The following is a 237,739-nucleotide window of genomic DNA, read 5'->3' as shown; positions in this document are numbered from 1 at the left end:
GACCTTCCTTTTTCTTACAGTTTAAGTAAACCCCAAAATAATATGGAACCATGGGACTATACAGTAGGTCTAAACCTAAACATATAATGACTGCTGGGGTGGGCCTCTTGTACTACGTAGGGCAAACCCAAATACTGCTAAAAATAAGACCCAAATGGCTGGGCTATCAGAGTCAGCCAGATACATTAGGTTAAACCCAAACAAATGACTGGGCACCCCCTACCTATACAGTAGGTCAACCCAAATGGACTGGGCCTGGTATACAGTAGGCAATAACCCCAAATGACAGGGCTATGCAGTGGAGCAAGCCCACAAAACCACAATTGACTCGGGCTTCTATACAGTAGGTAACCCCAAATGAATGGGTATACAGTAGGTTAACTAAACAAATGACTGGGCTATAAAGTAGGCAAACCCCAAATGACTGGGCTATACAGTAGGTGAACAACAAATGATTGGGCTATACAGTAGGTTAACCCCAAATGACTGGGTTACAGTAGTAGGTTAACACACCAAAATGACATGGGCTATATAACAGTAGGTAACCCCAAATGACTTGGGCTAGGCAGTAGGCTAACCCCAAATGACAGGGCTATACAGTATGCAACCCCAAGACTGGGTTACAGTAGGTTAAACACAAATGACTGGCTATACAGTAGGCCAAACCCCAAATGACTGTGCGATACAGTAGGCAAACCCCAAAAATGACTGGGCTATACAGTAGGTAAAACCCCAAATGACTGGGCGTTTTACATAGTAGGTTAACCAAAAGACTGGGCATACAGTAGGTAACCCCAAAATGACTTGCTATGCAGTAGGCAAACCCAAATGACGGGCTATACAGTAGGTCAAACCCAAATACTGGGTGTGCATACGCAACCACAAATGACTGGGCTGATACAGAGGCAAACCCAAAAAGACTGGCTATACAGTAGGCAACCCCAAATGACTTGCATACAGTAGGTTACCAAATTACTTGCTAATGAGTAGTGGAACCCCCAAATACTGGGTACTGTACGTAGCAAACCCCAAATGACTGGGCTATACAGAAAGCAAACCCCAAATGACTGGACTATACAGAAAGCAAACCCCAAATGACTGGGCTTTACAGTAGGTTAACCCCAAATGACTGGGCTATACAGTAGGTTAACCTAACAAATGACTGGGCTATACAGTAGGCAAACCCCAAATGACTGGGCTATACATTAGGTTAACCTAACAAATGAAACTGGGCAATACAGTAGGTTACCTAACAAAAGACAGCTATACAGTAGGCAAACGACAAATGACTGGGCTATACAGTAGGCAAACCCCAAATGACTGGGCTATACAGTAGGTTAAACCAATATGACTCGGGCTATACAGTAGGTTAACCAAAATGACGGGCTATACAGTAGGCAAACCCCAAATGACGGGGCTATACAGTAGGTTAACCTAACAAATTACTTGGCTATACAGTAGGCAAACCCCAAATGACTGGGCTATACAGTAAGCAAACCCCAAATGACTGAGCTGTACAGTAGGTTAACCCAAATGACTGGGCTATACAGTAGACAAATGCCAAATGACTGGGCTATACAGTAGGTTAACCTAACAAATGACTGGGCTACACAGTAGGTTAACCCCAAATGACTGGGTTTTACAGTAGGCAAACCCCAAATGACTGGGCTATACAGTAGGTTAACCTAACAAATGACTGGGCTATAAAGTAGGCAAACCCCAAATGACTGGGCTATACAGTAGGTTAACACTAACAAATGATTGGGCTATACAGAAGTTAACCCCAAATGACTGGGGCTATACAGTAGGTTAACCCCAAATGACTTGGCTATGCAGTAGGCAAACCCCAAATGACAGGGCTATACAGTATGCAAACCCAAAATGACTGGGCTGTACAGTAGGTTAACCCAAATGACGGCTATGCAGTAGGCAAACCCCAAATGACAGTGCTATACAGTAGGCAAACCCCAAATGACTGGGCTGTACAGTAGGCAAACCCCAAATGACTGGGTTTTACAGTAGGTTAACCCAAAATGACTGGGCTATACAGTAGGTTACCCCCAAATGACTTGGCTATGCAGTAGGCAAACCCCAAATGACAGGGCTATACAGTAGGCAAACCCGAAAAGACTGGGCTATACAGTAGGCAAACCCCAAATGACTGGGCTATACAGTAGGTTACCCCAAATGACTTGGCTATGCAGTAGGCAAACCCCAAATGACGGGGCTGTACAGTAGGCAAACCCCAAATGACTGGGCTATACAGAAATAAAACCCCAAATGACTGGGCTATACAGAAAGCAAAAACCCAAATGAATGCTGGCTTTACAGTAGGTAACCCCAATGACTGGTATACAGTGGTTACCTAACAAATGACTGGGCTATACAGTAGTCACCCCAAAATGGCTATACAGTAGGTTAACCCCAATTGACTGGGTTTTACAGTAGGCAAACCCCAAATGAACCAGGGCATACAGTAGACTAAACACCAAATGACTGGGCATACAGTAGGCAAACCCAAATGATGGGCTATACAGTAGGCAAACCCCAAAGACTGGGCTATACAGGTAGAGCAACACCAAATGACTGGGCTATACAGTAGGTAACCCCCAAATGACTGTGGCTATACAGTAGGAACCCAAATGACTGGGCTATACAGTAGGTTGACCTAATAAATGACTGGGCTATACAGTAGGTAAACCCCAAATGACTTGGCATACAGTAGGTTAACCCAAATAACTGGGCTATAACTAGGGTACCAAAGGTTTGCAGTATGTTAACCCACAAATGCTGGGCTATACAGTATGTTTAACCGCAAATGACTGGGCTATACAGTAGGCAAACCCCAAATGGCTGGGCTATACAGTAGGTTAACCTAACAAATGACTGGGCTATACAGTAGGCAAACCCCAAATGACTGGGCTATTCATTAGGTTAACCTAACAAATGACTTGGCTATACAGTAGGCAAAACCCAAATGACTGGGCTATACAGTAGGTTAACCTAACAAATGACTAGGCTATACAGTAGGTTAACCCCAAATGACTGGGCTATACAGTAGGTTAACCCCAAATGACTGGGCTGTACAGTAGGCAAAACCCAAATGACTGGGCTATAGAGTAGGTTGACCTAACAAATGACTGGGCTAAACAGTAGGTTAACCACAAATAACTGGGCTATACAGTAGGTTAACCCCAAATGACTGGGCTATACAGTAGGTTAACCGCAAATGACTGTGCAATGGAGTAGGTTGACCTGACAAATGACTTGGCTATGCAGTAGGCAAACCCCAAATGACGGGGCTGTACAGTAGGCAAACCCCAAATGACTGGGCTATACAGAAAGCAAACCCCAAATGACTGGGCTATACAGAAAGCAAACCCCAAATGAATGGGCTTTACAGTAGGTTAACCCCAAATGACTGGGCTATACAGTCGGTTAACCTAACAAATGACTGGGCTATACAGTAGGGTCCCCCAAAATTATTGGGCTATACAGTAGGTTAACCCCAAATGACTTGGCTATGCAGTAGGCAAACCCCAAATGACAGGGCTATACAGTAGACAAACCCCAAATGACTGGGCAGTACAGTAGGCAAACCCCAAATGACTGGGCTATACAGTAGGCAAACCCCAAATGACTGGGCTATACAGTAGGCAAACCCCAAATGACTGGGCTATACAGTAGGAACCCCCAAATGACTGGGCTATACAGTAGGAACCCCAAATGACTGGGCTATACAGTAGGTTGACCTAATAAATGACTGGGCTATACAGTAGGTAAACCCCAAATGACTTGGCTATACAGTAGGTTAACCCAAATAACTGGGCTATACAGTAGGTTAACCCCAAATGACTGGGTTATAGAGTATGTTAACCCCAAATGACTGGGCTATACAGTATGTTAACCGCAAATGACTGGGCTATACAGTAGGCAAACCCCAAATGGCTGGGCTATACAGTAGGTTAACCTAACAAATGACTGGGCTATACAGTAGGCAAACCCCAAATGACTGGGCTATTCATTAGGTTAACCTAACAAATGACTTGGCTATACAGTAGGCAAAACCCAAATGACTGGGCTATACAGTAGGTTAACCTAACAAATGACTAGGCTATACAGTAGGTTAACCCCAAATGACTGGGCTATACAGTAGGTTAACCCCAAATGACTGGGCTGTACAGTAGGCAAAACCCAAATGACTGGGCTATAGAGTAGGTTGACCTAACAAATGACTGGGCTAAACAGTAGGTTAACCACAAATAACTGGGCTATACAGTAGGTTAACCCCAAATGACTGGGCTATACAGTAGGTTAACCGCAAATGACTGTGCAATGGAGTAGGTTGACCTGACAAATGACTTGGCAATACAGTAGGTTAACCCCAAATGACTGGGCTATACAGTACGTTAACCCCAAATGACTGGGCTATACAGTAGATTGACCTAACAAATGACTGGGCTATACAGTAGGCAAACCCAAATTGACTGGCCTATGCAGTAGGTTAACCTCAAATGACTGGGCTAGACAGTAGGTTAACCCAAATGACTGGGCTATACAGTAGGTTAACCCCCAAATGACTGGGCTATACAGTAGCTTAACCTAACAAATGACTGAGCTATACAGTAGGCAAAGCCCAAATGACTGGGCTATACAGTAGTAAAACCCCAAATGACCGGGCAATACAGTAGGTTAATCTAACAAATGACTGGGCTATACAGTAGGCAAACCCCAAACGACTGGGCTATACAGTAGGTTAACCTAACAAATGACTGGGCTATACAGTAGGCAAACCCCAAATGACTGGCTATACAGTAGGTTAACCTAACAAATGACTGTGCTATACAGTAGGCAAACCCCAAATGACTGGGCTATACAGTAGGCAAACCCCAAATGACTGGGCTATACAGTAGGCAAACCCCAAATGACTGAGCTGTACAGTAGGTTAACCCAAATGACTGGGCTATACAGTAGACAAATGCCAAATGACTGGGCTATACAGTAGGTTAACCTAACAAATGACTGGGCTACACAGTAGGTTAACCCCAAATTACTGGGTTTTACAGTAGGCAAACCCCAAATGACTGGGCTATACAGTAGGTTAACCTAACAAATGACTGGGCTATAAAGTAGGCAAACCCCAAATGACTGGGCTATACAGTAGGTTAACCTAACAAATGATTGGGCTATACAGTAGGTTAACCCCAAATGACTGGGCTATACAGTAGGTTAACCCCAAATGACTTGGCTATGCAGTAGGCAAACCCCAAATGACAGGGCTATACAGTATGCAAACCCCAAATGACTGGGCTGTACAGTAGGTTAACCCCAAATGACTGGCTATGCAGTAGGCAAACCCCAAATGACTGTGCTATACAGTAGGTTACCCCAAATGACTGGGCTGTACAGTAGGCCAACCCCAAATGACTGGGTTTTACAGTAGGTTAACCCAAAATGACTGGGCTATACAGTAGGTTAACCCCAAATGACTTGGCTATGCAGTAGGCAAACCCCAAATGACTGGGCTGTACAGTACGCAAACCCCAAATGACTGGGCTATACAGAAGGCAAACCCGAAAAGACTGGGCTATACAGTAGGCAAACCCCAAATGACTGTGCTATACAGTAGGTTACCCCAAATGACTTGGCTATGCAGTAGGCAAACCCCAAATGACTGGGCTGTACAGTAGGCAAACCCCAAATGACTGGGCTATACAGAAAGCAAACCCCAAATGACTGGGCTATACAGAAAGCAAACCCCAAATGAATGGGCTTTACAGTAGGTTACCCCCAAATGACTGGGCTATACAGTAGGTTAACCCAAATAACTGGGCTATGCAGTATGTTAACCACAAATGACTGGGCTATACAGTATGTCAACCCCAAATGACTGGGCTATGCAGTAGGTTAACCCCAAATGACTTGGCTATGCAGTAGGCAAACCCCAAATGACAGGGCTATACAGTAGGCAAACCCCAAATGACTGGGCTATACAGTAGGAACCCCCAAATGACTGGGCTATACAGTAGGAACCCAAATGACTGGGCTATACAGTAGGTTAACCTAATAAATGACTGGGCTATGCAGTAGGTAAACCCCAAATGACTGGGCTATACAGTAGGAACCCAAATGACTGGGCTATACTGTAGGTTAACCTAATAAATGACTGGGCTATGCAGTAGGTAAACCCCAAATGACTGGGCTATACAGTAGGAACCCCCAAATGACTGGGCTATACAGTAGGAACCCAAATGACTGGGCTATACAGTAGGTTGACCTAATAAATGACTGGGCTATGCAGTAGGTAAACCCCAAATGACTTGGCTATACAGTAGGTTAACCCAAATAACTGGGCTATACAGTATGTTAACCACAAATGACTGGGCTATACAGTATGTTAACCCCAAATGACTGGGCAGTACAGTAGGCAAACCCCAAATGGCTGGGCTATACAGTAGGTTAACCTAACAAATGACTGGGCTATACAGTAGGCAAACCCCAAATGACTGGGCTATACAGTAGGTTAACCTAACAAATGACTGGGCTATACAGTAGGCAAAACCCAAATGACTGGGCTATACAGTAGGTTACCCTAACAAATGACTGGGCTATACAGTAGGTTAACCCCAAACGACTGGGCTATACAGTAGGTTAACCCCAAATGACTGGGCTGTACAGTAAGCAAAACCCAAATGACTGGGCTATAGAGTAGGTTGACCTAACAAATGACTGGGCTAAACAGTAGGTTAACCACAAATAACTGGGCTATACGGTAGGTTAACCCCAAATGACTGGGCTATACAGTAGGTTAACCCCAAATGACTGTGCAATGGAGTAGGTTGACCTGACAAATGACTGGGCAATACAGTAGGTTAACCCCAAATGACTGGGCTATACAGTACGTTAACCCCAAATGACTGGGCTATACAGTAGGTTGACCTAACAAATGACTGGGCTATACAGTAGGCAAACCCCAAATGACTGGCCTATGCAGTAGGTTAACCTCAAATGACTGGGCTAGACAGTAGGTTAACCTCAAATGACTGGGCTAGACAGTAGGTTAACCCCCAAATGACTTGGCTATACAGTAGGTTAACCTAACAACTGACTGAGCTATACAGTAGGCAAACCCCAAATGACTGGGTTATACAGTAGAAAACCCCCAAATGACCGTGCAATACAGTAGGTTAACCTAACAAATGACTGGGCTATACAGTAGGCAAACCCCAAATGACTGGGCTATATTGTAGGTTAAACTAACAAATGACTGGGCTATACAGTAGGCAAACCCCAAACGACTGGGCTATACAGTAGGTTAACCTAACAAATGACTGGGCTATACAATAGGCAATCCCCAAATGACTGGCTATACAGAAGGCAAACCCCAAATGACTGGGCTATACAATAGGCAAACCCCAAATGACTGGGCTATACAGTAGGTTAACCCCAAATGACTGGGCTATACAGTAGGTTAACCTAACAAATGAATGGGATATACAATAGGCAAACCCCAAATGACTTTCTATACAGTAGGCAAACCCCAATTGACTGGGTTTTACAGTAGGCAAACCCCAAATGACTGGGCTATACAGTAGGCAAACCCCAAATGACTGGGCTATACAGTAGGTTAACCCCAAATGACTGGGTTTTACAGTAGGCAAACCCCAAATGACTGGGCTATACAGTAGGCAAACCCCAAATGACTGGGCTATACAGTACGCAAACCCCAAATGACTGGGCAATACAGTAGGTTAACCTAACAAATGACTGGGCTATACAGTAGGTTAACCCCAAATGACTGGGCTATACAGTAGGTTAACCTAACAAATGACTGGGCTATACAATAGGCAAACCTCAAATGACTTGGCTATGCAGTAGGGTAACCTCAAATGACTGGGCTAGACAGTAGGTTAACCCCAAATGACTGGGCTATACAGTAGGTTGACCCCAAATGACTGGACTATACAGTAGGTTAACCCCAAATGACTGGGCAAAACAGTAGGTTAACTCCAAATGACTGGGCTATACAGTAGGCAAACCAAATGACTGGGCTATACAGTAGGCAAACCCCAAATGACTGGGCTATACAGTAGGTTAACCCCAAATAACTGGGCTATACAGTAGGTTAACCCCAAATGACTGGGCTATACAGTAGGTTAACCCCAAATGACTGTGCAATGGAGTAGGTTGACCTGACAAATGACTGGGCAATACAGTAGGTTAACCCCAAATGACTGGGCTATACAGTACGTTAACCCCAAATGACTGGGCTATACAGTAGGTTGACCTAACAAATGACTGGGCTATACAGTAGGCAAACCCCAAATGACTGGCCTATGCAGTAGGTTAACCTCAAATGACTGGGCTAGACAGTAGGATAACCCAAATGACTGGGCTATACAGTAGGTTAACCCCCAAATGACTTGGCTATACAGTAGGTTAACCTAACAACTGACTGAGCTATACAGTAGGCAAACCCCAAATGACTGGGTTATACAGTAGAAAACCCCCAAATGACCGTGCAATACAGTAGGTTAACCTAACAAATGACTGGGCTATACAGTAGGCAAACCCCAAACGACTGGGCTATATTGTAGGTTAAACTAACAAATGACTGGGCTATACAGTAGGCAAACCCCAAACGACTGGGCTATACAGTAGGTTAACCTAACAAATGACTGGGCTATACAATAGGCAATCCCCAAATGACTGGCTATACAGAAGGCAAACCCCAAATGACTGGGCTATACAATAGGCAAACCCCAAATGACTGGGCTATACAGTAGGTTAACCCCAAATGACTGGGCTATACAGTAGGTTAACCTAACAAATGAATGGGATATACAATAGGCAAACCCCAAATGACTTTCTATACAGTAGGCAAACCCCAAATGACTGGGTTTTACAGTAGGCAAACCCCAAATGACTGGGCTATACAGTAGGCAAACCCCAAATGACTGGGCTCTACAGTACGCAAACCCCAAATGACTGGGTTTTACAGTAGGCAAAACCCAAATGACTGGGCTATACAGTAGGCAAACCCCAAATGACTGGGCTATACAGTACGCAAACCCCAAATGACTGGGCAATACAGTAGGTTAACCTAACAAATGACTGGGCTATACAGTAGGTTAACCCCAAATGACTGGGCTATACAGTAGGTTAACCTAACAAATGACTGGGCTATACAATAGGCAAACCTCAAATGACTTGGCTATGCAGTAGGGTAATCTCAAATGACTGGGCTAGACAGTAGGTTAACCCCAAATGACTGGGCTATACAGTAGGTTGACCCCAAATGACTGGACTATACAGTAGGTTAACCCCAAATGACTGGGCAAAACAGTAGGTTAACTCCAAATGACTGGGCTATACAGTAGGCAAACCAAATGACTGGGCTATACAGTAGGCAAACCCCAAATGACTGGGCTATACAGTAGGTTAACCCCAAATGACTGGGCTATACAGTAGGTTAACCCCAAATGACTGGGCTATACAGTAGGTTAACCTAACAAATGACTGGGCTATACAGTAGGTTAACCCCAAATGACTGGGCAAAACAGTAGGTTAACCCAAATGACTGGGCTATACAGTAGGTTAACCCCAAATGACTGGGCTATACAGTAGGATAACCTAACAAATGACTGGGCTATACATTAGGTTAACTCCAAATGACTGGGCAATACAGTAGGTTAACCTAACAAATGACTGGGCTATACAGTAGGTTAACCCCAAATGACTGGGCTATACAGTAGGTATAACGGCTTTCTTCCTGGGATGAAGGAGAGGAGGACCAAACTGCAGCGCGGCTAGTGTTCAGCATGTTTAATAACAAAAATACGATAACGTGAACACTATACAAAATACAAAATAACAAACGTGAAAACCGAGACAGTCCTATCTGGTGCAGAACACAAAGACAGGAAACAATCACCCACAAACCGACAGTGCAAACAGGCTACCTTAATATGGTTCCCAATCAGAGACAATGCAAAACACCTGCCTCTGATTGAGAACCATATTAGGCCAAACAACAAACCCAACATAGAAACACAAAACATAGACTACACCCACCCAGCTCACGTCCTGACCAACTAAACAAAGACTAAACCAAGGAAATAAGGTCAGGAACGTGACAGTAGGTTAACCTAACAAATGACTGGGCTATACAATAGGCAAACCCCAACAACTGTGCTATACAGTAGTTTAACCTAACAAATGGTCTCAGAAATGTTTGCTTGTCGGGATGTTCCTATCCACGTTTGCAAGATGTTGTGGTTCCTAATATCATCCTTCATTGTACCCTTGATGTGCAATCAGCGATTTGGAGAAAAATCATAAAAGGATAATCTGTAAATTAAAGCTGTTTAAGTGCGGAAGGACTTGTTTAAGGTTGCTATACATTTTTATTATCTGTCTGGTTAAGTAGGTAGCTAGCAATATTAGCTACACATGCTAATGTATGTCAGATATAGCACCTCAGTGTATTTATTCATATTCATATAGTTATCCCCAAGTAATTAGCTAACTTGCACAATATTGCCCATTCTCCTAGTTAATGTTTTCAATCTAGCCCCTTAGTCTCAGTTTTTACCTCTCTCTTGACTCCCTCTATGCACACAGTGAGCTGGCTATGGTCCTCTCTTTGGCCCAGACCAACCCAGCCATGTTTGGCCTGGTGGCAGACCGACCATCAGCTGGAGAAGATGGGCAGGCTGAAGGAGCTGCTGAGCACCAATCAGGAAGAGCTGAGGGCAAAGCAGAGAGAGGATTGGCTATGCTGGATCAATCAGTACAGGTTGGTTAGTTAGGAGATGCCGGATCGAGGATCCTACTCAATCAAAACCACTTACTTGGTTATTGATCAAAGAAATAGCATGCTTTCTGCATACCAAAGCATACATGAATTGATCCATACTTTCTTGGTATTGTTGCACGCCAGTGGTGGCTGGTGGCATTTTAAATTGGGAGGACGGGCTCATAGTAATGGCTGGAACAGAATAAATGGAATGGTCTCAAACACATCAAACACCTGTTTTCTATGTGTTTTATACCATTCCATTCACTCCATTCTATTAATTATTATGAGCTGTCCTCCCCTCACCAGCCTCCTCTGTTTCACGCTGTCATCATGGTTTACATCATCCCCCCTGTGTGTTCGATGACCCAGGAAGTGGTTGGTGAAGGAGTGTGATGGAGCAAGGGAGGTGTGTACCATAGAGGAAGAGAGGATCCGTGTGATGGACAGCACCAACCCACCCGTGGTGCTCCGCAACTACATTGCCCAGAATGCAGTGCAGAACATTTTGACTTCTCAGAGGTATAGAATTGACATGTTGTATCTACTTCATACACTGTAGCTATCAACACATGGTGAATATTTTTGTTGTTGCACTTTCTGTTTGTAGTGATATTACAGTATACAGTGAGCTCCAAAAGTATTGGGACAGTGACACATTGCTAGGAATATTCCTTGCTAGGTATATGGGACCAAATCTTAAACTTTTGACTACTTTAATACACTTAAGTGAATTTGTTCCAATACTTTGGCCCCCTAAAATGGAGGGACTACCGGTATGTGCAAAAAGTGCTGAAATGTCTAAATGGTCACCCAATATGGATGAAAATACCCTCAAATTAAAGTTGACACTCTGCACTTTAATCTCATAGCCAAATCCAAAGTGCTGGAGTACAGAGCCAAAACAACAACAAATGTGTCACTGTGCCAACACTTTTGGAGCTCACGGTACTGTATATCCATGGTTGGGCTGATTAATTGAAAAATGTAATCAGTAACTGATTACAAATTACATAATATATCATTAGTAATGTAATCCATTGGATTACTCGAAATGAGTAATGTAATCTGATTACTTTGGGATTACTTCTTTGGTTAGCCAGCATCTGCCTCAGTTGATGCTGCAGATATCTTTAGGCAAGCGCTGGCTCAGCTGCCTTATGCATCTTCTTGATGAAATTGCATCACTGCTAAAAGGTCAGCTTCACTGTCAAGTTCCAAGGAAAGCATTCAACACTCATTCTTTGGTTGTGCAATGGGCCTGCAATGGGCCTCCACCCAGCCACCAAGCAGATCGTGGCCAGTAAAAGAGGAAATGTTATTTTGAATGTCTGACCCAGCTATGAATGTCTGTTCCACACATAAATGTCTGACCCAACCATGAATGTCTGACCTATAACAGTCTACTATGATAAAGCCGTCAAAAGACAGATGTAACAGATCCAGGAGTAATCAGAATATTTCATGAGTTGGATGATCAATTGTGCAAATATTTTGAATGTGGACTATTCTAAGTTTGCACAACACGTAGCTCTATCTGAAAGGCAGATGGGTAGATTTTTGTATACTCATTTCTACTGAAACTAGAGGTTTAGCTGAGTAAGCAGCTGATTTGTCATGTGTGTCATCCCAGTACTTGGAAAATGAACAGAATGGAGCTGTGTTGACTAACCCAAAAAATCTTTTCGAACCAAAGATCCTGATGATATTTGGGATGATTCAGTTCTCAGGAAGTGGGGGTCTGATGTTTTTAGTTTAAAATAGATTCGAATGGCTGGGAAAAGCTTCCATTCTCTCTGAAAGGTGACTTCCGGGCTGTCTGTCTAGCAGTTAATAAGAACGTTATGCTAGTAACTGAAAGGTCGCTGGTTCAAATCCACGAGCCAACTGGGTGGAAAATCTGATGTGCCCTTGAGCAAGGCCCTTGACTTTATTATGCTCCTGTAAGTCACTCAGGATAATAGCATCTGCTTAAAATGTAAAAACCTGCTACTTCAGTGTGCTTGAGTCAAACACATGCAGATAATCCAAAATGTAATTAGCTGTTTTTAAGACTAACTGTAATCCCATTATTATTTTATTTTTTGTAATCTGGGTTGATTAGTTGCTTTATTTTTGTAGTCTAATTACGTCATCCCTGTTACATGTAATCCGTTAGTACCCAACCCTGTATATCATTGCTCATTATGTTAAATCAACTCTTGTTCAATCTCTCAGGTCTGCAGAGTTCTAAAAGTTCTAGTGAACCCCTACTCTGTCCAACCTGAGTCAGAACTACCTGGTGGGCCTAAAACATTTGGAGAGAGGGACAAGAAAGGGATGGAGAAAGACAAAGAGGGAAGGCAGGATGAGGGGAGGACAGATGGAAACCAAAATGGTGTCCCATATGACAGCAAGCCTCCTGTGTGGGCACGAGAGATCTGTGTCACCTGATTGTCATAGTGCCTCCCTGACCCCAAAACTCAACTGACAGTGGAGAAAGATGTAGATGGTGTTCCTCAGGGCACTGTTCTAGGTCCATTCCGCTTTTCAATGATGGAACCCTCCTCTTTGTTCTGAGTCAGTTGGGTTAATGTCAAGGGAGGTAGTTCAGAGTGTATACTTCAGAGTGCTCCTGGATGTCAGTCAGTAGAATAAACTGATGGTGAATGAAGACTCAGGTAATCAGTCAGTGACCTGTCTGTGTTGGAGAGACCAGGAGCACCCTGACTGTGTGTCTATGCACACACACACACACACACACACACTTGAATTTTGCATGCATTTAGATTATTTCACACACACCATGTAGTGTGTGCATGATTGAAGAGATATAATCAAATAAACTCATACATTCAGGAACATAATCATTGATCATCTTACTAACACCCGCAAATGGTCTTCATCTTAGAACAGTGGATAAAAACTGTATCTACACACAATCTCTTGAATCCATAAATAAAATAATGTATATCTTAATAATAAATCTTAATACAAGAGGCAAGGTTTCACACAATGTTATGTTAATTTATATTATGTGATGTGTTGAAAGTGGGGAAAAAATGCTTTAAAAATATGTTTTTTTTTGTTTTTGAATAGGATATATCTAAAGACATTTGAGATATAAACACATATGGAGTTGGTAACAAGAGTGTCTGTACTTTTACTTGATTTATTGTTCATTGGACTGTGCTGTGTGTATTCCTGGCTGTTTGTAATTTCCTGTAAAGTCCAGTATTGGAATGTCAAGAGTGTTTTGCTTTGGAGCGGGGGCTCTGAGTAACAGGGATCGCCCACAATAACATTAGCACAAGCACGGTGTGGGGGAGTGTTTTTCCCGCAACAACACTATGGGCAAGTTCATTTTGCATGGCCCTGTGTCCCGGTTGGGAGGAGTTTTCACATTTTAGAACCTTCCATTGGTCCTTAAGTGAAATCTCCCTGTCTGTGAGCCCTGTCTGTGATACTTTGAGGCATCTGAGAACACTAAACTGGAAACGTGGAGTCAGGGTGTGTGCAGAAGGCGGTGCTTGAGTCAATAAATAAATAGGCTTACAAGCAATCCTCTCTGAATGAACTTTAAACTGACTGGTCGTAGACGATACACCATAAAGGAATACACGGGAGGAGGTAGGTTTTCTCTACATATGTGAATCACACGATGTCAATTTCAAATTTGCGATTATAATATTATATTATGTGATATATTATGCATAGTATTTATCCTGTGTGAAATGTCTAATGATGGCAGCATAACAAAAAATTATCTATAATTTTTCCTTTTCCCTTATTTGGGAACATGTATGGTGTTTACTGTTCTGTTAATGGAGTGGATATGGTGATGTTTCAAGTTCTCTCCAAATGTTTGAGTTTTCTAACACAAAAGTACAGTAGCTCTGGCTCAGAATGTCTGTTTCTCAATTTTTGGTTTTCTACATAATCACTACATTTTAGAGGAGACAGAAAAAGTAATTTACTTGCAAGAATGGCCTACAACAAATGCTTGCTTGTGTAGGGGACCAGTGTGGTTTCAGATGTGGACAGGTTACTGATGCCATAATAATCATACTAACACACACCGAATACTACTAAGAGATAGATTTGGGTCTAAGGATATTATCTATGTTTGACATCAGTTTTCTGTTTAGGACTTGTACAGGATGCAATTTAGGAAACATTGCATTTTTACAATGTTGGGTCACACAGGGATAATAAGGAAACAACAGAAGAAAAAGTAACTAAAATGACATTTCATCTCTCCCTCTGTCTCTCAGAAAATTGGACAAAATGTGGAATAGGATATTTTTTGCTGGACTGGTGGTCTGTCTTATCTGCCTCACTGACCAGACTCAGGTAAATACACAGTCAGTTAGCACTGAAAAACAGAGAAACATGTTATTCCTTTAAACCTGGGAGTAACCATTACTTATCTACTGGTTTTGTACAGGGCCAGAAAACACCTTTAGTTGTTCAAGGTAAGTGTTAGTTATTTTTTTTAATCACTTACATTGGAAAGACAAGAGTTCATGTGCTGTATGTGCATGTGTGTTTGCTTGTTTCAGGGACAGATTGCACACAGATCAAAACTCTCTCCCCTCGAGCCACCAGTGGAGTGTATGTCATTCAACCTGCAGGAGTCAGATTCCCTTTAAGGTATGGAAACATCTAAATATTTATGCCAGGTACTATATCTACTGTTGTCATTTGGTTACACAGCCACACAGGGGAAGTAAAGCTTAGCAATGGAATGTTGAAGGTGTCGCCAGGCTTGCCAGAGTTACTGAAGTTCTACACAGTTCCATTCTTGGACCGTTTTTGTTCACAAAAAAACTATTTGTTGATTCAAAAGTACATTGATGTTGTATACAGGTGTACTGTGAGATGCTGGCGGACGGAGGCTGGACAGTCTTTCAGAGGCGCTCCGGGGCAGAGGTTCTTTTCAACAGGAAGTGGGCAGTGTACAAACAAGGCTTTGGGCATATACGGAGTAATGAAGGGTCCCTCTGAGCACCTCACATTTCATCAGCAACTAATACTGTAAACTGTGTACTTTGCTGAGCCAATGTTGGCCAAATTTAAATTCATTTATGTCTATAATACACTGCTCAAAAAAATAAAGGGAACACTTAAACAACACAATGTAACTCCAAGTCAATCACACTTCTGTGAAATCAAACTGTCCACTTAGGAAGCAACACTGATTGACAATAAATTTCACATGCTGTTGTGCAAATGGGATAGACAAAAGGTGGAAATTATAGGCAATTAGCAAGACACCCCCAAAAAAGGAGTGATTCTGCAGGTGGTGACCACAGACCACTTCTCAGTTTCCTATGCTTCCTGGCTGATGTTTTGGTCACTTTTGAATGCTGGCGGTGCTCTCACTCTAGTGGTAGCATGAGACGGAGTCTACAACCCACACAAGTGGCTCAGGTAGTGCAGTTCATCCAGGATGGCACATCAATGCGAGCTGTGGCAAAAAGGTTTGCTGTGTCTGTCAGCGTAGTGTCCAGAGCATGGAGGCGCTACCAGGAGACAGGCCAGTACATCAGGAGACGTGGAGGAGGCCGTAGGAGGGCAACAACCCAGCAGCAGGACCGCTACCTCCGCCTTTGTGCAAGGAGGTGCACTGCCAGCGCCCTGCAAAATGACCTCCAGCAGGCCACAAATGTGGATGTGTCAGCATATGGTCTCACAAGGGGTCTGAGGATCTCATCTCGGTACCTAATGGCAGTCAGGCTACCTCTGGCGAGCACATGGAGGGCTGTGCGGCCCCACAAAGAAATGCCACCCCACACCATGACTGACCCATCGCCAAACCGGTCATGCTGGAGGATGTTGCAGGCAGCAGAACGTTCTCCACGGCGTCTCCAGACTCTGTCACGTCTGTCACATGTGCTCATGTGCTCAGTGTGAACCTGCTTTCATCTGTGAAGAGCACAGGGCGCCAGTGGCGAATTTGCCAATCTTGGTGTTCTCTGGCAAATGCCAAACGTCCTGCACGGTGTTGGGCTGTAAGCACAACCCCCACCTGTGGACGTCGGGCCCTCATACCACCCTCATGGAGTCTGTTTCTGACCGTTTGAGCAGACACATGCACATTTGTGGCCTGCTGGAGGTCATTTTGCAGGGCGCTGGCAGTGCACCTCCTTGCACAAAGGCGGAGGTAGCGGTCCTGCTGCTGGGTTGTTGCCCTCCTACGGCCTCCTCCACATCTCCTGATGTAATGGCCTGTCTCCTGGTAGCGCCTCCATGCTCTGAAAACTACGCTGACAGACACAGCAAACCTTTTTGCCACAGCTCGCATTGATGTGCCATCCTGGATGAACTGCACTACCTGAGCCACTTGTGTGGGTTGTAGACTCCGTCTCATGCTACCACTAGAGTGAGAGCACCGCCAGCATTCAAAAGTGACCAAAACATCAGCCAGGAAGCATAGGAACTGAGAAGTGGTCTGTGGTCACCACCTGCAGAATCACTCCTTTTTTGGGGGTGTCTTGCTAATTGCCTATAATTTCCACCTTTTGTCTATTCCATTTGCACAACAGCATGTGAAATTTATTGTCAATCAGTGTTGCTTCCTAAGTGGACAGTTTGATTTCACAGAAGTGTGATTGACTTGGAGTTACATTGTGTTGTTTAAGTGTTCCCTTTATTTTTTTGAGCAGTGTATATTACCTCTAAGGCAATTTATAGAGAGTTCCCTATACTGTCTGTTTTTCACTTCTCAATTCAGTGCTCTTCCCTGTTGTTTCCTAGAGGACCACTGGCTGGGTCTGAGTAAGGTGTTTGCTCTAACCAAGGGGGGCAGGGGGCGGAGATCGACTATGCGGGTCGACCTGTGGGACTTTGAAGGCGGCACTGCCTTCGCTGAGTACAGTGACTTCCGTCTGGGCCCGGAGAGGGGGGCCTATAAGCTGAACGTTGGAGCCTACAAGGGCAACGCAGGTAACAGTTAATTTCAACAGCACAGGGGGACAGTGGTCATATTATTTACTGCAGTGTTATAGTATTTCACATTTGGTGGCAGCAATGGGACTTCTACACATGACATAATATGTCATATGATATGTATGCTGGGTTGATATTTTTAAATGGTGTAGGCTTTGGAAGTCAATACAATCAAGAGTGTTCTCTCTTCATCACTCCCTGTCTCTCCGTAGGTGATGCCATCCGTGGGAAATACGCCGGCATTGACCAGAATGGCTTTGGCTTCAGCACAACCGACAAGGACAATGACGGCTGCTCACCCTGCATCTTTGGCGACATCGCCGAGAACGAGTGCAGCTTCTCGGAGGGAGGAGGGTGGTGGTACAGCCGCTGCGGCTCCGCCATCCTGAATGGAGACTGGCACCCCGCCGGCGAACACATCGGCTGGGCCTCCGGCCTCCACTGGGAGACCTGGAAAGGACCTGCCCCATACTCGGCCCGAGCCAGCCGCATGATGATCAAGTCTGTGTGAGGCCACGTCTCAATAAATCTGAAATGGTTTCCTAGGCCTATGTCTCCTTTGCTTTATGACCACCGGTCTGAGCCACATTGGTGGGCATGAGCAGAGGAAACCATTGAAATAACTGGAACACACACAGCTATGTGTTCCATGGAGTGATGCCTGCATATCGTGCTATTTGCTTATATTGCTTGGTCTGTTTATTTGGGTCTGTTGTGCAATCAACCCACTGTATTTTTAATTTTTTTATCCCATTCGCTTTGTTGTTTTATATCATGGTGCATAAATCAGAGCCAACATGTAAGTGACAGAAATAGAAAATATCAATTTTATACACTTTTTACCCTCTAAAGTCTACCATGAGTTATGTTTTCAGTGAAGAGAAAATACCTTGTGGAAGTTTTATTTTTTACACTGCAACAATTCTACATCCAACTTCTGAACAGTTTCCTCACATTGTTTGACATAATTTATATTCTAGAATGTTGATATTGCATACATTTTTAAATAAAATAAATTTTTGAACATTTGTTTAGCACGAACATATTCAATAATGTTCAGAAACCAATCATTTTGCTTGAATTCACACATTCAAAGCTCTGTGTTTATAGAGAAATAGAAGTTGTACTTATTGTATATTAAATCATTCATGGTTTCTCATCATACAGTAAATAGGTTGTTGTTCTCCTACCCTAGAAGCCTGGTTTCTAGCTTTCATTGATTATGGATCTTTAACTTTGTTAAACATTGCTACATAAAAAATAAAAAATGTGTGGTGACATCATTTAGGACCTTTAAGGTTGCAGTGACACATCCATAACCTGAGCGGAATCCAGATTGCATACCAGAGAGAATACTATAGACATCAAGAAAGCCAGTCAGTTGATTATTGACAAGTTTTTCCAACACTTTTGATTAACAGGGCAACATAGAAATAGGCCTATAACAGTTAGGATCAGCTTGATCTCCTCCTTTAAATAAAGGACAACCCGTGGCTGTCTTCCAAGCAATGGGAACCTCCCCAGAAAGGAGAGACAGGTTTAGTGAGTGTATACATTTTCTTACGTATTATTTCTCCATACTGGTTCTCTGTGGGAATCGAACACACAACTCTGGCGTTGAAAGCACCAATGCTCTACCAACTGAGCCACTCCACTTGCTGCATTTCAGCCATTATCATGAGCCATCCTCCCCTCAGCAGCCTAATGTGCCACACATACACGTATTATATATATATGATGTATTATATTGAGGTATTAACCCAGAATAACCCAGAATGAAGACTAAATGAACTAACGGACTTCGAACATTCTCAAGTGGTCATGTCTTGTGTCTTTCTCTCCTTTTTCTCTTTCTTCCGGAGGACTTTGCCATCCGGCTGCTCCTTCCATCGCACAGATGCACCTCCATCTCTCTTGGTGATCTCTGCCTGTATCTAAAAACAACATGGATGACAAATGCTGTACAAAGATGTGATCCACAGGAAATGATCTGATGGCCATTTCTTCATTTGTATAAGTGTTGTCACATGTCTGAGAGGTATTCTTTCACTTCATTGATTAGGCTACAGTACAACGCTGTCAAAGAGCCATAGCAAATCTATACAAAGATCCAAAGTTCCTCCCTAAAACGAATATTCCTGTTGATATTCAAAGGTATTGGATTTTAATTATGGCTTTATAAGGTTGATTTGTGTCTTTAATGTCTGCACTGGCTGTTCCTTATGTTTGTGAAGATCCTCCTTTTTAGCCTCTGTTACATCACTACTGATACTAAAGGTTAAATGGCTGGATATGTTGCCATCAGACTTCTGTTACCTTCCATGTACCTGTACCTTCATGAAGGAATGGAAACGAGGACAGTACATCTATTCTTGAGGATTGGGACACTCCTGAAAAACTCTTCTCTCACCTGGGCCAGAATTTGCTCTGAAACTGTATCAAATTCTCTGCTCTGCAATTAGTTGAGCCCTTCAGATAGCACTCCTGTTGACTTTGTGAGAAGATGAAAATGTACATGTAGAAATAACATATTGAATCCCTAGAATAGACAATGGGATCATTGCAACATGCCTAAGAAACTAATCAAATATGGTAAAACATTGAATCAAACAATTAATTTGTATATGTATAATATATAATATATATATATACAGTATATATATGTTTTAGGCAATAAGGTCTGTGTAACGATGACGCTGTGAGTCGAGAAGCAGGTGCAGGTGAAACGTTTAATAAAACAACAAACATGAAACAAGACAACGTAACAGTGGCGAGATACATGAAAACAGGAACAATACAAACTGAGGAATGAACAAAGGGATGGGACATATAAAAGGAAGGTAATGAGATCCAGGTGTCCGTAATGATTAGTGCCAAGACCTGTGGTTAGTATTCCGGCGACGTCGCAGGGGAGAAGCAGGAGTAGTCGTGACAGTACCCCCCCCCCCCTGACAATCGGCCCCTGCCGCAGGACGACACCGACCAGGAGGACGACCCCGGGGTTGAGGAGTGGGTCAATCCGGGCGGCGAAGTAGGAAATCACGGATTATGTTGGGATACAGAATGTCCTCCATCAGAACCCAACACCGATCCTCGGGGCCATACCCCACCCAGTCCACCAGATACTGAAGCTGACCCCCACTGTGCCGGGAGTCCAGCAGAGATCTGACAGCATATGCCGGACTGCCCTTGATGTCCGGGGGGGTGGGTGTTGGGCTGTCGTGGGAGACAGCATCAGCTAGGGGACCAGGGACCACCGGCCTGAGAAGGGAGACATGAAACGAGGGTGAGATACGGTAGTGACTGGGCTGTTGTAACCTATATGTCACCTTGTTGACCCCCCAGAGAACCTTGAACGGCCCAACAAACCAGGGGCTCAGTTTCTTGCAGAGCAGGCAGAGTGGGAGGTTCCTGGTAGAGAGCCAGACGCGATCGTCAGGGTGGAACACAGGGGTCTCACTGCGGTGGCGGTCTGCCTGTTCTTTTTGACGATGGAAGGCGCGCTGGAGTCTCACTTGAGTGTCTCTCCACACTTCTGTTTGCCGGAACCACTCATCAACTGCAGGTGCTTCGGTCAGGCCCGGGGTCCATGGGGCCAGGGCCGGCTGAAAACCCAGAACACACTGGAAGGGGGGTCAACCCAGTGGAGGAGTGACGCAGTGAGTTCTGGGCAAACTCTGCCCATGGAAGAAATCGTGCCCACTCACCCTGCCCGTCCTGACAGTGACTCCTCAGGAACCTCCCCAGCTACTGGTTCATCCTCTCCACCTGCCCATTGGACTGAGGCCGGTACCCAGGAAGTGAGGCTGACCGTGACCCTGAGCTTCTCCATGAAGGCCCTCCATACTCGTGATGTGAATTGGGGGCCACAGTCGGAGACGATGTCCTCCGGAAGGCCATAATGCCGGAAGACCTGCTGGAAGAGTGCCTCAGAAACCTGGAGAGCAGTGGGGAGACCAGAAACAACATGACTTAGAAAATCTATACACTACCACCAGAATGGTGCTGAAACCGTCAGAGGGGAGATCGGTTACAAAGTCAATGGATAGATTAGACTAGGGTCGCTGAGGCACGGGAAGTGGCAAGAGCTTCCCTGCTGATGCATTCCGGGGGGACTTGGTTTGGGCACATATGGAACAGGAGTTGACATAACGAGTTACATCCTGCACCAAGGTGGGCCACCAGTACTTCTCAGCGATGGAGTGGATAGTGCGAGAAATACCTGGATGTCCAGCAACAACAGCTGTATGTACCTAGGTCAGCAGTTGATCTCTTATCCCTGTGGGAACGTAGATGCGCTCAGGAGGACAGTTCAGGGTTGTGGGCTCCCTCTCTGTGTCCCAGGCCACTGGACCTACAACTCGGGAGGATGGGATTATAGGTGCACTCAGGACCCTCTCTGGACAGGACCCTCTCCCGAATCGTAGATACAGGACAGGGCATCGGCCTTGATGTTCTTGGAACCTGGGCGATAGGTCAGCGTGAAGTCGAACCTGGTGAAGAAAAGTGCCCACCTGGCTTGGGGCGGATTCAGTCTCCAAAACTGCCCCCGCGCCCACCTCTGACGCTTCCACCTCCATCACAAAGTATATCGTGGGATCTGGGTGTTTGAGGAGAGAGGTGAGAGCGGCGGCGACGGAGCTGAAGCTCCTGATGAAGCGGCGGTAGAAGTTGGCAAACCCTAAAAACCATTGTAACCCCTTTATGGTGGTTGGGACTGGCCATGACCTAACCACATCTACCTTCTTGTCATCCATCCTTACTCCCTGCCGGCTGATTTGGTACACTAGGAAGGATACAGCCTTCTGATGGAGTTGGCACTTTTCAGCCTTGACGAACAGGTGGTTAGCCAAGAGGCGTTCCAGGACTGGACACCAAAAAGGGCCTAGTAGACAGTGATGAAGATGGAATACTAACTCCTGCCCTAGGTGCTGGAGTCTCACGTGACCGTCCCTCTGCTCTTGTGGATCCCGGATTTGGACATGCCGGACACCTCTGGAGCTCATGCCCTCCTTGTCCACAGTACAGACAGCACCCCAGTTGTATATGTCTGCGGCACTCTGCCACGGGGAGACAAGTGAACCCTACCTCCACGGGTTCTGGCTCTGATCCCGAGTATTCACTGAGGGAGGGAAAGAAATTATGAGATTACCGGCGCTCCCGAAGTAGGTTATCCAGACGGATGGCCATCGCAATGAGTGCATCCAAGGTGAGATTGTCGTCTCGACAGGCAAGTTCCGTCTGGACCTCTTCACACAAACCACTTCTAAATAGCGTGCATAGTGCCGGCTCATTCCACCCACTGGATGCTGCTATAGTCCGGAAGGTGAGCGCGTACTCAGCAGCTGTCTGGTTCCCCTTCCGTAATTGCGGTAGCCGTTCACTTCCCTCTCTGCCCTCCGGAGAATTATCAAAAATACATTTAAACAGAGCCACGAACCCCTCATGAATCCAGCTCCTCCTCTCCTCTCTACCAGACAGCCGTAACCCATTCCAACGCCCGCCCAGTCAGCAGAGAAATTACCGTGAACCTCTTGGTCATGGGAGCTCCCCTCTGATGCAAAAACTAGAGTGAGCACTGAAGTAGGAAGCCACGGCATTTGGATGGTGTAACGTCATATTTATCCGGGAGGGATAAATGGGCATCGCTGACTTGAGCGGGTTGATGAATGGGTTGATGTACTGGCTCACTGGGTCGACTGGTCGACTGGATGAAGGCAACGCCTCCCGGGTGTGTTTGAGACGTTGCACACTGTGAAGAACCTCCTCCAAAGCCGATCCCAGTTATGCCAGCTGGTCATGGTGTTGATGTAAAAGAGAACCCTGTTCATTGACCGTCTGAGAGAGATTTGAATTTCCTGCTGCTTCCATGGTTTGAGTTGGTATTCTGTAACAATGACAGTATGAGTCAAGGTGCAGGTGAAACGTTTAATAAAAAACAAACATGAAACAAGACAGCGTAACAGTGGCGCGATGCATGAAAACAGGAATAATACCAACTTGGGAGTGAACAAAGGGAAAGGACCTATAATGAGGTCCAGGTGTGAATCATAATGATGAGTACCAGTTGCGCATAATGATGAGTGCCAGGTGTACGTAATGATGATTCCCAGGACCGGTGGTTAGTGTTCCGACGATGTCACACACCGGAAGGGAGGAGCAGGAGTAGACGTGACAGTGTAAGGCGGTTTGGTATAATTAAGCAATAAGGCCTGGTCGATGGCCCAGTTTATTGCTCTAATTACGTTGGTAACCAGCTTTAATAGCAATAAGGCCCCTCAGGGGTTTGTGGTATATGGCCAATATACCACGGCTAAGGGCTGTTCTTATGCAGAACGCAAGGCGGAGTGCCTGGATACAGCCTCTAGCCGTGATATATTGGTCATATACCACAAACCCCTGAGGTGCCTTATTGCTATTAAAAACTGGTTACCAACATAATTAGAGCAGTAAAAATAAATGTTTTGTCATACCCTTGGTATACGGTCTGATATACCAATCAGAATTCAGGGCTTGAACCACCCAGTTTATAATGGTCAATATACCACAGCTAAGGGCTGTTCTTAGGAAAAACGGAATGGTTAGAGGGTAAAACAGGTAAAACAGTTTACCACAGGAGTAAATGTCAGTTGGCTTTTCATAGCCGAGCATTCAGAGGTCCAGACAGCAGGTCCAAGAGAGAACGTGAGAGTGAGAGAGAGAGATAGGGTTGAAACAGCAGGTCCGGGACAAGGTAACACATTTGGTAAAACAGGTCAAGGTTCCATAGCCGAAGGTAGAGACACTAGAACTAGATTGGCAGCACTACTAGGTGGACTGGGGACAGGGACAGACAGGAGTCATCAGGCCAGGTAGTCCTGAGGCATGGTCCTGGGGCTCAGGTTCTCCGGGATGGGGAGGGGGGACATAAAGAGAGAGAGGATAATTAGAGGAAGTATGACTAAGATCACACTGTACAGCAGATAGGACAGACTGACCCGAGCCCACCACCACATAGGGTAGCATAGATACTGGAGACTGAGACAGAGTGGGTTGGGGGACACTGTGGCCCCGTCCAAAGTTACCCCTGGACAGGGCCAATCAGGCAGGATATAATCCCACCCATTTACCAAAGCACAGACCCCACAAGGGATATCAACAGACCACCAACTTACTACCCTGAGACATGGCCAAGTATAGCTCACAAAATATCTCCCCCACCATATGAGCAGAGGATCCAGTGAGTTATCCCCCGTAATAGGGTCAGAGGCAGAGAATCCCAGTGGAGAGTCAGCCAGGCAGAGACAGAAAGGGTGGTTCATCACTCTAGTGCCTTATTGCCGTTCACCTTTGCACCTCTCGGCCAGACTATGCTCAATAATAGGACTTACTGAAGAGATGACTGTTCAGTAAGTCTTCAGTAACCTTTAAGTCTTCAGTAAAGCCTTAAAGTTTGAGACAGAGTCTGCATCTCTCACATAGATCGGCAGACCATTCTATAAAAGAGGAGCTCTATAGGAGAAAGCCCTGACTCCAGCTGTTTGCTTAGAAATTCTAGGAACAATAAGGAGGTCTGCATCTTGTGACTAAACTATGGTATTTCACATAAACCCCAAAAATTATTTTGCATTAATGACTCTGGTAGAAAATGTGTTCAACACCAAGGAGTGCTCATCAAAGATTCAGAACATAAAACACGGCATTTTAAGTGGAATTCAAGTTTTGTAAATATACCACTTATATTTGACAAACGTGCCAAAGTGATTGATAAAAACCTATATATACTGAGTGTACAAAATATTGAAAACACCTTCCTAATATTGAGATGCACCCCCTTTTGCCCTCAGAACATGCCTCCATTCGTCAGGGCGTGGACTCTACAAAGTGTCGAAAGCGTTCCACAGGGATTCTGGCCCATGTTGACTCCAATGCTTCTCACAGTTGTGTCAAGTTGGCTGGATGTCCTTTGAGTGGTGGACCATTGTTGATACACATGGGAAACTGTTGAGTGTGAAAAACCCAGCAGCGTTACAGATCCTGACACACTGAAACTGGTGCGCCTCACACGTACTACCATACCACGTTCAAAGGCCCTTAAATATTTTGTCTTGCACATTCACCCTCTGAATGGCACACACACTGTGCACAATTCATGTCTCAAGGCTTAAAAACCTTATTTAACCTGTCTCCTCCCCTTCATCTACACTGATTGAAGTGGATTTAACAGGTGCCATCAAAAAGGCCTCATAGCTTTCAACTGGATTCACGTGGTCAAGGAAAAAGCATGTGTTCCTAATGTTTTGATCCTCAGTGTAACGCTCATCGGAAGAAGACCAAGGTGCAGCGTGGTATGTGTTCATGCTTCTTTATTAAAAAACCCAAACACCAAACAAAACAACAAAAGAACAACGAACCTAACGTCTTGAAGGCTCACCAGAAATAACAAAAACAACATCCCACAACCTAAAGTGGCAAAACAGGCTGCCTAAGTATGATTCCCAATCAGAAACAACGATAGACAGCTGTCCCTGATTGAGAACCATACCCGGCCAAAACATAGAAAACCAAAACCTAGAAATAAAGAACATAGAATGCCCACCCAAATCACACCCTGACCAAACCAAAAAGAGACATCAAAAAGGCTCTCTAAGGTCAGGGCGCAACACTCAGTGCATATTGTAGCAAACCTTGCATTATGAGCCACGTTATAATTCCCACCATGTGGGTTAACCCTTTTGGCATGATGCGTAAGGTGTTTGCAGAGATTGATGTGAAGGTTTGAAAGGCAGTTGGCCGTCGGACAAGTCAGGAATCTTTTTTGGTTGCTCAAAGATTATGATCACTTGCCCGAAAATATAAATTAGCTATTTACATGCAGAAAAGTTATATACAGTATAGCAAGCCTTTCACCTACACATAGGGGATGAATCAGAAAGATCAGTTGTGGAATTCTTTGTATTTTAGTTGTCAGTAAAAAAAAATTGCAGAGCAGGCTTAACTTGCTCAACTAAAAAATGGGGAGGAACGAGAAAGACCAGCTTTAGGCTAGAATTATTTGCAGTTTGGTTGTTTTTTTAAATCACCTGCCCAATGGGGCAACCTCAGAGTAGGCTCAACTAGTATGAATGCTCAGTACACTTCCCGCAGACAATAGGGCAACGCTTAGTGTCAATCCCTGGTTCACATCCCTGCCCTGCTGTTCGATACAATATCTTAAATGACAGTGTTTTTAATGAATTTGATGATATAATCTTGAAGCCTATTCAAAACAGCATGGGAAAGGATACTGAAGTAAAGCATAAGCAGCTGTCACTTTCACAGTGAATATAAATCCCTGATTACACATGAAGGCGATATCATGAAGACGTTAGCTGGCTACACGCATGCACTTCTCCCTTAACCATAGCCCTAACCTTAAAGAGTGACTCCCTTTTAAAAGCAATACATTCCTTTAAAAGCGGCCTATGTGGCATCAATATGAGTCAGAAACAGTTATTCTAGTGTCAAAATGTACTTCTAATTTTGGTCAAGTCGGAGTTTGGAACATCAGGGTGTCATAACAGGTAAATTAACGTTGGGTTTCAATTTAAAAATGTCCATTTGCCCACTAACATGGGGTGAACAGTTGTGGTGATTGCTCTCTACCCAATAGCATAGACAGTGAGACAGAACTGCCCAGCATCTATGACTCTGTTTACATAAGACAACACATTGCAAAAAATTTTACTTGAGAAAAACTGTCACAAACACCTTAGTTATAATGCAAAAAATAATTACAGATTTATTGAGTCATCTTAGATTAATTCTGGGGATTTTGAGGAAGTGAAATAGGCTACAGTGTCTCATGGTGGACAAAAATCTTTAACAAATGCAGAATCAGTCAGGAAACACACCTCCAAGACTGATATTTTGTTTTTCTAACGAGCAACAGAAAAACACATGTGCCAATCGCACTTTAACCAAGTTGAAGCGTTGGCTAAACTGGGTTATTGTGTATTGAATCATCATTTTGATAAGCTAATGTCATCATTTTGACAAAGCAAGTAAATTCTTGTCATAATTCAACGTTCCAAAATCCGACATTTGCGACTGTTGGAGAAATGTCGAGTATCGCAGTGAGTTGATATTAAATACTTTTTGTGACAACTGTCAGTGACACAAGAAACAATGGAGGCAAACACATACTTAGAAAGGGAGTACTTTCCCTGGACCACAATTGAAGGACGTTGACTTAAAACGACTTGCCATTAACTATCTTTAGATGATAAGTCAGCTGGTCTGGAGAAGCTCTGGTCATGCAGCAGTAGGTGAGATCTACCTCTCCAGTGCTCAGAATGGTATTCTATGAAGCAAGATACTGTACATCTACTCAGGGTTTTCTGAAGCTAACCAGCTTCAGTTAGCTTCATGTTCCAGCTCAGGCTTAATCTGTACTACGACCTCTGGCAGGCTTGTAACTCCGCTTGCATGTCGCACATGGCTGGTCACAGACCAAACTCTTCATTGAGACAATGTTAAAACATAAATCCATGGGCAAGTCAGTGGCACATTTTAATTTGTACTGAAATCAAAATGAAAGAAAAAGTTATCTTGCAAATTCCGCAAGCTATGGTATGAAATAGTATTTTAGAAGTGCTGTCTTTATTGTATTACTTATTGTTAATGGTCGACTTTAGTGTGCTTATCACTGCACAACCACAAGCACCTTTCTCCCATCTATAAAAAAAATTGTATTGAGTCATACAAAAGTGTTACTGTGCGTGAAGTTTAAATTGCATTCTCTCATTACTAAATGTGTAATGTGAGATATTTAAGAGGAGTTAGCCTTGAGTTAGCCTGCCCCCGAGCAGGCCTGGCTAAAAGGTGAGCCACTTTTGTAAGACCAGTTATTCCGAGTTGCAGAGTTACCTCGCTAACACCTTAAATCTGCTTTGTAGGGTTACCCATCTGGTCACCTATGAGACAGTGTTTGGCAGGGTGTGTCAGGACAAAACATTTTTGGGCTCCTGATACCTCCACTATGGGTTCAATGCATCGAAACCATTGACATCTTTCTGCTCCAGCAAGCATTACTCATGTCAGAGTTTTTGCAGAGCAGAGTCACAGAGGATCCATCCCGTACAAGAACATCTGTGTTGGACACTGAGGATAAATCTGAGGGAAGAGCATCAACAGAACAGTGTTACAGAAGGAACTGATCGGTCTAGAGCATAAACTGAGGAGTGTCCAAAAGTAATCAGATTACCAAAAGAACGTTACTCATTTTGCGTAATCCAATGGATTATGTTACTAATTACTTTTCTTGTCATGTAATCTGTAATCAGTAACTGATTTTAAAAAATCAAGAAATCCACCCAACTCTGAAACATAAATAATACTATTTGAAACACTCTGCAATTGTATTTGTGGTGAATAGGATACATCTAAAGACATTTGAGAGATAAACACATAAACACATAAACACAAACTTTATTTTATTCCTTGCTCATTGGACTGTGCTGGATGTATTCCTGGCGGTTTCTAATTTACTCTCAACTCCAATATTGGATTGTTAAGAGTGTTTTCTGTGGGGGGCGGGGGGGGCTGTGAGTAGCATAGCAACAGGGCTCACAGAGCCCACAATAACATTAGCACAAGCACATGTTGGTGGAGTGTTTTTTGCAACAACATTAACTATCTATCTATCATACTGAATCAGTGTCTGCAAGATCACATAATGATAGTACATTACATAACATAACCAAATAAGGCATAGTATAACATTACTGTGAGACAAAAAACACATTGTTTTTTACATTTTAGGATGATTGTATGAATGGTCAAATTTGTCTCATACAGCAACAACTCAACAACACGTGCCACTAGGAAAAAGATGTGCTTTGATTGAAACAAAACACTAGTATTCTACAGTTTCTTAACACCACCTTCTCTACATCTACACGCTGTACATAACTAAATAGATCTAAATGCGTATTCCCATGAAACTGATTGAGATCAAATGGTTGGCATGCAGATGCTGCATGGACATTTCACTGGTTAAACTTGAAGAATTATAACTCACGAATGACAGTGAGAAATGTGAAGGGAGGGTGACCACAAGAATGTGTGTGTAAAGTCACGGTAAAGAAACATATGCGCAATACATGATACAGATCTTTCCAGGAGATCAAGAGGGGCGGAACGAGGGCTGTACGGATGGTTACCTACAGATCCACCCCCTTGGCCTAAATAAATAGGCTTACAGGAAACCCTCTCTGAATAACCTTTAAACTGACTGGGAGTAGACCATAGACCGTAAAGGAACACACGGGGCAAGGTAGGTTTACTCTTCACGAATCACACGCACGCATGTTTCAAAATTGTGATTATAATAACTTACATAATATTTATCCTGTGTGAAATGTCTAGTGATGGCAGCATAACAAAAAGCATATACTATAACTGTTACATTTTCCCTTATTTGGTCAAACTGAATTTCAACGTTACATGAATGGTGACCACTGTGTTGTGAACGGAGAGGGATTGGTGACGTTTCATGTTCTCTGTGATAATGTTGTGATATTTGCCACTAGTTTGATGGGTTAGACATTTCCTTTTCAGTTTAAAAATAAAATAATTTTGGTGGGATTAAAATTTAAAAAAAATTGCTGTATGTGATGTCAATGCCACCCATAAAAAGAAAAAAGCTGACAAATGTTAATCGCTTTATCTCTCTCTCTCAGAAAATTGGACAAAATGTGGAATAGGATTATTTTTTGTGGACTGGTGGTCTGTCTCATCTGCCTCACTGAACAGACTCAGGTAAATATACAGTCAGTTAGCACTGATAAACAGAGAAACATGTTATTTCTTTAAACATGGGAGTAATCATTACTTATCTGCTGATTTTGTACAGGGCCAGAAAACACCTTTAGTTGTTCAAGGTAAATGTTTTTTTATTTATTTTTTTTACTTACATTGTAAATACAAGAGACAACCATTCTTAACCTGACCCCTGCCCTTTTCAATATGTTATTGTGTATGTGCATGTGTTTTTGCTCATTTCAGGGACAGATTGCACACAGATCAAAACTCTCTCCCCTCGAGCCACCAGTGGAGTGTATGTCATTCAACCTGCAGGAGTCAGATTCCCCTTTAAGGTATGGAAACATCAAAATATTTAGGCCAGGTACTATATCTACAGTTGTCATTTGGTTACACAGCCACACAGGGGAAGTAAAGCTTAGCTATAGAATGTTGAAGGTGTTGCCAGGCTTGCCAGAGTTACTGGAATTCCACAGGGTTCCAACAAAACAATTTGTTGATTCAAAAGTATATTTACATTGTATACAGGTGTATTGTGAGATGCTGGCAGACGGAGGCTGGACAGTCTTTCAAATGCGCACTGGGGCAGAGGTTCTTTTCAACAAGACGTGGGCTGAATACGAACAAGGCTTTGGGCATTTACATAGTAAGGAAGGGTCCCTCTAAACACCACATATTCCACCAGCAACGGATACTGAGAACTGTGTAGTTTGCTGAGCCAATGGTAGACAAATTGAAATACATTTTTGTCTATAACGCTCATGTCTACTTCTAAGTCAAATTATAATAGAGGGTTCCCCATAATGCAATGCATTTACTTTAAGTATGTTTTTCACTTCTCAATTCAGTTCTCTTCCCTGTTGTTTCCTAGAGGACCACTGGCTGGGTCTGAGTAAGGTGTTTGCTCTAACCAAGGGGGGCCGGGGGCTGAACTCGACTATGCGGGTCAACCTGTGGGACTTTGAAGGGGGCACTGCCTTCGCTGAGTACAGCAACTTCCGTCTGGGCACGGAGAAGGAGAGCTACAAGCTGAACGTTGGAGCCTACAAGGGCAACGCAGGTAACAGTTAATTTCAACAGCACAAGGTGACAGGGGTCATATTATTTACTTCAGTTTTACAATTATTTCACATTTGGTGGCAGCAATGAGACCATTACACATCACATATATGTCATATTATATGTATGCTGTGTTGATATTCTAATATGGTGTATGCTTTTGAAGTCAATACAATTAAGAGGGAATTTGAAGTAGAACTGATGTACTCTCTCTTCCTCCCTCCCCGTCTCTCTATAGGTGATGCCATCCGTGGGAAATATGCCGGCATTGACCAGAACGGCTTTGGCTTCAGCACAACCGACAAGGACAATGATGGCTGCTCACCCTGCATCTTATTTGGCGACATCGCCGTGGACAAGTGCAGCTTCTCTGAGGGAGGAGGAGGGTGGTGGTACAGTCGCTGTGGTTCTGCCAGCCTGAACGGTGACTGGCACCCCGCCGGCGAACACATCGGCTGGAACTCTGGCCTCCACTGGGCGACCTGGAAAGGACCTGTCCCGTACTCAACCCGAGCCAGCCGCATGATGATCAAGTCTGTGTGGGAGAAGATTATTATAGCAAACTAAAACTGAAACTTAAACTAATCATGAAAAAAACGATTTTGTAAGCTGAAATAAAAGCCCATTTAAAAAACTAAAACTATGCTGAAACTATTATCTTTGCCTCCAAAACCAAATAAAATGTTTAAAAACATCATGAATTATGTTCAGTTATATTTATACTTTTGGGCAAAAATCTAATGGGATTTTCAAGCCTTTTTCTAATGGGGTTTTAAAGTTTCTGAATCTGGTGGGTAAATTCTGCCAGGAGATTGCGACGTTTCAGATAGGCCTAGCTTGTGCAACACTATCACTAGCTAACAGGGGAAAATCCAATAATTGATGTCCCTAACACTAAAACTTCAACTGAAAATAAACTTCATAAAAACGCAAAAGCAATGTTTTTATAAAACTCATATTAAATAAAAACTAGTAAATCAGGTCTGAAAACTAACTAAAACTAAACTGAATTTCAAAAAAACATTAAAAAAGTAATAGAAATAAAAATGAATATAAAAGCACAAAACTAAAACCATTTCAGATGTGCTGAGACATGGCCTTTCACACCAAGGTTTAAAACATTATACAGTATTTGTAAATTTTTTGCATGTTTATTTTAACCCCATCTCTTTGTTATATATTTAGTCATACTGCATAAATCAGAACCAAACTGTAAGTGACATTTTTGACCCTGTTTCCACTGGGACTAGCTAGCTAATGAGAGCCAGCAGGAATTTTAGCTGGCCAGGCGTATTGAAAGCTAGCTAGCTACATCATATCAAATCTTTCTGGTTTGCTTGGTTAGCTAGCTAGCTAATGCCATGGCAAGCAAGGTAGGAATTAAGCTAGCTAGCCTGTTATGCTCACGACAACACTAACTGTTTAGCTATCTAGCTAATGTCAGCAAGCTAAATACAGTACATGGCTCTGAGTCTGGCTGGCACTGGCAGGAGTATGGGGTAACGTTAGTTACAGCATAGTGAGGGTGAATTAAATTCTTCAAAATCTTGCTAGCTAGAAACAATAGTGAAGCCAGCTGCAGTTACATATTGGCTAACTAGCAACATGACATAATTTCTCATTTCTGGCAGTGGAAGCGCAATTTGAGCTAGCCAAACCAAGGCCAGCCCAACCTGGGTTGACTTCAAAGCTTTGGGGTGTGTTCTGGGCGTTCATAAATTTAGAGTGTTGTCAGATTGTGTGTTTCACGTTTCACTCTTGGAGAGTTCAGAGAACACACTGGATGCTCTGGCCGAGGAGTAGGGTTAATCCAAGTGTTCTGACCTCAAGCATCCAAGCTAATTGGCTGAAGTTGGCTATCTTACAAGCTACGTCCAGACACAAATGAGAGAACACCTCACTGTGACCATTTTACTTGCCCTAGCAGAGCTGCTTAGGCTGTTTTCATGTTTTCTAGAGCGTTGGTGACTGTAACTGTGCTGCTGGCCACAATTTAATAATAATGTTGTTTTTTTGCTGACGTTTACTGACATACTTAAGCATTCATAAATTCCTCAGTTATTCTGCGCTCTGGCACACTCAGACAAGAGCGCTCTGAAATCGGAGTAGATAGCCAGAGTAAATTTACAATCACACCCATAAGCTAGTCAAAGTCTATGGGTGCGTTTGTAAATTCACTCAGGCTATCTACTCCGATTTCAGAGCACTCTCAACACCCGCTGAATATGACCTGTCAGTAAACGTCTGCAACATTCTTTTATTACATTGTTGCCAGCAGCAAAGTTACCAGCACTATAGATAACATGAAAACAGCCTAAGCAGCTCTGCTAGGGCGAGTAAAATGGTCAGAGTGAGGTGTTCTCTCATTTGTGTCTGAAAGTAACTACCCAGCTAGCAATAAGGAATCAGCCAAGAATGAATGACTGCCCAGAATCGGCCCATGTACACTGGGCCGTTTCCGTCTACCGGACTTCAGCCGACTTTGCCGGGTTCTTACCAGAATCCCCCCAAAAGTGGCCTAATGCAAATGTACGTAAATGTATACAAAATTGAACGATTTAGTCATTTTAAATATTACAATTATACATTTTATACATACAAATTATAACCATCCGCAAAAAAACATTTTGTGTCGGAGGAAACACCACACACCTGGTGACCGTGTCAGCGTGTGATGCACCGGGCCCGCCACAGGAGTCACTACAGCGCTATGGGACAAGGACATCCCGGCCCGGCCAAACCCTCCCCTAACTCGAATGACGATGGGCCAATTGTGCGTCGCCTCATGGGTCTCCCAGTCGCGGCCGGCACAGGTCTCGAACCAGCATGTGTAGCAATGCAGTTTGCACTGTGATGCGGTGTCTTAGACCGCTGCGCCACTCGGGAGGCTCCATCCACAAAGTTTTGAATGCTTATCAATTGCCTTGCACAAAGTATCAAAATAATAAAATACTACACAGGACTCTTAAAGAATGTAATTTCAATGTTAATTGTATTTTTTGATCACAGAAACTATGAAAAAATATGGAAAAATGAATAATGAAATGTTAATTATATAAAGCAGCCCGTGTAATCATCTGCCAGAGAGTAGCCCCAATCGGCCCGAGTCCAAGTAATATATACATTTGGGCCAGATAACTCTCTCCGGAATCTGCCCGAACTCAATCCCCGCATACTAGCCATACGTAATACTGACTCGGGCCACATGACGTCGGCCGAGTCTGACTCTCAGCCGAGTACCCCGACTCTCAGCCAGAATCGTCCCAGATCCACTGTGCTAGCTGGTAGCAAGCTATCCAACTTTAGTCAGTTAGCTTGGGTGCATGACTGCCTTTACCAACGGACAATCTGACAATGCTCTGGATTTAAGAACACCCAGAGCGCACTCTGGCACTCCTGAGTGAATTTACGAACCCACCCTATAAATCCACAATGGCCAGAGCAATGTTTTCAGTGAATACAAAATACACTGTTGACATTTCATTTTTTACACTGCAACAATTCTACATATCTAACTTGTGAACAGTTTCATCACAGAGTTTGACTAAATGTATCATCTAGAATGTTGATATTGCATGAATTTGTTAGCACACACTTAGCCCATAACTGTTAACATGCTAGGAATCATGCTTTCAATGGTCTGTGTTTATGATGAAATAATAGTTGTACTTATTGAATATTAAATCACGCATGGTTTCTCATTCCACAGTTAATGGGTTCGTTGTTATCCTACCCTAGAATCCTGTTTTCTATCTTTGATTGAATACTGATCTTTAGCTTTGTCACGTGTTGGTACAATAAGCACTGGGCTCACTTGAAAAAAGATATGAAACTGATTCTGGTTAAATAAAGGGTAGACAAAATAATTAAGGATATACATTTGATAAATTATGGTTAACAAGGCAATGTAACCTGTTGCACCAACCACAACTATTTGAACATCATGTAACATTTCAGATGAAGCAGAACAATTTCAAGAAATTAGCCATTGTCAATCAGTTGAGTGCTGTTTCCAATGTTGCAGCCCAGTTTGTCACCTGTATGAGTCTAACTAAGCATTCCTGTGATTTCTTTACACAGTGTCCTGAAGAGATATTCACACACACACGAAGAGGTATTGTAACATGTAGTGCTATTGTTATTATGATAAGGATTATGGTAAGACGTTAAAACAGGTCCACATTCACAAGGCTGCAGGGCCAGATGGATTACCAGAACGTCTACTCCGAGCATGCGCTGATCAACTGGCAAGTGTCTTCAGCGACATTTTCAACCTGTCCCTGACTGAGTCTGTAATACCAACATTTTCCAAGCAGACCACCATAGTTCCTGTGCCCAAGAACACTAAGGTAACCTGCCTAAATGACTACCAACCCGTAGCACTCACCTCTGTAGCCATGAAGTGCTTTGAAAGGCTGGTCATGGCTCACATCAACACCATTATCCCAGAAACCCTAGACCCACCCCAATTTGCATACCGCCCCAACAGATCCACAGATGATGTAATCTCTATTGCACTCCACACGGCCCTTTCCCACCTGGACAAAAGGAACACCTATGTGAGAATGCTATTCATTGACAGGTCAGCGTTCAACACCACAGTGCCCTCAAAGCTCATCACTAAGCTAAGGACCCTGGGACTTAACACCTCTCTCTGCAACTGGATCCTGGACTTCCTGACAGGCCGCCCCCATGTGGTAAGGGTAGGTAACAACACATCCGCCACACTGATCCTCAACGATCTGATGGCCATTCACTAATTTACTCAAGTGTAGTCATATGTCTGAGAGTTATACTTTCACTTCATTGATTAGGCTACAATACAACACTGTCAAAGAGCCATAGCAAATCTATACAAAGATCCAAAGTTCCTCCCTGAAACGAATATTCCTGTTGATATTACAAAGGTATTGGATTTTAATTATGGCTTAATAAGAAGGTTGATTTGTGTCTTTAATGGCTGCATTGGCTGTGTCCTTATGGTTGTGCATATCCTCCTTTCTTTTTAGCCTCTGTTACATCACTACTGCTACTAAAGGTAAAATGGCTGGATTTGTGTCCATCAGACTTCTATTACCTTTCATGTACCTGAGGACAGTACATCTATTTGTGAGGATTGGGACACAGGCTGACTCCTGACAGCTCTTCTCTCACCTGGGCCAGAATTTGCCCTGAAACTGTCTTCTAAGTGTATCAAATGCTCTGCCCTGCCATCAGTTGAGTCCATCAGATATCACTTCTGTCGACGTTGTGAGAAGATTAAGATGAAAATGTACATATAGAAATAACATATAGAATCCCTAGAATAGACAATGGGATTCTTGCAACTTGCCTAAGAAACTAATTAATTATTTCTTACTTTTATTTCTTACTTTTTTTAGGTGTTTTCTTAAAACTGCCTTGTTGGTTAAGGGCTTGTAAGTAAGCATTTCACTGTAAGGTCTACACCTGTTGTATTCAGCGCATGTGACAAATACAATTTGTTTTTATTTGATCAGATATGGTAAAAGATTGTATCAAACAATGAATTTGTGTATATATATATATATATATATGTATATCGTGATCTGTGGTTAGCATTAACAGTTCTAAAAACAACACTACTAATTGTATCACTGGAATTATATATTTAGGCAATACGGTCCGAGGCAGTGTGGTATATTTGTCACACCCTGATCTGTTTCACCTGTCTTGTGCTTGTCTCCACACCCCACCAGGTGTCTCCCGTTTGTTCCCGTATTCCATGTGTATTTATACCGGTGTCTTCTGTCTGTCGCCAGTTTGGCTTGTCATGTCAAGTCAACCAGCGTGGTTTTCCCTGCTCCTGTTTTTCCTAGTCCTCCCAGTTCTGACCCTTTGCCTGCCCTGACACTATACCCGCTTGCCTGACAATTCAGCCTGCCCAGATCTCGAGCCTGCCTGCCGCCCTGTACCTGCTGGAATCTGATCTGGTTTATGAACTTCTGCCTGTCCTCGACCTGCCTCTTGCCTGCCCCTTGTTTTTCAATAAATATCAGAGACTTGAACCATCTGCCTCCGGTGTCTGCATCTGGGTCTTGCCCTGTGTCGTTATAATATTGGTCAATATACCAAAGCGAAGGGCTGTTCTTAGGCACGACTCAAAGTGGAGTGGTTATAGAGGCTGCAACAGATCAACACCTCAGGAGTAAATGTCAGTTGGCTTTTCATAGCCAAGCATTCAGAGGTTCAGATAGCAGGTCCGAGAGCAAGAGAGAGAGCGAGACAGGGTTGAAACAGCAGGTCCGGGACAAGGTAGCACCTCAGGTAAAACAGGTCAGGGTTCCATAGCCGCAGGTAGAAAGACTAGAACTGGATCAGCAGCTCTACCAGGTGGACTGGGGACAGGGACAAACAGGAATTATGCCTAAGATCACACAGTACAGCAGACAGGACAGACTGACCCTAGCCCACCACCACATAGGGTAGCATAGATACTGGAGACTGAGACAGAGGGAGTCGGGGACACTGTGGCCCTGTCCAAAGTTAACCCTGCACAGGGCCAATCAGATAGGATATAATCACTTGGCCAAAACACAGCCCCCACAAGGGATATCGACAGACCACAAACTTACCACCCTGAGACATGGCCAAGAATAGCTCACTAAGATCTCCCCCACAGTATGAGCAGAGGAGGCGCAAAGACAGACAGGAAGATTACGTCAGTGACTCAATCCACTCACGTCGAGAATAGCTGGGAAAAAATCTGGAATGACGTGATGCGCCCTCCAAGGAATGGCATGAGAGAGTGCGAGCAAGCCAGTGAGTTATCCCCAGTAACAGGGTCAGAGGCAAAGAATTCCAGTGGAGAGTGGGGAGCCAGCCAGGCAGAGACAGCAAGGGTGGTTCATCACTCCAATGCCTTATTGCCATTCACCTTTGCACCTCTCGGGCAGACTATGCTCAATCATAGGACTTAATGAAGAGATGAGTCTTCAGTAAGTCTTTCGATGAGTCTTCAGTAAAGCCTTAAAGGTTGAGACAGAGTCTGCATCTCGCACATGGATCGGTAGACCATTCCATAAAAGAGGAGCTCTATAGCAGAAAGCTCTGCCTCCAGCTGTTTGCTTAGAAATTCTAGGAACAATAAGGAGGTCTGCATCTTGTGACTAAACTATGGTATTTCACATTAAAAAAAAGATTTAGCATTAATGACTCTGTGGTGGAAGATGTGTTCAACACCAGAGAGCTCAATCAAAGATATACATAAAACAGGGGGCATTAAAAGTGATATCAGTATTCACTTTTGTACTAACAGCTTTTGCAAATATAGCACTTACATTTGAAAAACGTGCCAAAGTGATTGAAAAAAACATATATATGCCGTTTAGCAGAATATACTGTAATTGTATATACACTGTGTACAAAACATTAGAAACACCTTCCTAATATTGAGTTGCACCCCCTTTTGCCATCAGAACAGCCTCCATTCATCGGGGCATGGACGCAGAGTGTTGAAAGCGTTCCACGGGGATGTTTGCCAATCTTGACTACAATGCTTCCCACAGTTGTCAAGTTGGCTGGATGTCCTTTGGGTGGTGGACCATTGTTGATACACACGGGAAACTGTTAAGTTGCCGTTTATGACACAAACCGGTGCGCCTCGCACCTACTACCATATTCCGTTCAAAGGCACTTAAATATTTTGTCTTAAACATTTACCCTCTGAATGGCACACCTACACAATTCATGTCTCAATTGTCTCAAGGCTTAAAAATCCTTCTTTAACCTGTCTCCTTCCCTTCATCTGCACTGATTGAAGTGGATTTAACAGGTGACTTCAATAAGGGATCATACTGTAGCTTTCACCTGGATTCACATGGTCAGTCTATGTCATGGAAAGAGCAGGTGTTCCTAATCTTATGTGCAGTCAGTGTATATTGTAGCAATCATCGCTATATGAGCCACGCTACAATTCCCAACATGTGGGTTAACCCTATTGGCATGATGCGTAGGGTGTTTGCAGGGATTGATGTTGCCCATCGGGCAAGTCAGAAATATTTTTGGGTTGCCCAAAGATTATGATCACTTGACCAAAAATGTAAGTGAGCTATTTACATGCAGAAATGTTATATACAGTATTGCAAGCCTTTCACCTAAACATATGGGAGGAACCAGAAAGATCAGTTGTGGAATTCTTTGTATTGTGGTTGTTGTCAGTAAAAAATGTTTGCAGAGCAGGTTTAATTTACTCGACTAAAAAATGGGGAGGAACGAGAAAGATCAGCTTTAGGCTGGAATTATTTGCAGTTAAGTTTTTTTTAAATAATCACCTGCCAAATAGGGCAACCTCAGAGTAGACTCAACTAGTATGACTGCTCAGTACACTTCCCGCAGACAATAGGGCAACCCTTAGTGTCAATCCCTGGTTCACATCCCTGCCCTGCTGTTCGCTACAATACCTTAAATTACAGCGTTTTTAAATTAATTTTATTACATTATTTTGAAGCCAATTCAAAACAGCATGGGAAAGGATACGGAAGTAAAGCATAAGCTACCATCCCTTTCACAGCGAATTTAAATCCCTGATTACACATTTAGGCAATATCATGGCGACGTTAGCTGGCTAAACTCAGAATCAGGTCTAACGTGATCAGGTCTAACTGTCTTGTAACTTCTCCCTTAACATTAGCCCTAACCCTGACCTTAAAGAGTGACTGCCTTTAAAAAGCCACAAATCCCTTTGAAAACGGACTCTGTTTATGGCTCTGATATGAGTGACACACAAAAACACACAAAAAATTAATAAGATATTTAATAAGTTGTCTTCCTCAAATGAAAGGGATGATGATGCAATCTTTGCAAGAGGGAGGGAATCTGATTTATATTGGTCCTCAACTTGAAGCTCAGTCACTTCATTCAGGGTAAGTGGAGTTCAGCGGAGGCTGCTGAGGGGAAGACAGCTCATGATAAGGGCAAGTTAGTTCTGAAGGATTCATTGCCATAGAAATGTATCTGGCTAAAAGGTGAGCCACTTTTTTAAGACCGGTTACCCATCTGGTCACCTATGAGACAGTGTTTGTCAGGGTGTCAGGACAAAAACATTTTTGGCTCCTGATACGTCAACTATGGGTTCAGCGCATCGAAACCAATTACATTTTTCTTCTCCAGCAAGCATTACTCATGTCAGAGTTTTTTCAGAGCAGATTCACAGAGGATCCATCCCATTCTACAACATCGGTGTTGGACACTGAGGATAAATCTGAGGGAAGAGCATCCACAGAACAGTGTTAGAGAAGGAACTGATCGGTCTAGACTCTAGAGCATTAACTGAGGAGTGTCCAAAAGTAATCAGATTACCAAAAGTATGTTACTTATTTTGTGTAATCCAATGGATTATGTTACTAATTACTTTTATTGTTATGTAATCTGTAATCTGTAACTGATTAAATTTTTCAAGTAATCCACCCAACCCTGATACATAAATAATGCCATTTGAAAAACTTTGCAATTGTATTTGGGGTGAATAGGATACATCTAAAGACATTTGACAGATAAACACAAACATGATTTTATTCCTTGCTCATCGGACTGTGCTGGATATATTCCTGGCTGTTTGTAATTTCCTGTAAAATCCTGTCTTGGAATGATGTTGTGTGTTTTCTTTGGGGCGGGGCTGTGAGTTTAGACAGCGACAGGGCTCACAGAGTCCTCTTCAGGGGCTAAAGGTCCTGAAGTTTCTGCGCATGTGCGGGATTCTCTAATTATGCACAGTCTCTGCTCTACTCTTAAAGAACACGCTACTCTGGTGAATGGTGCTCATTTAGTAAAGTTAAATCAAAGCTGAATCAGTGTCTGCAAGATCACATAATGATAGTATATTACATAACATAACCAAATAAGGCATAGTATAACGTTACTGTAAGTTAAAAAACACATTGTTTTTTACATTTTAGGATGATTGTATGAATGGTCAAATGTGTGTCTCATACAGCAACAACTCAACAACACGTGCCACTAGGAAAAAGATGTGCTTTGATTGAAACAAAACACTAGTATTCTACAGTTTCTTAACACCATCTTCTCTACATCTACTAAATGCATATTCCCATGAAACTGATTGAGATCAAATGTTTGGCATGCAGATGCTGCATGGACATTTCACTGGTTAAACTTGAAGAATTATAACTCACGATTGACTGTGACAAATGGTTGCGGTAAAGAAACACATGCACAGATCATGATAAGGATCTTTCCAGGGGATCCACGGGGTGGGACTGGGACTGAACGGGCGGTTACCTACTGCTCCGCACCCTCAACCTAAATAAATAGGCTTACAGGAAACCCTCTCTGAATAACCTTTAAACTGACTGGGAGTAGACCATAGACCGTAACGGAATACACAGGACAAGGTAGGTTTTCTCTACATTTATTAATCACATGCAGGCATATTTCTAATTTGTGATTATAATAACTTACATAATATGTATCCTGTGTTAAATGCCTAACTGTTTAATTTCTGCCTAATTGGGTCAAACTGAATTTCAAGAGTACATGTATGGTGACCACCATGTTGTGAGTGGAGTGGAAATGGTGACATTTTAGGTTCTCTGTGATAATGTTGTGATATTTGACACTAGTTTGCTAAGATTTTAGATAAATTAGACATTAATATCAGTCTTTTTAGCCATTTCAAAAATATGATAATTTGTGGGATTACAATAAAAAGATTCATGTGATATCAATGATACCCATAAATAGAAAAAAGCTGAAAATAAAATGACATTCTCATCGCTCCCTCTCCCTTTCTCCCTCTCTCATCACTCCCTCTCTCTCTCTCTCTCAGAAAATTGTGACAACATGTGGGATAGGATTATTTTTTGTGGACTGGTGATCTGTCTCATCTGCCTCACTGACCAGACTCAGGTAAATACACAGTCAGTCAGCACTGATAAACAGAGAAACATGTTATTCCTTTAAACCTGGGAGTAACCATTACTTATCTACTGGTTTTGTACAGGGCCAGAAAACACCTTTAGTTGTTCAAGGTAAGTGTAACACTTATTTGTTTTACTTACTTACTTAAAAACACAAGAGACAACCAGTCTTAACCTGACCCCTGCCCTTTTCAATATGTTATTGTGTATGTGCATGTGTGTTTGCTTGTTTCAGGGACAGATTGCACACAGATCAAAACTCTCTCCCCTCGAGCCACCAGTGGAGTGTATGTCATACAGCCTGCAGGAGTCACATCCCCCTTTAAGGTATGGAAACATCAAAATATTTAGGCCAGGTACTTTATCTACTAGGGATGCACAATATATCGGCGAGCATATCGGATTCGGCTGATATTAGCTAATAATGCCAACATTGGCATCGGCCCGATGTCTAGTTTAATAGCGATGTGCAAAACCGATGTCAAAGCTGACGAGCAGACCTATGTAACATAAGTAGATGATGTAATGACGCCACGAAAAATACACCGCTACACAGAACAAAAGCAGAAAAATACTAAGCGCATACTTCCAACAACTAGTCAAGCAGTCATTTGAAAGAGTAAGAACATTTCAGCGAGACAACTCAAAGGCGAACCCATTAATGCCAAGATAATGGTTTCATTGCCCTTGACAATCAACAGTCCTCTGTCGTGGATGATGTTGGCATTCGCCGACTGGTCGAGCCCCGGTTCACACTATTTTTCAGATGTTGCTCTACCGGAGTTACACAGTTTTGTTGAAATGTACATCTGTGAGCTACTTGCTATGGGCGTCACAACTGACATTTGGACCAGCGATGTCAGCCCTATGAGCATGCTGAGTCTGACAGCACAGTGGGTCGACGAGGATTTCCTACTGAGGAAAGCCGCATAGCTTGCTCAAGAATGTGCTGGTTCTCATACCGCTGCTGCCATTTCAATGACATTTGAGAACATTTGAAACTTGGAAACATGAACACTCCTAGCTCCATTCAAACAACTGGCTCAATGAATAAGGTAATCAACTGCGTCTATAGCAGATGTGAAACCCTCTGTCATGGCATTGAAACGCCTGCTCAACAAATCTGCCGACACAGACCGTGGGGTTAAAACTTACAAAAGTACCCGAGGCTGTGAACAAGCGATTTGGTGGCATTCTCTTTGAGCCTCTTTACTGTGTCGCCACCATGCTCGATGCTAGGTACAAGGACCGCTACTTCGATGCTGACCAGAAGCAGGGTTTGTGTGAAATGTTATATACACAACAGGACAAGATGGAAATGGACACAGTGACAGTGCGCACCGAGGAAGAGAGACCACGGACAGACAGAGCTGAAACTTCACTGCTTGACATGTATGATGAAATCCTGGTTGAGAATGAAATGACTGAACAAATTAACCACGAAAGAGCACACAAGGAAGTGAAAGAAATAGGTTTTGATTATGTTTTACTGGTAATGGGGACATACGTAAATGCCAACAAAATAACTTTTTGGTCAGTGTGGTGTGGTGTGTGTGTGGTGTGTGAGTGTGTTTGTAACCTTTATTTAACAAGGCAAGTCAGTGAAGAACATTTTTCTATTTACAATGACGGCCTACCCCGGCCAAATCCGGACGCTGGGCCAATTGTGCGCCGCCCTATGGGACTCCCAATCACGGCCGGATATGATACAGCCTGGATTCGAACCATGGACTATAGTGACGCCTCTTGCACTGAGAAGCAGTGCCTTAGACCGCTACATCCATGTGTGTCTGTGGGTGTGTGTGTGTTAACTATTTAACTGTAATTGAATGCTTAAAAGACCGCTAAAATGTTGTATTGGGTATCGGTATCGTTTTTTTGGGCAAGGACAATATCGGATATCGGTATCTGCCAAAAATATCCTATCGGTCCATTACTAATATCTACTGTTGTCATTTGGTTACACAACCACACAGGGGAGGTAAAGCTTAGCTATAGAATGATGAAGGTGTAGCCAGGCTTGCTAGAGTTAACGGAGTTCTACAGGGTTCCATTCTTGGACTGTTTTTGTTCACAACAAAACAACTTGTCAAAAACATTGTTGATTGAAAAGTACATTGATGTTGTATACAGGTGTATTGTGAGATGCTGGTGGACGGAGGCTGGACAGTCTTTCAGAGGCGCACCGGGGCAGAGGTTCTTTTCAACAGGAAGTGGGCAGTGTACAAACAAGGCTTTGGGAATCTACAGAGTAAGGAAGGGTCCCTCTGAGCACCTCACATTCCACCAGCAACTGATACTGAGAACTGTGTAGTTTACTGAGCCAAATGTTACAAACATTGAAATGCATTTGTTTATAATGCTCATGTTACCTTCTAAATCAACCTATCATAGAGGGTTCCCCATACTGTAGTGCATTTATGTTAAGTACATTTTTCACTTCTCAATTCAGTTCTCTTCCCTGTTGTTTCCTAGAGGACCACTGGCTTGGTCTGAGTAAGGTGTTTGATCTAACCAAGGGGGGCCGGGGGCTGAACTCGACTATGCGGGTCGATCTGTGGGACTTTGAAGGGGGCACTGCCTTCGCTGAGTACAGTGACTTCCGTCTGGGCACGGAGAAGGAGGCCTATAAGCTGAACGTTGGAGCCTACAAAGGCAACGCAGGTAACTGTGATTTCAACAGCACAAGGTGACAGTGGTCATATTATTTACTTCAGTGTTATAGTTATTTCACATTTGGTGGCAGCAATGGGACCATTACACATCACATATGTCATATGATATGTATTCTGGGTTGATATCCTTAAATGATGTATGCTGTGGAAGTCAATATAATCAAGAGTGAAGTAGAACTGAAGTACTCTCTCTTCCTCCCTCCCCGTCTCTCTATAGGTGATGCCATCCGTGGGAAATATGCCGGCATTGACCAGAATGGCTTTGGCTTCAGCACAACCGACAAGGACAATGATGGCTGCTCACCCTGCATCTTTGGCGACATCGCCGAGAACACGTGCAGCTTCTCTGAGGGAGGAGGAGGGTGGTGGTACAGCCGCTGTGGTTCTGCCAGCCTGAACGGTGACTGGCACCCCGCCGGCGAACACATCGGCTGGAACTCTGGCCTCCACTGGGCGACCTGGAAAGGACCTGCCCCATACTCAGCCCGAGCCAGCCGCATGATGATCAAGTCTGTGTGGAAGAAGATTATTACAGCAAACTAATACGAAAACAAATCATGAAACTATTTCGTAAACTGAAATAAAACAATTAAGGCAAGGTTTGACAAACAAAACTATACTGAAACTACGATCTTTAACTTACTAAAATAAAAACACTGGACCAGTTAAGGTCTATAAGTCCAACATGGTCAGAGCCACCATGTTTCCAGTGAAGACAAAATACCATGTGGACATTTTATTTGTTACACTGCAACAATTATGCATATCTAATGTGAATAGTTTAAATAGTTTGACATAACTTATAGTTTGGAATGTTGATATTGCATGCGTGTTCAAATATAATTATCTTTAGAACATTTGTTTAGCACACACTTCAGACACCATTAGTTTGCCCTGTAAACATGCTTGAATTCACACATCCAAAGCTCTGTGTTTAAAGTGAAATAAAAAGTTGTACTTATTGCATATTAAATCATTCATGGTTTCTCATCATACAGTAAATAGGTTGTTGTTCTCCTACCCTAGAAGCCTGGTTTCTAGCTTTGATTGAATAGGAATATTTAGCTTTGTTACACATTGCTACATTAATCCCAGGGCTCACTTGAAAAAGAGATCTCAATGTGACTGATCATGGTTAAATAAAGCATAAAAAGAATAAAAAGAGTGAAGGCTTCAACTTTGATGAACAGATTATGATTAACAAATCAACATGCCCTGTTGTGCCTACTACAACTCTTTGAACATGATGTAACATTTCAGATAAAGCAGAACAATTTGAAGAAATTAGTCTTCGTCAACAATTTAATTTCTGTTTCAAATAAAAGCAGCCCACTTTGTCACCTGTAGGAGTCTCACTCAGCATTCCTGTGATTTCTTTACACACTGTCCTGAAGAGATAATTATGCACACGCACGCACAAGCACACGCACACACACACACACACACACACACACACACAAAGAGGTAACATGTATTGCTATTTTTATTATGATGTATTATATTGAGGTATTAACCCAGAATAACCCAGAATGAGGACTAAATGGACTAAAACACTTGGAACATTCTCAAGTGGTCATGTCTTGTGTCTTTAGACTTACCTTTGTTCTTTTTCTCCTCTTTCTCTTTCTTCTGGAAGACTTTGCCATTCGGCTGCTCCTTCCATCGCACAGATGCACCTCCATCTCTCTTGGTGATCTCTGCCTGTATCTAAAAACAACATGGATGACAAATGCTGTACAAAGATGTGATCCACAGGAAATGATCTGATGGCCATTTCCTCATTTGTATAAGTGTTGTCACATGTCTGAGAGGTATTCTTTCACTTCATTGATTAGGCTACTGTACAACGCTGTCAAAGAGCCCTAGCAAATCTATAGCAAAGATCCAAAGTTCCTCCCTGAAACCTCTCCTCCCACCTGTCTGAGAATTTGCTCTTTCACCAGAGGGTCATTAAGATCAACTCCTGGAGGTACTTTCAGAAACATCTTCACCATGCTTACAGTTTTCTTTCCTGTGAAGAGAAACATTTATTCATTAATGCACACCGTAGCAAAAAGTTTTGCAACAGAAAACGAAAACAAACGTTTCTTATACCCTTTGAAAGTAACTCAAATCAAATTTATTTATATAGCCCTTCTTACATCAGCTGATATATCAAAGCGCTGTACAGAAACCCAGCCTAAAACCCCAAACAGCAAGCAATGCAGGTGTAGAAGCACGGTGGATAGGAAAAACTCCCTAGAAAGGCCAAAACCTAGGAAGAAACCTAGAGAGGAACTGCCTCTTAACTGCCTCTCATTCCGTATCATGTCCCGTAATCTTTTCAATGGGATTGACGATTATATCATAACATTTGTGAAAATGCAGTAATTTAAGATATATACAGTACCAGTCAAAAGGTTGGACACGCCTACTCATTTCAGGGCTTTTCTTTATATTTTTTGTTTTCTACATTGTAGAATTATACTGAAGACATCAAAACTATGAAATAACACATATGGAGTCATGAAATAAGCAAAAAAGTGTTAAACAAATCAAAATATATTTTATATTTGAGATTCTTCAAAGTAGCCACCCTTTGCCTTGATGACAGCTTTGCACACTCTTGGCATTCTCTCAACTAGTTTCATGAGGTAGTCACCTGGAATGCATTTTAATTAACAGGTGTGCCTTGTTAAAAGTACATTTGTGGAATTTCTTAACCTTCTTAATGCGTTTGAGCCAATCAGTTGTGTTGTGACAAGGTATGGGTGGTATACAGAAGATAGCCCTATTTGGTAAAAGACCAAGTCCATTTTATGGCAAGAACAGCTCAAATAAGCAAAGAGAAACGACAGTCCATCATTACTTTAAGACATGAAGATCAGTTAATCCGGAAAATGTCAAGAACTTTTCAAGTTTCTTCAAGTGCAGTCGCAAAAGTTGTCTCTATCTTCTTGCCGTTTGTGCTGTTGTCTGTGCCCAATAATGTTTGTATCATGTTTTGTGCTGCTACCAAGTTGTGTTGCTACCATGTTGTTGTCATGTTGTATTGCTACCATGCTGTGTTGTCATGTGTTGCTGCCTTGCTATGTTGTTGTCTTAGGTCTCTATTTATGTAGTGTTGTGTTGTCTCTCTTGTCGTGATGTGTGTTTTGTCCTATATTTATATTTAATAAAAAATATATATTTTTAATCCCAGGCCTTTTACCTTTTGGTAGGCCGTCATTGTAAATAAGAATTTGTTCTTAACTGACTTGCCTAGTTAAATAAAGGTTAAATAAAATAAAAATACCCATAAAGTGCTATGATGAAACTGGCTCTCATCAGGATTGCCACATGAAAGGAAGACCCAGAGTTACCTCTGTTGCAGAGGATAAATTCAGCAGAATAACTGCACCTCAGATTGCAGCCCAAATAAATGTTTCAGATTTCAAGTAACAGACAAATCTCAATATCAACTGTTCAGAAGAAACTGTGTGAATCAGGCCTTCATGGTCGAATTGCTGCAAAGAAACCAATTCTAAAGGACACCAATAAGAAGAAGAGACTTGCTTGGGCCAAGAAACACAAGCAATGAACAATTACAAATCTGTCCTTTGGTGTGATGAGTACAAATTGGAGATTTTTGGTTCCAACCGCCATATCTTTGTGAGACGCAGAATAGGTGAACGGATAATCTCTGCATATGTGGTTCCCAACGTGAAGCATGGAGGAGGAGGTGTGAGGGTGCTTTGCTGGTGACACTGTCGGTGATTTATTTAGAATTCAATGCACATTTAACCAGCATGGCTATAACAGCATTCTGCAGCGATACGCCATCCCATCTGGTTTGCGCTTAGTGGGATTATAATTTGTTTTTCAACAGGACAATGACCCAACACACCTCCAGGCTGTGTAAGGGCTATTTGACCAAGAAGGAGAGTGATGGAGTGCTGCATAAGATGACCTGGCCTCCACAATCACCCAACCTCAACCCAATTGAGATGGTTTTGGATTAGTTGGACTGCAGAGAGAAGGAAAAGCAGCCAACATGTGCTCAGCCTATGTGGGAACTCCTTCAAGACTGTTTGAAAAGCATTCCAGGTCAAGCTGGTTGAGAGAATGCCAAGATTGTGCAAAGTTGTCATCAAGGCAAAGGGTGGCTACTTTGAAGAATCTAACCAAACACTTTTTTGGTTACTACATGATTCCACGTGTTATTTTATAGTTTTCATGTCTTCATTATTATTTTACAATGTAGAAAATAGTGCAAATAAAGAAAAACCCCTGAATGAGTAGGTGTGTCCAAATGTTTGAGTGGTACTGTATATATAATTCTAGTTGTGTTGGTGGATGGCCAGATGGCTTTTGTAAAGTTTTAGCCCTGAAGACCATTCAAAACAAACGACAAGGCTACTTCCTCGAAAACAACGCATCACTTGCATAGCGTGTTGGACAAATTCAAACAGCTCTGCTCTTTCTGGTTCTAATGAATAGGACCCATGATAGTAGTCCAAAAGAGAAGGAAAAGCTGCGGAATGTGTCTTTATAACGATCTTCAGATAAAAATTAGGTGGGGGTGCTTACCTTTTTCCTCGCAGTCTTTAAGGGTGTAGCCTGAAACTTTGTCTTCTAAGTGTATCACATTCATTGCCCTGCCACCAGCTGAGCCCTTCAGATAGCACTCCTGTCGACTTTGTGAGAAGATCAACATTTAGTTAGACTTTATCTTTTGATTATGTTGATATCTGTTGCATATGAAAGTTTGAGTAATTGCTAACTCAGTCACGTGGTAAATTCGTTGTTGAGGTTATGAAGTGCAGCTGGAGATTCCTTTTCATGGTTTACGAACTACTATGATCAGTGGTAATGGTAGCAGCATAAAATTACATACAGAATGATTAGAATGCACAATGAGATTCTAACAACAGAATCATCCATATTGGTAAAGAAAAGTTTTAATTCTAGAAACAGATCAAATATGGTAAAACATTGTATAAAACAATGGTTTTGTAGATATATTGTAATTTGATAGGATATCTGTGGGTACCAGTAACAGTTATAAAAACTACACTACCAGCTGTGCCATTGGAATGTTGTATATTTCAATTGAACATGTCTACCTGTGAAATACTGACAGGTATCAAGTTGGGTGCAGCTCTGTTGACATTGGTTTGCATTTGGGCTTGCAAAGTTCTTAACGTCATTATAAATTAAACAAACATCTTTCAGGAGCTCCCTCACACAACCTTTGTTACAAAGAAAAGTAAAACAGTTCAGGCAAGTCAGCCAGGTCGCAAGCCTCAGACTGCGCTATTTGACTTCTGACCAAGGTAGTTTTACATCAGGAGGCAGTATGACAGTTCGTCCACCAGAGGGCTGCTGAGCAGGTGTTAGCACGTGATCAGGTCTAATGGTGTAACTTCTCCCTTAACAATAGCCCCGACCCTGACCAAGTTGAGTCCTTGCCTAAACTTCACCAAATCTGGGTTATTGCGTCATTGAAGTCATCAATGTGATGAGCTATTGTCATTATTTTGACCAGGCAAGTCAATTCTATTGATGATTCAACATTCCACAATCTGACATTTGCGGCTGTTGGACAAAAGTCTAGTATCGCAGTGAGTTGATGGTAAATATACTGTTTGTGACAACTGTCAGTGACACAAGCAACAATAAAGGCAAACACATACTTAGAAAGGGAGTACTTTCCCTGGACCAGAATTTAAGGACATTGACATAAAACCACTTGCCATTAACTATTTTCAGATGGTAGGTCATTGGGTTTGGTGATGCACTGGTCATGCAGCAGTAGGTCCCGTCGTCTGCTGGCTTCACATTTGAAAGGGTGAGGTCTACCTCTCCAATGCTCAGGTCTCCTCTGAGGCTGTATTTGTCAGGGTGTGTCGGGCCAAAAATGATGTCAGGTCCGGATACCTCCACTATTGGTTCAACGCACCAAAACCAATTACTACATTTTCTGCTCCAGCAAGCATTACACATGTCAGAGTTTTTGCAGAGCAGAGTCACAGAGGATCCATCCCGTACTAGAACAGCTGAGGACACTGAGGATAAATCTGTGGGAAGAGCATCCACAGAGCAATTCAAACCATAAGACCACCAAACATTCACAAATCACTATACAGATGTAGGATCTTAATTTCACCCATATTGTCACAGCAAAATAATCCTGCAGCAACAGGATTTGAACGTTTAGTCCATAATGTTGCTTGAACGGTGGTTATACGCTTTTAGCTGGCCAAAAGTAGGCTACATGAAAAGTGCAATACTGTTAATATAATCGTGTGTTAGTGCAGGTTTTCAGTGAATCTCTGCATTTCCTGCGATGCAGCAAACTTCTTAGACTTAACTTACCCAGCAGAAGAGTAGTGAACAGCATGAACTGAAACATGCTGGCTGTGAGTGAGGAAGAAGGCCAAGTCAGTTTAGCATCATGAACAAGAAACCATGGGAATTTGGTAGAAACAAGGAGTCAGTCATGTGAATTGCTAAACATTCTGATACAACTCCATATTTCCTAGGTCATAAAGACAGATAAACTATAAACAGGCATGGCATACGTAACTGTACAGCTTATAACTGGACATTCATTTCCTTATAACACATTGGAGAGTGCAGTAAATGTAACTCACAAGGAAAGATAACACAATAATGAAAGCTCAATTTGATTACCTTGTCCTATTGATGGCATTACCTGCAAAAATAGTGATTTGCATAGCTGCACCATAGCTGCATTACAAGCTTCTTGTTAGTTGGTTGAATAGGCAAAAATGTGTCAATGCACCCTATTTTTTTCACAAACCAACAATGGGTTTTCATGGTTTGCCTTATCTGTAATTGAAGAAACTCAAATCGAAACAAAAATAGGCAGTACAAACTTTTGCTAACTTTAGCTATCGCTAGCTAACAATCAATGGTAGTTGAGCAACCGGATTCATTTTTTTAACCTTTTATTACAGGGGGCTAAATCAGGGTCACACAAAGTGATTATTGGTAGTCAAACAAATCTACTTTGAAACAAAAGTATACACCTCACACATGGTTATGGGCTTAAAAAGAAGACACCTGTACCATGTCAGATATAGAGTTGAAATGTACTGAATTTTGAGTTTGCATCTCAATATTACACTTCATATACATCACAGAAGACTGAAATATAACAAAACTGTTAGAAACACCGGTTTTTCGTTGGGTATGGAGTGATAGATGTGCAGATGATGATGTGCAAGTAGAAATAGTGGTGTGCAAAAGAGCAAAAAAAGTCAATAAAAACAATATGGGGATGAGGTAGGTAGTTGGATGGGCTATTTACAGATGGGCTGTGTACAGCTGCAGCGATTGGTAAGCTGCTCAGATATCTGAAGCTTAAAATTAGTGAGGGAGATATAAGTCTCCAACTTCAGCGATTTTCGCAATGACTTTCAGTCACTGACAGCAGAGATCTTCGAAGGAACGGCGGCCAAATGAGGTGTTGGCTTTGGGGATGACCAGTGAGATATACCTGCTGGAGCGCGTGCTACGGGTAGGTGTTGTTATGGTGACCAGTGAGCTGAGATAAGGCGGAGCTTATATGCTGCTGATCAGCACAAAACACACCCACCACCCGCAAAGCCCATACTTAGATATGTTGCTCAACCACATCCTTGTTTGTTTTTACACCCACTTATAGGAAGATGGACAAAGAATAGAGTTGAATTATTAATTAACATATTGAAATATGCACATCACACAGAGACATTGATGAAGATAAGTGTATTATTCCCAGTAGGCACCGACTGGTGCAGTACGTCCATGGAGGTTGAGTGTTTAGTTGATCTTTAAGACAGTAACTAGAGGAGGATGGCACTAACGGGAGGTTACCAATAAGGCTGGCATACCTTTAGTCTTGCCTTTGTACTCTATACCTCTTTATGCTACACAGTGCCTTCGGAAAGTATTCAGACCCCTTGATTTTTTCCACATTTTGTTAGGTTACAGCCTTATTCTAAAATTGACGATATAGTTTTTTTCCTCATCAATCTACACACAATACCTCATAATGACAAAGACAAACAGGTTTTTTATTTTTATAAAAACAAAAAAAATACAGAAATATCACATTTACATAAGTATTCAGACCCTTTACTCAGTACTTTGTTGAAGCACCTTTGGCAGCAATTACAGCCTCGAGTCTTCTTGGATATGACGCTACAAGCTTGGCACACCTGTATTTGGGGAGTTTCTCCCATTCTTCTCTGCAGATCCTCTCAAGCTCTGTCAGGTTGGATGGGGAGCGTCTCTGCACAGCTATTTTCAGGTCTCTCCAGAGATGTTAGATCGGGTTCAAGTCCGGGCTCTGGCTGGGCCACTCAAGGACATTAAGAGACTTGTCCCGAAGCAACTCCTGAGTTGTCTTGGCTGTGTGTTTAGGGTCGTTGTCCTGTTGGAAGATGAACCTTCGCCCCAGTCTGAGATACTGAGCGCTCTGGAGCAGGTTTTCATCAAGGATCTCTGTACTTTGCTCCGTTCATCTTTGCCTCGATCCTGACTGTTCTCCCAGTCCCTGCCGCTGAAAAACACCCCCACAGCATGATGCTGCCACCACTGTAGGAATGGTGCCAGTTTTCCTCCAGACGTGACACCTCGCATTCAGGCCAGAGTTGAATCTTGGTTTCATCAGAACACAGAATCTTGTTTTCATGGTCTGAGAGTCTTTAGGTGCCTTTTGGCAAACTCCAAGCAGGCTGTCATGTGCCTTTTACTGAGGAGTGGCATCCGTCTGGGCACTCTACCATAAAGGCCTGATTGGTGGAGTGCTCGAGAGATGTTTGTCCTTCTGGAAGGTTCTCCCATCTCCACAGAGGAACTCTGTGACCATCGGGTTCTTGGTCACCTCCCTGACCAAGGTCCTTCTCCCCCGATTGCTCAGATTTGCCTGGCTGGCCAGCTCCAGGACCTTATATAGTCAGGTGTGTGCCTTTCCAAATCATGTCCAATCAATTGAATTTACCACAGGTGGAGTCCAATCAGGTTGTAAAAACATCTCAAGGATGGAAACAGGATGCACCTTAGCTCAATTTCGAGTCTCATAGCAAAGGGTCTGAATACTTATGTAAATAAGGTATTTCTGTTTTTTATACATTTCCTAACATTTCTCAAAACCTGTTTTCACTTTGTCATTATTGGGTATTGTGTGTAGATTGTTAAATATTTTTATTTATTTAATCCATTTGAGAATAAGGCTGTAACGTAACAAAATGTGGAAAAATTCAAGGTGTCTGAATACTTTCCGAAGGCCCTGTATATAACTCAGTTCCATAGTTCTGTGTGTGTGTGTGTGTGTGTGTGTGTGTGTGTGTGTGTGTGTGTGTGTGTGTGTGTGTGTGTCAGTCACCAGATGTCAACCCAATTGAACACTTACAGGAGATTGTGGAGCGCCACCTAAAACAGCGATTTCCACCACCATCAACAAAACACCAAATCATGGAATTTCTCGTGGAAGAATGGTGTCGCATCCCTCCAATAGTTCCAGACACTAGTAGAATCTATGCCAAGGCACATTGAAAGTGTTCTGGCAGCCTGTGGTGGCCCATCACCCTATTAAGGCATTTTATCTGGTTGTTTCCTATATTTTGGCAGTTAGCTGTATATCACCCTCTAGTGGAAAATGTAGTTACCAGATGAAAGCAAATTCTTAGTGGGCATCTAGCATTGCTTTCACCTGGGTCATATTCATTAGTGCACACCGTAGCAAAACGTTTTGTAACCGAAAAGGAAAACAAGTGTTTCTTATTGGACAATTTTAATGAATACGGCCTAGTGAATAGATTATTTTTCTACATTAAAATGTTTGGTCCATTTTATCAAGAGCGACTTACAGTAGTGAGTGCATGGCATTATTCTTACTTTTTTTGTACTGGTCCCCCATGGGAATCGAACCCACAACCCAGGTGTTACAAGCACCATGCTCTGCCAACTGAGCCACATGGGACCCCTACAATACAATCCTGTTATCTTTTCTAAGAGCAGATGAGGGCTAGAAAACAAGGAGAGGAAGCCACTGTAAACTGTTGAAATGTACCCAGATTTCTTTTACCTGTACTGTGTTTCAGATCAGTGAAGAGTGCAGGAGAGAAGACAGATCCCCTTTGTGAAGAAGAAGCCACTACAGACTATTGAGATGCACCCTATATGTGGGGGGACCATGGCTAGAATGAATCCAACTTATGTCAAAAGTAGTTTTGTTGTGCATTTTAGCTAAACTCTAACCCTTTTCCTAACCTTAGCTTGATTATCATAACCTGCTACGTTAATTCTCCTAAACTGCTGCATAAATTCTCCTAATCTGCTACGAAAAGTCAAATCTGACGTTAATTTGTCAAAAGCAGGATCCCTCCTAGCCATGACCGGGGTCCAGGGTTTGCTTACACCTGTTCAGTTCTTTAAAATCATTGCAGTCAGATGAAGGAAGGCTGATAAGGAGAGGCATTCCTTATAGAAGTAAACTTCTTCCGACTATTAAGAAAAACTGCTCTACAGACAAATCAGTTGAATGGCCGTTGATTTCCATAAGCGGGCACGTTTTTTCATGGGTCCTCCTATGTGTGCACGCATCATTTTGTTATGGGTGTTAGAGTAAAGACCATAGGCAGCTCTTCAGTTTCAAGTTTGGGAAAGCTTACAATTTATCCTACCATTTCTACCGATCTGCATGCCAGTTATGATCATTTTTTATATGGGCATTTTCGTGGAACAATTTTTTTATAGCATTTTATCTGGATATATGGTATCAGATCATGATATTTCATTCTTTCACATCGAGGCTTGGTGATTTTCGAGGCCGGGAGTGTTGGAAAGCTATTTCAAATACTGAGGAACTATCATTTGCAATGGATGTTAAAAAAACAGACATGGTTGACTTACTGTGTGAGGTTAAGAAAAAATGACTGCGAAGCTCAGATTATTAGTGGTGGACATGGTGAGTTATGACAATCACGAAATCTGACAATGCAAAATAGGCACTTTCCTACTTTTGCATGCAGCAGGCCAGGTACGTCTACTTCTGTGCGTGCTCAGGCGCACGCTCCCTCAACTTTATCAGGACAGAGAACATGCTCACGGAGCACTCCAAACAAAAGGCAATGAACAAATATTTGACAGAACTTGTAATTGTTATGAAATTAACCAAAACTTGTTTCTCACTAGTGTAGGAGGTTGTGAACTCAACACCGCAAACAACATAATGAGCACAGTAAATGACTGTAATTAATACATGCATTAACATAAATTAATGTAAATGGCATGGGATTAACGGTACATTTACAAGGCCTACTGGTGACATATGTAATTGGCAATCGAAGAGCAATCAAAGCAATCGAAGAGCAAACAATTCACACAATGAAACAACGAATGCACAAGAATTAGCGAGAGACAGCTGAGCGCATTCTAGAGAGCTGAGTGCATGCATTCTAGAGAGACTAGCCATATCTTCGCCACACATCCAGTGCTTGACTTGGACTAAAATAGATTCCGGTTCTCATTTTTGGTGCAGTGGTACTGTTTATATATATATTTTTTAATTGCTAATATTTTATAAGAGGTGCAGGAACTCAAGCAGTAGAAAATGTAAGGTTCTGGTACTCAGTTCTGGTGAGCTCCTGCCCAAGTCAAGCACTGCACACACCCCTCCCCTACTTCTTGTTGCAACATTTTAAATGCTTATCACTGACAGCCGCAACTCAATCATGTAGGCCTATTGCACGCACGCACACACACACACACACACGAGACTTGGGTCACTCTGTTTTCATTAATATATAATCTGGGTCTAGTGTTGAACATCCAAAACATTTTCAGAAATACAGCTCAATCACCAAGGAGATAAGATAGCATTTGTGTGTAACATAAATTACATAGTTTATTTACAAAAAAATACATTTACAAAAAAACACACCCCAATTTGACATACCAGGTATCAAGCAGAAACAGACTTGAAAAATAAAACTACATTTGGTGCCCATCAATATTACAAACTTACAGTATCATATTTATGCTCATATAAATTCAGCAAAAAAAGAAACGTCCCTTTTTCAGGACCCTGTCTTTCAAAGATAATTCATAAAAATCCAAATAACTTCACAGATCTTCATTGTAAAGGGTTTAAACACTGTTTCCCATGCTTGTTCAATGAACCATAAACAATGAATGAACATGCACCTGTGGAACGGTCATTAAGACACTAACAGCTTACAGACGGTAGGCAATTAAGGTCACAGTTATGAAAACTTAGGACACTAAAGAGGCCTTTCTACTGACTCTGAAAAACACCAAAAGAAAGATGCCCAGGGTCCCTGCTCATCTACGTGAACGTGCCTTAGGCATGCTGCAAGGAGGAATGAGGACTGCAGATGTGGCCAGGGCAATAAATTGCAATGTCTGTACTGTGAGACGCCTAAGACCGCGCTACAGGGAGAGAGGAAGGACAGCTGATCGTCCTCGCAGTGGCAGACCATGTGTAACAACACCTGCACAGGATCGGTACATCCAAACATCACACCTGCGGGATAGGTACAGGATGGCAAAAACAACTGCCCGAGTTACACTAGGAACACACAATCCCTCCATCAGTGCTCAGACTGTCCACAATAGGCTGAAAGAGGCTGGACTGAGGGCTTGTAGGCCTGTTGTAAGGCAGGTCCTCACCAGACATCACCAGCAACAACGTCGCCTATGGGCACAAACCCACCGTCGCTGGACCAGACAGGACTGGCAAAAAGTGCTCTTCACTTTTGTCTCACCAGGGGTGATGGTTGGATTCGCGTTTATCGTCGAAGGAATGAGCGTTACACCGAGGCCTGAACTCTGGAGAGGGATCGATTTGGAGGTGGAGGGTCTGTCATTGTCTGGGTCGGCGTGTCACAGCATCATCGGACTGAGCTTGTTGTCATTGCAGGCTCATACTGACATGACCCTCGAGCATGACAATGCCACCAGCCATACTGCTCATTCTGTGCGTGATTTCCTACAAGACAAGAATGGCAGTGTTCTGCCATGGCCAGCGAAGATCCCGGATCTCAATCCCATTAAGCACGTCTGGGACCTGTTGGATCAGAGGGTGAGGGCTAGGGCCATTCCCCCCAGAAATGTCCGGGAACTTACAGGTGCCTTGGTGGAAGAGTGGGGTAACATCTCACAGCAAGAACTGGCAAATCTGGTACAGTCCATGAGGAGGAGATGCACTGCAGTACTTAATGCAGCTGGTGGCCACACCAGACACTGACTGCTACTTTTGATTTTGACCCCCCCCTTTTTTCAGGGACACATTATTCCATTTCTGTTAGTCACATGACTGTGGAACTTGTTCAGTTTATGTCTCAGTTGTTGAATCTTGTTATGTTCATACAAATATTTACAAATGTTAAGTTTGCTGAAAATAAACACAGTTGACAGTGAGAAGACATTTCATTTTTTGCTGAGTTTATATTATGTTAACTAATAGCAAAGAAACATTTTGGAATTGGCCTAATCAAGAACAAATCAAATCTGTGTGACATGATACCCTTTGGATTTATCATTTTAGAATGTCAGTGTACTAGCTTGTACACAGTGCAGGTTTTAATCATGACCAGAGGGACCACCTAAATGGCAAATTATCCCTGGTAGATTTAAAACAGCATAATTCTGCAGTTCTGGTGAGAACTGGCAAAATGTTTCACAAACTCATCCATGTTGAGGGAGCGTGCCCTCCTTGACTTAACCCAGAGAATTCTGCCGTGACTTAACCTGTCATCAACCATTGTTGTCCTAAGGTGGGTCAGTTTTAAAGCTGAGAAGCTTCTCTCGCAAGAAGCACTGCTGGCTGGAGTAACAACAGAAATCTTACAAAGTCGAAATAGCTCATGGAAGACCTCTTTATAAGGTTCTAGATACACAACAAAGTCAAGGAGAGTAGACGGTCTCCCTTAACGCTCAAAGACAGATTCAATGGCTGTAGCATTGCTTATTCGGCTGAATGATTAGCTAATACATATTTGAGAAATTATGAATAATAAGCATATGATTTTACCTGATAATAGACTACTAATGATAATATAACAGCTTCAAATACCGAACTAGTAACGTTAAGTAGCCTAGGTTAACTTAGCTGATCTTCAAAATAGGGAATTCAGCAGAGTTCTCTGATACATTTTTACAACTCATTGAAACTCTGAAAATAAATACATGGGCAAATGTTACCAAATATGATAATAATAGGCCTGCATTACGGTAGGCAGCTAATTGTTAAATTACACTTTCCATCCTTACCTTGGAAGGTCACTGTCTCTGCGCTGGGAGCGTAGTAGAACGTCTCTCTGAATAACGGGGCGTGGTTTTGGCTTAACTGCGTTGGGGAAAAGAAAGACTCATATCGCGTATGTACATCAATGACATCAACCAAGAGCTGGGGTTCATTTACCACCACCACCCACTTGAAAGAAAAAGATCAATAATTTACAAGGATGCCAGAGTTTTCCAAAGTCATTCGAAGTTTTAACTTTGAGTGACCTAAAACATAATTATAGGTTTATAAGGTAGGCTATTAGTACCCTATATGAATCCAAATGTGAAAAGTGAAATGTTGATATTATATTGTGGTTTATTTTTAATTAAGTATTTATTTTGATTATAAATATATTATATGCATATAGTATTTTACTTTCGTTACATAATTTTTCCTCTCCACCCCTTTTCTTAACGTGTCCTGTTCGCCTTCTCATGAAGTGCTTCAACTTCAGTTTGCAATACTGATATCACTGCTGTGCGCAACCCGCTCGCTTCGGAATGTAGACGCAAAGACGTCTGTCTCCACAATGGAACTGCAATCCGAACTGCTCAAGTCCATCTGGTACGCGTTCACATCGCTGGACATGGAGAAATGCGGAAAAGTATCGAAGTCCCAGCTGAAGGTTAGATTTGAAGTGTAATATTTCCAAGCGCTGAGCTTTATAATCAGGAAATGGGTGTTGAATTGCTTCTGTGCCTCTGGCGCCAGCTTGTTACTCAGTCTACAATTCACATACTAATATCCACATGATCGTTTGTTTAGATAACCTTATAAACAAATGTTTTGAGGTTTGAAGATCTGATCAAGATAGCCTTAAAAGACATTGTTAGCCTCTTACAAGTTATTATATTAGGCTATAATACATTATTCAGTGTGAATCTAGGGATGTATGCCATGTATAAAGTTAACAGTCCACCAGTAAAAATAATAATTAGCATGGATCATGCAGGAATACTGCTCAGTATGAGAAACATGCACATGAAAACATTCTCACTCACACACAACTTGGATACATTGGTGACTTTAATACCCTCATGAGTGTGTATCCATGAAACCCGCTTTCAGTGAGTTATCACAACAGCGGCAGCCTACACATAGAAATGGGAGCATTAAAGTCAGTCGATAGTCACCTATGCCAGGACTGGCCCTCTCCCTTTACTGCAGTCAACCTGTACACATGACAACATATCAGAGTTTACTGTACAACAGAAACAGACGGTGCTGTGTGTTCAGACATCTTCCCCAGTCATCTTCCCCTTCACTCAGTCTCTGGCCTGTCGAGTTCAAACAAGTTGTGTTCTCCCTTTGGTGAGAATCCCAGGAAATAGCAGGCAGGTGTTCAGACATGCTCACACCGAGGGGGCTGTGTGTGTGTGTGTGTTGGTGTGTGTTGGTGTGTGTTTGTGTGTGTGTGTGTGTGTGTGTGTGTGTGTGTGTGTGTGTGTGTGTGTGTGTGTGTGTGTGTGTGTGTGTGTGTGTGTGTGTGTGTGTGTGTGTGTGTGTGTGTGTGTGTGTGTGTGTGTGTGTGTGTGTGTGTGTGTCAGTCAGTCAGTCAGTCAGTCAGTCAACAGAGGCCTGCAATGTTGTTTACACTGCTTGCTTTGGTTTTTATCATTGACCACTTTGTTTTTTCATATGATTTGAGATGATTAGAAGTTGTGAACAATTTCAGTAACCACTTACATACTGTATATAAATATAGGAATAGTAGATGTAATATTGACAGTAACATAATACATTTAAAGGGTCATTTTTGGGAGATTATCATTTGGCCAAAAGACCATCCTCTCCTCGAATTCTCCGTCCTCTCTCCTTGGTGACCCGGAAACCGCTAAGTTGTAGAGTGGTCGAGGATAGTGTCAATTAGTTTCAAACGGAGTGTCCTCGATAACGTTCTCCCGCCGAGGAAGCGCGAGTATCCTTCGCAGAAGAGTTTTGAAATCCGCCACACCCCCTTTTAAATCAGCTGTTGTTTACTTGGAGGAGATAAGTATGCACATTTAAAAACTATATGCTACGTATTATTTTATCTATAAAATGTCTAGCACAACTAGCTACATGTGTTTTTAATACTTTACACATTTAATTTGGGACTCCATCCCTGGAAATGTAATTTATATGATGACGAGCGAGTGAAGAAGGAGAGTCTAATTTAATTCAAATGTATTGTTTCCACATTTCTTCTCCTCGGTTACCATTGAGCTTTTTCAAGAAGAGGCCTAGGAGAGGACAACTGAGTACAGAGGAGTTGAGTAAACCAATTGAGAATCTGCATTTGACACAGGCATTTTCTTAATTGTCCTGTGTGGTGTGTGTGTGGTGTGTGTGTGTGTGTGTGTGTGTGTGTGTGTGTGTGTGTGTGTGTGTGTGTGTGTGTGTGTGTGTGTGTGTGTGTGTGTGTGTGTGTGTGTGTGTGCGCGCGTGTCGCAGGTTCTCTCCCACAACCTGTACACGGTGTTGAACATCCCTCACGACCCCGTGGCACTGGAGGAACACTTCCAAGACGATGACAATGGACCGGTGTCAAACCATGGCTACATGCCCTACCTCAACAAATACATACTGGCCAAGGTAAACTACCTCAACAAATACATACTGGCCAAGGTAACCATTCCATCATACTCAATTGAGGATTTTCACATTGAGATGAGTGAATTCCAGTCCATTCAGGAGATGAATTGCACTTGATCTTGATCTTAGTTCACCCAAAATTACATATTGGTTTCCTTAACCTGTGAGCAAAACCGAAGCATGCATTGCTGTCTTACCTTGTCCATAGACTGCTTACAGAGTATAGAAACCAATATGTCATTTAGTCATTTGGGTGAACTATCCGTTTAACATCTAAAACTCTTTACCAGTACTAATGAACAAATGAACCCCTGGTGTGCTGCACCTAGGTCAAAGAGGGTGCATACGACAAGGAGACGTTTGACGACCTGTGCTGGATGATGACCATGAAGAAAAACTACAGACCTAGCAGCGGCCAGGGGGGGCTGCTGTGCTCCCTGAGAGACTGCTTCAAACTTTTCTGTCTCTTCAACCTGCTGTCGGAGGACCACTACCCACTCATCATGATTCCACAGGAGGTGAGGGGGTTGGAGGGATGAGGGGGCCAGGGGGCCAGGAAGAGACTGACCTCCATTGGCACATTTAAATATAAAGCCAGATAGTATCTTTCAGAGAGAAAAGAGATGTACAGGTAGAGAGGAAATAGTTCATCTGAAAAAGAGGGAGGGAGAATAGAGGGTTAATAGACACACATACAGTACTGTATATAAACAGTAAGAAAATAGTCGTAGTTATGCAGTCCAGTGGCCATTTTGACTACACAGTGTGCTTTGACGCTTGCAGTATACAAACTGTATGTTTATCGATTAGCCCCTTGCTCAGTGGAGGCTGCTGAGGGGAGAACGGCTCATAATAATGGCTGAAACGAGTCCGTCCTCCCTAATTATGGTGCCACCATCCTCCTGTGCATTTGCTAAAATATCTCTACTCTAGGTCCTTACTTCCTGTTCTCCTCCCACTAAGCAGGAAGTCAGAGTAGAATAAACCAATAGGAGGGAGGTTTAGTTTCCTGTTGATAACATCTGCAGGCTTTATGAAGATGTGTTGCAACTTGCTGACCACAGCATTATCCCTTAACTAGATCACTTTCTGAATATGGGTCCCAGCAAATTGAGCCATAAAAGGATAAAGATATTTTCTGACTTGTAACGCACACACACACGCAGGTGGAGTACCTGCTGAAGAAAATCTCCACTGCGATGAACCAGGAGTGGGACGGCAAGCCCCTCGAGGACCTGCTATCCCAGGATGCCTCTGTCCAGGAGGAGGGCATGTCAGTGTGGGTGTTCCTGGATCACATGGGCGCCGGGAGGCTGCTGAGGGTCAGCAATGCGGGTGCCTTCAGTCTGGCTCTGGACCAGGTCTTCTTGGAGATGTACCACAACGTCCTCAAGAGGGTGAGTTGGTGGGACTGTATGGATGTGGCTCCGGGTGGGGCTGTGTGTGTGGGCTGTTTTTATGTGTGTGTGTGTGTGTGTATATGTGTGTTTGCGCTGAATGAAATTCACATTACAGGGACAATGATCGATCCCTCTCTCTCCCTTTCTGTCTGTCTGTTTCTCTCTGTCGGAGGGTTACATATGGAAAAAGGGACATGTGCGCAGGAACTGGATGGAGCGTTGGTTTGTACTCAGGCCATCCTTCATGGCCTACTACGCCAGCGAGGACCTGAAAGACAAGAAGGGAGAGATTCCATTGGACCAGAATTGTGTTGTGGAGGTAATCTTGTTATTCTGGTTCATCTTTCAATCCACAAAACTGGTAGAAAAAATCTTGGCTAGGATAATATTTTTTTTTGCTAATGGCTGAGTGAATCGCTAATGTGTACCTGAGACTGAGAAGTACACTATATATACAAAAGTATGTGGACACCCCTTCAAATTAGTGGATTTGGCTATATTAGCCACACCCGTTGCTGACCGGTGTATAAAATCGAGCACACAGCCATGCAACCTCCATAGACAAACATTGGCAGTGGAATGGCCTTACTGAAGTGCTCAGTGACATTCAACTTGGCACAAGTCAGTTTGTCAAATTTCTGCCCTGCTAGAGCTGTAAGTGCTGTTATTGTGAAGTAGAAACGTCTAGGAGCAACAACAGCTCAGCCGCAAAGTGGTAGGCCACACAAGCTCACAAAACGGGACCGCCAGGTGCAAAAAATCAGCTGTCCTCAGTTGCAACACTCACTACCGAGTTCTAAACTGCCTCTGGAAGCAACGTCAGCACAATAACTGTTTGTCTGGAGCTTCATGAAATAGGTTTCCATGGCCGGGCAGCCACACACAAGCCTAAGATCACCACGTGCAATGCCAGGGGTCAGCTGGAGTGGCGTAAAACTCGCCGCCACTGGACTCTGGAGCAGTGGAAACGCGTTCTCTGGAGTGATTAATTATACTTTACCATCTGGCAGATGCCAGGAGAACGCTACATACCCAAATGCATAGTGCCAACTGTAAAGTTAGGTGGAGGGGGAATAATGGTCTGGGGCTGTTTTTCACGTTTCGGGCTAGGCCCCTTTGTTCCAGTGAAGGGAAATCTTAACGCTACAGCATACAATGACATTCTAGACGATTCTGTGCTTTGAACTTTGTGGCAAGAGTTTGGGGAAGGCCCTTTTCATGTTTCAGCATGACGATGCCGCTGTGCACAAAGCCAGGTCCATACAGAAATGGTTTGTCAAAATCGATGTGGAATAACTTGACTGGCCTGCACAAAGCCCTGACCTCAAGCTCATCGAACACCTTTGTGATGAATTGGAATGCCGACTGCGAGCCAGGCCTGTTCGCCCAACATCAGTTGCCCGACCTCACTAATGCTCTTCTGTCTGAATGGAAGTAAGTCCCTGCAGCAATGTTCCAACATCTAGTGGAAAGCCTTCCTTAGAAGAGTGGAGGCTGTTATAGCAGCAATGGGGGGACCAAATCCATATTACTGCCCGTGATTTTGCAATGAGATGTTCGACGAGCAGGTGTCCACATACTTTTGGTCATGTTTTGATTTTTTTAATTCAAATTTTATTTCTACAGGGCTCTACACCATTGAGACCAGGGTCTAATTTGCAAGGGATCCCTGTGAACATGAACATACAATAAATAATATCAATACAATAAATAAAACAGGATTAATCTAAACAAACACAACTCTCACATCACCTCCCTTAAACTCCATCTAAGCTGTCCAATGGAGAACAGTGAGTCTAATTTCAAGGTTACCTGAAGGCTATTCCATGAGCTGGACCTCCAGAAGCAGTCAGTCCAGAGGGCAGGTCTGAAAATGGCTGGATCTTCAGTTAATATGTGAGCTGATGTAGTGGGAGGAGTCTCTGAAGAACCGCTGTATGTACAAAAAGTAGCCAGTGCTGGACCCTTCTGGTAGTTAGAGACTCCCAGCCAACAGAACTATACACAATGCAGTGATGTGTACGGAACATTGTCCCCAGTGATAAAAAGAAGTGCTGAATGCTAGTTTGAATCTAAAGGTTTTAAAGCAGAGGCTGCCACATGCATGTACAGTCGTGGCCAAAAGTTTTGAGAATGACACAAATATTAATTTCCACAAAGTTTGCTGCTTCAGTGTCTTTAGATATTTTTGTCAGATGTTACTATGGAATACTGAAGTATAATTACAAGCATTTCATAAGTGTCAAAGGCTTTTATTGACAATTACATGAAGTTGATGCAAAGAGTCATTATTTGCAGTGTTGACCCTTCTTTTTCAAGACCTCTGCAATCCGCCCTGGCATGCTGTCAATTAACTTCTGAGCCACATCCTGACTGATGGCAGCCCATTCTTGCATAATCAATGCTTGGAGTTGAGTTTGTCAGAATTTGTGGATTTTTGTTTGTCCACCAACCTCTTGAGGATTGACCACAAGTTCTCAATGGGATTAAGGTCTGGGGAGTTTCCTGGCCATGGACCCAAAATATCGATGTTTTGTTCCCCGAGCCACGTAGGTATCACTTTTGCCTTATGGCAAGGTGCTCCATCATGCTGGAAAAGGTATTGTTTGTCACCAAACTGTTTCTGGATGGTTGGGAGAAGTTGCTCTCGGAGGATGTATTGGTACCATTCTTTATTCATGGCTGTGTTCTTAGGCAAAATTGTGAGTGAGCCCACTCCCTTGGCTGAGAAGCAACCCCACACATGAATGGTCTCAGGATGCTTTACTGTTGGCATGACACAGGACTGATGGTAGCGTTCACCTTGTCTTCTCTGGACAAGCTTTTTCCAGATGCCCCAAACAATCGGAAAGGGGATTGATCAGAGAAAATAACTTTACCCCAGTCCTCAGCAGTCCAATCCCTGTACCTTTTGCAGAATATCAGTCTGTCCCTGATGTTTTTCCTGGAGAGAAGTGGCTTCTTTGCTGCCCTTCTTGACACCAGGCCATCCTCCAAAAGTCTTTACCTCACTGTGCGTGCAGATGCACTCACACCTGCCTGCTGCCATTTCTGAGCAAGCTCTGTACTGGTGGTGCCCCGATCCCGCAGCTGAATTAACTTTAGGAGACGGTCCTGGTGCTTGCTGGACTTTCTTGGGCACCCTGAAGCCTTCTTCACAACAATTGAAACGCTCTCCTTGAAGTTCTTGATGATCCGATAAATGGTTGATTTAGGTGCAGTCTTACTGGCAGCAACATCCTTGCCTGTGAAGCCCTTTTTGTGCAAAGCAATGATGACGGCACGTGTTTCCTTGCATGTAACCATGATTGACAGAGGAAGAACAATGATTCCAAGCACCACCCTCATTTTGAAGCTTCCAGTCTGTTATTCAAACTCAATCAGCATGACAGAGTGATCTCCAGCCTTTTCCTCGTCAACACTCACACCTGTGTTAACGAGAGAATCACTGACATGATGTCAGCTGGTCCTTTTGTGGCAGGGCTGAAATGCAGTGAAAATGTTTTTGGGGGATTCAATTCATTTGAATGGCAAAGAGGGACTTTGCAATTAATTGCAATTAATCTGATCTCTCTTCATAACATTCTGGAGTATATGCAAATTGCCATCATACAAACTGAGGCAGCAGACTTTGTGAAAATTAAAATTTGTGTCATTCTCAAAACTTTTGGCCACGACTGTAGATTACATCACCATAATCAAGTACTGGGAGAAGCATTGCTTGAACAATCTTCCTTCTACTTTCCAAAGTGAGGCAGGATTGATTTCTATAAAAGAAACCAATCTTAATTCTCAACTTTCTTGTCTGTTTTTCAATGTGTGTTTTAACAGGCAGCTTATCATCAATCCAAACACCCAAGTATTTATAATGGAGGACTTGTTCCGTTTGGGCTCCCTTCAATGTGCAAATATGTAGGTCCTCAAAGTTAATATTACGAGACCTGGAGAACAACAAACTTGGTTTTATTAGCATTTATCACTAGTTTAAGATCAGTAAGCAATTTTTGAATGGAGTCAAAATCATGCTGAAGGTTATGAATGGCCTGCTGTTAAGAGGGGGAACAGGAGTAAATAACTGTATCATCCGCGTAGAGATGAATGTTACATGTTTTAACAGATAGACCAATATTATGTATAGAAATAGTGAAGAGAACAGGGTCAAAAATCGACCCCTGCGGTAAACCTTTCATAATATTGAGGAAGCTAGATTTGATACCGTCAGTACAAGTTGTGTCCTGTCCATTAGATAGTTATTGAACCAACTGCAATATGCCTGACCTAGCGTATTTCACACAACCTTTGTACAAGTAAGAAATGGTCAGCAGTATCAAATACTTTTGACAGGTCAATAAACAATGATTTTTATGGTGTAAACAATATAGCACATCATATAGACAAGTGTAGCTGCTGATACAGTGCTATGTCTGTTAATCTGTCTGCATATTTCAAGACATGGCATATGGGGATGTAGTGAGATACCCAAAGGGCTGGATGATTCTCTTGTCATCACTCATCTTGAAAAAAGGAGATCCAAAAGATCCAAAACATTATAACCAGCCAGAGACACATCAGTATCCGGCACAGTCTTATTTAGCCAAGTTTCCCTCAAACCCTCCCATCTATCTCTGAACACCATCCAGTTTTGATTTCTATTTGCCATATATTTTTCAACTGTGCTATGATGTTTCACAAAAGTTCTGAAACTTTCTATTTTCATTGTTTCTACAGATTGTAAATTAAATAATTGTTTTTTATAAAAGTATTATTATATTATTGATTGTCTATGACTTTTCAAGTCACTCAGCAGTGCTATTTGCAGAGTTAGCTCCAGGCAAATGTTGCAATTCTTTAACCTTTCCTGGACCTGTGACCAAAAACAAGCTACATATGGACAGTACCAAAACAAATGATCTAATGATTCTGTCTTTTCGCAGCAAAGTCTGCAGAGCTGGGATGGTTTTATCCCCCATATATATACATTTTATATATATATATATATATATATATATATATATATATATATATATATATACATTTTATATATATATATATATATATATATATATATATATATATATATATATAAAAAATGTAATTGGTTGCAAGAATTTTGTATAATCATTTAAATGGAACAATTTTAAGTTTTGAATCCGGCGTGGTTTTGTGTATCAGTTCATAAACCATGTGCCATGGAATTGGTATATCGAAAATCACTTCCCAACTATATGGCAATCTATATGGCACAGCTGTCCATTTTTGGTCCTTAAATGAAACTGGTATACTTTTTTATTTATCAGAATTTTATTTAACCACTTTTGGTCTTTAATGCAGGGCCGACAGACAAGTTCCTTACTCTTTCCCTCTTCCCTTTTTGTGGTTTCAGATATTACCAGAATGTCCACATTGGTTTGAGAGGTCAGAGTTCAAGATCAAACTTCTGGCATTTACATGAATCAGTCCAACGCCACAGCTGCAGGATTTCATATCAGAGTCTAATATCAGCACACTATGCTCAGTTGGTAACCCCTTATTTGAAAATACCATAGGGTTAGCTTGAATTGGTATAGATACAAGCTTGTCTAGAACTGTACCATTGGGCCTATATTTTGAACTAGGATGTGGATTACAACAAGAGTCAATGAGGGTTACCTGTTGCGAGCCTGATGCAAATACGGATCATTTACGGTTGGGATTATCTGAGCGGAACTTGGGGTGTTGATAAGTCAATGTCACCCTGGTAGTCAACCACCAGTTGTCCTCTCTTTGTCTTAGGCTATTCCAGACAGGGATGGGAAGCGTTGTCTCTTTTGTGTGAAGACCACCAGCAAGACCTATGAGATGAGTGCCGCCGACCAGAGACAGAGGGTGGAATGGACACAAGGTGAGGGGATGTGAACAAGTGTAACGCCCTGCCTGAGACACAAGCCTAATTGTTGTCCTCGGACCAAGAGGATATCCTGTTAACCTAATGGTTAAAACATTTGGTTGGCACGCGGGAGACCCCTCGGTTGAAAAGCATTAGGGAAAGAACATAACTTTTTTCTGATTCTCCTGTGTGTCTGTGTGTGTGTGTGTGTGTGTGTGTGTGTCCGTGTGTGTGTCCTCTTTCTCCCCAGCCTTGCAGACTGCCGTCCGTCTCCAGGGTGAGCGCAAGTCCTCCCTGCACCAGGAACTAAAGCTGAAGAGGCGGGTCCAGCGCGAGCAGAGTCAACAGGAGCGTAGCCTGAGTGCCAGCAGCAGCCGCGGCAGACAATCAGAAGAGCTTACCATTCAAGATCTGGAGAGGGAAAAGGAACGGCAAGGACAGGAGATAGAGAGTATTATTCAGGTGAGCAGGAGGGAGAGAGAGTGAGGCATTAAAGAGGAGAGATAGAAATGATGAGTGGGGGGAAAGAGGGGGTAATGCATACATAGTATACAGTACCTAACATGACATGTAGGGTGTATTTGTGTCCCACAGCACCAGCGAGAGGTGGAGGCACGGCGCAGGGAGGAGGAGGAGAAAGAGAGGGAGCAACAGAAGGAGGTCCAGAGAGAGTTGGAGAGACAGCTAGAAGAGGCAGAGAAGGTGAGATCATGTACTGAAGAATGAGGTTAATTAGTGCACCTGTGTAGGATCCCCAGATAAATGATTAGTGTGTGTGTGTGTGTGTGTGTGTGTGTGTGTGTGTGTGTGTGTGTGTGTGTGTGTGTGTGTGTGTGTGTGTGTGTGTGTGTGTGTGTGTGTGTGTGTGTGTGTGTGTGTGTGTGTGTGTGTGTGTGTGTGTGAATGCATTCGGTGTACATGTATACATACCTGATTGCCTGTCTGCGTGTGTTCCCCAGTTGCGGGAGAGCATGCAGGCTGAGATGGCAGAGAAAGAAAAGGAGGCCGAGCAGCAGAGGAAGAGGATCCAGGAGCTGGAGCTGACACAGCACAAACTGGAGGCTGCTCTCAACACAGAGATACAGGCACACATGGAGGAGGAGAGAGTCAGGCTGGAGCTAGAAGGGTACTACGCCTACACAAACTTATCTCAACACGGAGATACTGGCCACATGGAGGAGAGAGTCAGACACACACACACACACACACACACGGCTGCAAGACTAAAGTCACAGATCAGATCACCAAACGTCCCTGGCTATTGCATTAGAATGGTCTTCTGTGTCCTTATGTCCCTCATCCTCTCTCCTATCTATCATTGTCTCCCTTTCTACTGTCTCTACCATTGTCCTCCTTCCTCTCCTCTCCCAGGGTACTGCAGGCAGAGGAGGAGAAGAGCAGGCAGTGTCTGCTCCTCCAGGAGCAGCAGGAGGCATCCCGCCACTTCAGCCCCACGGAGGAGGCCCCAAACGGAGCTAAGGAAAAGCGGCCGGCCCCCTCTGCCCTCCACTATGCCTCCCAGGAGCTCCAGAGCCTCAGAGAGACCCGAGAGAGGAGTCACCAGCACCTGGAGGTGAGAGCGAGGAGATGAGAGGTGGAGGAGAAGAGGTGGCAGGAGGTGAGGGGAGAGCAGGATAAGGCTATTGTTCAGGATCTCTAGCTACAGTGGACTTTAGGCAGCCATCATTTCCACATAAACGCTTTATATAATTATTTGCAGGTGGAATTGTTGCATAGGGTACCTATAAGTCAATAACAGCTAGTAAATGATAGATGGTAAAACAAAGTGCAACTGACATCAACTTTGTAACTAGCAGTATGTTCTCATGTCCTTGTTTCCTTCTCTCTGGGTCTGTAGGAAGTTCAGGAGAAGCTTCGTAAAGCCAGCATCCATGTCCGACACTGGAACGTTCAGCTCAACCGCCTAATGAAACCCATCGCTCCTGGGGGTAATGCTCTGCCATGTATTTCTCTCTCTCTCTGTGTGTTGCAATAAAAAAATACTACAATAAGAAATCATATTTGATGGACAGTCAATAAAATATACTAAATATGGTATGCCATATCTTTTGCTACAGACAAGTTATCATCATTGCCAGCGAAAATCACCTGCCCGAAACAGGAGGGGGCGTTAGCCAGCAGTGAGTTTATCGCTAAACTCCAACCAAGAGCCAATCAAGAAACTCAGCAAATACTTGAGAGCCAATCGGCTACAGAAGAGAAAGGGCTAAAGGAACAGGTGGAAGCTATCACCCTGTCAGAGCCTGGGGGATCGTGATGTGTCATGGGTAAATTGTGACTGACTCACTGACTGATCTACAAATAATATTGTAGTTATTTATGATACAAGGATCTTTGCAGATCAGTCATTCGGCAGTCGTCTGTACTGTTGGCTGGAATGTCGAACATTCCCAGTTGTTTTACATGTCAACAGTCTGGCCGAGTTCCTGCCCGACTAGATGTGCAGATGTTGCATTGCATCAATCAATGGTTGCGTGCAACGTCATCGACTGTGCAGTCGGGCATCAGATTTCTACATCATATGAGGTGCTTAGCTGATGGGTTAAATACCACTCCAGGCTTTGTAAGATCTGGAATGTAGTCGGGGAGGAACTCGACCTCTACCAATGGTAGTGCTGACTAGGAGATGAGTAGGATCTGTAAGAAATGTATTGATCGAGGAGATACTACCTGTGCAATAAGAATGCTTATTTTAGTTTCTTCCTTCACAAAAAATCTTCCGTTCCATATGAACATGACTAATGATGAGGACTATGATTCTTGGAAGGTGGACCCAGTAGCCTATACACTACTTCAAGAACTGGGAAACACCTCATCAACCAACTGACTGTTCAGATTTCCATCTTGCTAGGGGACAACAGTCATTGTAAATGATAGAATACCAAGAATAAATGACAGGTTTGAATTTCTGTACAAAAGAAGTGCACATACTGGTATGTTGTGTGTGAACAACGTGATTGCTCTCTTCTCCATTTGATACAAGGCAGTCTAACAAACCCATGTGTGCCATTTTATTGTCAGGAAAGGAAAAGTGTCATGTCAGGAAAAATCGGGACACGCAAATATGTACAGTCCCCTTTTGAAATAGGCCTAATATTCAGCACAACGTTTAATTATGAGAGAAAGCCAGATTATTTTTTTCTCTTTCTTTAATTGTTGAAATTCAATCTCTTTGAAATAATGTCTTAAATCCTTTAGAAAAATACGTCTGTGGCTCACATATACACATACCGATGCCTAATATATATGTACTAATATTTAAAATAAATATATCTAAATACATGTCTTACTCATGTACATATGTCACATATAGTATCACACATCATACAGAATATCGAGTGGTTGATGTTTTTTCGATACCGAGGTAAAGACAGTCTCAAGTTGGATATTCGACAGATATTCGCGCTTTCAAACCACTTCAAATCAAATGTATTTATATAGCCCTTCTTACATCAGCTGATATCTCAAAGTGCTGTACAGAAACCCAGCCTAAAATCCCAAACAGCAAGCAATGCAGGTGTAGAAGCACGGGGGCTAGGAAAAACTCCCTAGAAAGGCCAAAACCTAGGAAGAAACCTAGAGAGGAACCAGGCTATGAGGGGTGGCCAGTCCTCTTCTGGCTGTGCCGGGTGGAGATTATAACAGAACATGGCCAAGATGTTCAAATGTTCATAAATGACCAGCATGGTCAAATAATAATAATCACAGTAGTTGTCGAGGGTGCAACAAGTCAGCACCTCAGGAGTAAATGTCAGTTGGCTTTTCATAGCCGATCATTAAGAGTATCTCTACCGCTCCTGCTGTCTCTAGAGAGTTGAAAAATGCAGGTCTGGGACAAGTAGCACATCCGGTGAACGAGCCACAGACTCCAAATAAGTGTTATTGTGTTGGAAAAATTGCACACAACATTGTACAGGTCTTATTTTCACGATTTGGACATTAATTTGCTTTCCAAGGCTAATAAACATGTAGAAATGTGAGCAGCATTTTGTATTCCTAGTTGAATTAGTTAGGGAGCGTAAACAAAGTACAAACTTTTTTTACATATAAATTTCAATAGCTCATTGGTCACGTGATCTACTTGACTCAAACAAGGTCCAAAATGTCCACTGACTACCCTTTTTTTTTTATTGCACACCCTTTAGTTTGTCCATTTGCTCCTTGGTCATGTGACCTAGGGACTTCAAACAAGGTTCAGAATGGTTAATTTAAGGGATCAATTGCTTCCCCAGTATCTGCATGAACTATCAGGCCAAGTGTTTTTGGTTGACCCTGCTCGACAGAAAGAGGAGGAGGAATCGGAACACGCTGCACTCAAATTCAGGTCTTAGTTATTCCATTGTACTGGATCTAATACATATTAGCATTTTACATACATTCATAAGTGTAATAATTTTTTAGGACACACTGTGAAAAACTCTCTTGGCTGCTGGCTCTGTCACTTTCAGACATGTGCAGAGCAGACTGAAAGGGGAAGGGTAGCTCTTGACTTGAACCACAGGGGTTCTCTGTAAAGAGAGAGTAATCCAAAAGGCACAGACACACCCCTTGACTTTCATTTGGCACCATTGACCTGTATGTATTCTCTCCTGATTGGCTCTGTGGTCCACAGTCTGGCAGTCTGACTAAAGTGCCAGAGGTATGAGGAGAGACATCCTCCTTTGTATTTATGGGAACAAATATTTCCTAACACTTTGGATCCTGTTCTTGGACAGTTAGAAGACACAATGCACCAATGCAAAAAATATATATATACTAATTACTGTCCATGAGTAACCTCAACCTTGTGGGTCTGTGGGCCAATAAAGTGCCAACTCAATTCTACCAGTGACAAGTCTCTCATGCCCCTATGAACGGGGACACAGGGCAATAGTTTTTAATCCTTTTTTTGTTTGTTTTTAATCCTTTTTTACTGAAGTACACTAACCCCTAATTGGGGCTCTTTTCTTGACACATAGTAGCAGTTTACCAGATAAGAAGTCAAGAAGATCAAAACGCTCCCTAAAACACTTCAGCGAGCAGGCCTTTCTAATCGACCTGGCCCGGGTATCCTGGAAAGACATTGACCTCATTCCGTCAGTAGAGGATGCCTGGTTATTCTTTAAAAGTGCCTTCCTCACCATATTAAATAAGCATACCCCATTCAAAAAATGTAGAACCAGGAACAGATATAGCCCTTGGTTCACTCCAGACCTGACAGTCCTTGACCAGCACAAAAACATCCTGTGGCGTACTGCATCAGCATCGAATAGCCCCCGCGATATTCAACTTTTCAGGGAAGTTAGGAACTTATCGGCAGACTCAACAGCCTTGGTTTCTCAAATGACTGTCTCACCTGGTTCACCAACTACTTCTCAGATAGAGTACAGTGTGTCAAATCGGAGGGCCTGTTGTCCGGACCTCTGGCAGTCTCTATGGGGTCCCACAGGGTTCAATTCTCGGGTCGACTCTTTTCTCTGTATACATCAATGATGTCGCTCTTGCGGCTGGTGATTCTCTGATCCACTTCTACGCAGACGACACCATTCTGTATACTTCTGGCCCTTCTTTGGACACTGTTAACTAACCATACAACTCTCCTTCCGTGGCCTCCAACTGCTCTTAAATGCAAGTAAAATTAAATGCATGCTCTTCAACCGATCGCTGCCCGCACCTGCCCGCCCGCCTAGCATCACTACTCTGGACGGTTCTGACTTAGAATATGTGGACAACTACAAATACCTAGGTGTCTGGTTAGACTGTAAACTCTCCTTCCAGACTCATATTAAGCATCTCCAATCCAAAATTAAATATAGAATCGGCTTCCTATTTCGCAACAAAGCACCCTTCACTCATGCTGCCAAACATACCCTTGTAAAACTGACTATCCCACCGATCCTTGACTTCGGCGATGTAATTTACAAAATAGCCTCCAACACTCTACTCAACACATTGGATGCAGTCTATCACAGTGCCATCCGTTTCGTCTCCAAAGCCCCATATACTACCCACCACTGCAACCTGTATGCTCTCGTTGGCTGGCCCTCGCTTCATATTCGTCGCCAAACCCACTGGCTCCAGGTCATCTATAAGTCCTTGCTAGGTAAAGCCCCGCCTTATCTCAGCTCACTGGTCACCATAGCAGCACCCACCCGTAGCATGCGCTCCAGCAGGTATATTTCACTGGTCACCCCCAAAGCCAATTCCTCCTTTGGCCGCCTCTCCTTCCAGTTCTCTGCTGCAGCTTACAGAGCAGCTTACAGATCATTGCACCTGTACATAGCCCATCTGTAACTAGCCTATCCAACTACCTCATCCCCATATTGTTATTTATTTTATTTATATATATTTTTTCTTCTCCTTTGCACCCCAGTATCTCTACTTGCACATTCATCTTCTGCACATCTATCACTCCAGTGTTTATTTGCAAAATTGTAATTATTTCGCCACTACAGCCTATTTATTGCCTTACTTCCCTAATCTTACTTCATTTGCGCACACTGTATATATACTTTTCTATTGTGTTATTGACTGTACGTTTGTTTAGTCTATGTGTAACTAACTCTGTGTTGTTGTTTGTGTCACACTGCTTTGCTTTATCTTGGCCAGGTCGCAGTTGTAAATGAGAACTTGTTCTCAACTGGCTTAGTTGGTTGAATAAAGTTGAAATAAAAAATAAAAGAAATAAAACAATTCTGTATGTGGGAATGTCTTATGTCCGTCCTTCAACCTCATATATCATAAATTGCTATTGCAAATAGAAGTATTATGTTCAACAACTGACATTTTCAGATATTATTTTGACAAACACACTTTGGTGCTTACAATTCATTCTCTATTGTCATAGATTTGGTTGGCACTGTCATCTGTGATCTTTGTGATATGACTTTCTTTAAGCACGTACTGATGAAACTGTCACTTCATATTTTTTTCTTAAAGTCTACAAACGCTCTACATTTATTCACTCTGTGATAGGGTTGGATCCTATATGCTACTTTTATTATTGTCCTGTAAGTTTTTCAGTGCCTATAATTTAGGCTGTGTGTAGAATGGGGCATAAAGGAAATTACCTCTACTACTAAATTACTACTAGATTATAGTGATAAGGAATACAGCATACAAATGTGGCTTGTGTATTCATTTGCCTATAACTAATCAGAATTCCATTATGTTTACATAAAAAAGAGAATACTTCAAAATGAGAAGATCCTGCCATGGAAAAGATGACTGGGTGGACATAAAGTGTAAAGGAGGAGAAATAACTCACACCATGCAGCAGGACACCTTCAGCTGCGGGGTCTTTGTAATGCAGGTTTGATAGTTACATTTTCAATAATGAATGGTTTGCTGTTATGTGACAATTAGGTAAAAAACTCTATTTTCTATTTGGTGTAGATGGCCAAGGAAGTTGCACAGAACTTCCCCAACATCCCCTCCCAAATTGATATGGAACCTTCAAAAACACATGGAGCAACTGCGAAAAGAAATGGCTGAGGACATACTAAAAATGTTTGGTATGTAATGACATTTAATTCAAAGTAAATGTAAATTCTTTCTTTTTATGTAGTTGTGTCGGACAGCCATATGTTCAGTTCATGCCTATGATTTCAGAGTTCCACTGATAAAGATCCTGGATGTGGCCCAAAGACTGACTGGGTTAGTAACTTTATTTAACATGTTTATAATCTTTATTATCTTTTGACAACAGTGACGGCATGTAAGACAATTTATTATATAACACAATGGATGGCTAATTCGTCATTCGTCGTACTGCATTGCTATTTGATATTATTTATAACGTGTTACTTTTTGTTTTGTTTTAGATTGTTTGTTTTGCATGCCAACGGTGGTTCCATTTGCTGTAACTAGGAATGAAGACAAGAGTTCAACAGAGTAAAGAACACAAACTGGAAGTGCAGTCTTTGTTGTTCAAAAATGTATGCTATACCCCATCCACACTGAAGAAATGTACATCAACCAGGGATAATGAGAAAGTTAACACTGTGAAATGTTTCAAACTTATTTGAAGTTAAGTGTCTGTTGACATGTTGGAAAATATTAAAGGTCTACAATTTCTGTTTAATTTGTCAATATTCAATGTTTATTCATTGATTTACTGGCCACCATTACTGTGGTTACATGTTCGGTATATGTATTGACCAGCAAACACACTGCAGCCTACCTCACTAGCTCACTCCCCATCCCTGCTTTGGACAATTAATAGCATGACTCTCGTACTTTGCCCTTTTCCTTTATGGTTGATATTAACGACAAAAGGAGATATTATCTGTCTCTCTCCTATTGTGTCCCGCTGTTAAATACTGTGGAAAAATAAAAAACAGGGAAAATAAGTACTTAGAACTACCAATTATTATACATAAATATTAAAGAAAAGGGTAAACACAACACTGGACTGAACCCCCTAATGGTCAAACTAATATTAATGTACAACAATATAGAAGATACATGACTAGAGGTTATGCAATATGGGTGTATATCCACTGCACGCTTCTTAGGTGTGTAATTGACATGACCAAGGAGCTATTCAAATTTAAAACTATGAAAAATGTATGTTACACCGCATGATTTTACAGTACACAAACAAGAGCATGCAATATAGAAGGGTACATTCGGCACCATGTTTGAAGTCACTAGGTCACATGACCAAGGAGCTATTGAAATTTTACATTTTGAAAAATTAATGTAGAATCTTGTGAGATGAAAATGGACAAACTAATGTCTATGCCATCGGGTTAGCTAGAACCAGTTTTGAAAGTGTTAGTAGTAATGGTTAAATAGCTATTGGAATTTTAAAAACTTGATTTGTCACTATGTTGACGGTCCCTAACTGCTGTTGGTGAACGTAAGGAAAACTACAGGCGAATATCGGTCGAATATCGAACCTGAAACTGTCTTTACCTCGGTTTTTTGAAAGCCTACAGAAATGTAACATATTTGTTTGTGTAGGTAAATGGGCCTACCAAGCAATGGCGAAAATATTCAAACAATCACTTGCAATATTTCTAACTAAAGATTGCTATTTCAATATGAGTATTTTTGACGTCTTGTGATGTTTTTGTGTGATTTCTTGTGAATCTGCAAAATGCCCAAACACTGACCGTCGTTCTACGTCAATTGAACGCGACTTTCCACTCCTAAACAATCTGGCTGCGCCCGGCGCCAAATGATAGTCCCGCGGAGTGTATAATATGAGTTCCGTGAATTTATATAAACCTACGAACCGCTTCGGTGGACACCAAATTTAGAGATTGCATGTGGCAATACTATGAACATTAATGTCGTTGTCCTGCGAAAACGTTTATCAGTCAACAAGAGAGGCGCCAGTCTCCTCAACATGATGAGGATACCCTCAATAACGGAGCTTAGGTCATTTCCCTTCTTGTGCAGGAAAGTGTCAAACAACCCCCATCAGCATGGCTCACAGAACGGGACACAAACATCACCCGAGACCAAAGACCAACTCCTGGAGAATGAGCCCAAGGAGGAAGAGCAACGGAGACCCAAAAAGAAACCGAGCGAGTGTTCTGTGCTGCTCTTCCCCGGGCAGGGGAGTCAGTTCGTGGGTATGGGTCGCGGGCTTCTGAAATACAGAAATGTGAAGGACATGTTTGGCGTCGCGCAGAAGATACTGGGCTACGACTTGCTGTCTCTGTGCCTAGATGGACCAGAGGAGGAATTGACGAAGACAGTCCACTGTCAGCCCGCCGTGTTTGTCACATCACTGGCAGCTGTGGAGAGGCTGAACCACGAAAATCCAGCGGTAAGCCACATAGTAGTTACCATGTCTGTAGCCGCGTATGAGCCGATGCTGTGAGTTGCATGTTATTTAAATAGTTACAAGTGTGCATTTAATGGCAAATTATACATTAAATATATGTTTAACTATACAGCCTAAGACACCCTGATGTTTTATACCAATAATATTATTGTATTTCTCTACAAACAAAACTCTCATCGCACATCTTGTTATCATATGCGACCTCATCCATCTCAAGGCCATTGAGAATTGTGTGGCTGCTGCAGGATTTAGTGTGGGAGAGTTTGCAGCCCTGGTGTTTTCTGGTGCCATGGATTTCGCAGAAGGTGAGCCTCAATAGTCTATCCAATGCTGTGCTATACTTAATTATGAACGATGGTAAACAATTCTAAGTCGCCATAGTTTTTTTGTCTTTCATCCTATAGCCCTGTATGCGGTGAAGGTGCGAGCAGAGGCCATGCAGAACGCGTCAGAGCTGATCCCTAGCGGCATGCTGTCGGTAATGGGACGGCCCCAGGCTAAGTACAAACATGCCTGTTTGCAGGCCAGGGAGCACTGCCTTAGCCTGGGCATCAAGGAGCCTGTCTGCAGCGTGGCCAACTACCTTTTCCCCGACGGGAGAGTCATCGCCGGCCACAAAGAGGTAGTGGATGGATGGGGAGTCATTATTCTTTGAAGTTGGGTCACTCTCTTGGGCCACAACATCCTGGCTTTACGTACCTCACATTTATTTGAGATCAGAGTCAAGCAGGCTATAGATATACCTAAATGGGTTAGGGGAAGGGGCTAGGGGTGGAATTGACATTGGGAATGAGTCAGACAGGTCCTCCTATCCTCCCTCCCTCAGGCACTGAACTTCCTACAACAGAACTCGAGGAAACTTCACTTCCTGCGTGCGTGGCCACTCCCGGTGAGTGGGGCCTTCCACACGGCGCTGATGGAGTCTGCCACCGAGCCCCTGAGAGACGTCCTCAGACAGGTGGAGGTACGGAACTTCATCAAATCAGTCAATAATATATTTTCAATTTCCAGTTTGTCAATGTACTGTGCAGCCAGGACGTTACAATATACAACATACGTCAAGTATAGAATATCTCCAGTCGTGTTGGTTGAAGTATGGTGGAGTTTACAAGATTTGATTCCTAACATGGACCACAGACAGATTGTCAATTGTTTAAGTCTGGTTAAAAACATTTACAGTTTCCCTCCATAAATGCCTAAATAAATTTAAAGGAGTGGGAAAATCCTTTACCAAACCCGTCTCTCTACCCATCCCAACTTAGGTACGTCGGCCCGAGATCAACGTGTACTCCAACGTGGACGCCAAGCGCTACATGCATGAGGGCCACGTGCGCAGGCAGCTGGTCAAGCAGCTAGTGTCGCCAGTGAAGTGGGAGCAGACCCTCCACGAGGTGTTCGAGAGGACCCAGGGTCAGAGCTTCCCCCACACCTACGAGGTGGGCCCCGGGAAGCAGCTGGGGGCCACGCTGCAGAAGTGCAACATGAAGGCCTACAAGAGCTACACAGACGTGGACGTCACCACCCACGATGACTGAGAGGATTATGGTCTGAGTAGTAAGACGGGACTCATGGATTTGTGAAGAGACTCGTATCAATACAGTACAGTCTACATACTGTACAGTATACACCCATTGACAGTATCCTTCCAGTACTAAAGACATTGACACACATACATTACCTACAGTATACTTCCTTCAATGTGACAGAAATTACTCTGTCCAAATGAACTCATTCAAGTGACCTTGCACCAATTAATAAATACCTGGTATTTATGAGAGTCAAGTCAGTTTGGTTTTTCTCAAGTTTAATTTTTTTCTCAAGTCATTAAAAAATCATTTTCCAGCTTCCTTTTAATGGTGTAATAAGCTACATAAGATAGTTGTAGCAATTAAATGTTTAACCAGTAACAGGCCCAATCTTCATAGAAAAGACTGCAGACCAGCAACAGTCTTTAAAACATGCATTAGTTGATAAGACTAAAAACTGTGATCCAGCACAATCAATTCAATAACACACGGCATTTCCTTTTTCTTAAAGTCTATAGTAAAAATTGTTTAAAGATCTCACTCAATTAGGAAATTGTCCAACACAAAACATTGTAGCCAGAAGTCTAGCCAAGGCCCCCTCAGTGCAACGGTTAGCCTTTCTACTCCTTCCACAATGCAGTGCAAATGGTTGCCGTGGCCACCAGTGCCACAGTGGCAAGCGTTGCTTTGGCCCAACCAAGGCAGTTAGCAGGTTGAATACTGGAAACCTGTGTAGGGGCAAGGGACAACACATGAGTAGTAGTACGAGACTTATCCCCTACCCCCAATGCACATGAGATGTGAGGGAAGTAGATACTGTAGGTATACGTAATATGCTGGTGGCTCTTACCCAAGCCTCTGCTCTCTGTGTAGCCTGCCTGTGGACAGCGGAGGCCAAACAGGCTTTGGCCACACCGGGCAAACTTTTCACTCCCCAAAGCTGTCCTTGTATCCCCCTGATAATGAATTACATGAAATCTTTGTTAACCATATTATTTTCATTTATCGCGTGTTAAATATTTCTTATGTGCAAAATAAGCACTGATTTACTAGTTGTTTGGCACAATAGATCCTGGTCTTTGAGCCCTCACCTGTAGATGCTTCTAGTCAGGGCATGGGCAGGACTTGTCACATGGAGAGTTTGTGGCACAGGCCACTGATTAGAGTGTCTCTCTGCCCATTCACGGTCCAGTCTGTCACCCATCTCTGCCAGCTGACAACCTGTAGTCCGGGCAGCCCAGGCATGGATCCTAAAGGAGGGACGGACAGAAATTATGTTCACGAAACATTAGAAATGTGTTCTTTATTCCTTGAGGTAATCAGTGATTGGGTAGCAACAAAGTGTCCACTTTCAACCATTTTGCTTTCACCCAAAATGCCAGATTAGTGACTACTTCAATGGAGGAAGAAATGAGGGTTCAAATACTGCCTTTGAATGTCTGTTATGACATCATTATAAGAGATAACATCAGCTAAATATGTGTATGTGACCAATAAAATTGGATTTGATTTATGAGAGAGTTTGAGTAAAATGTAACAATTTCTTATCTCGTATCGTCTGTGTAAACTGATCAACAGGTCAGGACTAGAGTGACGTAGCCTCTACCTGAGATTCACATCAGACAGGGTGACGTTGTCCACCTCACTAGGTCCAGCCCTGATGGAAATGGCACGGCATCGCTCTCTTCCGTGCTCCACCATTTTGTTTTCTGAAAAAAGAAAAGAGTTTGCCACACGCATGTCATGAGTTTCAGTGTGTTGCACTCCTAAATGATGTGGAAGCTATGTCAGGACAACAGTTTTTTGTGTGTGTGTTAACAGGTGAGTTATTGCACCTAGCTGTGTGTGTGACTATGGTCATAACTTTAACGCCCATAATTATCTACCTGTGTAAATATTGAGTCATGTGACCAGAAGTGTGTTGCCGGGGAGATTATTCAGGTCAGTGCACACAAACGTTCCTCATCCTGAAAGGATGTCATCTTCAGGATTCACTGCACAGGATGGGCTCAATGAGGTTTCAAGATACAGTGTGTGCGCGCGCGCGACACATAAATAAACACACGTGTGTGTGACCTACATTAGTGCATGTCACGTCAGTTTTTACTAGGAATCTCGATGTGAAACACAAGAGAGTTTAGTGTTGAACACACCCGTGGCTCTGCTCACCTGTCCCTAAACTGTTCTGTCCCTCTGCTCACGTGCTGTTGGAGAGGTAGTCGCAATGCAAATGGTGGATTTCCATTACTCAAATTAACCAAACGGCTACCATCGCAAAACAATTGCTTCCTTGTTTTGTCATCTTAAAATATACATTTGATTTTGTAATAATACATAATGTCTTTACAAATGTAACGTCTAAAACCAATCCAATGAAAGGATGGATTTGTAATTAGTCTTGCTTTAAAATAATTGGCAAATAGAAATAAATACAATAATGTAAAATATATGTAATAAAGATACTATGAATTATTTAACTATTAAATTAATAATAGTATTATTGCTAATAACATCATATATGCCTTAGCGCTACAACATGATCAAATCATAACAATATTATTTGTGGATAGTAATGTTTGATAGGGGTTTGTCAAAACAAGGTGATGTCATCCTCTTCACCAAACAAATATTAGGTCGATTTGAAGATCACACAAGCAAAAAATAGAGTATAATTTGCCCTATTTCAATGTAAAATATTTAAACAATGATATTGTCATCGAGTTTCACATCTATGGAAGAGCAGTACTGCAGTCAATATCTGTCTACACAATGTTCCTTGTCTGACAACAAAGGAACAGGTGCATTGTAGAATAACAAAACATGTAAAACGTACCTATTTTGTAGATTAAAGTAGACGCCGCCCTGTAAAGCAAATAATAGGGGCATTATAGAACAATATCGTGAATATAAAAATGTTTTGAACATTTCACAGTTGTTTAAAATGTTCCTACTTACAGCAGCGTCCTTTAATCTGTTGTTTTCAGGTAACTGCCACAATTATCAATTCAACAGCCACGCCTATGGCAGTTACACCAGGAAGATCCTTGAGGTGTGTTTCTCTCAACAACCACTAGAGGGCAACACGAGGCGAAAAATGTCCTTGCATGCAAAAAATTGGACCATGTGCATTTAGCCCAACCCTGAGGTGAAACGAGCGGGGAATATTTGACAGTTCGACGCGTCGTCGGTTGCCTGGTTATTCACCCGGAAGAGCACGGTATTCATCTTCCAGCTGACTGGGATGGATCAATAAATCATGATAAGAGATAACTAGCATCTACCCTTTTAGCAGATTAACGTTACATGGGTGAAGTCAATAAATTGAGGATTTCTCCTTTATAATTTGCATTAAATTCCCCTTGAAGGCGATTGAACCAAACATCACGATTGGATGAAAATCATTCTCCTTTGCAGGTGTCTCAGGCAGGGTGGATCCAGCTAGCTGGGACTGATGACAGGTTGTCTGACAAGAAGATTAGAAGATCGATTTCCAGGTAGCTAGCTAAAACTGTTATTTGGTGTGGAAGGATACATAGATACTTAGCTAGCTGACATAACGCGATTGTGTCCAATGCTTTACAGTACACCAAAATGCTACCAAAAGATAGTTGTGAATATAGCACATTAATTCAGTGTTTTTGCGAGATAGCTAACAGCAGTGGCTCATCATGGGCAAAACAATAGACTATTAACGTTAGTTATACCTATGTTTATTACACGTGCTAAGCTCATCTTTGCATGTGTGTTTGTGCTTGCATTGGTGTGTGTTTCCGTGTGTGTGTGTGTGTGTGTGTGTGTGTGTGTGTGTGTGTGTGTATATACAGTTGAAGTCGGAAGTTTACATACACTTAGGTTGGAGTCATTAAAACTCGTTTTTCAACCACTCCACAAATTTCTTGTTAACAAACTATAGTTTTGGCAAGTCGGTTAGGACATCTACTTTGTGCATGACATGTAATTATTCCAACAATTGTTTACAGACATATTATTTCACTTATAATTCACTGTATCACAATTCCAGTTGGTCAGAAGTTTACATACACTAAGTTGACTCTGCTTTTAAACAGTTTGGAAAATTCCAGAAAATTATGTTATTGATTTAGAAGCTTCTGATAGGCTAATTGACATAATTTGAGTCAATTGGAGGTGTACCTGTGGATGTATTTCAAGGCCTTCCTTCAAACTCAGTGCCTCTTTGCTTGACATCATGGGAAAATCAAAAGAAACCAGCCAAGACCTCAGAAAAAAAATTGTAGACCTCCACAAGTCTGGTTCATCCTTGGGAGCAATTTAAAAACGCCTGAAGGTACCACGTTAATCTGTACAAACAATAGTACGTAAATATTGTAAGCCGTGCGTACTGGCGGTAGAGAAGTCAGGCGCAGGAGAGCAAAGACTGTGTTCCAACGGCGCAGTTTAATGATAAAAATCACAGTGAACAAAATACAATAATCATAATGGGACAAAACCCCAGACATAACGTGCACAAGCACTTACAAAAAACAATACCGGACAAGGATATGTGGGGAACAGAGGGTTAAATACACAACATGTAATTGATGGGATTGAAACCAGGTGTGTGGGAAGACAAGACAAAACAAATGGAAAATGAAAGGTGGATCGGCGATGGCTAGAAAACCGGTGACGTTGACCTCAGAACGTCGCCCGAACAAGGAGAGGGACCGACTTCGGAGGAAGTCGTGACAAGTATAAACACCATCACCTCTACTAACTACTGATAAACATGTCCTGTGTGTAACTGCCAAAGGTGAGTGTTTGCTTGCATTTGCATATGTCATACAGGTAGTATTACCCCACTACTCTTGAATCTGCTGTTCTCAACAGCATTGTCCGTAGATGAGTTGTCCATAGATAAATGACTGATGCTCTGTTTCCTTTGTTTTTGCTAGGTTTGTAGCGGCCTCAAGTGGCAAGGAGGCCTATGTCATCTCTCTGTACATCGACAACCCACTGCTGATCGGAGGCAAGAAGTTTGACCTGCGTCTCTATGTGTTGGTTACCACCTATCGACCTCTCAAGTGTTACATGTAGGTTTATGATTAACCTAAAGCCTACAGCCCGGTTTCATTTCCCTCAAGTCCTACCGCTCTGAAATGACTGGATAGGTGATAGGTAATAGATAGATAATAACTTAATTGTCCCTATACTAACAGAAACATAGACAGTCTGTTACATGTAATGCAAATACATCATTATAAACAGTGCAGTATGCATATACTTTTTCATAATTATGTAATTATGAAAAAGGTGTACCTGTGGATGTATTTCAACGCCTACCTTCAAACTCAGTGCCTCTTTGCTTGACATCATGGGAAAATCAAAAGAAACCAGCCAAGACCTCAGAAAAGAAATTGTAGATCTCCACAAGTCTGGTTCATCCTTGGGAGCAATTTAAAAACGCCTGAAGGTACCACGTTCATCTGTACACACAATAGTACGCAAGTATAAACACCATGGGACCACGAAGCCGTCATACCGCTCAGGAAGGAGACGCGTTCTGTCTCCTAGAGATGAACGTACTTAGGTGCGAAAAGTGCAAATCAATCCCAGAACAACAGCAAAGGACATTGTGAAGATGCTGGAGGAAACAGGTACAAAAGTATCTATATCCACAGTAAAACAAGTCCTATATCGACATAACCTGAAAGGCCGCTCAGCAAGGAAGAAGCTACTGCTCCAAAACCACCACAAAAAAGCCAGACTACGGTTTGCAACTGCACATGGAGAAATGTCCTCTGGTCTGATGAAACAAAAATAGAACTTTTTGGCCATAATGACCATCGTTATGTTTGGAGGAAAAATGGGAGGATTGCAAGCCGAAGAACACCATCCCAATCGTGAAGCACGGGGGTGGCAGCATCATGTTGTGGGGGTGCTTTGCTGCAGGAGGGACTGGTGCACTTCACAAAATACAGTCGTATGAAAAAGTTTGGGCACCCCTCTGAGGCTGCATAATAATTTACTCTGTCGTCACAGAAAATGATCACAGTGGCATGCCATTCATTTTCTAATAAAAGCTGAGTACTGGGGTATTGTCCAGACAAAGACTCTTAGTGTAGCAATATTATGTTGTATGAAATTAAATCAGATGTGAAAAATAGGCTATGCAAAAATGTGGGCACCCTTGTCATTCTGTTGATTTGAATACCTGTAACTACTTAGCACTGATTAATTGGAACACACAATTGGTTTGGTGAGCTCATTAAGCCTTGAACTTCATAGACAAGTGCATCCAATCATGAGAAAAGGTATTTAAGGTGGCCAATTGCAAGTTGTTGTTCTCTTTGACTCTCCTCTGAAGTGGCAACATGGGGGCCTCAAAACAACTCTCAAATGACCTAAAAACAAAGATTGTTCAACATTATGGTTTAGAGGAAGACTACAAGAAGCTATCGCAGAGATTTAAGCTGTCAGTGTCCACTGTGAGGAACATAGTGAGGAAATGGAAGACCACAGGCACAGTTCTTGTTAAGGCCAGAAGTGGCAGGCCAAGTAAAATATCGGAGAGGCAAAGGCGAAGGATGGTGAGAACGGTCAAAAAACAGCCCACAGACCACCTCCAAAGACCTACAACATCATCTTGCTGCAGATGGTGTCACTGTGCATCGTTCAACAATTCAGCGCACTTTGCACAAGGAGAAGCTGTATGGGAGAGTGATGCGGAAGAAGCCTTTTCTGCACACACGCCACAAACAGAGTCGCTTGAGGTATGCAAACGCACATTTGGACAAGCCAGCTTCATTTTGGAATAAGGTGCTGTGGACTGATGAAACAAAGATTGAGTTATTTGGTCATAACAAGGGACGTTATGCATGGCGGCAAAAGAACACAGCGTTCCAAGAAAAACACTTGCTACCCACAGTAAAATTTGGTGGGGGTTCCATCATGCTGTGGGGCTGTGTGGCCAGTGCCGGTACTGGGAATCTTGTTAAAGTTGAGGGTCGCATGGATTCCACTCAATATCAGCAGATTCTTGGGAATAATGTTGAAGAATCAGTCACAAAGTTGAAGTTACGCCGGCGCTGGATATTTCAACAAGACAACGACCCAAAACACTGCTTAAAATCTACCCGGGCATTTATGCAGAGGAACAAGTACAATGTTCTGGAATGGCCATCCCAGTCCCCAGACCTGAATATCATTGAGAATCTGTGGGATGATTTGAAGCGGGCTGTCCATGCTCGGCAACCATCAAACCTAACTGAACTGGAGATGTTTTGTAAGGAGGAATGGTCCAAAATACCTTCATCCAGAATCCAGACACTCATTAGAGGCTATGGGAAGCGTCTAGAGGCTGTTATTTTAGCAAAAGGAGGCTCTACTAAATATTGATGTGATGTTTCTATTGGGGTGCCCAAATTTATGCACCTGTCTAATTTTTGTTTTGATGCATATTGCACATTTTCTGTTAATCCAATAAACCTCATTTCACTACTGAAATATTACTGTGTCCATCAGTTATGTGATAGATCAAAATGAAATTGCTGATCCAAACACCCAATTATTTATAAATGGAAATCATGGAAATTGTCAGGGGTGCCCAAACTTTTTCATACGACTGTAGATGGCATCATGAGGAAGGAAAAGTATGTGGATATATTGAAGCAACATCTCAAGTCAGGAAGTTAAAGCTTGGTCGCAAATGAGTCTTCCAAATTCTGTAAAACATTAATAAAGGATATTGCCACTAGGATAAATTATAACTTCAGCATTTGATCAGATCAGTATTTGACAATTTGGTCCATTTGGACCTTTGTGTTGCTTCCAGGTATAAACTGGGTTTCTGCCGGTTTTGCACAGTGAAGTACACCCCCAGCACTAGTGAACTGGACAACATGTTTGTGCACCTGACCAATGTGGCCATTCAGAGACATGGGGTAAGTGTGTGTGTGTGTGTTGTCAAGACAGATAACATATACACAACACACTAAATGGGCCTAAAACAGGCAGAAATGGCTCCTACATAAATATATGAGTTTCTATGTGTATATATTTCTACATGTGTACAATACATCTATACACGTTGCAGGATGACTATAACCATGTCCACGGTGGGAAGTGGACAGTCAGTAACCTGCGTCTGTACCTGGAGAGCACCAGGGGGAAGGAGGTGACCAGCCGACTGTTTGACCAGATCCACTGGATCATGGTGCAGTCCCTAAAGGCTGTCGCTGTGAGTGGTCACACACACATACTGAAACAAAAACATGTTCCCCATTTTATCCCTGCTGTGTTCCAGCTGCTCTTCCCTTTTTCACTCCTGTCCCACACACTCAACACACTAACTTCCTTTTCCCCTCTAAACACTCCCTCTCCCTCTCCCTCTCCCTCTCTCTCTCTCTTCACAGCCCGTCATGAACAATGATAAACATTGCTTTGAGTGTTATGGATATGACATCATCATCGATGACAAGCTGAAGCCATGGCTTATTGAGGTGAGGCCCCCACCCACACACACACTGTAATTACATGACATAGGCAAAAATGATGTCTCTCTTATTGTGAACATACTATAGTTTTACTCACTAATTCTAGTTCCTACTAAGATGAGCTTGTGTCAAAATGTTTTCTTTGTTCTGCATTGTTTGTGAAGTGAAACCAGTGCTGCGTTCCTTTCTCTGTCTAGCAAGTTCAATATCCTTAGGGTTGACTTTTCTCTGTGTGTGTGGGTGTTTGTATATGTGTGTGTGTTTGAAGTGTGTTTGACTTAAACCTGCTCAAGGCAATGTACAGAAAACAAACAGTACTCTGGTTCACCAGCAGTTATGTATGTTTTTAGGATTTAGGAATGGCACAATGAAACAATTGTCTGTTGTTATGAGCGTTGGACTAGTAACCGAAAGGTTGCAAGTTCAAGTCCCCAAGCTGACAAGGTACAAATCTGTCGTTCTGCCCCTGAACAGGCAGTTAACCCACTGTTCCTAGGCCGTCATTGAAAATAAGAATTTGTTCTTAACTGACTTGCCTAGTTAAATAAAGGTGTGTGTGTGTGTGTGTGTCTTTCTACGATTGGTCTCTCTCTTTTTCTCTCTCTTAGTTGTCCATGTGGGTGTCTGTGTGCCAGTATATTTACAACCCACACCCACCGTTGCTGCTAATACATTGTCCGTGTGGTACATTTCCTGCCTGATAAGCAGCTCCCAGTTCCTATGGGGACCGATAGGAAATGAAAACAGTGAAATAGTGAGGTCATTCCTGCCTGTTACTAGTCTCCAGTACTTTGTACTCTACTCATACTCAGGACAGAACTTTCCATGCTGGCCCGTGTGTACATAATGACTAATGCTTATCCTGACCTGTGCTCTCTGCTGTGTGTGTGTGTGTGTGTGTGCGTGCGTGCGTGCGTGCGTGTCTATTCCGCGTCTGTCCTCCAGGTTAACGCTTCTCCGTCGCTCACCTCCAGCACAGCCAACGACCGGATCCTGAAGTACAATCTGATCAATGACATTCTCAACATCGTCACACCCAACGGGGACATTCCCGACTGCCGCTGGAACCGCAGCCCACCCCGAGAGGCCCTGGGCAACTACCAAGTCCTGTGAGTGACAGCCCCCTCCTATCACAGCGCTTGAGGGAGAAAACAGGCCTGGGGCGTGTTCAGCAGGACGCAGCGTTTCAGAATATTTAGATAGAATTATGCTATGCTTCTCTGACATGTAGAATATGGAATCAAGTCGGATCTAATCATGGCATTTCTATCTGCAACATTTGACAACGTTTGACTACGGAACGTGGCCCAGGGTAAAAAAACAACACTATTTGTAAAAAGAAAATCAAATACTGGAGTGCCAGATGGGCAGGGTTTGCCGTTTTGGAACTATTGGTCCATCAAGCCAGGATTAACGGTTAGAGAAAATACCTATAACCGTGAACTGATTCAGGATCAGATGAACTGAAACAAGCCATCTACGATTCACCGCATAGCAGCTTCTAGTCATTGTTGCACACAGCCTTTTACCTCAGAGGTACATTTTTGTTGTGACGTTATCACTATATTGTCTTTATACTTCCTATATCCGGCATCCTTACTTATTTTATGAGTTGGAGAACACTTTGGGAGGGATCTTAGACCATTCCTACATACAGAATCCACAGGAGGTTGGTGGCACTATAATTGGGGAGGACGGACTCTTGGTAATGGCTGGAGCAGAATGAGTGAAGTGGTATCAAAACCATCAAACACATGGTTTCCATTTATTCTGTTCCAGGCGTTATTATGAGCCGTCCTCCCCTCAGCAGCCTCCACTGACAGAATCCTTCCAGATCCTTGATATACTTCGTCTGCGCTTATAGACTGCCCTCTTCAATTCAAACCACAGCTTTTCAATAGGTTTCTACTTCTGATTTTGGAGCCAATTAACCATTTCTTTGTGGATTTTAAAGTGTGCTTGGGGTTATTGTATTGCTGGAAGTTCCACATGCGGCCAAGTTTCAGCTTCCTGGCAGAGGCAACCAGGTTTTTGTCAATAATATCCTGATACTAGGTAAAGTTCATGATGCCGTTGACTTTAACAAGGACCCCATGACCAGTGGAAGCAAAATAGCCCCGTAAGATACACCACCAAACTTTACAGTAGGTACTGGGTTCTTTTCTGCTCATGCATTCTCATTTCGATGCCAAACCCACCACTGGTGTGCATGGCCAAAGATCTCTATTTTTGCTCATCTTTATCAAGGGTGTCAATAATTTCGTACCCCACTGTAGCTCTTTCCAGTATTCTGTCTTACACATACACTCTTAGAAAAAAAGGTGATATCTAGGACCTAAAACTGTTCTTCGGCTATCCACATAGGAGAACCCTTTGAAGAACCCTTGGAACACAAAAGAGTTCTACCTGGAACCAAAAAAGGTTCTACCTGGAATCAAAAAGGGTTCTCCTATGGGGGCAGCCGAAGAACCCTTTTGGAAGCCTTTTTTCTAAGAGTACTCCCTCTCTCTATTCTCTGTCTCTCTCTGTCTCTTCCCCTCCCTTCCTGCCTTTGTCTCTCTCTCTCACCACTCTCTCCCACCCTGCCTCTCTCTGTCTTCCCCTCCGTCCCTGCCTCTCTCTCTCTCTCCCTGCCTCCCTCCCTCCCTCTATCTCTCCCTTCCTCAGGTACGACGAGGAGCAGGCGCTGAGCGAGAATGCAGAACGTGACCTACGGAGTCGCTCAGGCCAGTCGCTGGGGTCTAAGGGAACGGCGAAGGTGGGCACCGGGCCTCGCCCAGCTGCCGCCACCTGGAAGTGAGGTGGTAATGTCCAACGCCTCACTGTGCCTCACTGTCCCTTCACTGACCTCTGACTGACCTCTCGTTGCGCTTCCTGTGTCATTCATGGGGGAAAGGGGGTCGGGGGCAAGGGACAACCCAGACAGAGGGATGGAAGGATGACAGGGAGGGAGGGAGAGGACCCAGTAAGCTCTGAGGACCCTGCCATGTATCACAAGCAAGGACACGTGTGTGTGTCAGTAAAGAAAGGGTCACACACACTCACGTTTAGCAGAAGCTCTGTATAATACACTAAATAATAGCATTTATCAACCTTTTATATAGCAATGGGAAAGGGACATTCTCAGATGACTGTTAGAGGATTTCATCAATGCATTGAATAATGTTTACATATATTGTTGTGGAATTGTCTGACTTTAATGATTTTTATGTTTTCAAGCAGAATATTTGCTAGGTTAAGACACATTGACGTGTGTAATTATTCTGTTCATGTCTGAAAACCGACAGGTTTCACCTCTTTATTTTGAAATGTATGACCCGAAAAGCATTTGCTATTTGTTGACTGTATAAAACATAGTGTAATGGACAATGCTAACAACAAACAAAAGTAAGACTGTCACGTTCCTGACCTGTTTTCTGTTATTTTTGTATGTGTTTAGTTGGTCAGGGCGTGAGTTGGGGTGGGCATTCTATGTTTTGTGTTTCTATGTTTAGGTCATTTGTAATTAGCCTTATATGGTTCTCAATCAGGGACAGGTGTTTGACGTTTCCTCTGATTGAGAACCATATAAAGGTAGGCTGTTCACACTGTTTGTTTGTGGGTGGTTGTCTTCCGTGTCTGTGTATGTTGCACCACACGGGACTGTTTCGGTTTGTTCGTTCGTTTGTTGTAGTCTGTACCTGTTCTTCGTGTTTTATGTAAGTTCTCATAGTTCAGGTCTGTCTACGTTCGTTTGTTATTTTGTAGTTTGTTGAAGTGTTTTCGGTTTTCGTCTTTACTTTAATAAACTTCATTATGTCCACATTCCACGCTGCGCTTTGGTCCAATCCCTACTCCTCCTCTTCTTCCGAAGAGGAGGAGGACGACCGTTACAGAACCACCCACCTTCCATGGATCAAGCAGCGTGAGAGGAACCAGCAGCAGCGGCCAAAGAACCAGGACTCGTGGACTTGGGAGGAAATATTGGACGGAAAGGGACCCTGGGCTCAACCAGGAGAATATCGCCGCCCCAAAGCTGAGCTGGAGGCAGCGAAAGCAGAGAGGCGGCGTTTCGAGGAGCTAGCTCGGAAGCAGGAGAAGGATCTGGGCTACACTACGTGGGAGGAGATCGACAGGTGGGCGATCGACCCAGGGCGAGTGCTGGAGCCCGCCTGGGATTCTCTGGCGCAGTGCGAGGAGGGATACCGGCGAATGGAGGCAGCACGACGACGCGGTAGGAAGCCTGTGAGTAAACCCCAAAGATTTATTGGGGGGGGGGGGGCTAAGAGGGAGAGTGGCGAAGTCAGGTAGGAGACCTGCGCCCACTCCCTGTACTTACCGTGGAGAGCGAGAGTACAGGCAGACACCGTGTTACGCAGTAGAGCGCATGGTGTCTCCTGTACGTGTGCATAGCCCGGTGCGGGTTATTCCACCTCCCCGCACTGGCAGGGCTAGATTGAGTATTGAGCCGGATGTCATGAAGCCGGCCCTACATATCTGGCCACCAGTACGTCTCCTCGGGCCGGCTTACATGGCACCAGCCTTACGCATGGTGTCCCCGGTTCGCCTACATAGCCCGGTGCGAGTTATTCCACCTCCCCGCACTGGTCGGGCGACGGGGAGCATACAACCAGGTAAGGTTGGGCAGGCTCAGTGCTCAAGGGAGCCAGTACGCCTGCACGGTCCGGTATTTCCGGCTCCACCTCCCCGCTCCAGCCCAGTACCACCTGTGCCTACACCACGCACCAGGCTTCCAGTGCGTCTCCAGAGCCCTGTTCCTCCTCCACGCACTAGCCCTGTGGTGCGTGTCTCCAGCCCAGTACCTCCAGTTCCGGCACCACGCATCAAGCCTCCTGTGCGTCTCCAGAGCCCTGTACGCACTGTTCCTTCTCCCCGTACTCGCCCTGATGTGCGTGCCCTCAGCCCGGGAACACCAGTGCCGGTACCACGCACCAGGCCTATAGTACGCTTTGAGAGTCCAGTGTGCCCTGTTGTTGTTCCCCGCACTAGCCTGAAGGTGCGTGTCCTTAGCCCGGTACCTCCAGTTCCGGCACCACGCACCAGGCCTACAGTGCGTCTCAGCCGGCCAGAGTCTGCCGTCTGCCCAGCGGCGCCTGAACTGCCCGTCTGCCCAGCGGCGCCTGAACTGCCCGTCTGCCCAGCGGCGCCTGAACTGCCCGTCTGCCCAACGCCGTCTGAACTGTCCGTCTGCCAAGCGTCGCATGAACTGCCCGTCGGTACTGAGCCTTCAAAGCCGCCCGTCTGCCATGAGCCTGAAAAGCCGCCCGTCTGCCATGAGCCTACAGAGCCGTCCGCCAGACAGGAGCCGCTAGAGCCGTCCGCCAGACAGGAGCCGCTAGAGCCGTCCGCCAGACAGGAGCCGCTAGAGCCTTCCGTCATCCAGCTATGACCAGCCAGAGCCTTCCGCCAGACAGGAGCCGCTAGAGCCGTCCGCCAGACAGGAGCCGCTAGAGCCTTCCGTCATCCAGCTATGACCAGCCAGAGCCTTCCGCCAGACATGACCAGCCAGAGCCGTCATCCAGCTATGACCAGCCAGAGCCGTCATCCAGCCATGACCAGCCAGAGCCGTCATCCAGCCATGACCAGCCAGAGCCGTCATCCAGCCATGACCAGCCAGAGCCGTCATCCAGCCATGACCAGCCAGAGCCGTCATCCAGCCAGGATCCGCCAGAGCCGTCATCCAGCCAGGATCCGCCAGAGCCGTCATCCAGCCAGGATCCGCCAGAGCCGTCATCCAGCCAGGATCCGCCAGAGCCGTCATCCAGCCAGGATCCGCCAGAGCCGTCATCCAGCCAGGATCCGCCAGAGCCGTCATCCAGCCAGGATCCGCCAGAGCCAGCCAGCCAGGATCCGCCATCCAGTCCGGTGCTGCCGTCCCTCAGTCCGGTGCTGCCGTCCCTCAGTCCGGAGCTGCCGTCCCTCAGTCCGGAGCTGCCGTCCCTCAGTCCGGAGCTGCCCCTTATCCCGGTGCTGCCCCTTATCCCGGTGATGCTCCTTATCCCGGTGATGTCCCTTAATTTAGGTGGGGTTATTTGGAGGGTGGTCATTGAGAGGGGGATAAAAAAGCGGGGATTTATTATGGTGGGATGGGGACCACGCCCAGAGCCTGAGCCGCCACCGTGGACAGATGCCCACCCAGACCCTCCCCTAGACTTTTGGTGGTGCGTCCGGAGTTCGCACCTTGAGGGGGGGGGTTCTGTCACGTTCCTGACCTGTTTTCTGTTATTTTTGTATGTGTTTAGTTGGTCAGGGCGTGAGTTGGGGTGGGCATTCTATGTTTTGTGTTTCTATGTTTAGGTCATTTGTAATTAGCCTTATATGGTTCTCAATCAGGGACAGGTATTTGACGTTTCCTCTGATTGAGAACCATATAAAGGAAGGCTGTTCACACTGTTTGTTTGTGGGTGGTTGTCTTCCGTGTCTGTGTATGTTGCACCACACGGGACTGTTTCGGTTTGTTCGTTCGTTTGTTGTAGTCTGTACCTGTTCTTCGTGTTTTATGTAAGTTCTCATAGTTCAGGTCTGTCTACGTTCGTTTGTTATTTTGTAGTTTGTTGAAGTGTTTTCGGTTTTCGTCTTTACTTTAATAAACTTCATTATGTCCACATTCCACGCTGCGCTTTGGTCCAATCCCTACTCCTCCTCTTCTTCCGAAGAGGAGGAGGACGACCGTTACAAAGACTGGAAAGTGAGCTTTGAAGCGTTTGCTTTTCAAGCCACTGGAGTAGGCTATAAAGTGTATAAGACTACAGTATGCATAGGACAGTCAATGTATTGGAATTACTTTTACAAAACTGAGAGACTTGTTCAATGTCTGGTTATACAACTTTACTTTTGAGTTGTTACTCATAAGTTCACCGTTGGGATAAAGAAATGCTTTTATAGTTAAATATCTGGATATAAAGTGATGAGGTCAGCTCTTCAAACGTTGAAATACCTTTCATTTTGTGTTGTGGATGACATTGCCATGCCAACATATATTTTCCTGTGGTGTGACCTTGGAGGGGTGACCTCGAAACCAGGGTTGCATCCCAAAGGGCACCCTATTACCTATGGGCCCTGGTTAAAAGTAGTGCACTATATAGGGAATAGGGTGCCATTTGAGACACTGACCAGCACACCCTTGGTCTGCTTGTGTGTTTAAGATAATCCCATTCTGGTTACAGTGTGTGGTCACCTCGAGCGGTTGGCATACAAGAAACTAAAGCTGAAGTGGCTACTGAGCTATAACAGACTGAACCATTCTGATTGTGTGAAAGTGAAAGAAAAAAAAGTGTCACCTTTATTTAAATAGGCCATGGTGGCGAAGCAATTACAATATAGCAATTAAACACTGGAATGGTAGGATGTACAGAGGATGAATGTGCAAGTAGAGATACTGGGGTGCAAAGGAGCTAAATAAATAAATACAGGATGGGGATGAGGTTGATTGGATGGGCTAATTACAGATGAGCTATGTACAGGTGCAGTGATATGTGAGCTGCTCTGACAGCTGGTGCTTAAAGCTAGTGAGGGAGGTAAAAGTCTCCAGCTTCAGAGATTTTTGCAGTTCGTTCCAGTCATTGGCAGCAGAGAACTGGAAGGAGAAGCGGCCAAAGGAGGAATTGGCTTTGGGGGTGACCAGTGAGATATACCTGCTGGAGCGGGTGCTACGGGTGGGTGCTGCTATGGTGACCAGTGAGCTGAGATAAGGTGGGGCTTTACCTAGCAGAGACTTGTAGATGACCTGGAGCCAATGGGTTTGGCGACGAGTATGAAGCGATAGCCAGCCAACGAGAGAATACAGGTCACAGTGGTGGGTAATATATGGGGCTTTGGTGACAAAACGGATGGCACTGTGATAAACTGCATCCAATTTGTTGAGTAGAGTGTTGGAGGCTATTTTATAGATGACATCGCCAAAGTCGAGGATCGGTAGGATGGTCTGTTTTACGAGGTTATGTTTGGCAGCATGAGTGAAGGATGCTTTGTTGCGAAATAGGAAGCTGATTCTAGATGTAATTTTGGATTGGAGATGCTTAATGTGAGTCTGGAAGGAGAGTTTACAGTCTAGCCAGACACCTAGGTATTTGTAGTTGTCCACATATTCTAAGTCAGAACCGTCCAGAGTAGTGATGCTGGACGGGCGGGCAGTGATCGGTTGAAGAGCATGCACTTAGTTTTACTTGCATTTAAGAGCAGTTGGAGGCCACGGAAGGAGTGTTGTATGGCATTGAAGCTCGTCTGGAGGTTAGTTAACACAGTGTCCAAAGAAGGGCCAGAAGTATACAGAATGGTGTCGTCTGCGTAGAGGTGGATCAGAGAATCACCAGCAGCGAGAGCGACATCATTGATGTATACAGAGAAGAGAGTCGGCCCAAGAATTGAACCCTGTGGCACCTCCATATCGACTGCAAGAGGTCCAGACAACAGGCCATCCGATTTGACACACTGAACTCTATCAGAGAAGTAGTTGGTGAACCAGGCGAGGCAAACATTTGAGAAACCAAGGCTGTTGAGTCTGCCAATAAGCATGTGGTGATTGACAGAGTCGAAAGCCTTTGCCAGGTCGATGAATACAGCTGCACAGTAATGTATCTTATCGATGGCGGTTATGATATCGTTTAGGACCTTGCGCGTGGCTGAGGTGCACCCATGACCAGCTCTGAAACCAGATTGCATAGCGGAGAAGGTACGGTGGGATTCGAAGTGGTCGGTAATCTGTTTGTTGACTTGGCTTCCGAAGACCTTAGAAAGGCAGGGTAGGATAGATATAGGTCTGCAGCAATTTGGGTCTAGAGTGTCTCCCCCTTTGAAGAGGGGGATGACCGTGGCAATTTCCAATCTTTGGGAATCTCAGACGATACGAAAGAGAGGTTGAACAGGCTAGTAATAGGGGTTGCAACAATTTCAGCAGATCATTTTAAAAAGAGAGGGTCCAGATTGTCTAGCCCGGCTGATTTGTAGGGGTCCAGGTTTTGCAGTTCTTTAAGAACATCAGCTATCTGGATTTGGGTGAAGGAGAAATGGGGGTGGCTTGGGCGAGTTGCCGTGGGGAGTGCAGGGCTGTTGACCGGGGTAGGGGTAGCCAGGTGGAAAGCATGGCCAGCCGTTGAAAAATGCTTATTGAAATTCTCAATTATAGTGGATTTATCGGTGGTAACAGTGTTTACTAGCCTCAGTGCAGTGGGCAGCTGGGAGAAGGTGCTCTTATTCTCCATGGACTTTATAGTGTCCCAGAACTTTTTTGAGTTTGTGCTACAGGATGTAAATTTCTGCTTGAAAAAGCTAGCCGTAGCACTGCCTGTGTATATTTGTTCCTGACTTCCCTGAAAAGTTGCATATCACGGGGGCTATTCGATGCTAATGCAGAACGCCACAGGATGTTTTTGTGCTGGTCAAGGGCAGTCAGGTCTGGAGAGAACCAAGGGCTATATCTGTTCCTGGTTCTAAGTTTTTTGAAAGGGGCATGCTTATTTAAGATGGTGAGGAAGGCACTTTTAAAGAATGACCAGGGATCCTCTACTGACGGGATGAGGTCAATATTTTTCCAGGATACCCGGGCCAGGTCGATTAGGAAGGCCTGCTGGCTGAAGTGTTTTAGGGAGCGTTTGATAGTGATGAGGGGTGGTCGTTTGACCGCAGACCCATTACGGATGCAGTTATAGAGGCAGTGATCGCTGAGATCTTGGTTGAAAACAGCAGAGGTGTATTTGGAGGGCAAGTTGGTTAGGATGATATCTATGAGGGTGCTCGTGTTTACGGATTTGGGGTTGTACCTGGTGGGTTCATTGATAATTTGTGAGAGATTGAGGACATCAAGCTTAGATTGTAGGATGGCCGGGGTGTTAAGCATGTCCCAGTTTAGGTCACCTAGCAGCACTAGCTCTGAAGATAGATGGGAGGCAATCAGTTCACATATGGTGTCCAGGGCACAGCCGGGGGCAGAGGGTGGTCTATAGTAAGCGGCAACGGTGAGAGACTTGTTTCTGGAAAGGTGGATTTTTAAAAGTAGAAGCTCGAATTGTTTGGGTACAGACCTGGATAGTTAGACAGAACTCTGCAGGCTGTTTCTGCAGTAGATTGCAACACCGTCCCCTTTGGCAGTTCTATCTTGTTGGAAAATGTTATAGTTAGGGATGGAAATTTCAGGGGTTTTGGTGGTCTTCCTGAGCCAGGATTCAGACACGGCTAGGACATCCGGGTTGGCAGAGTGTGCTAAGGCAGTGATTAAAACAAACTTGAGGAGGCTTCTAAGGAGGCTTCTAATGTTAACATGCATGAAACCAAGGCTTTTACGGTTACAGAAGTCAGCAAATGATAGCGCTTGGTGAATGGGAGTGGAGCTAGGCACTGCAGGGCCTGTATTAACTTCCAAATCACCAGAGGAACAGAGGAGGAGTAGGATAAGGGTATGGCTAAAGGCTAAAATAACTGGTTGTCTAGTACGTTCAGAACAGAGAGTAAAAGGAGCAGATTTCTGGGCACGGTAGAATAGATTCAAGGCATAATAGAGACAAAGGTATGGTAGGATTTGGATACAGTGAGGGTAAACCTGTGCCTAGAGTGACGATGAAAGAGATATTGTCCCTAGAAATATCATTTAAACCAGGTGATGTCACCGCATGTGTGGTAGGTGGAACTAAAGTGTTAAATAAGGCGTATTGAGCAGGGTTAGAGGCTTTACAGTGAAATAAGGCAATAAATACTAACCAAAACAGCAATGGACAAGGCATATTGTTGTTAGCGAGAGGCATGCGTAGCCGAGTGATCATAGGAGTTCAGTGAGTGGCTTCAGGCAGCTTGCGGGCCGGGGCTAGAAGGGCCTTGGAGGGACGTCGCGACGAAAGAAAGTGTGTTGTGGCCCCCTTGTGCTATTACATCGGCAGACGGATCAGCAGGGCTCCGTGTAGTTAACCAGGCCAATTGGCAGAATAGGTATAGTGGCCAAAGAATTTGTCCGGTGGGCCTCTTAAGCTAACAGTCCGATGTGCTCTGGACAGCTAGCAGGCCGATGTGCTCTGGACAGCTAGCAGGCCGCGGCTAGCATGCTAGCGGACGGGATTTCGGGACGAAACGACGGCGGAGCCAGTTGAGAAAAACCCCATTGGGCGAATCACGTCGGTGGTCCAGTCGTAATGAGTCGGTGGGGGTCCAAGCCAGTTGGCAAAAAGAGGTATTGTAGCCCAAGTAGTGGCTGGTGGACCTCTTTGACTAGCTGGGAGATGGGCCTAGCAAGGCTAGCACCAGGCTAATTGGTTATTGCTTCGGGACAGTGACGTTAGCCAGGAGTGGCCACTCGAATAGCAGCTAGCTAGCTGCGGTGATCCAGGTGGGGGGAAAAAACATTCAGAGCTTGCGGTAGGAATCCGGAGATATGGAGAAAAATAAGTCCGAATTGCTCTGGTTTGAGTCGCGCTGTGCAGACTGGCGAGAGTTGTCCGTGCTAGAGGTGGCTGATGGCCGCTAGCTGACTACAAGCTAGTTAGCTGGCTAGCATCTGTTGGGGTTCCGGTTCAGACGACGGTTCAGAAGACGGATCAGCACTATATGGTGGGTATAGTGGCAAAATAATTTGTCCGATGGGCCTCTTAAACTAACATGATGTAATAATCCATAGAGTATTTTTATTAATGTCTTACCATACATCCCACCCCACCTCACTCTGGTCCCCAGAGTTGTTAAAGGGATAGTTCACCCAAAGGAAACCAATATGTAATTTTGTAATTTGGGTGAATTATCACTTTAACAGTCACCATTAGGTTTTGCCTTTAATGACGTGGGCTTTTTTGTATAGAAGACTGTACCATGTTTTATATATACTAATATGGTGCTGCTGCCTTTGTCTTACAGATGGTTTTAGTACACAATGAAATATACACTGTTACATTAAAATAACGTATTTTGATGTACTTTTTACACTATTTGGTTATGCATTTCATGTCATCCTTTTACCCTCATTCTTTGTTGCATACAGGTAGCTGCAATTATATTTGTCTATATACATGTACTGAATATAGGAATTATAACATGCAATGTTTTTGGTTTTTAAATGTATAAATAATTCCTGGTGCCTCAAATGTCTGCATGTAATAAATCCAATTAAACAAAGGGGGATTTGTGTAAATCTCTATTTTTGGGGGGTCACCTGTGTGCATTAGACAGATTCCCACGCCTAACACGGACTGTGTCAGAGCACTCTGAATTTGAGAGGGGTTACATTTCCCCATCCCTCAGCTGTATACCAAAGCAAGTGGCAGGGCTGCCGTTTTCTAAACAATATCAGTGGCCATATATTCATTTTGTTTGCGGTTCTTGAAATTTCAACTATTATTTTGAAGGTTTTCTATTTTGCATACCGGAAGAGATGGTGGGTGCGTTGATGCTGCGGCTCCTGTTGCTGGTAAGAAAAAAACTGGTAAAAGGTTAGTTAGCCAGCTAAATACAGCTAATTTATTCATTGATTCGGGTCTCTCAAGAGGAGCGGAACTCTTCAAGGTAAAGTGATAGCATGTCCATCTATATCTATACCTATTTTGTTCATTTGGAATTTGTTTTTTAAACTTTACAGCAACTGTACGAAAGTTTTTCTATGTAACATTACCAGAAGCAAGCTATTTAGCTGACGTTAGCCACTACTATCCAACCAGCTGGAAGGTGGGGTATGAAACTGCTAAGTTAACGTTAGCTAGCTAACGAACTATGGTTGACATAGCAGTACGGTCGGTAGCTAGCTAACGTTAGATCTAACTAGTTAACGTTACTTGTTATGGGTCCTGGTAGATTGCTACCTAGTTAGTTAGGTAGCTAACTAACGTCAGCTAATGATTTAGTTAGCCCGCTACCTAGTCCTAGTAAACTATTACTAGCATAATAGCTAATTGCTTACTTACGAGCTGATTTAACTCCCTAACTAGGGAACTAAAATATTGGATCGGGAGTATGTGTTAGGGTATATTTTTAGTTAGCTCAAGATCTGTCTGTCTGACTACAGCCCTTGCGTCGGTGACTGATGAAAGAAGGGCGGGGCAGGCTTCAGAAGTAACGATAACCCAGCTGTCATCTCATGCAGTCTAAGTTCAGAGTCAACTAATCACCACAAATGTTCTGTGTCTAGCGATCTTCTGTCACAGGGTAAACGTTTCTATCTAAAAAGCAAGTTAGTTTTCACTTTAAAACTGACTTATGAATTCAATCACTTTTTTTACTTTATCAAAACCTTGGTTCGCACCTAATATAAATCATTGGTTCACACTAAATGGCCAAGTGGCACTGTCAAAATGTGTGGTTTAGGTTTAAAATCTGATTTTAACAAGATGAATTTTAGAAATAGGAGTTTGACCCCAAACCTTCCCTTGAGAAGTGGAATGGAAGTGACTTTTTGGACCTGAATGCCAAAACATTCAGGAGATGGATATTCTCAAAGTTGACTGGACCCATTTTGCATATCTGACCCGTTTTGATATAATTTGAAAGCTTAAAAAACAGGGTTGTCAAACTATAGGATTTAAAATACCATCCGTCATCATTGTTATAATTCATCACCTGGAAGTTGGAGTGGCATTGTACTAATTTTGTTTCTATGGTGACCGGGCCCTTAACATCATGCCAGCACAGCACATGGGCTTCCACAGGAAAGTGACTAGAAAGCTGCTCGCATCTGTGATCTGTGTATTTCCCCCCCATTATGTGTCTCCCTCGGTTGGCACTTTAACATGGAAAATGCCTGTAAGAGTGGAACAAATGCCATTGTTTAAACCTGCCCCTTGGTCCAAGGTTTTTAGGTAGGGTAGACTGCTGGTGGTGTCAGTGACTTTGTTATCCAAGTAGAGAGAATCTAGGCTACACACATTCATTGAGCACAGTTTTGAGTCTCTCAACTTTGAGTTCTTGACTCTAATCCACTGATCCCCACTGGGGACGGGGTTTGCCATACAGAGAGGGTCCACTATAAGCCCCGTTCGGTCATTGTGAGATCAACAGCAGCAATGTACAGCTTCATTACCAAGGAGGACAAGGTTGACTGACTGACACAGCGAAAAAACAATCCCAAGTTTACAAACTGTGGTTGCTATGGAAACACTTCACTCCTCTAAAGTCGATTGTGTGCAAGTCAGAAGTTTACCCAATCTTTTCCAGAACACCCCCATAGGGATTTCTAAATATGGTGTCCCACTGTGAACTAACATAAGATGGTAGGGATGGCAGCAATCATTGCAAAATACATCTCAACACATGATTATTTTAGGAAACAAAAGAAGGAAATGGAAACGGATATATTTTTCTTATGAAAAAACTACCTCAGGACTACAGTAGAAGGACATTTGCTAATAGGTTGATGACCTAGTAGCAAAATTGTACCCTTGTCTTTACATTCCGTTGCCATGATAAGGCTCTGACGAAACAGTGCTAACATTCACCCTATGCAGGCCTGTGTCTATACTAAGGCCAGAGAGTAGAACCATAGAGATGACAAGTTTGGCCATTTCAGCAAAATGACAGATAATTCAATGGCAGCCATGTTATCACCTCCTGGAAGATAGCAAAAGATAATCCTGAATTGTCACAATGATCCACTAAAACCCTACATCTGAATACTCCTCAAGAACCGATCATGCAATGCTCAGAGGCAGCAACAGGACATTCAGCATTGCGTCCCAATTCTCCACCCTTTTCCAAAAGTGTGCACTTACTAGCACACTTCCCGTCATGGATTTAAAAGCATTGGAAGGGTCAAAGCATTGGCTAGAGGGAGTTTTCACTCTTTAATCCATGAAGGGTGTTCAAGTGCTCACTTTGGGAGAAGGTTGGAGAATTGGGACTCAGCCAGCGGCTTCTAATCAGGGTTCATTTGGGGTTTAGTGTATACATGTAGGCCTACTTGTACAATGTATGGCTGGTCTTGGCTCCATTCCACATTTGTGATATCTCCTACTACAGCCCTGAGGCTTGTTCTGGGGCCATATGTATCAAGGGTCTCAGAGTAGGAGTGCTGATTTGGGTAGGTAGCCTTGCACGAGCCTTGGCAGATATCTGCTGTTTCTGTAGCGTGAGGCAGCTTGATGTACAAGTACACCCCCTGGACAGGATGCTAGTCTATCACAGGACCTTACCTCCATTCTATCTCCTTAATGCTGAGTGTCAAGCATAGATGCATTGGGTCCCATTTTACAGTCTTTGTTATAACTCGATCAAACTCCCAACCGTCCAATCTCAGGGTGGACACTCTTACCACAAGGCCACTGAGTTGGTTGGGGAGCGCTGATTTAAGGATCAGTATAATAAATCATACATGGACAGGGGGAACCTGATCCTAGATCAGCAGCACTCCTACTCGGACCTGGACCTCACTCTGGCGTCCGTGTTCTTCCTTCTCTTTTAACTTCACACCCAAAAGAGAGGAAGTGTTATTTTCCTGGTCAGGCCAAACAGTGTGTAACATCTGTGATTGGGGCCTCCCCTGATCACATAGTCAGTGAGTCACTGGCAGGCAACAAGGAAGTGTCTCCTTTTGTAACAGGGAGACTAATCAGACACGACACCCCTCCAAGGTAACTTGTTGCCATTGTGTGTTGAGGTAGACTACTCTGGATCAGTGTAGGGCTGTGACGATATCAGTATCGTGACATTGTTTCCATGGAAACCATGAAGCAGACAACTCTTTGTTCTGTTAACTTGGTGTAACAAATTGTGTGCTATAACTTGGAAAATAAATAAATGGGACTCTGGATGACAACATAATGATGTTTGTTTCCAACATTAGGGATGTTTCCCTAAAGAAGTCAAATCTGCTTTGTGTTTTGTTTCCTTGCCACAATAGTAACGAGTAACTCGATACTGGTATCGTCCTGGCCCTAGATCAGTGTTTGTTTTTCATCTTATAATGTATTAGGTTAGTGCAAAACTAGGGTGGCTGATCAGAAATCAGAGTTTAATGGCAGAATGGGCAGGGGAGATGTGTGATTATGTCAAATTCTTATCTAAAGCGATGCCCTGCGATGTGTTGTTGCTGTCTGGTGTGTGAACTCCGTTTCAGGGACAGGACCAGACAACAGAGTGGTGAACACACACACTCCCGTCTCTAAATACCCACCACTGTCTTTGTTTGAGAGGTGCTTATTTATAAGGGCATGATTGTGATTCTGTCTGGGGCTGTGTTTGAGAACTCACACACACACACACACACACACACACACACACATACCTTGCTCGAGGACAGACATGCTTGTGCCTGTCAGCAGACATGCTTGTGCATGACATGCTTGTGAGCTTCGCTATATTGCCCTGCAGTGGTGTTATGAACAGATCAACATCCTAACATGTGTACCCCACTGTCCCTGTCTCCTGTCTCTTTTATAGATTTCTATTAGAGCACTGTCTGTCTCTCTGGGGCTGCTAAAGAGGACAGACCTGAAGCTATGAATAGTGGAATGGACAGGGTCTGTTTGTCAGGATTGTGTGGCTGAGTTCAGACCAGTAACCAGTAGTACAATGCCCTGAGCCCAGAGTTGCCTAAGAGCATTCCAGCACTGTCCGTCTCCCGCAAACTGCTATCTGTGGAGAGTAGTCAGCTTCAGAAATAGAATAGAAAAGAATTGATGCCCACTCATAGACGGTAGGCTATGTTTAGCCGTCCACCCATGTCATTTAGCCAACACTGAGGATCCTCTCTATTTAGAAGAGCCTACCAGTCATCTCCCACATCACCTTGTTACTAACTCTCTCGCTCATCTTATTCTCTTATCTTTTGTTATTTTTTCCACGTTCTCTTTCTCTCTATTTTTATTCTCATTCAGTTTCACTCTATTTCCCACATTCTCTCTCTCAATCACCCCCCTCTCTCTCTGTCTCTCTATCTCTCTGTACAAATATCTCTGTCTCTCTATCTCTCTGTCTCTGTGGTAAAGGTCAGTCAAGTCTCATGTCATGCATTTGTTCTGGGTGCAGCAGGGCCGTAGTGTGTCATGACTCAGGCCCCTCCAGTCTCAGGCTCCTCAGTGCTGCTGTTCACTGGTCATGTGCATTCAGTTACTCCCTGGGGGACCCATCTCTGTCTCACTGACTCTGGGAACCTGTATTTCTATGTGCAGCTGACAGCTGTCCAATCCGAGGGGGACCTGTATCCCTTGATGTTGGTTCATATAACCCCAGCCGGTCCAGTTCTGGAGCTAGTGGGTGTCTGTTGTCTCAACATGCCAGGAGACACACACACACAGCATACTATGCCTATACCCCACGTAGCCGAATGCATTGCTGCCTATACCCCACGTAGCCGAATGCATTGCTGCCTATACCCCACGTAGCCGAATTCATTGCTGCCTATACCCCACGTAGCCGAATGCATTGCTGCCTATACCCCACGTAGCCGAATTCATTGCTGCCTATACCCCACGTAGCCTAATGCATTGCTGCCTATACCCCACGTAGCCGAATGCATTGCTGCCTATACCCCACGTAGCCGAATTCATTGCTGCCTATACCCCACGTAGCCGAATGCATTGCTGCCTATACCCCACGTAGCCGAATTCATTGCTGCCTATACCCCACGTAGCCTAATGCATTGCTGCCTATACCCCACGTAGCCGAATGCATTGCTGCCTATACCCCACGTAGCCGAATTCATTGCTGCCTATACCCCACGTAGCCTAATGCATTGCTGCCTATACCCCACGTAGCCGAATGCATTGCTGCCTATACCCCACGTAGCCTAATGCATTGCTGCCTATACCCCACGTAGCCGAATGCATTGCTGCCTATACCCCACGTAGCCGAATGCATTGCTGCCTATACCCCACGTAGCCGAATGCATTGCTGCCTATACCCCACGTAGCCTAATGCATTGCTGCCTATACCCCACGTAGCCTAATGCATTGTATTCCTATGCTGTACGCAGACCTAGATTTGTTCAGTTTATCAGAGGCTATTGGACAAGGTTGGAACTTGATGTCTCTGCTGCTGGCATTTGCAGAATTGCACCATGCTTGGTACACTGGACTGTAATTGGAGTAATATCTGAAAATGAAATGACTGTTTGATCACATCACATGTAAGCCTAGTTCCCTATTTCCTTCATCAAGAATTGAAACTTGAGCAGTTGTCCGTTTGGCGCGACGTCTTATCTGTGGCCTCGTTTGCAGGTGTTTGAAGACCACCACCCCTAATTCTATTCTTAGGAGGATACACACACACAGAGAGAGACACATGCACATCCTATACCCTTTACAGACAGACTTTACGGTATGTTGCCTATAAAAAATAGACATGTTTTTTAGAGCCTGATACATTCTTGCCGGGATAAACCTTTTATATCTCCTGTGCACATGCCGGCAAGTTTAGGAGTGGCAGTAGACATGGGCCGATGTGGGTGGACGTCTATTTGAATAAATCCATTGAATAAACACCATTACAAAGCCTACACTGGATTTAGGCTACACTATTGCGTGGTAAATGTTTCTGATCAGTGATAGATGAGTAAACAAATAGATGAGCTATACCACCTCCAATTATTTTCCCAGCCAGAGAATAAACCATATATAGCATACAGAGGGAGATTCAATGATACAAAATCACATTGATTAACACAAGTCACAGGCTTTAGGTCTGGAGTTGGCCTAGGTTACTAAGCAACTGAAAATGAAGAGCAAAACAGTCTGCTTGTTAAGCTACATAACATGCTGACAAAATGTTCTGATCAGCAATAATACATGAGGCAACTAGACAAGATGATCATGAGCAGCCCTCACCTCAATTTAGCATTTCACCAGCCTAATTGTAGCCTAACCAATATCCAAACGGAGATTCAGTGAAAAGAAAATCAGACATTGATGGATTTTATCAATACAAGTCCTCACGCTTGTCTCAAAGCAGGGTAAAACGGTACTGAAATAGTTGAACACACACGGGTAGGCTATTGCTTGAAATGTATTGTAACAATAGGATGGCTTTGGGAGTATCAGTAAGCAACAATTTGATGCCTTCAATTGCACTAGCCTATTTTATTCCAATATTTTCATAATTTAGTAATATTTATTCCCACAGTAATTCTTTATGGATCCATCCAGTCGTGGTTAAGAAACAGTGCATGCGGTGGGCTATGTGAAGAGATGGGTGAAGTGACATGCCTCAAAGTTTAGAACGGGCAGGAGGATAGCAGTAACGGGTGCTGCCTAGCAACCATCAAGAGCTTAGGAGCGTAGTGCGTGCCAATGCTGCCTCAGCATTACGGCTACATTTCATACTAAGCCGTAGGCAGACCTTTACCTTAATCATGACTAGGTCGGTTGGCAGAAATAAGAGTAGAGGCTTGCCGGCAATTCCTTTCATATATAAAAAAAAGTTGGCGGGAAAATGTCTTGATTTGAAAGGTGTACTAGATGGCTTCTTCTTTCTGTTCCTCTTTCTCGTTTTCGCTCCCTCTGTTTTGTGGCCGGTGTGTGTATGCCAAGTTGCCTAGAGAAGCTGAGTGGACTTCAGACTCCGCACAGTCTGCCAGGAACAACACTAGGGGCCTAATTCCATTTTTGCTCCTCCCTGAAGTGTGTTCTCTCCCCCTGAAGGATTCAAAGGAATGAATTGCTTCCATGGTCGGCCCCCTCCATGTAGGCCAATTTCCATGAGTGTAAGGGGTCATTCATAACAGAGGACAAAACAGAAAAAAATGTTTGATAACACTGCAGTTCCTCACAATAAAATGAGAGCTCTTAATAAAGTTTAAAAGCGAAGATGTCCTCTAGCCCACACTTTAACCAATTCATTGTTTTTCAATCCTTCGGTCCGTAAAGGTAACAGGGAGTGAAAACTTGTACATTATTAGGATCCCCATTAGCTGTTGCACATGCAGCAGCTACTATTCCTGGGGTCCACATAGAATATGCATGACAGAGTACAGAAAGAACAGTTATAGACAAGAACAACAAGTTATTACATAAAAATAAAAAGTAATATTGTCAAGGCAGAAGGAGACAACAAAAATAATACAATTTACTCGCTTCATACTACAGTGCATTTGGAAAGTATTCAGACCCGTTCCCCTTTTCCACATTTTGTTACGTTAGACTTTAAAAAAAAATATGGATTCAATTATTTTTACGCACAATACCCCAAAATGACAAAGCGAAAACAGTTTAGAATTTATTTTTTTTGTGCCAATTTATTCAAAATCTGGCGAAGTGTACCAAAAAATGTCTGCAGCATTGAAGGTGCCCAAGAACATAGTGGCCTCCATAAATGGAAGAAGTTTGGAACCACCAAGACTCTTCCTAGATCTGGTCGCCCGGCCAAACTGAGCAATCGGGGGAGAAGGGCCTTGGTCAGGGAGGTGACCCAGAACCCGATGGTCACTCAGACAGAGCTTCGGAGTTCCTCTGTGGAGATGGGAGAACCTTCCAGAAGGTTCTCTGGTCTGAAGAAACCAAGATGGAACTCTTTGGCCTGAATGCCAAGCGTCACATCTGGAGGAACCAGACACTGCTCATCACCTGGCCAATACCGTCCCTACGGTGAGGCATGGTGGTGGCAGCATCATGTTGTGGGATTTTTTTTTTTTCATGTTGTGGGAATTTTTTTTCAGCGGCAGGGACTGGGAGACTAGTCAGGATCGAGGGAAAGATGAATGGAGCAAAGTACAGAGAGATCCTTGATGAAAACCTGCTCCAGACTAGGCCAAAGGTTCACCTTCCAACAGGACAACGACCCTAAGCACACAGCCAAGACAACGCAGGAGTTGCTTTGGGACAAGTCTCTTAATGTCCATGAGTGGCCCAGCCAGAGCCCGGACTTGAACCCGATCGAACATCGTTGGAGAGACCTGAGAATACCTGTGCAGCGATGTTCCCCATGAGCGCAACATGCAACAATTTTCAAAGATTTAGTATCTGGTGTGACGACCCAACATCTCAACCATGCTCAATGGGTGAGTATGTTTGAGTATGCAGGCCATGAAAGAACTGGGACATTTTCAGCTTCCAGGATTGTGTACAGATCCTTGCGACATGGGCCCATGCATTATCATGCTGAAACCTTGAGGTGATGGCACGACAATGGGCCTCTGGATATCGTCACGGTACCAACATTTTTGAGAAATAAGCTTTTTGTGCATATGGAACATTTCTAGGATCTTTTATTTCAGCTCGTGAAACATGGGATCAACACTTTACATGTTGCGTTTAAATTTTTGTTCAGGCTCTGGTCTTGTGCATCTTGATTACTGTCCGGTGATATGGTCAGGTTGCAGCAAAGAAAAGACCTAGCAAAGCTGCAGCTGGCTCAAAACTGAGCAGCACGCCTTGGCCTTAACTAAAAACAGAACAAATATCAACAACATGCATGATGATTTTTTTCTGGTTGAAGGTTTTTATTTTTTTTATTTTTTTACATTTGTTTAGAAAATTCCTAACCACTTGTATGATCTATTTGCATACACTTCAGATAGTGGTGTTTTCTAGTGGGATATGTCTATGGGTTAGGGTCAGGGGATATGTCTATGGGCTTCTTCACGGGACCCAAACCAAAGAAAACGGATTTAATGCATCGATCAGTTATAGCGCAATATCATCATGGAATGCTCTGCCACCAGGAGGTTGCTCAGGCAAAAAAAATACAAAAAATGATACATCTCTCCAAAGCGCATTTAAAAAATAAAAATAAATACTTAAATGGAGATTGAATGCCTCTCTTTCAGGGTTCACCAACTAGACTCAGAATCTATTTTTTTTTTTATGTTTCTTGAGTGGGTATTCGGGGGCCGTAACATAATTACAAATAATTTGTAGACTGCAAATTGACTAAGAATCCAAACTGATCTAATATTTATTTGGTTTGTACTAGTTGGCTGTGGGTTCATCTTGCAATCTTCTCTATACCTTTTACGTTACGTAATTTATTAGACACTCTTATCCAGAGCGACTTACAGAAGCAATTAGGCTGAAGTGCCTTGCTCAAGGACCACTGGGATTTGGACCAGTGACCTTTCAGTTACTGGCCCAACTCTTAACCACTAGGCTACCTGGCACCCTATACAGAGTTCTTTTCCGTTAGGAAGTCTGTTGTAGCCACTACCCAGCTCTTAGTTTCTGTTAGGTTAGTTAGCGGTATAGTAGCAGTATAGAAATGTAGGCTGTTTGCTCAATGAAAGGGTTTGCTCCATTTGTATGCTCCATGAAAGGTGTCGAATCGATACAATAATATGCTTTATAGAAGCCACTGAACAGGCACTGATCAGACATTGTGTGAATGGATCCACCAGGTCCACAAACAGTGCTCTGTTTATTTTTTATAAAGTTACAAACGGGATTAGCTCAGCTGTAGAATGTTGTGGTCCATTCCATGCCCTGCTGTGTTCCATGGTTGTCATGGCAGCGATTTGGTGAGTGATGGACAGCAGCAGCTGAGTGAGGGCAGGAGGGAGAGAGAGCACAGGAAGATCTATGATTCCTCTGGTGGCCCTTTTTCTGGTGTGTGTTCAATTCAAACAACTTTTATTTCCTGGGAGGGAGTTTCATATGTGGTAATGAATGGTACATACAAGATACATAACACAAACATGTAGGGTACAGTATAAAGGATAATCAGCATTCTGTGTGTGTGTGTGCGCTCACATCAAAACTTCAGATTTAAGGAGTTTGATGGATTTGAATGGGAGAGCTCTATATGAGTTGCCTGCTGTGTCCCATAATTACTATGTCATCTGAGTACTTAATGAACATCATCTCTGGGTCTGAGCTCCTACAGTCCTATGTATACAGGGTGAATAAAACAGGCCAGATGACACAGCCTTGCGGTGATCCTGTACAGATGGTTCTGGAAGAGCTGCAGTGACCATTGAATCTGACCAGCCGTTCTCTATTTGTCAGGAAGGAGAGGACCCAGAAAATCGACCCAGAAAATCGACATTCATGTTCTGGAACTTTTGAACCATTAAGTGAGGCTGGACTGTATCAAAGGCACTAGAGAAATGCACAAATACCATCCTGACGTATGTCTTGGGCTTCTCCAGGTGGTTGTAGGCACAGTGCAGTAGGGACAGAACTGCATCATCAACACCCCTGTGCCGCTTGTAAGCAAACTGGAGAGGCTCTGTAGAACAGCATACCTCCTTATGTAGAATCAGCCTTTCAAAGCTCTTCATCACTAGATGTTGAAGCTACAGGGCGGTAGTCATTGTTGCAGGAGAGGTTGCTCTTTTTAGTTACTGGGCATATGGTGGACGATTTCCATATTGCTGTGATGGAGTGTTCTGCCAGAGAGCGAGGAAAAGCTCATAGAAAACACCTGACAGTTGATATGGTAACCCTTTAGTAGGAGACCACTAATGTTGTCTGGCCCAGGGACTTATGGTAACCCTTTAGTAGGAGACCACTAATGTTGTCTGGCCCAGGGACTTATGGTAACCCTTTAGTAGGAGACCACTAATGTTGTCTGGCCCAAGGACTTATGGTAACCCTTTAGTAGGAGACCACTAATGTTGTCTGGCCCAGGGGCTTTCTTTTCATTGGTCCTTTTTTTAACCTTTTATTTAACTAGGCAAGTCAATTAAGAACATTCTTATTTACAATGACGGCCTGCCCCGGCCGAACCCGGATGACGCTGGGCCAATCTTGCGCCGCCTTATGGCACTCCCAATCATGTCCGGATGTGATGCAACCTGGATTCTAACCAGGGACTACGGGGACGCCTCTTGCACTGAGATGCAGTGCCTTAGACCGCTGCGCCACTAAATACAGATTCCACATCTTCTGATTTGCAGTTCAGCATTTGTTACAGTGTGGGACATGTTAAATAGGTCTGAGATCATCAACCTCTCTCTGTCGATGAAACTCTTCACCTCACACGGTCATTACCCTGACAGCACTTGAATATGAGCAGCACTGAAATCAGTGCAGTCTGTTGCCCATCTAGCCGTGTGTGTGTGTGTGTACTAGAAAAGCACAACAGAGAGCATGTGTTGGTCAAGTGTTGTGAAAGCCACTCTTGTCTGTGGTCCCCCCCCCTCCCTCCAGCCACAACAACCCTCTCTCTGTCCTTCAGCCCTAGCTGTGGTTTGGAGAACATGGGCCACTGACCGCCAGGAAACACACACTATCTTACACACAATCATGAAGAGATGGCGAGAGGATCAGGGGCCTACTTGGAAGCTGAAGATAGAGCAGTGATTTAGAGAGAAAGCAGACAGAGGGGGGTAGAGGAGGATGGAGGAGGAGCGGAACAGAGGTCTTTCTGTCGGTGCAGTTCCGCTCCCATGTCACTCAGCAAACGGAAGCTCCCCACAGTGTGTGCTAAAACGACAGATAAGTCACACACACACTAGTCCCTCTGTGCCACCCTGCACAGAGCTGTGTGTTGTTGTTTTTCAGGCTGTAAGGTTTTTGAAATGTGTGAAGACACTCACCTGCTGTTTAGATTCACACCAGATTACAGATTGAACACACTCCTATCTGTCTCGCTCTGTTGCCCCTCTTGTTAATTCTTTCTCTCTCAGATCATATCTTTGGCCGTGGTCCCAGTTCAGCATTTCTCAGGAGTGTCACAGTGACAGCGTGATAATTACGTTGCCTGGGTGTTGTTTGGAGCCTTTTATGATAACGGGCTTTTACTAGTTGACTGAGAACACACAACAGAATGACGCTCTGCTCCCAGCTGCCACTTCGTGTCATATGATTGTAGTGAAACTAAATTGTGTGTGTGACGGACTGATTTAAAGTCAGCCTGTGAAATCTCTTTCTGTCTGCGGTTTTCTCTCTCACTGTCATACCCTTCATTTACAGGCTTCATTTTCCTACTCATGGAGAAAAATGAGTAGGCTAGTTGTGTGTCTGTCTCTTGTGAGTGTTCGTTCCTACGGTACGTAGGCTAGTAGCCCCACTAGGCCGTGCTGAAGCCAGGGGATCAGAGTATTAAGTCTGCCCCACACAGGGCTCTCTACACGTGGTAGAACACCAGACGCTGTCAGCACATCCCAGTGCCCTTGGAAAGAATGGACAGACCCAGCTAGGGTAGAAAGTAAAACGTTTTTTTAATGCAATAAAAATAGCACTTTTTTTAAGACTCAGTGCTGTCCTGTCCCCTGCAGCCAGTCTAACAGCCAGTCTGCTGTGTGTAATGGTGTTATTGACTGTTTGTTTCAGCCCCTGAGGACTCTGGGTACTGAGGGCAGCAGCCATGTCCGGCTCCTACGATGACTCCATGGTCGACGTCTCCAGTGACAGCTTCTGGGAGGTCAGACAGTAGACAACATACAGTATAACACACACACACACTGAAAAACATACAATTAACAAACATACGTCATTATATGATATGCACGTAGCTGTACACTCACACAACTCCCACTCCCCATAACTCCAAGTATCTCTCCCTCCCTCTCTCTCCCTTCCTCTCTCTCTCCCAGGTGGGGAACTACAAGCGGACAGTGAGGCGGGTGGACGATGGCAGTCGCCTGTGTAACGACCTGATGAACTGTCTCCATGAGCGGGCGCGCATCGAGAAGTCCTACGCACAGCAGCTCACAGAGTGGTCCAAACGCTGGAGACAGCTTATAGAGAAAGGTAGGCGCAAACACACACACACACACTTCAGTGGTCCAAGCACTGCAGACAGGTGTGTGTGTTCCACTCCTTCACCCCTCTGTTCCCATCACCACTCTGGACTCTCAGTACTGCACTCTCCATCACCGTAAGCATGCATGTGCGTGTTATCTAATCATGTGCATCCCCAGGCCCTCAGTACGGGACCCTGGAGCGGGCGTGGGGTGCCCTGTGCACGGAGGCGGAGAAGGTGAGCGAGCTCCACATGGAGGTGAAGGCGGCGCTGATGGGGGAGGACTTTGAGAAGCTCAAGGTGTGGCAGAGGGACTACTACCACAAACAGATGATTGGAGGCTTCAAGGAGACCAAGGAGGCTGACGACGGCTTCCGCAAGGCCCAGAAACCCTGGGCCAAGAAACTGAAAGAGGTTGGGGAGTCGTACAGGCACACACGCGCACACACACGCGCAGACAATACGTACAGGCACACACACACGCGCAGACAATACGTACAGGCACACACACACGCGCAGACAATACGTACAGGCACACACACACGCGCAGACAATACGTACAGGCACACACACACGCGCAGACAATACGTACAGGCACACACACACGCGCAGACAATACGTACAGGCACACACACACGCGCAGACAATACGTACAGGCACACACACACGCGCAGACAATACGTACAGGCACACACACACGCGCAGACAATACGTACAGGCACACACACACGCAGACAATATGTACAGGCACACACACGCGCAGACAATACGTACAGGCGCAGACAATACGTACAGGCACACACACACGCGCAGACAATACGTACAGGCGCACACACACGCGCAGACAATACGTACAGGCGCACACACACGCGCAGACAATACGTACAGGCGCACACACACGCGCAGACAATACGTACAGGCGCAGACAATATGTACAGGCACACACACGCGCAGACAATACGTACAGGCGCAGACAATACGTACAGGCACACACACACGCGCAGACAATACGTACAGGCGCACACACACGCGCAGACAATACGTACAGGCGCACACACACGCGCAGACAATACGTACAGGCGCACACACACGCGCAGACAATACGTACAGGCGCACACACGCGCGCAGACAATACGTACAGGCGCACACACGCGCGCAGACAATACGTACAGGCGCAGACAATATGTACAGGCGCACACACGCGCGCAGACAATACGTACAGGCGCAGACAATACGTACAGGCGCACACACGCGCGCAGACAATACGTACAGGCGCAGACAATATGTACAGGCAGACAATACGTACAGGCACACACACGCGCAGACAATACGTACAGGCGCAGACAATACGTACAGGCGCAGACAATACGTACAGGCGCAGACAATATGTACAGGCAGACAATACGTACAGGCGCACACACACGCGCAGACAATACGTACAGGCGCAGACAATACGTACAGGCGCAGACAATACGTACAGGCGCAGACAATATGTACAGGCGCACACACGCGCAGACAATACGTACAGGCGCAGACAATACGTACAGGCGCACACACACGCGCAGACAATACGTACAGGCGCAGACAATACGTACAGGCACACACACGCGCACACAATACGTACAGGCGCAGACAATACGTACAGGCACACACACGCGCACACAATACGTACAGGCGCAGACAATACGTACAGGCGCACACACGCGCAGACAATACGTACAGGCGCAGACAATACGTACAGGCACACACACACGCGCAGACAATACGTACAGGCACACACACGCGCAGACAATACGTACAGGCGCAGACAATATGTACAGGCACACACACGCGCAGACAATACGTACAGGCGCAGACAATACGTACAGGCACACACACACGCGCAGACAATACGTACAGGCGCAGACAATACGTACAGGCGCAGACAATACGTACAGGCACACACACACGCGCAGACAATACGTACAGGCACACACACGCGCAGACAATACGTACAGGCACACACACACGCGCAGACAATACGTACAGGCACACACACGCGCAGACAATACGTACAGGCGCAGACAATACGTACAGGCACACACACACGCGCAGACAATACGTACAGGCGCAGACAATACGTACAGGCACACACACACGCGCAGACAATACGTACAGGCGCAGACAATACGTACAGGCACACACACACGCGCAGACAATACGTACAGGCGCAGACAATATGTACAGGCACACACACGCGCAGACAATACGTACAGGCGCAGACAATACGTACAGGCGCAGACAATACGTACAGGCGCAGACAATACGTACAGGCGCAGACAATACGTACAGGCACACACACGCGCGCAGACAATACGTACAGGCACACACACGCGCAGACAATACGTACAGGCGCAGACAATATGTACAGGCACACACACGCGCAGACAATACGTACAGGCGCAGACAATACGTACAGGCACACACACACGCGCAGACAATACGTACAGGCACACACACACGCGCAGACAATACGTACAGGCACACACACGCGCAGACAATACGTACAGGCACACACACGCGCAGACAATACGTACAGGCGCACACACACGCGCGCAGACAATACGTACAGGCGCACACACACGCGCGCAGACAATACGTACAGGCGCACACACACGCGCGCAGACAATACGTACAGGCGCACACACACGCGCAGACAATATGTACAGGCACACACACACGCGTGCAGATAATACGTACAGGCGCAGACAATATGTACAGGCAGACAATACGTACAGGCGCAGACAATACGTACAGGCACACACACGCGCGCAGACAATACGTACAGGCGCACACACACGCGCGCAGACAATACGTACAGGCACACACACACGCGCGCAGACAATACGTACAGGCACACACACGCGCACAGACAATACGTACAGGCGCACACACACGCGCGCAGACAATACGTACAGGCGCACACACACGCGCGCAGACAATACGTACAGGCGCACACACACGCGCGCAGACAATACGTACAGGCGCACACACACGCGCGCAGACAATACGTACAGGCGCACACACACGCGCGCAGACAATACGTACAGGCGCACACACACGCGCGCAGACAATACGTACAGGCGCACACACACGCGCGCAGACAATACGTACAGGCGCACACACACGCGCGCAGACAATACGTACAGGCGCACACACACGCGCGCAGACAATACGTACAGGCGCACACACACGCGCGCAGACAATACGTACAGGCGCACACACACGCGCGCAGACAATACGTACAGGCGCACACACACGCGCGCAGACAATACGTACAGGCGCACACACACGCGCGCAGACAATACGTACAGGCGCACACACACGCGCGCAGACAATACGTACAGGCGCACACACACGCGCGCAGACAATACGTACAGGCGCACACACACGCGCGCAGACAATACGTACAGGCGCACACACACGCGCGCAGACAATACGTACAGGCGCACACACACGCGCGCAGACAATACGTACAGGCGCACACACACGCGCGCAGACAATACGTACAGGCGCACACACACACGCGCGCAGACAATACCTACAGGCGCGCAGACAATACGTACAGGCGCACACACGCGCGCAGACAATACGTACAGGCGCGCACACAATACGTACAGGCGCACACACACACGCGCGCAGACAATACCTACAGGCGCGCAGACAATACGTACAGGCGCACACACGCGCGCAGACAATACGTACAGGCGCGCACACAATACGTACAGGCGCACACACACGCGCGCAGACAATACGTACAGGCGCACACACATACACGCGCGCAGACAATACGTACAGGCGCGCACACACACGCGCGCAGACAATACGTACAGGCGCGCACACACACGCGCGCAGACAATACGTACAGGCGCATACACACACGCGCGCAGACAATAAGTACAGGCGCACACACACACATGCGCGCAGACAATACGTACAGGCACACACACACACGCGCAGACAATACGTACAGGCACACACAGGCGCGCAGACAATACGTACAGGCACACACACGCGCGCAGACAATACGTACAGGCGCGCACACAATACGTACAGGCGCACACACGCGCGCAGACAATACGTACAGGCGCACACACACGCACGCAGACAATACGTACAGGCGCGCACACATACACGCGCGCAGACAATACGTACAGGCGCGCACACACACGCGCGCGCAGACAATATGTACAGGCGCGCACACACACGCGCGCAGACAATACGTACAGGCGCGTACACACACGCGCGCAGACAATACGTACAGGCGCACACACACACATGCGCGCAGACAATACGTACAGGCACACACACACACACGCGCAGACAATACGTACAGGCACACACACACGCGCGCAGACAATACGTACAGGCACACACACACAGGCAGACATTACGCACACAGACTATATATATACACACACACGAACACAGAACCAACCAGCTCAGATGTAAAGAAACACACATACATACACATCACCTTTACCCTGCATTTATCAGTCTGTTGATGTCTGCAATAGCCACCACAATTATTCCCATCATCCCTCAGTTCTCTTGGACACACATCACTGACTTGCTGTTTGCAGCTCCTTCTCTCCTGGACTAGCTGCTATGTTGTACAACAAACAGGCCATTAGGGCTATTTATACAACGGTGGGTCTAATCCTGAATGCTGATTCGTTTAAACCACATTCCAGCCGGGGTCTATTTAAGCAATAAGGCCCAAGGGGGTGTTATATGGCCAATATACCACGGCTAAGGGCTGTTCTTTGACACAACGCGACACGGAGTGCATGGACACCACCCTTAGCCGTGGTATATTGGCCATATATCACAAACACCCGAGGAGCCTTATTGCTATTATAAACTGATTACCAACGTAATTAGAGCAGTAAAAATACATGTTTTGTCATACACATGGTATACGGTCTGATATACCATGGCTTTCAGCCAATCGGCATTCAGGGCTCAAACCACCCAGTTTATATTCCACAAGTTACCACCGGCTAAATCTATGATGTTAAAATGCCTGTTTACTCTGTTCCATCTGACTACGCAATCCACTGTCTCATCAGCCCAGCCAGGCAATTTATCAACTAGATCTCCACTTTAAAAAGCATCTAGACATTATCTCACATTTTCTTTTAGACTAACGTTTCATTTTCTATATAAACTGGCTATTTCATTAGTGTTGGCCATTCATAGGAAGCAGTGGCGTGTAACTTTACACTGGCCACACAGGCAGCTGCTAAGAAAGGGAAGGCCATTGCGTGTCGAACCGGCGCTCAGTTTCTCTGCGGCGCCTTGATTTGTTATGGTGTGGGAAATACACTGGGCTGCTCTGCTGTGCTTTTGGCTAGTAGTAGTGCAGATGAACTGCAGCTTCTGTTCTGCTAATACACAGACACACACATACTCCTACTTGCACAAACCAACACATACACACACACTCAAATGATGTCTGACGTCACTTCTCTGACCTGGGAGTTCTGGAACAGTCCTTTTTTTTCTGTCGTCATTTTAGTAAGCTGTTTAACGGGCTGTAGTTTGTAGTGTACCAGTTTCACAATCGGAGTCTTCCTGGCTGGTGTATGTGTGTGAGATATGTACAATAAGCCTCTTCCTGTTGTCATTGGCCGGTGACAGATTAGTGCAGTATGTGTGAGTTGAGTCAAGGAGGTAATTCATGTACTTGAGGGCCAGACAGAAAGCCAATAGAGAGAGAGAAGATGGAAATGGGCTAACTGTCTTAAAAGAAGAGGGTGGGATGGCCTTGTCTACCACACTCTCATGTTGCATTCTTGTCACATACGCACACAAACAATAACACTGATAGAACACATTCCATATTTAATCTCACACTCCGCCTCTCTATCTTTCTCACACAGACACACACACACAGACACACACACACACACACACACACAGAGCTTCCGTTCTATGATATAATCAGAGCCAATGGCAGACAGGTTGTTCCCTCTGTTCTTTGGCTATGTGGCCTTTTTCAGAGATCACATGATAAGTGGGAGAAGAACATTGCTGCCACTCTATCCCTGTCCCAAAGAACAGGAACTAATGGCCTTGTCCACTTCTCTCATTCCCTAAAAATGTCGGAAGAGGCTTCCGCTTTCCATTTGATGTAGATTGAATCAAAAACCAGCTGTTAGTTGGACAGGTTTTGCCAATCGCCAGAGTTTTTCCTAAGTCTATTTTAGTTTCCACCTCTTTGTTTACCAGAGTCTGAATTGGGTGCTTAGTCTTTGACTTTCATTATTGTATTATTTTGTTACCTTAATCAAGGTATTCTCTTGCCTTTCAAAGACCCCCCGTCACCATTCCTCTCACCTTTATTCTTTTGAAAAAGCATTGTTCCTTAGCAGTGTCAGCCCAGCCAATAAGCCACAGAAGCAGACACTTTTTGGAGGGTTTTATTCCCGCCCCATGGCAAAATGTGTAGAAAGGCAACGAATCCCTTAAACGGTCTCGATATGGCATCGATATGAGTCAAACAGTTATTCTAGTATCAAAAACTGTAAATACTACAAAGTGTAAATATGATAATAGTCTCATCTAAAACGAAGGTTGGAAGATCCGTATGTCACAACCGGTAAATGAAGGTTGGGTTTTGATTTGACGATGTCTGTTTGGCCACTAACATGGGGTGAACAGCTGCGGTGTTTGCGCTCTATTCAATAGCATACAGTGAGACACACCTGCCCAGCAGCTCCGTTTTTGTTTACATGAGACAACATGTTGCACATTTCTTTTACTTGACAAATACTTAACCAAACACCTTAGATGTAAAAATTGCGCAACTTAAACATCCTCTGTCAAAATGAATTACAGATTTCTTGAGTTGTCTTAGATTAATTCTGGGGATTTTAAGGAAGTGAAATAGGCTTCCGTGTCTACAGTGTCTCATGGGGGACAAACACCATTAACCAATTGCAGAATCGGTCAGGAAACATGCCTCCAAGACTGAAAGCTTGTTTTTCTAATGAGCAACAGAAAAACACGAGCCAATCGGCGTGTTCAGTGGCTCTTTTAAAACTGCACATTTCTCTCCACTGCCAAGAGGTGGGCCACTAAATGTTTTGCCTGCGAGGTGGGGGGCCCCCAGACATATCTTGCTTATGGCCCCCAAAAGGCTAGAGCTGGTCTTGTTCCTAAGCTTGTATCTACCACTGTAAGGGTGGAATCATATTGAAAAGTCACTTAGCTACTGCGCGATGCTAACTTGGTTATCCATTGGCTACATAAGCATGATGTTAACCGCTGTACCTTACCTTCTCTGTGCCATATGGCAGATGGAGACGATGAAGAAGGCGTACCACGGGGCCTGTAAGGAAGAGAAGCTGGCCACCAGCCGGGAGAACAACAGCAAGCTGGAGAACAACAGTAACTCTGAGGCCCAGAAGAAACTGCAGGACAAGGTGGAGAAGTGCCAGCAGGAGATGGAGAAGGTAGGGGGGGGGGGGGTTACACTGGTGTAAAATCATCTCTGCGTGGACATGTGTTTTATGTCTATGTTGTGTGTCATAGCTGGAATGTGACTCTGTGACCATTTGAGTATCCTGACAATATGGAGCAAATGTTTCAGCTGTGTGTGTGTGTGTGTGTGTGTGTGTGCTTCCCTGTATGATCCTCTGGGTCCCAGACTAAGGAGCGCTATGAGAAGTCTCTGGAGGAGCTGGACAAGGTGACTCCCCAGTACATGGAGAACATGGAGCAGGTGTTTGAACAATGGCAGCAGTTTGAGGACAAACGCATCACCTTCTTCAAAGCACTTCTGCTGGAAGTCAAGCATCACCTCGACCTCTCCACTAATCACAAGTAAGACTCCTCCACCTCTCCACCAATCACAAGTAGGCTATGACACCTCCACAGGTAGGCTAAGACACCTCCACCTCTCCACCAATGATGAGTAAGACCCCTCCACCTCTCCATATCAATTCCAAATGGACCCCTAGCCTCTGCATCCTAAGCTTCATAGCTTTATTTTCCTTCTGATTGGCTGCTATTCAGTCCTCTTATATCTACAGGAGTGGTTAGGGAGTAGGTGATAAGGGTCCATTTGGATTTGAGGCTCTACAACCCAGATCTACCTAGAGGGGGGGATTTGGGATTGGACATGGTTCACCATCCATCATTAGGGAAATGCTGATGTACCCTCTCGCTCTCTTTCTCTCTTTCTTTCTCTCGCTCTCCTGTCTTCCTCTTCTCTCCCTCTCTAGATTCCAGACAGTCTACCACACGTTGGAGGACACTATCTCTGCTGCTGACGCTGAGGAGGACCTCAAGTGGTTCCGCTCCAACCACGGTCCTGGCATGCCCATGAACTGGCCCCAGTTTGAGGTACGGGGATGAGTGAGAAGGATGGGAGAGAGACAGAGGGGTTTAGCTCCAATGAACTGGCCCCAGTTTGAGGTACGGGGATGAGTGAGAAGGATGGGAGAGAGACAGAGGGGTTTAGCTCCAATGAACTGGCCCCAGTTTGAGGTACACGTATTGGGAGAGTATTGAGAAAATGGGAGAGAGAGAGTGGCTCAGTGTACCTCAAACTCGTTCACTGACATGGTGAGGCAGAGAAGTTATTACATTGGAATTAATAACTCAACAAGATTTATGGCTCTGTGGAAAGATTCCATTGGAACTACTCTTCCCACTCCGCCATTTCTCCCTCTAGGTCAGGGGTGTCTAAGTAATTTTGCCTTGGGGGCTGCATTCTGTCTTCGAGGTCCGAAGGGTCGCGCTGAAAATGTTATTTCCATGTCGTCAGATTTTTTTTTTTAAATAGTCCCCGATTTAGATCTGTTGCGGTGACTGTATTACCGTCACACCAGCGGTCACAAGTCATGAAGGCAGTCAAATTCCACGTGATCGATTAGTCACGGTAATAAGGATCTCCAAGCTCTGATGCTGCTGATGGCATTAGTAGCCTACCAAACTTGCTAACTGCCTGGTACTCGGCACTCTATTGTCCCTCTAATCACTCTGACATCAATGCAAATGTAATATCAAATCAAACACTTGAGAGCCCATGAGCTCATGCTGTGCAACATTTCAATAGGCTATGCAATTGCGAGAAAACGGTGATGACCTCTACTAAAAAGAGGAGACGACTTACCTTTCTATAGGCTAGGCCTACTATATTTATTTTTTTACTTTCCTAATATTAAGCACATTGCTAATGGAACATTTGCGCTTATAGCGTACTACCATGTGCACATTTTTTGCGCTTATAATGTGAAGAAATAGCTAAACGTTGCGTAAAAAAGTTTTTTAATGCTAGTGGTTGTATTAATTTGCGATCTATCGCATCCCACAACTGTCCCAGACTATGTTTGTATTATATATATATATATATTTCTCGCACAGAATAGAATAGGTCAACTTTTGTACTATGGGGATAGTACACTGCTCAAAAAAATAAAGGGAACACTTAAACACAATGTAACTCCAAGTCAATCACACTTCTGTGAAATCAAACTGTCCACTTAGGAAGCAACACTGATTGACAATAAATTTCACATGCTGTTGTGCAAATGGAATAGACAACAGGTGGAAATTATAGGCAATTAGCAAGACACCCCCAATAAAGGAGTGGTTCTGCAGGTGGTGACCACAGACCACTTCTCAGTTCCTATGCTTCCTGGCTGATGTTTTGGTCACTTTTGAATGCTGGCGGTGCTTTCACTCTAGTGGTAGCATGAGATGGAGTCTACAACCCACACAAGTGGCTCAGGTAGTGCAGCTCATCCAGGATGGCACATCAATGCGAGCTGTGGCAAGAAGGTTTGCTGTGTCTGTCAGCGTAGTGTCCAGAGCATGGAGGCGCTACCAGGAGACAGGCCAGTACATCAGGAGACGTGGAGGAGGCCGTAGGAGGGCAACAACCCAGCAGCAGGACCGCTGCCTTTGTGCAAGGAGGAGCACTGCCAGAGCCCTGCAAAATGACCTCCAGCAGGCCACAAATGTGCATGTGTCTGCTCAAACGGTCAGAAACAGACTCCATGAGGGTGGTATGAGGGCCCGACGTCCACAGGTGGGGGTTGTGCTTACAGCCCAACACCGTGCAGGACCTTTGGCATTTGCCAGAGAACACCAAGATTGGCAAATTCGCCACTGGCGCCCTGTGCTCTTCACAGATGAATGCAGGTTCACACGCACATGTGACAGACGTGACAGAGTCTGGAGACGCCGTGGAGAACGTTCTGCTGCCTGCAACATCCTCCAGCATGACCGGTTTGGCGGTGGGTCAGTCATGGTGTGGGGTGGCATTTCTTTGTGGGGCCGCACAGCCCTCCATGTGCTCGCCAGAGGTAGCCTGACTGCCATTAGGTACCGAGATGAGATCCTCAGACCCCTTGTGAGACCATATGCTGGTGCGGTTGGCCCTGGGTTCCTCCTAATGCAAGACAATACTAGACCTCATGTGGCTGGAGTGTGTCAGCAGTTCCTGCAAGAGGAAGGCATTGATGCTATGGACTGGCCCGCCCGTTCCCCAGACCTGAATCCAATTGAGCACATCTGGGACATCATGTCTCGCTCCATCCACCAACGCCACGTTGCACCACAGACTGTCCAGGAGTTGGCGGATGCTTTAGTCCAGATCTGGGAGGAGATCCCTCAGGAGACCATCCACCACCTCATCAGGAGCATGCCCAGGCGTTGTAGGGAGGTCATACAGGCACGTGGAGGCCACACACACTACTGAGCCTCATTTTGACTTGTTCTAAGGACATTACATCAAAGTTGGATCAGCCTATAGTGTGGTTTTCCACTTTAATTTTGAGTGTGACTCCAAATCCAGACCTCCATGGGTTGATACATTTGATTTCCATTGATAATTTTTGTTTGATTTTGTTGTCAGCACATTCAACTATGTAAAGAAAAAAGTTTTTAATAAGAATATTTCATTCATTCAGATCTAGGATGTGTTATTTTAGTGTTCCCTTTATTTTTTTGAGCAGTGTAGATTGACATAGTCTAGTGCTTTTGCTGTTCGTTAGGCCTACTCATCTTGTTGGCTGATAAAGTAAATGTGGACAGTTCCAATATCTTCAATATGCAGCTCGGAATTGGATAAGGATGTGCGCTGTTGCGTCCCCCATGTGTCTTTCTTCACTTGTAGCCTCTGAGAAAGAACCGATCACATGACGGAGCGCGCAGCCCTCCGGGAGAAGGGCACAACGCAAAAGGCATGGATTTTTTTGGGGTGCATTACGGCCACACAAAGGGGATGCCACCATGAAATTCTATGCATTATCAAGTGCTTGTCAAATTGTGAATGAGTGGCTGATGTAGTGTGTACAGCCTGCGCTAAAAACAAAGCAGCACTCATTCCTTTCGAGCAACTTTTTCCAAATCATCATTAGAGTCGCGTCATGCGACCTTTCAATGTATTTCAAAATCAAAACATATAGCCCAACATTTGTAGAACAAGTTACATTAATAACTCTAAATTAAGCATATAGGAATACCTGTTTCTTTGTTAACAGCTCCACACAGAATGTGCGCACTCCCTCATCGCTTGGAGAAAATATCCTTTCTATTTTATTCAGCTTTGTTCAATTGTATTCTTCATACTATAAAATAATGCCATGGAATTCTAAGCAAATATTGTCTGTTAAATGAACTAGTGTAGCCAACACCCATTTGGCATAGCCAGATCAGGACCTAACATACGGACAACTCGGAGTATGCTATTCTGTTAAAAATGTTCTTCATATCATGCTTCTTTAGACCTGTCTAACATAAATAATGGTTTAATTGTGATGGTGCAGGCTATATTACATGGGTTTATTAGACTTTTTAAAATGTATATGTTCTAAAGGTCTGCATCAGTGGCTTGTAGGCTGTGTGTGGAAGCCAGGAGATGCTAAACGTGTTTATGTTAATTAACAGTCAATTACCGTGAGACCGATGGGTATTTGCTTGACAATCACTGGCTGATGAAATTTCGTGACCGCAACAGCCACATCTATCCCCTATACATTTTTTTTAATACATTTTATGCTCCCTGAATGTCTAGTAATTATTAGCGAGCTGGAAGGTCAAGAAACTATATGAATGTAGGTCCATTGACTGTGCACAGTGATTATTAGCGAGCTGGCCCGTCAAGAAACGATGAATATAGATCCATTATATTTTCTACACTGTTTCAATTTGGTTTTAGTCATTATAAAGTGCATTGAGTTCGTCAAGCCATTCGTAGAGCTTTACTTAGAGATATAGTAAGGACATACTGTGACGTGTCGTACCACACAAAAGCCCGTTGTGACAGTGTGCAATCTTCCCCGCGTTTTTCTGTCATTTGATAGGACACACACAGACAGACACCAAACCTGTCTGTCAGGTTGTACCGAATAGTGACTTGTCTTCAATGCGCAGATCGTAACCAGGCTCTATTCAAGAGGAACTGATAGCGCTGTCACAACATAAGGGCATGGAGTATTATTCTGTTGGTGTCAAACCATGTTACAAAACAAAAGATGGAAAAGCAAGTTATGGAACAGACACAATTATTTTTCTATATTACTCTGTACCGTGCTACACTTTATCGCCAATGGGAAGTTGGAGTGTTGAGTTAGGTGTGTTAGTGCTGAGCAAATATGTGCCCCCTGGTATGGATTGAGGAATACTGATTTTGCACCCGCTCTTATCCAGAGTTACTTTATGTAGGTTCATTCAGTAATTAAAAACAAGCATTTGAGTGAGGTAGAATCTCTTCAGAAATCGATGTTCGTAGTGCTAGAAGAAGAGCATTTAAAAGGACCATAACACAAACTCCACATCAACATAACACTAAATGAAGAGCAACGTTAATCACAAGACACCTCTTCATGATCACAGACTAACTGATACTGTGCTTAGATGTGTTCCTTTTGGATGTTAAAGCATTGTTCTTTAAATGGCTGTTCTTTAAATTTTGTTATTTTCCTGTCTTGTCCACACCCCTCCCTGCCCCCCCTCCGTTTGACAGAATGTGGACTGGTCCCACTCCTCTAGGTCCAGACGGTCCATTGTAGTGAGTTCTGCCTGGGAAGGACTATTCTATCACCGTGGTTCCTGGGGGGAGGGTCATTTACCTCACTCTCCTTCCTCTGTTTGCGTTTTCTCTCTGTGTGTCTGTGTGTGTTCGGTTTATGTGCCCATTCTGGCCCTCCTAATGCTTTACGAGGAGCACCTGAAAACACACAAGGAAATGCGCACACACACGCACAAGTCTGTCTGATGAATGGCCTCGTCACCACGTCTGTCGTGTATGACCCATGTGGGGATGTGCGTGACTACCCCTCCCTTCCTCCCCCTGTCTCATCCTATGGATGTTTGTCTTCCTGGATGTCTGTATTCCAGAAGACTCCTTCTCTCATCTTTCTCTCATTCAGAGTTCCTCTCTTTAACCTTTCACCCTGTGGTGACCTCTGACCTCGTGTCAGCTCCTGTGAACCCTGCAGGGGGTCACATGATGCCTGCCAGGTCGTGTGATGTAATTTGACCCTAAGGGTTCACCAGTCAGGCCCTCAGACTGACCTTTGAACTTTGTTATATCTGTGGGAACAGGGAGTGACTTGGGAAAACGTAGAACTATAAGTGAAATGTAACCTCTAGAGCTGTAGTGAGTCTAGGGCCCTCCTGAACACAGCCCCTGTCCTTCTGTGGATAGAGTTGCAGTATTGGACTATGTTAAAGTGTGTGTGTCTCTGTGGGCCTGAATTGGGACAAGGTTCTCCTAATGTTGGGATGAGGTTCTATTGGCTTTGGTTGGGATGATGTTTTGATTCAAGCCCACTCCTTAGCTTCTGGTGGAGGTTTGTGATGGCTCGGTGCTATGTCTGTCTTTATGGTGATGGATGTGTTTTTCTTAACTACACACACACACACACACACACACACACACACTGTTTCAGTACTCCACAGCCCTGGTCTTCAGTGTTTAGTCACAGCCTGAGAAACGTTTGCCTAACGTTACCTAGTGATTGTGTTAGTTAGAGCATCGGAACTTCCAATGAGTGTGCGCCTGGGTGTAAGTGTGTGCATTATTTCAGTGCTTGTCCTTTGTGTAGTATTGTTGCTAAGACAAGCAGTTTTAGTTACTAATGTTTGAACATTGATGCTGAATCTGTTGAGCTGAGCATGTGACTCATGTTCATCTGTGTCCAAGGGTGCGTGACTCTAATCGTGTGTGTGTGTGTGTGTGTGTCAGGACTGGTCCATAGATTTGAACCGTACACTGAGTCGGCGAGAGACTAAGAAGAAGCCCTCCGAGGGAGTCACCCTGACGGGCATCAGCCAAATGGAAGAGCAGCAGGCAGCCAAGAGCAGCAGCAGGTAACCACACACACACACACACACACACACACACACACACACACACACACACACACACACACTGTCAGGAAGTGGGAAGACATTTCTCAAGGTGCAGTAGAAATGTGTCAGAAGGCCAGTGAAAGAATGTAGCTTCCAATACTCTCTTACCACTGCTGCACACGTTCCACACACCGCTTCCACATCTAAACATCATAGTTACTGTTCCCCCACAAGACTCTCTGCACACGTTCCACATCTAAACATCATAGTTACTGTTCCCCCACAAGACTCTGCACACGTTCCACACACCGCTTCCACATCTAAACATCATAGTTACTGTTCCCCCACAAGACTCTCTACACACGTTCCACACACCGCTTCCACATCTAAACATCATAGTTACTGTTCCCCCACAAGACTCTGCACACGTTCCACACACCGCTTCCACATCTAAACATCATAGTTACTGTTCCCCCACAAGACTCTCTGCACACGTTCCACACACCGCTTCCACATCTAAACATCATAGTTACTGTTCCCCCACAAGACTCTCTACACACGTTCCACACTTCCACATCTAAACATCATAGTTACTGTTCCCCCACAAGACTCTCTGCACACGTTCCACATCTAAACATCATAGTTACTGTTCCCCCACAAGACTCTCTGCACACGTTCCACACACCGCTTCCACATCTAAACATCATAGTTACTGTTCCCCCACAAGACTCTCTGCACACGTTCCACATCTAAACATCATAGTTACTGTTCCCCCACAAGACTCTCTGCACACGTTCCACACACCGCTTCCACATCTAAACATCATAGTTACTGTTCCCCCACAAGACTCTCTGCACACGTTCCACACACCGCTTCCACATCTAAACATCATAGTTACTGTTCCCCCACAAGACTCTCTACACACGTTCCACACCACTTCCACATCTAAACATCATAGTTACTGTTCCCCCACAAGACTCTCTACACACGTTCCACACCACTTCCACATCTAAACATCATAGTTACTGTTCCCCCACAAGACTCTCTGCACACGTTCCACACACCGCTTCCACATCTAAACATCATAGTTACTGTTCCCCCACAAGACTCTCTACACACGTTCCACACCACTTCCACATCTAAACATCATAGTTACTGTTCCCCCACAAGACTCTCTACACACGTTCCACACCACTTCCACATCTAAACATCATAGTTACTGTTCCCCCACAAGACTCTCTGCACACGTTCCACACCACATCTAAACATCATAGTTACTGTTCCCCCACAAGACTCTCTGCACACGTTCCACACACCGCTTCCACATCTAAACATCATAGTTACTGTTCCCCCACAAGACTCTCTGCACACGTTCCACACCACTTCCACATCTAAACATCATAGTTACTGTTCCCCCACAAGACTCTCTGCACACGTTCCACACACCGCTTCCACATCTAAACATCATAGTTACTGTTCCCCCACAAGACTCTCTGCACACGTTCCACACACCGCTTCCACATCTAAACATCATAGTTACTGTTCCCCCACAAGACTCTCTACACACGTTCCACACCACTTCCACATCTAAACATCATAGTTACTGTTCCCCCACAAGACTCTCTGCACACGTTCCACATCTAAACATCATAGTTACTGTTCCCCCACAAGACTCTCTGCACACGTTCCACACCACATCTAAACATCATAGTTACTGTTCCCCCACAAGACTCTCTGCACACGTTCCACATCTAAACATCATAGTTACTGTTCCCCCACAAGACTCTCTGCACACGTTCCACATCTAAACATCATAGTTACTGTTCCCCCACAAGACTCTCTGCACACGTTCCACACCACTTCCACATCTAAACATCATAGTTACTGTTCCCCCACAAGACTCTCTACACACGTTCCACACACCGCTTCCACATCTAAACATCATAGTTACTGTTCCCCCACAAGACTCTCTGCACACGTTCCACACCACTTCCACATCTAAACATCATAGTTACTGTTCCCCCACAAGACTCTCTGCACACGTTCCACACACCGCTTCCACATCTAAACATCATAGTTACTGTTCCCCCACAAGACTCTCTGCACACGTTCCACACCACATCTAAACATCATAGTTACTGTTCCCCCACAAGACTCTCTGCACACGTTCCACATCTAAACATCATAGTTACTGTTCCCCCACAAGACTCTGCACACGTTCCACACACCGCTTCCACATCTAAACATCATAGTTACTGTTCCCCCACAAGACTCTCTGCACACGTTCCACACCGCTTCCACATCTAAACATCATAGTTACTGTTCCCCCACAAGACTCTCTGCACACGTTCCACACACCGCTTCCACATCTAAACATCATAGTTACTGTTCCCCCACAAGACTCTGCACACGTTCCACACACCGCTTCCACATCTAAACATCATAGTTACTGTTCCCCCACAAGACTCTCTGCACACGTTCCACACCACTTCCACATCTAAACATCATAGTTACTGTTCCCCCACAAGACTCTCTGCACACGTTCCACACCACTTCCACATCTAAACATCATAGTTACTGTTCCCCCACAACAAGGCTCTCTGCCGCTGATCGGGAACGCTGGTAAAGCATTCCGGAGAAAAGCCTTTGGAATGATGTCCTCCACCACTGAGTTGTTGCGATGGTCACAGTAAACATTCCTGTAACAAGCCCTGAGAAAACAGAAGTGCCCCACTGACTGTAAAGGTTGCACACTGGTGAATTTACGCCAAACATGAGCCCATGGTGTGTGTAGGGTGGGTACTGGGGTAGTGTGTGTGTGTGTGTAGGGTGGGTACTGGGGGAGTGTGTTAGTGGGCGCTGGAGGAGTGTGAGGGGAGTTAATGAGAAGAATGTGGGGCACGCAAAGCATTTGACCCTTTGGTATCCGTCAGATGTGCATATAGCTAAACATGGGTCTGCCTCGCCCTACCAGCATAAGAGACACGTACTCTGTCACTTCTACTGTACTGTAGGCTATATCTGTGTCTACAGGGGTGAAGGTGAGTGTGTGTCGATCAAGATTAGTTGTACTTACAGTGGAAATTCATTTTCACAGCTCACGAAAACACAAACAATAGACTGAACAAACAATGGCCATATAAGGAAAAGGGGTTAAGAGTGAAATTCTTGTCAGGACCGAGGTATAACTTCACTCCTTCCTTATCATGTTCATGCATTGAGAGTTGGTCCACATTTCTGCGCTATAGCAAAATCAGAGATACAACCACTTCAAGGGGTAGTACATCTATCTAGCTGTCCCCCTTAAAGGGATAGTACATCTATCTAGCTATCCCTCTTAAATTGATAGTTTACTGCTATATGGCATTTTATAATTTGCTCACTTTAAATGTTGTTTATGGGCAACTAACTAACCAGTATTACGCTATATATATATATATCTCTCTCTCTACAAAGAACACTTGTGCCTATCACCAAAAAGCAGGCTGATATTGGTCTGAGACCTAATATAACATCATTAAGAATGTGTGAACATCTTCTCAGTCTTTTTTTCTGACTTCTGTCAACCAGTTACATTGTTGCCACCGTTCAGTGTTTGGTGTTTCAACTCCTCTGAGAGAGAGAGATGTGGTTATCTCAGAGAGAGTGGCGCCGTGACTGTCAATAAAGGTGTCCACAGTGCAGTGACGTTGTGATTGGACAGATGGCTACTAAGTGCCATGGTCCAACTGCACTGTAAACATACGATGTACATACAACACTACAATGGGTTCCTGGTTGAAGTTGTCTCTAAGCACAGGTCTAGGGATCAGCTTACCTTCCCCAAAGCCGAAACTTAACTGTTAGGGGGGGAATACAAAACTGACCGTAGATCAATGTCTAGGGTGACTTTATCATAATTCGTTCTCACAACAGACTAGTGTGGAATTCCAAATCTACCCCCAGCCTCTAACCCAAGGTACTTCTCTAGATAATATTTTTATTTTAAAGATAGGTGTCACTAATTTGATAATACTTTGACCTAGCCAATCAGAGGGCAAAATGGAGCTATTGCCATATTGGTTTAAGCAACCTGCCCCCCTCAGATCTACCTGAAGTGTCTAGGGAAATGGGCTATTATATGGGTCAAATTGGAATTCAGAATGAATTCCTGGTGAAGTGAGGTGTGACCGTTTTCTCAACCCCAGAGCGTATCAGCTGGGGAAAACACTGATAAAATGATCGTAAAAGCATCAGTGAGATTGTAGAAGAGGAATTGGTGAAGGTGTATACATGTTGTGTGTATGGGAAACTGACCATTTCTTATTTGTTAACTGAACATGCTTATTTTGTGACTGTGTCCTAGTGTCACGATGCATGTCTAAAAACCATACATACCCAGCGTTGCCTCGTCAGTGTCCTCAGACTGGTCATGTGTTTTTTCTCACAATGCTCATATGGTCTATTTGATTGGTTATGGTTGGAAGTGTCACTTGTGTACAAGTTGTGTGTCCGTTATGTCTTAAACCCTCATATCCGAAGGTTTTCGATTCAGCTTTTGGTGTCTGGATTCAAGGTGTGTATGTGTACGAGTATGTGTTTTTGGGGTGTACGTGTGTGTGTCACAAATGCCTCTCTCCGTGTCGTCAGCCTGACTGTGCCCACTAGCACAGAGCCGGTGGGTTCGAACCCCTTCGAGGATGACGACGACGAGGATCTCCAGGGGACCGTGAAGGAACAGCCCACTGTCGTCAACAACAACAACAACAGCAGTCCGCTCAATGTCAAAAAAGTGGAGGAAGTGAAAACGTTGGTGAAAGAGAGACCCTCTCCCTCCTTTTCTTCCCTCTCTCCCTCTTCTCTCCCTCAGTCTTTGGGTGAATTTAGTATTTTAGTGTCACACACGTGTTTCTCAGGGTTGCACGTGTTTGTTCCAGCCCAGCACTAGCACACAGGGCTTGCTGATTAGTTGAGTAGTGGAACCAGGTGAGCTAGTGCTGGGCTAAAACAGAAATGTGCACCCCTGAGAAACACTTGAATAACACACTATTGAGGCACACCCTTCCTGTCCTCATCTGTATTTTTCCCTTCACTCTTTCCTGTTATTCTTCCTCTCTTTTCCATTACTTCTCTTTTATTCCTCTCCTCATCTATCCTTGTCCCCTTCCTCTCCTCCCTTTTCCCTCTCTCCCTCTGTTGTCACCCCTCCTTTCTTTTTTCTCTCTCTTTTTCTACCTCTCCCCTTTCCCCCTTTCTCCTTCCCTCTCCCTGGCTAGCGGCAGGCTGTGTTACGGTGCATGGACTCTCAGTGAGCGATCACACCAAACCTACATTAGTCATCACTCCTAATAGTGCCAAGTCCTGCAGAGCATTCTTTCTGTGTGTATGTGTGTATTTTTCCTGTCTGTGTTTACTTTACAGTCAGGTCTGTTGCAAGTTGGAACTTAAAAATACAATTTCTATAGAATTTAGACTTTTAAACAAAAGGCTGTCTACAACTTGGTGAGGAAACCTATATTGGGTCCTGTTTTACATTAGGTCTGATATTGACTCAAGGCAGGACAGAGAAACTAGCACTCATAAAGTCAACGGTGTGTGTCAGTCTCTCTAGCGTAAAGCAGGAACTATGAGATGCCATAGGTGTTTGAGTGTACCAACTGCAAGAGTCTGACTGTAACCTGGCTTCAGAGAGCGTGTGTGCGTGAGGATGTGTGTGTGTGTTTCATGGGTTTTCTGACTGGGGAAGAAGGGTGTTTGTTCATCTGAGTACTCTACATCTACCTCCCTCTAGTGGTGGATGGGGTGAACTCCAACCATGCTTTTGTACTGTACTTGTGTCATTGTGTTGCCTTGCCTTACATCAGCACTCTCTGTGTGTCCACTCCCAAGTGGTGTCAAAGCAAACTCACAAATCCATTCGCCAACAAAACCTCACAGCATTGGTTTTCTAAAAAGGCATGTTTTTACCCCATTGGCTGATTTGAGAGAGGAAGGGGGAAACCTATAGACTGAAAGACTATGTATCCGGGCGGATTCGGAGATGCATTTGCTGGGCCTTCTACGTATTGTGCTGTACTCTACATTGGTGTTGTTGTTTTTATGCCCCCCTCCTCCGGGCCCTATTAACTCTTTTTGTTCCCGCTTCTCTCGCCTGGCATGCTGGATTGTCCAATCTGTGTGTGAGCAGGGCATGATTGACAAGTAACATTTTCAAATTCCCCTTATGTTGATTGCTGCCTCTGTCTGTTCAGCGCCAGCACTGTGGAGAAGTCGCAAGAGTGGTCAGATGAGGAGACTGGGGTGAACCCGTTTTCCATTGAGGACGCCAACGGCGATGGGAACCCGTTTGAGGTGGAGCCGGCGTCCTCGGGGGTGTCTGTGGCCGTGCGTGCCCTTTACGAATACGAAGGACAGGAGCAGGATGAACTCAGCTTCAAAGCAGGTGTGTGTGTGAATACACGAAAGACTATGCAAGTTAAGAGACCCCTGCCCTCTCCCCCTATTCTCGAGTCTGCTGTCCTGTATGACTGCTAAGTGAAAGGACTGGATGTCTCCACCAGTCTTCTTTTACTTGCCATGTCCTGTCAGATCAGTTATCTATGACAATTAAAACACAGAGAAAAGTGAGTGAGGCTGAGTTGAGTCACAAATCCTTTTTGAAGCTGCTCAACAGAAAGACATGCTCATCTACCACCTTCTTTCCACATAATCATCTGTCCATTCCTCCCTGTTTCCCTTTTTGTCCTGAAGGCGAGGAGTTCACCAAGATAGGAAACGAGGACGACCAGGGCTGGTGCAGAGGGCGCCTGAAAGACGGCGTGGTGGGCCTGTACCCCGCCAACTACGTAGAAGACATCCAGTAATGACAGAGCGAGGGACGAGGAGGAAAACGAGAGAGGATGGGGTGAAGAGGAGAAAGAAAGTGGAGGAGATGGGTGGGCAGGGCAGGCCTCGCATTCGCCCCTCTCACCCTACGTGGTAGAGGCTGGCCGCAGTGTGTGTGTGTGTGTGTGAAAGGGGTGGCAGAAGGAAGGGGTTTGCCCATCGAAGGGTTGTAGCTCTCTCTGTTGTATCTTCCTGGATCCCATGTCGTTAAGCACAAATCTTCCTACTACGGCCTGCTCTCGTTGTCAGCCTTTATGATGGGACACCCAGTACAGAGTCTAAAGCCAGCTACAAAAGCAAATGTTACTTAAAGCCATTACTGTTACAGAAAAAATATATAAAAAGCTATTTGAAACGTGTAACCTTCCAATTGTAGCTTGAAGTTATGAAGACATTGAAAGAATAAACTGATTTAAAAGATGTGAACAGACATGGGAGAAGATATACATGTGTCCCATTCACGAGGTCTAGCACATTTTAGATTTGATTTGAAACTGATTGGAGACCTAAAAGTAATTTCAGTTGAATCTTTTAATTAATTTTTGTCATAGACAATTGGTGATACATATTTTTAGTTCTATAGATCTGATTCTATTGCAACACCAATTTGGAGTCCAGGATCCGATTTGGAAGTCTTATGTTGAAATAAGGTGAATTCGTAATTGCATGTTATTTCTTACGCTGTTTTGTGTCCTTCACCCCATCCTTTTGACAGTAATCAAGGTTTTATTTTTTTTCACATGAAAGCCATTTGTCTGAAATATCAGAACCTACAGCCCCGTTTTCTTATTTGACTTTTCAAATATTTTGAGAAAAGGGCTTGGAATTCATGGCAGTGCCGGTTCAGAACAATTGTCTTTCTTATCTGATGCCTATAGTTCAGATTTGTCAAGTTTTGTTATGCCTTTTTGTATTTTAAATCTGATTTATGTTTTGCTCAGCGAATAGTTGCTGAATGAGAGAAACCGATATGATTAATTAAATCCAGTTGTTCCACCGTCACCAACCAGCCTGGTCTCAGAGCATTTCATATTATTCTGTAAATGCTCTGATACCATGTTGCGCCAAACCACATTTTAATAATAAGTGATGCACTCATAAGGTTTCCTGTAACCTTTACCCCTCAACTTTAATTGATTGTATATTCATTAATTGTTTCATTGTATTGGCTCACCTATTGATTGTACACGGTTGCTGGTCATTTTAGTATCGGGGACATTCACCAGGGCGCATAGGGTGCCATTTGTGACAGCCTCTATTCACTCAATTGACTTCACATTCTGTTGGTAGATTTTTACATCATGTGGATGTTGTTTTTTCTTTCCACACTGAATGTTGGGCAATAAGGTGTGTCACTTGAAGCTAGGAGCTTTAGCTGTAGCTTGCACTGGATGTCCGATTCAAAGCTTTGGGAGAATATACTTTTTTTTGTGGCAGCGAAACAATGTTGCACATTCAGCAATAAAAACCACAGCATTTACTGTTTTTCACAAACTAGAGGGTCCGATTTAATAAAAGTATGTTTGCATGTAAATAGCGAGGAACCTACGAACAAATTAAGCAGTTATAGATTAGGGAGTTGTGATTTGGAAATCAAAGACTGTTAATTTATGAGATGCCTTAAGTGCTTTTGTTCTCTGTCAGATGAAATGCTGTGATCGGAAACAAATCCGTTTGTACAATTTTATGTTTTATGGCGAATGTCTCGCGAATTTGCTGTCTTGTTGCATTTGTAAATATAATTTAATATTTCCAGAGGGGCCAGAGCCTACTTATGATAAGTAATTGACAAATAACTGTGAGATTATATTTCTCATTTTCTTTTAAAAGTTAATGATTGACACACACACGTCCATTACCAGTATTGGCAAACTATCTGTTATTTAGGACCTATCCCAATTCCCGTCTCTAGTATAGGTTTCTCCTATTGGGAGTTGACGATTTGGCTCTTACATTGTTGTGAGTGCATTCTTTAGCAAACACTGTTTATGCATGATGCTCCTGGAAATAACCCCTACATTTTATGCCTACAACCGCATAGCGAGAGAAAGATCGATTTGGTTTGATATTAGTTTTCTGTCAGTATGAGAGGTTATGCTGTGCGTTTCAGGTCATGAGATGTATATCATTGGTTTCAGGTCATGCCATCAACAGAACACCGCAGCAGCTTTACTTGCACAACTCAGTTTGCCAATGTTGTCCCACAGCATACATTATAAATGAATTGAACGAAAAGAGAAGTTTCACTGTTATTTTTTTTCTTCAATTAAACATACAGTATCAAGGATAATAGAAAGAAATGTAACTTTATTACCCAGACCTCCATGTTACAATAATGCCCACGTGTTACTGCTGACCAATCAGAGCACAGGCAAAAAATGTTATCGTTCTGACGGGTGCCTTTACCAATGACGAGGACGGAAGTATTTTTGATTCACAGGGAAACAAATTTGCTAAACGCTGCACTTTACCGATCAGGTGAAATTAACAACAGGTGGAAAGATGTCAGAGCCCAGCAAGCATGATATTGCTGCCATTTTCAAACGACTACGTTCCCTTTCTACGAATAAGGTGAGAGTTGATAAGCTTTCTGTCTTTAACGAGTAAGTAGCTAATGTTAGCTAACTTCAGAGGGGAAAAAATGACACGTCGCACTGTTTTGCTGGGCAGGGGTAGATGCGTCGTAACAAACGCACATGGAAAAGCTTTGAACCACGTATGCTCATTGCACATCCTCCTGACAAAATATGTTTTTGCAGTGTTGAAGAAAGAATTAGCATGAACAGTTTTAAATGGAACGATAGGATATCCCTGACAGTCACGTTCGAGCCAGCTGTCATGTGGCATGATGACGGTTGGAACAAAGATGGTACTTTAAGAAACTGGTTGGACAGTCCACTTCGTTAGCGTCAGCGTGTTTATTGTAAATTTATAGATGTCTGTTAAATGTTGACTCATGGACACCACAAAGATAAGACGTCACACAGACATAAACAGTACCTTTTGGCTCAAACTGTCGATTCCAGCTGTTTCCGTCTGCTGTTTAGGCATGGCTACATTGAACGCGACAATGTTGCAACCGCAAGCATCGAAAAACTGTTTTGGAAACATTGTTTCCACTAACGTTATATTGCAACATTTGTAACTAGCTGGTTTAGATCTACTGTTGGTAAATTTCGGCGTTCTCATAATGTGTGGACAAGTAGAGGCAATAAAATAAAGTTTATACTAGAAAAGAATAGGAAAATATAAAAAGAATATACAGTATGAGGTCAATATTTTGTACTTCAGACCTCCACGCTACTGGGTTGATTCATTATGTGTTAGTGTTTTGCTATCTATTTGGCATGCGCTCATATTAACTTGCTTATCAGTGTCCCCATAGACTTATCACTGCATGAAGGAGACAGCGAACACCTTGTCTGTATTCAAGTCTCATGTTTTCCAAAGTTGCTTCTTTTCTATTACAGGCGTGCTTTGACTGTTCGGCTAAGAATCCTAGTTGGGCCAGTATCACCTATGGAGTGTTTCTCTGTATAGACTGCTCAGGAACACACAGGTCATTAGGAGTGCACCTGTCATTCATCAGGTAAGGAACAATGAATGAAAAAACACATTTGTTGCCTACCCCATCCTGTTCTTTCAGATCTACACTAGGGGCTAGGGATTGTTTCTGGACAGGACCATTGGCTTCACACAACACACAGTTTGACACATTTATGGCCCGATGGAGTGTTCAGAATAAGAACTGTGTATTGTTTGTTTCAGGTCTACTGAGCTGGACTCTAACTGGTCCTGGTACCAGCTGCGATGCATGCAGGTGGGCGGCAATGCCAGCGCGGTGAGTAAAGCCAACCATGGTGGGCACTGACTGGTGGGCAGCCACGTCCCAACCTGCTGTGTTGTTGTTAAGCGCTGAGAGGGTGGTACTAGTAGTTATGTTTCTGACTGCATGAGTGGGCATTATCTCTAGAATGTATATACTGTATGTTGTCATGATGTCACAATAGGGCCCTGTATAATACCTGTACGATGTATGCAATATTATAATGTAATATTCTGATAACTATTAACAATACCTTTTTGTATTACAATGTGTAATTCAAACCATTGTTTTCCCCCGTGTCTCTCAGAATGCCTTCTTTGCCCAGCAAGGCTGCACGTCCAATGCCGCCAACACCAAGTACAACAGCCGAGCCGCTGCGCTCTACCGCGAGAAGATCAAGACCTCGGCCACACAGGCCACAAGGCGCTTCGGCACTGAGGTGCCACACACATCCATCCAGACATTCCACTGGGCAAAAATGGATTTAGTCAACATTGGTTACTTGTTATACTGTCTTTAACAACATAATCATGTCGCATCAACATGGCTGATTTAAAGGAGTGTATACTTAGGTCCTTATAGATGCCAAGGAATCCTCTGTTTTGTTTCCCTGCAGTTGTGGCTGGACAGCCAGGCCCCCCTCTCTCCAACATCTCCCGTCAATAAGGAGGAGGATTTCTTCAGTATGCACGCACAGGTGTGTGTGTGTGACTGTTAGTACTTATTTGTTTGAAATTGTAGAAGATTATGGATGTGTGCATGTTGTTTACATGGTCTTGTCCTTACCTTGCGTATTTTGGCAGGCATTCCCTGATGATCGTAGCTCCGCCCAGCCTAATATAACAAGCTCCGCCCAGATGAATCTAAGCCCCACCCCAGTAGAGGAACCCTCTACAAAAGAAACCGAGGGAGACAAAAACAGTACACCTCTACTTCAATATTTACACTTCAGAAACACACATACACTTGCATCTGTTTGTCCATGTCGTCTATGCCCTCAACTCTTTCTGTCTTCAGGTAATACAGAGGGTCCCAGTGTTGACGTGCTAAGTATGTCTCCTAAAGAAGCCTTAGGTAAGAGGACCAAGAGATTATGCCCTAGAGACTAAAGATACTCAACTAGAACCTTAAGCATTAGGAGTACGTAGAAATATCTGAGCCTGGAACAGTAGCTCTTAGCAGCTTCTATCAACTGTATTCTAATGCCCACTGTTCCTTCTCCCTTAGAGTCCTCCTCTCTTCTCAAGAAGAAACCAGCTGGGGCCAAGAAAACAGTATGTACTCTATGGTAGTGGATTAAGGAGGTAATGTTCCTTCCCTGTACCTATGTGTGTTGTGCTTATGAATAAGAGTGAATTTGGTGATGGTTGTGTGGGTGGGGGATTTAGTGTGACTGGACTGTGTACATCGCTCATGGATCTTGTGGGTCAGTAGATTAGTAGACGCGTATTCACGTCTGTGTCCTGTGTTTTGTCTCAGTTGGGCGCTAAGAAAGGTGGTCTTGGGGGTAAGAAGGTGAGCAAACAGAGTTTCTGTGACCTGGAGAAGAAAGCACAGGCGGTAGACAAACTCAATGAGAGAGATACAGCACCCACCACCAAGAACAGCCCCCAACCAGCAGAGGAATCCATGTGCGTCTCTCTCCAATTTAAATGGGCTTTATTGGCCTCTCGCTCTCTCATCCACATTATCTATTATTCTCTAATCTTCACTCTGCTTATCCATTTTTCTCTCTCCACCTCTTTCTCTCTCTTCCTCCCTCTAGTGGTGCCTCCATGAGACTGGCCTATAAGGATCTGGAGGCGCAGCAGAGGAGTAATACAGAGAAGATGAAGGGGATGGGGGAGAAGAAGAAGGAGCAGGCTGAGAGACTGGGCATGGGCTTTGGCAGCAGGAGGTGGGGGGCATTGAATTGATGGTGGTGATAAAAGGATTAGTTTATTTCTTAACACATTTTTTATAGATGTCCTATGTAGAATAGTTTAAAAGGGTACTTTACATTGCAGGGGATAAGTCACTCATCTTCTAAAACAGGGATTCGCTAACTTTTTGCTGTGCGATCCCATTTTGATATTAAAACATTTTGGCGACCCCACCATGTAAAAAATGTATGTAATCAACGGCCAATGTTTACTTTTTTAATTTGGGTTATGACAGTCTATTAGAAATGTCAGACAGTATTTCAATCTGACGACTATGGTTTGAAGTGACAAATGCATCAGAAAGGTATTGGGAAGTTCAGAAGATCATCAGGCAATAATGTTGTATGGTCTTCTGTGTAGAAAAGAACATCATTTATTGTTCTTTTTCTCCCAGTCTGATTTAGTGTATGGTCTTGTCCACTCGGTTCTAACGGCTAGTAAAGGGAAATTGTACGTGTTCCTGAGAGTTATCTTTCAGTGATGGGGTCATAGTATTTTGTAGCTTAAACGGTACTGATGTAAGTTAAAATTTTCTCTCGCAACCCGATTTTCAAATTTGCCGATTTTTCTCCCCCCCCCCCACCCCCCTGCACATTGGTCATGACCCCTAGTTTGGGAAACCCTGATCTAAAATAATTATATTTTTGTTGGGACTGAAACATGTTGTAACAATTGGAGATATTGTGGTAACAAATACTTTGATTATTTGACTCCATTGTCTCTCCCCCCTCTATCTCCCTCTAGTGGAGTGTCTCACTCTGTGCTGTCAGACATGCACACTATCCAGCAGGAGAGCCCAGTGGGGTCCAAGCAGCCCACTAAGAGCCGGAGGTACACAGAGAAGGAGGAAGAGGAGACTGACGAAGGCTCCTTTACATCCAGGTCACCACACTACCTACACACTCCGGCAACGTTCCAATACTTTAGCAATGGGTCATTCCTTCTTGGAAGTAATCACTGACATGGCTAGCCTGGTCTCAGATCTCTTTGTGTTGTCTTGTAATGGGAGTTGGAAAGACATCACAAAAAGATCTGGGAACGAAATCCATTCAAATTGAGCTCTCTGACTTCCGGCAATGGCGACGCTTTAACAATACTGTGTAGTGTCCTCGAAGCACCAGCATGGTTCAGAATGGAGATGGACAAGGGCATAACAGAAATCCAAGAGACACTTTCTGAACGCCTCAGCAAAATTGATGTGCTGGTCGATAGACTCCACGAAGACCAGAAAGTCACAATGGGATGAGTGACAAAGTTAGAAAAAGACTATGCTGACCACCAGGCTGCCATCCTGGACGTCCGCGAGGAAGTGGACCAAAAATACAAGAAATTGGACGACGCCATCTCTGAACTCGAAGAGAAATTTGATTATTGCGAAAATTTCCAAAGGCGCTCGAATTTGAGACTGCAAAGTTTCTCAGAGGCCATGAAGAGACGCGATCTCCTTTCTACAGGAATGGATTCCCAGAATTCTGGATTGACCCCCCCCCCCCCCCCCCCCCCCCCTCCTGCGCACCCACTGGAGATCGAGAGGGCCCATCGCACCCCACGGAGGCGGCTGCCTGGCCAGGTTGCACCCAGGGCATTTGTCATTACATTTCTACGGTACCAGGACACTGTTCGCATCCTCTCTGCTGCCCGAGCAAAGGGAGAGCTCAAGTACAGAGATGCCAGAATCATGATCTTTCTCCCACACTACACAAGAGGAGGATGGCTTTCTCCCCACTGAAGAGACTTCTGCGTCAGGCTGGCTTGGCATATGGCCTGCGCTACCCAGCGACTTTATGGATCGAAACCAAGAATGGTGAGCGCACATTTGACTGTGAAGATGGCTGAAACATACATGAGGAAAGAACTTCCTGACTTGTTCACGTCTACTACACCCCGAGGAACTGTCTTTTGAACTTGGATACAGTAGACCGTGAACTGTTAGCACATGAGGAAACAACAAAATTAATTATATGATCGACTGGCTGGCTGGTTGGCTAGGTGGCTAGCGTGATAATGACTGGCGAGGTAAAGTTGGATCATAGCTATTGTTGGCTGTGCTATTTAGCCAGCTTGCTAAGTATACAAGGGTGTAGCTATAGCTACTATACATCCACACTATGCCAGGTAGTTACATTTTTCTGTATACTTTTATTTTACGCAGAGAGGTCGGGTTTGGTTAAATAGTTATGTGGCTTTTGAATGGGTTTCAAGCCTAACTATGTTTATTACTTCAGGCGATTTTAGCTAGTATTACGTTTGCTGGCTTGTTTATTGTTAGATGTATGTTGGCTTTAGTGATACCGAGACAGGGATAAGCTACTCACTACTCAGTTGATATGTCTTAATCATTTCAGAAGGAATTTGCAATCCAAGATGTAATTTTCTGTGGTTTCCAAGAAAACGGCTGGTCTAAGATTGGGTTCTGCATAGCTGCCCTGTTAAAAGGCATAATTATATTATATATATACTATAATTATACTATAATTAATTATACTATACTATAATTAAATATATATATATATACACTGCTCCAAAAAATAAAGGGAACACTTAAACAACACAATGTAACTCCAAGTCAATCACACTTCTGTGAAATCAAACTGTCCACTTAGGAAGGAACACTGATTGACAATAAATTTCACATGCTGTTGTGCAAATGGAATAGACAAAAAGTGGAAATTATAGGCAATTAGCAAGACACCCCCCCAATAAAGGACTGGTTCTGCAGGTGGTGACCACAGACCACTTCTCAGTTCCTATGCTTCCTGGCTGATGTTTTGGTCACTTTTGAATGCTGGCGGTGCTTTCACTCTAGTGGTAGCATGAGACGGAGTCTACAACCCACACAAGTGGCTCAGGTAGTGCAGCTCATCCAGGATGGCACATCAATGCGAGCTGTGGCAAAAAGGTTTGCTGTGTCTGTCAGCGTAGTGTCCAGAGCATGGAGGCGCTACCAGGAGACAGGCCAGTACATCAGGAGACGTGGAGGAGGCCGTAGGAGGGCAACAACCCAGCAGCAGGACCGCTACCTCCGCCTTTGTGCAAGGAGGGGCACTGCCAGAGCCCTGCAAAATGACCTCCAGCAGGCCACAAATGTGCATGTGTCAGCATATGGTCTCACAAGGGGTCTTAGGATCTCATCTCGGTACCTAATGGCAGTCAGGCTACCTCTGGCGAGCACATGGAGGGCTGTGCGGCCCCACAAAGAAATGCCACCCCACACCATGACTGACCCACCGCCAAACCGGTCATGCTGGAGGATGTTGCAGGCAGCAGAACGTTCTCCACGGCGTCTCCAGACTCTGTCACGTCTGTCACATGTGCTCATGTGCTCAGTGTGAACCTGCTTTCATCTGTGAAGAGCACAGGGCGCCAGTGGCGAATTTGCCAATCTTGGTGTTCTCTGGCAAATGCCAAACGTCCTGCACGGTGTTGGGCTGTAAGCACAACCCCCACCTGTGGACGTCGGGCCCTCATACCACCCTCATGGAGTCTGTTTCTGACCGTTTGAGCAGACACATGCACATTTGTGGCCTGCTGGAGGTCATTTTGCAGGGCTCTGGCAGTGCTCCTCCTTGCACAAAGGCGGAGGTAGCGGTCCTGCTGCTGGGTTGTTGCCCTCCTACGGCCTCCTCCACGTCTCCTGATGTACTGGCCTGTCTCCTGGTAGCGCCTCCATGCTCTGGACACTACGCTGACAGACACAGCAAACCTTCTTGCCACAGCTCGCATTGATGTGCCATCCTGGATGAGCTGCACTACCTGAGCCACTTGTGTGGGTTGTAGACTCCGTCTCATGCTACCACTAGAGTGAAAGCACCGCCAGCATTCAAAAGTGACCAAAACATCAGCCAGGAAGCATAGGAACTGAGAAGTGGTCTGTGGTCACCACCTGCAGAACCACTCCTTTATTGGGGGTGTCTTGCTAATTGCTAATAATTTCCACCTTTTGTCTATTCCATTTGCACAACAGCATGTGAAATTGATTGTCAATCAGTGTTGCTTCCTAAGTGGACAGTTTGATTTCACAGAAGTGTGATTGACTTGGAGTTACATTGTGTTGTTTAAGTGTTCCCTTTATTTTTTTGAGCAGTGTGTGTATATATATATATATATATATACACACACACATAAAGCTATCAGCTAGCTGGCAATTAGGCGGCCAGCCAGTGAGTAGCTTATCCCTGTCTTTTATTTATATATATAAATCCTCCCAGTTCTCTCATGTGGCACAAGACAGGGTTGTCCCGCTAGTCCTCTCCTTTTTTTCTTTGGCTATAGAGCCACTGGCAGAAGCTTTTACATCTCATCCATCCATCCATGGTGTTCGTATAGGTGGGCGTGAACATCTGGTCTCGCTATATGCCGATGACATTTTGCTTTACCTCACTAAACCAGCAATTTTACTCCGAGCATTAGTTGACATCCTGAAAGAATATCTGACTTTTTCAGGATATAAAATAATACTATCGAAGAGTATAATTATGCCTTTTAACAGGGCAGCTATGCAGAACCCAATCTTAGACCAGCCGTTTTCTTGGAAACCACAGAAAATTACATCTTGGATTGCAAATTCCTTCTGAAATGATTAAGACATCAACTGAACTATACTCCACTTCTCAAAAAGGTTGGGGAAGAATTGGATAGATGGCGGGATTTACCAATTTCTCTTATTGGGCAGGTCAATTGTGTAAAGATGAATATATTACCAAAATTCTTGTACCTTTTTCAAACCTTGCCCTTTCCTATTCCCAAAGCTTTTTTCAAACAACTTACTTAATAGGAAGGTTTCTTCATTTCTGTGGAAATGGAACCCCCCCCCCCCCCCCCCCCCCCCCCCAGAGTTAAACTCACAACTTTATACAAACCATACTCAGAAGGACTAACTCTACCTGACTTCCAGTTGTATTACTGGGCATCTCAGTTAAAGGCTGTGTGGGTATGGCAAGATACAAGTTCACCCTCTTGGAAACAGGCGTGTCTGACCCCTGCTACATTGGCATCTATACCTTATATTAGCCCACCTAAAGCTTTGCTAGGTCTCATAAACAACACTTTCATTAAAAACACTTTAAATATATGGATTGAAGTCTGTAATCAAACAGAAGGGCTTAGATCTATATATGAACAAATACCTTTTTATAATAACCCCATCTTACCCAAAGCCCTGAGATGGTATTACATTTTCTTGGTTCAACAAAGGAATGAAAACATTTGCTAATCTCTATAGAGAAGGTACTCTATAGACTACTATCCTTTCAACAACTGGCATCTCATTTTCAGTTACCTCAAACTCATTTCTTCAAGTACCTACAGGTTAGGCATTACATTGCCACTCAGCAGGGAGGTAGGATTCAGCCCATGAGTAAACCTATAACTGATACACTGTGGCTGGGGAGGAAAGGGGTAAAAGGCTTCATTTCCAACATGTACTCTGGTCTTCAAGCTCTGTTGGGGAACGATGAACCTCTGAAAGCTTGCATAAAGTGGCATGATGACCTTGGTCTCATTGTTGAGGATGAGAAATGGGGAAAGCTCTTTTTAGATGCTCAGCGTCTTTCATTTAACACAAGGCACAAGTTGATGCAATTCAATATTTTACATAGGGTCTACTTTACACCAGAGAGACTGTATAAGATCAATTCCAAATTTTGCACTTATGCATATGTTTTTGTTCTGCCCTGAACTAAGCATTTATTGGAAAGACATTATTCAGATCTTATCACAGGTCACTAATATGATGGTACCACTAGATCCTTCCCTTATACTTCTTGGAGATGATTCTGTTCTACCAGTTAATATTTCTAGCAAAACCAGATTCATTAAATTGTCAGTCATTGCAGCCAATAAATGCACAGCTTTTATATGGAAGAGTGACAAGCAAGCAGACGTGGCTAAAAGAACTATCTTCCTATATTCCATCTGAAAAAATAACATACAATTTATGTAATAAACCCTTTGAATTTACTGATGTCTGGGGGGACTTTCAGAAGTTTCTAGAGACGTCACTTTAGCTGCCTCATTACTACTATCTTCATTAATGTTTTTGTGTTAATTATATTCTAGCATGGAATGTGAAGGTCATTCGGTTTCTTTTTTTGTTGATAATCAGTGAAGCTAATACCGGTAGAGGGGAGGGAGGGGGGTGTTCCTGTGTTGGGGAGGGAAGGGTTTTGCACGATGTGCCCCCATGTTGCATGGTGTTTTGTGTAGGTGGAAGGAATAACGGGGCATTATTTGTGTCACATTTTGATTGTTAAATAAAAAATAAAAATAAAAGACAATATATTGTACAAAAAAAGTAATTGAGCTCTCTATTCCATATGAAACCCATCAGGATGTCAATGACCAGTTCAATGACCAAGTTTGATGACCCGACAGAATCCTCTGACAAGTTCTTCTCCAATTGGAGCGAGACGGGGGAGTCTGGCTGGAGGAAAGAGAGCAGGAAGCCAGAGCCAGACTTCTACCTGAGCACCAAGAGTTCCTCACAGGACGACAGGTACTATATGACTGTTTGATTTCCAGGGATGAAAATACAGAGATGCATGTGAAAAAGTAAAATTTTATTTTGCCCGTATAAGTCCCCTGAGCCACTTTCTTTTTTAAATTCTCTATTTTAAGGTTCTCACTGCAGTTGTCACTGAATGCACCCTCCCTCTCTCTCACACACAGGACCGCAGCCCGGCGGAAAGCAGACCCAGTCCCTGTCTCAGACTCAGGCGACGCCCGCAAGAAGTTTGGGGATGTCAAGGCCATCTCCTCTGACATGTACTTTGGCAAGCAGGATGACTCTGAGGTAGGCACACTGTCACAGGACACACACGTACAGTACCAGTCAAAAGTTTGGACACATCTACTCATTCCAGGGTTTTTCTTTATTTTTCCTATTTTCTACATTGTAGAATAATAGTGAAGACATCAAAACTATGAAATAACACATATGGAATCATGTAGTAACCACAAAGTGTTAAAAAATATATATATATATTTGAGGTTCTTCAAGGTAGCCACCCTTTGCCTTGATGACAGCTTTGCACATGCTTGGCATTCTCTCAACCAGCTTCATGAGGTAGTCACCTGGAATGCATTTCAATTAACAGGTGTGCCTTGTTAAAAGTTAATTTGTAGAATTTCTTTCTGTCTTAATGCGTTTGAGCCAGTCAGTTGTTGTGACAAGGTAGTGCTGGTATACAGAAGATAGCCCTATTTGTTAAAAGACCAAGTCCATATTATGACAAGAACAGCTCAAATAAGTAAAGAGAAACGACAGTCCATTACTTTAAGACATGAAGGTCAGTCAATGTGGAAAATTTAAAGAACTTTGAAAGTAGCTTCAAGTGCAGTTGCAAAAACCATCAAGTGTTATGATGAAACTGGTTCTCATGAGGACCACCATAGGAAAGGAATACCCAGTTTCCTCTGCTGCAGAGGATAGGTTTATAAGAGTTGCAGCCCAAGATTGCAGCCCAAATAAATGCTTCACAGAGTTCAAGTAACACACACATCTCAACGTCAAGTGTTCAGGCCTTCATGGTCGAATTGCTGCAAAGAAACCACTACTAAAGGACTCTAATAAGAATTAGAGACTTGCTTGGGCCAAGAAACACGAGCAATGGACATTCGACAAGTGGAAATCTGTCCTTTTGGTCTGAGTCCAAATTTGAGATTTTTGGTTCCAACCGCCGTGTCTTTGTGACGCAAAGTAGGTGAACGGATGATCTCCGCATGTGTGGTTCCCACCGTGATGCATGGAGGTGTGATATTGTGGTGGTGTTTTGCTGGTGACACGGTCTGTGATTTTATTTAGAATTTAAGGTACACTTAACCGGCATGGCTACCACAGCATTCTGCAGCGATACGCCATCCCATCTGGTTTGCGCTTGGTGGGACTGTCATTTGTTTTTCTAATCAGCACACCTCCAGGCTGTCTAAGGGCTATTTGACCGAGGAGAGTGATGGCGTGCTGCATCAGATTACCTGGCCTCCACAATCACCCGAGCTCAACCCAATTGAGATGGTTCGGGATGAGTTTGACTGCAGAGTGAAGGAAAAGCAGCCAACAAGTGCTCAGCATATGTGGGAACTCCTTCAAGACTGTTGGAAAAGCATTCCAGTTGAAGCTGGTTGAAAGAATGCCAAGCCTGTGTAAAGCTGTCATCAAGGCAAAGGGTGGCTACTTTGAAGAATCTCAAATCTAAAGTATCTTTTGATTTGTGTAACACTTTTTTCGTTACTACATTATTTCTTAGTTTTGGTGTCTTCATTTTCTACATTGTAGAATAATAGTGACTAGAAACAAAGAAAAACCCTAGAATGAGTAGGTGTTCTAAAACTATTGACCAGTAGTGAATATATAAAAAAATTGATTCGTAATGACAAATTATTTGAGTCTCAAATTACGTTGTACCTAAGTACTGATGTTACTACCTTTTTGATCTAATTGACTGCCAGTATCAAATGTCTGCCAGTGTTGACTGTTCTGGTTAAAGTTTTACGCTAGGCTGTGACGTCCTACAAGCCTCTCAGGCTGGTGTTTACAGTTCATTTGGTGCTGTGGAATTCATATGTTTTTCTCAGAGAAGGCTGTTAGACATATTTTCTCTGCTTCTGTTCTGGCTGTGTTTCCCTGTTGCAACATTGCTTTTTTTATTGATTATTATCTACAACTGCTGTCCTTTATTTATCCACCTGAAAATCCCTGTTACAGTAATACCCCTATGTGTAGTGTGTTCATTGTTTAGTATCAAGTATGTCATTTGAAGTATAAAGTATTAATGTGGTTTCCATGCAGTATGAGGCGAAGACTCGCCTGGAGAGGTTCTCTGGAAGCAACTCCATCAGCTCAGCTGACCTGTTTGATGACCCAAAGAAACAGATGGGTAGGGAAGCCAACAAGTGTATACTTAACCATTCATAGAGCGCATTCGGGAAACTATTCAGACTCCTTGTCTTTTTCTACATTTTATTACATTACAGCCTTATTCTAAAATGGATTCAATAGTTTTTTCCCCTCATCAATCTACGCACAATACCCCATAATGACAAAGCAAAAACAGGTTTTTATAAATTTTTGTAAATTGTATTAATCTAAAAATTGAAATCACATTTACATAAGTATTCAGACCCTTTATTCAGTATTTTGTTGACGTACCTTTGGCAGCGACTCCAGCCTCAAGTCTTCTTGGGTATGACACTACAAGCTTGGCAGACCTGTATTTGGGGAGTTTTTCCCATTCTTCTTTGCAGATCCTCTCAAGCTCTGTCAGGTTGGACGAGGAGTGTCACTGCACAGCTTTTTCAAGTGTCTCCAGAGATGTTCGATTGGGTTCAAGTCCGGGCTCTGGCTGGGCCACTCAAGAACGTTCAGAGACTTGTCCCAAAGCCACTCCTGTTGTCTTGGCTGTGTGCTTAGGTTCATTATCCTGTTGGAAGGTGAACCTTCGCCCCAGTCTGAGGTCCTGAGCACTCTGGAGCAGGTTTCCATCTGTACTTTGCGCCATTCATCTTTGCCTCATCCTGACTTGTCTCCCAGGCCCTGCCGCTGAAAAACATCACCACAGCATGATGCTGCAACCACCATGCTTCACCTTAGGGATGGTGCCAGCTTTCCTCCAGATGTGACGGTTGGCATTCAGCCCAAAGAGTTCAATCTTGGTTTCATCAGACCAGAGAATCTTGTTTCTCATGGTCTGAGAGTCCTTTAGGTGCCTTTTGTCAAACTCCAAGCAGGCTGTCATGTACTTTTTTTTACTGAGGAGTGGCTTCCGTCTGGCCACTCTACCATAAAGGCCTGATTGGTGTAGTGCTGCAGAGATGGTTGTTCTTCTGGAAGGTTCTCCCATCTCCACAGAGGAACTCTGTATATCTGTTAGAGTGAACATCGGAAGAGTCTTGGTGGTTCTAAAATTCTTCCATTATTAAGAATGATGGAGGCTACTGTGTTCTTGGACCTTAAATGCTGCAGAAATGGTTTGTACCCTTTCCCAGATCTGTGCCTCAACACAATCCTGTCTTGGAGCTTTACGGCAATTCCTTCGACCTCATGACTTGGATTTTGCTGTGACATTAACTGTCAACTATGGGACCTTACATACGTGTGTATGGATATTGACAGTGCATGTCAGAGCAAAAACCAAGTCATGAGGTCGAAGGAATTGCCGTCCTCAATTGGCAGCTTGATTAAATGGTACTCGGAAAATACCAGTCTCAAGGTCAACAATGAAGAGGCGACTCCGGGATGCTGGCCTTCTAGGCAGAGTTCCTCTGTCCAGTGTCTGTTCTTTTGCCCATCCTAATCTCCTTTTTATTGGCCAGTCTGAGATATGGCTTTTTCTTTGCAACTCTGCCTAGAAGGCCAGCATCCTGGAGTCGCCTCTTTACTGTTGACATTGAGACCGGTGTTTTTGTGGGTACTATTCAATGAAGCTGTCCGTTGATGACTTGTGAGGCGTCTGTTTCTCAAACTAGACACTCTAATGTACTTGTCCTCTTGCTCAGTTGTGCACCGGGGCCTTCCACTCTTTCTATTCTGGTTAGAGCCAGTTTGCGCTTTTCTGTGAAGGGAGTAGTACACAGTGTTGTATGATATCTTCAGTTTCTTGGCAATTTCTCGCATGGAATAGCCTTCAATTCTCAGAACAAGAATAGACTGATGAGTTTCAGAAGAAAGTTCTTTGTTTCTGGCCATTTTGAGCCTGTAATCGAATCCACACATCCTGATGCTCCTGATACTCAACTAGTCTAAAGAAGACCAGTTTTATTGCTTTTTTAATTAGCACAACAGTTTTCAGCTGTGCTACCATAATTGCAAAAGGGTTTTCTAATGATCAATTAGCCTTTCAAAATGATAAACTACGATTAGCTAACACAACATGCCATTGGATCACAGGAGTGATGGTTGATGATAATGGGCCTCTGTACGTCTATGTAGATATTCCATAAAAGATCTGCCGTTTCCAGCTACAATAGTCATTTACAACATTAACAATGTCTACACTGTATTTCTGATAAATTTGATATTTTAATGGACACAATTTGCTTTTCTTTCAAAAACGAGGGAATTTCTAAGTGACCCCATACTTTTGAAAGGTAGTGTATACAGTTGAAGTCGGAAGTTTACATACACCTTAGCCAAATACATTTAAACTCAGTTTTTCACAATTCCTGACATTTAATCAGAGTAAAAATACCCTGTCTTAGGTCAGTTAGATCACCACTTTATTTTAATAATGTGAAATGTCAGAATAATAGTACAGTGATTTATTTCAGATTTTATTTTTTTCATCACATTCCCAATGGGTCAGAAGTTCACATACACTCAATTAGTATTTGGTAGCATTGCCTTTCAATTGTTTAACTTGGGTCAAACGTTTTGGGTAGACTTCCACAAGCTTCCCACAATAAGTTGGGTGAATTTTGGCCCAATCCTCCTGACAGAGCTGGTGTAACTGAGTCAGGTTTGTAGGCCTCCTTGCTACACACGCTTTTTCAGTTCTGCCCACACATTTTCTATAGGATTGAGGTCAGGGCTTTGATGGCCACTCCAATACCTTGACTTTGTTGTCCTTAAGCCATTTTGCCACAACTTTGGAAGTATGCTTTGGGTCATTATCCATTTGGAAGACCCATTTACGACCAAGCTTTAACTTCCTGACTGATGTCTTGATGTTGCTTCAATATATCCACATAATTTTCCATCCTCATGATGCCATTTATTTTGTGAAGTGCACCAGTCCCTCCTGCAGCAAAGCACCCCCACAACATGATGCTGCTACCCCCCTGCTTCACGGTTGGGATGGTGTTCTTCGGCTTGCAAGCCTCCCCCTTTTTCCTCCAAACATAACAATGGTCATTATGGCCAAACAGTTCTATTTTTGTTTCATCAGACCAGAGGACATTTCTCCAAAAAGTACGATCTTTGTCCCCATGTGCAGTTGTAAACCGTAGTCTGGCTTTTTTATGGTGGTTTTGCTGAGCAGTGGCTTCTTCCTTGCTGAGCGGCCTTTCAGGTTATGTCGATATAGGACTTGTTTTACTGTGGATATCGATACTTTTGTACCTGTTTCCTCCAGCATCTTCACACGGTCCTTTGCTGCTGTTCTGGGATTGATTTGCACTTTTCGCACCAAAGTACGTTCATCTCTACGAGACAGAACGTGTCTCCTTCCTAAGCGATATGACTGGTGCGTGTTCCCATGGTGTGTATACTGGCGTACTATTGTTTGTACAGATGAACGTGGAACCTTCAGGCGTTTGGAAATTGCTCCCAAGGATGAACCAGACTTGTGGAGGTCTACAATTTATTTTCTGAGGTCTGTGCTGATTTCTTTTGATTTTCCCATGATGTCAAGCAAAGAGGCACTGAGTTTGAAGGTAGGCCTTGAAATGCATCCACAGGTACACCTCCAATTGACTCAAATGATGTCAATTAGCCTATCAGAAGCTTCTAAAGCCATGACATCATTTTCTGGAATTTTCCAAGCTGTTTTAAAGGCACAGTCAACTTAGTGTATGTAAACTTCTGACCCACTGGAATTGAGATACAATGGGTTATAAGTGAAATAATCTGTCTGTAAACAATTGTTGGAATAATTACTTGTCATGCACAAAGTAGATATCCTAACCAACTTGACAAAACTATAGTTTGTTAACAAGAAATTTGTGCAGTGGTTAAAAAACTAGTTTTAATGACTCCAACCTAACATGGAACCCAAACCGGCTGCGAGCGTACGCCATTGTGCATAAATGTATTTTGTCCCCCCACACCAAACGCGATCACGACACAGGTTAAAATATCAAAACAAACTGAACCAATTATATTCATTTGGGGACAGGTCGAAAAGCATTAAACCTTTATGGCTAGTTAGCTTGCACTTGCTAGCTAATTTGTCCTATTTAGCTAGCTTGCTGTTGCTAGCTAATTTGTCCTGGGGATATAAACATTGAGTTATTTTACCTGAAATGCACAATGTCCTCTACTCCACCAATTAATCCACATAAAACGGTCAACCGAATCGTTTCTAGTCATCTCTCTTCCTTCCAGGCTTTTTCGTCTCTTGACTTTATATTGCGATTGGCAACTTTCATAAATTAGGTGCATTACCGCCACTGACCTCGTTCTCTTTCAGTCACCCACGTGGGTATAACCAATAAACCAATGAGGAGATGGGAGAGGCAGGACTTGCAGTGCGATCTGCGTCAGAAATAGAACTGATTTCTATTTTAGCCCTTGGTGTCGCAGATGCGAGCAGTGTGGGTGCAATAATTGAATAATAGATTTCTACATTTATTTTGCAATGCTCGCGCACGTGACGTGAGCGGTGTGGTCAGCCTGTAAGTGTATGTAAACTTCCGACTTCAACTGTATGTATGTCTTTGGGTGTGCAGTTGAACAAAACAAAATCTTAGCTAATTCCACAAAGAAATCCTAAAATGTCCCTGACAATGTTATTGGTACCTTCTAGAAGTAGTTAGAAATAATTAGATTTCAAGTAGGTGATTCTCAATTACTTCGGAATTGAATTCACCTGTGGTGAGTTAAAGATGCCGGCAGTATAAAAACCATGTATTCAACCAGTTTGAATAGAGAAAAGGACTCGTTCTCCTATTTTGTGTCACTGTGTGTACCGCAATGAGCGTGAACAAAAAGAAAACCAGTGAGTTATCAGAGGTCAGACACAAGATGGTTGTCCATGCTTGGCTATCTCAAGGATACATATCCATCTCCAGAGATGTTGATGTTCCTGTTTCCACCGTACGTAATGTTATCAAGAAGTTTAAGGCCCATGCCACTGTAGCCAACCTCACTGGACGTGGCCGCAAGAGAACTTGATGGAAGAATGCAGTGAAGGATTGTTTGAATGGTGGAGAAGGACCTCTGTCAACTGCAGATTCAAGCTGACCTTCAGACACAAGGTACGACAGTTTCAACTCGCACCATCCTTCGCTAACTCAATGAAAGGGGGTTATATGGTAGGCGACCCAGGAGGACCCCACTGCTGATAGAAAGACCTGAACATGCCAAAATCCTTCTCGGAGAATGTCCTGTGGACAGATAAGACCAAATTAGAGCTTTTTGGTAAAGCACAACTTCTATGTTTACAGAAAACAAAATGAAGCTTTCAAAGAAAAGAACACCTTCCCTACAGTCCAACATGGAGGAGGTTCAGTGACGTTTTGGGGTTGCTTTGCTGCCTCTGGCACTGGGTGCCTTGAACGTGTGCATGGCATCATGAAATCAGGTGAATACCGAGGTATTTTGGAGCGCGATGTCAGACCCAGTGTCAGAAAGCTGGGTCTCCGTTGAAGAGCATGAGTCTTCCAGCAGGACATTGACCCCAAACACACTTCAAAAAGCACCCAGGAATGGTCCAAGACAAAACGCTGGACTGTTCTGAAGTGGCCAGCAGTGAGTCCAGATCTACATCCCATTAACTTGTGGAGAGATCTGAAAACAGCAGTTAGAAGAAGGCAGTTATTTTGACCAAAGGCTGTGCTACCAAATATTAAGTCTATGGTGTCAATGTCACTTATTACATTTAAATGGATATTAAGTTCTGAATCAAAAACAAATGTTCTATAATATTAACAGTGAAATAAAGAATTGTGGAGACCAAATACTTTTCCGTTTCTTGACTTACTTGAAGAAAGTGCAAGGGTGCCAATCTTTTTTACCACGACTGTAGACAGGTGTGCCTTTCCAAATCATGGCCAATCAAGGATGATCAATAAAAACAACAGGATGCACCTGAGCTCAATTTCCTGTCTCCATAGTCTGAATAGTTATTTAAATCAGGAATTTCTGTTATTTAAAAAATATTTGCAAACATTTTGAAAAACCTGTAGATTGAGGATTTAAAAAAAATCTATTTTAGTATAAGGCTGTAACGTAACAAAATGTGGAAAAAGTCAAGGTGTCTGAATAGTTTGAGTGCACTGCATATCACACTTTCAAGTATACAATTTAACCATTTCATATCACTAAATCAAGTGAACACCATGGCCCATATTCACAAAGCATCTGAGTAGGCTCAGTTTTGCCTTTCAGATCATATTGAATTAGATGGGGGATCTGATCCTAGATCAGCACTGCATGTGTACACCCCCACAATTTAAACATCAGAAGAAGGATCATTCTAAAGCAACTGCCACTGATGTTACTAACCATCTCTCTCTCTCTCTCCGGTCCCCATGTAGCCAGCTCATATCGTCTGACCAACATGCTGCCCAGTGCTCCAGACATGTCCCAGCTGAAGCTGGGGGTCCGCTCTGCGGCCGGGAGGCTGTCCGTCATGGCCAGCGGAGTAGTCACGTCCCTTCAGGTTTGTGGTTCAGATGGCCCTGTTGGTTGGAGCTTGGTGCTAGCAGCAGATTGACTCCCACATGGGCCACATACTGAAGTGAATGTGTTATGGTGACTGTAAGCCGTAAGGCAATTTCAACACAATAAGAACTTGCCCTTTTTATATCATTATTCCAATTGGAAATCCAGTTTCTTGATTTAATTACTATGTAAGTGCACAGTAACAACGATATCAGTGACTATTTGGTCAAAGGCATGCTAGATACAACATACTAGTTACCAAAGTACATTGTGTATAAGGGCAACTTTATTTAAAGGTTACCTAATTATGCAGCGTCAACACTCAGACAACTGATACGGTGTAAGCAGTAGGTTCTTACGTGTTGTGTATCTTCTTTGTTTCAGGACCACTACAGTGCGTGAGTCCAGTGTGTGTTTACCGACTCCAATACCCAGGGGACCTAACAGGTTGTGTGTGTGTGTGTGTGGGTCATAACACAGGTACACACACACACACACACACACACACAACCTGTTAGGTCCCCTGGGTATTGGAGTCGGTAAACATCCTTACGAGCGATGGACAAGTTCAGCCGTGCAGGAGAGGGAGCGAGATGGACGGAGAGAGAGAATTAGCGACATTGTGTAGGCCAGAACATAGGCTGTAGCTATATGTGTGTGTAAATAGCAGCTATTTGAATAAAGGACGTATTATCTACATTGGAGTTATGTCGAACCAACATCCTCTATGAGGTAGATGTATGAAGAACACTTATTTCCGCAGCTTATTATTTAATCTGTCCAGGCCTTTAGTTTTGATATTTACATCAATGGTATTCAAAATACATTTTTGTTATCATCCATTATGGTTCGAATTGAGGGTGACTTAGGTTTTGGGTTCCTTTTCAACTGTGCAATTGTTATTGAATCATATGTCATCTTGGTCACCTTGGTTTTTATGTAACTATTTGCAATGAAGACATCATCTGGTAGTGTGATAACATGTATTTTTCTACATGCAGTATGTAAATAATTTAGTTAATTAATCTGATGGGCATTGTTTTAATTACCTGCCAAATCCAGAGATGTTGCCATGTAGGATACTTGTCTTAAATTTTAGGGTGCCTTCAAACCAAAATGCCTGCGACGCATTGTGCGTGTGCCGATTCACTGAATGTGTGTTTGGAGGTATGGTGAAGTGGAGAACATTCGAGGTGGGATAAACATTGGTTGACAGACCTCTAGTCAGGATGGGGTGCAACAAAATGTCCCCATCTCATCTGTTGGACAGTGTAAATCTGCCATTTCATTCACTTCTATCCACCTGTACACTGCTCTCTGAAAAAAGGTGTCTGCTGTGCTTTTGAAGCATTGTTTGCATTGGTTTGAAAGTGCCCTTAGTCTTGGCAGAGTACTTATGTCTGTCACTTGACTGAAGGACCGAATACTCACCGTCATTTCTTTGTGTAATATATATATTTTGTGTATAGACACACTGGTAGGATACGGTCCTGTACAGTGTAGCGTGATCTGGTCTGCCTCTCAGCAGCCAAACATATTCTCCATATTACTATTGGCTATCAGTTCAGATGAATGAAGGGAGTAGTATCTTAATGTTCTGTCCCAGTACTCTCAAAGGCTGAGTTTAGACAGGCAGCACAATTCTCTTTTTTTTCTTCTCACTAATAGGTCTTTTGCCCAATCAAGTCAGCTTTTTAAAAAGATCTGATGTGAAAAGATCTGTGTAAAAAAAAATATATAATAATCAGAATTGGGCTACCTGTCTAAACGCAGGCAAATAACCAATTCTATTTTCTGTGACCACATTCCTCTGTGAGAGGAACACAGGACACCCATCCAATTATTTTACCCTTCTGTGGCTAAGAAGGAAAAGAGACAAGGAAAGGAACTAATGCAAAAGAAATGGGATGTGGCCCTCTGATCAATGACCCATTGGCTGCCCTCCCTAGGGCCTGACTCATTTCAACAACATTTGTACTATGTGTTAAGTGAAGGGTAACCTCTAACCCTTTGCTGAGCAGATTCATTGTAAATTACCTCTGTGAACTCTGTGTACCTTGCAGAGATTATCTAGGGTGTTTAGAGTATATTTTCACACTCTGGATATATGTGGGTTATATTTTGGGAGTTTATGCATAGTGTGGTTTTGTTATTTTGAGGGGATTGGCTAGAGGTCTAACTGGACGTTGCAAGAAGTATTTCTGGCTACCTAGTATCACCTACCGAACTCCCTGACCATTTTATGCATATTTTTCTCATTTTGATCCTTACTAATTCGAACTCTTGAGTTGAGATTTAACACTGAAGTGAAATATATTTAAGATGTAACGTTACCCATTTGAATCTGGATATTGTATAGTGTGTAATTCAGTAACCAACCAGGGCTTTTGTTCAATCTCTTTCTACTGTAATCCAAAGAACATGTGCACATGCCCTAAAAATGTAAATGATGGGAAGATCTAGTTTTTGGTTATTTGTATTAGAAACTGCAAGTAATTTTTTTTTGCTTGAATGTACATCTATAGAACAGCACCTGAAGCTTTGCATCAGTTTCTGAATTTCTTTGTTTACCAACAAATACATCTATGGACATGAGCTCTTTAGAGATCCATTCAATTTGTGTAATCAAGGTGTGTATCATTGTTAGCTGCTGTGTATAAGAAACTTTGCTTCAGAATTAAAAATATACTGCACTTGCATGTCCTCAGTGGCAGACTTACCATTAGGCAACTCAGGCAGTTGCCTGGGGCCCTCACATCATCAGGGGCCTTGTAAACTTGTCAGAATTGTGTTTAATAATACATAATTTATGTTATCTTGCCTTTCTGCTCGTGAGAAACCTCTGATGTGCGCAATTTAGCAGTCGTGACAAATTGAGCGTTTTCAGTTTTTATCCTGCGAATTTGGCTCTAGCTTTTGAACAGTTGGGGCTATAAGCTATTATTATAACCTGTGCCTGAAAGCCAAGACTCTCAGAAACGTGTACCTGTCTTCTGTTTCGCTCTACAACGCTCGCAAGCTGCGCAGGACACGTTAGAAGGGACGGTGACAAAACCGCAGTTGAAAACAATGCAGATATTTTATTCTACACACAATTATTTCCTGATTATCTTCCCTGATGTTTTACCGAACCTTCCAATACCTTTCTGATGCATTTCACTCACTTTAGATGCAAGTAATTTGACATTTTCTTAGCCTTATGAACATATAAACTTGGTTGCATTTTTATCTGTTCTACTATAGGACCGGCCCTACCAATAAGCAACATAAGCGGCCGCTTAGGGCCTTGCATCCGTTAGGGAGCCCCCCACCCAAAGAAATATAGAGTTTAGTAACTCAGTCGTGTCTCAGCTTACTGTTGTGAGTTAGAATAGTAGAATACACAAGGTGCAATTTCAAAATGTGGCAGTGCATCAGTTTTGTCAGTCATTGTCTGGATTTACACAGGCAGTACAAATCTGATCTTTTTTTTACACTACTTCAGCTGAAAAAGATCTGACGTGATTGGTGAAAAGACCATTTAGTGGGAAAAAAATATCAGAATTGGGCTGCCTGCCTAAACGCAGCCTGAGAGTCACTAGGTAAGTTATTCTAGCCAGCTATCTAAACCAAATAACCTAATCATGGCCGAATTTCCGACTGAGCACACAAAAAGATTGGTATTGGTCAATATTGAGCCAGCTCCGAACAGCTCTTCTTTCAGCATGATTGTGTTAAATAGACATGGGAGGGGACCTCAGACTGGTGTCTGCCTGGGGCCTCCAAATCATTAAAAATGCCCCTGCATGGCCCTTAGCTATGTGTAAAATTCCCACATTACCTTGCATAAGGGTAGACTATGTCTTTGTTGCACCATTCAGGATTATTGTAAGGAAAATATAGAAACGCTATTGATAATCAATTCTTGATATTGGGCACTTAAACTACAGTGCCTTCAGAAAGTATTCGCACCCCTTGACTTTTTCTGACAACGATCTAAACAAAATACTCTGTACTGTAAAAGTGCAAGAAAAAATCTAACATTTCTAAAAAATAAATAAAAAAATTACATTTATTTAACTAGGCAAGTCAGTGAAGAACAAATTGTTATTCACAATGACGGCCTACTCTGGCCAAATCCGGATGACGCTGGGCCAATTGTGCACCACCCTATGGCACTCCCAATCACGGCCGCATGTGATCCAGCCTGGATTTGATCTTGCACTGAGAGGCAGTGCCTTAGACCGCTGCGCCACTTGGGAATCTTCATAAAATAAGTATTCAACCCACTGAGTCAATACATGTTAGAATCACTTTTAGCAGCAATAACAGCTGTGAGTCTTTCTGGGTACGTCTCTAAGAGCTTTCTACACCTGGATCTTGTGCAACCTTTGCCAATTATTATTTTAAAAATTCTTCAAGCTCTGTCAAATTGGTTGTTGATCATTGCTAGGCAACCATTTTTAGGTATTGCCATAGATTTTCAAGCAGATTTAAGTCAAAACTGTAACTTGGCCACTCAGGAACATTCACTGTCTTCTTGGTAAGCAACTCATCTCCCAGTGTCTGGTGGAAAGCAGACAACCAGATTTTGCTCTAGGATTTTGCCTGTGCTTAGCTCCATTACGTTTATTCTTTATCCCCAAAAACTCAGCAGTCCTTAACGATTACAAGCATAACCATAACATGATGCAGCCACCACTATGCTTGACAGAGTGGTACTCAGGAATGTGTTGTATTGGATTTGCCCCAAACATAACACTTTGTATTCAGGACTAAAAGCTACTTTGCCACATTTTTTGCAGTATTACTTTAGTGCTTTGTTGCAAACAGGATGTATGTTTGGGAATATTTTTATTCTGTACAGGCTTCCTTTTCACTATGTCAATTACGTTAGTATTGTGGAATAACTACAATGTTGTTGATCCATCCTCAGCTTTATCCTATCACAGCCATTAAACTCTGTAACTGTTTTAAAGTCACCATTGGCCTAATGGTGAAATCACTAAGCAGTGTCCTTCCTCTCCGTCAACTGAGTTAGGAAGGACGCCTGGATCTTTGTAGTGACTGGGTGTATTGATACACCATCCAAAGTGTAATTAATAACTTCACCATGCTCAAAGGGATATTCAATGTCTGCTTTTTTAAATGTTTACCCATCCACCAATAGGTGCCCTTCTTTGCGAGGCATTGGAAAACCTCCCTGGTCTTTGGTTGAATCTGTGCTCGACTGAGGGACCTTACAGATAACTGTATGTGTGGGGTACAGAGATGAGGTAGTCATTAAAAAATCATATTAAACACTATTATTGCACACAGAGGGAGTCAATGCAAATTATTATGTGACTTGTTAAAGCAAATGTTTACTCTGCCAAAACAAAGGGGTTGAATACTTATTGACTCGACTTTTCAGCTTTTCATTTTAAACCTTTCGAAAAACATAATTCCACTTTGACATGATGGGGTATTGTGTGTAGGCCAGTGACAAAAATATTAGTTTAATACATTTTAAATTCAGACTGTAACACAACAAAATGTGGAAAAGGTCAAGGGGTGTGAATACTCTCTGAAGGCACTGTATGTAAATTGGTGAAATGTAATTTGCTCAATGCCAAATAAACTAAATGTTTGGCTACCTCCCTTTTTGTGTGTATTTTTTTGCAGTGGTGTAAAGTACTTAAGTAAAAATACTTTAAAGTATTACTTAAGTTGTTTTTTTGAATATCTGTGCTTTACTTTACTATTCATATGTTTGACAACTTTTACTTTTACTTCACTACATTCCTAAAGAAAACGGTGTACTTTTTACTCCATACATTTACCCTGACACCCAAAAGTGCTCATTACATTTCCAATGCTTAGCAGGACAGGAGAATGGTCCAATTCACACACTTATCAAGAGAACATCCCTGGTCATCCCTATTGCCTCTGATCTGACGGACTCACTAAACACAAATGCTTTATTTTTTAAATGATGTCTGAGTGTTGGAGTGTGCCCCTGGCTATCCATAAATAAATCAAAACAAGAGAATTGTGCCGTCTGGTTGGCTTGAGATAAGGAATAAGAAATTATTCATACTTTTACTTTTAACATATTTTAGCAATTACATTTACTTTTGATACTTATGTAACAGTTTAACTTTAGTCCATCCCCTCAACAGGGCGTGAACCAGGGACCCTCTGCACACAGACAACAGTCACCCAAGAAGCATCGTTACCCATCGCTCCACAAAAGCCGCGGCCCTTGCAGAGCAAGGGGAACCACTACTTCAAGGTCACAGAGCAAGTGACGTCACCGGTTGAAAGGCTATTAGCGCGCACCACCGCTAACTAGATAGCCATTTCACATCCGTTACACTTACGTATATTTAAAACCAAATACCTTAAGACTTTTACTCAAGTAGTATTTTAATGGGTGACTTTCACTTTTACTTGTCATTTTCTATTAAGGTATCTTTACTTTCAAGTATGATATTTGAGTACATTTTCCTCCAAAGATTTTTTTGTTTCTTTGCATGAATGAAGTGCGCTCATAACTGTGTTTTACTCTATTTGAGATTTTTCTGTGTCATCCTCATTTATTCTTATTAATACTAATTAGCCTTTACAAACTTGAAATATCGCACCGTTTTTCATGTTTCCTCAAACGGTCTATTGGGGAACGTTGAAATCAGAGGGCCTGGGCCTACTCATCATTGAACCGGCGGCACGTTGTAATATTTTCTGGCGTCAGCCGTCTACGTGGCTGGCTGACGCATTTTGTTCTTTTTCCCAAATTCCAAGGAGCGTTCAAGTGATCGATTCCTTTACGGGATATGTAGACTTGTTTCTGTGAATTGGCAAGTAAAATACTTTTATTTAAGGTTTATTTGATTGTCTGAAATATCTAAATATTCTAAATTATATTCACATTTGAACTAATGCATTTAACTTGAATTTGGATGGAGTTTCTTGCGCTAGTCTGCTGCGAAACTTCTAGAGCTGTGGGCCATTGTCGCTTGCAGTCGCAGCCGCTACTTTGAATCAATTCCTTTTCAAGTAGGCCTAGTAGGCAAAAGTAAGCTGCAAGCCGAAACGTTGTTGCAGGCTACAAAAATGCCAAGTAATGAAGTGAAGCAAAGGAAGAAGACCACGGCTCAGAAACAAAATGACGAACCGGTTGAAACGTCAAAGTACACTTCCGAAGATGAAGCAAAAAAAGCAAAAGCTACCGAAGGAAATTGCTTGGCTAAACCTACAAGCTCCTCGCCGTCCTCCCTGGATGTGAAAACGATAACTTGTCTACTGTCACTGATAGTCTGCATAGTGCTTACATGGTAAGTAAAAGTAAGCCTATTCATTTGCATAGGGCATAAGCCAAATATTTACTTATAAAGGCCCTTGTGTTTATGGATAATCCCTATTTACTTTAATCTCTGCCAAACAATAGGAAACTAATAATTTTATGTTTGAGTTGGCCTATTCATGACGTTATTTCTCCCTTTACATTACAGGGTGGTATTGCAGCAGAATGCAAGATTCTTTGACGTGGAAGAAAAGTACAAACTACTGTCTGGGAAGACTGCAAGTCTCCTTGAAATGGAGGAGGACGTCATTAAGGTGTCCAAGAAGGTATGTTTTGTTTCTATTCGAATTGTCTATCCATATCTCTCTCGTGAAGAACAAGACACAAAACATTATGCAGAGACGTCTATGCTTTGTTATGTGTGTTTATGTTATTGTGTGTATTGGTACTGTCATTGTCTTGCTTGTCACATTATGTAGGCCCCTCCCCTTATTATTAGCCCCTGCAGACATGTCTGCATTATTCATGTGCTTTATTGCAGCAGTTATTCTTGCATCTTGGATTGTATAGCCTATCCAGTTGAATTGAATTTTGCGATCAAATCACATTGTCTTCCTTAGAATTGCTATACGCATCTTTTGACTGAATGTGTGCATGTAATTGCATGGATTTGTACTGAGAATACTGAGGATCCCAGAGCCCTCCCCAGAAACAGCCCTCCCTGTTTTGTGTTGCGGCTGCAGCTCGCCGCCTCTGAGGACGACCTGCAGGGGGCTCTCTCCACCTTCTCCCTGGCGACGCGCCTCGAACGTGACCTCTCCTCGCTCCATGCCGTCGTCCTGGCGATGCAGGATGACGAGAACTCCGCCTCTCGCGATCTACAGACAGTCAACACCCGCTTCCTGAACGTGACTGAGACGTGGCAGATGGGCCTGGCCTCGGTGACCTCCGACCTGGGCTCTCTGAAGACGGAGTCACGTGAGGCGCACGCCGGCGCCACGGACCGGGTGAACGAGGCCGAGCAGAGGGCCCGGGCGCTGGACGAGAGGCTGGAGGAGCTGGAGGACAGCACCCGGCGGAACACACGCGCCCTGGGCCGCACCGAGGACGAGGATGCCAAGCGGTCCCAGGACCAGCTGGACTGGAACACCAAGCAGCTCCACAAACTGGAGGACCAAGTCCAGAGCCTGCTCCGAGTAGATACCGAGTTAGTCGCCCAGCTAGAGGAGCACATCCCCCGGGCCCAGCAGTGCGAGGCTCACCTCCCGGCTGTGGAGGAGGCAGTGCGATCCATTCTGAGGCTGGGCGGGAACCTGGGGACGGCGGAGCGAAGGCTGGAGGAGCTCACCCTGCAGGTGTTCGGGACGGAGGACAGCATGCTTAAAGCCCTGACGGAGATCCTGGACATCAAGCAGGCTCTGGATGCCCTCCAGGCCCACAACAGCATCCTCAAGATGAGGAATGAGTTGGCTGTTGTCAAGGAGATGCTGGGACAGCTCAGCCGGGGGGAGGAGCAACAGGAAAACCAGGATAATTCTGGAACGCCGGATAGGGAAGGGGAGAGGGAGGGGTGAAAGGTCAAGGACCCAGAGCAGGATGAGCCACCCCAGCTAGTGCATAATGATGACCTCAGTGTGTGATGTCATTTTTAAACCATGGGAAGGAGTGGTCCTGTCATTCCATTTGTTTTAAAACTGCTGTTAAATCCTCACATAGTTAAACCATTGCTACGTTGTGTGATTTGTGCATTTTAACTTGCTATTGATAAAGTTTAGCAATACGTTTCATCAATAGGTTTTAAGTTCTTGGCTCACAAACATACTACTATCTCATATGGGCACCAATCAATGTTATCTGCACTGGCTGCTGAAAGTCAGCAACTGAATGTAGCATCTGCACCCAAACACTGCTCCTGTAATCTGTAAAGGATATTATTGTTGCCTTGTTGGTGTCTGAAAGGAGAACAATTGTGACCGGTACTCCAATATCATCAGGTACTCAAATGTTGAGTTTGTATAAAAAAAATGATACACAATTTATATTCAAATGAGTTTGACAGTTATGGCAGTATTGCATTTCAAATAAATGTGCCTTATCAGTGTTTCTCTGAATCTTTTAAATGTTCAAATTTGGTTAAATCTATTGTAAAAAAAAAAAAAAAAAAAAAAAAAAATGTATTCTCTCTCCTAGCTTGCATCTCTAGTAAATGAAAAGCAGTCTCAAATATCTTAGTGTTACCCATTTATGTGCTCTATTTATTTTCACTAAACATCAGCTTTCTGTGTAACTTATGGACAGTCCCTGCATGTTTTTTAATGAATCCTATCTACCAGTCTATGACTGCATGATCTAGCTGGTCACAGTCTTTTCCTATGTAAAGCTCTTTTCTAAAATGGCCGCCCTGTTCTGTCTTTCCACCTGTTTCCTGGCGCAGTACGAGGGTCTCCAGAGCCTGTTGGAGCATCTAGAGAGGCAGCCTGGTGGTCTCCTGCCCCACTTGGAGGCCCTGGAGCGGGATGTAAGCCAGCTGAAGGACTGGGCGTCCGGTCTAACAGAGAAACGCGGTCTGCTCCAGGACAGCGTGGCAGCACTGACCGTGGCTGTAGGACAAATCGAGGGACGCACCTCTGCTATCACTAAGGATGTCAACACTAAGGTTTTAAAAGATGATTTAAGCCATCTAGATGCTCTTACTACTTTGGTAACCAGGATGTAATAACTCAGGCAATTACACAGGAACTGCAGATAAGATTCCTGAAACAATCACGGTATTGTAATAAACTGGAAATAGTATGTTTTAAAGTAGTTACATAGTACAGTACTATGTAGTTACATGTAATAATACCAAGAAATGTATATTCCAAGTACGTAAAGGTTGAAAACCAAAGGCAACTTGATGAACAGAACCGTGGCATTAGATTAGAAAGGCAGTTAATGTAAAGATTTGCCCATGAATCATCTTCCTCCTCTTCTCTTCCTCCATCTCCTAGGTGGCATCGGTACGGACAGACGTGCGTCGGATGGATGGGCTCCAGTCGGAGGTGGAGTCTCTCCTGGAGAAGGTACGGGAGCTGGAGGAGAGGGCCGCCCAGGCCGAACACAGCATGGTCAAACGTATCGGCGACCTGCTGGCCGGCAGCATCGACCGCATCCAGGGCCTCAAGGGCGCCACGGAGCGCAACGCCCAAGCCCTGGAGCAGCTCAAACGCCGCCTACCTGAGCTGTTCGCCAACGACCGGCAGATCTCGGAGCGCCTGAGGGAGCTGGAAAGCGGCTGTGCCCGATTGGTCCGCACGGTGACCTTTGCCGGCGACCTCAAGCCCAAGGTGGCGGCCATCAAGCGGGACTTCAGGGCGCTGGCTCCGCAGGTGGATGAGCTGACCCTGAGGATCGGCCGTCTGGCCGAGGATCTGACCAGGAGGGAGGAGGACATCGCAGAGCTACGGCAGACGTTCGCTAACCTCAGCGCTGTGGAGGATGACCTAGGAGTTGTGACACAGCAGTTGAGTCAGATAGTTGAGCCTGAGATGCCCGTATTGGGAGGAGAGATGCTTCTGCAGAAAGTCAACGGGAGTGAAGCCCTCCCTCAGACACTGGAAGGAGAACTGTGAAGGAGTGCTTTTCTATGTGCTATAGATCTACAGAGTAAATGGCAAACTTTCAGCTTGTCACAATCATTCCCTTACAATAACTTGCACATTTTTGTAAATCTCAAATAGAGTTTGCTGATCTCTCTACACCCATGGTCGACCCCACCTAGCCCTTACAATAGGTACTTCTGGATTCCTCCCCAGAGATCTTGATTAATGTAAGCAATATAATGGAAACCACAGAAGAACAGGTTACTCCCCCTATAATGTACATTCCGGTATACTTTCCATTGACTGTATACCTATACAGATCTTTAGGGAGTCGAGAGGTAAGTCCTAGGGGTTAGGTTGAGACTAACTGGGCCTTTTGTCTAGAATGCTGACTAACGTATGTTGCTTTACAAATTGTATCCTTGAATGAACCTGTCCTATGAGTAGGTTGGCGTTTATTGCGATGAATCTTGTCCTGGAGGCAGAGCTGAGCAATTTCCACTAGAAGGGCCAATGGCAAAGTCAAAATTAATGAAAACAAAAATGTGCTTGTTGGTCATAATTTAAGGTTAGGGTTAGGGATAAGGTTAGTAGTGTGGTTTAGGTTAGGTTTAAAATCAGATTTTATGGCTGCGCCAGCTAGTGGCTACCCTGCAGAGCTGCCTCCAGTACATGAGTCATCCCAGTAAATGCCAACCTGCGTCCTAGGAGGCTGTAATGTTTTATTTTATTTTAAATGGCATCAATCATGGTGACTGAGAAGTCTTGCTGGTCCACAGTTTTGGAATGTGAGCAGTCTCTTGAACAGTTTCCCCCTTATCAGTTGTCAGTCTGGCCAGTGGTGGGGTTATAACAACACTGCTTGAGCCCTGTGTGACCTGCACACGGGTATGTTCTCAGGCTAAGGGGCCTGTTCAGGAGGAATGTTATGCTACAATATGATTCTGTACAATAGGGAATGATGATGTCAGCGCTATACATTCTACCTGCAATGTTCTCAATAGTTCACAGTGCTGAATACATGCCCTGGTGTTCCACATGGCTAGCTAGTCCTGCTAGTTTTTACATATCTCTGCCATCAATCAAATCGAAATGAGTCTGTGGTTTAAAGGTATAGGGACCTAAAATAGAATACTGAACGCTGCAGCCCGCAAGGCAATGTAGCTTTGCCTGTGTTTACACCAGGGTGTGCAATCTGTCACCAGGAGTTTATTCAATGGGGCTGACTGCAGAGAAATGCAGGTAGAAATGTGTGGCATAGAGCTGTGATTGATGTCAGAGAGTTGTTTCTGTTCTGTGTTTAACATTTTTATCTGCAACATTGCTGATGTTGCACTCCTCTGATAAAAAAAACAACCGTGGGCTTATTCAGTGGGTTATCATATGTTCCGATGGAAATATATTGTGTAGAACAGACATCACGATCATGTAGGATAGGGAAGCATGCTAATCTATTGATTTCTAGGGCTACTCCGCTGAGTAAGCCTCCAGGTGTTTTACAGGAAATGTACTTCTGAAGGAGGAAATATGTATCGGCGCTGAACAATGAGCTGACGACCTGAGCTGAAGGCCAATCTCCAACCCGAGAGCCAATCACAACTTGTTTAACATGCACATTGGCATGTAATCTCCAAAGATAAAGTTGAACCTACACATACCTGGAATTGCTCAATGATAACCAGACATTAGGACGCAGATTGCAGCTGGTCTTTGGGTAAAGAGTGTGGACACCATACCACTGTTTTAACTAAAGCTAATTACATGTACAGATCACACCACATGTATTTACAGTAGCCATTCCTTCAAACTGTCACAACCCCATTGTTGTGGTGTTAGGACACTGCAGAGATCGTGTTTTTTGTTTGTTTTAAAGCCTTGGATATATTGTTCTTCGTGTAAGGGATGTGCTTAATAAATTATGGCAATTTGAAGTTTGTGTGTACTCTGTATTCCCTATACATGTTTATGCATTTCCTTGTACATGTTGATGCAATGGCACCTGTTGAATGGAAGTGTGTGTGTGTGTGTGTGTGTGTGTGTGTGTGTGAGGACTCAAATCAGGTTATAAGTGGCCTATCAGGAAATGATTGAATTAGCCTCAAGCAATCTCCTTCCCTCTTCAGATGAAAATTAATTACTTTCAATAAATTCTCACTTGACTGTCCCAGCAGTGTTCCCTAATTAAATATTCCAATAAGCTTTTTATGAAGCATCACATATTGTATTAAGTCCACTTATATACTCAGTCTGAAGCGCCAGGTTATATGACAAATGGCTTCCCATTCCCTGTATACGGTGAGCTCCATTAGTTTTGGGAGTGACACATTTGTTGTTGTTTTGGCTCTGTACTCCTGCACTTTGGATTTGAAATGGTATAAAGTGCAGACTGTCAGCTTTAATTTGAGGGTATTTTCACCCATATTTGGTGAACCGTTTAGAAATTACAGCACTTTGTTCATAGTCCCCCATTTTAGGGGACTAGATCAAGTATGTGACTACAAATTTGTTGGATGCATTTGCTGTTTGTTTTGTTTGTCAGATTATTTTGTGCCCAATAAAAATGAATGGATGCTACCATGATTACGGATAGTCCTGAGTGAATCGTGAATAATGAGTGAGAAAGTTAGAGGCATAAATATCATACTCCCCAAAAATTCCTACCTCTCACCATTACAAAAACAGGGTACTATGTACAAACAGTGCTGTAATTTCCAAACTATTCACTCAATATGGATGAAAATAAAAAATGAAAGTTGACAGTCTACACTTCAACCTCAGTCATTATACCATTTCAAATCCAAAGTGCTGGAGTACAGAGCCAAAACAACAAATGTGTCACTCTCCCAAAACTTTTGGAGCTCACTGTATGTAGTACACTACTTTTACTAGAGCCATATGGACCCTGGTCAAAAGTAGTGCACTATATACGGAATAGGGAGCCATTTGGAGCACATACCTAGAGTGAGCCTTTAAATGAACTGGGAGTGCTTTAACATTGTAGCCTGTATCCTATGAAGGATTTTCTATGATCTTTATCCAATGATCTTCTAGAAACAGACCGATCCACTCACCTTTCACCTCAATACTCACCTCCAGTGAGATTGGTGAAGTGTGGGGGTGTGCAAAATGGCTACCTTGCATCTGTCACGGAGACGGTTGGAGTGAGTTAGCCCCATACAATGTACGATGAAGGTTTTATAATATACATGTAAATCAATTCAAAGCCTTGTCTACACAGAAATGTGGTGGCCCAATTTAATTTTTGTAACAAAACACAATCAGTAAACCATAACATGCTCCTGAACAAGAGCTTATATTGCAAGTTGGGTTTGTGAAACCACCCGTAACAGAATCTGACTAAATGGAAAAACTCAAATGAGAAAAAATACAAATAAACAAACAGCAAACTACAGTGCAGTGTTGTATTAAAATTCACAGCAGTCCACGTTTCCCATTTCTTATTGACCCAACCCAGTCTACCCCTCCTGAACACTACCCCCCCTCCTCCTCCTCTTCTTCCTACGCTCCCCTTACACCTTCTTGCTCTTCGGCTGGGGCTTTGGCCAAGGCCTCCAATGAGCTAATGGTCTTCTGTAGTGACCCCTGTAGTGCTTCGATGGCCTTCTCATGGCTCTCCAGCTTGGCAGCTTTCCCCACCAGGCCATCCACGGTGCTCTTCAGCTTCTCCAGCTCTGGTGGGGGGTGGCTGGTTGACTTGGAGACTTCCCCCAGGGCTTCCAGCTGCTGCTCCAGCCCCTCTATCTGCTGCCCCAGGCTAGAGTCCCTGGAAGCCAGATTGGTCTGAGCGTCACTCAGTGCGACCACGTTGGACTGGAGCTCCCCTATGGTGCCCTTCAGTTCCTCTAGCTCTCCCTGTAGAGTGGCCCGGGCCTGCTCGGCTGCCGTGCCCTGGGCGGCGAGCGTGCTCTCGTGGGAATCGTACTTGGCAAGAAAAGCCTCAAACTTGGAAGTCAGGTCTGTTAGCGATGCCGCCAGGGAGTCTCCGCCCTCCTCCGCCACTTTTAGTCTGACCTCCAGACCGTCGGACCTCTGCTCAGCCCTGGCCGATTCCCCCCGCAGTTCCTTCTCCAGACTGTGTAGAGCTTCGGTGGCCAGCTCCAGGCTGCTCTGCAGGCTCTGGTCCTGATCTGTCAATGCCTGGATGCCTGCCTCTGCCCCCGACACCTGCTGCCGCAGGCTCCCCGCCGTCTCCTGCACCAGCAACCTCACCGCCTCCACTTCCTGCGACATCGAGGCTATTTCCTGGTTACGGGTCTGGAGCTCCGACCCCACCGTGGCGATCTGCTCCCTCAGCGAATAGGCAGACTCATCGGTGGCCGTCTTAGTGGTGCTGAGCACGGCGACGGTGTCGACAATGGCAGACAGTTCCTGCCTGATCAGCTCCGGGTCCTCCATGTCGTCCAGACGGGCTTTGAGGTCAGCCAGCTGACTTTGAGTCTCACCCTGGGCCTCGGTGAACTCAGTCACGCTGGCCGCGATGGAGGCACTCAACTCAGCCAGGCGCTCCTCCACCGTCTTCTCCAGGGAAGAGAAGTCCCGCTCTCTGGCCTCCTTCACCTCCTTGATGCCTTCTGACAGGTCGACCAGCAGTTCGTTCTGGAGCCTCTGAAGAGCCTCCTCCAACCGCCGTGTCTCCGCCTCGCCCTTCCTCACCGCCCGGCTCCCCACCTCCTGCTCTGCCCGCATGGTGCCCAGTGCCGACTCCAACCCGTCTACAGCGCCCCTCACGTTGTCCACCTACACAACCACAGACAGGGAATCATACACTGAGTGTACAAAACATTAAGAACACCTGCTCTTTCCATGACATAGAGACTGACCAGGTGAATCCAGGTGAAAGCTATGAGCCCTTATCACTTGTTAAATCCACTTCAATCAGTGTAGATGAAGGGGAGGAGCCAGGTTAAAGAAGGATTTTTAATCCCTGAGACATGGATTGTGTGTGTGTGTCATTCAGAGGGTGAATGGGTAAGACAAAAGATTTAAGTGCCTTTGAACGGGGTATGGTAGTAGGTGCCAGGCGCACTGGCTTGTGTCAGGAACTGCAACGCTGCTGGGTTATTCATGCTCAACAGTTTCCTGTGTGTATCAAGAATGGTTCACCACCCAAAGGACATCCAGCCAAGTTGACACAACTGTGGGAAGCATTGGAGTCAACATGGGCCAGCATCCCTGTGGAACACTTTCGAAACCTTGCAGAGCCCATCTCCAGACAAATTTAGACTGGGGGGGGGGGGGGGGGGGGGGGGGGGTTCAATATTAGGATGGTGTTCTTAATGCTTTGTACATTTAGTGTAGGTCAACCTTTGGTCATCAATACAGATTAGGGCCTTAATGATTATTCGATTAGTCTTTAATTATTAATCTGTCAAATCCTTGCAATCTGTCATATCCCTACTATAAATACTGTATGTATGCATAAATAATATAATAGCCACATTATCTTACACTATTACTACTATTAAATTGTATAACACAGGTTTAAAGCTGTACATCTGTATAGTCACACCTGTGTACTGGATGTACTGGAAACACAGGTACAATACATTCCAAGAAAGTTGGAAGAGGGTGGAAGAGCCTATCCCTGACCAGTCATTTGCCTGACAAAATAGTTTTTTGGCTTGGTAGTTATTGAAATAGACTTTATAGCTTGCAGTGGAAGACACAGTTAAATCACATACTGTAGCTTTATACAACAATAGTTGACACAGCTCACATAGGAAGTTTACATATCGGAGACTGCAATGCATGTTTCAGGATTTACTTGTTGAATGTGTGTTCTTCGCAAATGTTTTTCCCTGATGGGTTTCTTTACCACATTTACCTAGTTGCAGTAACTTATGAGTAGGTTACGTTGCTTTCTTACATAACTCAGCTATTTCTCAGCCTGTTGGGTAGATCTAAAAAAACAACTGTAAAACAACTGTAAGCATCCAGTTCTAACTGGTTTAGTTCAAACTGGTCTGGGAGATCTCAATTTATGCGTGACAAGTTAAGTGAAGTTACATGAAGGCTTGAAAAGAAGTGAATGAATGAAGGAAGGAATAACTGACTGAACAAATTAATTAATGCAGTAACATAGCTAGCTGGATAAAAATGTAAGATAATTTATGGGGTGCAATGTGCATTCATTATATCAATGCATTCCTCAATTCTATAGAAATATAACTTCCCTTTTTATTACAAAGGATGTAGTATTTCCATTGACCTGGATTTGTTTTTGTTGCAATGTCAGTACTCTCTCCCTAGGAAAGAATAGCATAGATTGCATCTGTACTTTTCTTGTGCCAGGTCATCAAACTTTTGGAGGCGGGGGAGATGGCCCTCTTCTAGCCATTTCTTCTCTGTAGTCTATATGTTCATCCTATCTAGTTTTGGTGTGCGGTCTTCAACAGCCTGCCTTATCTCGTGACCTTGTCATTAAATGGCTAGTGGTTAGTCCTATATCGATTGCATTGCTTACCTGTTGAAGAACATTCTCTACTTTGTGCGCAACCTCTGCATTCTTCCGTACGGTCTCTTCATTTCTGCTGCTGATTTGATGGACTTCTTTCAACACTTGTTGTAGATAAATAGCAGCAAAGCCCGCAGCGGCTACTAATGCGATATAACATAAAGCAGCTATAACTTTGACCCAACTCCCCGACCCCGACCCCTGGATTGAGGGGCTACCATTACTACTAGGTTTCAGACTTTTCTTCGCCACGTCATCTTGCGTGGATGAAGCAGTCTTTTCGCTTAAATTGTTCTTGTTTCTATGTCTCGCAGTCATGTCTGATGTAGCTTTCTACCAGGGGGTCCGAGGAAGAGTGAGGCTGGTCTCTACAGATGCTGTGTACTGTCTTCACTGTACATTTAGCGTATCAGCGAGCGCGATGTGGCTTTCCGAGAACTCCGTTCGCGTTGAGGTGCAAAAAAAGGGGCGTCTCTCTTATTGTGTGACCTGACGTTCTGACTGCAAACTTGGTGGCTGTACTTGCCTTATGTCTCCAATGGCTATGGAATTATGTAATCAAGATTTCAGAAACACAGTAACTAGTTCTGATAAAGTTGAGGAAAAAACTAGGCCTATTTATTTGGAATAATAGAATTAGGCCCATTGATGTTTCATGTCTATCAAACCCTGTTTATATAAGCCAAAATCCTGGTATAGGACAGCCTAAACATGTCTAGAAAAATAATGATCTCAGAAATCAACTGATGTAATTTGTTTCAATACTGTACCAACAGTAAAGAGGAGGGGTTGTTGGATAGTTTTTTCCCTCTCATTTGCTCCTCCCTTCATACGTGGCAACAAAAGTAGGCTTATCGTGTATGCCTCGACATCCTTTCCTAGAGTTCCCTCAAGCCAAGGCATGTTGCTATTCCAGACCAGGAAGTGTTTCGAACAACTACTCATGTAAAAAAAAAATATATATATATATTTTTACCATTAACAAATAGGCATATTTTCAATTTCTTCCATTGTGCCGAAGTCATTAGGCTATTGGCATACTATTACTTAATCAGCGTAACCTAATCACTTGCCTATGCTGTGTAGCTATGTTCCCTCCAAATCATGATGGGATTGCTGTCACCGATTGCAAACTGCAAACCTAGAGTTGGACATTTGAATAGTTTCAATAACATTTAGCTAGCACCACAATGCAAATTAAAAAACAAATGCACATTTTACACAAAATGGATAACAAAACGCTCTGTTTTGTATTAATCTGCCACAAAAGAATTGTTTTCACGTGTTTTTAAAGGTTTGATAAAAGTTGCAGGATGATTTAGTTATCTGAAGTTTGTACACTCCAAGCACTTTGGCCGTTGTCCAATAGAGTCTAACTGCAGACTCTCAGGCCCATCATCTCTCAGGCCCCTCTGTATACTGCCACCTACTGGTGGGACGAGTACCGGTTGGATATAATATCTCAGGCTCCCCTCCAACGCCAGGACCCCATCAGTGAGTACGGTTACATGCACACAATAAAGCGATTATTGTGGCTAGTCATATTAATATAATAGTTCAATTAAAACGTTTACATGCTTTGCAAGAATAACAATTTCCCTAATAATCCTATGTATATGGACACATCTGAAATCAGGCTACCTGATGGAGCTCTGATACATGCAGAAAATCAGCAATCACAGAGACATGTTATTTTTGAGAAGCGTATTTGATTCTTAGTTCGGACATATAAAGTTTGTATGTGAAAAATACTTCTAAGACGCATACATTCAGCTGTTCCAAACTCACTTCATTCACGCCATAGAGAGAGCCTTGCTCGGCTGGTGCTAGCACATGCACAGATCAAATACACTGCTGGAACGTCGATTAAGGTGTTTACATATCCTAACAATTTGAAAGATTGCTCAGAAAACCGGGTGTTTTAATCGGTATATGCTTACTTCAATTTTGTCCTTACGCTGATTAAGATACAGTAAGCAGTGTAAGGTGTTTACATTACTATTTCATACATTACTATTTCATGCCTACTGCTATAGTAAGTTTAATATTTAATTATTGCCATGCATGTAAACGTACTCACTGATATGACTATACTGACAAAATGGCTGAATGAATGTTAGCATATCATTACAGCTTGTACACGTTGTTGCGGGGATCTTAATGCTTGTGTTTAACTGATACTTTGATATAATGAATTTCCCCTGACTGTCTATGCAATAAAAATGTGGGTCAAAAGGGAAATAAAAGTATTATCAGAGTTTTACATTTAGGCTATGCCATCATTGTAGTATAATCATTGTGCAATGTTTTATCTTAAAATTGGTGTGTAATCTGTTGATGTGTTGGATAGCAGATGTACGTGGGGGCGAAGGACACTGCGCACCGTTCATTGTGTATTAGTTTCGACCGAAAGTGAGTTGTCAGTGGTTTAGACGCTATTCTCTCTGTGGGAAACAGAAAAAAATATTCTGCTTAATGTGTCAGACCCGGAAGTGATGGTCCTGGCATTAGAGAGGGGCCTGAGAGGTGATGGGCCTGATAGATGAAAGCTGCAACTGGACCCCTCTCCATGCCTTTGTCCACCAGAGGTCACTGAATGACAGTCTTTCGAGAGGAGACTGGAACTGCACTCACAGGTAGATGGTACCCCCGTCAGCGAAAACAATCGCAGCGGCCCCACCCCCAAATATCTCCCCGTGCGGATGTACTCTGCCACAGTAAAAACAGGCAATTACGGTTTCACTTCTAAAATAAAACAATACATGGGATAATGCTGACGTAATGCCTGAGTCATCCATGCTCCGCCCGCAAGTCTTGTATCTTTGACTTTGGTCGGCGCCCGCCCATCAGACGTTGTGACAGCACAGGCGGTGTTTCCAGGTGCTGTTGCGGTGAAGATGGACTTTAGCACTAGTTGTAATGGTTTATTTGCCTTCTGAAGCTAGCTAGCTGTGTCTCGGAGGTTTGTTTTTCCCTGTCAAATCCCCGTGGGAAGGGTTCGAGAACTGGGCTAGCCTGACAAAGACCGCAAAAAATGCACCCTGACTCGGAATTGATAATTTGAACTGCATCGCTGGGATAAATCATTTATGCGGTCATGGCTGGGCTGATCAAGAAACAGATCCTCAAACACCTCTCCAGGTCAGTGTCAATCGATATGAACCAGGCGGAGAGACAAAATACAACTAACTCCCAAAGGGGTTTCATTTGGGAACCAAGCTAGCGTTAGCAGCGCTGTGCCATAGCGCGCGGGAGGCCACTGACGGGGCACTCACTATGCTTGCGCAGCTGAACTTGGTTAGCGTAGTTAGCTAACTAGCCAGTTACGAGCAAGTTTGCTTGTTGTTGTTGGTTGCCAAAAACAGACCGGTGTCTGTCGTGTTTAGTTAGCTAGCTAACTGGCTTGTTTGATAACTGGTTATGGCTAACCTTGCGTATTGTTGTTAACGCAACTAATCTTCCTAGTCTAGGCTCCACCAGTACGTTAACATTAGCTGGCTAGCTATGTCCCGTTAATCATTGTTTAGCCAGATATAGAAAGTTTTCTATTTGCTAGGTTACATCAATGATTGTCATTAGCCACCTCGTTAGCTAGTTAGCCAGGTAAACTACACTGGTTAGCTAGCTAGCAGCATAAGCTTCTGGCAGAGACAAACACGCCACGTACTGCACTGACAGCTAGTATTACATCCAACCAGGTCTCAGAACATTTCGTATTATTCTGTTCATTTAGTAACGTTATGTTACGTTTCGTATGGTATGTATTACTTTTTGGATGTCCATCACCCATTTCGTATGTTGTGTATTCCCAAAACACAATATATTACGAATTTGCAAAACGTATGATATGTTACACATTCTAGCTAGGTGACTAGCTCGCTAACTTTAACTAGGCTAGGGATTAGATGAAGGGTTATCTAACACGCTTAGTAGTTGCAAAGTAGCTAAAAAGTAGTCAGTAGTTAAAGTTGGTAAAATGCAAAAGTTGTCCATGATGATTTTCAAACTCGCAACCTTTTGAGTTGCTACACGTTCACGCTATACGCCCACCCGGACCAACCAACCACCCCACGTTTTAGTTTTTGCCTTAAGTAACCATCTGTCTTATGTTACATTTTGGTATGGTTACATATCATACTAAACGTAGTGTCTCGGGTTTCCGTGCAGAATAATACGAAATACTCTGAGACCAGTTTGCCACATCGGGGAAAGTTAAGTCCTTTTGGGCCATTTTAATTATTATTTAAAACAAATTAACCTTTATTTAACTAGGAAAGTCAGTTTAGAACAAATTCTTATTTACAATGACAGCCTACACCAGCACGACGCGTTACCAATTGTGCGCAGCCCTATGGGACTCCTAATCACGGCCGGTTGTGATACAGCCTGGATTCGAACCAGGGTGTCTGTAGTGACGCCACTCGGGAGCCATTCTGAGTGGAATACACCCAACTTTACGCTCTACTGCAGGGTTTCCCAAACTTGGTACTAATCAATGCTTGATGATAAGTTGATTATTTGAATCAGCAGTGTAGTGCTAGGGCAAAAAACAAAATGTGCACCCGGAGAGGCCCCAGGACCGAGATTGGGGAACTCTGCTCTATTGCACATTTGCCAAACTCATTCAACAGCAGGGTGAGTGTCTGCAGGTTTTTGTACATACACCCCTGCTCTACTGTATTTACTTGCACCGGGGGTGTATGTATGTCCGTCCGCTCTTGCTTGCATTAGCAGCTTGGGATAATAATGCACCTTCCACAGCATAGAGATGACTAAGCACCTGTACACTTCATACACACATGCCTTGTTTATTTGCCAGTACCATGGACACTGAGCAGGGAAAATAGAGGCCTTGGTTGTTGTAGTAGGCAAAGTTTTGTGCCACCTTTTCCTCTCACAAGTATTTGATAAAGGATTAATAGACACATTTTAATCAGCTAGTGAAGTGTGAAATATTTTTCACGGGTCATGGAGAGAAAAGACTACACCTGAGACTGAGTCTACACAATATAGTCCCTATGTTTGCAACACAGTCATCAGTTGTCCTACCCATTGTTATCGACAGCTTTCAGCTAGGCACATGCATTATTTATTGTTCCAGGTTGGTGCCTCGAGGGAAGTTCATTGAAATCCTTACCCATTGTATTCTAAATGGAGAACTTCTCCGTAATAACATAAATTGCCCATCACATTCAGTTGAACCTACCTACAACTGACTAATAATGATCCAAGAGCATTCACGTCCTTACACCTGTAGCTCCTAGAAAAATGGCTTTAAACAACACATAATGACGCCTATAAAAAAAATAAAAGCTTAGATAAAACCTTGAACCTTTTAGATGTAGGTTGAACCTCCCATGTTACCGGCTGGATAAGAATGAATGACTTGCAAACTGTTTTGGATTGACCTAGAACAGTAAGCTTTGTTATAGTCACACACAATGCAGTTAAACAAGTGTTGTAGCTTTAGAAAGAGGAAAGTGCAGTGGGCTTTTTAATGCATTGCTTCCTGCCAGCAATGCATTGTGAACAAAAGCCCTTGACTTTCAGTATTACCAGTGTAGCCCTTGCTATTTTTGCGGCAAGGCAGAGGCTTTGATGGCTAATGGTTGCTGTGCCCTTCATGGTCCCACAAACAATGGCCACAGCCAAGTTTTACATACACAGCCCATGACTGTCATTTCTGTAGGCCTTAATGCTCAAGTCAGTTTTGTTTTTCAAATCCGTTTTGGAATACTGACTGTCTAAATAGCAAGTTAAAAATGACCAAATCCGATGTGTGTGTTCAGACATTTGCTTACATGGGTAAGCTAGTATTCATAGTAAAGACGGGTCTGTGCAGTGGTGTAGACGGATTGGTGGTGGTGCTTCCTATCAGTTAGAAGTTATGTATCAAGCTAAAGTGACAACAATGCCTGCCATGGATGTGTCCCAGTTGATTTGAATGTTTAAAATCCTAGTGGAAGAACGCTTTTTTTTTATAGTCTCAAGGTAAAGATGATCCAACTTGAAAAATTAGTCATTTTTGCTAGCCACAGCAGTCAACTAGCTAGCTAGGTAACAGTAGCTGTTTGGCTTTCTAGCACATTCACTCATTTCACATTCACATTCACTCACTAAGTCTGAAAACCACTTGAAGGCAAATAAATCGGATTTGACCATTCAGACACAAGTCGCATGGCCAGGAATCAGATTTGTATCGGATTTCAAACCGCCTATGAAGGTGGTTTGAAATGTGGCCTGAAATAACCAATTTCATGTGCTTTTAGCTATTCAGACTGCAGGAAAAAGAACAGATTTGAATCGGATATTCAACAAAATAGGATCTGAATCACTTCAAACTGGCAATGTGAACAAAGCTTTAGTGTCCTACAACATTGGATTGTGTGTGTGCGCACATTACTGTTAGCGTCAGCAGGACCGGGGGAATTATGTCATTATCAGTTCCTAGGGTCGTTACGTGATTGGTCGTGCATTCGAAGCAGACCTGCTTGGAAGAAGCCAAACCCACTGCTCATTATAGTGATGTCAATGCTTGGGGCATATTCACCAGGGTTCCACTCAATGAGGTGCAACATATCAATGTTCAGATAGAAATGTATAATGTAGAACAGCCATGCTTCTCTGTCATGTAGACTAGGATAACATCATGTCCGCGCTATACTAGGAGTGTTTCTATCTGCAACGATGGTGGTGTGAGGTGTTTCCACCAACAGTGTGCTGCTCTCAGGTGGTCCCAAGGGTGAGTTGATAAAGATGTCCCTCTCCCCATTAAACCAATAGGCTCAGGTATCGACATGGCCCTGGACCAGGGCCAGACACAGCAGGGTCTGGGGTTACACACACACACAGAGACTCTTAAACGTGCACGCATAAACAACACGCGCACACACACACTGATGTGACCTTAAAGAAAACACACACATAGCGATGTTGGGCCTGTGTGTGTGGTCCAGTCAGTATTGAGTGCGTCTGGGAGCCCTGTGCTGTGTTAAATATTCATTCTACTGAGGCTCACTGTGATCAGGTGTCAACGTTGCTTCAGTCACATGCTCAGCTCCAGCCCCCTGTCTGTCTTTTTCTCTATGTATCTGTCCATCTCTTTCTCTCTCTACATCTTACCTTCTCCTCTGTCTGGCAGGCTATGTCAGTGTTACTCCTCAACATTTCATTCCTAGGGGACCTGTTAACTGTTGGTGAACATTTTTGTTCTAGGCCAGCACTAACACATTTGATTCAACTAGTGGTGTCTGTGGCACGGCTTGATGATGCGTGCAGGAATGTGACAGGACTGATGGGCGGATGATAGATGGAGGGATACCTACACACACACCGTGACACACAGCCGCTAAATACAAAATAATAACCACAGGGTCAGAGAGAGAAGACTGAGAGGGAAAGGGGCTGGCTAGGAAGAGTCTGTTTTAATCTAAGAACATTCCAAAAATGACTGAGGAACATGCTTTGGGAAAAAGGTGCTGAAGTTTTGGAATTCAGTTATTTCCTTATTCATTCAAACCTGCTTGTGCTAACCAGATTTGCTGGCTCAGTCAAAAGCAACACAGGAAACAAAAGTGACCAATGGAATGAGTTGCATCTTGAAGGGAAACTGTTTAACACACAGCATTTGTGGAGTTAGGTCTACATTACTAGCTTAAATACTTTGGTGTCATTTGCAATAAAGAAACAAGGCCTATTTTCTACACAATAACTCATAGAAAATAGTGTATCCAAAATGGATGCTAGTGTACTTGATAGTGAAGAAGAAACCAATTGGAACACATGATATAAGGACATTAACTAGAAGACTTAAGACAGTGTTTTCAAAATGGATGCTCCACTATACTAGTTCACTTCATAGAATAGACTCTGAAACAATAGGAAAACAGTAACAGAAGGCAGTGTTGTGATAATGGACACATGTTTAATAGAATAAAGACATTGTTAGGAGCACACACGCCAACTCAATGAAGACCGTGTTGTCAGATTGGAAACAAGCGTTGTACTTAGGCTTAATAAAATCAAGGCCATTACTCCAGCACCAGGGCAGGTTTCATTGGTTTATTTCCAGTGAGTTGTGAGAACAGAAACAGATCTGCAGTTAGATCATAGGTTCATCTAATCAAGGTGATTTTCTAATTTAATCTGAAGAATGGACGCACGCGCGCACACACACACTTTCTATCTTTGCAGAGACTACTGAATTGAATAAGTTTTGCCAGGCGACTGGTTTATCCCTCAAAGAATAACCCACATGTGTGTCTGTGTATCCTGAGGAAGGTTGCTTCAGACAAAGTGACCTTGTCATCCCTTGTTTAGATTGAGTCAGTCAAAGGTGGGGGATCTCCTGTGGGTCCGACGACAATACACACATCAGCAACGAATCGTGTGGCCAACTGAATGGCAAACACACAGGGCCCCGGAGCAATGTAATATTTATGGCTCTGATGGAGGCAGGGAGAAGGTTAGCCTTACAGGCCCCAATTACAAAACCTGTGGCGACCATGGCCAAAAGTTGTGTGTGTAATACAAATACAGACACACACCAACACCAGCTATGATGGTGAAGAGTGGGTGAATCATGCTAATATAAATGAGGAGTATGGGTGTTAACCCTGGTGCCTTGGCTTAATTTAACCTGGCCTCGCCTAATACCTCAGCCACCTAATCATCCACCTCAATCCAGTTAGTCTCCTTCAACTTCGGTTGTAAAATCATTTATTTAATACCTCTACTCTAGGGAAGATTCAAACAATGTTTTAGGGTATTTCTACTGTTTTTTAAATATTTTTTTTGTCCCATTTGAGACTGAACAAAACAGCCAACAAAGATCAGCACCCAATTTAGTCATGGAACATCTAAAACCCAGTCGGCAGAAAGGTAGCCCACATTTTAAAAAGATCACCTAGAAAGGTTAGCCCATATAAGATCTAGAAAGGTTAGCCCATATAAGGGAACTACCTAAACAAAAGCTTGATCAGGAATGAGGTAGGTACAGGGGAAGTTTAATGAGCTGTTTCCAGTCATTCTGTGTGGGCGTGCGTGCGATAGGCCAGAGAAACTGATCGGATCTTGCTACTTCCTTATGGCCACAGTCAGCAACACAACTGACCAAAGTATGAGTTCACTGTACCAGAGCTCGCTCTCTCTCTGTGTGTGTGGACCGTTCACATTGCCCCTCTGCTCCTCACGCTGTGCTGAGAGTCTTGACTGGATGAATAATTTACTAGAAAGGGAGTTGCTGACCCAAAGCACAGATCTAGGATCAGCTTACCCTCCCCAATCCTAACCTCAACAGTTGGATGAAGAGTGAAAACTGACCTCTGATCAGTGTGTAAGGGTTACTTCATCTTATTGTCTTCAATATGGTATAGCCTATGGGTTGTGATGTGGGCCAAATGAATCATGCTATATAAGTTACCAGGCCATCGGTTGTATCAGAGTTGTGAATCTGTCTAGCGGTTATTAAAATATTGGTTAAAGGATGTTATTTAAATGTTGGCTGAATGTTGCAGCACAGTTGGGAGCTTTTAGATCTGGTTCTATTTAAGAGCATGGTGCTTCTATCGATCTGTGTCAGATTAGCTGCCTGCCAACCAGGTAGCTAACAAGATTACAGCAGTCAAACCGTGGCAGTCTGCTTCATTAACATTTGTGTGTGTGTTGACAGTGTGTCGTCATGCTTAGGTTGTGGTGTAATGTAGATCGATAAAATGAGAGTTAACGTAGTCAAACAGGCTGTATATGGATACACACACACTTGTGGTGTACAAACACACACAGGTTGTTGTGTGTAATGTGGATTGATTAAATCCGGCGGTGAGTTACTGGGAATTCTTTATCTGTAAACAGTAATTAGGACAATGACCTTTTGCCTGGTATGTGGGTGTTTGGCTAACTACTAACCACAAACTGTGTTAGGGAGTCTAGGGACTATGGCACAAGGTCTTGGGCACAGTGTGTGTTGGAGCTTTGAGCGGGGCCTAGCGATGAAACCCGCCCATGCGCACCCAGGACACAAATCAAATCAATTGTATTTATATAGCCCTTCTTACATCAGCTGATATATCAAAGTGCTATACAGAAACCCAGCCTAAAACCCCAAACAGCAAGTAATGCAGGTGTAGAAGCACGGTGGCTAGGAAAAACTCCCTAGAAAGGCCAAAACCTAGGAAGAAACCTAGAGAGGAACCAGGCTATGATGGGTGGCCAGTCCTCTTCTGGCTGTGCCTGGTGGAGATTATAACAGAACATGGCCAAGATGTTCAAATGTTCATAAATGACCAGCATGGTCAAATAATAATAGGTTCAGACACACACACACACACTCATTGGCTGTGCAACCTTTGATGAAAGATACGAGTTGGGAAACCCTTACAGTTGAGACAGTGTGACCCTAAAGTTCACACACACCCGTGAGTACGGTTTTAAGAGGCAGCAGACATGTCACTGTCTCCCTATTTTCCAAGTCTGTAATTTGACTTTCAGCAGAACTCTATAATGTTCCATAACATACCTATAGGCCTACCTCATCTCTCTCTGTTTTACTCTCTGGCCTCTCCTCTGGGTACTGGTATTTATTAGGATCCCCATTAGCCGCTGCAAAAGCATCAGCTACTCTTCCTGGGGTCCACATGAAACATTACCTAGTACAGAACATTATTAGTCAAGGACTGAAATACATACATTTAAAACATCCCACCTAGCCTACATATCAGTATATACACAATATCTAGGTCTAATACAGAGTACAGTGCAAATTACAATACAAGATGTATATAAAACATGGTTGTCTCTCCACAGGCCCCTTTGTGCAGTAAGGTGTTCTTTTTATCTGTTTTTTAAAATCTGTTTTTAATCCTAGCTTGAGTTACCTGGGGTGGCAGAGTTCCACCTAGTCATGACTATTTAACACTGCGTTTCCCAGCCTCTGTTCTGGACCTGGGGACTGTGAAGAGACCTCCGATTGCATGTCTTGTGTTGTACCGATGAGTGTCTGAACTGTGTGCCAACTGCATGAACAGACAGTTCGGTACCATCAACACATCAATACCTCGCACAAAGACCAATACTGATGCAGTCAATCTATCCTCAACTTTGAGGCAGGAGAGATTGACGTGCATGTTACTGACATTCACCCTCCGTGTACATCTAAGTGTGATACGTGCTGCTTTGGTCTGAATCAACTGCAATTTACCTATGTCATTTTTTGCCACACATGAACACACAGCTGGGCAGTAGTCAAGGTGCAACAAAACTAGGGCCCGTAGGATTTGTCTGGACTGACCTCTTCCCATTTTAGCAACCATTGAGTCTATATGTTTCGACCATGAAAGCTTGCTATTTAGGGTTACACCCAGCAGTTTAGTCTCAACTTGCTCAATAGCCACATTATTCAATAATAGATTTAAACAAGGTTTAGCGTTGAGAGAGTAATTTCTCCCAAAAATTATGCTTTTAGTTTTGATACTGAGCACCAGCCTATTGCTAGTTACCCATTCTAAAACTGACTGGAGATCAATGTTAAGAGTGTCAGTTATTTATTTTACTGTTGTAGCCGACGTGTATACTGTTGAGTCGTCATCGTACATAGACACACAGGCCTTATTCATGGTCAGTGGAAGGTCATTTGTAAAAACAGAAAACAATGGCCCTAGCAGGCTGCCCTGCGGTACACCACACTGAACTGAATTTGTATGAGATAGGCTTCCATTAACGAAAACCGTCTGAGTTTTATTAAAAAGGTAACTCAGTCCATAATAAGGCAGATGATGCAAATCGATAACACCTATGTTTTTTTTTCAGCAATAGGTTATGATCAATGACATCAAAAGCTGCACTGAAGTCTAACAAAACAGTTCCCACTATCTTCTTAATATCAATTTCTTTCAGCCAATCATCAGTCATTTGTCAGTGCTGAGCATGTTGAGTGCCCTTCCCAAAAAGTATGCAGAAAGTCTGTTGTTAATTAGTTTTCTGTAAAATAACTAATTGATCAAAAAATCTTTTCCAAAAGTTTGCTCACCACTTTTAACAGGGGGATTTGGTTGGCTCCCTTGTCTCTTCTAGACTATCACTCTCTCTTCTTTCTTGTCTGCCCTCTCTGCCTTTATTTTTCTCTTCTCGTTGGTGGTGAGGGAGAGAGGGGGACTGTACTCTAATGAATTGTGCCAATAAAGACAGGTTAAATGCAATTCTCTCTCCTATCTTTCGCTTAGTCTCTCCCTCCCAAAAGCAAGGGTGTCTTGTATTTGTAGTAATGATGATGATGTATGTTAAGGGCTTCTTTCCTTGATGTTGAATGAATAACAACAATACTCATTTTCTCCTCTCCCTTCCTCTTCCCCCTTCAGGTTTGCTAAGAACCTGTCCCCAGACAAGATCAACCTGAGCACGTTGAAGGGCGAGGGCCAGCTCACCAACCTGGAGCTGGATGAGGAGGTTCTGCAGAGCATGTTGGACCTGCCCACCTGGCTGGCCATCAACAAAGTGGGCTGCAACAAGGCTGCCATCCGGGTAAGAGAGAGGGAGACATGCGCACACGCACCTGCACTCTGGGCAGTGCTTTCGCCCTTTGTCCCGCTCCTCAGATGGACCCCACCATCTTAGTCCATATTTCAATTTTACTGTCTGCTATCTCTCATCTCTCTCCCCCTGCCCACCCCCCTCTCTCACCCGCAATCTCACTCTCCCATTCTCTTTCATTCTCCCTTGTCTCCAACGTAATGATAGCGGTGGATATAGAAGTGCACTGAGATTAACTGTGTGTATGTCTATATCCGCACATCATCTGACACTCCCTAGAGATAGTGACTGGAGCAGAATAACAAACTCTGTTACTCAGTTCTCTACTACCAGCCTTCTCCTTCCTCTTCTTTTTTTATACTTTGTTTTTATTGTAGGAACACAAAGAAAGTACAAATAAAGTAAAATAAAAGAACAGCAAAAAAGATCTGGCAGTTACAGTGCACTTCATACCTTCATCACATTAGTTACGTTGACATCTTTGAATTAGACCCTTTTCAAGTACGAAACCCATTTTTCCCAGTATTCTTGACCTCTCTCCTGTTGAGTTCTTAAAGCAAAGGTCATACGCTCCATGTGGTGTATTTATTTTACAATATCTATCCATTGTGTCACTGTGGGAGGGTCTTTTTGTAGCCTTTTCCTAGTGATAGCCTCTCCTCCTTCCTCTTCTGAAACCCCCTCTGTTTTCTTTGCCCTAATGGTTCTCTATCTTGTATTTCATCTCTGCTGTCTCAGGACTTCATCTTATCTCTGTCTCATGTCCTTCCCTTTTACATAGCAGGCAATATATTCTAACAAAAGGAGTGGGGAGCCGCCCAGCATTGAAACTGTGAAAGGATAAAGTTTTGTCTTCTGAAATTGTCTTAAGTTCTGTCTGTTTCTCTGTTTTTCTAAACGAGGCCCATTGAGTCACTAACTTAGGTTTATTGAAGTGTCACACTCACTGTGCATTGTCCTTGGTGCAATGCTGCAGTCGTAATAGCCCAATCATTGAGGTAATGCGTGCTTGCATGCGCGTCTGTGTACCTGGTCTTCGGTGGCCATGCTCTTCCTTTGCTGAGCAGACTTGTCCATGGCCTCGCTGAGTGACTTGGCGTACTGGACCATGGCTTTGAGCTGTGAGTCAGTCAGCACCCACAGCAGGTCATCTAGGATCAGGATCAGCTTCGAGGCCACCACGTTACAGTCCTTGGACTGGAGATAAACACATTCTACATAGATTATTACATACAAAATACACACATTAATACTCATTATATATAGACCACACAGACACAAATACATGCTTTATACATACAGGATACAGACACACCACGTTTCAGTTTGGAGTTTGGCCAGTGCGTCACAGAGTTCTGGTCATCTAGCCAATAGGAACAGTGAAATAGTGGGCTTGGCCATTTAGCCGGGAGGACCAGTGGGCCTGGGCCATTTAGCCGAGTGGGCCTGGGCCATTTAGCCGGGAGGACCACTGGGCCTGGGCCATTTAGCCGGGAGGACCACTGGGCCTGGGTCAAGCGGAACCTATATCTAATAGCTCCCACTGATCTAGAGAGAAAATGAGTGTGTGTGGGTCCCCCAGCTGCAGTGTAACTCCTCTTCTATAGACTAAGTGTTAGAGATCACTCTCTGTCTGATTTAGATTCCAACACGCATACAGTCGCACACAACATCTTCTGTTTCAATACACATGTCCATCCTCATTGGAGCGTACACACACAAACCCTCAACTCAGGCACCCAAAACCTGTTCCTTTCCTTGTCTAAATCTCTGCTCCAACCTCACCTACAGGTGCAGGCTCTTTGCTAAACCATTTCAGTACAATGACTGAAGAAGTCAAATACAGTTTTAGTGTAGTAATTCAATTAGCGCCACATATCCAAATGTTTATTTCAGTGTTTATAGCCTTTTAACGGGGAGTCACTCGTTGTGGGGGAAGATGAAAATGCCCAAATCAGCAGATTACTCTTTGGCGTAAAAGCTATTTGATTTGACACGGGCATGATTAAGAGGGTCCGCTCAGAGGGATTAGTGTAGTTTGGGGAGGAGTGGAATGTGCTGGCACTCTGACTGCTTCTCTAGACTGTCTCCTTGATTCATTCTCTTGGAGCGGCCCAATTCCATTAATTTCAGCTGATTTACATTCACAGCGATTACATTTATTTCAGGAATAGATGCATTCGTATGCATTTCAGATAAATCTGTAAGGAATATGTGACTGTATTTAGCATATAGGTTTAATACAAGAAAATATGATCATATTTTGGCTGTGCCGATGTTGTTGGGCCGACCTAGATTGCAGGTGTATGATATTGAACCAATATTAGTGTCACTATTCTGCACTTGACTGGCTGACTCTAATTTCTTGTCTTCATTGACAGATCCCGTGGACCAAGCTGAAGACCCACCCCATCTCTCTGGTAAGTTCCGCCCTCCTTCCCCCTATTGCTGACACGTTACAACTGTTTTAGCCACTGCCCCCCCCCCCCCCCAAAAAGGCCTGAAACAACATGGGAAAATTAGGTGACTGAGAATTATGTTGTATGAAGCAAGGAACCAAAATAACCTTCATTATTATCACTGGTATTGACAATGGAAGGCTGCTGCTCTCTGATCCCATGTATTATACACCATCTCCTGCCGTTGTGGCCTTGAGCAAGGCACTTAACTCCCCACAAAGTAAAATACTGCCCTGCTGACCAAAAATGAGCTATAACTGGGCAAATAAATCATTAATTAGCAATAAATATCAACAAATGTGTGCACGCGGGTATGTTCGCTTCGATCTCAAAAACATCTCGTGACTGATTGAAAGACCGCACGCGCCTGTCAATAAAGGCCTACAATAATTCTCCTCTGAAGTGCTCTGCAGAGATTGAGGCCAGTGTGCTACACATTCATCTGGATGACACTCATCCACTTCTGATAGCCTCATTGTGCCTCATTGTGTAGGAGTAGCCTCATTGTGCAAAAATCTAAATCTTTTTTTATTTTCTTGTCCATTCCAACTTAATCCATGTTCATGTCCGGCAATTTTTTTTTACTTGCACGGGCAAGCAGACAACCGTTAATGTCGAGCCCTGGTGTGTGTGTGTGGTAATCGTCTGCATCTCTCTGCCTCCCAGACCCTGGACAAGGTGGTAATGGAGATGAGCACCTGTGATGAGCCCCGCCCCCCCAACGGCCCGTCTCCCATAGCAACGGCCTCTGGGCAAAGGTGGGAGCTGGTGCTCTTTCTCTCTTTCTCCCCCCCTTTCAGAGGGTAGTTGTGTGTGTGCATGAGTGAGTAAGTGTATGGTGTCTGTCTGTCCTCATGCGATGGGGCTGAAAAAATACTTTACTAAAAAACACCTGCATTCAGTTCATCCAAATCCAGCCTTCAATTGCCTACCTCCTCCTCTTCCCCCACTCCCCCAGTGAGTATGGCTTTGCTGAGAAGGTGGTGGAGGGCATCTCTCTGTCCATCAACTCCATCGTGGTGAAGATCAGTGCCAAGGCGTTCAACGCCTCCTTTGAGTTGAGCCAGCTGCAGGTCTACTCCGTCAACACCAGCTGGAGCCTGTCAGACCTCCGCTTCACACGCATACAGGACCCACACAGAGGAGAGGTGGGTGCACTGCATACACACATGGCATGGAAGTGAATGTAACCACGGTAACCCAATGTGTGTGTGTGTGTAACCATGGCTACCTGTGTGCCCTTCAGATACTGACGTTTAAGGAGATCAGCTGGCAGATGATCCGAATCGAGGCGGACGCCATCCAGAGTGCCCAGAACGAGATGCTGAGTGCCCCCATCCGCCTCATCACCAACCAGTCCAAGATCAGAGTCACCCTGAAGAGACGGGTACAATACGCCACACACATGCAGACATGCGGGCAAGGAAATACAGACACACACTTAGGTGCCAACACACACACACACACCCACCTCATCACCAACCAGTCCAAGATTAGATGTCACTCTGAAGAGGCCAGTAGGACGCACACTCACGGAAGCGCACACACACAACACACTGATACACACTAACCCAAAATCAGTGCCACTCTGAAGAGACTGGTAGGACACACACTACACAGTCACACGCACACACATCTGCCTCATCACCAACCAGTCCAAGATCAGTTGCCCTCAAGAGACGGGTACCACACACACACACACACGGCACAGTCACACACGCACTCAGAACAGTCCTTGGTCTAATAGAATAGAGAACACTGTGGGCCAACAGCCTGCAGAATCAGCTTCAGTAAACAGATATTTATCTCACACACCAGCAAGCTCTGCAGCCGCTGTGTTTGAACAGATAAAAGTGTGTGTGTGTGTGTTTTCAGTCAGACAGTCAGTCATGGATATGGAGTGTGTGTGGTCAGTCAGTCAGTCAGTCAGTCAGTCATGGATATGGAGTGTGTGTTTTCAGTCAGACAGTCAGTCATGGATATGGAGTGTGTGTTTTCAGTCAGTCATGGATATGGAGTGTGTGTTTTCAGTCAGTCAGTCATGGATATGGAGTGTGTGTTTTCAGTCAGTCAGTCATGGATATGGAGTTTGTGTTTTCAGTCAGTCATGGATATGGAGTGTGTGTTTTCAGTCAGTCATGGATATGGAGTGTGTGTTTTCAGTCAGGCATGGATATGGAGTGTGTGTTTTCAGTCAGGCATGGATATGGAGTGTGTGTTTTCAGTCAGGCATGGATATGGAGTGTGTGTTTTCAGTCAGGCATGGATATGGAGTGTGTGTTTTCAGTCAGGCATGGATATGGAGTGTGTGTTTTCAGTCAGGCATGGATATGGAGTGTGTGTTTTCAGTCAGGCATGGATATGGAGTGTGTGTGTTTTCAGACAGTCAGGCATGGATATGGAGTGTGTGTGTTTTCAGACAGTCAGGCATGGATATGGAGTGTGTGTGTTTTCAGACAGTCAGGCATGGATATGGAGTGTGTGTGTTTTCAGACAGTCAGGCATGGATATGGAGTGTGTGTGTTTTCAGACAGTCAGGCATGGATATGGAGTGTGTGTGTTTTCAGACAGTCAGGCATGGATATGGAGTGTGTGTGTTTTCAGACAGTCAGGCATGGATATGGAGTGTGTGTGTTTTCAGACAGTCAGGCATGGATATGGAGTGTGTGTGTTTTCAGACAGTCAGGCATGGATATGGAGTGTGTGTGTTGACAGTCAGTCAGGCATGGATATGGAGTGTGTGTGTTGTCAGGCATGGATATGGAGTGTGTGTGTTGTCAGTCAGTCAGGCATGGATATGGAATGTGTGTGTTGTCAGTCAGTCAGGCATGGATATGGAGTGTGTGTTTTTTCAGACAGTCAGGCATGGATATGGAGTGTGTGTGTTTTCAGACAGTCAGGCATGGATATGGAGTGTGTGTGGTTTCAGACAGTCAGGCATGGATATGGAGTGTGTGTGTTTTCAGACAGTCAGGCATGGATATGGAGTGTGTGTGTTTTCAGACAGTCAGGCATGGATATGGAGTGTGTGTGTTTTCAGACAGTCAGGCATGGATATGGAGTGTGTGTGTTTTCAGTCAGTCAGGCATGGATATGGAGTGTGTGTTTTCAGTCAGTCAGTCAGTCAGTCATGGATATGGAGTGTGTGTTTTCAGTCAGGCATGGATATGGAGTGTGTGTTTTCAGTCAGGCATGGATATGGAGTGTGTGTTTTCAGTCAGGCATGGATATGGAGTGTGTGTTTTCAGTCAGGCATGGATATGGAGTGTGTGTTTTCAGTCAGGCATGGATATGGAGTGTGTGTTTTCAGTCAGGCATGGATATGGAGTGTGTGTTTTCAGACAGTCAGGCATGGATATGGAGTGTGTGTGTTTTCAGACAGTCAGGCATGGATATGGAGTGTGTGTGTTTTCAGACAGTCAGGCATGGATATGGAGTGTGTGTGTTTTCAGACAGTCAGGCATGGATATGGAGTGTGTGTGTTTTCAGACAGTCAGGCATGGATATGGAGTGTGTGTGTTTTCAGACAGTCAGGCATGGATATGGAGTGTGTGTGTTGACAGACAGTCAGGCATGGATATGGAGTGTGTGTGTTGTCAGGCATGGATATGGAGTGTGTGTGTTGTCAGTCAGTCAGGCATGGATATGGAATGTGTGTGTTGTCAGTCAGTCAGGCATGGATATGGAGTGTGTGTTTTTTCAGACAGTCAGGCATGGATATGGAGTGTGTGTGTTTTCAGACAGTCAGGCATGGATATGGAGTGTGTGTGTTTTCAGACAGTCAGGCATGGATATGGAGTGTGTGTGTTTTCAGACAGTCAGGCATGGATATGGAGTGTGTGTGTTTTCAGACAGTCAGGCATGGATATGGAGTGTGTGTGTTTTCAGACAGTCAGGCATGGATATGGAGTGTGTGTGTTTTCAGTCAGTCAGGCATGGATATGGAGTGTGTGTGTTTTCAGTCAGTCAGGCATGGATATGGAGTGTGTGTGTTTTCAGTCAGTCAGGCATGGATATGGAGTGTGTGTGTTTTCAGACAGTCAGGCATGGATATGGAGTGTGTGTGTTTTCAGACAGTCAGGCATGGATATGGAGTGTGTTTTCAGTCAGACAGTCAGTCATGGATATGGAGTGTGTGTTTTCAGTCAGTCATGGATATGGAGTGTGTGTTTTCAGTCAGTCAGTCAGTCAGTCAGTCATGGATATGGAGTGTGTGTTTTCAGTCAGTCAGTCATGGATATGGAGTGTGTGTTTTCAGTCAGTCAGGCATGGATATGGAGTGTGTGTTTTCAGTCAGGCATGGATATGGAGTGTGTGTTTTCAGTCAGGCATGGATATGGAGTGTGTGTTTTCAGTCAGGCATGGATATGGAGTGTGTGTTTTCAGTCAGGCATGGATATGGAGTGTGTGTTTTCAGTCAGGCATGGATATGGAGTGTGTGTTTTCAGTCAGGCATGGATATGGAGTGTGTGTTTTCAGTCAGGCATGGATATGGAGTGTGTGTTTTCAGTCAGGCATGGATATGGAGTGTGTGTTTTCAGTCAGGCATGGATATGGAGTGTGTGTTTTCAGTCAGGCATGGATATGGAGTGTGTGTTTTCAGTCAGTCATGGATATGGAGTGTGTGTTTTCAGTCAGTCATGGATATGGAGTGTGTGTTTTCAGTCAGTCAGGCATGGATATGGAGTGTGTGTGTTTTCTCCAGTCTGATGACTTTTATTAGATCTCCCATTGATGAATGCACCTTTCGATTAACACTGTCTTGGTTCAACACGGGAAGTAATGTTTGTATCTTCAGATGAAGGACTGAAATGTGGTGTGTCTGTATCCTGTATGTATAAAGCATGTATTTGTGTCTGTGTGGTCTATATATAATGAGTATTAATGTGTGTATTTTGTATGTAATAATCTATGTAGAATGTGTTTATCTCCAGTCCAAGGACTGTAACGTGGTGGCCTCTAAGCTGATCCTGATCCTAGATGACCTGCTGTGGGTGCTGACTGACTCACAGCTCAAAGCCATGGTCCAGTACGCCAAGTCACTCAGTGAAGCCATGGACAAGTCTGCTCAGCAGAGGAAGAGCATGGCCACCGAGGACCAGGTACACACGTATGCAGGCGCACGTAGGCAGGGACACACACACACACACACACACACGCTCACTCACGTAGGCAGGTAGACACACGTGTTTGCGCACACAGGCTAGGAAACACACACAGATAGGCAGACACACTTAACTGAAGCAGCTAGCTATGTGCTTAGTCACTCCTCTGTCAGACAGACCTACAGTGGAGAAATGATTCGCACCAGTCATGTACCCTTCTGTCTACACTTCTCTTCCCCCCCCCCCCCCCCCCCATCTCTCTCGCTCTCTCTGTTATGGTCTGGTAATTAGTCCTTGTGCTCCAGGAAAGGATGTTTGGTTCTCTCTGTGCGGTCCCTCTGCCATATGGCCTCTCTCTCCCTGCGCTGCTCTCTCCCTGCGCTGCTCTCTCCCTGCGCTGCTCTCTCCCTGCGCTGCTCTCTCCCTGCGCTGCTCTCTCCCTGCGCTGCTCTCTCCCTGCGCTGCTCTCTCCCTGCGCTGCTCTCTCCCTGCGCTGCTCTCTCCCTGCGCTGCTCTCTCCCTGCGCTGCTCTCTCCCTGCGCTGCTCTCTCCCTGCGCTGCTCTCGCGCTCCATTATTCATGTACTGGTTCAAACTGGGCTTTTAGCATTCTGACCTACATGTGGCAGGCTATGCCATCTGCTGGTGAGAATGAGCACTGCACACTCCTTCGCTCATAAAAATCTTATACATTTGTGTTTGTGCCAAATACGACAGGTGTAGTAGACCTTATTGTGAAATGCTTACTTACAAGCCCTTAACCAACAATGCTGTTCAAAAAATAGTTAAGAAAATATTGACTTTATTTTTAACTTTTGTTAATTTAGTAACACAATAACAATACCGAGGCTGTATACAGGTGGTACCGGTGCGAGGGTACAGGTTAGTAGAGTTTGTTTTTACACTAAGGGGTCGTCAATGTAAATAGTCCAGGTGGCCATTTAATTAATTGTTTAGCAGTCTTATGGCTTGGGGGTATAAGCTGTTAAGGAGCCTTTTGGACCTAGACTTGGCATTCCTGTACCGCATGCGTGCGTGTAGCAGAGAACAGTCCATGACTTGGGTGACTGGAGTCTTTGACAATTTTTTGGGGCCTTCCTCTGACACCATCGAGTGGCGTACTGCATTAGCATCGAATAGCCCCCGCGATATGCAACTTTTCAGGGAAGTTAAGAACCAATATACACAGGCAGTTAGGAAAGATAAGTCTAGCTTTTTCAAGCTGAAATTTGCATCCTGTAGCACAAACTGAAAAAAGTTTTGGGACACTAAAGTCCATGGAGAATAAGAGCACCTCTTATTGAGGCTAGGAAACACTGTCACCACTGATAAATCCACGATAATTGAACATTTCAGTAAGCATTTTTCTACAGCTGGCCATGCTTTCCACCTGGCTACCCCTACCCCGGTCAACAGCCCTGCACTCCCCCAGAGCAACTTGCCCAAGCCTCCCCCATTTCTCCTTCACCCAAATCCAGATAGCTGATGTTCTGAAAGAGCTGCAAAATCTGGACTCCCACAAATCAGCTGGGCTAGACAATCTGGACCCTCTCGTTCTAAAATTATCCGCTGCAATTGTTGCAACCCCTATTATTATCCTTTTCAAACCTCTCTTTCGTATCGTCTGAGATCCCCAAAGATTGGAAAGATGTGGCGGTCATCCCCCTCTTCGAAGGGGGAGACACTCTAGACCCTAACTGCTACAGACCAATATCTATCCTACCCTGCCTTTCTAAGGTCTTTTGAAAGCCAAGTTAACGAACAGATCACCGACCATTTCGAATCCCACCGTACCTTCTTTGCTATGCAATCTGGTTTCCGAGCTGGTCATGGGTGCACCTCAGCCACGCTCAAGGTCCTAAACGATATAACCGCCATCGATAAGAGAAAATACTGTGCAGCCGTATTCATCGACCTGGCCGAGGCTTTCGACTCTGTCAATCACCACATTCTTATCGGCAGACTCAACAGCCTTGGTTTCTCAAATGACTGCCTCGACTGGTTCACCAACTACTTCTCAGACAGAGTTCAGTGTGTCAAATCGGAGGGCCTGTTGTCCGGACCTCTGGCAGTCTCTATGGGGGTGCCATAGGGTTCAATCCTCGGGCCAACTCTTTTCTCTGTGTACATCAATGATGTCGCTCTTGCTGCTGGTGATTCTCTGAGCCACCGCGACGCAGACGACACCATTCTGTATACATCAGGCCCTTCTTTGGACACTGTGTTAACTAACCTCCAGACGAGCTTCAATGCCATACAACACTCCTTCCGTGGCCTCCAACTGCTCTTAATTGCAAGTAAAACTAAATGCATGCTCTTTAACCGATCACTGCCCGCCCGTCCAGCATCACTACTCTGGACGGTTCTGACTTAGAATATGTGGACAACTACAAATACCTAGGTGTCTGGTTAGACTGTAAACTCTCCTTCCAGACTCACATCAAGCATCTCCAATCCAAAATTAAATCTAGAATCAGCTTCCTATTTCTCAACAAAGCATCCTTCACTCATGCTGCCAAACATACCCTCGTAAAACTGACTATCCTACCGATCGTTGACTTCGGCCATGTCTTTTAAAAATAGCCTCCAACACTCTACTCAACACATTGGATGCAGTCTATCACAGTGCCATCCGATTTGTCACCAAAGCCCCATATGCTACCCACCACTGCAACCGGTATGCTCTCGTTGGCTGGCCACCGCTTCATATTTGTCGCCAAACCCACTGGCTCCAGGTCATCTAAGTCTTTGCTAGGTAAAGCCACACCTTATCTCAGCTCACTGGTCATCATAGCAGCACCCACTCGTAGCACGCGCTCCAGCAGGTATATTTCACTGGTCACCTCCAAAGCCAATTCCTCCTTTGGCTGCCTTTCTTTCCAGTGCTCTGCTGCCAATGACTGGAACGAATTGCAAAAATCACTGAAGCTGGAGACTCATATCTCCCTCTCTAACTTTAAGCACCAGATGTTAGAGCAGCTTACAGATCACTGCACCTGTACATAGCCCATCTGTAAATAGCCCATCCAACTACCTCATCCCCATACTGTTATTTTTTATTTTTTAGCTCCTTTGCACCCCAGAATCTCTACTTGCACATTCATCTTCTGCTCATCTATCACTCCAGTGTTTATTGCTATATTGTAATTATTTTGCCACCATTGCCTATTTATTGCTTTACCTCACTTATCTTACCTCATTTGCACACACTGTATAGACTTTTCAATTGTGTTATTGACCGTATGTTTGTTTATTCCATGTGTAACTCTGTTGTTTGTGTTGCACTGCTTTGCTTTATCTTGGCCAGGTCGCAGTTGTAAATGAGAACTTGTTCTCAACTGGCTTATCTGGTTAAATAAAGGTAAAATACATTTAATAAATAAATATGTGTCTTGGATGTCAGGAAGCTTGGCCCCAGTGATGTATTGGGCCGTACGCACTACCCTCTGTAGTGCCTTACTGTCGGAGACCAAGCAGTTGCCATACCAGGTGGTGATGCAACTGGGCAGGATGCTCTCGAGGGTGCAGCTGTAGAACTTTTTGAGGATCTAAGGACCCGTGCCAAATCTTTTCAGTCTCTTGAGGGGGGAAAGGTGTTGTCATGCCCTCTTCACGACTGTCTTGGTGTGTTTGGACCATGGTAGTTTGTTGGTGATGCGGACACCAAGGAACTTGAAACTCTCGACCCGCTCCACTACAGCCCCATCAATGTGTATGGGGGCGTGTTCGGCCCTCCTTTTCCTGTAGTCCACGATCCTCTCCTTTGTCTTGCTCACATTAAGGGAGAGGTTGTTGTCAAGCACCACACTGCCAGGTCTCTGACCTCCTCCCTATAGGTTGTCTCATCGTTGTCGGTGATCAGACCTACCACTTGTCATCAGCAAACTTAATGATGGCGTTGGAGTTGTGCTTGGCCACGCAGTCATGTGTGAATAAGGAGTACAGGAGGGGACTAAGCACACACCCCTGAGGGGCCACTGTGTTGAGGATCAGCATGGCAGATGTGTTGTTGCCTACCCTTACCACCTGAGGGCGGCCCGTCAAAGTCCAGGTTCCAGAGGTGTTTATTCCCAGGGTCCTTAGCTTAGTGATGAGCTTTGTGGGCACTATGGTGTTGAACGCTGAGCTGTAGTCAATGAACAGCATTTTCACATGGGTGTCCTTTTTGTCCAGGTGGGAAAGGGCAGTGTGGAGTGCGATTGAGATTGCGTCATCTGTGTAGCTGTTGGGGCGGTATGCGAATTGGAGTGGGTCTAGGCTTTCCCGGGATGCTGCTGTTGTAAGCCATGACCAGCCTTTCAAAGCACTTCATGGCTACTGATGTGAGTGCTTTAAGGCGGTAGTCATTTAGGCAGGTTACCTTAGTATCCTTGGGCACAGGGACTATGGTGGTCTGCTTGAAACATGTAGGTATTACAGATATATTATGCCCTGTATTTCTGTCTGTTCTTCATGCGAATGACAGGGATTTGGGCCTGGTCTCGGAGAAGCTGTATATCCTTTGTGTCGGACTCATAAAATATATATATCTTTTTTTTGTCCATTTCGAGGTGAGTAATCGCTGTTCTGATATCCAGAAGCTCTTTTTGGTCATAAGAGATGGTAGCAGCAACATTATGTACAAAACAAGTTACAAACGATGTGAAAAAACCCACACAAGATAGAACAGTTGGTTAGGAGCCCATAAAAATCCCCTCCGGCGCCATTATCTCAAGCAACACTATTTGGATGTACTAATAAAATTGATGTTCACTTAATTTTATTTGTGTGTCTGCATCTCCATATGTCTCTGTGCTGGTGTCTGCATCTGTGTCTGTATTTTTTACGGTCTCTGGTCTGTATCCAGGAGTCGTCGGCGCCCCCCTCAGCCCAGCAGGTGCGTAGCCAGCAGGTGTCGTCAGGCACAGCGGCTGACCAGAGCGCCACCATGGCAAATCTGTTCACTGCCTTCGACGTGTGTGAGACCTCCCACCACCTGCAGATCACACACCTCGACCTGCACATCTGTGACGACATACACGCCAAGGACAGAGGTACATACACAGAGACGTATGATACGGGTACACAGACACATAGCACTTAGACACACCTGCTAATACACACATACAAATGTAAAACACACACATACCTCACACAAACTTCAGACAGATGTTTGACCGACTGTCTGATACCTACAAATCAAGTTGGGCTCTGACGCACATTGGACCTTTGTGCGTTACCTTAACTTCTGCCTCTGCCTCCTTCCCTCCCTCCATGCATCCCTCCTTCCCTCCCAACCCTCTCTCCAGTGATCAATAAGAGGATAACCGGTGGGGCCATGCAGCTCTCCTTCAGTCACATTACCCTGGACTACTACCCCTCCCACAGAGCAGGTAAACACCACCACAACCTCTACACAACCACCCTACAACATTACTACCCCTCCCACAGAGCAGGTAGATGCCACCACATCCTCTACACAACCACCCTACAACATTACTACCCCTCCCACAGAGCAGGTAGATGCCACCACATCCTCTACACAACCACCCTACAACATTACTACCCCTCCCACAGAGCAGGTAGATGCCACCACATCCTCTACACAACCACCCTACAACATTACTACCCCTCCCACAGAGCAGGTAAACACCACCACAATCTCTACCCAACCTCCGTCCAACATTACTACCCCTCCCACAGAGCAGGTAAACACCACCACAACTTCTACCCAACCTCCGTCCAACATTACTACCCCTCCCACAGAGCAGGTAAACACCACCACAACTTCTACCTAACCTCCCTCAACTGCCACATAGCTGATGGGAGTAATAGTGATCTTTCTGATCTCTCAACACCACAAAACATGTCTTTTTTTCTGTCTGTATACCACCTCTATTAGTGACAACAGTAGGTACTTAGACAACGGTTTCTCCCTCGTCTCTTGCTTTCTGTCCTGTCTCCCCTTCGTCTCTCTGTCTCCAGGTGAGAGTTGTCTCCACTGGATGCAGTACAGTGAGGCCACTAAGGCCAGGGAGGGCTGGGCCAGGAGTCTACTGGAGGAGTTCAAGTCTAATGTGGAGATGTTGAAGACTGCCAAGAGAGACCGGGAGGGCCTGGCCAACTGTCACACCTCACCACAGCACGGTAAACAAAAGAGCAGCGCAGTCACGCACCCACACAGAGTACTGTAAACACGCACACAGACACACTTCCCTCAATATGATTGAAACATAGTAATCCAATAAAGGTGTGTTTTGGAGCATCTGTCCTAATTCACTTTTTATTCAACAACTATAAGGATCTGTCTGTATTTTTTGGAGCATCTGTCCTGATTCACTTTTTATTCACAACTATACGAATCTGTCCCAGCAGCCCATGAAGAGTGATGTTGGTTAGACAGTTGACATTCAACTGAACTAGAATACACTTGATGTCATTAAGTGGGTAATTTTTAGAAGAGCCCCTAGAGTTGGAATGAAGTGAAGTGTGGGTTTCCCTAGCATCACACTGCCTAGTCACTCTGAGTTCTGTGTCCCCCCCTCTCCAGTGTCCAGGTATCCCTCCAGTGTCTCCAGTGTTAGGGACAGTGTGTATGGTCCTGTAGGGCAGGACGAGACAGGAAGAGGAAGAATAGTGGTGGTTAGGGGGCCAGACGACCTACCCCCGGGGTGGGTGCGGGCACGAGCCATGGTGCGAGCGAGGGCGCGGGAGAGGGTGAGGGCACGGGGGCGGGCACAGTGCTGCTTCTCATGCCTAGAGCCAGGTACCCCCCTAACCGATGGTGTGCGCACGCGGTGTGCGGTGATACACACCTTTTGAGACGACGTCAGTGTGGCAGGTGGTCTGATTGGGTCTCTTTTTCTTTTCCCTGTTTCTCTCCCCCGTTTCCTTATTCTCCCTACCATCCTTTCTCTCCCTCCCCCTCTCTTCACCTCTCCTTTCTAGGTAAGATCAGTACTAGTTCTACCAGTATCCTCAGTTCTCCCCAGACCCCCAAGACGCAGCTCCTGTCCAGCTCCATTGTCCTCAGGATAGCTGACTTCAGCATCTACCAGGTCAGCACACGCACACAGTTGACGTGCCTATCTGATCAACCCACTTTGCGTACTGAGCTCATCCCGTGTGTGTGTATCAGGTGTCCACAGCAGACCAGCGTCGCTCCAGCCCTAAGGCCATGATCTCCTGTAATAAGAAGTCCCTGTACCTCCCTCCTGAGATGCCTGCCATCCACGTCGAGTTCACCGAATACTACTTCCCTGACGGAAAGGACTACCCCAGTAAGATTGGTTCCTACTCTCATTCAGTTCCTAGTTTTTGGTTCCTAGACCCTCATCCTACAGGGTGTACAGGTTTTATTCCAGCCTAGCGCTAACTTACCTGATTGAACTGTTTGAAGTCTTGACTTGATGTTTGTGAATCGGGTGTGTTTGTGCTGAGGGAAAGGTGAATGCATTAGTGCGTCACCTCTCTTCTCTTCCCCCTCCACCCTTTCTAGTTTCCAACCTCTCTTCTCTTCCCCGCCTCCTGCAGTCCCTTGCCCCAACCTGTATGTGCAGCTGAATGCGCTGCAGCTGGTGCTGGACCCCAGGAGCCTGGTGTGGTGCAACCTGTTTGCTCTGGACCTGAGGCAGAGCCTGGAACAGTTCATGGAGCTCTACAAGCTCAACGACGAGGAACAGAAGCCTGACGAGCACATCGACATCAGGGTGGACGGACTAATGCTCAAGGTAGAGGGCAGAAAGGACACACACCCACACACTCTGTCATGATGTTATGTCGCTGTTCAAATCACACACACTCATATTCAGTACTTGGACACTTTGATTCAGTCATTTGAGAAATGCAAATGCTACCATAGCTGTGAAAAAAAGCCCTTGAAAAGGTCAACACACTCCATTTCTGTAAGAGCATAGTCTTTACATTTCAACAGATTGGAAATTATGCTCATTAGTCATCTTGTACACATTGATGACCTTAGTATGTATATTTTCTAATAATGTGTTTCTCTTCCTCTCTCCCCCACCACAGTTGTTAGTGCCCACGGACAGGGACCCCTCCTATCCCCAGGACCTCCCCCGCTCCGTCTCTGTCCAATGCTCGGAGATGGTGGCTACCAACACCCGCCACCCCCCCAACTGCTCCCGCTCCCACCTGGAAGCCCTCCTCCTCTCCTTCCAAGAACAACAGTTCTTCTCCACCTCCTTTTCCTCCTTCCCTCGCTCCTCCACCTCCTTCCCAGTGATCCACCCCATTTTCCAGCGCCACGCGCATGAGCAGGACACTATGTTGCACAATGTGTATAAAGGGTTGGTGTCGCCCTCGTTGGGCGTGGATGCCCTCAAAATGCCAGCTGCCACAGACTTGTGGGCGGTTCACTTTGCCCAGTTCTGGGTGGACTACGAGGGGACGCGCGGCGGGAAGGGGCGGCCCCAGCCCTTCGTCGACGCCTTCCCCCTCACTCTGTGGACGTGCCAGCCGGTCAGACACGCCCAGCACCAGGAGCGGCTAATGGGCGGGGCTTCGAGAGGGCAGAGAACGCCCCTTTCTGCAGCTGCAGGCCTGGCCAGGAGCGAGCCTGTGGATACCGTGGGACGTCTGCAGAGGAAGAGGCTTTTGAAGGAGTACTATAGTACTGTTACGGACGCCACGGCAACAGAGGCCTCGCTGCCGCCTAGCAACGGGCTTCACAAGCCACTGTCCCTGGACAACATCCCCCCACCTTCCTCGTCTTCCTCTTCCAGTAAGGAGGCAGACATGCACATGTTAGTGCACGTACAGAAGCATTTGAGCGCACAGGTGAGTGATGATACATATATTTTGGTGTGTCTGTACACTTTTGTGTGTGTGTATACAGTAAGTGTACAAAACATTAGGAACGTTCTCTTTTCATAACATAGCTTTCACCCGGTCAGTCTATGATCCCTGATTGATGCCACGTGTGTGTGTGTGTGCCATTCAGAGGGTGAATGAGCAAGACAAAAGATTTAAGTGCCTTTGAACTGGTTTTGGCAGTAGGTGCCAGGTGCACTGGTTTGTGTGTCAAGAACTGCAATGCTGCTGGGTTTGTCACACTCAACAGTTTCCCGTGTGTATCAAGAATGGTCCACCATCCAAAGGACATCCAGCCAACTTGACACAACTGTGGGAAGCATTGGAGTCAACATGGGCCAGCATCCCTGTGGAACGCTTTCCACACCTTGTAGAGTCCATGCCTCGATGAATTGAGGCTGTTCTGAGGGCAAAAGGGGATGGTGCAACTCAATATTAGGGAAGTGTTCCTAATGTTTTGTCCACTTTGTATTAATGTATGATGTGTGCGTATAATGTGAACCAACATGTGTTACACTGTTTATTTGAGAATACTGAAGTGTGTGTAGTTATGAGCATAATGTGTGTGTCCAGGTGAGCCACAGGCAGTACATGTTCCTGATGCGGCTTCAGCGCAGCATCAAAGCCTTGCAGCACACCCTGCAACAGGACCTGGAGGGGATGGGCTCCAAACGAGACAAGGCAAAGACCACATCGGACCCCCCTCCAGACCACCAGCCCTTCAGTGCCTGTGTGGGGATCCTGCTCAAAAGTGCGGAGGTAGCTCTCCTCTTGAAGCCGGTCCCCCAGCCCGAGGGTCCTGGTTCCCCCCTAGGGTCAGAGTTGTCCCCCTCGGAGAGTAGATGCACCTTGGAGACTGGGAGTGACGGAGGGGAGGGGGGAGAGAGAGGAACCCACGTGGAGGGGGCTGGGACGAAGGGAAGCTGTACAGTGGACCAGCTTATGTGTGGGGGAGGGGTAGAGGGTGGGATAACGCAAGGCCCTGCCCCTCTCATCCCCGCCTCCGCCCCCAACATGAAGGCGTCTCTTGACGAGAGGACAGGGAGATCGAGTTCAGAGGAGTTGGGAGAGGCTTCCCTGGAGGCCCGGACTGGGGGAGAGGAGCCGGGGACCGGAGTTGATTGTAAAGCCCAGCAGGGTGAGTCCTCCAGTGCAGACCCCACTCTCTCAGACCCACTCTCCACCAAAGACTGGAACGAGAAGAACCCTGGGGCCAGACTGCCTGAGTCTATGTCCAGGTAATTCCCTTCCGTCATTATCATAATACAGTCTGGTAATTTAGACTGTCGTTACCATAACAGTCCTTTTCCCAGCTAAGTGTTTCCACTGCAGTCATTTAGCTGTGGTGCCAGGGCAAAAAAATGTGGGACATAAAAAAAATGTATACCGAGGTGCACTTTGAAGATGCTGGAACAGTCCACATTTACTTTTCCTCTGCAGACAAAATCAGACAACCCCACAGTATAATAGTTCCTCTTTACATAATCGGCTTGTTGTGTGATCTATGCAAGATAAATATTCCTCTCGAGGCGCGTTCAAGTTACGAGTGTCATAGTGAGGGAATTCCCAGAATCAAAAATCATTTATAGGCTGCTCACACTTTTACCAGCCGCACCGGTTTACTCTTTATATGGCCTGCGTATGGTCTAATGAAGGAACGCTGAATGAATGTAATAAATAACTTAGAATTAACTGAATTATCGAAAATAGGCCTACCTGCTTGCACTTTGTGCCAGCTGTGTATTCGTCTACCATGTTGTCCTTCCAAACTGGAGATTTCACTCTCGCAGCACTTTTCCACGGTGATGTAGCCTATTCCTTTATCATAACCTTTCTTTTTATTTCTCCGGTTAGGCCTACGTTAGCCATTTTCACGTAACCTAGGCTACCCAGGAAAAATACGCTTTGTAATGTGTAGTATCACAACCAGCGGTGATTGGGAGTCCCATAGGGCGGCGCACAATTGGCCCAGCGTCGTCCATGTTTGGCCGGGGTAGGCGTCATTGTAAATAAGAATTTGTTCTTAACTGACTTGCCTAGTTAAATAAATAAAAATTATCTGGTGGGGAGAGGGAACATAAGCGCTGCACGTGGACAAATGAGAACATTTTAGCACCTCACGAATAAGGGACAGTTCCCGGCTCCACACTCAATGCGTGCTTAGCTGGTAGCCTTATGTCTGCCTCGCCGCTCACAGAATGGAATTCACAACACAAGCGCCTGGGTTTTGAAAGTGTATTAACTTGATTTTAAAATGTTTCCCGACACACAATGTAATTGTTCTGAACCACGAGCCGACCCACGGGTTGAAAAGTTTTTTTTATTCCACCTGCCAGCTGATTTTTTATTTTTTAGGCTCACCCATGCCTATATGACCCGATGCAGGACTACTAATGATTAGCCCAATAGGGTAAATGCGGATAGGCTTACCCCATGCTTCAGCCTTTTTATTTATATCCACTATGCTGCATCAGTTGGGATACAGGTGATAATGCTTATTGCTAATCGCATACCTGATCATATGTTACAATTTAAACAAATAATTTTACCAATATGTTATTTGGCTCATTTCTGGAGGTAGACATGACATTTTGGTTGGTGTCAACATAATTTTATTTTCATACATTTTTGATAGAATGTCCTTTTAAAAAGTTAACAGAAGTGAGCTTCTCAGTCCTTCTGCATCAAAATTCTCTGGGGGGGGGGACCCCAAAACAGTGGGGGAGGGAAACCCCCTGACTTTTCCCCTCTACTGCTACACATTTCTCCAGAGGAACACTGATTCCGTTACTTCCATAACACATTGTTCAGCTATTCAGACGGTCAGTTCTGTAAAACATTCACTGTGATGATTCCCTCCAAATCAAAGCAAACAATAAGAACATCTTTACTGTAACTTAGTGCATGTCCCGGTCGGCAGATCAGGAGTGGGAAATGCAGGCCAATCGGCAGGCAGACCGTAACACTCATTCAGAGGACTTATGACAAGCTTTACATTAAGTCACTCCCATTACTGCAATACTCAGTCACAACAATACTTCCTGCAGATGTCATTACAGTTACTCACTTCATGCCCAGCTTAGTAAACCATCATTTAATGTTACTTTACTGTTACTTGGTCAGTCCCATCACATCAGTAGGTGGTTCTACATCATGCCTGTGTAAATACAGTGACCGCACTGTACCTGCCCTATACGCCACAATATCAATGTTGTCACCCATAAGAGGTGTTTGTTCATTTGTGTGTGTTTCTGCCTTGTCCAATGAGCTCCCATACAAGGTGTGCGTCTGTCTTATGTGTGTGTGTTTTTTTCTCACTCTGCTACTCTACTCTGTAGCTCAGTGTGTCCTCTGCTCTGACCCATGCGAGGTGTGTGTGTGTGTGTGTGTGTGTGTGTGTGTGTGTGTGTGTGTGTGTGTTCTCTCTCTACAAAGGAAAGGCAGTCTGTCAGTGGTTTCTGACCGGCTCAGCCCCTCAAACACCCGGTCCACCTCCCTATATTCTATTTCCAACATGTAAGACACGCTATGGGTCTGTCTGTGTGTGTGTGTCCGCATTCCTTTAAATATCTGTTCACGGTGTGTGTGTGTGTGTGTGGTGTATCTGTACTAGAGGTCGACCGATTAATCGGAATGGCCGATTAATTAGGGCCGATTTCAAGTTTTCATAACAATCACAAATCGGTATTTTTGAACGCCGATTTTGCCGATTTTAAATTTAAAAAATATATATATATATATTCTTATTTTCAATGACGGCCTAGGAACGGTGGGTTAACTGCCTTGTTCAGGGGCAGAACGACAGATTTTACCTTGTCAGCTCAGGGATTCAATCTTGCAACCTTACGGTTAACTAGTCCAACGCTCTAACCACCTGCCTCACGAGGAGCCTGCCTGTTACGCGAATGCAGTAAGAAGCCAAGGTAAGTTGCTAGCTAGCATTAAACTTATCTTATAAAAAAACAATCAATCAATCATAATCACTAGTTATAACTACACATGGTTGATGATATTACTAGTTTATCTAGCGTGTCCTGCATTGCATATAATCGATGCGGTGCGCATTCGCGAAAAACCTAACCATAAACATCAATGCCTTTCTTAAAATCAATACACAGAAGTATGTATTTTTAAACCTGCATATTTAGCTAAAATAAATCCAGGTTAGCAGGCAATATTAACCAGGTGAAATTGTGTCACTTCTCTTGCGTTCATTGCACGCAGAGTCAGCGTGTATGCAACAGTTTGGGCCGCCTGGCTCTTTGCAAACTAATTTGCCAGAATTTTACGTAAATATGACATAACATTGAAGGTTGTGCAATGTAACAGGAATATTTAGACTTATGCATGCCACCCGTTAGATAAAATACGGAACAGTTCCGTATTTCACTGAAAGAATAAACGTCTTGTTTTCGAGATGATAGTTTCCGGATTCGACCATATTAATGACCTAAGGCTCGTATTTCTGTGTGTTATTATGTTATAATTAAGTCTATGATTTGATAGAGCAGTCTGACTGAGTGGTGGTAGGCACCAGCAGGCTCGTAAGCATTCATTCAAACAGCACTTTAGTGCGTTTTGCAAGCAGTTCTTCGTTGTGATTCAAGCATTGCGCTGTTTATGACTTCAAGCCTATCAACTCCCGATATTAAGCTGGTGTAACCGATGTGAAATGGCTAGCTAGGTAGCGGGGTGCGCGCTAATAGCGTTTCAAACGTCACTCGCTCTGAGACTTGGAGTGGTTGTTCCCCTTGCTCTGCAAGGGCCGCGGCTTTTGTGGAGCGATGGGTAACGCTGCTTCGAGGGTGGCTGTTGTCGATGTGTTCCTGATTCGAGCCCAGGTAGGAGCGAGGAGAGGGATGGAAGCTATACTGTTACACTGGCAATACTAAAGTGCCTATAAGAACATCCAATAGTCAAAGGTATATGAAATACAAATCGTATAGAGAGAAATAGTCCTATAATTCCTATAAGAACTACAACCTAAAACTTCTTACCTGGGAATATTGAAGACTCATGTTAAAAGGAACCACCAGCTTTCTCATGTTCTGAGCAAGGAACTTAAACGTTAGCTATCTTACATGGCACATATTGCACTTTTACTTTCTTCTCCAACACTTTGTTTTTGCATTATGTAAACCAACTTGAACATGTTTCATTATTTATTTGAGGCTAAATTGATTTTATTGATGTATTATATTAAGTTAAAATAGGTGTTCATTCAGTATTGTTGTAATTGTCATTATTACAAATAAATTTGGTCCTCCAATAATCTGTATCGGAGTTGAAAAATCATAATCGGTCGACCTCTAATCTGTACGTGTGCATGTAGAATTGTCTGTGGTTGGGTGTATATCTGTGGGAGTGTATGTGGGTCTGTATACATTTACACGCTGCAAGTTGGTGTGTGTACCCGGTGAATAGTGTGTGTAGCCTTTATCTGGTGACTAGTAGCATATAGCCGTGGCTAGGTCAATGGTCTAGAACTGAGCCCGGTTTCCCAAAAACATCTTAAGGCTAAGTTCATTGTTAGAATCAGCTCAATGGTTCTGATGATGAACTCAGCCTTAAAATGCTTTTGGGAAACCGGGCGCAGGGCTATTCAAATCCAAGCCTTGAGGTCCACGGTACTCCTGTTTTTCTTTCCCCTCACCCTTCTCCCCCACTCACACTCACTCTTGTTTGTTTGTGTGTGTGTTCCAGTGGGCGTCTGATGAGGGAGCGTTCCCAGTCCAGTTTCTCAGTGTCCTATAAGAACATGAAGAAGACTCCATCTCTGCAGTCCTTGGACAACCTCTCCATAGACAGCTACCTGATGGAGGACGGAGACACAGACACATACAGCCTGCTGGAGAGGGGTAGGAAACACACACACACACACACACACACACACACACACACACACACACACACACACACACACACACACACACACACACACACACACACACACACACACACACACACACAGGGCCCTGGGTCTGAGACTTCCTGACGGGCTGACCCCAGGTGGTGAAGGAAGGCAACATCACCTCCACCACTCTGACCCTCAACACGGGGGCCCCTCAGGTGCGTCCTCAGCCGCCTGCTGTACTCCCTGTACACCCATGACTGCGTGGTCACCAACTCATTCATCGGGTTTGCTGACGACACAACAGTGGTAGGCATGATTTATTAACAACAATGAGACAGCCTACAAGGAGGAGGTGAGAGCCCTGGTGGAGTGGTGCCAGGAAAATAACCTCTCCCTCAATGTCAACAAAACGAAGGAGCTGATCGTGGACTTCAGGAGGCCACGGCGAGAGAACGCCGCCATCCACAGGCAGTGGATAGAGTCAAAAGCTTCTAGTTCCTCACTGAGAATGTGAAATGGTTCCTTCACACCGACAGTGTGGTGAAGAAGGCGCAACAAAGCCTCTTCAACCTCAGGATGCTGAAGAAATTCAGCCTGGCCCCTAATATGTTGAACAAACCAGCCGCGTTGCAAAATAAATGTACATACATGTTGTTCAATCGTTTCATCCACTGCTCGCACTTGTCAACGGGTGTCTGCGTATCAGGCACTGTAGTATAACTTGGCTCTATTTTAGACTCTTGATTCGCTGCAAGTCCAGCCTCTCCTATCTACTCATTGGTTTTTAGGAGCATATACCCACGTGGGTGTTTGAAAGATGAACTGAGGTCCACACTCCAGGCCAGTTGGTGGCGGTAATGCACCTTAGTTGGTTGCCAACCGCAATATAAAATCCACAGAAGAATATGAACAAGGAGAGGCTAATCAAAGAAAACTAACTAGGTTTCCCCTTTTTATCTGTGGATTCATTGTCGGAGTAGAGAACACACGATTTTGTATGACTCAAAATAGGGTCAAAATTCGACAAAGTTCCAGCTAAAAAAAATTATCGTATGCATTTCAGGTAAAATAACAAGCCAAAGTTTATCTCCCAGGACAAATGAACTAGCAACAGCAAGCTAGCTAAATGTCCATTAATGTTTCATGTATGTTTCGACCTCTCCCCAAATTAATATAGTTGGTTCACAGTAGGTTTTGGTATTTTAACCTGTGTGTCTTGAACGCGTCTGGTGGAGATAGACAAAATCAACACGCGCACACAGACGATGAGCAAGTTTGGCATGTAAGACCCTCACCAACTTCTACTGATGCACCATCGAGAGCATCCTGTCAGGGCTGTATTACCGCATGGTACGGCAGTTGCACCGCCCGCAACCTCCAGGCTTTCCAGAGGGTGGTGCGGTCAGCCCAACGCATTATTGTGTGCATCTACAGCACCCTTTGTCTCAAAGGCCAAGAAGATCATCAAGGACCTCCGCCACCTGAGTCGCGGCCTGTTCAACCTGCTACTATCTAGAAGATGGAGACAGTACAGGTGCATCAAAACAGCTTCTATATCCAGGCCATCAGACTGTTTAAATAGTCATCACTAGCCGGCCTCCGCCCAGTACTCTACCCTGCACCTTAGAGACTGTCACTAGCCAGCTAACAGCCAGTACTCTACCCTGCACCTTAGAGACTGCTGCTCTATGTACATAATAATGTTTACATACTGATTTACCCACTTCATATGTATATACTGTATTGTAGTCATGGCTCATCCTATAAAGCTACTGCTGTACACACCTTTTCTATTCATATACTGTCCATACTGTCTATACACACCATTCACATACATATATTTATATTCCAGACTCCGGTCCGGAAGCTATTTCCTGCCAGTCTATCCATTTTGCTGTGGGGTTTGTAGTGTGTGTTTTAAATACTGTATTCTCAACATAGCTCATTGATTGTGTTTCTTGTTTGATGTTTTACTGCATTGTTCGGAGCTAGTAACTAGCATAAGCATTTCACTGCACCCGCTATAACATCTTCTAAACTGTGTATGCGATCAATAAACTTCGATTTGACACACACACGGTTGAGCATGATTCTCCTCCAGGCATTACAGGTCTGACTAGGTCTATCCATCATACGCAGATCTTGTCACTGTGCCTCAGTTTTATTTTTATTATTGGGGGGGGGGGGGGGGGGGGGGGGGGGTTATAGGAGAACATAACTCGAAAAGACATCTTTTACTCTTTTATTTGGCCTAAATATGGAGGGAATACTCCAGACTTAGTCCTGAGAATAAACCATGTTTCTATACATATTGAATGGCTTTTGAGTTTTCTATTCCATAGTTTGTCCAGGAGATGGCAGTTGTGAGCTGATGTTTTCTATACCAGAATAAAGATTATAAACTCAGCAAAAAAATAAATGTCCTAACTGTCAACTGCATTTATTTTCAGCAAACTTAATGTGTAAATATTTGTATGAACATAAGATTCAACAACAGACACAAACTGAACAAGTTCCACAGACATGGAATAATGTGTCCCTGAACAAAGGGGGGGTCAAAATCAAAAGTAACAGTCAGTATTTGGTGTGGCCACCAGCTGCATTAAGTACTGCAGTGCATCTCCTCATGGACTGCACCATATTTGCCAGTTCTTGCTGTGAGATGTTACCCCACTCTTCCACCAAGGCACCTGCAAGTTCCCAGCCATTTCTGGGGGGGGGGGGGGGGGAAGAATGGCCCTAGCCCTCACCCTCCGATCCAACAGGTCCCAGTCGTGCTCAATGGGATTGAGATCCGGGCTCTTCGCTGGCCATGGCAGAACACTGACATTCCTGTCTTGCAGGAAATCACGCACAGAACGAGCAGTATGGCTGGTGGCATTATCATGCTGGAGGGTCATGTCAGGATGAGCCTGCAGGAAGGGTACCACATGAGGGAGGAGGATGTTTTCCCTGTAACGCACAGCATTGAGATTGCCTGCAATGACAACAAGCTCAGTCCGATGATGCTGTGACACACTGCCCCAGATCCTGATGGACCCTCCACCTCCAAATCGATCCCGCTCCAGAGTACAGGCCTCGGTGTAACGCTTATTCCTTTGATGATAAACACGAATCCGACCATCACCCCTGGTGAGACAAAACCGCGACTCGTCAGTGAAGAGCACTTTTTTTCCAGTCCTGTCTGGTCCAGCGACGTTTGGTTTGTGCCCATAGGCGACGTTGTTGCTGGTGATGTAAGGCAGGTCCTCACCAGACAACAGGCCTACAAGCCCTCAGTCCAGCCTCTCTCAGCCTATTGTTGACAGTCTGAGCACTGATGGAGGGGTTGTGCGTTCCTGGTGTAACTCGGGCAGTTGTTGTTGCCATCCTGTACCTGTCCCGCAGGTGTGATGTTTGGATGTACCGATCCTGTGCAGGTGTTGTTACACGTGGTCTGCCACTGCGAGGATGATCAGCTGTCCGTCCTGTCTCCCTGTAGCGCTGTCTTAGGCATCTCACAATACGGACATTGCAATTTATTGTCCTGGCCACATCTGCAATCCTCATGCCTCCTTGCAGCATGCCTAAGGCACGTTCACGCAGATGAGCAGTGACCCTGGGCATCTTTCTTTTGGTGTTTTTCAGAGTCCGTAGAAAGGACTCTTTAGTGTCCTAAGTTTTCATAACTGTGACCTTAATTGGCTACCGTCTGTAAGCTGTTAGTGTCTTAATGACCGTTCCACAGGTGCATGTTCATTCATTGTTTATGGTTCACTGAACAACCATGGGAAACAGTCCTGTAAAAGGGAGATTTCTTTTTTTGCTGAGTTTTTACGTTTGTGTCTGGTATTTATCAATGTTTTGGTAGCAGACCACCAATTTTAATTCATTCTGTGTCCACAGACGACGTGTCCATCTCAGGCTTTAAGGATGTGGTGAGGGATCAGAGTGCCACAGAAATTGCCAAGGAGGCAGCAGCCTTAGCGGCCATGGGCACAGGGGAGCAGGACGGTGCTGGCTCACCAGATACTGTCAGTGCCACCTCCCAGAGCATTGACGAACCCACCAAAGACATGGTAATACACACATGCACAGGAAATGTATGTTCACATGCAGGCATGGATCCATGAACACACACACTGCTGTACACACACATGCATACACGCACACTATACAGTGCATTCGGAAAGTATTCAGACCCCTTGACTTTTTCCACATTTTGTTACGTTACTGCCTTATTCTAGAATTGATTAAATTGTTTTTGTCCCCTCATCAATCTACACACAATACCCCATAATGACAAAGCAAAAACAGTTTTTTTTTTTTTTTACATTTTTGCAAATGTATTAAAAATATACTGATATCACATTTACATAAGTATTCAGACCCTTTACTCAGTACTTTGTTGAAGCACCTTTGGCAGCGATTACATCTTCGAGTCTTCTTGGGTATGACGCTACAAGCTTGGCACACCTGTCTTTGTGGAGTTCCTGCCGTTCTCTGCAGATCCTCTCAAGCTCTGTCAGGTTGAACAGGGAGTGTCACTGCACAGCTATTTTCAGGTCTCTCCGGAGATGTTCAATCTGGTTCAAGTCCGGGCTCTAGCTGGGCCAGTCAAGGACATTCAGAGACTTGTCTCAAAGCCACTCCTGTGTTGTCTTGGGTGTGTGCTTAGAGCCGTTGTCCTGTTGGAAGGTGAACCTTCGCCCCAGTCTGAGGTCCTGAGCGCTCTGGAGCAGGTTTTAATCAAGGATCTCTTTGTACTTTGCTCTGTTCATCTTTGCCTCGATCTTGACTAGTCTCCCAGTCCATGCCGCTGAAAAACATCCACACAGCATGATGCTGCCACAAACATGCTTCACCGTAGGGATGGTGCCAGATTTCCTCCAGATGTGACGCTTGGCAGTCAGGTCAAAGAGTTCAGTCAGACCAGAGAAGCTTGTTTCTCATGGTCTGAGAGTCTTTAGGAGCATTTTGGCAAACTCGAAGCGGGCTGTCATGTAAGCGGGCTGTCATCCTTTTACTAAGGAGTGTCTTCCGTCTGGCCACTCAACCAAAAAGGCCTGATTGGTGGAGTGCTGCAGAGATGGTTGTCCTTCTGGAAGGTTCTCCCATCTCCACAGAGGAACTCTGGGTTCTTTGCCACCTCCCTGACCAAGGCCCTTCTTCCCCCGATTGCTCAGTTTGGCCGTGTGGCCATTTCTAGGAAGAGTCTTGGTTGTTCCAAACTATTTCTATTTAAGAATGATGGAGGCCATTGTGTTCTTGGGGACCTTCAATGCTGCAGAAATGTTTTGGTACCCTTCCCCAGATCTGTGCCTCGACACAATCCTGTCTCGGAGCTCTACGGACAATCCCTTTGACCTCATGGCTTGGTTTTTGCTCTGACATGGTACCTTATACACACACACCTGTCAACGATGGTACCTTATATAGACAGGTGTGTGCCTTTCCAAATTATGTTCAATCAATTGAATTTACCACAGGTGGACTCCAATCAAGTTGTAGAAACATCAATGGAAACAGGATGCACCTGAGCTCAATTTCGAGTCTCATAGCAAAAGGTCTAAATACTTATGTAAATAAAGTATTTATGTTTTTTATGTTTAATACATTTGCAAACATTTCTAAAAACCTCACCTTTTTTCTGTTGTCATTATGAGGTATTGTGTGTAGATTGTTTAATTTAATCCATTTTAGAACAAGGCTGTAACGTAACTAAATGTGGAAAAAGTCAAGGGGTCTGAATACTTTCCGAAAGCACTGTACATATATATATATATATATACACACACATGCATGAGTACACTTGAGCATTTTTTATTTCCTGAACTGTAATTTTACCCCACTTTCTGAATTGATTGAATTAACTTACATTTGTATTCATTTTAGCTGACTCTCCTATCCAACTTAATGCCTCCCTCCCTCTCTCTCTCTCCCTCCAGGTGTCGGTGCTGGTGCTGAAGGTGCAGTGTGTGTGTGGGGGGATGGAAGTGCGAGGGGAGAGCACAACTGTATCTCTGGAGGTGGGCTGCGTCAGACCCACACAGCTGGGAAACGTCAGCCTCCGACAATACCTCAGCAACCGCAGCCTGGGTGAAGACACACAGACGCATGCGTAGACACACAAATGTGTACATGTATACATACATACATGTACACACACCACGACATACATTGCAGTCACACATACTGCAGTCACACTGCAGTTTTGCTATTCCCCATTCTCTTGGAGTACTATCTATAGCTGGATTAAGGCTACACACACACACTCCCAATTGACTTGGTTTACCCTTCCATAACTCTTGCAGGTATGGTACCCACTGCTCAGGGCAGCACTATTGTACCCCCTGCCCCAGGCAGCGAAGGTATGTGTGTGTGGAACATAAGCATGGGTAGGCAAACGCAAGCTTGCACACAAGTGTTACTACCTGTTTGTTTGTGTTAGTGTGTCTCTGATTTCATCATTGGTATGAAATGACAGATAGTAATTAGCATTTTTGCTCCACCAAGCATGCTACACACCTTTGTTTTACTATCCTTGTGGGGACCAAACAATTGATTCCCATTCAAAATCCTATTTTCCCTAACCACAAACCCCTAAACCTAACCATAATTGTAGCCCTGAACCTAACCCCTAAGTCTATAAATAGCCTTTTTCCTTGTGGGGATTGGCAAAATGTCCAAGATTTTCCTTGTTTTACTATCCTGGTGAGGACTTCTGGTTCCCACAAGGATAGTAAAAAAAAACACACGCGCACGCACACACACAACGTGTGACTGCAGTGTGTGTGACTGCAATGTGTGTGTGTGTCTAACTGCTGCAGTGAGACGGTGCATTAGCACTAATGGGGGTTTTGCTCCCTTTACCAGCTACATTAAACCCAGTGTCGGTATGTGTTTTTGTGGCACCACAGGTTGTGTGCATGTGTGTCTCCAGCATGTCAACTCCAAAGTGTGTGAATATTTAAGAGGGGTTGGTGAGGTCCATATTTACCCCCAGTACTATGAGGCAGTGCTCGCTCGCTCAGCTCCGCCTCCTCCCTCTTTCACAGAAGAGTAATCTCCATCTCTCTCTCCCTCAGCTCAGCTCCGCCTCCTCCCTCTTTCACAGAAGAGTAATCCCCATCTCTCTCTCCCTCAGCTCCGCCTCCTCCCTCTTTCACAGCATCTCTCTCCCTCAGCTCAGCTCCGCCTACTCCCTCTTTCACAGCAGAGTAATCCCCATCTCTCTCTCCCTCAGCTCAGCTCCGCCTCCTCCCTCTTTCACAGCAGAGTAATCTCCATCTCTCCCTCAGCTCGGCTCCGCCTCCTCCCTCTTTCACAGAGGAATAATCCCCATCTCTATCCTTCACTACCCCGCTCTCTCTCTCGCGCGCGCTCTCTCCTTTCCTACCCCGCTCTATATGTCCCGCTCTCCATCTCTTTCTCACTATTTCTGTTTTTACCTCTTACCTTCTCTCACGTCTGCCATTTCCTCTCTCCTTCCTTCCTTACTGAGGCAGTGGCCGATGCATTGTTGTTATATTAAAATGTGTGTCTGCGTGCAGCTGCTGTGGCACTTTACTGGCCTTTAAATAGTTTTATGGGATTAGTACCCCCACCCCCCATAAGGGCCCTTGCTTTACAAATTAGTCACACCTTAGAAATGGATTCATAGACTGGCGTCAGCAGTAAGGCAATGTCTGGTTGTATGCCTGCCAAGCGGCCATCGCTGAGCCTTTTCTTTGAGTTGTGGTTGCAGTCATTCTGTTTGTATTGCAGCCAATCTATGCCTTCTCTTTTTAATTGTAATTCATTGATTACTGATCTAATTTTCTTTCCTCCTCCCACTCCTCTCTCCTTCCTCTTTCCCTCACTAGGTGGTGGTCTGGAGGCCAATTCAGACGGGACCACCCATCTCCCGGAGGTCAGGGCTCGGCTGGAGAGCGGGCCCTGTGCCGCCGCCCACTCCCCCCTGGCCGAGACCAACGGTTTCCTCCAGCTGCGTCTCCACGGCTACCGGGCCAGCTTCCTCATGTCGTCGCTAAGGAACCTGGCTCACTTCCTGGAGGATGACTCCGCCCCCCAGGTCCTCCCGATGGAGATCAGCGTCAGGAACACACACATCGACCTAAAGGTAGGGATGAACACACACACAGACACATTAACCACAGACACATTAACCAGACACATTAACCTCTGTCCCCCTCTGCAGGATGATGGTCCCCGTGACAACCCGTCTGACCCTGATCCCACCCCCATCACCCTGCACATCTCCAACCTGCTCATCCACAGGACCGACGATGGAGCCTTCTCTATAGGGGGTGAAACACACACACACACTGCCTCACTCACACTCACAGCCTCACACATTCACTCATATACAGTTGAAGTCGGAAGTTTACATACACCTTAGCCAAATACATTTAAACTCAGTTTTTCACAATTCCTGACATTTAATCCTACTAAAAATGCCCTGTCTTAGGTCAGTTAGGATCACCATGTTATTTTAAGAATGTGAAATGTCAGAATAATAGAGAATTATTTTTCAGATTTTATTTCTTTCATCACATTCCCAGTAGGTCAGAAGTTTACATACACTCAATTAGTATTTGGTAGCATTGCCTTTAAATTGTTTAACCTGGGTCAAACGTTTTGGGTAGGCTTCCCACAATAAGTTGGGTGAAGTTTGGCCCATTCCTTCTGACAGTGGGTGTAACTGAGTCAGGTTTGTAGGCCTCCTTGCTCGCACATGCTTTTTCAGTTCTGCTCACACATTTTCTATAGGATTGAGGTCAGGGCTTTGCGATGGCCACTCCAATACCTTGACTTTGTTGTCCGTAAGCCATTTTGCCACAACTTTGGAAGTATGCTTGGGGTCATTGTCCATTTGGAGACCCATTTGCGACCAAGCTTTAACTTCCTGACTGATGTCTTGAGATGTTGCTTCAATATATCCACATCATTTTCCTACCTCATGATGCCATCTATTTTGTGAAGTGCACCAGTTCCTCCTGCAGCAAAGCACCCCCACAACATGATGCTGCCACTCCCGTGCTTCACGGTTGGGATGGTGTTCTTCACCTTGCAAGCATCCTCCCCCTTTTTCCTCCAAAGATACGATGGCCAAACAGTTCTATTTTTGTTTCATCCGACCAGAGGACATTTCTCCAAAAAGTATGATCTTTGTCCCCATGTGCAGTTGCAAACCGTAGTCTGGCTTTTTTATGGCGGTTTTGGAGCAGTGGCTTCTTCCTTGCTGAGCGGCCTTTCAGGTTATGTCGATATAGGACTCGTTTTACTGTGGATATAGATACTTTTGTACCTGTTTCCTCCAGCATCTTCACAAGGTCCTTTGCTGTTGTTCTGGGATTGATTTGCACTTTTCGCACCAAAATACGTTCATCTCTAGGAGACAGAACGCGTCTCCTTCCTGAGCGGTATGACGGATGCGTGGTCCCATGGTGTTTGTACAGATGAACGTGGTACCTTCAGGCATTTGGAAATTGCTCCCAGATGAACCAGACTTGAGGTCTTGGCTGATTTCTTTTGATTTTCCCATGATGTCACGCAAAGAGGCACTGAGCTAGAAGGTAGTCCTTGAAATACATCCACACCTCCAATTGACTCAAATGATGTCAATTAGCCTATCAGAAGCTTCTAAAGCCATGACATCATTTTCTGGAATTTTCCAAGCTGTTTAAAGGCACAGTCAATTTAGTGTATGTAAACTTCTGACCCACTGGAATTGTGATACAGTGAATTATAAGTGAAATAATCTCTCTGTAAACAATTGTTGGAAAAATTACTTGTGTCATGCACAAAGTAGATGTCCTAACCGACTTGCCAAAACTATAGTTTGTTAACAAGAAATTTGTGGAATGGTTGAAAAACAAGTTTAATGACTCCAACCTAAGTGTATGTAAACTTCCGACTTCAACTGTATATACACACACACACACAGTCTCACACATTCACTCATACACAAACTGCCTCACTTATACACACGCACACTGTCACACGCACACACACCCTCCCCCAACACCGTCTCATTTCATCATCATACAATGACATGCCTTTCAAGTTTATTTCTACCTTTCACCCACTCCCCCCCCCCCCCCCCCCCCCCCCCCCCCCCCCCCCCCCCCCCCCCCCCCCCCCCCCTCTCTGTTGTCACAGTGGAAAATGCATCTGAGGCGGGGCCTAAGAAAGAAGTCCAATTGATTGACAGCGGTCTGTCTCCAGTCCCTGAGAGTGTGGTCAGCAGCACTCCAAAGGCCACACAGACCCCCAGCCCTCCTAGCCCTAGCACAACCCCCTCCAACAAAGAACAGGTGAGTAGTCCACACACACACCACCCACTCATCCAGGGCCTAAAATGAACACCCGCCACCTGCCAAATGAGGGTCGATTTTGGAAATGGCAGGTAAGAATGTCTATTTACACCAGCCACGTTGGCGGGGGGTCAGGGCTCCACAGTGCGAGCATTTCACTCTCATCTGTGAATAAAAATAGGCAAGTATGATCACATAAAAAATAAATGCTGCAATATTTGTTTAAGTTATTTCCACCGTTTTGTTCATAACTTGTAAATTAATCGGACAAAGTCAAAACTGCAAATCCTATGCAGCCTATTCCACTTTGCGCTGGGGACAGTGCGCATGTGAAGAGCTGCACACAGGCATAAAAGTTGGTCTAATTTACTTGAAACAAAAGTCTACTGAAGTGAGATGTTGTGTTTCTCGACTATTTACATTGTTTTGTTGTTTTTCTATGTTTGAGTTTCAACTGCTCGGGAAGCGAAGATAACGCTTCTACTAGTCAGACTCAATCTCACAGCCACAAACATGACTGGAGTAGTCCACATTTGTTTGTGTATGTACTCAAGTCACAAATTCAATTAAACATTATACCACATTACTTTTCTAGTAATACATTTGTTTTGGATACATTACAAACCACACTTCTTTTTTTTGTGGTCATTTTAGCGGGGGAGAAATATTTTGGCTGGTAAAAAAAATCGGACCAAAAATAAAATGTTATGCCCTGCACTCTTTCATAGGAATTTAACCAACGCTAGATACACCCTCTCTTCTGTTTACCCCTAGCTGCTGATAGAGGAGAACGAGTGTTTGAAACTGGAGCTCTCCAAAGCCAAGATGGCTCTAGCTGAGGCCCAAATGGAGAAGGACTCCCTGTTGCACCGCATGAAGAGTCTCAAAGTGAACAGCAGCTAGGGTAGGCCAACAGAGGCCCAGTGACCACCAGTCTGTAGTGCTGCATATCACCACAGGGGGGAAGCAGAGAGGAGAGGGGGTGCTGGATACTGGAGCTACTTGATATAGCATCACACAAGTATTATTCAAGAATCAGCCAGGTCATTCAAGCCTGTTCTGATGAAGGGCTGGTCGCCTAAGAACTAAACCACACACACACACAAGCAGTCCCTGAACTAGAGAGGGGGGCTACTTTTTCACTTCAGCCCACCTACCACCCTCATCTCTACCCCCAGTAGAGGAACTGGAGAGTGGACCGTGTTAGACTTTCATCCCCTCCTCGATAGTGCTGCCGTGTCATCTCTGGGCTGGGACTAGGACATGCTTGTTTTACATGATTGTTGTGCTTGTTTTGAATTTCTCTCTTTATGCAGTAAGTTAGTGTTCAGTCTCTCCAGTAATCCGACTCTGCAAGCCAGAGCAGCCTCCTAAATATGGGAGCGATGAAGGGGAGAGGGGACGAATCTAAATTATACAGCCCTCAAGTGGAATGGAGGGGCTAGGGAGGTGTGGTGGGAGTCCTGAATGTTAGTCTCGGGGGAAAAGTTGCCCTCCCCGAATCGATACCTTAAATAGGAGAAACAATGCAAAAATGGGCAACTTTATCAAGCATCACATATGTAATGACCTTTGGGGCTTGCCTGGTTGGGTGGGGTGAGACACTGAATGTCATATCTTTGGAGGAATGTCTTAAAAATAGACTTATTTTGCACTGCGCTGAAACAGAACATGTAATTTGGTGCTTATGAAAAAAATGTATCTAGCGCTGAACCAATTGTATTTGGAGTGTGTATGGTAATGTACTTATGATGGGAAAAGCGTTCACAATGTTTTCTACTGAATGGTTGTGCAGTGTGTGTTCAACATGTATTTGTCATGTAACTAAAACAAGCATTTCATTTAATTGAAAAGGAAAATATACAATTATATATTTTCACATTTACTTTTCTTCCATTCCATCTAGTTGATGTCTACAATGCCCATAATGTCCCATTGCACTGTTTATTCCCCCCTATTTTTCTACATGTAAATAGCTAGTTGTGTGTCCAGCACTTTTGAACTATATTCACTGTAAATACGATCCCTGTACGAAAGCATCATCCAATCCGGTTGAGAACACTATCCTATCATCTCTCGATCATCCAATGAGTGGAAAGAACACTAATATGGAGAGCAAGTTACCATCTCTATTCTCCTATGAGGATAAAGCCTGGGGTGTATTCATTATTCGGATTCCTTTACAAAATGTATTTTCTGTTCAAAACGTTTTGCAACGATTGGACAAATTCAGGTAGGTCCCCCCTCGTTGGTTCCGTTTGCGTTGTTTAGTTCCTAGAGTAAATGGTTTCCGTTGAAAAACTTTTTTTGCAAAGGTCTGCGACTAATGAATACAGCTCTCGCCTAGCCTCTGCCGAGCCCAACAACCGGACGATCCGGTTTTAAGGGGAAATGGAAAGAGCCTGTGACGCGACGTCCACTTTTGGACATTAACAAGGTAACGCTCCATCTTAACTCCTCCACATGTACTGGATTGATTGAATGGTGCAGAAGAGAACCTCCTGACTTTTCCCCTCGTCAAGATGTGTTGTAAAGGATCCAGTTTCAGGCGTTTATTTTACGCCTGCTACGTTAGGTAACTCCTCCCAATGCAGGAGGGAAAACGGGCATGTGCTTTTCTGTGCGTGCATTCTATATTTGCATAATCCTACATGTAGTTTTTCACCAACGTGAAGTTGTGCCCATATCTGCTGCTGCTCCATGCTTGTCTGTTGGGGAAGCCTTGGGGGGAGTGTTGTAGAATAGAGCTTTATTTCCCCTTTGGAGCATGCTTTTGGCTCACAGAATTCAGTCTGAAGGCAGTTCTGTCTGAAGCATCACGTCTTACACAGGGACGTTTCCAGTACTAGCATGAGATTTGCTGACAGATTACAATGGCTTGCCTCTCTTTAAAGGTGTAGTCTGCAGGTTCTCTGTCCCGTATGGCAATGAGATCAAGTAAAAACATAACTGCCCTAAAACAAAACCGAAGAAGGAAAAGGTAGTTCTGTTTACACCAATGATGGCAACTGGTCTTTCTTTGGTTTTCACTGGCAGGCTCACTCGAATGACCCCATCCTAGTCCTTCAAAAAGGGCTGTTTGGGAATACATCATTTTTCTACTTTAAAGTCTATATCCAAATTGTGGACCTAGCTTAGCCTAGGCCTAGTTCAGTCCAGCTGAATGTCTTTCCAAGCTGCGCTGTCCTCTCTCCCCAGCTCTCTCTACCTTGATACGATGCTGGTTCACTTACCTGCTCAACACTGACAAGACTTGAATGGCAGTTAGGATTTGAATGCTTGAGTGTACTTTAAAGGCTGCCCTCTCTGGAGTTTCTAACTTTCTCATCCACTTCCTGGTCTGAACGGACCCGCCCCCTCATTACAATAGCTCCTCCCTTGACCTGCTCAGCTCCTGAGAACCCATGTACAAAAAGAAAAGGATTTGTAATATTTGTCTGTCAAAGCTGCTGGGCTACTGATGAAAATAAAAAGGTATCCAATCAAAAATGTCTTTCTCAGTTGTCATACTGTTCTACTTGACTTCCTTGCACTAACACTTGCACTTGTCTGTTCTTACTAGCAATGATTATGCTAATAGCTTCTCTATTTAGGGGACTTTTACTTACAATGATTGTGATGTGGTTGTTTTACCTATCTACCTTAAAGGGCAATTCCAACCAAATTTTCATTGTCTCCAGCACAATACCAGTGTCTACATATGTGAAAATGGCACATTTCTATGTTTTGTAGAGAGAAAAATATGTATAAAGTTAACGTTCCACCCAATGACATCAAAAGTAAATACATTTTAAAAACAGTGATTTTCAAACATGTAGATGGCAATAATGAATATGAGGTTGAAAAGTGGCGGAATTGCCCTTTTTTAAGTTGAATTCACTAAGTCTGGGGGGAAAAGTATCAGATAAATGATCAAAATGTAAATCTTATGAAACATGGTGCACACCCAAGGTCATCTGCCTATCTACTGAATTGTGGGGGGTTTAAACCTGGTGTATCTGGCCAAGGGAACTTCCACCAGTCCACTAACGGGACAGAGCAAACACTTCCATGGGAGGAGTGGATAGAGGAAGCCTACCTAAGGAAGTTGCTGAAAGTATCAGACATTGACAAGGGATTGAAGACCAAGTGTCTACCAGTGGAGGGCACCACTGTGAAGGGCACTGAGGAGTAAAGGGAACACAGCGAAAGGTTTGCCACATAGATAGACAGGAGGCAAGGCTCATTCTCAATACGTATTCATGACTCCTCACATCCTAGGTCAGGAGTAATCAAATCCTACCCTGGTGGTCCAGAGTGCTTCTGGTTTTCTGTTCTACCTGATAATTAATTGCACCACCTGGTGTCCCAGGTCGAGAGGAGAAAAAAGCAGTGGAACTGGCTTAGAGGTCCAGATTTAAATTTGAGGGTTCTAGAGTATCGCCTGGCCTCATTCTCAAACATATTGAAGGGAATGGTCCAAGATCCCTCCACTCAGGCCTTCTCCAGTGTTTTTTGAAAAGGAATTGAGGAAAGATTAACTGAAAAAGCCAGAGAAGGCATCTCAATGGCTCTGGCTTAAGTGGGAGGAGCAGTGGACGAGCCACCTGGCTCAGATCGGGCCAGATCAACACGATGGTCGCACCCTTCAGAAGGTGTAGTGAACAGCACCGAAACACCTTATGAAGTGGGGACTTCCCCTGATTAGCGAGGAGCAACAGAAACCACTGTTTGCAGGTCAAAATAATGGCCCTGTGATGTCGGCCATATTTAATGTGCTAGACTGCTTATAGTTAATTGTGGTCAGGTCTTTCGGATCCGAGTAGTCGAGAGGACATGGATGGATTGAGACAGAGCCCTTACTGTCCACTGTTGTGTATGCTGCCAACGTCTTTGAAGACAGAAAAGCAGTCCAAGTATGACATCTACTGGTAGGTATGGGTATTGACCTTGGGTTCCCCTGTAGTCACCCAGAGCCACGTTCAATAGTCAAATGTTGCAGATAGAAATGTCATAAAAATAGCCAAGGTGATTCCTTATTGTATGTGTCAGAAACAAACTTTGTTTTTTTTATAGCATATTTTGATCTGAATGTTCCAAAACGTTTCGTCTTGCTGAATGCGCCCCTTGCTGTGGTTTGACATATAATCCAGTTAAAAATCAGAAAGGAGAAGAGTTGAAAACAAAAGAATAGACATATCATTTAATACATTTGACTTGTTTTGAAGCACAAATTTCTCCTCTCATCTACCAATGAAATGACCGACAACTAAACAATAGAGTGAAACAAGGACTGTCTTGTATGTGTCTGTGGTTCTGCTATGGAATAGATTTGGCTCATGAGATCAGCTTCACTGCTCTCCCCTGACAGTCAGATTGTAGTATCTCTATCCAACACCCGATGGGGCTGCAGCTGCTTCTCTCTCTGTCTGGCAAGGAGATTCCTCTCCTCCCTCTCGTTTAGTAGGCTATATGAAGTCCTACTCTCTGTTTTTCTCCATCACCCTCCCTCTCTCAATAGGACGTTCTTCTCTTCCCAGCAAGACAGGAAGCAATGCACTGGTGCAGACAGGAGCCAGGGCACAATCACACAGCTGTGTGTGTTCCTTAATTTACAGCATTGTTACCAAAATAGTGACAGCATTCCTAATGAACCGATAGTGAACTAGTGAATAATTGGGTATCATCTACAGGTCAGAGTGGCGGTCTAAGACACTGCATCTCAGTGCTAGAAGCGTCACTACAGACCCTGGTTTGATCCTGGGCTGTATCACAACCGGCTGTGATTGGGAGTCCCATAGGGCGGCTCACAATTGGCCCAGCATTGTCAGATTTAGGTGAAGGTTTGGCCGGAGTAGGCCGTCATTTAAAATAAGAATTTGTACTTAACTGACTTGTCTAGTTAAATAAAGGTTAAAAAACAAAATCTTCTGGCAAGGGATGAAGAGATTGACAAAGGGGGTGTGTCTCAATCCAAGCCTGTCAATGGCTTGGATTGCTTGTTTTGCCACACAAACAGGTGGCAGAGACCAAGGCTGCTATTATTTTCACTATATAGCCCATATTTCTGTTTTACACCATCCACTGATTTATGTCTTTTGGACGGTTATCTTGATAAACCAATAATAATGAAATGTGCACCCGTTATTCGCTCAATAGTGGAATATACAAATCGATATTCCTCCTAAAGCTGACTGCTATCCGAATATAGGAGCCTTTTCATATAACCTGTGACTTTCTTAAATGAGCAAATAAATAACAAAGCCTTTTCGCCTCCGGTTGGTGCTGTAACCCGCCATCCACGCCCATACTGTACAACGCTGTATTAGGCAGGATACCGTTAGGCACTGTGGCGAGTGCGGTTCGAAGAAAGTGGAGAACTGAGAGAAAGAAAGAGGGAGCGATTGGGATGCTACAATAACAGACAGACATACAACGAGAGGACACGACACAGCGTGTTTGTTGGGCTACACGGAGAGAGGAGAGGACAAAATAGCCGAACCGCGAGAGAAGAGAGCGAGTGGCGATCTGGGTTTGGCAACCGGCTTGTTCGTAGTTCCCTCGAGCCAGCTGCAGCAGGCAGTACCGTGCAAAATGCGCTATTTACGGTTCCTCATTCCTGCGTTCGGTTCGACAATGGACTCGTTCTGCAACTGAGCCTGCCAACCTTGCAGCACACCGCGGACGGTAACCTACCCATTTGAGGGAACGCTTACTGCAACATGCAGTAAAATGAACACACAGATGTTTTTTCACAAGATACAGTGAAGGGGGATCCCCACCGCCGTCATTCTCTTTCTACATACCGGTTTTGGATTAGAAATCCGGAATTAGAAGAAGTTCGGTCGGGATGAGGAAGGAACAAGAACTACTAGAAGCGGCCCGGACCGGGAATGTGGTCCTGGTGGAGAAATTACTGAGTGGGAAAAGGGGAATCCTGGGGACAGCCTCGGGCTCCATACCTCTGCCAAACCTACTGAGGTAAACGAAGTCGTCAACATACATTTTCATGCATTATGACGATTGCCTAGTTGATACTACTATTGACATACTTCTATTGATGGTCTACGTTGAAAAAATGGGCTGTTGCGCCAAAGTTGGAGCATAGCACTTTTACGCAAACTGACATGTCATGAGACCAATTACTTTATGTGAATTCAGGCAAGCCAGAGGCAGCCTCTGCTAAAGCCTGGTTGTAATAATCTTTGTGTCCGAGAAGGGGCTTTGCGTTAGATATAAACTTGGCGCACAAACTGTGCATAAGATTGGCTACATCAATCTTGACAGCTGTCAAATTGTTGTGCACTTTTACACTGACCCTGGCTATACATTATAATGATGCATGGTTTTGTCCGAAGGTGGCGTTGGCAGCAATGGCCTGTAGCCTAATCACTAATCACTTACTACTGCAAATGTTGATGTTTCATTGTAGATATTTGTCAATTTCAACCTGGTCTCAGAGCAGCAATTAGTATGGTTTGGGACGTTCTTTTGTATCCCTCCATTTAGTAGGAAATGTTACATTCTCCAATCCATATGATATGTTACAAATCAAATAGCATTAATTTCAGTCTTAAGTAACCAGACCATTCCTACATACAGTATCATACGACTTGGAGGTACCCCAAAATATGTGTACTATGTTACGTCTAGTCGGAGCAACCAGCAGGAATATTTGGCATTGCTCAGTAGCCTAAACACTCAGTGCCTATTGAGGGCCTGTTGAAGGCCTCATGGTGTGTAGACCTATGCCAGTGTGCCGTCATTGATCAGTTAAATAGGCTACTATTAAATGACCATAACATAGTCCAAGTAATTGTGATATGCTATAACCTCATTAAAGGATAGTCTCTCAGGCCAAAACTGAACCTTTAGCCTCGTGTAAAGACAACTTTAGACTGTGAGAATAGTCCCTTTCTACCAGGCCTCTCCTTCTATCTCTATCAGTAAAGAAGAGAGGACTGAGAGAGGTGATCAGTTAGATCAAAGGAGCGGGCGTACGGGAGGAGCATCACCTCAGGCCGTGCAGCTGTGCTTTGCTTTTACAGCCGTGTTGAGGTGCACTGATGGGAGAGCGTGAGGAACAAGACAGTTGAAGATGGGAAGGGCGTACGCCTATGAAGGAAGAGGGAGGGGGAGCATGGGAACTGTGTGTTTGTGCATGCGTGTGCTTAAACTGCGCGTAAAGAGATGGAGCTAAAGGGTAGGCTTGGACATCACTATGGAACAATAAAAAAACAATATTTACATCTTACAGTTAAATTAGGAAAAGGAATCAAACAACAATATGTACATATCAACGGCCATGTGGTACAGTATTTGGAAGTTTCATTTTGTACCAGTCCCACAAGACTGCTGGCATCAAATGCAATGTTTGAACAGCCCAGTGCTATGTATTCCTAGCACAAGCTTGCTTTGACAGAAAATGGTGTCCCTGAGGAACTGTTGTGTAGTGTGTGTGTGTTGTACTGGGTTACACTGAAAGTTGGGCTTTTATTGGGTCAATGCAAGGCAATGGTCCATGCAGTCAAGTCTGTGAAACAGTGGGTGGTCTATAGACTGTCCATCTGGACAACGTTTTGTAAACCACCTCAGGCTTATTCCCTGACTTATAAAAGTGTGTGTGTCTGTCAAACGGAAGGTGCAGGGTTCTATTAAGGGTAGGTAATGTTTGGGGAGTTTTCTTTGGGAGACAATGATGCATATTCACCCATCTTGAGGCTCGAGTCATTCAGAACATTCCAAAGCTGTGAGGGCCTTTTCCAGAACCTCTCAGCACAACATTGTGGGACACACACACACACACACACACACACACACACACACACACACACACACACACACACACACAGGAAAATCAATAGTAGATGATTTCATGGCCATGGTTCAGATATATACTAGCTGTACACATACTAGCTGTACACGGTCATAGTTCACGTATACTAGCTGTACACGGTCATAGTTCACGTATACTAGCTGTACATGGTCATAGTTCAGGTACACTAGCTGTACACGGTCATAGTTCACGTATACTGGCTGTACACGGTCATAGTTCACGTACACTGGCTGTACACGGTCATAGTTCACGTACACTGGCTGTACACGGTCATAGTTCACGTACACTGGCTGTACACGGTCATAGTTCACGTACGGTGGCTGTACACGGTCATAGTTCACGTACGCTGGCTGTACACGGTCATAGTTCACGTACGCTGGCTGTACACGGTCATAGTTCACGTACGCTAGCTGTACACGGTCATAGTTCACGTACGCTAGCTGTACACGGTCATAGTTCACGTACGCTAGCTGTACACGGTCATAGTTCACGTACGCTAGCTGTACACGGTCATAGTTCACGTACGCTAGCTGTACACGGTCATAGTTCACGTACGCTAGCTGTACACGGTCATAGTTCACGTACGCTAGCTGTACACGGTCATAGTTCACGTACGCTAGCTGTACACGGTCATAGTTCACGTACGCTAGCTGTACACGGTCATAGTTCACGTACGCTAGCTGTACACGGTCATAGTTCACGTACGCTAGCTGTACACGGTCATAGTTCACGTACGCTAGCTGTACACGGTCATAGTTCACGTACGCTAGCTGTACACGGTCATAGTTCACGTACGCTAGCTGTACACGGTCATAGTTCACGTACGCTAGCTGTACACGGTCATAGTTCACGTACGCTAGCTGTACACGGTCATAGTTCAGGTTTACTGGCTGTACACGGTCGTTGTTGATTATGTTAACTTCTGCATGTATCAGCGCCTGGTTTTATGTAGAGGCACAGTAATGATGAAGATGGATTTGTGACTGTAGGTCTATTATGTAATCAGACCGGTATTACAGTGATGACTAGCGTTACCACATGACAATAATGCTCGTCCATTACAATATGTGGGAAATGATGAGGATGATTGTGTGATGAAAGAAGGAACATTTTTAAAAGCCAACACATGCCAGATATGTTGAACACTCCAGCTAAACAGGAGAGTCAAGTACTGGTTATTGTCGGCGCTTGATATCGTTACTCCTTGTTCTAGTTGCTACTGTCACTGAAGGGGTTCTACAATTACACAGACACAGAGAGAACCCCCTTTGATCAGTGTGTGGCTGAGAGTACAGTATGTCATCCTGCTCCACAAACAAACAGTGCTGAAGTGATGTGAGAAGAGGTGGTGATTCTCAGAGGGGACATACATACATACATACATACATACATACATACATACATTCATACACACACACAGCAGTGATCTGCTCAAGGCTCCAACACAAGCAGCAGAACACATAAAAAATAAACACAGGGGAGGCTTGTCTCTGTCGCTCTGTGCACATTTAAACAGAGAGATTGATGGAGAGACAGATACTGTGTGTGTGTGCGCGTCTGTATATTTTCTGTGTTCTGTTGCTTGTGTTAGAATCTTGAGCAGGTCACTAGCCCAGAATGGAGTGTGTGTGTGTGTGTGTGTGTATGTATGTATGTATGTATATATATATACCGTTCAAAAGTTTGGGGTCACTTAGAAATGTCTGTGTTTTTGAAAGAAAAGCACATTTTTTGTCCATTTTTAAAATAACATCAAATTGATCAGAAATACAGTGTAGACATTGTTAATGTTGTAAATTACTTTTGTAGCTGGAAAAGTTAATGGAATATCTACATAGGCATACAGAGGCCCATTAACAGCAACCATCACTCCTGTGTTCCAATGGCACGTTGTGTACGCTAATCCAAGTTTATCATTTTAAAAGGCTAACTGATAATTAGACAACCCTTTTGCAATTATGTTAGCACAGCTGAAAACTGTTGTCCTGATTTAAAGAAGCAATAAAACTGGCCTTCTTTAGACTAGTTGAGTATCTGGAGTATCAGTATTTGTGAGTTCCATTGCAGGCTCAAAATGTCCAGAAACGAATAACTTTCTTCTGAAACTCGTCAGTCTATTCTTGTTCTGAGAAATGAAGGCTATTCCATGCGAGAAATTGCCAAGAAATGTAAGATCTCGTACAATGCTATGTACTACTCCCTTCACAGAACAGCGCAAACTGGCCCTAACCAGCATAGAAAGAGGACAAGTACATTAGTGTCTATTTTGAGAAACGGACGCCTCACAAGTCCTCAACTGGCAGCTTCATTAAATAGTACCTGCAAAACACCAGTCTCAACGTCAACAGTGAAGAGGCGACTCCGGGATGCTGGCCTTCTAGGCAGAGTTCCTCTGTCCAGTGTCTGTGTTCTTGTGCCCATCTTAATGTTTCCTTTTTATTGGCCAGTCTGAGATATGTCTTTTTCTTTGCAACTCTGCCTAGAAGGCCAGCATCCCGGAGTCCCCTCAACACTGCAATTTCACACATAGAGAGATAGTGATTGGTCATCGCTCATTTCCCAGTATGTATCAGTCTATGAAGACCAGAGAGTAAATAACACAAAATGCTGTTTATTTTCTGTCATAGTTTCTAACCACAACACTCAGAATTGGTCTTATTATAACACTTAGAATCAGTAATAAATGTCACTTTTTTTCCACCACAGCTGCACTCATGGTGTAGTGGACCACTAGACTGAACCGCTAGCCTTGGCAGGCCAATATGTGTGTGTGTTTCCTCAACCGCCTAGTCTGGGATGACCACCTCTGACGCATGTGTGTGACTAAACCAACCAGATGGGAAGACCACCTCAGTTGTGTGTGTGTGTGTGCGCGCAGGAGGGGTGTAACAGACCATCCATAAAGATAGACGATGGGGAGATGTAAAGCAGTAGTCTGGAGGAGGGGTAGACATGGGTCAGGGGTTAACTGTGGAGAATGTAAGTGGGAACACACACACACACACACACACACACACACACACACAATCTCTCAATTCAGTTTCAATTCAATTTAAGGTATGTTTACATTGCCAAAGCAAGTGAAGTAGATAATAAACACAAGTGAAATAAACAATAAAAAATTAACAGGAAACATTACACTTACAGAAGTTCTAAAAGAATAAAGACATTTCTAATGTCATTACGTCTATATACAGTGTTGTAACGATGTGCAAATAGTTAAAGTACAAAATGGAAAATAAATAAACATAAATATGGGTTGTATTTACAATTGTGTTTGTTCTTCACTGGTTGCCCTTTTCTTGTGCCAACAGGTCACAAATCTTGCTGCTGTGATGACACACTGTGGTATTTCACCCAATAGATATGGTAGTTTATCAAAATTGGACTTGTTTTTGAATTCTTTGTGGGTCTGTGTAATCTGAGGGAAATATGTGTCTCTAATATGGTCATACATTTGGCAGGAGGCTAGGAAGTGCAGCTCAGTTTCCACCTAATTTTGTGGGCAGTGTGCACATAGCCTGTCTTCTCTTGAGAGCCAGGTCTGCCTACGGCGGCCTTTCTCAATAGCAAGGCTATGCTCACTGAGTCTGTACATAGTCAAAGATTTCCTTAATTTTGGGTCAGTCACAGTTGTCAGGTATTCTGTCACTGTGTACTCTCTGTTTAGGGCCAAATATCATTCTAGTTTGCTCTGTTTTTTGGTGAATTCTTTCCAATGTGTCAAGTATTTTTTATATTTTCTCATGATTAGGTTGGGTCTAATTGTGTTGCTGTCCTGGGTCTCATATACGTACTCCTCACTCAACATAAATCTTGAGATTTGATTCAGTTTCCTTTAGTTCTGTGAACATTAGATAGATGTTGAATGTATCTACCCTGTGTAACAGTACAAACTGTTAGGACACTCTAGAGCTCACTTCATCTCAAGTGTGTGTGGCTAAGAAAACGCTTTGTAAAATAAAAAGCATTCCAGTCCACTCATTTAAATATATTACAGCTGCACCATCGAGAGCACCCTGATGGGTTGCATCACTTCCTGGTATGGCAAAAGCTCTGCCTCCGACCGCAAGGCACTACAGAGTGTATGGCATAGTACATCACGGTGCCAAGCTTCCTGCCATCCAGGACCTCTATACCTGGCGGTGTCTGAGGAAGGCCCTAAAAAGTGTCAGACTCCAGCCACCCAAGTCATAGACTGTTCTCTCTGCTACCGCACGGCAAGCGGTACCTGAGCCCCAAGTCTAGGACCAAGAGGCTTCTAAACAGCTTCTACCCCCAAGCCATAAGACTCCTGAACATCTAATCAAATGGCTACCCAGACTATTTGCAATGTCACCTTTCATAACTCTACCTACATGTACATATTACCTCGACACCGATGCCCCCGCACATTGACCCTGTACCGGTACACCCTGTCTACAGCTCCGCTATTGTTATTTATTGCGTCTCTATAATTATTTGTTACTCTTATCTCTTTTTTTAGGTATTTTCTTAAAGCTGCGTTGTTGGTTAAGGGCTTGTAAGTAAGCGTTTCACGAAGGTCTACACCTGTTGTATTCGGCGCATGTGACAAATACAATGTGATTTGATTGTGAGCGTGTTTGTGTGATCAGTGGTTCAAGGACTAAAGGAAGGAAGCATTATCACTGTAGCATGTCTACAGCATATGCATAGCCCTGTTTTTAATCTCTTGTGTGTGTTGGCGTCAGTGTGCTTCTGGCTCTGTCTGGAGTGGGGGGAGGGATAATCACTAGTTGATTAAGGTGTGTGTAAAACACAAACATCTAGAAATAGTTTTCTCTCTCAGTCCATCTCTGTTTGGATCTGGCTTTTTCTCTACTTCTGTCTGTCTTGGTCTTGCTGTCAGTCTCTCTCCATTACACATTTGTTCACTCCTTACTCATCCTCTCTCCTCTCTTCCTCTATAGAGACAGAGACCCAGTCTCTCTCTCTCTCTCTCTCTCTCTCACTCTCTCACTCTTTATCAATCATTCTCCCTCTGGCTCCATCTCTTCCTCCTGTTCTACCTCTTCTTTCTCTCCTTAGGTACACACACACACAAGCACGCACACACACTAATACACACACACCTCATCTCCACCTCATTCCTTATCTATGCTGCCCTACCAAAAAGCAAAATGGCAGTAACTGCTTATAGCTTGGAACTGAGAAAAAATGGCTTTTATTTACCTTGGTTTCACAGCAACTTTATGCATTTACTGTTAATATGACCCTCCCATTTTCTCTAAAACACAATACAATATTGGCAGGATTCCTGTGCACATGATTAAGCATGTATTTAATGTAGCAAAAATTACAAATTTCTCATTTTTGACCAAATGAGCAGTTACTGCCTTTTTGCTTGGTAGGGCAGTATGGAGGGAGTGTTTTTTTTTTTTTTTTATAGTGGTGACGTTGATGGACTCATCTCCGTTGACAGCAGCGTTTTGGTCCATGACAGTGGTCGGGAAAACCTTCAGATTGGATTCATTAGTGCCGCTGGAAATCCCTCTTCAATCAGTATTGTGTCAGGAGCCACAAGGTAGACTTGGGGCTGCGTCTCAATATGGAAAAATAGCATCCTTCCCTCGCCACCTTTCCTGCAAATCCATAGAAACCATATCATAGCACATATTGTAGGTTATTAGACTACATATACACTTAACACTCGTTTGGAAAACCAAATTAGCAAGGACAAGTACTTCCTGTTAGGAGACCAGCACAGGACATAAGAAAAGAGGCCAAGGGAAGAAGGCACTTTTCAGAGTATTGGGACCCAGCCCATGGAAGGGGAGATGATGGGAGGTCAGACTGTCATTGTAGTTAATGAGGTTCTGACCTGTACATAGCAGTGGAAGTGTCAGACACACATTCCTTCCTGCCTCCTTTGGCTTGTATACTAGTACTTTTTCTGGGATAAATCACACCGTGCCAAGACGGTGAATAAATCGCACCTTGCCAAGACGGTGGATAAATCGCACCGTGCCAAGACGGTGGATAAATCGCACCGTGCCAAGACGGTGGATAAATCGCACCGTGCCAAGACGGTGGATAAATCGCACCGTGCCAAGACGGTGGATAAATCGCACCGTGCCAAGACGGTGGGTAGAATACATTTAGCAAGGAGGTCCCACTTTTGGCTTTTGAATAAGGTTGGTCTTATGGTTTCGTAAAAACGAAATGCATTAAAAAAGTTGATGACGGTCACTCTCTTTCCCTCTCTCTCTCTATCCCTCTCTCTCTCTATCCCTCTCTCTCTCTCTCTCTCTCTGTCCCTCTCTCTATGCCTCTCTCTCTCTCTCTCGATCCCTCTCTCTCTCTCGATCCCTCTCTCTCTCTCGATCCCTCTCTCTCTCTCGATCCCTCTCTCCCTCTCTCTCTGTCCCTCTCTCTCTCTGTCCCTCTCTCTCTCTGTCCCTCTCTCGATCCCTCTCTCTTGATCCCTCTCTCTCTCTCTCTCTCTCTGCCTCTCTCTCGATCCCCCTCTCTCTCTCTATGCCTCTCTCTCTCTCTCTATCCCTCTCTCTCTGTCCCTCTCTCTCTCTGTCCCTCTCTCGATCCCTCTCTCTCTCTGTCCCTCTCTCGATCCCTCTCTCTCGATCCCTCTCTCTCTCTCTGCCTCTCTCTCGATCCCCCTCTCTCTCTCTATGCCTCTCTCTCTCTCTCGATCCCTCTCTCTCTCTCTCTATGCCTCTCTCTCTCTCTCTCTCTATCCCTCTCTCGATCCCTCTCTCTCTCTCTCTCTGTCCCTCTCTCTATCCCTCTCTATCCATCTCTCTATATCCCTCTCTCTATATCCCTCTCTCTCTATCCCTCTCTCTCTGTCCCTCTCTCTCTATCCCTCTCCTCTCTCCTCCCTTCCTAGTTGAGCTGGACAGCTGTATAGATATGAATATATGTATGACTATACTGTATGTCAGGGTTCCCCGTCTGGAGGTCCCGTGGGGGATTGTATCTGGTCACCTAATCTGACTTTGGTGCTGGTCATGTTGTTCTTCACATTACCGTTTCTGGTAAACACACTATATAAAATAAACATTTATTTGTCACATGCACAGGATACAGAAGGTGTAAACGGTACAGTGAAATGGTTACTTGCATACTGGAGTATTTTGTTTAGACATGTAGCTAGCTAGCTAAACAATGAACCATAATCCCAACTCCTACTACATGCATAAATCTGCAGGTAGCTAAAGCTAACCACCTAGGTTCAATGTTAACTAGCTACATAACATTATGCTATAACTAACAATGCAAATGGCTTTCTGAGATATAAATAATATTACTACACAGATCATACACGTAACGTTAGCTAGCGAGTTGGAAACGTATAACATTTGAAAATGTAGCTAGACTCTTACCTGTATAGACGGATGAACGCTTCACCGTAGACTGGAACCATTTAACTCTGTCTTGTTTGTAGCTACATCTTGCTTGGCCAGCGTTGGGTCAAGTCACTCCGGTTCACACTGACCGTGGCGTGTGCAGAAAGTAGCCCAACTGATCTGTCGATGGCGCCTGCTAAAGTCAGGTTATCAATGTTGTTGAGAAAAGGAGTACATTTTTTGTAGTTCTCCATTGTTAACACATACTGAGCAGCTCACGTTATAGACAGAAGCATTCTATATGGCAGACCAATCCAAACTCATCTCCCGGCATGTCCAGCCCATCCATTATCTCAGCCAATCATGGCTAGCGGGAAGGCTCCTGTCTTTTTCCGTGGCTAAACCAACTAGGCTCAACCAACTAACCAACAACTTTATTCATATTTACAGATGGAATACAGGTTTGTTATTAAAACAAAGGAAAGTTGTGAATGAATGTTCCAGACGGCATTTCTTCCAAAAAGAATCACCACAAAACGAAGATTTTCAAATGCCTTTCCTGTGAGGTAGTGACGTGTGACATGTGCCTAGCTACCTGAAACGGGTCACAAATGTAAGGAAGGTTTATAAAATGATTGTGTTTTAGTCAAATATTATATCCGTTTGGGCTTCGTGCGGTCATTTTGCAGTCTTACCAATCATTCGTATGTTCCGAACCCCTGGCTATCCACTCAAGAAAAACTCGTCCCACGGCTGAATCTAGTGGATGATCCCTGCTGTATGTATTTATAGCTGCAGTATGCCTGAATGTATTGGGTGTGTGAATTGGCATGTGAAACGTGTTTGTGAGCAGTCGTGACAGCTTTAGTGGTGACAGTGCAGACAGAGGTAGATTGGTGTTCCGATGACATTTGCCGTCTCAAGACAGGACTCCCAAGCACACAATGGAATTGGGTCAGCAGTTCTTAGTGTGTGTGTGTGTGTGTGACAGCTGATCTCAACCCTGTCCTGAAGTACTATTACGCCTATGACTGAGTTCAGCTGCCATTCAGCTTCATTCTATCAAACAACATTGCAATGTGTGTGTGATGGAGAGTTGGTAAATTCATTCATTTGTGTGTGTCTGTCACGAGGTGATGGATAGCGTTTAACCAGCCGGTGCTATGATGCACTCTTAATTCCCACGGTAATTGATTTCCCGTTCGCCCATTTCTCGTTGCCGTGGGAGCCGTAGCGCGAGCAGAGAAACCAGGAAGTGAATTACTCTGAGTGACGGCCCGTAATGGGCCATATTTCCCATCAGGCCGAGCTGACGCCAACAGATTGTCCTCCAATTCCCAAACACAAACTCTGACACACACACTTTGAAATTCATAAAGAATGCGAAACACACACACACACACACACACTGATGTGCAAAATATTCCTTCACTACATATCATCAGAACTCTGCATTGGAGTTTAAACCACTATGTTGGGATAGTGCTCGTATGTCTCAGTATGACCAGAACTTTCCTTTCCTTGTATGACCCAAGGTGGAATACATGACAAATGAGTTCTTTTTAAAACGGATATAAAATATTCAACACTCCCTGACTGCAGTGAAGAATAGAGAATATATCATTCTCTGAGTCCAGTGCTCCTTTTTTTCAGATCACTAAAAGCGGTTGAATTCGGGAGGAAAAGCAATTGGGTATGAGTTATTGTGTGGATTATTTTATTATTACTTTATGCGTTTGTGCAAAATGTTTTATGTCTGATTGATGTAACCGCGAATAGCCTGTCTTTAAAAAAAAAACATATCTTTACGGAAGTCATCCAAAATCACTGATCGGCTATTGTAAACTTTTTCCTGCTCGGATATTCCATGTGAAATTTCTGCTTGTTGACACTCCAGAAAGAGGGAAATGGAGACCCAGGTGAAATGCACTTTAAATACATCTGACTTAGAGAGAGGGGGAAAGAGTGGAAATGCAAGGTAGGTGTGAGAGAGGGAAGGAGAGAGAGGGGGAAGGAGTGGAAATGCAAGGTAGGTGTGAGAGAGGGAAGGAGAGAGGGGGAAAGAGTGCAAGTAGGAGGTAGTGGATCTAAGCAGGCCGAGGGAGAGAGGAGGGATGTTGGAGGTGTAGCAGAGGTGAAGGTGTACTGTTTCTCTGCCCAAGGCGGTGGCAGGGGGAAGATCTCATACCAGGCAACCCTAAAGGAAGGAGAGATTACAACACTACTGTCTACTCAACCTCTTCCTCTTTCTCTCTGGGGATCGGTCTCCTTCTCGATCTCTTTCTCTCTGAGGATCGGTCTCTCCTTCTCAATTCCATTCAATTCAAGGGGCTTTATTGGCATGGGAAACATATGTTAACATTGCCAAAGTAAGTGAGGTAGGTAATATACAAAAGT

The 237,739-nt window shown here is 44.2% G+C and overlaps 11 protein-coding genes and 1 pseudogene across 19 annotated transcripts; 11 read left to right on the top strand and 1 right to left on the bottom strand.

Annotated features, from left to right (window-relative positions):
- Positions 1-14,275: 14,275 nt before the first annotated feature.
- On the top strand, positions 14,276-18,754 carry LOC120031853 (angiopoietin-4-like). The gene is made up of 8 exons (XM_038977670.1): positions 14,276-14,407; positions 15,052-15,130; positions 15,225-15,252; positions 15,340-15,430; positions 15,494-15,506; positions 15,647-15,764; positions 17,537-17,725; positions 17,941-18,754. Exons 2-8 carry the CDS (start codon positions 15,065-15,067, stop codon positions 18,237-18,239), a joined length of 804 nt encoding a protein of 267 aa, XP_038833598.1. The 5' UTR covers positions 14,276-14,407; positions 15,052-15,064; the 3' UTR covers positions 18,240-18,754.
- Positions 18,755-30,433: 11,679 nt separating this feature from the next.
- LOC120031852 (angiopoietin-related protein 5-like) lies at positions 30,434-32,137 on the top strand. Its single transcript, XM_038977669.1, has 6 exons — positions 30,434-30,508; positions 30,603-30,630; positions 30,755-30,846; positions 31,040-31,157; positions 31,383-31,571; positions 31,809-32,137. The coding sequence occupies exons 1-6, from the start codon at positions 30,443-30,445 to the stop codon at positions 32,135-32,137; spliced, it is 822 nt and encodes a 273-aa protein (XP_038833597.1). The 5' UTR covers positions 30,434-30,442.
- A 10,242-nt stretch (positions 32,138-42,379) lies between these two features.
- Positions 42,380-46,014, top strand: LOC120031760 (angiopoietin-4-like). Its single transcript, XM_038977561.1, has 6 exons — positions 42,380-42,454; positions 42,549-42,576; positions 42,701-42,792; positions 44,599-44,716; positions 44,941-45,129; positions 45,358-46,014. The coding sequence occupies exons 1-6, from the start codon at positions 42,389-42,391 to the stop codon at positions 45,681-45,683; spliced, it is 819 nt and encodes a 272-aa protein (XP_038833489.1). The 5' UTR covers positions 42,380-42,388; the 3' UTR covers positions 45,684-46,014.
- A 13,885-nt stretch (positions 46,015-59,899) lies between these two features.
- Positions 59,900-72,717, top strand: LOC120032030 (differentially expressed in FDCP 6-like). The gene is made up of 12 exons (XM_038977944.1): positions 59,900-60,046; positions 61,855-61,995; positions 62,325-62,513; positions 63,162-63,392; positions 63,568-63,714; positions 69,168-69,276; positions 69,512-69,723; positions 69,856-69,963; positions 70,221-70,387; positions 70,633-70,834; positions 71,120-71,210; positions 71,340-72,717. Exons 1-12 carry the CDS (start codon positions 59,951-59,953, stop codon positions 71,537-71,539), a joined length of 1,893 nt encoding a protein of 630 aa, XP_038833872.1. The 5' UTR covers positions 59,900-59,950; the 3' UTR covers positions 71,540-72,717.
- Positions 72,718-78,403: 5,686 nt separating this feature from the next.
- On the top strand, positions 78,404-80,835 carry LOC120032036 (malonyl-CoA-acyl carrier protein transacylase, mitochondrial-like). The gene is made up of 5 exons (XM_038977954.1): positions 78,404-79,042; positions 79,278-79,365; positions 79,465-79,682; positions 79,887-80,024; positions 80,323-80,835. Exons 1-5 carry the CDS (start codon positions 78,548-78,550, stop codon positions 80,593-80,595), a joined length of 1,212 nt encoding a protein of 403 aa, XP_038833882.1. The 5' UTR covers positions 78,404-78,547; the 3' UTR covers positions 80,596-80,835.
- Positions 80,836-83,606: 2,771 nt separating this feature from the next.
- On the top strand, positions 83,607-92,526 carry LOC120031850 (probable tubulin polyglutamylase TTLL1). The gene is made up of 8 exons (XM_038977668.1): positions 83,607-83,635; positions 83,952-84,080; positions 85,497-85,634; positions 88,376-88,484; positions 88,637-88,780; positions 88,956-89,042; positions 89,982-90,145; positions 91,704-92,526. Exons 1-8 carry the CDS (start codon positions 83,607-83,609, stop codon positions 91,834-91,836), a joined length of 933 nt encoding a protein of 310 aa, XP_038833596.1. The 3' UTR covers positions 91,837-92,526.
- An 8,826-nt stretch (positions 92,527-101,352) lies between these two features.
- On the top strand, positions 101,353-137,999 carry LOC120032338 (protein kinase C and casein kinase substrate in neurons protein 2-like). 3 transcript variants are annotated; one of them, XM_038978386.1, is made up of 11 exons: positions 101,353-101,418; positions 114,137-114,227; positions 114,400-114,556; positions 114,727-114,962; positions 121,892-122,047; positions 122,242-122,417; positions 122,819-122,939; positions 128,794-128,918; positions 133,530-133,688; positions 135,131-135,321; positions 135,630-137,999. In XM_038978386.1, the coding sequence occupies exons 2-11, from the start codon at positions 114,171-114,173 to the stop codon at positions 135,740-135,742; spliced, it is 1,491 nt and encodes a 496-aa protein (XP_038834314.1). In that variant the 5' UTR covers positions 101,353-101,418; positions 114,137-114,170; the 3' UTR covers positions 135,743-137,999. The 3 variants fall into 3 exon arrangements, with proteins under 3 accessions (XP_038834314.1, XP_038834313.1, XP_038834315.1); XM_038978385.1 differs by having other exon boundaries at positions 101,381-101,513; XM_038978387.1 differs by lacking the exon at positions 133,530-133,688 and having other exon boundaries at positions 101,381-101,513.
- Positions 138,000-138,166: 167 nt separating this feature from the next.
- LOC120032212 (ADP-ribosylation factor GTPase-activating protein 3-like) lies at positions 138,167-159,527 on the top strand. 3 transcript variants are annotated; one of them, XM_038978196.1, is made up of 16 exons: positions 138,168-138,335; positions 139,235-139,353; positions 139,533-139,605; positions 139,898-140,029; positions 140,207-140,287; positions 140,394-140,511; positions 140,608-140,664; positions 140,818-140,864; positions 141,070-141,221; positions 141,356-141,487; positions 142,257-142,394; positions 147,841-148,005; positions 148,179-148,302; positions 150,298-150,385; positions 156,702-156,826; positions 157,213-159,527. In XM_038978196.1, the coding sequence occupies exons 1-16, from the start codon at positions 138,267-138,269 to the stop codon at positions 157,228-157,230; spliced, it is 1,638 nt and encodes a 545-aa protein (XP_038834124.1). In that variant the 5' UTR covers positions 138,168-138,266; the 3' UTR covers positions 157,231-159,527. The 3 variants fall into 3 exon arrangements, with proteins under 3 accessions (XP_038834122.1, XP_038834124.1, XP_038834123.1); XM_038978194.1 differs by having other exon boundaries at positions 138,167-138,335; positions 140,394-140,664; XM_038978195.1 differs by lacking the exon at positions 138,168-138,335 and adding an exon at positions 138,469-138,633 and having other exon boundaries at positions 140,394-140,664.
- Positions 159,528-163,383: 3,856 nt separating this feature from the next.
- On the top strand, positions 163,384-169,604 carry LOC120031935 (inhibitor of nuclear factor kappa-B kinase-interacting protein-like). 3 transcript variants are annotated; one of them, XR_005473771.1, is made up of 4 exons: positions 163,384-164,123; positions 164,301-164,418; positions 164,836-166,086; positions 166,527-166,611. XR_005473771.1 is itself a non-coding variant. In XM_038977794.1 (4 exons), exons 1-4 carry the CDS (start codon positions 163,903-163,905, stop codon positions 167,701-167,703), a joined length of 1,182 nt encoding a protein of 393 aa, XP_038833722.1. In that variant the 5' UTR covers positions 163,402-163,902; the 3' UTR covers positions 167,704-169,604. The 3 variants fall into 3 exon arrangements, 2 of the variants coding, with proteins under 2 accessions (XP_038833723.1, XP_038833722.1); XM_038977794.1 differs by lacking the exon at positions 164,836-166,086 and adding an exon at positions 167,083-169,604 and having other exon boundaries at positions 163,402-164,123; positions 166,527-166,748; XM_038977795.1 differs by lacking the exon at positions 166,527-166,611 and having other exon boundaries at positions 164,836-166,195.
- Positions 169,605-170,902: 1,298 nt separating this feature from the next.
- Positions 170,903-174,608, bottom strand: LOC120031929 (cytoskeleton-associated protein 4-like). Its single transcript, XM_038977787.1, has 2 exons — positions 174,158-174,608; positions 170,903-172,431 (listed from the first exon to the last, which is right to left on the bottom strand). The coding sequence occupies exons 1-2, from the start codon at positions 174,464-174,466 to the stop codon at positions 171,193-171,195; spliced, it is 1,548 nt and encodes a 515-aa protein (XP_038833715.1). The 5' UTR covers positions 174,467-174,608; the 3' UTR covers positions 170,903-171,192.
- Positions 174,609-177,006: 2,398 nt separating this feature from the next.
- LOC120032280 (UHRF1-binding protein 1-like) lies at positions 177,007-221,416 on the top strand. 3 transcript variants are annotated; one of them, XM_038978295.1, is made up of 23 exons: positions 177,007-177,289; positions 186,502-186,664; positions 189,055-189,093; positions 189,799-189,890; positions 190,091-190,280; positions 190,379-190,519; positions 194,067-194,234; positions 199,083-199,269; positions 199,525-199,608; positions 200,201-200,362; positions 201,164-201,273; positions 201,354-201,495; positions 201,749-201,945; positions 202,247-203,014; positions 203,621-204,285; positions 208,751-208,905; positions 212,787-212,959; positions 214,829-214,979; positions 215,195-215,251; positions 216,746-217,002; positions 217,081-217,189; positions 219,045-219,199; positions 219,974-221,416. In XM_038978295.1, exons 1-23 carry the CDS (start codon positions 177,246-177,248, stop codon positions 220,100-220,102), a joined length of 4,338 nt encoding a protein of 1,445 aa, XP_038834223.1. In that variant the 5' UTR covers positions 177,007-177,245; the 3' UTR covers positions 220,103-221,416. The 3 variants fall into 3 exon arrangements, 2 of the variants coding, with proteins under 2 accessions (XP_038834223.1, XP_038834224.1); XM_038978296.1 differs by lacking the exon at positions 215,195-215,251; XR_005473804.1 differs by lacking the exons at positions 215,195-215,251; positions 219,045-219,199; positions 219,974-221,416 and having other exon boundaries at positions 214,829-214,909.
- A 9,550-nt stretch (positions 221,417-230,966) lies between these two features.
- The window catches only part of LOC120031849, a 48,929-nt pseudogene continuing 42,156 nt past the window's right edge, over positions 230,967-237,739 (top strand).

Source organism: Salvelinus namaycush, chromosome 38 (genome assembly GCF_016432855.1).
Source record: "Salvelinus namaycush isolate Seneca chromosome 38, SaNama_1.0, whole genome shotgun sequence".
In the NCBI taxonomy this organism is placed as follows: Eukaryota; Metazoa; Chordata; class Actinopteri; order Salmoniformes; family Salmonidae; genus Salvelinus; species Salvelinus namaycush.
The sequence above is the reverse complement of the archived record's forward strand: the minus strand, read 5'-3'. Positions and strand labels throughout refer to the sequence as shown.

Excerpts from the sequence above, each read along its gene's own strand:
- LOC120031853 (XM_038977670.1), top strand. The coding sequence starts at position 15,065 with ATGTGGAATAGGATATTTTTTGCTGGACTGGTGGTCTGTCTTATCTGC. Across the intron at positions 15,765-17,536 it reads AGGCTTTGGGCATATACGGA|AGGACCACTGGCTGGGTCTG; the intron begins GTAATGAAGGGT and ends GTTGTTTCCTAG. Across the intron at positions 17,726-17,940 it reads AGCCTACAAGGGCAACGCAG|GTGATGCCATCCGTGGGAAA; the intron begins GTAACAGTTAAT and ends GTCTCTCCGTAG.
- LOC120031852 (XM_038977669.1), top strand. The coding sequence starts at position 30,443 with ATGTGGAATAGGATTATTTTTTGTGGACTGGTGGTCTGTCTCATCTGC. Across the intron at positions 30,631-30,754 it reads AACACCTTTAGTTGTTCAAG|GGACAGATTGCACACAGATC; the intron begins GTAAATGTTTTT and ends TGCTCATTTCAG. Across the intron at positions 31,572-31,808 it reads AGCCTACAAGGGCAACGCAG|GTGATGCCATCCGTGGGAAA; the intron begins GTAACAGTTAAT and ends GTCTCTCTATAG.
- LOC120031760 (XM_038977561.1), top strand. The coding sequence starts at position 42,389 with ATGTGGGATAGGATTATTTTTTGTGGACTGGTGATCTGTCTCATCTGC. Across the intron at positions 42,577-42,700 it reads AACACCTTTAGTTGTTCAAG|GGACAGATTGCACACAGATC; the intron begins GTAAGTGTAACA and ends TGCTTGTTTCAG. Across the intron at positions 44,717-44,940 it reads AGGCTTTGGGAATCTACAGA|AGGACCACTGGCTTGGTCTG; the intron begins GTAAGGAAGGGT and ends GTTGTTTCCTAG.
- LOC120032030 (XM_038977944.1), top strand. The coding sequence starts at position 59,951 with ATGGAACTGCAATCCGAACTGCTCAAGTCCATCTGGTACGCGTTCACA. Across the intron at positions 60,047-61,854 it reads TATCGAAGTCCCAGCTGAAG|GTTCTCTCCCACAACCTGTA; the intron begins GTTAGATTTGAA and ends CGCGTGTCGCAG. Across the intron at positions 69,277-69,511 it reads GAGGGTGGAATGGACACAAG|CCTTGCAGACTGCCGTCCGT; the intron begins GTGAGGGGATGT and ends CTTTCTCCCCAG.
- LOC120032036 (XM_038977954.1), top strand. The coding sequence starts at position 78,548 with ATGAACATTAATGTCGTTGTCCTGCGAAAACGTTTATCAGTCAACAAG. Across the intron at positions 79,043-79,277 it reads TGAACCACGAAAATCCAGCG|GCCATTGAGAATTGTGTGGC; the intron begins GTAAGCCACATA and ends ATCCATCTCAAG. Across the intron at positions 79,683-79,886 it reads TCATCGCCGGCCACAAAGAG|GCACTGAACTTCCTACAACA; the intron begins GTAGTGGATGGA and ends TCCCTCCCTCAG.
- LOC120031850 (XM_038977668.1), top strand. The coding sequence starts at position 83,607 with ATGGCAGTTACACCAGGAAGATCCTTGAG. Across the intron at positions 88,485-88,636 it reads TGGCCATTCAGAGACATGGG|GATGACTATAACCATGTCCA; the intron begins GTAAGTGTGTGT and ends TACACGTTGCAG. Across the intron at positions 89,043-89,981 it reads TGAAGCCATGGCTTATTGAG|GTTAACGCTTCTCCGTCGCT; the intron begins GTGAGGCCCCCA and ends TCTGTCCTCCAG.
- LOC120032338 (XM_038978386.1), top strand. The coding sequence starts at position 114,171 with ATGTCCGGCTCCTACGATGACTCCATGGTCGACGTCTCCAGTGACAGC. Across the intron at positions 114,228-114,399 it reads CCAGTGACAGCTTCTGGGAG|GTGGGGAACTACAAGCGGAC; the intron begins GTCAGACAGTAG and ends TCTCTCTCCCAG. Across the intron at positions 114,963-121,891 it reads GGGCCAAGAAACTGAAAGAG|ATGGAGACGATGAAGAAGGC; the intron begins GTTGGGGAGTCG and ends GCCATATGGCAG.
- LOC120032212 (XM_038978194.1), top strand. The coding sequence starts at position 138,267 with ATGTCAGAGCCCAGCAAGCATGATATTGCTGCCATTTTCAAACGACTA. Across the intron at positions 139,354-139,532 it reads GTGCACCTGTCATTCATCAG|GTCTACTGAGCTGGACTCTA; the intron begins GTAAGGAACAAT and ends TGTTTGTTTCAG. Across the intron at positions 140,665-140,817 it reads GTCTCCTAAAGAAGCCTTAG|AGTCCTCCTCTCTTCTCAAG; the intron begins GTAAGAGGACCA and ends CTTCTCCCTTAG.
- LOC120031935 (XM_038977794.1), top strand. The coding sequence starts at position 163,903 with ATGCCAAGTAATGAAGTGAAGCAAAGGAAGAAGACCACGGCTCAGAAA. Across the intron at positions 164,124-164,300 it reads GTCTGCATAGTGCTTACATG|GGTGGTATTGCAGCAGAATG; the intron begins GTAAGTAAAAGT and ends TTTACATTACAG. Across the intron at positions 166,749-167,082 it reads CTAAGGATGTCAACACTAAG|GTGGCATCGGTACGGACAGA; the intron begins GTTTTAAAAGAT and ends TCCATCTCCTAG.
- LOC120031929 (XM_038977787.1), bottom strand. The coding sequence starts at position 174,466 with ATGACTGCGAGACATAGAAACAAGAACAATTTAAGCGAAAAGACTGCT. Across the intron at positions 172,432-174,157 it reads TAGAGAATGTTCTTCAACAG|GTGGACAACGTGAGGGGCGC; the intron begins GTAAGCAATGCA and ends GTGGTTGTGTAG.
- LOC120032280 (XM_038978295.1), top strand. The coding sequence starts at position 177,246 with ATGGCTGGGCTGATCAAGAAACAGATCCTCAAACACCTCTCCAG. Across the intron at positions 190,520-194,066 it reads GAGTCACCCTGAAGAGACGG|TCCAAGGACTGTAACGTGGT; the intron begins GTACAATACGCC and ends GTTTATCTCCAG. Across the intron at positions 194,235-199,082 it reads GCATGGCCACCGAGGACCAG|GAGTCGTCGGCGCCCCCCTC; the intron begins GTACACACGTAT and ends GTCTGTATCCAG.